General features: G+C 50.0%; 77 protein-coding genes and 1 non-coding gene across 78 annotated transcripts; 44 read left to right on the forward strand and 34 right to left on the reverse strand.

Annotated features, from left to right (window-relative positions):
- Positions 1-16,565: 16,565 nt before the first annotated feature.
- On the reverse strand, positions 16,566-17,594 carry PFLUO_LOCUS4220 (uncharacterized protein; the record flags this gene model as incomplete). Its single annotated transcript, XM_073781548.1, has 1 exon — positions 16,566-17,594. The coding sequence occupies one exon, from the start codon at positions 17,592-17,594 to the stop codon at positions 16,566-16,568; it is 1,029 nt and encodes a 342-aa protein (XP_073638292.1).
- A 649-nt stretch (positions 17,595-18,243) lies between these two features.
- PFLUO_LOCUS4221 (uncharacterized protein) lies at positions 18,244-20,051 on the forward strand (the record flags this gene model as incomplete). The annotated part of the gene is made up of 6 exons (XM_073781549.1): positions 18,244-18,375; positions 18,425-18,572; positions 18,637-18,680; positions 18,737-19,311; positions 19,374-19,749; positions 19,818-20,051. 6 exons carry the CDS (start codon positions 18,244-18,246, stop codon positions 20,049-20,051), a joined length of 1,509 nt encoding a protein of 502 aa, XP_073638293.1.
- Positions 20,052-32,608: 12,557 nt separating this feature from the next.
- On the forward strand, positions 32,609-33,801 carry PFLUO_LOCUS4222 (Aminolevulinate dehydratase; the record flags this gene model as incomplete). The annotated part of the gene is made up of 2 exons (XM_073781550.1): positions 32,609-32,830; positions 32,899-33,801. The coding sequence occupies 2 exons, from the start codon at positions 32,609-32,611 to the stop codon at positions 33,799-33,801; spliced, it is 1,125 nt and encodes a 374-aa protein (XP_073638294.1).
- A 255-nt stretch (positions 33,802-34,056) lies between these two features.
- On the reverse strand, positions 34,057-35,730 carry PFLUO_LOCUS4223 (uncharacterized protein; the record flags this gene model as incomplete). The annotated part of the gene is made up of 3 exons (XM_073781551.1): positions 34,057-35,273; positions 35,361-35,531; positions 35,580-35,730. The coding sequence occupies 3 exons, from the start codon at positions 35,728-35,730 to the stop codon at positions 34,057-34,059; spliced, it is 1,539 nt and encodes a 512-aa protein (XP_073638295.1).
- Positions 35,731-37,695: 1,965 nt separating this feature from the next.
- On the forward strand, positions 37,696-41,522 carry PFLUO_LOCUS4224 (Karyopherin transporter; the record flags this gene model as incomplete). Its single annotated transcript, XM_073781552.1, has 11 exons — positions 37,696-37,761; positions 37,852-37,881; positions 37,928-38,000; positions 38,062-38,133; positions 38,195-38,907; positions 38,969-39,740; positions 39,797-40,267; positions 40,333-40,562; positions 40,619-40,997; positions 41,057-41,228; positions 41,282-41,522. 11 exons carry the CDS (start codon positions 37,696-37,698, stop codon positions 41,520-41,522), a joined length of 3,219 nt encoding a protein of 1,072 aa, XP_073638296.1.
- Positions 41,523-42,957: 1,435 nt separating this feature from the next.
- On the reverse strand, positions 42,958-45,013 carry PFLUO_LOCUS4225 (uncharacterized protein; the record flags this gene model as incomplete). The annotated part of the gene is made up of 4 exons (XM_073781553.1): positions 42,958-43,862; positions 43,915-44,402; positions 44,452-44,893; positions 44,965-45,013. 4 exons carry the CDS (start codon positions 45,011-45,013, stop codon positions 42,958-42,960), a joined length of 1,884 nt encoding a protein of 627 aa, XP_073638297.1.
- A 252-nt stretch (positions 45,014-45,265) lies between these two features.
- PFLUO_LOCUS4226 (DASH complex subunit dad2) lies at positions 45,266-45,775 on the forward strand (the record flags this gene model as incomplete). Its single annotated transcript, XM_073781554.1, has 3 exons — positions 45,266-45,479; positions 45,534-45,593; positions 45,654-45,775. The coding sequence occupies 3 exons, from the start codon at positions 45,266-45,268 to the stop codon at positions 45,773-45,775; spliced, it is 396 nt and encodes a 131-aa protein (XP_073638298.1).
- A 1,265-nt stretch (positions 45,776-47,040) lies between these two features.
- Positions 47,041-48,761, reverse strand: PFLUO_LOCUS4227 (uncharacterized protein; the record flags this gene model as incomplete). The annotated part of the gene is made up of 4 exons (XM_073781557.1): positions 47,041-47,354; positions 47,413-47,531; positions 47,586-48,343; positions 48,393-48,761. The coding sequence occupies 4 exons, from the start codon at positions 48,759-48,761 to the stop codon at positions 47,041-47,043; spliced, it is 1,560 nt and encodes a 519-aa protein (XP_073638299.1).
- A 1,012-nt stretch (positions 48,762-49,773) lies between these two features.
- On the forward strand, positions 49,774-51,897 carry PFLUO_LOCUS4228 (mitochondrial glycerol-3-phosphate dehydrogenase; the record flags this gene model as incomplete). The annotated part of the gene is made up of 2 exons (XM_073781558.1): positions 49,774-51,793; positions 51,848-51,897. The coding sequence occupies 2 exons, from the start codon at positions 49,774-49,776 to the stop codon at positions 51,895-51,897; spliced, it is 2,070 nt and encodes a 689-aa protein (XP_073638300.1).
- A 227-nt stretch (positions 51,898-52,124) lies between these two features.
- PFLUO_LOCUS4229 (mitochondrial glycerol-3-phosphate dehydrogenase) lies at positions 52,125-53,550 on the forward strand (the record flags this gene model as incomplete). The annotated part of the gene is made up of 4 exons (XM_073781559.1): positions 52,125-52,294; positions 52,356-52,369; positions 52,603-53,249; positions 53,305-53,550. 4 exons carry the CDS (start codon positions 52,125-52,127, stop codon positions 53,548-53,550), a joined length of 1,077 nt encoding a protein of 358 aa, XP_073638301.1.
- Positions 53,551-57,334: 3,784 nt separating this feature from the next.
- Positions 57,335-58,201, forward strand: PFLUO_LOCUS4230 (uncharacterized protein; the record flags this gene model as incomplete). Its single annotated transcript, XM_073781560.1, has 5 exons — positions 57,335-57,407; positions 57,461-57,500; positions 57,557-57,563; positions 57,616-57,742; positions 57,801-58,201. 5 exons carry the CDS (start codon positions 57,335-57,337, stop codon positions 58,199-58,201), a joined length of 648 nt encoding a protein of 215 aa, XP_073638302.1.
- Positions 58,202-58,434: 233 nt separating this feature from the next.
- Positions 58,435-60,287, forward strand: PFLUO_LOCUS4231 (uncharacterized protein; the record flags this gene model as incomplete). Its single annotated transcript, XM_073781561.1, has 6 exons — positions 58,435-58,459; positions 58,506-58,588; positions 58,644-59,051; positions 59,105-59,820; positions 59,891-59,997; positions 60,049-60,287. 6 exons carry the CDS (start codon positions 58,435-58,437, stop codon positions 60,285-60,287), a joined length of 1,578 nt encoding a protein of 525 aa, XP_073638303.1.
- A 1,053-nt stretch (positions 60,288-61,340) lies between these two features.
- On the forward strand, positions 61,341-62,197 carry PFLUO_LOCUS4232 (guanylate kinase; the record flags this gene model as incomplete). The annotated part of the gene is made up of 5 exons (XM_073781562.1): positions 61,341-61,356; positions 61,417-61,527; positions 61,595-61,618; positions 61,686-61,864; positions 61,925-62,197. 5 exons carry the CDS (start codon positions 61,341-61,343, stop codon positions 62,195-62,197), a joined length of 603 nt encoding a protein of 200 aa, XP_073638304.1.
- A 364-nt stretch (positions 62,198-62,561) lies between these two features.
- Positions 62,562-63,884, reverse strand: PFLUO_LOCUS4233 (cell division control protein; the record flags this gene model as incomplete). Its single annotated transcript, XM_073781563.1, has 6 exons — positions 62,562-62,900; positions 62,951-63,164; positions 63,222-63,359; positions 63,416-63,497; positions 63,550-63,678; positions 63,746-63,884. The coding sequence occupies 6 exons, from the start codon at positions 63,882-63,884 to the stop codon at positions 62,562-62,564; spliced, it is 1,041 nt and encodes a 346-aa protein (XP_073638305.1).
- Positions 63,885-64,131: 247 nt separating this feature from the next.
- On the forward strand, positions 64,132-64,518 carry PFLUO_LOCUS4234 (uncharacterized protein; the record flags this gene model as incomplete). Its single annotated transcript, XM_073781564.1, has 2 exons — positions 64,132-64,426; positions 64,487-64,518. 2 exons carry the CDS (start codon positions 64,132-64,134, stop codon positions 64,516-64,518), a joined length of 327 nt encoding a protein of 108 aa, XP_073638306.1.
- Positions 64,519-64,852: 334 nt separating this feature from the next.
- On the forward strand, positions 64,853-66,050 carry PFLUO_LOCUS4235 (Ski complex subunit Rec14; the record flags this gene model as incomplete). Its single annotated transcript, XM_073781565.1, has 6 exons — positions 64,853-64,855; positions 64,908-64,944; positions 64,995-65,422; positions 65,479-65,572; positions 65,627-65,813; positions 65,867-66,050. The coding sequence occupies 6 exons, from the start codon at positions 64,853-64,855 to the stop codon at positions 66,048-66,050; spliced, it is 933 nt and encodes a 310-aa protein (XP_073638307.1).
- Positions 66,051-66,158: 108 nt separating this feature from the next.
- Positions 66,159-66,989, reverse strand: PFLUO_LOCUS4236 (kinetochore-associated Ndc80 complex subunit spc25; the record flags this gene model as incomplete). The annotated part of the gene is made up of 2 exons (XM_073781566.1): positions 66,159-66,703; positions 66,758-66,989. The coding sequence occupies 2 exons, from the start codon at positions 66,987-66,989 to the stop codon at positions 66,159-66,161; spliced, it is 777 nt and encodes a 258-aa protein (XP_073638308.1).
- Positions 66,990-67,236: 247 nt separating this feature from the next.
- Positions 67,237-70,339, forward strand: PFLUO_LOCUS4237 (uncharacterized protein; the record flags this gene model as incomplete). The annotated part of the gene is made up of 4 exons (XM_073781568.1): positions 67,237-67,339; positions 67,394-68,599; positions 68,727-69,318; positions 69,370-70,339. The coding sequence occupies 4 exons, from the start codon at positions 67,237-67,239 to the stop codon at positions 70,337-70,339; spliced, it is 2,871 nt and encodes a 956-aa protein (XP_073638309.1).
- A 290-nt stretch (positions 70,340-70,629) lies between these two features.
- PFLUO_LOCUS4238 (Cytosolic copper metallochaperone) lies at positions 70,630-70,922 on the forward strand (the record flags this gene model as incomplete). The annotated part of the gene is made up of 2 exons (XM_073781569.1): positions 70,630-70,717; positions 70,771-70,922. The coding sequence occupies 2 exons, from the start codon at positions 70,630-70,632 to the stop codon at positions 70,920-70,922; spliced, it is 240 nt and encodes a 79-aa protein (XP_073638310.1).
- A 607-nt stretch (positions 70,923-71,529) lies between these two features.
- On the reverse strand, positions 71,530-74,218 carry PFLUO_LOCUS4239 (uncharacterized protein; the record flags this gene model as incomplete). Its single annotated transcript, XM_073781570.1, has 5 exons — positions 71,530-71,822; positions 71,884-73,495; positions 73,552-73,848; positions 73,913-74,032; positions 74,087-74,218. The coding sequence occupies 5 exons, from the start codon at positions 74,216-74,218 to the stop codon at positions 71,530-71,532; spliced, it is 2,454 nt and encodes an 817-aa protein (XP_073638311.1).
- Positions 74,219-74,526: 308 nt separating this feature from the next.
- Positions 74,527-74,998, forward strand: PFLUO_LOCUS4240 (uncharacterized protein; the record flags this gene model as incomplete). Its single annotated transcript, XM_073781571.1, has 2 exons — positions 74,527-74,822; positions 74,884-74,998. 2 exons carry the CDS (start codon positions 74,527-74,529, stop codon positions 74,996-74,998), a joined length of 411 nt encoding a protein of 136 aa, XP_073638312.1.
- A 2,003-nt stretch (positions 74,999-77,001) lies between these two features.
- Positions 77,002-78,527, forward strand: PFLUO_LOCUS4241 (uncharacterized protein; the record flags this gene model as incomplete). Its single annotated transcript, XM_073781572.1, has 3 exons — positions 77,002-77,475; positions 77,525-77,889; positions 77,939-78,527. 3 exons carry the CDS (start codon positions 77,002-77,004, stop codon positions 78,525-78,527), a joined length of 1,428 nt encoding a protein of 475 aa, XP_073638313.1.
- Positions 78,528-79,111: 584 nt separating this feature from the next.
- On the reverse strand, positions 79,112-81,052 carry PFLUO_LOCUS4242 (uncharacterized protein; the record flags this gene model as incomplete). The annotated part of the gene is made up of 8 exons (XM_073781573.1): positions 79,112-79,336; positions 79,391-79,519; positions 79,573-79,944; positions 79,998-80,484; positions 80,539-80,595; positions 80,644-80,737; positions 80,794-80,957; positions 81,015-81,052. 8 exons carry the CDS (start codon positions 81,050-81,052, stop codon positions 79,112-79,114), a joined length of 1,566 nt encoding a protein of 521 aa, XP_073638314.1.
- Positions 81,053-81,467: 415 nt separating this feature from the next.
- On the forward strand, positions 81,468-87,200 carry PFLUO_LOCUS4243 (uncharacterized protein; the record flags this gene model as incomplete). Its single annotated transcript, XM_073781574.1, has 6 exons — positions 81,468-81,874; positions 81,931-82,284; positions 82,339-82,669; positions 82,717-83,367; positions 83,425-83,649; positions 84,138-87,200. The coding sequence occupies 6 exons, from the start codon at positions 81,468-81,470 to the stop codon at positions 87,198-87,200; spliced, it is 5,031 nt and encodes a 1,676-aa protein (XP_073638315.1).
- Positions 87,201-87,778: 578 nt separating this feature from the next.
- PFLUO_LOCUS4244 (uncharacterized protein) lies at positions 87,779-88,687 on the forward strand (the record flags this gene model as incomplete). Its single annotated transcript, XM_073781575.1, has 3 exons — positions 87,779-88,335; positions 88,391-88,468; positions 88,519-88,687. 3 exons carry the CDS (start codon positions 87,779-87,781, stop codon positions 88,685-88,687), a joined length of 804 nt encoding a protein of 267 aa, XP_073638316.1.
- Positions 88,688-89,428: 741 nt separating this feature from the next.
- PFLUO_LOCUS4245 (Cytosolic iron-sulfur protein assembly protein) lies at positions 89,429-90,670 on the forward strand (the record flags this gene model as incomplete). Its single annotated transcript, XM_073781576.1, has 1 exon — positions 89,429-90,670. One exon carries the CDS (start codon positions 89,429-89,431, stop codon positions 90,668-90,670), a length of 1,242 nt encoding a protein of 413 aa, XP_073638317.1.
- Positions 90,671-90,886: 216 nt separating this feature from the next.
- On the reverse strand, positions 90,887-92,896 carry PFLUO_LOCUS4246 (Cell death protease; the record flags this gene model as incomplete). The annotated part of the gene is made up of 3 exons (XM_073781577.1): positions 90,887-92,233; positions 92,284-92,644; positions 92,718-92,896. 3 exons carry the CDS (start codon positions 92,894-92,896, stop codon positions 90,887-90,889), a joined length of 1,887 nt encoding a protein of 628 aa, XP_073638318.1.
- Positions 92,897-93,481: 585 nt separating this feature from the next.
- On the reverse strand, positions 93,482-94,260 carry PFLUO_LOCUS4247 (uncharacterized protein; the record flags this gene model as incomplete). The annotated part of the gene is made up of 4 exons (XM_073781579.1): positions 93,482-93,538; positions 93,585-93,814; positions 93,879-93,896; positions 93,960-94,260. The coding sequence occupies 4 exons, from the start codon at positions 94,258-94,260 to the stop codon at positions 93,482-93,484; spliced, it is 606 nt and encodes a 201-aa protein (XP_073638319.1).
- Positions 94,261-94,557: 297 nt separating this feature from the next.
- PFLUO_LOCUS4248 (uncharacterized protein) lies at positions 94,558-95,194 on the forward strand (the record flags this gene model as incomplete). Its single annotated transcript, XM_073781580.1, has 3 exons — positions 94,558-94,593; positions 94,653-94,736; positions 94,802-95,194. 3 exons carry the CDS (start codon positions 94,558-94,560, stop codon positions 95,192-95,194), a joined length of 513 nt encoding a protein of 170 aa, XP_073638320.1.
- Positions 95,195-96,503: 1,309 nt separating this feature from the next.
- On the reverse strand, positions 96,504-97,882 carry PFLUO_LOCUS4249 (uncharacterized protein; the record flags this gene model as incomplete). Its single annotated transcript, XM_073781581.1, has 2 exons — positions 96,504-97,307; positions 97,361-97,882. The coding sequence occupies 2 exons, from the start codon at positions 97,880-97,882 to the stop codon at positions 96,504-96,506; spliced, it is 1,326 nt and encodes a 441-aa protein (XP_073638321.1).
- A 545-nt stretch (positions 97,883-98,427) lies between these two features.
- PFLUO_LOCUS4250 (uncharacterized protein) lies at positions 98,428-99,565 on the forward strand (the record flags this gene model as incomplete). Its single annotated transcript, XM_073781582.1, has 2 exons — positions 98,428-98,486; positions 98,533-99,565. 2 exons carry the CDS (start codon positions 98,428-98,430, stop codon positions 99,563-99,565), a joined length of 1,092 nt encoding a protein of 363 aa, XP_073638322.1.
- A 477-nt stretch (positions 99,566-100,042) lies between these two features.
- PFLUO_LOCUS4251 (uncharacterized protein) lies at positions 100,043-100,582 on the reverse strand (the record flags this gene model as incomplete). Its single annotated transcript, XM_073781583.1, has 1 exon — positions 100,043-100,582. One exon carries the CDS (start codon positions 100,580-100,582, stop codon positions 100,043-100,045), a length of 540 nt encoding a protein of 179 aa, XP_073638323.1.
- Positions 100,583-100,738: 156 nt separating this feature from the next.
- Positions 100,739-102,880, forward strand: PFLUO_LOCUS4252 (methionine--tRNA ligase mes1; the record flags this gene model as incomplete). Its single annotated transcript, XM_073781584.1, has 4 exons — positions 100,739-100,875; positions 100,932-101,588; positions 101,645-102,258; positions 102,315-102,880. 4 exons carry the CDS (start codon positions 100,739-100,741, stop codon positions 102,878-102,880), a joined length of 1,974 nt encoding a protein of 657 aa, XP_073638324.1.
- Positions 102,881-103,702: 822 nt separating this feature from the next.
- Positions 103,703-103,972, forward strand: PFLUO_LOCUS4253 (uncharacterized protein; the record flags this gene model as incomplete). Its single annotated transcript, XM_073781585.1, has 2 exons — positions 103,703-103,835; positions 103,905-103,972. The coding sequence occupies 2 exons, from the start codon at positions 103,703-103,705 to the stop codon at positions 103,970-103,972; spliced, it is 201 nt and encodes a 66-aa protein (XP_073638325.1).
- Positions 103,973-104,306: 334 nt separating this feature from the next.
- PFLUO_LOCUS4254 (uncharacterized protein) lies at positions 104,307-104,892 on the forward strand (the record flags this gene model as incomplete). The annotated part of the gene is made up of 2 exons (XM_073781586.1): positions 104,307-104,329; positions 104,397-104,892. 2 exons carry the CDS (start codon positions 104,307-104,309, stop codon positions 104,890-104,892), a joined length of 519 nt encoding a protein of 172 aa, XP_073638326.1.
- Positions 104,893-105,120: 228 nt separating this feature from the next.
- On the forward strand, positions 105,121-105,849 carry PFLUO_LOCUS4255 (uncharacterized protein; the record flags this gene model as incomplete). Its single annotated transcript, XM_073781587.1, has 3 exons — positions 105,121-105,363; positions 105,434-105,755; positions 105,818-105,849. 3 exons carry the CDS (start codon positions 105,121-105,123, stop codon positions 105,847-105,849), a joined length of 597 nt encoding a protein of 198 aa, XP_073638327.1.
- Positions 105,850-106,307: 458 nt separating this feature from the next.
- Positions 106,308-106,952, reverse strand: PFLUO_LOCUS4256 (uncharacterized protein; the record flags this gene model as incomplete). The annotated part of the gene is made up of 1 exon (XM_073781588.1): positions 106,308-106,952. One exon carries the CDS (start codon positions 106,950-106,952, stop codon positions 106,308-106,310), a length of 645 nt encoding a protein of 214 aa, XP_073638328.1.
- Positions 106,953-107,606: 654 nt separating this feature from the next.
- Positions 107,607-108,692, forward strand: PFLUO_LOCUS4257 (uncharacterized protein; the record flags this gene model as incomplete). Its single annotated transcript, XM_073781590.1, has 1 exon — positions 107,607-108,692. One exon carries the CDS (start codon positions 107,607-107,609, stop codon positions 108,690-108,692), a length of 1,086 nt encoding a protein of 361 aa, XP_073638329.1.
- Positions 108,693-109,605: 913 nt separating this feature from the next.
- Positions 109,606-111,161, reverse strand: PFLUO_LOCUS4258 (inc metabolism membrane protein; the record flags this gene model as incomplete). Its single annotated transcript, XM_073781591.1, has 2 exons — positions 109,606-110,931; positions 110,988-111,161. 2 exons carry the CDS (start codon positions 111,159-111,161, stop codon positions 109,606-109,608), a joined length of 1,500 nt encoding a protein of 499 aa, XP_073638330.1.
- Positions 111,162-111,569: 408 nt separating this feature from the next.
- On the forward strand, positions 111,570-112,323 carry PFLUO_LOCUS4259 (uncharacterized protein; the record flags this gene model as incomplete). The annotated part of the gene is made up of 3 exons (XM_073781592.1): positions 111,570-111,925; positions 111,976-112,219; positions 112,282-112,323. 3 exons carry the CDS (start codon positions 111,570-111,572, stop codon positions 112,321-112,323), a joined length of 642 nt encoding a protein of 213 aa, XP_073638331.1.
- Positions 112,324-112,649: 326 nt separating this feature from the next.
- Positions 112,650-114,366, forward strand: PFLUO_LOCUS4260 (GPI transamidase component; the record flags this gene model as incomplete). Its single annotated transcript, XM_073781593.1, has 2 exons — positions 112,650-112,889; positions 112,939-114,366. 2 exons carry the CDS (start codon positions 112,650-112,652, stop codon positions 114,364-114,366), a joined length of 1,668 nt encoding a protein of 555 aa, XP_073638332.1.
- Positions 114,367-114,744: 378 nt separating this feature from the next.
- On the reverse strand, positions 114,745-115,998 carry PFLUO_LOCUS4261 (uncharacterized protein; the record flags this gene model as incomplete). The annotated part of the gene is made up of 1 exon (XM_073781594.1): positions 114,745-115,998. One exon carries the CDS (start codon positions 115,996-115,998, stop codon positions 114,745-114,747), a length of 1,254 nt encoding a protein of 417 aa, XP_073638333.1.
- A 479-nt stretch (positions 115,999-116,477) lies between these two features.
- Positions 116,478-117,527, forward strand: PFLUO_LOCUS4262 (uncharacterized protein; the record flags this gene model as incomplete). Its single annotated transcript, XM_073781595.1, has 4 exons — positions 116,478-116,546; positions 116,599-116,779; positions 116,831-116,955; positions 117,015-117,527. The coding sequence occupies 4 exons, from the start codon at positions 116,478-116,480 to the stop codon at positions 117,525-117,527; spliced, it is 888 nt and encodes a 295-aa protein (XP_073638334.1).
- A 377-nt stretch (positions 117,528-117,904) lies between these two features.
- On the reverse strand, positions 117,905-118,666 carry PFLUO_LOCUS4263 (mitochondrial; the record flags this gene model as incomplete). The annotated part of the gene is made up of 1 exon (XM_073781596.1): positions 117,905-118,666. One exon carries the CDS (start codon positions 118,664-118,666, stop codon positions 117,905-117,907), a length of 762 nt encoding a protein of 253 aa, XP_073638335.1.
- Positions 118,667-121,968: 3,302 nt separating this feature from the next.
- PFLUO_LOCUS4264 (uncharacterized protein) lies at positions 121,969-122,424 on the reverse strand (the record flags this gene model as incomplete). Its single annotated transcript, XM_073781597.1, has 2 exons — positions 121,969-122,066; positions 122,124-122,424. The coding sequence occupies 2 exons, from the start codon at positions 122,422-122,424 to the stop codon at positions 121,969-121,971; spliced, it is 399 nt and encodes a 132-aa protein (XP_073638336.1).
- Positions 122,425-124,058: 1,634 nt separating this feature from the next.
- Positions 124,059-126,646, reverse strand: PFLUO_LOCUS4265 (uncharacterized protein; the record flags this gene model as incomplete). The annotated part of the gene is made up of 6 exons (XM_073781598.1): positions 124,059-124,190; positions 124,246-124,421; positions 124,477-125,760; positions 125,808-126,018; positions 126,082-126,454; positions 126,570-126,646. 6 exons carry the CDS (start codon positions 126,644-126,646, stop codon positions 124,059-124,061), a joined length of 2,253 nt encoding a protein of 750 aa, XP_073638337.1.
- A 438-nt stretch (positions 126,647-127,084) lies between these two features.
- PFLUO_LOCUS4266 (uncharacterized protein) lies at positions 127,085-128,246 on the reverse strand (the record flags this gene model as incomplete). The annotated part of the gene is made up of 2 exons (XM_073781599.1): positions 127,085-127,565; positions 127,630-128,246. The coding sequence occupies 2 exons, from the start codon at positions 128,244-128,246 to the stop codon at positions 127,085-127,087; spliced, it is 1,098 nt and encodes a 365-aa protein (XP_073638338.1).
- Positions 128,247-128,517: 271 nt separating this feature from the next.
- PFLUO_LOCUS4267 (long-chain fatty acid transporter fat1) lies at positions 128,518-130,520 on the reverse strand (the record flags this gene model as incomplete). Its single annotated transcript, XM_073781601.1, has 2 exons — positions 128,518-129,681; positions 129,732-130,520. 2 exons carry the CDS (start codon positions 130,518-130,520, stop codon positions 128,518-128,520), a joined length of 1,953 nt encoding a protein of 650 aa, XP_073638339.1.
- Positions 130,521-131,194: 674 nt separating this feature from the next.
- Positions 131,195-132,541, reverse strand: PFLUO_LOCUS4268 (uncharacterized protein; the record flags this gene model as incomplete). Its single annotated transcript, XM_073781602.1, has 3 exons — positions 131,195-131,921; positions 131,980-132,461; positions 132,509-132,541. 3 exons carry the CDS (start codon positions 132,539-132,541, stop codon positions 131,195-131,197), a joined length of 1,242 nt encoding a protein of 413 aa, XP_073638340.1.
- A 4,202-nt stretch (positions 132,542-136,743) lies between these two features.
- On the forward strand, positions 136,744-140,111 carry PFLUO_LOCUS4269 (FAD-dependent urate hydroxylase; the record flags this gene model as incomplete). Its single annotated transcript, XM_073781603.1, has 3 exons — positions 136,744-138,357; positions 138,410-139,822; positions 139,875-140,111. The coding sequence occupies 3 exons, from the start codon at positions 136,744-136,746 to the stop codon at positions 140,109-140,111; spliced, it is 3,264 nt and encodes a 1,087-aa protein (XP_073638341.1).
- A 684-nt stretch (positions 140,112-140,795) lies between these two features.
- Positions 140,796-141,403, forward strand: PFLUO_LOCUS4270 (COPII-coated vesicle protein; the record flags this gene model as incomplete). The annotated part of the gene is made up of 4 exons (XM_073781604.1): positions 140,796-140,861; positions 140,914-140,948; positions 141,024-141,246; positions 141,314-141,403. The coding sequence occupies 4 exons, from the start codon at positions 140,796-140,798 to the stop codon at positions 141,401-141,403; spliced, it is 414 nt and encodes a 137-aa protein (XP_073638342.1).
- A 662-nt stretch (positions 141,404-142,065) lies between these two features.
- PFLUO_LOCUS4271 (uncharacterized protein) lies at positions 142,066-143,895 on the forward strand (the record flags this gene model as incomplete). Its single annotated transcript, XM_073781605.1, has 1 exon — positions 142,066-143,895. One exon carries the CDS (start codon positions 142,066-142,068, stop codon positions 143,893-143,895), a length of 1,830 nt encoding a protein of 609 aa, XP_073638343.1.
- A 231-nt stretch (positions 143,896-144,126) lies between these two features.
- On the reverse strand, positions 144,127-145,939 carry PFLUO_LOCUS4272 (mitochondrial precursor; the record flags this gene model as incomplete). The annotated part of the gene is made up of 3 exons (XM_073781606.1): positions 144,127-145,332; positions 145,385-145,599; positions 145,819-145,939. The coding sequence occupies 3 exons, from the start codon at positions 145,937-145,939 to the stop codon at positions 144,127-144,129; spliced, it is 1,542 nt and encodes a 513-aa protein (XP_073638344.1).
- Positions 145,940-146,196: 257 nt separating this feature from the next.
- On the forward strand, positions 146,197-147,510 carry PFLUO_LOCUS4273 (Methionine aminopeptidase 1; the record flags this gene model as incomplete). The annotated part of the gene is made up of 3 exons (XM_073781607.1): positions 146,197-146,328; positions 146,391-146,789; positions 146,851-147,510. 3 exons carry the CDS (start codon positions 146,197-146,199, stop codon positions 147,508-147,510), a joined length of 1,191 nt encoding a protein of 396 aa, XP_073638345.1.
- Positions 147,511-147,757: 247 nt separating this feature from the next.
- PFLUO_LOCUS4274 (uncharacterized protein) lies at positions 147,758-149,606 on the forward strand (the record flags this gene model as incomplete). Its single annotated transcript, XM_073781608.1, has 5 exons — positions 147,758-147,931; positions 147,989-148,391; positions 148,448-148,481; positions 148,538-149,211; positions 149,263-149,606. 5 exons carry the CDS (start codon positions 147,758-147,760, stop codon positions 149,604-149,606), a joined length of 1,629 nt encoding a protein of 542 aa, XP_073638346.1.
- Positions 149,607-150,351: 745 nt separating this feature from the next.
- PFLUO_LOCUS4275 (uncharacterized protein) lies at positions 150,352-151,654 on the forward strand (the record flags this gene model as incomplete). The annotated part of the gene is made up of 2 exons (XM_073781609.1): positions 150,352-150,786; positions 150,839-151,654. The coding sequence occupies 2 exons, from the start codon at positions 150,352-150,354 to the stop codon at positions 151,652-151,654; spliced, it is 1,251 nt and encodes a 416-aa protein (XP_073638347.1).
- Positions 151,655-152,104: 450 nt separating this feature from the next.
- PFLUO_LOCUS4276 (uncharacterized protein) lies at positions 152,105-155,434 on the forward strand (the record flags this gene model as incomplete). Its single annotated transcript, XM_073781610.1, has 1 exon — positions 152,105-155,434. One exon carries the CDS (start codon positions 152,105-152,107, stop codon positions 155,432-155,434), a length of 3,330 nt encoding a protein of 1,109 aa, XP_073638348.1.
- Positions 155,435-157,991: 2,557 nt separating this feature from the next.
- On the forward strand, positions 157,992-158,636 carry PFLUO_LOCUS4277 (uncharacterized protein; the record flags this gene model as incomplete). The annotated part of the gene is made up of 1 exon (XM_073781612.1): positions 157,992-158,636. One exon carries the CDS (start codon positions 157,992-157,994, stop codon positions 158,634-158,636), a length of 645 nt encoding a protein of 214 aa, XP_073638349.1.
- A 368-nt stretch (positions 158,637-159,004) lies between these two features.
- PFLUO_LOCUS4278 (uncharacterized protein) lies at positions 159,005-159,881 on the forward strand (the record flags this gene model as incomplete). The annotated part of the gene is made up of 5 exons (XM_073781613.1): positions 159,005-159,075; positions 159,162-159,315; positions 159,374-159,484; positions 159,538-159,729; positions 159,783-159,881. The coding sequence occupies 5 exons, from the start codon at positions 159,005-159,007 to the stop codon at positions 159,879-159,881; spliced, it is 627 nt and encodes a 208-aa protein (XP_073638350.1).
- A 1,311-nt stretch (positions 159,882-161,192) lies between these two features.
- On the forward strand, positions 161,193-161,765 carry PFLUO_LOCUS4279 (uncharacterized protein; the record flags this gene model as incomplete). The annotated part of the gene is made up of 1 exon (XM_073781614.1): positions 161,193-161,765. The coding sequence occupies one exon, from the start codon at positions 161,193-161,195 to the stop codon at positions 161,763-161,765; it is 573 nt and encodes a 190-aa protein (XP_073638351.1).
- A 2,472-nt stretch (positions 161,766-164,237) lies between these two features.
- PFLUO_LOCUS4280 lies at positions 164,238-164,311 on the reverse strand. Its single transcript has one exon. It is a non-coding gene; the product is annotated as a tRNA-Val (tRNA).
- A 1,311-nt stretch (positions 164,312-165,622) lies between these two features.
- PFLUO_LOCUS4281 (uncharacterized protein) lies at positions 165,623-168,943 on the forward strand (the record flags this gene model as incomplete). Its single annotated transcript, XM_073781615.1, has 2 exons — positions 165,623-168,632; positions 168,699-168,943. The coding sequence occupies 2 exons, from the start codon at positions 165,623-165,625 to the stop codon at positions 168,941-168,943; spliced, it is 3,255 nt and encodes a 1,084-aa protein (XP_073638352.1).
- Positions 168,944-169,498: 555 nt separating this feature from the next.
- On the reverse strand, positions 169,499-171,057 carry PFLUO_LOCUS4282 (uncharacterized protein; the record flags this gene model as incomplete). The annotated part of the gene is made up of 4 exons (XM_073781616.1): positions 169,499-169,681; positions 169,737-170,024; positions 170,085-170,374; positions 170,430-171,057. 4 exons carry the CDS (start codon positions 171,055-171,057, stop codon positions 169,499-169,501), a joined length of 1,389 nt encoding a protein of 462 aa, XP_073638353.1.
- Positions 171,058-173,214: 2,157 nt separating this feature from the next.
- PFLUO_LOCUS4283 (uncharacterized protein) lies at positions 173,215-174,147 on the reverse strand (the record flags this gene model as incomplete). The annotated part of the gene is made up of 1 exon (XM_073781617.1): positions 173,215-174,147. One exon carries the CDS (start codon positions 174,145-174,147, stop codon positions 173,215-173,217), a length of 933 nt encoding a protein of 310 aa, XP_073638354.1.
- A 1,426-nt stretch (positions 174,148-175,573) lies between these two features.
- PFLUO_LOCUS4284 (uncharacterized protein) lies at positions 175,574-176,765 on the reverse strand (the record flags this gene model as incomplete). The annotated part of the gene is made up of 3 exons (XM_073781618.1): positions 175,574-175,630; positions 175,683-176,231; positions 176,277-176,765. 3 exons carry the CDS (start codon positions 176,763-176,765, stop codon positions 175,574-175,576), a joined length of 1,095 nt encoding a protein of 364 aa, XP_073638355.1.
- Positions 176,766-177,045: 280 nt separating this feature from the next.
- PFLUO_LOCUS4285 (uncharacterized protein) lies at positions 177,046-177,558 on the reverse strand (the record flags this gene model as incomplete). The annotated part of the gene is made up of 1 exon (XM_073781619.1): positions 177,046-177,558. The coding sequence occupies one exon, from the start codon at positions 177,556-177,558 to the stop codon at positions 177,046-177,048; it is 513 nt and encodes a 170-aa protein (XP_073638356.1).
- A 334-nt stretch (positions 177,559-177,892) lies between these two features.
- PFLUO_LOCUS4286 (uncharacterized protein) lies at positions 177,893-179,357 on the forward strand (the record flags this gene model as incomplete). Its single annotated transcript, XM_073781620.1, has 2 exons — positions 177,893-177,930; positions 177,986-179,357. The coding sequence occupies 2 exons, from the start codon at positions 177,893-177,895 to the stop codon at positions 179,355-179,357; spliced, it is 1,410 nt and encodes a 469-aa protein (XP_073638357.1).
- A 337-nt stretch (positions 179,358-179,694) lies between these two features.
- Positions 179,695-181,629, reverse strand: PFLUO_LOCUS4287 (uncharacterized protein; the record flags this gene model as incomplete). The annotated part of the gene is made up of 7 exons (XM_073781621.1): positions 179,695-179,895; positions 180,001-180,086; positions 180,154-180,236; positions 180,301-180,610; positions 180,673-181,344; positions 181,398-181,520; positions 181,587-181,629. 7 exons carry the CDS (start codon positions 181,627-181,629, stop codon positions 179,695-179,697), a joined length of 1,518 nt encoding a protein of 505 aa, XP_073638358.1.
- A 722-nt stretch (positions 181,630-182,351) lies between these two features.
- On the forward strand, positions 182,352-183,857 carry PFLUO_LOCUS4288 (uncharacterized protein; the record flags this gene model as incomplete). Its single annotated transcript, XM_073781623.1, has 1 exon — positions 182,352-183,857. The coding sequence occupies one exon, from the start codon at positions 182,352-182,354 to the stop codon at positions 183,855-183,857; it is 1,506 nt and encodes a 501-aa protein (XP_073638359.1).
- A 355-nt stretch (positions 183,858-184,212) lies between these two features.
- Positions 184,213-186,330, reverse strand: PFLUO_LOCUS4289 (uncharacterized protein; the record flags this gene model as incomplete). Its single annotated transcript, XM_073781624.1, has 1 exon — positions 184,213-186,330. The coding sequence occupies one exon, from the start codon at positions 186,328-186,330 to the stop codon at positions 184,213-184,215; it is 2,118 nt and encodes a 705-aa protein (XP_073638360.1).
- Positions 186,331-188,111: 1,781 nt separating this feature from the next.
- PFLUO_LOCUS4290 (uncharacterized protein) lies at positions 188,112-188,741 on the forward strand (the record flags this gene model as incomplete). The annotated part of the gene is made up of 1 exon (XM_073781625.1): positions 188,112-188,741. One exon carries the CDS (start codon positions 188,112-188,114, stop codon positions 188,739-188,741), a length of 630 nt encoding a protein of 209 aa, XP_073638361.1.
- Positions 188,742-188,845: 104 nt separating this feature from the next.
- PFLUO_LOCUS4291 (uncharacterized protein) lies at positions 188,846-189,487 on the reverse strand (the record flags this gene model as incomplete). The annotated part of the gene is made up of 2 exons (XM_073781626.1): positions 188,846-189,344; positions 189,408-189,487. 2 exons carry the CDS (start codon positions 189,485-189,487, stop codon positions 188,846-188,848), a joined length of 579 nt encoding a protein of 192 aa, XP_073638362.1.
- An 820-nt stretch (positions 189,488-190,307) lies between these two features.
- On the forward strand, positions 190,308-191,567 carry PFLUO_LOCUS4292 (homoisocitrate dehydrogenase; the record flags this gene model as incomplete). Its single annotated transcript, XM_073781627.1, has 4 exons — positions 190,308-190,338; positions 190,401-190,441; positions 190,495-190,664; positions 190,724-191,567. 4 exons carry the CDS (start codon positions 190,308-190,310, stop codon positions 191,565-191,567), a joined length of 1,086 nt encoding a protein of 361 aa, XP_073638363.1.
- A 125-nt stretch (positions 191,568-191,692) lies between these two features.
- PFLUO_LOCUS4293 (uncharacterized protein) lies at positions 191,693-192,761 on the reverse strand (the record flags this gene model as incomplete). Its single annotated transcript, XM_073781628.1, has 3 exons — positions 191,693-191,967; positions 192,018-192,533; positions 192,599-192,761. 3 exons carry the CDS (start codon positions 192,759-192,761, stop codon positions 191,693-191,695), a joined length of 954 nt encoding a protein of 317 aa, XP_073638364.1.
- Positions 192,762-193,054: 293 nt separating this feature from the next.
- PFLUO_LOCUS4294 (uncharacterized protein) lies at positions 193,055-194,359 on the reverse strand (the record flags this gene model as incomplete). The annotated part of the gene is made up of 1 exon (XM_073781629.1): positions 193,055-194,359. One exon carries the CDS (start codon positions 194,357-194,359, stop codon positions 193,055-193,057), a length of 1,305 nt encoding a protein of 434 aa, XP_073638365.1.
- A 905-nt stretch (positions 194,360-195,264) lies between these two features.
- On the reverse strand, positions 195,265-196,311 carry PFLUO_LOCUS4295 (uncharacterized protein; the record flags this gene model as incomplete). The annotated part of the gene is made up of 3 exons (XM_073781630.1): positions 195,265-195,590; positions 195,667-196,017; positions 196,095-196,311. The coding sequence occupies 3 exons, from the start codon at positions 196,309-196,311 to the stop codon at positions 195,265-195,267; spliced, it is 894 nt and encodes a 297-aa protein (XP_073638366.1).
- A 3,508-nt stretch (positions 196,312-199,819) lies between these two features.
- Positions 199,820-200,772, forward strand: PFLUO_LOCUS4296 (uncharacterized protein; the record flags this gene model as incomplete). Its single annotated transcript, XM_073781631.1, has 3 exons — positions 199,820-200,084; positions 200,361-200,562; positions 200,616-200,772. The coding sequence occupies 3 exons, from the start codon at positions 199,820-199,822 to the stop codon at positions 200,770-200,772; spliced, it is 624 nt and encodes a 207-aa protein (XP_073638367.1).
- Positions 200,773-203,335: 2,563 nt separating this feature from the next.
- On the reverse strand, positions 203,336-204,270 carry PFLUO_LOCUS4297 (uncharacterized protein; the record flags this gene model as incomplete). Its single annotated transcript, XM_073781632.1, has 2 exons — positions 203,336-203,529; positions 203,652-204,270. The coding sequence occupies 2 exons, from the start codon at positions 204,268-204,270 to the stop codon at positions 203,336-203,338; spliced, it is 813 nt and encodes a 270-aa protein (XP_073638368.1).
- Between the last annotated feature and the right edge of the window lie 494 nt (positions 204,271-204,764).

Raw genomic sequence — 204,764 nt, forward strand, 5'->3', positions numbered from 1 at the left:
AGAAAGTAGAGGCGTTCTAAACTACCTTTTTTTTATAGCTACTATTAGCTAACTAATTAGATACTATTAATTTTAATTACCCTAAACTAATTAATTTCCTACCTATAGTAGTACTATATAAGAAGTCTAAAGTATAATATAATATGCTAAGGTAGGATAGGCTTTAATAGAAGATAGACTCTTAAACTCCTTATAATATAGATTACTAAATATACTAATAATTATAAATATACTAATTTAGTTATTTAATATATATATCTAAGTAAGATATAACCCTATATACTTCTATAAATTAACTATAATAGTTCTTTCTAAAGGGGGTAAGAGAGATTTCTAACTAGCTAAGTTATATAGGCTAGTAGCTCTCCTTAATACCTTAAGGAAATTCTATAAGTTAGTTATTATATAGTATATTAGCTATATAGTTAAGTAAGAGGGACTACTACCCCTAATATACCTTAATAGCTAGAAGGAGATATCTATAGATTTATATAATCTATAATATAATTAACTAAATTAAAATAAAATAAGGTAAGGGTAACCTAATAGTTTTATTACTAATAATTAATATATCTAGAGTTTATAACGTAATTCCCAGGCGAGTGGGCCACCCAAGCGAGTGGGCCACCCAAGCGAGTGGGCCAGCCCAAAACACCATAGTAAATGGGATATTTTACGACTCAGTATCTCAACAACCATAGCTTAAAATGAAGGGTTTTCATATGATAGTACTTTTTGGATCATACGTAGCCTATTTATGAGATTTAAAAAGTTTATCATATTCTGCGGTTCAAATATATATATTTGTTGTCTTTGGTGCTGTATTTTTTTGGTAATGCAAGGAAATTTTTTCTAAATTTTGATCGAGAGCTATTTATACCGTTTGTCATGTCTGTTAAAACTTTCATGCCAATAATCAAATAAAATTAACTTGTGGCTGTTGAAAGATCGAGTTATAAATATGATGCATTTACTATGGTGTTTTCGGCTGGCCCACTCGCTTGGGTGGCCCACTCGCCTGGGAATTACGTTAATAATAGATCTTATAAATAACTAACTATAATATTTATAAATAATAATTAGGCTATTTTACCCTATAGGTAAAAGCCTTCTTATAATTCTATAGTATAAGGATCTAGATACTAAAGGGAATATTAAATATAATTCTAATACTAACTAGAATCTTATAAGGCTCTTTAATTTTACTAAAACTATATCTACTCTATAATACTAACCTAGTTAAAAATCTATAGCTATAATATAATTAGTAATAGCTAGATAGACGATATCTACTTTATAACCTTAGGTTAGAGAGGATAACTATAAAAAAACTATAGGGTATATATTATAAAGCTAATTAATAGATAAAGTAATATACCTTAATCTTTAATCTAAAGAAGTATATACTTATATACTTTATTAACCTAAAGGAAATTAATCCTAAATATACTCTTCTAATCTTATTAGAAATAATAGTTAAAGTAGCTAAAATAATATAGTACATTAGGTTCTAGCTAGATCTAAAGCTTAAATTTAACTATTACTACTATTAAGCTATTATAAAGATAGGGGTATTACTCTAAGTACTCTATAGACTTAAAGGCTCTACTTAGGGTATATTACTAATAGCGATATACTAGATCTACTAAGTAGTAATTATACTATAGATATTATATAATATTATAGTATAGTATTAACTACTACTAATAATAAAGAATAAGGTAAAGATAATCTACTACTTATTTATATTAATTTAGAAATAACTAATATACCTTATTAATAGTACTTTAAAATAATAGCTATATAAGCCCTTAATATAGAACTATTCCTACTCTTAATTACTCTTTATATAGAGAGATTAACTAAGGATACTATACTATAACTATATATAAGACTAAAATATATAGTACCCTTAATACTACTCTAGTATTAGCTAGTAGAAGAGTAGGACTAGATAAGGTAGATATTAATAGAGCTCTATATAAGTCTTAAAGAAGGGTAGATACTTAAAGGATTCTCCTAAAGCTATAATAGGCGTATAAGAGAGCTAGAAAGTATTTATTTAGGAACTATAGTTAGTATAAACCCTTAAAGTAGTTATTAATAACTATAAGACTATAGTTAAAAAATACAAGGAAATTATAAACCTAGCTACTTAGCCTATAGTTATCTATATAGATAAGAGTAGCTATAAAGGCTAAGTTAGAGTAGTAATAAGTAGTAGCTTAGATAAATAATACTATCTCTCTTAGATAAGAATAGATAATATATTAACTATATATACTATAGAACTCTAAGTAATAGAGATAGCTCTAGATTAGGTCTAGACTAAAGTTAAAAACTAAGAGACTAAGCCTAATAATAGAGTAGTTATCTTTATAGATAGCTAAGTAGTACTTAAAGTACTCTATAACCCTTAAATACTATTAGGCTAGGTTTACCTCTTTAGCTACCTTAATACCCTATATTAGCTTATAAATAAGACTATTATAGTAGAATTTTACTAGATCCTTACCTACTAAGGGGTTCTAAGTAATAAGATTATAGATCTCTATGCTAAGGATACTACCTAAGTAGATTTTTACTCTTAGAACGCTAATAACTAGTATATTTAACTTATAGTAGTAATAAAATATTAATTCTAATAAGAGATATTAATCGTATAGGGAGCTATATAGGCTTTATAGAAAGTTAGTACTATAATAAAGTATCTTATTAAGACTCTAATAAAGAAGGTACTTAAAAATACTAATTAGGCCTATATAAAGTAATATTATCTATTATACTCTAGCTCTAGATAAGGAAGATTTCGCTAGTATCTTACCTCTAAAAGATTAATAAGATAGAATTAGTATACTACCTATATAATCTAGGTAACTAGATAATTAAGTATATACTTCTATAGTACCCCCTTTTAATTAACTAATATAAGGTACTTTACTATAAACTAGATAAAGTAAGTATATTAATAGTAACTAGATATAATAAACTACTCTAATAAAAGGTTATAACTCTAGCTATAGCTAAATTTATAATCTAATCTAAGCTCTTAGAGTAGTTTTAGGTAGTAGATTCTATAGCTATAGGAATAGAGGAGGCTAATAAGGAAGAAGGGGAGAAACTATAAGTATTTATATAGGGTAGTAAGATAGTAGGAGTATAATAAGGAGCGAAATAGGGGCGTATATTCCTAGTTAACTATACCCCCTTATTATCTAAAAATATTATAGAGGGTAGCTATTGTAGTTAGGAGAATAGCTTAGTAGGAATAGCTTATATAGTAATAATTAGGCAAGCTTAGTAAAGTAAGACTAGTAGTTTAGGGAAGCTAGTAAGATAGGAAATAGGAGAGACTACTAGTATAGTAAGGACTTATAGGTAGTTAAAATACTATAGGTAGTTAGATTATAGGGATTAGGGGAAGACGGTTACCTCTCTCCTTTTATTTTTTCCTTTATTATTATTATTTTATTCTACTATAGTCATATACTTTAGTTTAAACTAGGTACTATAGGATTACTACTTTAGGCTCTAAGAGTCATTCCCTTAGCTATTAGGTAGGCCTAATAGTACTCCTATATAGCGGCTATATCTAAAGTAAGCTATATTAGGCAAATAAACTATTGATTTATTAATTGATTAATTGATATCTTATAAGGTATATAATTTCATTAATTTTTATAAATAGAATAGGATTATTCTACTCTACTTCCTATTAAAACTTATATATTAGCTTTAACTACTTAATTCGTACCTATTCCTTATATATAAGTACTACTATTATAAGTATAATAATTAGGCAAAGATATAGGGTACTTTAGTTTTAGATAAAGTACATTTTCTATACTCTATCTATAAAATCTAGGTATAGACCTTTATAATATTAGCTATAGAATGCTTTTTTTAAAGACTAGGATTTAGTTATTTAATCTAGAGGTTATTTATAAAGAGCTTCGTAGGGACGATAGATAGTTAGATATAGTAGTCTATAATAGTAAGAAAGAGTATAAGCTTAGAGACTACGATAGAAGGGATAATAACATAGAAGATATAATTACTTTACTATAGACTCTACTACTCATATTAAGTTCTACTATTAATTCTCTACTAATAATAGTTATAAAACTATAAAAGAATATCTCTAAAGTAATGAAGAGCTTCCTAGCTAATCCTCCCCCTAATTTAGTAAAAGTCTAGCGCTATTTAGAAGTAATTTGTAAGAGGAGTATTACCTAAGCGGAATTAGCTACCTATACCTCTATAGACCTATTATATATCCTTACTAACTAGGAAGCTACTAATACCCCTATATCTAGGCGTTAGGTAGGTAAGGGTAGTATTTAATAAGTTAGGGATTTAAATACCCTTATGTAGTTAAGGAATATTATTGAGGTAGAGAAATAAAGACAGAGGTAGGAAAGGGAGGCTATAAAGAAGTAGGCTAAAATCAACTACTAAGCTATAATTAGGGATTAGGAAAATTAGTAAATAGTAGGGGAGCTTAATTAGGTTACTAGAGATAATAGCTAGCTATTTTCTTATATATATAGATATAGGATAGTATTATAATTAGCTTCAAAAGTTAGTAGGTAGAAGAAAAATTATTATTAGACTAGGGAGGACTTACAACTATATAGCGTTAGGGTTCCGAATCTAGGGGACGATTATACGTCCTTTACGTAGCTAGATTTATTAGGAATTAAGGAAATTCATTTTTAATTTAGATTTAGGCGAGTTAAAAGTTTACTATGCTTATTAATACTACTAACTAACTAGTTAACTAATGTAGTTCCTGGGCGAGTGGGCCACCCAAGCGAGTGGGCCACCTACCTAATTACAATTATTTCAAATCGATTTATTAGACTACTAACGCCATTAATTTCAAATTTCTACCTATCAGACCTATTAGGGCAGTGCGTTCTTTTATGCCTAACTTGATTATAGTCGCTATATCGCCGGGGGGCGCGCCTAATTAGTTAGGAAGCTAATGCATCTGCTTCCGCAGGGGGGGGTATTTTAGCATTCATTAGCCTAGTTTAGACTATTAAATGCCTCCCTACCCTCATGACTTCTAAATCCGCCTAATTAGGCAACACGCTTTCTAGATTTCTAGCGCTTTTTGATTTTTTTCTTATTTATAGCGCTTAAATCATAGACTTGCTCATAAAGCATTGCTATACTATATATTGAAATTTAGGTCGCTTTAATGATCTAATCGATTTACCTCTATATAGGGCTTAATCCGCTTTATAATTAACGACTAATTAGGCTCTTAATTACTAAAGCTTAGCGATCTAATTATTTAGGATTCGCTAGCGTTTTAGGGCTCTATACGCTCGATCGACTACCTAGTCGACTACCTAGGGGGGTAGGTATCTAAAGTTGAATATCTAGCTTTGAAATGACTATATCTAGATCATGTAGTACTAAACCAGCTACTTTAAAAGCGCTTTAAATTATTAATAGTTCGAATGCATCTACGCGAGCCTATAGGAAGGAAGTTAAGCTTATTGATATAGTTAACATTATATCGTGTTATGGGATGGTCCCTAGCGATGAATGAATTAGCTATATAAGTGGAAACGGCAAGATAACAAGTGGTTTGTTATTCTTGTGCAGACCTTTTGGTCTAATGGTCGTTGCGTCCGTTCCCGCATTATCCCTTCTAGGGACCATACCATAACATATCGCGCTTTAGCCTTAATTAGCCTCCTATATATACGCTTAAGGAGGGTAAAATAGCCTATATCTAAGGGCTATAATAGATATAACGAATATAGAGGTATACAAATTATAATAATATCGTTTTTAGCGCATAATTTACTAAAATCAGCTACTAAATAACTACTATAGCCATCTATAATAAGTAGTTGATATTTACCCTTTATACGACTAGTAGTTATAGGGATAAATTGTTTTTCTAGCTATCGAAGCCTAATTTGGTCTATAATCTAACTATTATCGCTAATTTCGATTCTCTAATCGCTAGGTAGGTCATTATACTAAGCCTTATAGTAGTAGGTTTTAGCTTTAAAGATAATAGTTATAGGGAGTATGAATCCTATCATATTTATATATTTAATCGATATAACCTATTCGCGATTCCCTAGCTATTTTATAGACCTCTAACTATAATAATCAGCTCTTATAATAACCCTAGTAATCATAGTTAGGCCTATTACGAAGCCTATTTCGTCGAAATTATAGATATCCTTAGGTTAAATACTATTTTCGTCGATTATACGTTGATAAGCTTAAACTAAGGCATAATAATACGTAGATCTTCGTATAAAGCTCTTTTATAATTATATCGATGAGAAAAGCGCAATTTCAGTTCTAGATAGCGCTTTACATAGTTAGTAGCCTAATTCTTACTAATAGTCTAATTATAGCGCTCCTATAATAGAATATTAGCCATTTCCCCTACTATTAATAGTCTAAGGGTAGATCTATACGAATCTATAGATAGAATCTATTATAGGAGTGATTGCTCTTCTTAAGGAGTTAATTTATGACTATTTACGCGCGTATCTTTGCGAAGTTGTTAGCCATCGATCCAACGTTAGAGGGTAGAGCGTAGGATTTCAAATAGGCGTATAGCTTTGCGAATAGTTAGAATTTCGCGTTTCTAAAAGGCTTTAATTGTAAGTTAGATTCTCCCCTCTTGATTAATCGAATTTAGGGAATTTTAGTTGCAAATAGGGGGCATGGTAGATGGTTGAAATAAAGAAGTTGACGCGTTGGGGCGCGATTCGTGTTCCCTGGCCTACTCGCTTAGGTAGCCTACTTGCCTAGGAATTACATTAATTATTATAATGAATTAAGTTATGGTTACTTAAATATCGAGTTATATAATATAATTACTATGTTTTTCTAGGCTATCCTACTCGCTGAGGTAGCCTACTTGCCTAAAAAGGGTACTAATAAACGTAATAAACTACCATAAGTACTTTATTATTTATAGCGCTCTATTTTTTTTCTTTTGCTATTTAAAGAGTAGCGAGTTAATATCGGTATCTATATAGATTAGGTAGTAATTAGACTAATATTTAATATTATCTACTCTTTTACTCTAAACGAAGCGCTAAATAAGTATTTTACTAACGAACGTAAGGTTAATATCTAGACGATCCTATATATTCCTATATAAACTTCCCTACTTTAGTAAATATGTCTATTTCAAACTTGTCTATTATAATTAATAGATCCTCCGCCTTATATTCGATAATAGTACTAGATCCGCCTTAGAGAGTAGTAGACATTTATATCTCTTTCTATATCTTTAAAGTCTAGTACTAGTCATAATCTACTAGCTAGTAGCGCTATTTCTATAGATCGAGCTTCTTTAATATATATAGATATACCTTTAGTAGCTTGTCATCTAATATTTTTAGGTAAAGAAGTTAGGACTATATTAAAGCTAGCTAATAGGTAGTATTTAATAGTATATTTTCTATAGCTCTTAGACTATAATAATACTTACCTATAGTACCTCCTTATCATAAAGAAATAATACTATAGCTAGTTATAATTTATATATATTATACTATAAGATTCTAAACTTATTGATTATAAAGAATCGTTATTATTATTATTATTATTATTACTATTTAGTAATATAATAATGAAACAAAATAGATATATTAATCAAACGTTAAGTTATAAAAATAAAGCATTTACTAATGTCTTAAGGTAGGTAAGGTCATCTGTAAGTTAGTACGATATCTAAGCGAGTTAGCTAGCTTACGACGAATTATAACTATATTTAATCGATATATTAAACTACTGAGAGCCATTAATTTCAAAATTCTACCTCTTAGGCCTTTAGGTTAATACTTTCTTCTATGCCTAACTTGATTATAGTCGCTATATTATAGAGGGGCGCGTCTAATTAGCTATGGGGTAGACGAAACGGGCTCTATGGGGGGGGGGGTCATTTTAGACTTAAATAATTGAAAATTTAATTAATAAAGCTTGTTAATCTAATTATTCAACATTGGCTACCGTTTTTAGAGCTCTAGATACTTAATTATCTACATAGTCGACTACCTAGAGTGGTACGTATCTAAAGTTTGAATATTAAGCTTTGGGATGACCTTATCTAGATTATATAGTACTTAACCAGATATTTCGCAAGCTCTTTAGATAGTTCAGAGATTAAATGTTCTATATAAGCCTATATAAGTATATGCTTTAGGGAAATTAAGCTTATTATATAGTTAATATTGTATTACGCTTTTATTGTAGTTAGCTACCTACATATACGTTTTAGAAGGATAAAACAGCCTATATTCAAGGCTATACTAGAAACAATAGATATTGAAGAAGTATATAAAGTATAATAATATCGTTATTAGAGTATAGCCGATTAAAATAAGGCGTTAAATAGCTATTATAGCTATTAATGAATAGTAGTCAATATTTATTCCTAAAATATTTAGTAATTATAGGCATAAATTGTTTTTCTAGTTATTAAAGCCTAATATAATCTATAATGTAGCTACTACCACTAATTTTAATTCTCTAATCGTTAGTTAGGTCGTTATAATAAGCTTTATAGTAGTACATTTTACTTTAAAAATAATATTTATAGGGAATATAAATCCCGTCGTATTCATATAGTTAATCGATATAACCTATTCACAATTCCCTAGCTATTTTATTAAACTCTAATTATAGTAATTAGCTCTTATAATAACCTTAGTAGTTTACGTACGTCTATTAGAAAGCTTATCTCGTTAGAATTATAGAAATCCTTAGGTTGGATACTACTTTCGCTGATTACATATCGTATAAGGTTAGACTAGGGTGTAATAATATATAGAGCTTTATATAACGTAAATCCCAAGCGAGCGCCGCACCCAAGCGAGCGGCGCACCCCTTACACCATAGTAAACAGTGTCTCAATGTCTCAACAACGATCATCTAATACTTGGTACTGTGGTATACCTTTACTATTTAGACTATGTCGGGCCTATTCATAAGGTCGACGAATATTTTAGGCGGTTATCACACTCAGATATATATGTTTGCTACGGACACCGCTGTATTTTTTGGTATTGCTATAAAAGAATTATTTATCTCAGATTCATGGCAGGTTACACTATTCTCTATGCCTATTAATAGCGCTATACGAAGTATTAAATTAAAATAATGTATTGTTGTCGACATATTGAGATACTGTTTACTATGGCGTTAGGGGTGCGGCGCTCGCTTGGGATTTACGTTAAAGCTCTTTATACTCGTATTAATAAGCAAACCACAATCTAAGCTCTACATAGCGCTAAGTATTGTTATAGACCTAATCAATACTAATAGGCTAACTATCGCGCTTCTATAATAGAATGATTAATATTTCACCATATATTTGTACTCTAGATGTTGATTTTTGTATATATAGAGATAAAATCTACTATAGGATTAAAGACACTTATTCAAGAGTTAATTTATGGCTATTTACGCATATGTCTTATCGAAATAGTACGCGTACTATTAAGCTAACGTTATAGAGTTCTATAAGGCAAGTTAAATACGCGTATAGCTTTACGAATAGAGGGAATTCCGTTGTTTTACAAGGCCCTAATTACAAGCTAGATCCTACTCTCTTAATTAATAGAACTTTTAACGATTTTATTTATAAATAAAGGGTATAGTAGGTAGTTAAAATAAGGAAGTTAACGCATTAGGGCGCGACTATGATTTAGTAAGGAGCTCGCTTATAGATTACATTAAGGTCATTATACTAATTACTAATATAGTATTATTAAAATATTTTAATTCCCTAGGCTCAGGCTTATAATATATGTCTATAGTATTAAGTATTAAATATAACTTTAAAGCTCCCTAGCCATGATTAAAGTAAAATAACTGTCTAAAGAAATTATATAAGGTGCTAGATTAACACTAGAATTAGAAAGCTTTAAATAAAGTTAAGAAGTTATAAATACTTATTATAATAATATTAATAACTATAACTATTATATAGTTATAGTTAATATATTAAATTAGTATGGAGCTTTATATAAAACATATTATAAGGGTAAATATTAATTAGTTTCTATATCTTTATTTCTTAAATAAATTCTTTCTAACCCACTTGAAAGAATATACTATAATCATAGGTAGCTAATAATTATACTACTAGCTTACGAATTCTAATATTCCTTATATAAGGCTATTTAGACGTATAGAGGGCCCTAAATCTCTTTTAGTTCATACAGAACTAAATAGGGCACTTAATAAAAGCTAAGAGTAGGTACTTGTTACCTAGAGACGTATTTTTAACTATACTAATCTCTTACCTCTTCCTTATAAGATTATAATTAAGTATTATTTATAGCGGCTTTAAAATTATTCTAAACAAAGCGTTAGTAAAGGTTAATATCTTTTTGCAGTCTACCTCTCTAGTAGAGGATAAACGCTAAGATATTACTAATAATAATTAAGTAACGTAACCCGTAAGCGAGTGGGTCAGGAAACCAACTACAACTATTTCAAATCGATTTATTAGACTACCAACGCCATTAATTTCAAATTTCTACCTATTAGACCTATTAGGGCAACCCGTTCTTCTATGACCTAATTAATTATAATCGCTATATCGTGGGGGAGCGCGTCTGATTAGTTGGGAAGCCATTGTATCTACTTCCGTAGGGGGGGCATTTTGGACTTTATTGCCCTGATTCATTGACTCCCTAGCCTCCTATGTACTAAAGCCCTCTATATGAGTAATGCGCTTATTTGTTTTCTTACGCTTTTGCTTTTGACTAGCATTTTATATGCGTAAAGTACGATTTTCCCCCGTTAGAATTGCTATATGATTCATCGTAAGATGGTATACTTTGACTAGCTGATCGAACGCCCTATTAGTAGGCGTAGGGGGGCTTTATAATCGACGACTAATACTAGTTTTGATTAATAAAGCTTATCGTTTCAATTGTTTAGGATTTGCTAGCGTTTTAGGGCTCTATACGCTCGATCTACTACCTAGTCGACTACCTTAGGGGGTAGGCGTATAAAGTCAAATATCAAGTTTTGAAATGACCCTATCTAGATTATATAGTACTAAACTAGCTACTTCGAAAGCGCTTTAGATTATTGATGGTTTAAATGCTTCTATGTAAGCTTATAGGAATATAGTAATGAAATTAAGCTTATTAATATAGTTAACTCCTACTCGCGCTTTAGCCTTAATTACCCCCCTATATACGCGCTTTAGGGGGGCAAAATAGCCTATATCTAAAGGTTATAATAGATACGACGAATATATAGGTATAAAAATTAGAATAATATCGTTTTAGGCGTATAATTCGTCAAATTTAGCTGATAAATGACTACCGTAGCCATTAAGAATAAGTAGTCGAAATTTGCCCCTTATACGACTAGTCGTATAAGGGATAAATTACTTTCTTAGCCATCGTAGCCTAATTTCGTCTATAGTCCATCTATTAGGGCTGATTTCAATTCGCTAATCGTTAGGTAGATCATCATACCATGCATATTATTAGTATAATAATGATTTAAAGATGATAGTTAGTAGGAGTATAAATCCCATTGCTCCTATACATTTAATTAATATGACCTATTCGCGGTTCCCTAGTTGTAGGAGAGCCCTCCGACCATAGTATTTAGCTCTTATAATGACTTTAGTAGTCGTAATTAGGCCTATTGCAAAGCCTATTTCGTCAAAATTATAGATATCCTCAATTTAGATACCATTTTCGTCGATTATGCGTCGTACAAAGTCAAACTAAGGCCTAATAATAGATGGATCTTCGCATAATGCTCTTTAGTAATTATACCGTCGAGAATAGCGCGTTTTGAGCTCTAGATAGCGATTAGTATAGTTATAGACCTATTTAGTCCCAACGGGTTGACCATCGCGCTTCCGTAATAGGATATTTGCCATATCCCTAACCATTAATGGCCTAGGGGCAGATCCGCACGAATCCATAGATAGAATCTATTATAGGAGCGATTGCTCTTCTTTAGGAGTCAATTTATGACTATTTGCACGTATAACTTTGCGAAATTATCGACCATCTATACGACGCTAGAGTGTCGTATTAGGGACTTCAAATACGCGCGTAGTTTCGCGAATAGTTGGAAATTCGCCACTTTGGAAGGCTTGTATTGCAAGCTAGATCCTACCCTCTTGATGGACAGAATTTTGGGAATTTTGATTGCGAATAGGGGGCATGGTGAATAGTTGAAATAAGGAAGTTGGACGCGTTAGGGCGCGATCGCGTTTCCTAACCCACTCGCTTACGGGTTACGTTAGTTTTAGCGTAGTTCCAAAGCGAGCGCAGCACGAAATCGCGGTCGCGCGCCCCAACGCGTTACCTTCATAAGTTCAACCACCTACTACGCCCTCTATTCGCAAAGCTACACGCGTATTGAACATACCTAATCGAACCCTACGTCATTGACTTAAAGGCGTACAGTTTCGACAAGATACGCGCGCAAATAGTCATATATTGACTCCTAAAGAGTAATTGCTCTTATAATAGATTCTATCTATAGATTTGTATAGATCTACCCCAAGACTATTAATAGTTGGGCGAATAGCTAACATTCTACTATAGGGGCGCTATAATTAGACTATTAGTAAGAATTAGGCTACTAACTATATAAAGCGCTATCTAGAGCTAGAATTGCGCTTTCCTCATCGATATAATTATAAAAGAGCTTTATACGAAGATCTGCGTATTCTTTTGCCTTAGTTTAAGCGTATACGACGTACAATCGACGAAAACTATATTTAACCTAAGGATACCTGTAATTTCGATAAAACTAGGTTCGTAATAGGATCTTTTAGCTATTATAGAAGCAGTTACGAGGGCTAAATACTATAGTTAGAGGTCGATGAAAAGCTCCGGAATTGCGAATAGGTTATATCAATTAAATATATGAATTTAATAGGGTTTATACTCCCCCTAACTATTTATTATCTTTAAAGGGAAACCCTACTACTACTAAGCTTAGTGTAAGGACCTACCTAACGAAAGAGAATTGAAATTAGCGATAATATCTAGACTAAGGGATAAATTGCTTTTCTACCTATCGTAGTCGTACGAAGAGTAAATATCGACTAGTTATTATAGATAGCTACATTAGTTATTCAGCGCCTAAATTTAAAAGATTATACGCTAAAAACGATATTATTATGATTTATATGCCTCTATACTTATTGCATCTTTTATAGCCCTTAGATATAGGCTATTTTACCCCCCTACGCGATAACGTAATCCACAAGCGACCCGCCCACGCCAAAACACCATAGTAAATGTATGATTGTTACAAATCGATGTTTCAACAACAAAATGCTTATTTTGTTTGATTATTAGTGTGATACTATGATAGGCTAGAATAAATAGTATGAACTAGCTCAAATTTGACTGAAATAAGTATTTTCTTCTATTACCAAAAATACATTTGCAAAGGCACCAAATATCTATATTTGAATCACTGGACATTATAAAAAATTTCAAACTTCATAAATTGGTTAAACATGATATAAATAGCACCAGAATACAATTAAATATCATATTAAGCTATTGTTGCTGAAATAATGAGTTGTAATTTATCACGTTTACTATGGTGTTTTGGATGGACGGGTTTCTTGTATGGGCGGGTCCCATGTGGATTATGTTATATTTAATTCCTATTACTAACTCCCCTATAACGTAATTCCCAAGCGAGTGGGCCACCCAAGCGAGTGGGCCAGCCGAAAACACCATAGTAAATGCATCATATTTATAACTCGATCTTTCAACAGCCACAAGTTAATTTTATTTGATTATTGGCATGAAAGTTTTAACAGACATGACAAACGGTATAAATAGCTCTCGATCAAAATTTAGAAAAAATTTCCTTGCATTACCAAAAAAATACAGCACCAAAGACAACAAATATATATATTTGAACCGCAGAATATGATAAACTTTTTAAATCTCATAAATAGGCTACGTATGATCCAAAAAGTACTATCATATGATAACCCTTCATTTTAAGCTATGGTTGTTGAGATACTGAGTCGTAAAATATCCCATTTACTATGGTGTTTTGGGCTGGCCCACTCGCTTGGGTGGCCCACTCGCCTGGGAATTACGTTACCACTAGTTAGGATGACTATGCTCTATCCTACCTAGAAACTTAGTCATAACTTTCTAGGATTTTCCTTAGGTAAGTTAGAAGCCAGTTTCGTTAATATTAGAGATATGACGTAGGCCGACTTTAATAGCTTCTATCTCACCCTCTAGGTTGTGAAACTACTTAATTATTATTAGTAACCTCTGCGCGTCTAGCCTCTTTGCTTCTATATTTTTTAAGGTTGAAATCCAAAGACATTATAGAGTCGTTCCATAAAACGATAGACCTAAATTTTGCTAACGCGTTAGTCGGAACTACTTCGCGACAAAATGTCCTTTATAGCACTTTCAATCTTATAGGGGAAGAGGTTAGAGATCAGTAGGGTTAAGGACACGAATATAGGCAATTAGTGCATCCTCTTAGCCTTGTTAAGTGCTTTATCTAATAGAGTTCTAGCGGAATAAGATTAGCGACCCTAAACGCGCCCCCGCAACTAGCCGTACCGAATGCCGAATTTCTAGGCCAGTTCTACGAGTTTTGGCTGGCTACGCTTATAGTAAATATATATCTCTAAATTACTAAGCATCATATATTTTTCAAACTTCATGAATAGGTTGAATATGATCTAAATAGTACTAGAATATAATAAAATTCTATATTAAGTTATAATTTATCATATTTACTATAGTGTTTTAGGGTAAGCAGGTTGCTTAGCTAAGTAAGTGAGTCACTTAGGAAATACGTTAAAGGTTTTATACCCCTATCCCTATATTAAGTAGTAATACTCTACAATTTTCCCCAGCCTAGCTAGAAGCTAGTTTCATTAAAATTATAGATTTTCTTTAGCTTAATTTTACAATACTATGGGACTATATCTAGGCGGTAAGAAAAAAATCCTTAATATAGGGTAATCGCTCTATAATAATTTGCTCTATTTCTATAATTTTTTAGGTAGTAGGAATATAGTTGTTAAGGTAGCGTTTTACGAATCTATAGGCCTAATCATTCCCTACGCGTCATATAGAACTACTTCGCTCTAGCATCTCATTTGCTATACCCTTGACCTCTACTAGGGTTAGTTAAGACTTATATAATAAATTAGATCTATCTAACGTAATTCCTGGGCGAGTGGGCCACCTAAGCGAGTGGGCCAGCCGAAAACACTTTAGTAAATGGGATATTTTACAACTCAATATCTCAACAACCATAGCTTGATATGAAGTTTTATTATATAATAGTACTTTTTGGATCATACGTAGCCTATTTATGAGATTTAAAAAGTTTATCATGTTTTGTAGTTTAGATATACATATTTGTTATCTTCGGAGTTGTATTTTTTGGTAATACAAGAAAACATTTTTTAAATTTTGATTAAGAGCTATTTATACCGTTCATCAAGTCTATTAATACTACCATGCCAATAATCAAATAAAATTAACTTGTGGTTGTTGAAGTATCGAGTTGTGAATATAATGCATTTACTATGGTTTTCCCGGCTGGCCCACTCGCCCAGGAATTACGTTACTTAATTGATGCTCTCTAAAGCTTAGGCTTACCTAATAAGCTTATAAGATACTACGGCTATCCCTATTTAAGGCTTCCTAACGCGATAAATGTTCCTTTCGAGGGTCGTTTATTTATTTACTTATAAAGAACCATTAAATACATCTTGAGAATAAGACAAAGCACTTATACTTAGCAAAAATAAGCTTAATAATAGATACTTAAAGCATAATAAGCCTATAAAGTCTTAAGCCAGTAAAACAACCATAGGGGCTTAATATTCTATAAGGACGAATATATATTGATTAAGAAGAAGCAAAACTTGCTATAGAGTTGAATCGAAAGGCTCCCTCTAAGTATATTATTATATATAACTCAAATAACGACTAGATAGTAGTTCAGAATAGATATTAAATACATAGAGGCGGCCTGGCACGGTCTTCAACGCAAAGAATGCATAAATCATAGGTTCTCTAGATCTTTTTGAAGAGACTGCCGATTTAGCTCGGTTAACATCCCCTACGCCATACATTAGTTAATGCAGATTTTCCAGAATTCAATTCACTTCTTTGACAAGGCCAATTGGAAACTCGAGAAGGCAGCATGTCCTTATCGGGAATGGAAGAGACCTGCTATTTGATATTTTTCAATTGAAAGTAAGAATTCAACTACATGTACGAAACATTTGCGATGAGGACGAAGAATAATCGTCAACGGATATCATTTCCCTTCCGGCTGAGTTGCTATACCACACACAGGTTTTTATCGAAATCGTCTTGACCAAAACACACTCAAACACTCTTTTCTGGTCCCACCGCCAAGCCCTTAGCCCAGATCAATCATTTAAGTTGCCCTAATCAAACTGAGGAACTCCGTAATATGCACCGTGTAAGGTATTGTATTTCTGATAAGTTTACTGTAGCACTCTGATGGATCGGGATCATTACACCTGTCGCGAAATCTCTCGCCCATCACCGCGAAGGCTTTGGGGGCGTCGTTCCCCAGCCAGCCTTCCAATTTTGGCCCCGGATAGGAGCGAAGAGCTCCTCAAGGGTGGGTTTACTGCTTATCATTGCCTGGTCGTATAGAGCATCAACAAGAGTCTCGAGCGTTCTGTGGTTCGACTCGACACCGTAAACCCAGGCATCACCTCCGAAGATCTGGTCGATTTCGTCGACTTCGGCGGCCAGCCACGGCAGCATATATCTTAGAGCATCCAAAAAGCGCATACGGACCCGCGCGACCTCTTTTGCATCATTGAAAGCATTGAAGAGACTTGACGGCAGCCAAGGATACTTGTCGACGAGCTCCCGCTTCACGACCACCGTATGCATAATGGGGAAGACACCTTTCTCTTTAAAGTATGTCTTCTCCACGTCCTTGAAATCAGGAAATAACCTTTTAACATGCTCCGCGGTACGAAAAGACGGCGGAAGGTCCGCCCCGATCGTTGCAGCGATATCGCCGTCCTCCAACATCTGGCTCAGCGACTTGCCGCTATTGTTCTGTGTAATGTTCACAGGCTCTACCAGGGGCATCGCTGCCGGTTTACCATATCCTTCGGCGCTCACAAAGGAGCCTTGGACCCAATGAATGCTGTCAAGATCGACGCCATGTTGCTTGAGCACTGAGCGAATCCAGACTGCGGCCGTCATGGTGTAAAGCGGCACCCCAATCTTTTTGCCATTCAAATCCTTCGGTTCTTTGACAATAGTACTGTTCACTGCAATGTATCCATGCCGAAATGCTCTGGATGGAAACACTGGTATCGCAACAAAATCGCGGAGACCCATCGCATAACGACAAATATATTCGCTGAGACTGAGTTCGGACGCATCAAACTCTTTGCCTCCGGCCATCCGATCAAAGATATCTCGAGGGTGATGGAGAGCCAGGAAATTTAAACCGATGCCCTCTGGCACGACCTCACCTGACTGCAGCGGCTGGAAACGGTCGTACAGCAGACCTGCAAAGGTGATAGGAACTTTGTGGGAGCCCATGGCGGAACGTGAACTCGCAAGCGACACTCGGACTGTTGAAGGTGATAAATGAGCCTGCCCACTTTGTTATACCCAGGGAAAAGTCTCATCCGTCTCATCACCAGCTATTTGGCGCCATTTCTCGCGTGAGCCTAATCCCCGTTCCCGGTGCAAACCCGGAATCTCGGCATCTTCGTTATCTCCCCGTGTGTAGCTCCGCCCAGCCCCACGTTTTTCTCCTGAACCTAATCCCCGCTCCCCGAGTGGTGAAAACAGGAAAATTAAGCTTTGTCGTTATCCCGCGAGCCATGGGGTAGTGCGGAGCTCCTACTATGTAACAGGTAGCGCGTACTCCAGGATTTGTTGAATACCCGAGGTGTTTCTCTTAGCGTCAATTCGAGGAAAGGGTTGAGTCTTCTGTCAAGGATAATTTTACCATACAGCATTCTAGTCACCACCACGGTACACATTTTATTTTCTTCGTATTAGTCATGCGCACCCCTCCATTGCATCGTAAGCACCAGACAGCACCCTCAGCTGGAATCCGACTAGACAGATAATCGGACTTGAAAAGCTGAATTGGCCTTCCTACCTTGTTTTCTCTTACACAGCCGTCGTATAGTCTCGAATTAACTACCTTTTCGCAAAAGACGGGTTTCGCGAGATCATCATGGCCAAGGAAGTCGAGAAGATTCCGCACCCTCATGGCGAGTTCGCCGACCGAGACATTGTTATGGGCAGGATGTCCAAGTCCGGTGTCGTCTTACGCCCTCAGCCGACGAATGACCCAAATGAGCCGTTGGTAAAATAATAGCTGCAAAGAGGCGACCTAATTGTGCTAACAGACATAGAATTGGCCGCAATGGGAGAAGTATGCGACATATCTCGTCCTCTGCTGGTTCACCTTCCTGGCGTTCATGAACTCTTCTGCGTTCACGGTTGCCGTCAAGTCAATCGTCGAGGAATTTGGCAAGACGCCGACAGAAGCAAGCTACTTGAGTAAGCCTTCTACAGTTCCAGTCATTGCCCACGGTCTCTCTTTTTGGCACTAACGTGCTAGTAGCATCGCTGCAGGTACTTGTGATGGGCTTTGGTGCTGCGTTTTGGGTGAGATTCCTCTCGCATCTACACATTCACCACCTGCGTTAACCATCTCGCTGCAGATGCCAATGTCCAGAAAAACTGGCAAACGTCCCGTGTACCTTCTGTCAATCCTCTTCCTGTGCGTCACCAACATCTGGAGCTACTTTTCCAAATCATACGGTAATCTCCTGGCATCGCGACTAGTCGGGGGGTTCTTGACCGCTGCTTCAGACGCCCCTGTGTCCGGCGTAGCGGCGGACCTTTTTTATTTTCACGAGCGGGGCCGTACCTTAATGATTTTCAATATTGCTATATCGTCAGGCGCCTTTCTCGGGCCCTTCATTAACGCGTACATCACCCAATACTTGGGTTGGCCCTGGATGTGCGGTGTTATGGCCATCGTTTCGGGTGCGACCTTCATTCTTGCAGTTTTACTTGTCAAAGAGACTGCGTATATTGTTCCTAATGGTGTACGAGATCTCGATCGATCCGCTGAGACGTATGCGCCTAAGAGAAGCTGGGCTGCTTCAATGTCCCTAACCGCCGGCATCGACCGAGACGCATCCTTCTTCAAATGGGTGTTTGAGACCGTACAGCTCATAGCTTATCCTCCTATCTGGTTCAGCGGAGTGACCGTGGGACTGTTTATCGGGTGGTGAGTTTTGGATATGAATTATAAGAGATGAATCACACGCTGTTGCTGACTATGGAAACAAGCAATATTGCGATCCAGCTTACAGCTTCCCAAACCTTTACGGCTCCACCCTACTCCTGGCCACTGCATAGTGTTGGACTGCTGTCCCTCTCGGGCTTCACGGGTTCTCTGCTCAGCTTTTTCTTTGGTGGTTGGTTCATTGACTGGATCGCCACTCGCGCTACCAAGCGCCATGGCGAGCGTGTAGAGCCGGAGTATAGACTTCCGGCAATGATGATACCGGCTGTAATCGGACCGATGGGTTTGTTGACCTTCGGACTAGTGATTGCGACAGGGAAATCTTGGGCTGGTGCAGCCATCGGATATGGCATGCAAGGATTCGGTGCGACGGCTGCTGCGAATATCGCCGTTACCTACGTGGTAGATGCCTATCGCCCAGTGAGTGGAATTTTCCTTTTATTACCATCAAGTAATGGCATGCCTAACATAGTATTGATTCAAAATAGGTCGCTGGGGAAACCATCGTGATCGTATTCGTTCTTCGAAACGTTATCGTCTGCCTCATCTCCACTTACATTTCCAAATGGTTCGAAAGCCAAGGGTTGAAGAATGCCTTCGGAGAGCTAGTTGGCGTGGCTTATATTATCCTGTCGTTAACTTTGCTCATGTATTTTTTCGGCCCCTATCTTCGGCGACTCACTTTGGCGTATGGCCTGATGACCAAGTATACAGAGGGCTGAGGGTAAATTCTTTTTTAAGCGTGGTCAATGCCTCTTTATCGGTGCAGTCTTCCCCTCGGAGGGGGAGGTATAGGTCACCTGCTAATTGCAAATCGTTCATTCCTGACTGCGACTCATACTAGTCTATAATAAAATACGCTAGTAAAAAATATTAGCGAGTTCTTAGTCCTAAATGCTTGCTCTTAGTGTCATCTGTAGTCAGGACTAAAATCCTCTACAATTGGCATGTCAGCTAATTACTCCTTCGAGGGCTCAATTGAGATCGACAGATTAGTAATATGCACGTAAAGCTAGTCGGATTCGAAAAAAACACATATATATATGTTCTCCCTGTGCTAGATGGGTTTAGCGAGTTTTTTCGTCCTTGTTTCAGCTTTGAAGACGGCGTCTTTCTTTGGCTCTATCGCCGCACCCTAAGAAAAAGACTGCTCAGCCCATAACCAGATTTAATATCTGATTATGATTTCCTTTTATGATATGAATTTCTAAGCTCAAGCCGCTTTATATGAAGAGTGGGCCGAATTTCTCAGTACTAATTTCGTGCATGACGTACCTAGAACAGCAATCTCAGTTTTAGGTATAGGAGATAGCGGAGGGTCGGTCTTAGGTCGGGGAGTCCGTGTTAAATTTGAAGGTAATAATAAGCTAATGATATGCAATAGAGGCATTAAATATCGACTAGTTTTCTATCTAATATAAAGACCCTATTATATGTACTTCAGTGTATCTAATCGCAGGATATTCGAACATAAGAAGAGAATGTAGGCTTTATAATCTTACCCAAGAGCGAGCGTATCTGTAACGTAATTCCCAAGCGAGCGCCGCACCCCTATCACCACAGTAAACAGCATCTCAATATGTCGACAACACATTATTTTAGTTTAATAATTCCCATATCGTTATTAATAGGCATAGAGAATAGTATAACCTGACTTGAATCTGAAATAAATAATTTTTTTATAGCAATACCAAAAAATACAGCGATGTCCGCAACAACTATATATATCTGAATATGATAACCGCAAGAAATATTCATCGACCTTATAAATAGGCCCGTAAAGGCCTTTGAGAATTATAGATATACTGTGGTATTACTAGAGCTTTAAAGTTCCCTTTTCTGATTAGGGTAGGCATTAAACGTGGTTTTAATCTAACTAATCTCCAACAATTTTATGAGTATTTCACGCTATCTCTCTACAGAGTGCGGCTAGTTAGATAGCTATTTCAATTATTAGTAGTATGATTATGACTAGGGTTTCGTAACCTATAATTCCGATAAAATATCACTGTCAGGCATTTTCTTCTTATATAGCTTAAATAGATAACTAATCCGTCGTATAGTCATTAACCGTCGTTTTGCCCCTTCTAGCGTATTTATTCGATTATGCGATTATGATAGGTACTACTATAGTTATAACTAAGAGTAACAGAGTAACCTTTCGATTAATATTTAATCGAAAAGTAGTGATAGTGTAGCCCTTGAGAAAACATGCTAATGTATAGATGCTACATAGGGGGCCAAAAGTATTAAAACAAATTGCGTTGCGTCGCACTATAAGATGAAATTATAAATAACCTATTATTTATAGCCTTAAAAAAGGGGTATCTCTATCCTGAATTATAAATGACGATCGCATCTTACATAGCTTAATTTACCATATAAAAAGGTGTTTTTAGAACTACATATATTAAATCGAAGTCCTAGAGTAGTTGGCTATAAACTTTTAATATAGTTAGACAGACGCCTCCTTTAACATCTATTTACGCAGTCTACTAGTCTATAAACGTAGATACTATTAGATAAAAAGACTATATAAAATGATTTAAACTTTATTATATCTAGGATTTTAAAGGGTAGAAAAATTTTATCTTCTCTAAGTACAGCGTTAATGTAGATCGTGTTCTCTAGCTTAATTCGCCTAATTCTAAAACGAGACTATTTTATAAAAGTTTATATATAAATTTAATAAGCTATAGGTAAGATGTTTCGTAAATAATTTAGGGTAGAATTCTAGATTAGTAACTAGCTAGTTAAAGTTAGTAATTATGGAGCTTACACGGATACGCCTAATTCTATCTATTAATAAGATAATACGTAGATTTTTTAATTGACTCCAGAGTAGACGAAAGAGTAGTTTAAAACTTATAGTATTTATATTATTAAATAGCCTCTATATTCGGGACTCTATAGACTATCTTATAACCTATACCTCATATAATTATAGCTATAAGAGCTAGGCAGGTCTGTTATATACAATATTAATTTACAATTTATTAATTATTTTTTATTGGCATACTATTAAGAGGAGAAGATATATCTATTTTTGAAACATATTAGTAAATATATAAAATAGGAATATATTAATACTTTTAACCCCTAACTATGTTAAAAGCTCTCTAGAAATCAAATAAACGTCTACTCTATAGGAGGCTCTATTTCGAAGTAGAGTTTATAGAGCTCTAGAGATAGGGGGAGTGCTCGGGATTTATAGTAGAACGAACTATAGAATGATGCTGCTATAGTAATCCTAATTTAACCATGTAAGGTTTCAATTATATAATCTCAAATATTATGTTAGTTGTAATATCCCTAAGAAAAGCTATGGTGTCCCTATCAATTCCCATTTATTGGTATGCTATAACATCTTGCTACAAAAGATATCACATGCTGACGTCAAGGTAGGTGACTGGTTATTTTGTTGCATCACTACAAAATAAATAGTCGTGAGAGCTACAAATATATATCTTTCAATATTTGTATCTCGAAATACTTATAGACTCTATAAGAATGCTAGATATGCTAAATAACGTGTTTGAATATGAAAATATTCTATGAAACGCTTCTGCTGTTGAAATATGAAGCTGTAATTGATCGCAATTACTATGTGTTTTGGGACGATCGGGTCGCTTGGGCACTACGTTAATTAGCGCTTTGATTAATAAAGATTATCAATCTGTTTTTAGGCTCTATGTGCTTAATTGGCTATTTGGTCTACTAGCGACTATATCAGGGGGTAGGTGTCTAAAGTCGAATATTCAGCTTTTCTACTACCATATTTGGATTGAATAGCACCGAACTAGCTACTTTAAAAGCGGTTCCAGATAGTAGCTAGTTTAAATGTTTGTATACATGTATTTGGGTGTATAGTTAGTAATAAAATAAGCTTATTAATATACTTGACTCCTACTCGCGCTTTAGCCTAAGATAATAGTTGGGGGAGTATAAATCCTATTATGCCTATATATTTAATTAATATGACCTGTTCGTAGTTCAGGAATCTCTTGCGAAACATGAACTTCTGATCTAAAGCCCTACGCACTTTCTGGTGCATAGCAAATTACCTATCATACTAAGAGCAATCGATTGACCCTACTTTTACCCTATATCCATCACTATGTCGGCCGTAATAGGTAGAAAGAAGAAAAAGGGGGGTTCTATAGACAACCCCTAGCCGGAACTACTAATCGACTAGGACGCCTATAACCTACGCGTATATACGAAGAACCTACTAAAGACGACTAAGTAGTAGAAGACCGTAACTAAAGACGGAGGACTTCCCTCCCCTAACCGCTTTACGTAATACCTAGAGGCTATAATCTCCCTAACTACTAGGATACGCAATAGTAAGATAATCGCCGAGTTATAGCGTATCCGTACATTGTTAGACGAGAATAATAGGAAACATACTAACATAATTAATAAATTATAGCATACCATCGACCTTTAGGCATCTAAACCTACTACCGTAGCCCCCTATAGCCTAAACCTCTCTTACTACGACGCCCTAGCGAGCTATATAACCACATAGTCGTCGCTAGTCTCTAGATGGCTAGTAAGGGCTAAGACTAACGGAACTTTGCTAAGTAATGAGCTTAGTAGTAGTAGTAGCGCCGCTACGCCTATACTACTACGTAAGGACCTATAGCTAGTCGTCTATAGCATAGAACGGGTGATCGTTAACCCCCTATAACGAAATAAGTAGGAGCTAGTACGCTAGGTTAACCGTTCGATTAGGGATGGTAAAGATAGCGTATACTAAGAGACATAGCGAGTATTAGCGGGTCGTATACTCCTAAGTAGCGATGTTCTACTATAAGTAGATAAGTTAGAGGATATCTAGATCCTTATAACCACTACTATAATAGAGGAGAACTAGTATTAGGTCCTTAGACTAGACGCTACCCTAAAACGTTATACCTATATAGTAGTAATGTTAGGGGTTACCTACCGCTTTAACCTATATAGGCCTAACGCAACGACGTACCTAAGGGCTAAGAACGTTAATCGCCTACCTACTTCCTTAATCGTCTATATTAGATGGTTAATAATAAGGCGAAAGATAGAGGAAATAAAACTATAAATAGCTAAGCTTCTTATCGATTTCGACGACTAGGAGTTAGCGAACTAGGCTATTAGGCTTAGCTTATTACTATATAGATAGAATCATAACTATTAGTTCTTTAATAATAGTCACCGTCTTTAGTAATACTTTAACTATTAACTATATAGTTATATAGCTTAATACTATAAGTAAGAGACCTAGTACGCCTATTACGCTAGTTCTTATAATACTAAAAGCTATATATACCTATACGACCGCTAGAAGGGGAAGTATACGAACTATATAAAGCATAGAAAGAGTAAGCTAAACTACTTCGCCTATAATAGGGACTACCCTATTTAAGGCGAACAACTCGCTATAATTAAGGCAAATAGACTTAATGGACTATAGCTCTACCCCCTACGACTAAATTCCCTAATATTAATATTATAGACTACCCCTACTATAGCCACTAACCATCTAACCCTAGTAGAGACCTAGTAGACCTAGCTATCGACGCGTAGCCGCTCTATTAGCAAGCTAAAGTTATAGAGCTATTCGTAGGTCATATATAAGAAATGGCGTGCCGTAGACTCTAATAAGGAAGTAGAGAGGATCGATAAGGACCTTTATACCTATACTAGTACTATTATATAGCCTATAGGATCTATCGGCGACGTCTAGGTCGACCTTATAATAGATAAACTCTAATAGATAGGTAGGTAACGCCGTAATAAAAGCTTATACGAAGATAACGAGTCTAACGACGAGTTAAGCGCTAATCATCTATAGAAGCTATATACTAGAAGCGTTACTTAATATTAGAAGACCTAATACTTAGAATACTATAGGCGAACTATTAGAGATTAAGAGATAAGGTAATAACGTATCTCTTTAGTAAGAAAGAGGTATAGGAGATAGAGGTCCTAGCGATCTAGGAACTAGAAGTATATATATTTAGAGACATAGGCACGATGATAGCGATATACTTATAGGCCCTAGGGGGCCGATTTTATATTCTACTAAAGCTAACGCTTATAGACGAAGGAGAGGACTAAAGACTAAGGGTATACTTCTATATAAATAAGAAAATCGATCTAAAAACATAGTCTATTAAATACTACTTAAGGGACTTAAGCACTCTTATAGTATAGATAGCCTTAGGCTTAGTTAACATCTATAATATATATATACTAAGCAAAGTAGGAACCCTAGGCCCTACGGAGAGGGTAAGGGTGGCTAAGGCCGCTAGACTATCCCTTATAGTGCTCTATAGGGCCCTACAACGTAGATAGATAGGTAGATAGGTAGTTATTAGGGACTTTAACCTCTATTACCCGCTATAGTTAAGGTACTACTAAGCTTAATAATACGATAGGGATGCTAATAAGCTAATCTCTTTAGCTAGCGATACTAGCTTAGAGCTACTTACTAAGAAAGGCATAGTAATATATAAGGGCAAGGTCTTTAGCTATTACGTTAAGTCAACTATCGATCTTACGTAGGCGTCTACCCTACTAGTAGACTATATAGTAAGGTATATAGTATAACGCTAATAGCTATTCGTAGTAGATTATATACTAATACTTATAGAACTTGACCTCTAGTAGAATAAGGCCCCTAAGAGATAGCTAAGGAAGTAGAAAGGAGCTAATTAGGAAACCTAGACGAGCTCGCTAGCGATATTAGTAATATTGTAGCTATAGGACTTCGATACGATTAGTAAGATTAATACGGCTATATAAATATTTATAGACGTAGTTAACGCCGCCGTAGAAGATATAGTACCTATATTACGTATCTACTAAAGATTAAGGCCTATATATATAGCTAGCCTTAAGCCTCTTTAGTACTAGGTATACTAGGCCTACGAACGCATACGAACTAGAGACCTAGTCGATATTAAGTAATACTAATAGCTCCGCTATAAGCTTAGTAGGGAAAGCAAAAAGGTAGTATAAATAGTATATTAAGAGCGTATAGCGAACGCTACGAACGATATTAATAGCTTCTAGAGCCTATCTAAGTAGGTAAGATCGAGGGGAGTCCTAAGGTCTATATATACGCCTACCCTCTATATTAACGGAAGGGAGTTTACTATAACAACGTAGAAAGCTAAGGTCCTAAGGGAAGCGCTATTCCTAGTACCGCTAGTACCTATAGACATAGATATAAGAGATATCTACGCTTAGAATAGACGATACCTAATGCTATATCGTACCCTACCTATCTCTATAAAGGAGGTAAGAAATGCTATTAATAGATCTATACCGAATAAGGCACCTAGACCTAATAGAATACCTAATCTAGCTCTTAAACATATAATTTAGATACTAATAGTCCTTAACTTCCTTATAGAATTGTTTAACATATACCTAGGCTATAGGTACTACCTAAGCCTCTTCTATAAATTAATTATAGTCGTTATCTAAAAGCTAGGTAAGCCTAACTATATAGAACCGAAAGCATACTAACTAATTATACTATTATATATACTTAGTAAGGCCTTAGAGTTAGTCGTAGCTACTAGGCTTAGCTTTCTTATTAAAGAATATAAATTACTCCTAAAAACATATATTAGTAGACGCGTAGGCCGCTCCTACGACTATACTCTTTACCTACTACTTAAGCGTATCTATAAGTCCTAGAGATAAGACGACTATATCGCTATACTACTTACGCTTAACGTCTCTAGTATCTTTAATAATATCTCCTATAAACGACTAGCCTACTATCTACGGATACATAAGATACTACCTAATATCGTCTAATAGATTAGTAGCTTCCTTCGTAATAGATATACGACGCTACTACTATAAGAAGGGGATATAGGCCGCGTACTAGTCGTAATAAGAATCCCCTAAGGCTTACCTCTATTACTAATCCTAAACTTATTTTATAATATAGACCTTATTAAAAGTATCTATACTATAGTACCTATACGTATGCTTATTATAGGGTATATCGATGATATCTATATCCTTATCTAGAGCTACTCTATAGTAGCGAACTACCGTCTTCTTAAGTAACTATACTAGAAAGCCGAAAACTAGGCTAGGCGCTATATCTTAAAATTCGCGCTAGCGAAATATAGGCTAATACATATATAGAAAAAGGGCGCTAGTATATATAGACTAGAAGGACTAATTAATACCCTACTTATACTAAATAGGGTCGTGATTAAGCTAATACTATCGCTATAGTACCTAGGAATCGATCTTAATAAGAATCTAATAGGTAGGGCGTAAGTCGACTAATACTATAAGAAGGTAGTAACGCTAATCGCTATATTACGATTAATTATAGGGATGATATAGGGCGTTAATACCCTAAACCTCTACTATATATAGACGGTAGTACTACTCCTATAGATTGCGTTCGCCTACTCTACTTAGCGGATAGAGGGCGCTTATAGCTTAAAAATAGTAGAGAACGAAGTAAAGAGGATAATTAAGTTAATTTAGTACTAGGCGCTCTATAAAATCGTAGGAGCCTTCTATACTACCTTACGCGCCGCCCTAGAGGTATATCTATTCGTATAACTAGTATCGATCGTAATATAAAGGCTATCTAAAGAGGCGTGCTTACGCCTCTACGCGACCCCTATCTAGTCTATAATAAGAACTACTACTATATAAGGAACTTTAATAGCTTAATAAGCGATAGTTTCGCCCTTCTAACGCCTTAAATAATATATTTTACGTAAGGGAATTAACGTTATACGAATTGAGCGGATTAGACCCTTTATAATCGTACTATAGTAGCTCCCCCCTAAGATATATATCATAGTATTAAAAGAATAGGCTATTAAGGAATATAACGAGGTCATTAGAGCTATATATAGCCTAAACGTAGCTATTAGTTATATAGACGGGAGCGGTATAGAGATAGGTATTAGCGCATTAGCGACGACGTTATAAGGGAACGTGATTGTAGTTCTTAGTATACTTATAACTTATATAGTCTACGCCGCTAAGCTTAAGGGCATCTATCTTATACTATAAATATTCGAGAAATACGACTTATAGATAGGCATTAATACCCCCTACGTAGCTACTATCTTTATAGATAACTAATTAGCGATCTAGGCCTATACGTACCTATATTGTAGCTTAGGCTAATAGACTATTCGTAATATTAGCATTCTCGTTAAGAGTCTCCGCTAAAGGAGATATTATATCTATATCCGCTAGATCCTAGGGCATATAGGTATCCTAAGGAACGAACGAGTAGATAAAATAGCGAACGACGCTATAAGTACTCTATCCGCTATACTACTAACGATAGTACTCCTTTCGAGTTATAGAATAAGGCTATGCGACCTCGTATTTAAGTAGTAGAAATAGGAGTAGACGAGTAACCTATATAGGGAATACTACCGCTTATTATTCCTATTACTAACGAAGGACATCTTTAAAATATATAATACGCTACGCTAAGTAGCGAGCTTAGTACTGATTTAGATATAAACGGGCAAGATTAGTCTACCTAGGTACCTTAATACTATTAAAAGATGGCGGGAGGAATAGTTAGAAGCTAACCTATTAACAAACCTACTAACGTATAGCTACGACTATGGCTTCTAGGACACGTTATATATACTACTATCCTACCTATAGTTTATAGAGCTACGCGTTTAAATCCTAGATTTAGGCGGCAACTAGACTAGAAAAAGTAGCTCTAAGAGCTAGACTTAGTAGTTAGAGTAGCGACATTTATGCTAAAAATAGGAGTCCTCAGCTAATTTAGGACCTTATAGAGCACATTCTAGGCTACTAACGGCCTATAAAAAACGGGTAGTGTCATACCCTACTTACGCCCTTAGGCTAAACCGATAGGAGAGACTAATAACTATACCTCTATAAGATATAGCTTTGAACGCGAAACAATAACTAAGGAGCGGGGGTGTCATAATCTAGAGTTTCCTATTCAGCCTCTACGGCTTCGGCACTACCGAGCTACATCTACTAGCGTTAGCGGTATAGTAAGTCTAGGTTAGTTTCTATAAGGGCTGAGTCGACGAGGTAAAGCGGAGGAGGGAGCGATGTAGACGCGTTGAAGGAGGTCGATGGGAGTTGTAGGAGTGGTTAGAAGCGGGAGGAGTGCGATGGGAGGGAAAGGTCTTAGCACAATCATATAACGTAGTTGTCCCAACTACCATATAGCGTTCTGCCAGCAAATCGGCCTCACGGCTGACAGACCCGAGTATGAAAATTCATTCATTCATTCATTCACCTGTTCGTAGTTCCCTAGCTATATTAGCTATTACTATAACTCTAGTAGTCGTAATTAGATTTATTATAAAGTCTGTTTCTTTAAAATTGTAGATATCCTCCGTTTAGATGCCAAGGTTAAATCATATCTAAACAATTAGTAGATCTTCGTATAGAGCCCTTTAATAATTATACTATTGAGAATAGCGAGCTTTAAGCTCTTTATAGCGATTAGTACAGTTCTAGACAGAATTGATCCTAACGGGCCAACTATTACGTTCCTGTAATAGAATATTAGCTATTTCCCCAACTACTATTTAACTATCCAGGGCAATCCGCACTTATTTGTATATAGAATCTATTATAGGAGCAATCATATCTTATTGAAATAGTACGCCTAAAAGCCAACGATATAGGATCCGACGAGGTAGGTTCGCGAGTAGCTTTCCGAACAGAGCGAATTTTGATTGCAAATAAGGGGGGGCACAGTAGGTATTTGAAATAATGAAGTTAACGCGCTAGGGTACGATCACGATTTAGTATAGCGCTCGCGTATGGATTACGTTAGTTATACCCAAATAAGGAAGAAAGGGTTCCAAACTTATGTTTAAGGTAAAATTAACTATAGTTATATTAACATAGTTTTCTATTATAGATTATTAGTACCTATTATTACTAATCTATACTTATTTAGACTCTATAGTCAAGATAGAATTGAGAGCGAAGACCCTAGGGAGTACTAACGTAATCCACAAGCGACCCGCCCATACAAGCGAACCGCCCACCCAAAACACCATAGTGAACGTGATAAATGACAACTCATTATCGCAGCAACAATAGCTTAATGTGATATTTATCTCATGTTTAACCAATTTATGAAGTTCAAAATTTTTTATAATGTTCGGTGATTGATTCAGATATACATATATTTAGTGCCTTTGCAAATGTATTTTTTGGTAATAAAAGAAATTTTTGATTAATTTCAAATTTGAGCTAGTTCATACTATTTATTCTAGCCTACAGTAGTATCACACTAATAATCAAACAGAATAAGCATTTTGTTATTGAAATATCGAGTTGTAAAAATCATGCATTTACTATGGTTTTTTGGCGTGGGATGGTCGCCTGTATGGGCGGGTCGCTTGTGGATTACGTTACTATAATTAATTTCTATACTTATAAATCTATAGAAATAAGACGCTATAAGACTACCAAGTACGTAGTAGCTAGAATTACTAGGTTAGGATAAAATACGTACTATTCTTGAGTTTAATACATTAGTTTCTAGAAATATCTACAACTATAAGTTATTAAACGTGAAGTAATACATAATATAAAGAGTATGATACTAATGGAAGAAACCCAATAAACATTTATAAATTACGGTAGCTTTTTACTACTACTGTATTAGTACCTTTCTAGAACTTCATTCCTTAGCTAGCCAATTGTTATCTACCCCAATAAGTAGTTCTTTTATATATTGGAGAGGGTTTCAAGATATTGTACCAATTAATCACGTCTCTACATGAGTTCTTTGGGGACTAGATAGACGCCGCATGGCATGCATTAGACCAAGGGGGGATTTTTAACATAAATAGCCTAGTTCCATTTTGCCTTCTCCGAGTCTTGAAATCCGGAGCAGCGCCCGATTAAGAAGGTCACATGATACGTTTGGGGTTGCTCATTTCCTCAACAATAAAGGCGGGGATGAGCGGGCGCTACATAATAATGATATTACCTCGCACATTCTCACTCATGACCCAGGAGAAACCATTCTGAAGTAATCTTCGACTTTGGGCAAAACTACTCCCTGAAATAGATAGTGCCATAGTAGATTGCTGGAATGAGTGCACTAGTTAATAGGATGCATCCTTGGGTTTTAGGATGCGAATTTCTAGAGTGATTTTGTATCAAGTGAACCGTAGAAAAAAAGCGATCAGTGCTTCTTATAAGATCATTAGTAAACTTAAATGGCAATGTGATGGGTATAGATAATCATTGATCACTCCTCTGCTAGCTCAGCATACTCTCGGCCGCGGTGCCTCTTGGACGTGAGCCAACCAAATCTCCTGGTATGCCCAGCGTCTGTTCTCATGAGGGATGGCAATAGCCATCATCAATCTGTTTGTCTACTATACACAACCATATACGGTTTTGGTTTCCTTTGTCTATCGTGACTCTGGTTGTCTGTTCGGGTCCGAAGACCAAGGCTTAAGCTGTCTAGTGGTCTATATATATGCATCTCATATCTGAATACTCAATCCACCAGGGCGTTCACGCTCATACGTGCCCAGAGTGACATTGGCGAGTGTTCCTGGGGATAGAGCCCCCCTTCGTCAGCTGACAATCCAACCCCCAACCAATCTGTCTGCCAGCAACCAACATCGATTGAATTGACCTTCGTCCAGAGAACCAGAAAAATGTCGCAGCATGAAACTCACCTCTCTCAATATATCTTCGGCCTCCAGACGGCGCCTCTTTTGGCCAGCGGCGTCTACAGTCTATTATGGCCCGCGGCAGCGGCCGGCCTCCCGAATTCACCTCTGGAGGGGGTGAGTCCTGGCACTATCCAGGCAATGAGGTCGGTGCCAGGTTAATGCCAGATAGGACCGATGCTCACTAGCCACAGCCTGACCTCACTGTCCCTGGGGACCTTCTACGCCGTTGCATCGTACCAGAACAACATACCGATGATGATCGCCTTTATGCCGGGACGGTTGCTGGCGGCGATCGTTTTTCGTCGCAGCGGCGGGGAATGGGCGAGCGTGGCGCCCTTCGAAGGCATGATGGGTATTATTACTGCGATCGGGAGTGGATTGAAGTGTGTAAATAATATCCTTCTTAACTGCAATATGTACATGTAGTCATTTATGCACGGCAATCGCCGAGCCAATCACGGCAGATCCGATTCCGCCTTAGTGATCCCTCGGTAACCAGTGACTTCCCCAGCCATTCATTCTCTTTTTATTCTTCTTCCACCCGCCAAGGCTGCACAAGACCAAGACATTTATTCACCACTGTCATGTCCTTCTCCAACCTCGTCTCCGATATCGCCTTCCGAGACTCCAATGTCGATGATCGCAGCTCGCAAGTCTCTCGGGCTCGCTCCCAACCCACCGCTCGGTCCTACACCAGCACGACAGCAACCAGTGTCAGCATCTCCGGTGACATTTCAAGCCAATTACACTCGGGCTACAGCCACCCGTTGAGCAGATCATGGCAAGCCGAAAGACAACTAACAAAGGTGCGTCGCCCGCTGCGTGATACTCGATACCCCACCACCACCCAGCTAATGCTTCGAGGGGAAATCAGGACATGCTCATATACCCGTTATTCATCACCGACACTCCCGACGAGGCGACCCCAATCCCGTCCCTTCCGAACCAATACCGCTGGGGAGTCAACCGCCTGGTTTCTCTCTTAACCCCGCTTGTCCGGAAAGGCCTGCGGTCCGTGATTCTATTCGGAGTTCCACTGCATCCATCCGCTAAAGATGCGCTGGGGACCGCCGCAGATGACCCAGAAGGCCCTGTCATCCAAGCTATCCGTCTTCTTCGATCTCGTTTCCCCCATCTTTACATCGTGACCGACGTGTGCCTCTGCGAATATACATCCCACGGCCACTGCGGAATCCTTCGTGAAGATGGCACCCTTGACAATGCGCAATCGGTCGACCGTATCTCCGACGTCGCCATGGCTTATGCAGCAGCGGGGGCACACTGCGTTGCGCCCTCAGACATGAACGATGGTAGGGTGCGAGCCATTAAGCTCAAACTGATTGAAGCCGGAGTGGCGCACCGCGTGCTCTTGATGTCGTACAGTGCAAAATTTAGCGGCTGTCTATATGGCCCATTCCGGGATGCGGCGGGGTCCTGTCCATCATTCGGTGATCGTCGGTGCTACCAACTGCCCCCCGGAGGCCGGGGTCTTGCTCGACGGGCAATCCAGAGAGATATGGCAGAAGGCGCCGACATCATCATGGTGAAGCCGGCAAGCAGCTACTTGGACATTATCCGGGATGCCAAGGACTTGGCCAAGGATCTCCCAGTCGCGGCATACCAGGTCAGTGGCGAATTTGCCATGATCCACGCGGCTGCCAAAGCTGGGGTGTTTGACCTCAAAGCAATGGCCTTCGAAAGCACCGAGGGAATCCTGCGCGCAGGAGCAGGTATTGTGGTCAGTTACTTCGTGCCAGAGTTCTTGGATTGGCTCTAGCGCAGTCTCGGATTTGCGTTTGTGTTCATATTGTATTTTTTTGGTATCTCCAAAAGGGGAAAAAGAAGAGAGAAGAATGGAGGAAAGCATTCAGAACGCCGCCTCCGTGTAGATTCACCAGGTGGAAACATTACCTATATACATGCAGCATGACGAACCTCTGGAATAAAAAAATAGCTATGAACACACAACAAAAGGTCGCAGCAAAGATAATAATGGATCATGATCGTGTTAAAAGAACTTGAATCACAAGAATCACATATAGTGTGGCTTCATTCCCTGGAATCGATAAGGATCGATGTTGGACGCGACCAGTTCCCCAGGCCCGACATACGCCCCCCGACCCAGGCGCACCCCAGGGAAGATAATGGCCCCGGCCCCGATGTAGCAGTCTTCCTCGATCGTGACCGGACGACCCATATACGCGCTCTGGGGGCCCTTGCGCTCCTGCATCTGAACGACAGCCATGGAACTGAGGATTTGAACATTCGGCCCGATCCAGGTATGAGCGCCAATCCGGATGGGACAGTCATCCACCAACAGGCAATTCTCCGAGATCATCACATCTTCTCCAATGTGGATATTGTAACCGTAGTGGCATTTAAAGGGGGCCTCTACGACGACACCAGTTCCGAGGGAGCCTGCAGAACGCGGCGCGCCCGGCGGCGAGGTGACAACGGAGCTGGATGGGGGAACGAAAATCTCCTTGAGAAGACGATTCTGTTCCTTGGAGCTGATCCCATTGAGCGGATTGCAGGCATTGTTGAATTTGAATAATGCTGCCTTGCACCGCTCTCTCTCCTCTACCAACTGAACGTCGAATGGTCGATAGCGCTCGCCCCGAATCATCATTGCTTTCTGCGTGTCGTCACCTGGGACAGCGTGCCCGGACAGTTGATGCTCGATGCTGAGAGCCATCCGGGCTTGGGCCTGAGGGCTGTTAGGGTTCATCGTCGCCGCGGGCAATGGTCGTTGCTCCATACCACCCTGGAAGAGAGGCATATTCGATTTGGGGTGCCGTCCATGCGAGAGGTCTCGAATTGACGGGACCACTGGATAGTCCGACTTGGGTGGGCCTTCTCGAGATAATTCATGGATCGGTGGGACCTCTCGATATTCCGCTTTGGCCATATGCTCCGATACATAAGCCGGATGCCCTGCTGCTGGCCATCCTTGTTTCGACCAGGGCGCATGACTGGAACCTACACCGGTCGGGCTGGTGTTGTACTGCGGGATAGATCGATCACTACCGTCAAGGCCGAGTGTCCTCATCTTGCCCGCCTCGACCTGCTCTGTCATCCCGGGCTGTCGGTCATGGTGAGGAATGGATTCTGGTAAATATTGACCACCAATTTCGGGATAGCCTTCTTTGGACTGGAGCGGAACAGGCGTTTTTGAAGTGGAAGGCTTTTGCCAGGTACTCCGCGACGAGTATCCCTCACATAGGAAACCACCACGAATACAATTATTACCTGGATTGCGTTTATTAGACGTGTTCAATAACACGTGCCTCCGGAGCCCAGAAATAGGATGCTCCAGCGGAAAAATGGGAAACTCACATGCGGGATGCTGCTCGTCACATTTCTTCTTTCTCCGGCGACAGGTCATACAGCCCGTTTTGGTTCGGTTGCTGAAGACACGCTTCCTCTTCGGAGCGACTTGGGAGCTGGCTCCCGACCGCTCTGGGGGATAGACGCTGGATGGGGCGGGCGGAACACTGGGCGTCGAGCCTGGCAAGGAATGACTGGTGCTGACGCTCCGTTGAGAAGACTCCGGACCTTGATTCTCCCGTTGCAGCGCGTCCACGAGTTGTGCATCGGAGGCATCGATCTGCTGGGCGCGCTGTGCCTGGTGGACCAAGTGAGAATCATACTCCTGCCATGGGCCATTGGCAGACGGCGCCGGAGGCCCCTCATTGGTATCCGACATTTGGCTGGGTGCGGTGGATGGGGGGCGGACTTCCTGATCTGGCCCGGACAGAGTCCCATTGTGGTGGGAGTTACAGTCGTCTCCTGCACGATAATTGGGACTTTTTGAGAAACCGGGTCTTTCTGCATTTTGCAGAGACCTCTCTCTCGACTCGGACCTCTTGCGTTTGTTCCTGTTCTCGTGGGAGGTGCTTTGGGAGGAGGATTTGGGGGACAATCTCTCTTCCTGGTCATGACCAGGTCGATTTACGGATTCATGATTGCCTTTCGTCCATTGATCACGGAGCCCAGGCTGCTTGCTCCCGGTGTTGTTCGGGCCACTCGAACTGGGAACGGCCGGGGTCGCGCCGGACCCGATCGAGTCCCTGCCATTGACGGCTGTAAAGCGGGAGGGACTATGGTCCGTCCCTGTCTCGGTTCCGGAGTCGTGGTTGCTGTTCATCTCGAGGGCTGACCGCTCCTATCACGATTGGTACGGGACGAGACACTCACAACGGCGGCCCAGGATTCGTCGCGGGGCTGATTCTCCTCCGTGAGCGGGGGGCAATCCACATGCAGAGTCGTCTCCCTCGCCGTCAATGATTCTCGCCGCCTCACAGCCGCGATGACCGCTGGGAATAATGCGGTGCGCCGGGCCGATCGCTGCACTCCACGGAAACTCAATTGGGAGACCAATTTGCCCGGGACTCGGCGATTCGACTCGAGATCTTTGGGATCTGTTTCTTGCTCTATTGCGGACTCTCTAGGCGAGTGATGTACGTTGGATCGCCGGCTCAAGTGGGGCCCACGAGGTGGTTGAGCCGGAGATGAGATTGTGAGGGTGTGTGAGAGCGCGCGGCAAAACAGACGGGGAAGCGCGAGCCAGTTTAGAGAGGGAAAGGCAAGGGGAGGGGGGGGGGGAAAGAAGAAGTAAGAGAAAGAAGAACAGAGATAGAGAGGGTAAGAGGGTAGAGTCACATCCTTTGGGGGCGGCTGGGAGGGAAGGAAGGGAAGGAAGGGAAGGAAGGAAAGGAAAGGGAAGGGAAAGAGGGAAAGAGGGAAGGAGGGGAGGGGGGGAGGTGGTAGTACGACCGTACGAGTGCTCAGCACCTAGGGCACTGTGCCTACACACTAACTCAGAATAAAAATAATCATATCATGAGGGCGAGAAAGGGGGTTGGCGCGCGCGATCAGCAACGCCGGCGTCATCCGCGCGGCCAATCAGACGCCGCACGAGAATAGCGGCGGTTCAGCTGGACGCGCGCGACCCGGTCTGTGGGTTGGCGCTGACAAATCGCGGGTGGTGCCAGGGTTGGCGCCCAACTCGCGCATTGGGCGGTTAGTTAGTTCTGCTGCGCTCGCTGCGCTCGCCTAACTAACCGTAGCCGCTGCTGCGTGAGGCGGGTAGTACAGACGGGAGGGAATATATGATTAGAGGACGCGGAGGGAGCAGTCCAAGGCGAGCTGTCAGGTTAACCTCGTACACGACGTACGGAGGCACTTCGTTACAGGTACCGGGCCATTGATCCCCGAATGGTCCTAGGATGCTGATGTAGTTGTTACTGTGCAGCGCCAGACGGAGCTGCTGACTCAGCCCCATACATCACCCCGAGATGGCTGCGCTGCCCTGCCCTTCAATTCACCGCCAGAGCTTTCCCCCATTTCTTCTTCCCCTCCAACCCCCATCAACCGCTCTTCGTATCTTCGTCTGAGTAGTCGCCTGGAAAACGGTCCATCCTCAGCCTCTCACTCCCGGTTCCCGCGCTACCCACGAAGGCCCCTCCAATCCCGATCGCCCTACCCCACCGTGCTTCTCTCATTCTCACCTTCCTATTCCCACCACCAACCCCCTCCATCCCTTCCCGTTTGACGGGGAACGCGCTGCTGCAGCTCCTTCAACATCACCCCTCTCTGTCGGTCATCACCTGCCTCGCTGTCCTGAAGGTCGTTTCGCATCCAAGGCGACTGCGCCATTCCCTGCGGCGGGATGTCTGTTTCGATCCAAGAGCTGGACAACACGGTCCGAGCCTTCTACGAGGGCAAGGGAGATGTCGTAAGTCAACTGCTGTGTTCTGCTTCTCCAGACACTACTGTTTTTTCCCACGCTTCCTCGCAATCGGAGACTGACACTCAATGGCGGTAGCAAAAACAAGCCCAGCAGACTCTGACTGAGGTAAGTGTGATCAGCCACCACACGATGTGGTACTAATCCCTTCTAGTTCAAACAAAACCCCGATGCCTGGGTCACCGTGGGGAATATACTCGAGGAGGCGACGTATCCTCAGACGAAATGTGTGTTAACGACTCGATCCCCCCCTCCCAATATGAGAAAGAGATTTGCTAATGGCATTAGACCTTGCCCTCCAAGTCCTCGACGATGTGATTATGACCCGATGGAAGGTCCTGCCCCGTGATCAATGCCAAGGTAACGATAGGACACACCCGGTGATGGTTGGACGTGCTGGAAAGCTGACCGGGTTAAAAAGGGATCCGCAATTTCATCGTCAATTTCATCATCGAAAACTCCAACTCGGAAGAGAAGCTGCGCACCGAACGCGCCTTTCTGAACAAGCTCAACCTGGTCCTCGTTTCCATTCTGAAGCAAGAGTGGCCCCACAACTGGCCGACGTTCATCAACGAGATTATTTCCTCCTGCCATGCCAGCCTTTCCATCTGCGAAAACAACATGGCCATCCTACGATTGCTGTCCGAGGAAGTGTTTGACTTCTCGCAAGACCAGATGACGTCCGCCAAGGCCAGGAATCTGAAGACATCCATGACCCAGGAATTTGCGTCCATCTTCCAGCTGTGTTCCGAAGTCCTCAACACTGCCAACCAGCCGACCCTGGTCAAGGCCACTCTGGAAACCCTCTTGCGCTTTTTGAACTGGATTCCGCTGGGCTACATTTTCGAGACCCCCATCATCAACACCCTCTTGACGCGGTTCTTGGACGTTCCCGACTTCCGAAATGTCACGCTCAAGTGTCTGACGGAAATTGGTGGGTTGCAAATCGGGCCGCCCTACAACTACGACGAGCGATTGGTGCACATGTTCACGGAAACCCTGACCACCGTGTCCAATGTCATTCCGTTGTCCATGGACCTGAAGCAAACCTATTCGAGGAGCAATTCGAGGGATCAAGAGTTTGTGTCGAACCTGGCGCTTTTTCTGTCGAGCTTTTTCAGTGCCCATTTGGATGTACGTTGTGACCTGTTCACTAGTTCCTTGATTCCTCATAGTGCTAACACTCTGTTTCTAGCTCATTGAGAGATTGCCGAATCAGGATTACCTGACACACGCGCATTTGTACCTCATCCGCATTAGCCAGATCGATGATCGAGAGGTTTTCAAGATCTGTCTCGATTACTGGACGCGACTTGTCCAAGAGCTCTACGAAGAGATGCAACAACTTCCCATCACCGACCTCAACCCCTTGGTGACTATGGGCGTCAGTGGTCTTTCCAATGGCGGCGCACCCCATCCTAGCACCCTAGCAAACTATCCCCTTCGCAAGCACAAGTACGAATCTGTGCTATCAAACCTGCGTACGGTCATGATTGAGAAAATGGTTCGTCCTGAGGAAGTTCTGATTGTCGAAAACGATGAGGGTGAGATTGTGCGTGAATTCGTCAAGGAGAGTGACACGATCCAGCTCTACAAGACGATACGCGAGTGCTTGGTCTATCTCACGCATCTGGACGTGGTGGATACCGAGAATATCATGATCGACAAATTGGCGAAGCAAGTTGATGGCAGCGAATGGTCATGGGCGAACTGTAACACGCTTTGCTGGGCGATTGGCTCAATCTCCGGTGCCATGAATGAGGAAACCGAAAAACGATTCCTGGTGACCGTGATTAAGGATCTCCTTGGCCTGACCGAACAGAAGCGTGGCAAGGACAACAAGGCCGTCGTGGCAAGCAATATCATGTACATCGTGGGTCAGTATCCACGGTTTTTGAAAGCCCACTGGAAGTTCTTGAAGACTGTCGTCAACAAGCTTTTCGAATTCATGCACGAAACACACGAAGGTTTGTATTCCTCTTCCCAGAAACAGTGACTACCCTTTGCTGATCCCCTCATGTAGGTGTTCAGGACATGGCATGCGATACTTTCATCAAGATCGCCAACAAATGCCGACGGCACTTCGTAGCGCTCCAGCCTGGTGAGAACGAAGCCTTCATCGAGGAAATCGTTCGCAGCATGAGAAAGATCACCTGCGATCTGTCCCCTCAGCAGATCCATACCTTCTACGAAGCCTGCGGCTACATGATCTCTGCCCAGGGCCAAAAGGGCCTCCAAGACAGGCTGATTGAAAATTTGATGGCACTGCCCAATTCGGCATGGGATGCTATCATCGCCCAAGCGAAGCAGGACTCGACGATTCTCCAGGATGGTGACACGATCAAGATTATTGGTAATATAATGAAGACCAACGTCGCCGCTTGTTCTTCCATTGGCACCTACTTCTACTCGCAGATTGGCCGCATTTATCACGATATGTTGAACATGTATCGTGCCGCCAGCCAACTCATCAACGACGCTGTTGCGCATGATGGTAATTCACTCCAACCCTATTGTGAGGTTCATGACTGACTCTTTATTCTTTTAAAAAAAAAACAGGCAGCATTGCTCCAAAAACGCCGAAGGTTCGCGGGCTTCGGACCATCAAAAAGGAGATCTTGAAACTCATCGACACCTATGTCGAGAAGTCGGACGATCTCGAAATGGTTAATACCAACATGGTTCCACCACTTCTTGAAGCCGTCCTGGTAGATTACAACCAAAACGTCCCGGATGCACGCGAGGCAGAGGTGTTAAACGCCATGACCACGATCATCCACAAGCTTCACGTAAGTTTCTCCAACTCCAAGTGAGCCAGTTGCTCTCTGCTAACATATTCATATAGAATCTCATGGAGGACAAGGTCCCGGCCATCATGGAAAGCATCTTTGACTGCACGTTGCAGATGATCAACAAAGATTTCCATGAATACCCTGAACATCGTGTCCAGTTCTTCAAGCTGCTTCAGGCCGTCAATCTGTACTGCTTCCCGGCGCTCTTGAAGCTCGATGCCACGCAGTTCAAATTCGTGATCGATTCCTGCATGTGGGCCAGTAAACATGACAACCGCGAAGTTGAGAATACTGGTCTCACCATGTGTCTGGAGCTGATGAACAACATGGCCGAGACCGACATGCAGACCTCGGGCATCTTCTTCCGACAGTTCTACATTCCGATCCTCCAGGATGTCTTCTTTGTCGTTACCGATAGCGACCACAAGGCTGGTATGTATAGTTTTCTGCCATCCGACAAGATGCGTTGCTCATCATGTATCTATTTTTAGGATTTAAACCCCAGGCCATGCTCTTGTCACGCATGTTCTACTTCGTTGAATCTGGCAAGATCCAGGAACCGATCTACAGCCCTGACCAGGCTCCTGCTGGAACCTCAAACAAAGATTTCTTGCAGGAGTATGTTGCAAACCTGTTGCAGAATGCGTTCAAGAACCTCCAAGAGTATGATTTCCCACGCACCACAGTCGAGTTATTGATGCTAAAACATTCCACAGCGTACAAATCAAGCAATTTGTGGTCGGGCTGTTTACATTTACCGATGACCTAAACAAATTCAAGACCCACCTGCGTGATTTCTTGATCTCTCTGAAAGAGTTCTCGGGTGACAATGCCGATCTCTATGCTGAAGAGCGCGAGCAGGCTGTGCGTGATGCTCAAGCTGCTGAACGGGATCGAGCAATGAAGGTCGGGGGCTTGCTTAAGCCTTCGGAAATGGACCAGGAGGATGAACTATGACTTGATCAGGAATTGCGCACTGAGTTGCCACCCGCTGCTTCGACTGGCTTCCCTGAACGAGCAAGGGATGCGAAATTGGCGTCGGCAAATGACTGTCTCGATGGCTGGTCTCTCTACGCGCTCTAGGCTACAAGTCAGGGCGGGCGCGGTTGCTGTACTTTGAGAATTGGGCATGCGGAATAGACCAGCGAGAACAACCCCTCGTTTTCCTGGCATGATGTACTTTGAAGCTTTCAGCGCAAGAGAATTAACAAAGCTAGAGCTGTTGTGAATCGCCATTCCGTAGAACTCCCCAATCCAGTAGGCGGTGTGGCCCAATCGTCGCTGGCCCTGCGGCCGGAAGCTCATCTTGTCTTCCTTCTAACCCTTCATCACCTACTATGTCTCAAACACGCCAGCCGCTGTCTTCCCAACCTCAGCCCCAGACGACGACGGAAACCCGCGATTCGTCCACTCTTCGTGTTTCGGGGACTCTTCGGCTAAGAGGCGAGGACATCTCGTCGACTAGCGCCGAGCCTTCTCCCGCTCGCCACATCCGATGGAGTGAGGATGTCGTCGATAATGAAGGAATGGGGAAGAAAAGCTCGAAGGGTGAGTCATTTTCTCTCATCTCCCCGTTTACAATCAAGTCTAACACCTAGTGCCAGTGTGCTGTATCTACCACAAATCCAGACCCGTGGGAGAGAGCAGCTCCGAATCAGAGTCGTCGGATTCCAGCTCGTCGGATTCGGACAGCGACAACGAATTCGATCCTCGCACGAACCGGGCAAACCACTCGCACCACTCACATCCTCGCGGGCGGGGACCACAACGTGGACGGCCATCAGAAGAGTCCTCGGACCAGGGTCACAATGCTTGTTGTCCAGAACATCACAAACCGAAGAGCAAGAAAAGAAGGCCAAGCCCAAATGCATACGAGAAAATGCCCAAACCGTCTAAAAGCCATTCGCAAGGCACCTGAGGCGAAGGAGACTAAATGAGTCTCAAGCCGCCTGGTTGCTAGACTTAACCCCTCCCCCAACAACAACAACATGGTTTCGGCTTGTTCACACCCTACACCGAGAGGTTTCCAGTATCGGTTGCTTCGATTGCGCCTAGGGATTTTGGCCGAGAGCCGTGACACATCATGCCACCCGGTTTGGATCTTGTCCTCCAACCCCTGTGGACCAGATCAAGCTACCACCAAGAACTTTGGTGTTAGCGAGACTAGGACACAGCACTCATTGGGCGGACGTATACGTGAATGTATCATAGGGCATCACCAAACGGTCTTAGCTGGGCATTCTACATTAACAGAGGAAGAAGGGACAGACTATTCAGTTCCAAGACCCGACGCGCGCGAGGGTATATGTGCTTTAACCGCAACAAGCCTGGTCTATAGAGAAAAGTAAATACATGATTGTTTAGTAGCACATGCACAAATTAGAGTCGGCCATCAGAGCATCATGCTTTTCCGCCGAGCTGCAACGCGATGCCCACGTCGGGCCTGTTTCATATCCATTGCGTCCCCATCCTCATCCAACGAGCTGTATTTCGACGGCGGATACAGCTCCACAGTTCGACTGGCTGCAGATTGTGCCCATAAAGAAGACTTGACATTGACATTACCTCCAGGCGACACAGCGAGGCTCGTGGTCTTTGGATTGGAAGAGTGCCGCCGGGTCTGCCTTGCCGGAGCCAGCGCTTCTGTAGACCCTTTGGTAGAGAGGTCTGCGAGGCTATCGTCCATATCAAATGGGCCGTCATGCTGTTTCGTCGAGGACACCTTGCGTTTCCGTCGAGACACCATTGCCAACAACTGTTCTGCAGAGGGGTCCTGGTCCGCGAGCGCCAGATCGGCCGGAAGGATGCTAGCAGAATGCCATTCCCCTTCCTCGCTCAAGCTTTCTCGGCCAGCCTGGAACGCGGAAGATCTGCGATACCCCTTTCCTCCAACGGCATCGATCAATTCACTGGTCGGGCGCCGCATCTTGTCTCTCAGGTTGGGCTCCGCATAGCTGACCACCGCTCCCCGACGTCGCGAGGACCGGGATCCGGCTGTGGGCTCTTCAAGTGCGGTAATCGATTCTTCGTCGAGAGTTATCACTGCCGGCTCTCGGGGTGGTGCTGGTTGTATCTGAATAGGTTCTTCTGTCCCAGCACCGCGGCTGGTGCAATTCTCCTTCGTTGGAACAATCCCACTTCGATATTCATGCGCCTTGGACTTCAAGTCCTTGGTCTTCAGCTCCTTTCCTTTCATGGAGGACTTGCTATTCTCATTCTCTTCGCGTCTCTTTGGCCGAGAGGTTAGAGGGGCCGGCCGAGCTTTTCGAGGTGAGCCGAGGTTAGTATTCGCGCTTTCTATTGGATTTGTCAGTACAAGTGTTCACATCAGGAGCAGTGTTGTCCGTACTTGGCTCGAGAACCTTCCGCCTGGCGAGGTTTGCGGGGGCTGTTTTCATCTGAACCGGCCGTTGTATAGGGGAAGAGTTCAACGGTTCAATCTGTCTTTGAGGGCTGCGACTGGGCCGGCTGAACTGGAATTCATCATCCTCTGAAACATCACCAGGTGTGAACCTCCCGTCCCGTTCTGGACTGAACTTGCGCTTTGCCCCTGACTTCAAGGTGGGCGTCGGTTCGTCACTTGGGCACGGCTGTTGGCGAGTAATGGGTGATTCTGACTTCTTTTTCTTCTTCCTGGTCTCAAGTATTGGTGGGAGGAATGGATCAGAGTCATCCGCTATATCTTGGTCGATTTGACTCTCATCAGGTGAGAGTTCTGGTAGTTCGACGCTGGGAGGTTCCTCTTCTGCATCCAGCTGAGCTGGTGTCGCGTTGCTCTCGCGAGGACATTCAATAATGCTGGAATTGCCGTCCACAAGATCATGAAGCTCCTGTATCCTGTACCTAATTTAGCACCCATCCCAGGTATTCGTTTCTGACCACTTACTCTAACGTCCGCCGCGGGTAGTATTTGTCCTCCAATATGGCGGGGAGCTTTCGGCCATCGCAGCCTCCCTGCTCCTCAGGCTCGGACATCCGTGGGGTTGTCTCTGGAGCGGTTGGCTTTGGTCGGCCCATATTGGCCGACCCCGATCGTTCATCGCACAACTTGCCCACCTGGCGCGGCAGCATCCCCAGGTCCGTGGTCAAGGCGCTCAACTCTGCCAGCTTTGCATCCAGCTTGGATTTTATCTCATACACCCCATCACGCAAGATTTTGGCCGACTCCAGCCTTTCAATTTCCTGACTAAGAGTGATGACCTGCTCGCGCAGAGACACATTTTCGGATAACAGATGCGTCACCTCGGACTCGAGACTGCGGATACGCAGCGATTGCATGGAATTCACACGCGCAATCTCTCGGTTCTGTCGCACAAACCGCCGTTTTACTATATTGGCCAGCGAGTCAGCGCAAACTGCTGTTAAGAGGGGTGGCGGGCGCACCGACGGGGGGACTCACAAGCATCGATCGACTCCATCGGAGCGGGGAGCTCATTCAACCGTGCCATAATTGGGAAACAGGGCGCAGCATCGGTCAACGCGACTAGAGTGAGTGGTAGGTGTGATGGGGGGGAAACAAGGTTAGGAAGGTAAACACTGGGAATGCTCGGGCGATGTTGATGTTTGCCCGCATCGGGACTAGCGCGGTGCTGACTCAGACATGGTGCCTTCCTTCTTCCGTCCGGCATTCTTTCTACATTTCATCGTCATCATCATCATTGTTGTTGTCGCCCATGGCCTACTCGTCTCGCCCAGCGTCCATGCTTGCGCCCGGGGTGCCTGCTCCCCCCGCTCTCCGTCAGCCTAGCAGCTCCCAAGCGAGCGCACAGCAGCAGTCTGCGCTGTCGACGCGCATCGCCGCGAAAAAGGCCGAACTGGACAATCTGCGACAGCTCCGCGACCTGAGCGGAACGCTGGCCATGCAGATGCAGGCGTTGGAGAGCAAAGTGTCAACCCTCAAAGATGGTACAGAAGGTTCGTCCAACCCCCCATCCGACTCCCTGCCGCGTGTGTTTTGACGTGGCCTAGCCGTCGCTTGCGTGCTCGCCAATTGGGAGAATGTCCTCCGGGCCATCAGTATTGCCTCTCGTACGTGTTATTGCCTCCGTGGATTCCACTATGCACCAGACTCATGCATGATACATACAGAGAAGGCCAGTGGGCTCCACGAACATGCCGAGAACGAGGCAGAAGCGCCCAAGGCGGATGATCGCCTGCCTGCGACGCTCGTGCGCATACCCGCCGAACCGAGTGAGCGGACTAGCGAATAAGAATGATCGCCGATGATGATGATGATAAACAATGAGGGACTCTCTGTTCCCAACGCAGCAAATGACGAGTCGGGCACACGTGGTCCCGTCGATCCAGCTGCGCTAGGAGTCTGTACATGTTGGTGGTACCTCTGGCCTCGGACACTCCCACCTCTACCCTTCGGTACCGAGGGGTACCTCCCTCGAACTTCCATGTACCACGTTGGTACTTCCTGCCAATCCGACACTACGATTCGCCGCCGAGCACGTAAGGTACCGTATCGACGGCGCCATGTGGGGCTGCCTGCCTGTTTGGGGTGCTTGCACGCTGCAGGGGGCAAGTGGGAACCAATCAGCATTTTTCTCAAGCGCCCGAGCCACTGCAAAAATGCATGAAGAAGTTGGTTCCCCCGCAATCCAGTCGGGAACTCGCAGGACTGCGTCAAGTACATATACAGAATAGCGTCTGCTCATTTGACTCTCACTTCTCACTCACTACTCCTACTGCTACTACTGTATCACTCAAATTATGTCTGCCGAATGGTCTCTTGATTTCTGTCTGGTCTGCGACCGCCAGACCCTAGGCAGCCCCTACTGCTCCCAATCCTGCCGTCTCGCCGAGCTGTCGTCTGACAACCCTACTCTGGCTCACTCGGCCTCCTCGTCAGAAACCACCCCCAGCTCGGAAACCCCAGACTCGCTCCGGCAATTGCTATCGGCCTCATCTTCACAAACCTCTCTGTCATCACTGAAGAGTCATCCCTCCGACCCGTCTATGCTATCCAACCACCTCCAGGATGAACTGCGGGACTATGCCAGTTCTTTCGACCAAGTCCGAGACCTCAAACGACGGATGACCTCCTAATCAACCTCCACACCTTCCCACGGCAGCAACCTCATTTTTCTCTTGCTCGTCCTGAAACACTATATCTCTTTTTTGCATCTCAGAATGGATTGATTCCCGGCGTCGGTACTACAGGAAAAAAGACTTGTAATGTTTTTGGTGCTTTTTTGGTGAACCCCACCACTCATCTCATTGCCATGTACACGAACCTATACCCCCTCAGACTATACATATATTGATGGATCATTGAACGGAGTTGCAGAGCATGTGGCCGGACGGTATTGGTCTAATAGTGTCATGCTGACAGCAAAAGGCACGCTACAGCCTGGATTTCTCATGTGTGTTTGTTTTTGCTTTTTTTGTTTGATGTTGCAAATGTCGCAGATTGTAAATTACTTCTTTTTGATCCGAATCAAATTCTTCATGAAGCATACCCGGCCCGTTAGGACGGGTCCTCCAACACTTTGCCCAGCGCCTTCTCATCTCTTGGAACAAAGCGGACCTTATATCGCTGCGGAATGGCCACCAAGCTGGTCGGGTCTGAGTTGCCCCGGACGGGATGCCAGTCGGCCTTGTCAGACGGCTCGATGCGGAAGCTGTTTAACATGCGCATGAACACCAGGTAGAGCTCACGGTTGGCCAACAAGGACCCTGCACACATGCGATAGCCCATGCCGTAAGTGAACATGGGTGCATCCGGCTGCTCCAGCCATCGCTCGGGGCGAAACTCGTCCGGATCGGTCCACACCTCGGGATCTGCACCATCCGTCAGTCTCCAGGTGGCCCCTAGTGGGTCGTTGATAAGGAATCTTACCCATGTTGCAGGCCCACGCGTTCAAGAAAAAGACTGTGCCTTTGGGTAGCACGATGCCGTTGTACGTAATGTCCTGAATCGAGGTGCGTGGTAGTGCCAGCCGGAGGACGGTGAAATATCTATGAAGATGGTCAGCAGGACTCCTTGTATATATTATGGGCAACGTGTCCTACCGAAGGCACTCTTTGACGAGAGCTGCCACATAGGCACACTTCTGGTCATCATCGGCCGCACACATCGGCTCATTCGGGCCGTACATCTCCCCGATCGCTTTGGCCGCCTTGCCCTGGACATCTGGGCGCTGAGAGAGCAGACAGATACTCCATGCAACCAGGGTGGTAACGGTGTCCAGTCCACCCGAGAGCATGGTCAAGCTAATCGACGTGAGCTCCTCGCTGTTTAGCTTGGCTTCCTTGTCGAGGATGATGTTGGCCTGAATGCATGGCTTGTGAATACCCTTCTCCATGCGATCATCTAGATCGCGGTTGAGCCCGCTCAGATACTTGTCCCGACGGATGCGCATCTCGGCCGCTTTTTGGGAGTTGGAATTGAATGGGTTCAGACGGAGCAGAGGGACATAGTCCTGCAGGTTGCCCGTGGTGCTGCGGAACTTGCTGATTTCCTCCTCGACATGGGTGATCTCATCGAACAGTTCCTCCTCTTGGGACGCAATCCTCGTGCCCCAGTTCAGGGTCAGGGCTAGGCTCAAGCTCAGCCGTTGGATCATCGGCATCGGGTCGACGGGACTCTGCCCCCCCATGCCATATTTATACAGCTCGGCCACGAAGGCCTTGGACTCGACATCCAGGTGGGTCACGTACGTTTCCACGGACGGACGGTTGAGCGCCGAGGCGGCGCCCTTTCGGCGTCGCTTCAACGAATCACTGTATGGTGATGTTCCAATGGTGGTGCCGGCAGTGTTGGACACGATCTACAGCCAATGAGGTGATGCAACCTATCAACCGACTAAGTGGACGTACCTTGTGGAAAGTATAAAACTCAGGACGGGAGCTCAGGGCCTGCGCGTTTTGTCCAAACAGTACTTTGGCCGCGGCGGCCGAATTGACCACGACGACGGGGATGTTGCCCAGCTGGATCTGATACACAGCTCCATGCTTCTTCGACCACAACCGATATTGCTCCGCCGCATTTGTTCGGATCTGAGCCAGGTTCCCAATCAGCGGCAAGCCCCGGGGGCCTTTCATGCCCTGCACGCGAGCCGATGCACGAATGAATTCATTGATGATGACGTAAATAAGTGGAATGATGAGCGTCGCCACAGCCAGGGCGCGCAGTGGGGACTCGAGGGCCCGATCTTGCAGGGTCGACAGCGCTGCGGCAACGGCCATGGTTGTTCACTATCCGAGTTGGTCTTGAACTGAACATCGAGTTTCGAGACATCCCGGATTATGTATCAGTTCAGGCCGTATGGAACATTTCCGGGTTGGCCTCGGTCTCTTTTACCCCACACTTCTTCCCGATGGACGTCTAGAGATGAAGGCATTCCGCAGCCGGAATTGGGCCGCAGCGCAAGGCGCTGCCGGAAAGGCAGCGCTTTACCTTGAGTCGTGGATGGTCGGAGTACTACTTGTTTCATGAATCTCTCTCCTCCAAAATGTTTTCCGGGTCTGCCCTACATATATATAAGAGAGAGAGAGAGAGAGAGAGAGAGAGAGCGAGAGAGAGAGAGAGAGCGAGAGAGAGAGAGAGAGATCTGACGGGTCTGTTGAGCTGCGCTAGAATCGTTTCCCAGTCATCTCACCCACCTCTGCTGACAATCGGGTTACCCAGCATGCTCCAAACCACGTAAGGATCCATCTCTACCGTGATGTTCCCAAGATCTGAAATCCCCTGCCTACCGCTAGGGCTATGACATAACTCACTGAATCGCCAGCTTAAATCTCTGCGCATCACCTGCCCGGGTCCCACTGCCTCAGCTGCCGAGCCCATTATTGGTGGGTTTGTGGTCCCTCCGCCAATAATACGAGGCTCGTGGTACCCAGTACCGCCCCAGTACCGCTGGCCCCCGTGCGGCTTCCTGCCAGGGAAACGGGAGCGATGGCGTACCGGGTACCACAGCCTCGCTATTCCTGCCTTTCCTGTCGCCCGTGCAATCTATTGACTGCGTCACCTGCCCCCGTTCGCCTCTCCCACTCGCCCTCCCTCTCACCCTTCCTTCTTTTTTCTCCTATTTCCCCTTTCCATCCCCTCGGGAAATTATTCTCTCTCGACACACACATACCTGCACACTATCAATCTCTTACCTGGTCTCTTCCAGCTTCAATTCATTGGCCCCCAGAATCGCCGGGCAATTGAATCAGACCACTTCCCGGGAAGACCAGCTGCTGTCGCATTCGGATAATGGCCGCTCGTTATTCGCGTAAATTCCTGCGACCTCTGCTCTATACCTCAGCCGCTGCGGCCACGGGCGCCGGTGTCCTGTACGTCTCATATCGCCCACGCAATATCCCCGGTCTCGAGGCGCCTGCAGTTCCTCCACCAGGATATCGCGAGGGCAAGCTGGTACCTCCGAGTTTCCCTCCGATTAAGTCGCGCAGCGAGCAGATCCAGGATCTGAAGCGCAGCCAGGAAGATGAGCCCTACGATCTGCTGGTGATCGGCGGCGGTGCCACGGGATCGGGCATCGCGCTCGATGCCGCCACTCGAGGATTGAGGGTCGCTGTGGTGGAGAGAGACGATTTCAGTGCGGGAACCAGCAGCAAGAGTACCAAGCTGGTGCACGGTGGTGTCCGCTATTTGGAAAAAGCGGTTTGGGAGTTGGACTATAACCAGTATAAGCTCGTGAAGGAGGCGCTCCGCGAGCGCAAGTACTTCCTGAACACGGCACCGCACCTCTCCCAGTGGCTGCCGATCATGGTGCCGCTACAGAAATGGTGGCAAGCCCCCTATTTCTGGGCGGGTACCAAGGCCTATGATTTCTTGGCCGGCTCCGAAGGTATCGAGAGTTCCTACTTCCTGACCAAGAGCAAGGCGATCGACGCATTCCCCATGTTGAAGCGGGACTCGGTCATTGGAGCCATGGTGTACTATGACGGTGCTCACAACGATTCGCGCATGAACGTTTCGCTGGCCATGACCGCTGCCCTGTACGGGAGTACCGTGGTGAATCACCTGGAGGTCACCGGACTGACTAAGGATGAATCGGGCAAGCTCAGCGGCGCGCACGTCAAGGATGTGATCCTCGAGAAGAACGGCCAGGACTCGCCGCAGTTCACCATCCGAGCCAAGGGTATCATCAACGCAACTGGTCCCTTCACGGACTCGATTCGCAAGATGGACGAGCCCGAAACCAAGGAGATTGTGGCTCCTAGTTCCGGTGTCCACATTATTCTTCCTGGCTACTTCAGCCCTTCCAACATGGGCTTGATTGACCCGTCTACCTCCGATGGACGTGTGATCTTCTTCCTGCCGTGGCAAGGCAACACCATCGCCGGTACCACCGATCAGCCTTCGGAGATCTCCACGCAACCCGAGCCGTCGGAGAAAGACATCAACTGGATCCTGTCCGAGGTGCGCAGATACATTGCCCCTGATATCACTGTCGACCGAGGCGACGTCCTTGCTGCGTGGTCAGGTATCCGTCCCCTGGTCCGCGACCCGAAGGTGAAGAGCTCCCAAGCGCTGGTTCGCAACCACCTCATCTCTGTTTCTCAGTCCGGCCTGTTGACCTGCGCTGGTGGCAAATGGACCACCTACCGCCAGATGGCCGAGGAGGCCGTGGATGAGGCCATCAGCTCCTTTAAACTGAAGCCTCGCGAAGTGGCCTCCGTCCCGGACATCAGCGGCGTGGGTGGCAGCGGGTTGGTTTCCGATGGTGCCGTGCTGGACGGTAGTTGCCAAACTCACCAGGTGCGCCTGATCGGTGCTCACGGCTACTCAAAGACACTCTTCATCAACCTCATCCAGCACTTTGGTCTTGAGACCGACGTGGCCCAGCACCTCACAACGGCCTACGGTGACCGCGCATGGCAGGTTGCTGCCTTGTCATCCCCCACGAATGCCCGATTCCCCGTCCGAGGCTGCCGTCTCTCGGCCCTCTACCCCTTCATCGATGGCGAGGTCCGTTACGCTATCCGCCATGAATACGCTCAGACCGCAACCGACGTAATTGGGCGCCGCACTCGCTTGGCATTTTTGAATGCCGAGGCGGCCCTTGAAGCACTCCCCAGCGTCATTGAACTGATGGGCGAGGAATTGAAGTGGAGCAATGCGCGCAAGGATCTAGAATGGACCGAGTCTCTGGCCTATCTGAGCTCCATGGGTCTTCCCACGAGCCTCCTCGGTCTATCCAGACTCGAGGTGCAAGGAGGTCGAGTGAAGGAGCTCGATGATGCAGACCGCAAATTAATCACTCGGATTGGTATGTAACTTCACTCCATGGGTAGTACTTTTTCTTCTCTGACTCTTTTCATAGAACCCCCGGCGGACATGCTCGAGGTCGACACTCGGTCGACCAACAAATAGATCTGTTTTTTTAATATAGAGCTGGGTTATGTAAAATAGAATTGGTTGTTTACTTTTCCCTTTTCCCTTTTCCCTTTCTCTCTCTCTCTCTCTCTGCCTCATGCCTCGCAGTTTCCCAAACGGGAAGGCACCCCAAGGAAGGCGCCTCCTCCCACACCGTAAACCATTCGACTTTTCGCTGCTCTTCTCTTCCACCTCTGCATGCTATTCGCCTCCCAACGCCCACCATGGCTCGACCACAGAAAACCCGGAGTTCTACCTCTTCCGTGTCGCGCAAGACGAACGCATCACAGGATGACAAGACAACCCTGTCAGCCAAGGAATCATGCCCTGAGAAACAGGATCCGTTCGGAGACGAGACGCATGCTGGCGTAAAGTACAAGACGATGGCGTGGTGGTGAGTTTTCCCATTTTTGATAGCCCGCGATGGTTGATAGAGTCGAACTCGTTCCGACTAGGCAAGCTGGGATGGGTAAGTCGACCTTCCAAAACGTTGTTTCCGGTATTTCAGCCTTACATCGTCAGTGATGATCGCGGAGACGATATCCCTGGGGATTCTGGCGCTCCCCAAAGCGTTGTCGACATTAGGGCTCCTCCCGTATGCAGCGACCATCTTGTTCTGGTCGTCAGGGCTGCCCGAACTGACGTTTCTTCCCAGGGGGATTCTCGCAATACTGGGAATCGGAATCATTTCGACTTATACAGGATACACCATCGGACAGCTGAAATGTCGTTATGTGCAGATTCACAGCATGGCAGACGCCGGAGATATCCTGTTTGGGAGCCTTGGCCACAGAATACTGGGTTCTGCACAACTTATTTTCTTCCTCTTTGCCATGGGTGGTCACATCCTGACCTTTTCTATCATGATGAACGTCTTGACTGAACATTTTACCTGTACCATCGCGTTTTCTGTGCTGGGCTTGGTCGTCTCGTTTGTGCTGACTCTCCCGCGGCGACTCGAGGATCTGTCTCATATCTCCACTGTGAGCTTCATCAGTATCATTGGAGCATTGCTGACCTGCATGATCGGTGTTTCTGTGAGCCCTCTGGTCCCGGCCCAGTTGCCTCTTTTCTCTCCCACGCCCTCAGTGCATGATGCATGTCTTGCCATTGCGAATATTGTCTTTGCATACGCCGGACATGTTGCCTTCTTCACCTTTTTCTCCGAGCTGAGGGAGATCAACGACTATCCCAAAGCGTTGGCGCTCCTGCAAATGAGCGAGATGGTTCTATACACGGTGACTGCAGTCGTCATCTACGCCTTTGTTGGACCAACTGTTACATCGCCAGCTCTGAATTCAGCAGCAAAGCTATTTCGAAGAATCTCCTACGGAATCGCCATTCCAACTGTACGTATTGGTGCAATACACTGAACTAAGGGAGATCACTAATCTTGAATATCAGATCGTTATTGGGGGTGTGGTGAATGCCCATGTGGCGGTCAAGTCCATCTATGTCCGCACCGGCCAAGGTGATAACTCCATGCACACCCGTTCATACACAGCCAGAGCTTTCTGGGCGGCCATTTGTGCTGTGCTTTGGGTCTTCTCGTGGGTCATCGCTGAGAGCATTCCGGTCTTCAACGACGTTTTAGGCCTTGCGGTGAGTACGGTCAATGCGTGGAACATCATCCTTGGAGCTGATCGATAGTACAGAGTTCGCTGTTTGCCAGCTGGTTTTCATTTGGCCTGCCAGGCCTCTTTTGGCTTCATTTGAACCGTTATCGCTTGTTTATCACCTGGAAGCAACTGTGTTTATTTGGTATCAACACCTTGCTAGTTTGCCTTGGATTCATCATTGTCAGTGTAGCTCTGGCTACATATTGGCTTATGCTAATCGTCTTCCAGTGTATCGTTGGAGTGTATTCATCAGTTCGGTCTATCTTTCGGAATCTGAAGGAGGGAATCGGGGGCGAGTGCTTTTCATGTGAAGACAACTCGTTGTACTAGAGAAGGAGGGGAATGGGTCTTTATGTTTAGCAGATTGGCATAGTCGGTGAAGTGTATCATTATTTTGGAACCAACGGGGGGTACACTACACGGTGGCACCGGAGTACCGCGAGTCATGTTGCCCCCTTGGCCTCCATCCCCTGACTCCTCCAGTCGGAGAATTCAGCAAATTTAGAAACACCTAGTGAGTGACTAGGACGAAAGGCTGCGGGCCACGCACTTCTTTCAGTTGGAGAGACGATCACATTTATGCCTAACTATAGATCACCCCATCGGGGCCGCATTCGGAATTATCATTCTGTACAACAATGTAGGCCTACCGAATGTTTACCCTGAAATGCATAAATGAGTGTCGACCCCGGCATGCAGGCGAGCAGCCACTCCATCCGACCTCTCCAATCGAGACGGTTCCGTTGGGCGGCCACAGACCCGCAAGGTTTGATTGCCTGTTCCCTGCGACACGCAAGTCATCCTGGCAGATGGAGAAACGGCCGTCGCAACACAAGCTCAGCTCACTCCTCCCCCTCACTCCTAACACCCGAAACGGAACACAGACGCCAGGGGACGGTACTTCCAAGGTCTCTATCCCGTGGTACAGATGCAGTGGATCAACGATGGTCAAACAACGCCCCTGGCCCCTGTACATTGTCCAAACAGACGTTCAGGAGCGCAGATTTGCCTTCAGCTGGACATCACGAGAGGTGAGATAAGTATCACCCGGAGACTTGGCGTGGCCCAGTTCAGACCACGTTGGTCCCCCTTCCTTGGGCTGCCGTGGACAGAAGACCTTGATGACATCAATCTAGACGAACCCATATATCACATTGGGTTTGAAGCTTAATTGCCAATACACTGGTATATATGCTCCAAATCAACATGCCCGCGCCATTTCCCCCAGTTATTTCCGACAGCCATCCGCCTCCGATGTAGTGCGTTGGTAATTATCCCAAAAGCGCGCTACGGCCCTTTGAGCGACAGGCTGACCGCGGAAGCGTTCAAGGAAGTAATTGAAGAGAGCAAATTCATCGCGAGTGAGGACGTAGCTATCGGGCTGGGCTTGAATGCGTCGCCACAACTCGTTGATGGCAGATTCCAGAACCTCGGTCGTCTGGGGATCGACGGGGCCATCTTCGCAATTCCGGGCTCGCTCTAGAGCCTGGCGGATCCTAGCTTGGCTTGTGGAGGGGTTGGGATCAGACATTGCAGGCCGTCCACTGCGCGCGAGTTGGCGAGGACGGGATACGCAGACAGAAGGGATTCTCGCGGACGTGTGGACAGCGGAGATAGCAATGCACACAATGCGCACCCGCGGGTCTGATAATGGAGGGAGAATAATCAGACGGGGCCGCGGGCGTAGAATAAGTCAAATCCTGCATGAGACCAAGCGCTGAAAATGCCGAGTTCTTTTCAATTAAATGGAGCCCAGTGTGGAGCAGGGGGAGGGAGGGGGCAAGGGAGCCGGGCCAGTAGTCGGGAATCCTCTCGAGTGACATCCGATAGAGGACCTTCGCAGCGCCCAACCCTGGTCCGTTACACAAAGTCAGGTACGCATCGGATTTAAGGCGCGAGGCCGGAACGTGTGTGCCGGGGCGGTAGGAAAGCCGTCAATCCTGGGGCCACTTTCTCAATGGCCAGGCGAGCTGTGCAGACTATGGCGTATCCCCCCCCAAAAAGAACATGACTTGGGGACCAGAATTAGGGAACTTTAGGGCATAAGAATGATGAGTTGTCCTCTGGATGGGGACGTCTGCCGTAGTAGCCGATTGCACGCTTGCCCTTGACGCAACGGTTTTTCTCGGGAAAATGACGAGGGCTGAAGCGAGGGACTAAGTCGGCAAGGATTCAGACGAGGCCGGGACATGATTAGTGCAGGAGCTGTCCCCTAGGATCAGACGACAGGTCGCTTAACCACTAGGTTCGAAAATTGCAGGGCTCATGGTGCACTGGTGCACTCGGAGCGGGAGGAATGCATGCTACCAACCAGCTCGGTGTATGACTTAAGTGGGGACGGTGTCTGGCTAAGATGTTGAGGCTCCCCGGGGAGTGCTATCACTTCCGTCCGGCAGGGCATCCCTGGAATGCATCCTAGCCTCAAGAGCCGCAGCGCGTGGATTGCAGCTCTTTTGGAGTAACTAACACAAACGTCAGCGGGCTTGTTCAAGAGAGATGGCTGTGGCCGTTCGCAGCCCATCTGATCGAGCAGAGACCTCGGCCCAATCGAATCCTCACGAATCACTCACCGGAGCCCAGACTCAGAGTGGAAGGTGCATAGTGCCGACCCTAAGGATTTCACCCGGAGGCCGATTCTCTCTGTGCATTAGATTTGCTATCGGGGGTTCCCCCTGTCCAGGGGGCTTTTTGATTATGCTGACACTGAGATATGCCGACCGTGTGTGCTGAACGTGGCCTCATGTCGTTGGATGTGGACCATGCCCGGGAGTCGGTTTGGTTTTGTGAACGAGTTGTGCAGATGCCCGATATCTTTCAAGTCCTCTAGGTCTCATAATACTGTGTCTGGCCGGTCGTGGCTCCGTCCCAGGAGATTCTGCAGCAACCATCCCCGGCACGCCTCTGGCTTATCCGCTTCGTTATTGTCGAGAATCGTCATGTCGGGCAGTTGTCATGTCTGACATCATGGACTGCCATTCGCGCAGGTTTGTGTGCAACGAGAAAGTGCCAAGTGGAAGGTCTCACATCGATGTGAGGTGCCTGGTTGGGCTTCGTCACTCTCTGGCGCTCGGACATGTTGGCCGAGAAAGCAAGATGAGATCTGGGTAACTGCGGCATCCAAAGAAACCAGCAAAAGACGGGCCCTGAAAGAAACAAGACGAAACGAAGAAGAGGCTGCAGTGCCTGAATCATGGAAGCTCCACCAGAAACGACCAGCCGCAACTCTAAATCATCGGAACCTGACCGGGCACCCCCGAGCGTCTGTTGACGTTCCGATGGAGCATGGCATGATCAGTCCACCAATCTCGGGGTGAGTCGGACACCACGGGTGCATGGGATGTTTCTTTGCAGCCAACCCCCTTCAGCGATGGACCTCTACTGGGAGAAATTAATCATGGGCTGGAAAGAACAGCGGAGGGCGACGACATAGATAATTCGGGGAACCCGACCAGATAATGGAGAATTGGTTCGCGATGAATGGGGCCGGGAAAGGTGACTTGTTACCACCATCTTCCTGATAATTTTTAGAATGGATGTTTCGAAGATGATGATATTGATCCCAACCTCCGAGTCTACAGTTCGTTAGTGAGAACATGGATCCTGAAGAGTCCACGTGATTGAGCTTGCCCCCTGTTCCCAAGAGTACCAACCCGACGACATTCATCGATGTCCAGATCCTGCTTTCCAGATCGCTGCTCCCACCGAGAATAATCGTAAATCATCGCCACGGCCATGATCTATACGATGACTAAGCTCCACCGGAGATCTCTCGATCCCCACCGTGGTGTCGCTCTCAATTCCCTCGACACTCCGCCATGGTCTACTACTTCACCTCGAACGTGGTCAGCCCGGCTGCATTTATCTACGTCGGTAAGGACAAATTTGAAAGTATGCCCGCCCACTCTTTCGATACAGGTCTGGTCTTCTAACCGTCCCGCCAGATGAGGGTCTCATAAAGTTCGGCTTGGAAAGCGATGTCTGGTGCGATCTGCTTGCCCTACCTTGTCCGGAAAAGTATAGCTGACCTGTCGCAACAGGGTTTGTGTTTTCTCCTCTTCGTCTAATGACCCAATGGCTCTGATACGGGGCCTCGCAGTTCCACGTCGATAACCTGTCGAGTGCGCACGTCTACGTCCGCCTTCGCGACGGCGAAACATGGGATAGTATCCCCGACCCGCTCCTGGAGGACTGCGCGCAGCTTACCAAGGCAAATTCCATTGAGGGTCAGTCATCCCCGACGGATATGGATGGGTATTCCGGAGGGGCTCATCAGTGGTACAGGAAATAAAAAGGACAACATTACCGTCATCTACACGCCGTGGTCGAACCTTAAGAAGGACGGGTCAATGGCCACAGGCCAGGTCTCGTTCTACAACCCTAAATTAGTGAAAAAGGTGTTGGTCCGGGAGCGCGAAAATCCCATCGTCAACCGGCTCAACAAGACCCGGGTCGAGAAATTCCCGGACCTCCGTGCCGAAAAGGAGGAGTGGTCGAAGAAGCAGCAGTACGATGAGCGGAAAACAAGAGAAGAGCAGAAGACTCGAGACAAACAGGAAAAGCGAGAACGCGAGCAGCTGAAGTGGCAGAAGGACCATGCGTATGACGATATGTTCAGCGAGGAAAACATGGAGGCCAGCAGCAACCAGGATCGCGATGCGGACTTTCTGGACGATTTTATGTGACCATCTTCGCAATCCATCAATCGATAGATTATTATTCATGACCGTGCTGTGTAGTTAGTCAGTTTTGTGTTGGATGTTTCGTGAAATAGTTAGTCAACCAGAGTTACCTAGGTCAGCTTCGTAGATGGGATTAATCATCGGCGGGAAAGGGCCACGCTAACTAATAGTGCCGTGACAGCTCGACGGGTACCGTGTTCCTCTCCTTCTATTCCTCCCCCCCCCCCCACTCAGCAATGGCCGACTCTGCTGCTGCCACAGGTGCGCGCTTTCTTTTTGTGTCCTGGATTCCCTCTGACTCAATTAGGCCCCAAGCCGAAGAAGAACAGGAAGAACAAGGGCGCCAAGGCCAAGGCCACGCAAGATGCCCCAACAGTCCCCAATGCCACCGTGAGTGATGGCCCTTGGGATTGTCATGTTTGACCATGCTGACCCTGCCACCCAGGACCGGCTGAATGGGTCAGACGAGGATCCTGGAGAGGACCTAGCCCCCGATGCTGTCAAGCGCGACCCGGCAGAGGACAACCCGACCGATCAGCACGTCAACAACCATGACCATGAGACTCCTCACAGTGACAATGAGCCACTGAATCCCACCTCCGATGGTAACGAGCCCAAAGACCGCTTCGATGCACTAGTGCGGGACCGCGATTCCTTACGCGCCGAAGTGACCGACATGCGCAAGTCGCTGGAGGAGATCCAGTCCAAACACAGCGCTGAGATGGAGACGCTCCAGCAAAGATTGGATGACGCCGAGAGCAAGAAGGAGCAGGCCGAGACCCAGTTTCAGAAGCTGCTGGAGCGGGTGAATACGATCAAATCCCAACTGGGGGAGCGCCTCAAAGAGGATGCCGTGCGTTTGAATTGCCCCCTTGGCGGAAAAATATGGCTCATACCATGCTACAGGAAGAATTGGCCCAGAACCGATCGCAGATTGAGGAGCTCGAGGACGAGAATACAAATCTGAAGACGCAGCTGGATGACAAGACAACACAACTCTCTGCACTGGCCGAGGATGCAGCCGAGAAAGTGAAGGAGCTTGCTACACTGCGGGACCGGACAACTCTATCTCAGCAGAACTGGCTGAAGGAGAAAGACGAGCTACTGGAGCAAGAGTCCTACCTCCAGTCTGAATTCGAGCAAGCCAAGGAGGCCATGCATAATTGGGAAGTTCTGGCAATGGAGGAGCGCTCCATTCGTGAGAATCTCGGTGAGAAAGTTGCGGATTTGGAGGAGCAGGTCGGCGGGTTGAGGGATGCCTATGAGAAAGCATCCAGCGAACGCGACAGCCAGCAAGGCACGGTTGATGGCCTACAGCGGGCCCTGCAGGAGATCCAAGCGGCTCGGAAACAGGAATTGCGGGAGCTCGTTGAAAGTTCCGATGCACAGCTGGAAGAGCTTCGGAAGACCCTGCGGGATGCTGAAAAACAAGCTGCCGATGCCGACAAGGGTCTTCAAACTGCACAGGAGGAACTGGAGCGGGTACGGCCATTTGAGAAGGAGGTGAAGGAGAAGAATCTGCTGATTGGCAAATTGCGACACGAAGCTGTGACGCTCAATGATCATCTCACGAAGGCCTTGCGGTTTCTCAAGAAAGGCAAACCCGAAGACAATGTCGACCGGTGAGTGTGCTTTAATTCTTGTGGTCACATCAGCTCTTGTTTTGTTTTTTTTTTTACTGATCTTGTGCAGGCACATTGTCACCAATCATCTATTACATTTCGTTGCCCTGGATCGGTCCGATCCGAAGAAGTTCCAGATCCTGCAGCTCATTGCAGCCCTGCTAGGCTGGACGGATGGTAAGCTTCTATTCATTCATCACCGGCATTCCCGGCTGACAAGTCCAACAGAACAGCGTGAGCAGGCCGGTCTTGCCCGCCCGGGGACGTCGACTATGACGCTGCGCGTGCCTGGCACTCCGCATCGCACACCGAGCACGCCGTCTCTGGCGACCGATTTTATGGACAATGGGGCCTCGAGCAAGGAGACATTGGCAGAGCTGTGGTCCAACTTCCTGGAACAAGAAGCACAGGCCGGAGATCTCAACATGATGCGACGAGGCAGCCACCCAGGGCCATCCCGGCCATAACATACGTGTACTTAGGTCTCTCTACATACCATATTTCCTGTCTCGTGGGGCTTTTCTCCGCGGCCGCCGCTTTTATGAGGGCGCTCAGATTCAGGCTCACTGAGTAAACTTCAGTACGTGCTCTGGCTCACTAAGTCTTTGGGGTTTATTAGTACAGGCATCTATGAAGCATCTGCCCCTCACTGAGTCTTGATCGAAAGAAAATAAGGGTCAAGATGTTTTTCTGTAAACCACGTTTTGATAGTCCGATCAATGCCTACATTTCTTGAGGTGTGTCAACATACAATTTTGCTGAGAGTTTTTTAAATTTTCTTGTTGCCATAATACTACCTTATTTCAATATATTGATAGTCTATGTCTGTATTTACAACTGGGGTTGATCATGATAGGCGTATAGCAACATATGGCAATCCCTAGCAGTAGTATGAATAGAATGTAGGAATAACGATACTGTATGAAGAAAAATTCCCAGAAAGTTATGTTCAGATCCCTGTGGGGTTTTATGAGGGCTTTGTGTGAAAAGAGCAGGTGGGAATGCGCCTCCCTTGAGATGGGCGATCTTACCGTAGTATGGACGATTCAAATGGAATCAGGGAAGTAAAGTAGGCTACTCAGTTGATGCCAGGTGGTATTCCACTGCAGGCCCCAGCTGATGTTTACCCCACGTGTATACTTACACTCGGCGATGGGCGTCACTCAGTGGTGGATTGCGTTATTTGGTAACTACAGTAGTTAGTTGAATAAGAGACGTGCTCAGCTCTACACAAGGACCAAAAAGCGGCGAGAGATGAGTGCCAAAAATGGAAAGAGAAAGCAAAGAAATAGCGAAGGATGTCCATCCGGTACAGAAGTGAAACAGGGATGGATGTACTTGATATAGATCAGAGTGCGCACCGCCTTCATTGTTCTGCCGGCTGTTTTCGTCCCTGGATTGGTTCCCGCTACCTTCGGGAGTCGCTCTTGTCACCCTGCTTCATGCGCTGGACTCTGCGTGCTATAGTTTCCTCCTTTTCTTTCTCCCCTTCGTTCTGTGCGACTCGCTTTACATCCACAATGGCTCCCGCCGCTGGTACCTTTCTCGTCTCGAACCACCGGCAAAAAAGCAAAAACTGACCTGGTCAATAAACAGTCCAGAAATTTCGCCCGGTGGTGATCTCAGGCCCCTCAGGCACGGGTAAATCGACGCTGCTGAAACGCCTTTTTGCCGAGTATCCTGATAAGTTCGGATTTTCAGTCTCGCGTGCGTTCTTTCCTCTCTCTGCTGGCCGTTCCAAGAAATCCGCTAACCCCATGCAATTGATACACAGACACAACTCGATCTCCACGACCAGGTTAGCTACATCGGGAAAATGTGAAGTTTGATTGATTAGTTGATTGATCCCCCCCCAACCAAACCAGGCGAGCAAGACGGACGCGAGTACAATTTCACGACCAAAGAAGCCTTCCTGGACCTCGTTGCGCAGAACGGGTTCATAGAGAACGCCCAGTTCGGAGGGAACTACTACGGCACCAGTGTACAAGCTGTGAAGGATGTGGCAGATAAAAGCAGGATCTGCATTCTCGACATCGAGATGGAGGTATCCACAACCCCAATCGCTCTGGCAGGATAGGTTTGCTGATATGGTGTTCCATTGCAGGGATTGAAACAAGTCAAGCGGACCGATCTCAACGCGCGATTCTTATTCCTCTCGCCGCCGTCCCTGGAGGAGCTGGAGCGGCGACTGCGCGGCCGGGGCACGGAGTCCGAGGACAGCCTGGGGCAGCGGCTCGCGCAGGCGCGGAACGAGCTCGAATATGCGCAGCAGCCCGGGGCGCATGACAAGATTGTGGTGAATGATGATTTGGAGACGGCGTACACGGATCTGCGGGATTGGGTGGTGGACGGGGGCCGGTTTGGTGCGTCCGAGTAGTCAATTGCACTTTGTAGAACTAGACCAGGCCGAGATTAAGAAATGAGAGGTTCTTCTCATGAGTGGATAATTAAAGGAAACTAAGTACATGGAAAACCGCCAGATGCCAGGCTCCCTTTTTTTTTGGAAATTCTGGCAGTCAACACAAATCCTAGACAATAAGAGACAAGCCCGATCAGAAACGACCGGAATGGGAGCATACAGAAAACTTGGGAGAAAAACACAGGAGACGAAAAAAGGGATATCTGCAAGGGCCTGCTGGCGTCAAAGAGGACAGGAAGTTTTCGAGGAAGACAGAAGAAAGAATAGAGCCTGGAAGACCACCGGACTACCGATTCACCGAGCACCACTCAATAGGCAGAACTCAGTATCCGTTCATGGCTCCCCGCTGGGAGTTGCGGCTGAGCTCGCGCTCGGCCGACGGGCTGATGGGTCGGCTGCCGCTGGTGTGGCCGCCCGCGGCGCTGCTCTCCTTCAGTGCTAGCAGTTGCTTAGCGCGGAAGGTCTCGTAGTGGATCTGGCTGGTGGTCTCGACCAGATCCTGGAGATGAGTCCGGGTCAGGAAGTTGCGCAGATACACAAATTCGCAGTGGTTCTCGTCCTCGACGTTGATGACACCCCAGCGGTTCTGGCGGCCGCGGACCTGCTTGCCGTCGACGACGATGGTCTTCTCGCTACCAACCACCGAGAAGGGGATAATGTCCTGCGGTCAAGTCAGCACGATTTCAGTTCGAATGGAGGAAGAGTTCGTACCTTGATCTGGGCATTGATCGCACGCTCCTCGTCGTCGAGCTCGTCATTATAGTAAGGGTACATCTTCAGGTTGTGGAAGGAAAACTCCTCCTTGATCCGCTCCTTGAAGGCCAGGCGCTCCTCCAGGGTCAGGGAGTCAGCCTTGGCGATCACGGGAACGACGTTGACCACATCAGAGAGCTTCTTCAGGACGACAATATCAATCGGCTTGAGGCTACACAGAAGAGACGATTAGTCGGCTGCGCAGTCTTTGGGAAACGGGGACACTCACGCATGGCCCGAGGGCTGGATGAAGAACAAGCAGCAGTGGATGCGGGTATCTTGGATGTAGCGCTCCCGCTGAGCCGTGAGCTCCTTCCGCAGGTAGGCGGAGTGCTGATCCTTGATGTACTTGACGATGGGGTCCCAGCTGGCTCCACAGTTAGTTGGGTAGTTCGCGAGTTCCAATGCGAGAATAATGCATACCATCGGTCGTTGTTGACCTGGTCACCGTATCCGGGGGTGTCCACAATGTTCAGCCTCAGACGGACGCCGTTCTCCTCGATGACTAGATATTCCGTTAGACCGATTACCCTGTTCTGGTTCCCATCGGTACATACTATGCGACACGGTTTGGATCTCGGTGGTGGAGCGAACGGGCTCATTGGGGGTCAAGCGGCCCTTGGAATCAATGAGGTGGGAGGCGAAGATGGTGTTGACGAGAGTGGACTTGCCCAGACCTGTCTGGCCTGTTGGGAAGAGGAGACAGGTGAGTTTTAGAAGGACAAGTGGATGGAGGCACTGAAGGGTACGTACCGACACACATCACGTTGAATTGGAAGCCGCGCTTGAGCAGCTTGCGCTCAATCTGGGAGGTGATGCTGTCGAAACCGACATGGCTGTGGGGGAAGACGGTGGGCTGGTTAGCCGAAGCGGCACTCATCGCGGCGGCCATGACGGGGACGGGACGGGAAGAGAAAAGAGGTGAGGTGAGGTTGAAGTATGTAAAGGAGAATGGAGGAAAGGATGATTATTTCCCCCTGGAAGCACAAACAGTTCGGGGGGCTCAGGGGGCCCGCGCTAGGCCCGACCGGGGTTAGTCAGACCCGGACCCGACAAACCCAGACTCTCTATCTTTCTTCCTTCCTTTCTTTCTTTCTTTCCTTCGCCTTCGCTCCCCTCACTCCCTCGGTCGTGTCGACATGTCCGCCCGCATGCTCTCGGTCGCTGCGCCGCTGCGAGCACTGTCCAGCTCGCTCGGGCCCTGGCGCATCCTGCCCGCCGCACTGCTGCAGCCCATCTCCCTCCAGATCCCCTCGCTGGCCGACATCTGGGACTCGGTCCTGCGCGCTGTGCCGAAGAAGAAGACATCCCACATGAAGAAACGTCACCGACAAATGGCGGGCAAGGCCTTGAAGGATGTCAAGAGCTTGAACACCTGCCCGGGCTGTGGTTCGATCAAACGCGCCCACTTGCTGTGTCCTCACTGCGTCAAGGGTATGCATGTGCTAGCTAAACGGGCAGACCGCTATCAGTACTAATCAATTACTCGTGCAGAGATCAAGCAGTCGTGGAAACAAGCCGCCTAAGATGTGAAACCCACTGGGGAAACGAAATACGACTATTTTGGATTGGATGGAGCGGGCTCGCGCGACGGCTGGTGGGAGAGACTACTGTACTTCTAGAATTGGGTTGTGGATATATACTGCTGCATGGCATCTGGCGTCTGGTTCTGTCGGGGAATAACTGCGAACCCTCAAAATTTCTGTTTGACTGGACTATTTCTTCAATGCGAATTTGAATACCTTTTTCAATGTACCACTCAGGGCGGAAACTCGCCCGCCAACGTCACTCCGCCCACCTCATCACTTCTTCTTCCGCTTCTTCTTCTTCCTCCTCCTCCCGACTCGGGTGGAACACAACATGGTAAGATAGACTAGATCATAAGTGCGCATGCACCCACAGCTGATCGTGACAGTCTAAACAATATCTGACGTGGGGCTCGGCAGACAATGGTGGGGAGACACTCAACCCTCGGTGCACGTTCATGACTGACCTCGTCCAGCGCACCCAATCGACATCTTTTCCCTGGCCGTAACTGACAAGCATATCCTATCAGCCTCGGGCGCATCATCGCTCAAGGTCCACTCTACCACCGACACCGATTTCCCGCTCGTGCAGTCCATCGACGATGCCCACAAAGTAGGCTGCCACCATATTGTAACCGACACCAAGGGCCAACGGGCGGCCAGTGCTGGCTTTGAGGGAGATATAAAGATCTGGTCCTGCCAGGAGGGTAATTGGTCCGCAGACAGTGTCATCACGGCCAATCTGACGGCGGCGGATGCCTGGGCGATCGCCTTGTCCCAGGATGGACAGTACCTGGCCGGTGCCACGCAGGACGGACACATAAAGGTATGGGACTTGAATGCGGAGGGGACTCAAATACGCGACCACGAAACCAAAGGGAGCTTCGGCACCTGTATCGACCTGGTACGTCTTGCACTCCACCTTGTTCGTGGTTCTCTTTCATTGACGCGTCCATACAGTCTTCGGATGGCCGGTTCATTGCCAGCGGGCACGAAAATGGTGCCGTCTACATATTCAGCACGGAAACCGGCCGCATGCCTTTTTCTTTGTCGGGTATGCAACCCCCGACTCCATCAAGAAGACATGCAATGATCTAACTGGATGCAGGTCTGGTGAAGCCCGTCCGAGCGGTGTCCTTTTCGCCCGGTGGGAAGCTGCTGGCGGCAGCTGGTGATTCCAAGGTCATCGTGCTGTATGATACATCTTCCGGTGAACAAGTTGCCAACCTCTCCGGCCACTCCGCGTGGATCATGTCTCTAGCCTGGAGTCACACCGGCGAATATCTTCTCAGCGGGTCAGTCACCAATGCCTTGTTCAATTCTGTCCATGAACTGACATCGGCTCCAGATCGTTTGATGGAAAAGTCAAGGTCTGGTCAATCGACACCAAGTTATGTGTGGCCACACACTCTGAGACCGAGAAAGCACTCTGGAGTGTCAAGTGGCTCCCCAAGACAGGAAAAACCGAAGGATTTGCAACCGCCGGGGCCAACCGCAGTCTATCTTTCTACCGAGAGGCGACGGGGGGTTGATCAAAATCAACTACATCTGACGAACTCCAGGGACATGACTGATTGTGCATAAAACTCATACAATTCCATACTCCTCAACCCCCAAGAAAACACTAGACTACCACCCTCTTAATTCAACGCATCCACAAACAACTTGCGCATCCGCTTGAGAAACGCACCAAAGTCCCGATCCTCGTTGACCAAATCCACCTCTCGCTCCAAGGCCTCCGCGTCCAGCTTGGGCCGCGTACGAAACACCTCGTAGTCACGACTGGCAGTGCCCAGCTCAAACCACGCCTCCGCCTCCCAGTCCTTCTCCAACAGATGATTATATACAAACTTCAACCGATCATCCCGGCCGGCCCCATCGATCCGTAAACAAAGGTAATCCTGCCAGAACTCCAGCTCGGGCAGGTTGAGCCGCGACTGCGCATCCAAATTTTTCGCGTGAGTTTTCTGGGCCTCGAGTTTCTGATTAATCGCCTTCTGCGTCTCGGCAATCTGCTGCTTGAGCCGGTCGCGCTTCGCAAGGCGGGAGTCGCGTTCCATCGTGATGGAGGAAATGGCCGCGTGCATTTCCGCCGCCTCGGCTGCTTCTTTCTGGAGAGTTTGCTCATGGGTTTGGGATTTGAGGGTGAGAATCTCAATGTCTCGCTGGCGCATCCGCTCGTCCTCTGGAAATGGCGCGTCAATACTTGTCTCCCCTCTCCTCGCTCAGGGCAACCTACCTTGTAGTTCGGCGAGATTGAGGTGGAATTGATTTCGCTCCTCCAAGACCTGCTTCCGGCCACGCTCGATGAAGGCGTCGAATTTGGCGGTAAACTGGGCCATGCGGTTGCGCAGGTCCTCGAAGCCGAAGTTGATGCTGGGGAGTGAATCGGCCATTGATGGCGCGTCGGCTGAGGCGAGCGGCGGGCGCATGCCGCTTGTGGAGAGCGATGGTTCGAAGGAGGCGGCCATATTGCAGACAGTAATCCGGGGGTGACTCTGGTGAAGATGGAGAGGGTCAAAAGAGAAGCAACGCGGTGTTGTTGCGGCGCAACGGGATCCTTATCGATAAGCGGGAAAATTAATCCTCGAGTCGGAACACTGCAACCCTCTCTTCCTTCTGGACCATCATGCCGCGTATATACTACTACTGAGTCCCTGTCACTCGGCCTTTCCGATATGATTTCTCCGCCACTCGCGAAAATCCGACTGCGATCCGATGGATGAACATTCTACAAGTGCTCTGCATTATGGGCACTTGGGACGAGCAGTCTACCTCCCAGAGGTCCAGACATGGTCTTTTTCGCGTACTCTGGCGAGGCGTAAGCCATTCCAGTCCTTGGAAGCCAGTGTGTGTGGCGCTAACATTTATGTAGCTACCGTGATCTCGTACACCGGAGAGACCAAGACACGAGTGCCATCGTCACGAAGCGCTACCGAGCAGACACTCTCTCGACCGCGCAGGGTGGACCGGAATATAATCCCCCAGACACACTCCGATCTGGCTGCAGCCTGGTCTTTAACGAGCTCGACTCGCGAGGAGGCCATTTCTAGAGTGGTTGCGACAGCCACCGACAACTACGACCCTCTGGTCTCCTCAACTCTCGATGTCGGTCATGCCGTGGATTGTCGAAGCGAAGAATCGAGCCACCGCCAGGTTCCTATCGCGGTAGCCATCTCCGGAGAATGTGGGAACTCCATTTTCCTTTCACGAATGGTGGAAGATATTGAGGTCCTGAAGCAAGAGCGACTGGAGTTGCGCGTCCCATCCCTCAGCGGGTCAGACACCACTGAGTGGTCAAAAGGCGGCGCGCCTATTCGTCAAGTCTGCTTTGCACGATCTACCGACGAGAAAGCCACCTGGATGGCCGTGCGCCTCGTAGAGTCGACCTTCATCTTTCACCCGCTGTATCACCGCGAACCAGTGCCCATGCACGTTCATGGCGGCTATCCAGCAGAAAGCAACGTGCCTTTACGCAATACCCGACTTGATGCCAATCCCGTGTCGGAGGTCTCAATATCGGTCACCGGCGGTTTCGCTCATGCCGATGTGACCTTTAATCCTTGGTACCAGAAGCAATTCGCTCTTGTTGATACCCAGGGAAATTGGAGTGTCTGGGAGATCAAGGGTCGCCAGCGACGAGGAGGAAGGACTTTGCCCGTTACTCTTATCAAGTCAGGGTCATTACCACCCTTGCCAGACTACCAAGATAGCCCCAATTGTCCTCGGCATGATGGATGGGCGTCAATTGAATGGATCGGTGATGTGTGGTCGCTCCTTGTCTCCGATCGCAGGTGCACCACGCTCTATCGAATGGAGGGCGAACAGGTTCGCTCAAGAGCAGTAAAACTGGGGCTGTCAAAGAAGTCCGAGTGGGTGCTGGATGTGCAAAGAAGCCCCCAACATTCCTCCCAGTTCTTTGTACTCACCACTTCTCGGGTACTGTGGTTTGATATTGCCCGGGCTATGCTACCAGACGAAGAGGATTCACCACCCTCTATACAGCCTCATCTTGCCTGGCGTCATTTTCGAGACCCAGAGGACACGACACTGCGTCTCTGCGACGTGCTGATGGGCCGTGGTAACTCTTTTCCCTGTCGACTGAGTTTGCAAACCAAAAGTGCTGATGCGCCTACTCCCAGATTTATATCTCATCCTGTACTCCCGGATTACTGAGATGGTTCAGGTTTATTCTTGTCCAAGTCCAGTGGAAGAGGAAACAGAGCCAGTATCCGTGCCGGATCCTGTTTTATTGCAAATGCCGTCTCCCGAGGACAACCAGCACTACTCTACCTTTGTGTTTAGAGAAGTTGCTCATACCCCGGGCCCGATGAGCCGAACAGGTCACGACCCTGATTTACGGCTTTTCAAGCTTTTCTGGGCTGACCAGCATCTTGCGCTTCACGAGTCACTTTTCACGAGCCCTCGACGGATTACGGATAATGAGGACATGTACTCTGAGCGTGATGTGCTTCGGATAAAGAGGCGCCATCCCGGAGCTCAGCGAAAACAACAAAATATTGACGATGATGAGTTTGTGGTCGATGACTGGGATGAATCTGTGGCTCCTTTCGGCAGCCGTTCACAGCTCACGGCTCACCGAATGCTCTACGACCCCAATCTCCAAGAGTCTCGGGATTTAGTGCCGATCTATAACGTTGCAGCGGGCAAGGCGTCAGCAGGTGCAACAAATGAGGACAATGAGCGACCACAAAACAAAACCTTTGGCCAGTTGCTTGATAATCTTCCGAATCGGGTTATGGATGAGGCCGCGAGGGATCAAGAGCGAGGTGAAACTATGTAAGGCCGCTATATAGACTCACCCGAGGATATCATGCTAATCAGTGCCAGGCTTGAGCTCAACGATGGAAGTCCCTTGATTGACGACATCGATGAAAATGCTCGGGATCTCGGACGTCTCATCTCAACACTGGTCCCTCAGACGGCGGACGCTGAGACTCAACGCCAGTTCATGACCCTACCGCAGAGATTTTCGAACCTGTTCGTTGGCCAACCCACTGGCACACGAGAGGAGTCTTCCAAGTTGGATCTTTTGAAGTCGTATGATGAACTGGTCCATGACTGGGTGTCCAGTCTCTCTCAGAACATCCCCGTACGAACAAGAATTATGAAAGAAAAGATCATCCGTGGAATCGCGACTGATCTCCTCCTATCGCGCCTCATCCGGGTGTCCAATACGCGAGCCTCTCTACCCTCCGGCCGCATAACCCAGGCCGGTGAGGAAGAATCGGCAACATCACAAAATGAGCCTTTCAGCCAGGGCACGGTGGACGGTCTACTGAGTCCAGTGACAGACCGTGGACCGGCGACCCCACAAAACGAAGCCCCAGGTGAGCAGCCAGAGGCCTCGGTTCCTATATACAGTAGCCTCTCCTCGTTCACGACTCTCGACACTCCACGCTCAATGCCCCCGAACGTGGCAACCCTCCTTTCACATTGGCAGTTGGGCGGCGACCCGGCCGACTACACCTGGACCCGGACCACCCAGATGCTGGAGGAAGAGATGTCCCAACGGTCGTCGCGGGCCACCACCCCCAAGAACCGGCTGCGCAAGAAACGGTCACAATCACAATCACAACAGGACATCGCGCCGGCTGCCTCGTCCCAGCCCACTCCTTCGGCGGCGCGGATGGTGCGCAGCTGGGGCACGCAAGGGGAAGTCGAGGCTCCGCGCATGCAGCTGCTGAGCAGCCAGCCGACACTCGACGAGCCGATGACACAGATTGAGCGCGGGCATTTCGGAGGGCGTGAGGCCAGCAGCAAAACGAAGAAAAAGAAGAAGAGAGCGGCGGGATTCTAGCTGGGGCATTTTCGCCACAATGTATTGTACATAAAGAAAGAAGCATTTTAAGGCGTTCCCATTACCTATTAATATTCTTTAGTCAAGAGTCCTACGCAAGCCAATCGGAGACAAACCAATCGCAGAAAGGGCTCAAGAAAGGGATAGATGGCATTACAAATGGGCCTGTCTCCGTTGTTTATAATCATCACCTCGCCTCACCTCTTTCTTTCTTTCTTTGTTCCGCCCCGCCCCGATCTCCATCATCCCACCTTCTCTTCCACCCGCAACACAACAATAATTCCTATAACATGTCGGACCACATGTATAAGTTTAACGTGACCATGACCTGCGGCGGCTGCTCCGGCGCCGTGGAGCGCGTGCTGAAGAAGCTGGACGGTAAGCAAGCAGCGCGTTTGTCAGCCCGCAGCGGAAGTTGATTTTTGGTGTAGGCGTCAAGGAATTCGACGTCAGTCTCGAGTCTCAGACTGCGACCGTTAACACCGGGCCGGATGTGTCGTATGAGACGGTGCTGGACAAGATCAAAAAGACGGGGAAGACGGTTAATAGTGGCGAGGCGGATGGGCAGGAGATGGCTGTCTGAGTCGGCATCGGACTGGCGAAAAAAAAAAAACATAGAAAGCATCGCTGCAGTTGGCAGCATATACGGGCTATAGGGAGAGGTTCTATGGTTGATTCCAGCCTGCGGGCTCTGATGAATACACGAACGATATATGATGGACAGATAGAAATGCCAACGACTGGAAGTCGGCAATGATACTCATTCAAAAAAAGGAATATGTAACGCCGATAGTCCGGAATGCAGATGGGGTATGGAAGGACTATGTAGGTACTCAAAAAACCGTGAAAATGCAAAACACAACAACAAGATCCTGACAACCTTCAATCCACGATCACGACGGATCTTCCATCGGGAACAGAGTAGGTGGGAGTATGCGGTTCGACTCGCTGGACATAGACAGGGCGGTCTTGCTCCGGGATCTGGGAAGAGCGAGGAGGATCATGGTAGCGCCTGCGCATGTATTAGTTCGTCCCGATTGATTTTCTCCAACCATGTCGACGAAAACCACGGATGCTGGTGGCTTACCGAGCAGAAATAACGCCAGGTCGTCGTTCATGATACTCCGAAGGAGGCCGATCCGCAGCAGTTGTTACTGGATGAAGGATAGTAGGATCATGAGCACTGCGTATCACCCGGGAACCCGTGGATACTCGGCCATGTGGATCAGAAACAAATCGGGGTTGGGGTGGATCGTTTGCATCGTGGGCAGCGACTCTAGCACGGTCATGCTGACCGCTAGTTTCAGGTCCAGGACGGCGCCCAACATGTTGATACGGATCCGGGTCACGCATACCAACGGGGCGGACAAAGTCTTCTGCGTAGATATGCCTGTTTGGGGGGTTGTCATTGCGCACAGGAAGTGCGTCATCAACGTGGCCTCGGCGTGAAGAGACCCACGGCTGTTCATGGCCCAGATGGGGACTACGATCATCACAGTAAGCATGGCGTGCGCTAGCATCCAAGGTAGGCCTGATAGCGTGACCATCTCGGGGTACAAAGTAACCAGGCTGGAGGTGATGGACGGGGATACGCTGTGGATCATTGAGACGCTTCCGCTCCATCGTTGGCCCGTCATCTGGATTACCTCGTAGAGCATAAGGGTCCGGATTCCTCTCCGACAAGTGTCCTACAGGACGAGTCTGCTTCACTGGCAGATGATCCCGGCGCATCTGAAGTCTATCCTGTGGAGGGATGGCTTCATCCTGGCGATATCCATCCCCGGGAGGCCTTTCAGCACCAGAGGGCCCAACGGGTCTCGCATGTCGAGGATCTGGACGCGGATCGTTATGAGGGACGACACCATGATGCGCCAATCGCCTTCTTTTGGGGATTTGATCGCTGTTATCATCTAAAGCAACAACTTGGTCCGGATGGAAACCTTGTCCGTGGTAACGAGACGGTGTTTCTGACCGAAGGGACAAGACACCAGACATCCTCTTCGTCAGGTAGTCCAGTCGGCCATCACTGCGCCTGGTTTCTAGGGGCCAAGGAGTTTCAATCGAGGGCAGCACAGAGTCCTGGGGATTCAACGCGGATCTTGCACGATGGAAATTGGCAGACTGCGGCCGAAGGCCAGATTGGATCTCGCTACCCTGGAGCTGTTCATTGGGACCGCTCACAAATACGGGTGCATTTGCTCTGTCATCCGACTGAAGTGGCAATCTCTCTGGTCGAGAAACTGGAACCCTTTTCGAGGCAGTGCCATCTGACAAGTAATGCCGGGCAACCTCATCCAAAGCATGAGATTTGTAGGTGTTCATGTGAGTTAGTGTATTTCCCTTTCCTGACGACCCGTGATTTGAGGGATTTCGTTGACCGTCCATGGAGGTATATGCCTCCTGAGCACTCACACGATTTTCCACTGCCTGTCGGTCCATGACTGGAGCAGGTGGCATTCCCTGTGCCCGGTTGTGAACGGGGCCTGGAGCTGGAATAATCCTGGGAGAAGCCTTGGCAGCCTTCCGGTGCCTAGTGGGACCTGCTGTTTCCTGGGCAGTAACTTGCCGAGCGTCACATAGCCGTGTCCGATGCTCAGTCGGAGCAAGTCTGACCTGTTCAGCACTATGTGCCCCGGCTCGATAGCGGTTAAGAGCACAGTCCCATGCTTTGTATCTACTAAAACCCCGACGGTCGATGGCATTCTTTGCCGGTACTCTTGTAACAAACCGGAAACCAGGGGGGGCTTCCTCGTCTGACAAGTCCCGCGTAGGATCCAAGGTAGATTTCGCGGTGGAAGCGGGCTGGGGATGGATCTCGTGGATCCGAGCATTGCTGGAAAGTAATTCCACACTGTAGTCCCGATTACCGGGTCGACGAGAAACCTCTTCCTCCATTTCACTGTCTTCGTCATCTGATATGACGATCACCTCGCGGAAAACATCCTCGAGCGCAGTCCGGCCATTCTCATCATCCCCGCGCCATTCCACAAGCTTGGCCAGAGTAGGTTGTTCCACGGAGGTCCGAGCCTCTTGGAATGAGGTGGTCTTCAGAAGGGAATCGTAAGCGGTATAAACGTGGCGGATGTGCGCAACTACGGCGAGTTGGGCTCTGCGAGCCAGAGGCAATTCGGCTGCCGTTCCCACTTTGCCTTGACCCTGGCCACCACCGATATTAGAGATGCCAAAGCCGCAGGGAGCTCTCACCGACACACCTTTTGAAACGCGGTTTTGATGATCTGGTTGAGATCATTGGCCGGGATGTTAGGGAAAAGATCTCTCAGAACATCTCGTGCCTCCGTATTGAGAGTTATTTGAGAAACAGAAACCTCGGAGTCAGCTCGCTTGCGGTCTTTCGCCTTACCCATTGTTTGCAAGGGAAACGCCTTCCCGGACCGTGTAAGATGCATTCCCAGTTCGAGACAGGCGGCTGCAACAACGGTGCTCGGGAAATGGTATCCTATGCGGTGGACATGCTGCGACAAGCCGTGGGTGTTGTGATGTGGGGTGGTCTAACGGCGCAGAAGATGAGCAGCATTCCAGAAGCGATATGAGCAATATGATCTTGTGCCTTACCGTGACCGCGAGAATCCGGAGGCCCTCTTTTCGACATCGTTCCTTGCAGGCCGTGGTGAGACGCGGGTTGCCCGCAGGAATGAAGGTGTAGCCCCGGGGTGCTTTGGCTTCGAATGAGATCTGTTCGGGTTGTTCAGCATGGCCCACACGAACCGAGACGCCGCAAGAGCATACCACACTGAGAAGCTTTCTCTTTTGCTGGGTCACCGACTCCAGGACGACTTTGTGCGTTCGGACCTTCCTTTGGGCTGCCCGACTGGGAGCGCGCCTGGCTCGCGCCGATGGGCCTCGCAGCACTCTGGCCATTTTTTGCTCTGGTCGGGTCTAACCTGACCGACGAGGATGTGGCATCAACACATGACGATGATGGTATGCAGATGGCAGCGTAAAAGACGTAAAAGAAGAAGTGAGACCGAGTAAACGGGGAGTGGAGGGAAGCGATGCAAAAGACGGTGGGGGGGGAAGAAAGACGCAAGGTCACTGATAAGATACGGAACTGATGTTGGCGGCCCAAACCCAGTGACCAACTAACTACGGCCCGATCAGGGTTAGCTTACCCGTCTGCTTGTTCGGCGTGTTCTGGGGCCTCTGGTGGTTTACGACCACCACGAATCATGCCCAGTAGTCCCTTGCTGGACCAGCGAGCGGTGCTGCATGCCTATCATCACCTCTCTCGCCAGGCATTGAAGGCCATCCGCTATTCGGTCCCCGGCCGCCATGTCCTACGCACCACGATGCGCAACAGCTTTCGCTCCTCCCCGATCGAGGACTTTGATCCCACAAGAATCGCCAACACCCTCCTCTTCCTCGAACGAGCGACCCGGACCACGGGGCTGGAGCACAAGATTGTGAAAAATATCTTGTTTTGCAGATACTGGGAGCTGCCGGGGGCCCGCAGAGAGTCGAAAGTGTAAGTGCCGTCTTTGCATGGCAGCCCAATGGTGGGGAAAGGCGCCTGACACCCTCTTTAGCTTGCGAAGCCTAGGGCTCGGGAACTCGGAACATTCCTTGCGGAAAAGTGCCTATGAGCAGCTCAACTCGACCCTGGAACTCCTGAACCAGAGCTTGGGGACGTGTCTCAGGTGATGAGCACGTTTGCCTACCTCGGACCGGAATCGGGTTGGTTCTGCCTGACTACAACTGGTGACGACAAGGTGCTTGTTGGGCCTCGTCTTGGACATGACATCCAATGTGACCAAGCAGCTTGCCCAAAGGGGTACTGCCCACACGACGGGTCCGACGCCAAGGACTCATCAATGGCCAGGGGAGGATGGACAAGTACGACCACACAGGCTTCTTTGTCTTTTTTGATCACTCCGTCAGCCAAGGTCGGCTTTACGAATGTACCACCAGGGGGATTCGAATATGCATTTCATTATCAATACAAGTGCTGATCGCCCGCGGGGGTCATGATCACCAGAGGAAGACTTCCCTCCCTGCTACCGACGTCATCTCAGCTCCGATTGAGCTAGTCTTCCCTCCTTCGAATTCAAATATTCGTTCCTGTGATGCCACGGTTCAGTGCCAATTTATAACCCCATCGCGGATTGCGCCTTACCTTTCGTTCGCCCAATTCATGGTCGCAAAGGCAATGACAAACGGAGGCACCACGTATAAGACCTGGTGTCTGAATCGACGGAAAGTGTTGAAGATGGCTGCGTGTACCCAGCCAGCCATCGGCCGCTGCCTGTTCGGCGAGAGGGCGTAGCTCGCAATACGCTGAGGGCTGGGCAGGACTGCAGAGGCTGGGTGTCATTCGAGATCGGATTCTGCTTTGGGCATTGTTGGCATTACCTTGATTCCCCGGCGGACCTATCCACCTTGTCGAGGTTAGAGACCAGATCTTTCAAGGCAATCGTCAGATAGATCCCGGGCACTTACCATCCGTTCTTAGGATCGTTTCGGCCACCCATGATGAACACAATAAACCCGTGGACCTTGCAAAGAAATGGAATGAAGTAGACCCGACTTCTGATGGAGCACTTTTATATCTCTCTGCACGATCTCTCGGCTCGTAAAGCACCCCATTGTAAACGAGCGGACCAATCAGGCGCATCCCCGGTACGAGCGGGCCGCCGTCGATCATGATTTCTCGAACGAAGCGGTGCCGATTCCATGTCCGCAGACCTGCTGGTGTACATGGCAGGAGAGAGAGATTTTCGATCAAGATACATACTCCTATTGACAACGTACGCCTAGTCCTGGATGGCAGATTGGACACCATCATGTGCCCCAGGCCATGTGATGCTGATTCAGCAGTCCCAAGACGTCACATGTCCCTGGGCAGCAGCAACAAACAGCCCACGACAACTTCTTGACTGCCCTTCATGAGCAGCTTACTCTCAACGCTGCTAATCGAGCTTGGATTCCGCCAACCACCCCCTCCGTCCCAGCCCGCCTCCCCCGGTCCGCATGTCACCAACGACCTGACCGACCCTCCTTCGAGCACCCCGCAAACGAACTCTTCCTCGAGCGAGAGCGGAGAAAGACAACTCCTCCGGCCAAACCAAGATTACCCGGGGCGAGAATCGAGGATCGGAGATGCACGCTGTTTGCATGGCTCTGCATTCCTCCCGGCCCTACCGAAAGATATGGACAGACGGAGTTTAGAGCCGGGGTCGACCGGATGGCCGAGAGTCATACCGGCTACTACAGGCGACCCCGGAGGTACACAACGGGATACCCACACGACCATCGACCTGAGGTCTGAACAGCCCCGAGCTGCACAGCCTAGCGAGCCTGCGCAAAATGCCACGCCAGAGTCAATAGCCCCTCCCGGAAGTGACTCAGTATCTAGTAATAACCTTGTGCTGGACGAGATGGGTCAGCTATTGCTTCCTGCGGACGATGGTATGGGTGCGCTGCGAAAGAAGATCCACGCAATCAGAGACCTGGAACTCAGCAACGCGGAGAAAGCACACATGGTCCATGATTTGATGACAGAGAATTACAATTCTTCCCGAGAAGCTTTCCCAACCCCCTTAGGACCATTTTCTCCGCCGCTGAGTTCACCAAAGACGGACCGAGCCAACGCCTCGACGCTTCATTCGAGCAGGCGGTCATCGGACCCCGTTGCGACGACACCCACAATGACAGAATCGGTCCATGAAAGTCCCTTATCCCTCACTGCTGAGGATTTGCAGCCCACATTTGCGCCCAAGGCAGAGCCCGAATCTCCAGTCGGCGAAAACGGTGAAACATGCCCCGAGGATCTTGATACCGAAGAATTGGAAGATGCTTGCCTGGGGTGTCCGCACTACAAGCGAAATGTCAAGTTGCAGTGTTTCACTTGCAAGAAGTGGTATACGTGCCGGTTCTGCCATGACGAGGTCGAAGAACATCATCTCATCCGCCGGGAAACTGAAAATATGCTATGCATGCTCTGTGGACATGCCCAACCAGCGGCGCAGAATTGTAGGAAATGCGGCGAGCAAACTGCTCAGTACTACTGCGATATTTGCAAGCTGTGGGACAATGACAGCAAGAAGAGCATTTACCACTGCAGTGATTGTGGTATATGTCGGATTGGACAGGGTCTTGGCAAGGATTTCTTTCATTGCAAGGTAAAGTGTCGGGAAATTTGTATTTTGTATGATGCTGACTAGAGACCAGAGATGTTGCGTCTGCCTGCCGATCTCGATCGAGACCACTCATCGGTGTATTGAACGATCTACCCAGTGCGATTGTCCAATCTGTGGAGACTATATGTTCACTTCTCCGGAAACCGTGGTTGTCATGCGATGCGGCCATAGCATTCACTCCAAATGTCTTTCCGAATACTCCAAGAGCTCGTTCCGATGTCCAATATGCAGCAAGACCATCACGAACATGGAAGCAACGTTTCGCAACTTGGACCGCACCATCGAGGGCCAACCCATGCCTGTTGAATTCAAGGATACCAGAAGTCTCATCTACTGCAATGACTGCGGCGTGAAATCAGTTGTCAAGTACCATTGGTTGGGCTTAAAATGTGACTTGTAAGTGCAATTTCCTGAATCCCAACAGAACACAGCTAATCGAACTCAGATGCGAGTCATATAATACGGCACAACACCGACTTCTGCAGGGGGACATGCCAGAGTCCATTGAGGAAGAAGAAGCCGTTGGCAGCCTGCCACCTCGAACTCGAGCGTCATCTTTCACCACAAATGATGAATTAGTATCCTCGTCGCTTGCAGCATTCCGCATCAACGCGACCTCGATCCCAAGCCCACATCTCGGAACCCGCTTATCCGCGGGCCCTGATGGGCAATTTTCGTCTTACAGCATTACACGAGACCGCGCTATTTCGCCTGTAGTCACGAACTACTTCGGTCTGCCGTCTGAACGTGAATCAGAGAAGCCTTCCTCCTTACCATTCTTCGGCGGTCTGTCGAGGACTACTAGCGAGAATGACTATGGCGCACTGAACTTCTTGAGTAAGAAGCTCAGATACCGGTATGGATTCCTTGGTGGTGAATCGCAACCGGCGGATGAGAAGTCAGAAAAGTCAGCCACCGACAGCGAAGAGGACGGTGGTGAATCGTCCGATGCTGAATCAGATGGCAGCCGGGACGACGATGACGAGGAGGACCAAGATGACGAGGACGAAATAGACATCTTTGGCCATCGATGAGGTAAAGCGTTCTCGAGCATGCACATTGTGGCCTGGGGCAAATCCTTTATTACTATGGATCGGCTGGGCCTGATAATCTGACCATTAAACACAAAACCCAGAGGTTCTGCAGAACGGCCTCGCCTTGACGGGCTCACAGCCATCCTCGCGTAAATTCCTCTGGATGCTATGGAATCTATGTGACCGTCTCTGAGAGTGTGCCTGACAGCAAAGCAACCGGTTCACTTATTGGGAGGACTCTTTGTTTGATTGGGAATCTTGAATTGAGCAACCTTTTGCAAGAGCGCGGCTATGACTAAAAGTGGACTGTGTTTCTTGAGCTCGCAATTTTGAATCCTCATGCAAACTAAAATCCTGAAACTTGACAGGATTGAAAGTTTGGGAACGAGCTCTGAAATTTGTGGGAGATCCCATCCGCAGAAAAGCGCGCATATTTCTATTGCAAGGCGCATTTGCATTCGACAAATCATGGTGGTGTTTTAGGACTGCATTTTAATGTTCTGGTGGTCATCACCCCATATACCCGCGTCAGAAACAATTCTCATCAATAGATCGTGACATTAGATCCTGAAAACTATAGCCAATCAAGCAGGGGATCTCTCCGGTCCCTGAGAAGAAATATCTCTAGAGACATTCTCTACATGCGCAGCTGGTGCCTTCTCGCCCTCGGTGACCAGGGCCAAGGCCTCGCGTTTCTCCGTGTCAGTTTCATGCTCTCCGGCCTCGACAAAGTCCAGGCCCCCGAAGATCTTTTCCATACGCTCAAGAGAGATACCCTTGGTTTCGGGGAGAATAAAGTATACGGAAATCTATGGAGATGGTTAGCAGTCTGAAAATTGTCCTCGTTATTGCGTCACACCCACCCCGGCAGCCACATTCAGCCCAAAGAGTAGCCAATAGCTGTGTCCACCGACTTTGGCGTTGAAGTCAGGCCACGATTCCGTGAGGAGAATCAGCCAGCAAGTCTGACCAAGCATGGAGAGACCGAACCCCTAATATCGAGTGTCAGCAATAATCTAATCTCGATATGTTTTTCCGGACTCACCTTGTCCCGAACATGTTGAGGGAAAATCTCCGACACCACCGTCGCAGCAATGGGGCCGTTCGACCAACAATACGTTAAACCAACGATAAAGAGCATAGCCACCTCCACGACTGCGGCAGGCTTGTTGTCGTTAGTAGGAAATGCGGTGGTCAGACACGACATGACGAGAAGCGCAAGGGACTGGATCGAAAACCCGGCGAGCAGAAGACCTCGTCGGCCGAACCTTTCCACGGTGAAGGTATTCACGAGGACGATCAGCAGTTGTAGGACGGCCTGGATTCCGTTGATGGAGAGAGCCTGCGAGCCCGCGTCCCATCCGAGACTCTGGTAGATCAAAGTCGCATACATAGTGAGAGAAGCGATACCTCCGCACTTAAATCAATAATGTCAACATTGTCTTTACTTCCCGCGAGAAAGAAACAAACCTGTTGAAGACCCGCAGCGTAAAATCCATACGCAAGACGCTTCCGCATGCTCTTGCTCTTGAAAAGACCCATATATCCCGGATCATATCTCCGACGGAACTCATACGAGGCAACAAGTTCGTGGAACTCGGTTCGAACACGCTCATCAGTTGGAGCGCCGGACCTCAGCCGACTGAGCACTTTGAGAGCACGCTCAGGCGTCTCCGGGTACTTCTCCAGCATGAAGCGTGGGCTTTCGGGGTACCAGAATGAGACAAAGATGAAAGCAATACCGATAGGAATCTGAATAATGTTTGAGACACGCCAGGCAATGTTGTAGGGCGATTTGTGGAAGGACATGCCGTAGCCGGCCCAGAAGGCGATCAGTGTGCCTAGCTGGTAGCCGAATTGGGAGACTGTACCGACGAAGCTGCCTCGGAGCTTGGTGGGTGCACATTCCGCGACGTAAAGGTTTGTTGCGATGTAGACGCAGCCGAAGCCCAGACCTCTGGTCGCTGGTTTTAGCGTGATAAGAAAGAATAGAGAAGAACACATCACTTACGTGAGAAGACGTCCCAGGATGAGGACGCCGAAGCTGTTGGGGACGACCTCGACCACTCTGTATTACAGTTAGGACAATACTCGAGCATGAGCAATACACACATACACTCCGATAATCATGATGCAGATAGAGAGTCGCAGCGCCCACAGGCGGCCGAGCCAGCCAGCCAGCGTGCCCCCAAGCCAGAGCTGCGCAATGCCTGGTTGGGTTGGTCAGTGATAAGGCCATCTCGTGGATATTACGGAGTTAAGTCACCTGTCATTGCCCAGGGAATAGTGGCCACCAGCCCAGATTTGCTATCGTTGATGCCATAGTATTGAATGAACTGCTTGTCGGCCAGGATGACCGTCATGATACCCGCATCGTAGCCATTGAAACAGGTCGAGAAAACCATGCCATACAACAGCAGCGCCGCAAAGCTGGGAAACATATCAGTCGGGGCTTTTGATAAAACCAGAAAAGAAGAACATATTTACCGGTCATCCTTAGGGAGGAACTTCTCGACGAGACCCATCTTGCCGCGCAGTCACTGAATATCTTCGCAGCCGTGATGCATGATCACCCCACACCCCATTGTTATATATGGAAGTTCGGGACTCCACATTAAACTCGGGTCCTTTATGCGGGGGAGCTCAAGTCCCGGCGAACAGACGCATCTCAAAAGGCTTGACTTTGCTATCGGCCCCGCCGGAGCGTCGGTCGCCCACCGGAGTATTACCCGAACTCGCCAAAACAGCACCGGCGGAGACAAATCATGTTTGGCCCGGAAACCGAGGAGACCGGAGCTCGGGACATTGACGAAGTCGCTCAATCTCCGATCCTGTGCCCTGAAGAATGGAGGGGCAACCGAATTTTGGGGGTATAAGGACGGCAATGAGTCTCAACCCCTCCATCCTCTCGCCAATGACTTTTACTTGTCTCGCTCGACCATGAGTTACCCGCAAGAAAGCTTCATCACGACCACATTCGCACCGGGATCTTTCTGGGCGTGCCGTCGCGATGTGGTCCGGACGCAAACACTGAAACATCAGCTTCATATGCTGAAAAGCACAGGGCGTTATGATGCGTTCAAACTGCAATGGCACCCAAGCTACTCGAATCCTCCCACCGTGTGGCCGATCCCCAATCACCAGTTCTGGGACTCAGACGTAGCCAAGTGGATTGAGGGCGCATGTTACCTGCTGATGGATCAATTTGACGCCGAAATTGACTCGGCTGTGAAAGAGCTGGTGCAGATGATTCAATCTGCCCAGCATCCGGATGGATACCTGAATATCCACTATTCCGTTGTCGAGCCGGGGAAGCGGTTCACAAATTTGCGAGATATGCACGAACTGTATGTGTCTTAGATTTCCACTACTGAATTGAGCTAATGGCAATTTTGATGTCAAGGTACAATGCAGGGCATCTTATCGAGGGCGCGCTCGCCCACCGTCTGTACTACAAGAACGATGAAATGATGGCTCCGATGTTGAAGTACGTGGATCTTCTGGCGGAGACTTTTGGTGACGGAGACGACCAAATCCCCGGCTACCCTGGCCACCCGGAGATCGAGCTGGCGCTGCTCCGCCTGTACAGTGTCTCGGGTGATACAAAACATCTTCGATTAGCCCGGTTCTTTATAGAAGAGAGAGGAAACCCGGCTGGAGGAAAGGAAAAGCGACACTACTACGATGTGGAATCTGAAGCACGAGGCGAGAAAGAAACCGAGCTGCCCATGTATTACCCGGCAGTCAGAAGCTACTGGTACGAGCAGAATATCCCTGATGATCATGTATCACGCTGACAACAGCAAAATAGGTACCAGCAAGCGCACCTACCTATAGTCAAGCAAGAAACAATCGAGGGACACTCGGTCCGTGCCATGTACCTTCTTACCGCCGTGGCAGATTTAGTCCGAATCTGCCAGCCAGATAGCGACATTGGAACTGAATTCCTGCCGGCGGTGCGTCAACTCTGGTCCAACATGATAGAAAAGAAATCCTATGTGACCGGCGGAATTGGAGCTATGAAGCAGTGGGAGGGGTTTGGAATCGATTACTTCTTGCCCCAGGGTACGGACGAGGGTGGCTGCTACGCGGAGACATGCGCCGCGATTGGAGTCATGATGCTCGCTGAGCGCATGTTGCAGGTAGGATTCCCCCCCGAGTGGAGTGACTGGTTGCTAACCCCGACCAGTTCGAGCTCGACAGCCACTACACCGATACCATGGAACTCTGTCTTTACAATGCCGTCTTAACTGGAATGAGCCTCGATGGGAAGGCGTTCACCTATGTGAACCAGTTGGCCTCTTCCGATAAGGATCTCTCGCGGCGCCAGGAGTGGTTCGAATGCGCTTGCTGTCCGCCCAATGTTACTCGCACGCTGGGGTACCTGGGGGGATATGTGTGGAATCACACGGTGACAGAGCATAGCGCTGTGGTCAATGTACATCTATATACCGCGGCCACTCTGCGTTTGGAGGTCTCAGGATCAAAAATCGAAATCGTGCAGAAGACAGACTGGCCGTGGGACGGCGAGGTAGACTTTAACGTCCAAGTGGAGGGTCCTCCAGTAGATCTCCAAGTGCGACTGAGGATTCCCGGATGGGCGGGAAAAACATGGGAAATCATACCTCAACCCGATGCGCTTGATGTCCGACATGGATATCTGCATCTGAGTGCCGAGTGGCTGCAGCAACATCCACAGTTCCGCCTGAATTGTCCCATGCGGCCACGAGTGGTTCAACCACACCCACTGGCCATGCAGCCTGTGGCTTACATCACACGGGGCCCGATCGTGTACTGCGTGGAGGATGTTGATCACCCGTGGGAGCAGCATCATTTCAAGGTCAGTGTTGTGTCTGTCCGGAATGCAGACGGAAAAGAAGCTGACGATGAGATGTAGATGACGATCTTCGACCCTAAGGCACCCTTGCACGAAGAATTCCGGGCTCAGCCGGACCAGTACGTCGCCATCATTGCTGAAAACGGGGCCCAGGGCGAGCTCGACACGTCGCCCTGGAGCCGGCAGATCGTCGCAGAGCCCGGGCGAGTGTTGGGGAAGACACGCGATCTGTGTTTTGTGCCGTACTACTTGCGGGCAAACCGTGGAGGGAAGGGGCAGATGAGGGTTGGGCTGCGCATAGGTAGAATAGAGTAGACAGGGTCCCATCCCATCATCATCATTCCTCTTCCGAACAACTACTCCGGAATTGTTTGTTTATTCTTAGGGCTTTGGGCCCGCTTACCTAAGCGTTGACGTCTTTCTGCTTGCGGCCATCTGATTCCATCACTTCCTCTCCGAATGACTTTGATCTGCTGGTTCCGGGTTTGACTCGGTCCCTGTCCACTCCTTAACCCCCTTTGCTGTGCTCATCATGCTCCCCTGATCTCTCGACTTCGTCCTTTCACTCCTCAACTCCCAACTCTGAAACGAGCACGGATCCCTCCGCAACTCCCATCCTTATCAAAGCCAAAACGCCCCTTTGATTGCAAGGTTCTTCCCTTCGTTTTCTCCCCCGTGAGCATCGGATTATAGCAATACTGCTGTCGCAACACATTTCCCTCAGACAGCTCCACGCCTACCGTCCTTCGCCCTCTGTGTGACCCGCTTATCAGTCGATTTCTGCCCCGCTGGTGATCTCCCCTGGCCGGGTCCGCGTCGCGCTCTCTACCCAATCTGAGACGATGATCCGCCGCAACTCAGATATCGAGATTCAGCTCCCGGATGCCGGGCTCAGCTCTGTTTCTCCCGTTTCGCCGGAGCCTGTGAACGAGCCCGACGTGGAGATGTCAGCCGAGGGACAGACGCCGCCATTGACGCTCCCGCCACATATTGCCGCCCGTTTCTACCGCCGGAACAGCAAGGCTCGCCGCTCGTCGGCTGCCTCCTCGCGGAGAAGCTCGATCTCGTCTCTGCAGTCGCATCACTCGAATGCCTCATCGAATGGCACCCCGAGCACAGATCACATTGACCAACACCTCCGCCGCACCTCCATTCTGGAGAGCCGCAAGGCAAGATTGGCTGACCGCGCCTTGTATGCCGAGAAAGTGAGGCTACGCGCCGCGTTGACCAAAGCAGCTACCCGGAATTTGCACATCGAGGAGAGAGCTTTGGCGGCCCAGCAGGCCCGTGAGCGTCTGCTGGCTGACATTGTCGCCAAGTGCGAGGGTCAAGTCAAGCGGGCCAAGAAGAAGGCAGAGGATAATCGGGAGAAGAAGGCCGCAGAGCACGCCCGCTTGCGTCTGGAGATGGCAGAGAAATTCGCAGAAGCTGAGAAGCGCCGCACGCTTTATCAGCAAACGCATCGCCGCCAACGCACGAGCAGCTTGCCTGCTGAGCAGGAAAAGAAAATGGCTCTCGCAGTCACCAAGTCGCTGACCCAGGATGAGGCGGCTCGGAAGATTCAACGGGTCTGGCGCACTCATCGCGCAAAGATGGTCATGCAGGAGTTCCGCTCCCTAAATCTCTCGGTCGACCGAATTCGTGTCATGGCCTTTGAGGAGGTCGGAGCCTTGCTTTCCAACCGAGAGGTGCTTGATACCATGGCCAAAGTCCTCCGTCTCTGTGGGCTACAAGATATGGAAGGTGGCGCGATGGGTGAGCGGGGTGCCGTGCGCACGTTCCTCAGCAGCTATCTGATTGTGACGCATCCAACTGAAGTTTTGAGCAGCAACGGGGAACAGGAACAGGACCTAATCGCCAAAGCCCGGGAGCTACTGGTGGCCTTTGACCAGGTCATTGCACTACTTTCATCTGGCTGCTGCTCACCGGCGGTCATCACTGCCGACCTTCAGACATTATGTGAATCCTACAATGTGTTTTTCTCGGCATTCCATGCGTGGAAGTCGCACGACTCAACTGTTTTGATTGAGATTATGCTTGCACAATTTGTTGAACTAGAGCTGATCTGGCAGACGGTCAAAGAAGACCAAGCCGGAGGCGTTGCGGAAGATTACCGACAGGGCATCCGGCAAAACCAGATTCTCCTCCTCGCCAGACTAAAGCGGCTTGCCGGGTCTGACAGCGCGATGCAGATGGTGCGGAATGCGCTGAAGAAGGCCAAGCGGGAAAAGAAGCATGCTGCCTCCAAGCAAGATATCCCCCGGTCTGCCGAAGCTGCGCCGTCAACGGACGTTTTGACAGAGAGTGTCACATCGCCGATTAGCGAGAGCTTCAACAACATGGATTCTAGGGTTCTGCAAGAGCTGGACAAACAACGGGTGTCGCCGCATGAGCGGTTCACCAAGATCCTCACCGCGCTGCCCGAGAACCGGGTCCTAGTGCACGAGTTGCTCATCAACAAAGAGTTTAAGATCGAGGAAGCCCCGTACACCGAACCCCGCAGACAAGTCATGAAGCACATGTGCGATATGATGCGGAGAGATATTGAGGCCGGGTTCGGGACGGACTGGACTGTCGCCATGGCCACAGTGATCCAAGACCGTCTGCTTCGCTCACTTCGATCCGGCAACTCCCTCTATGTGCTGATCAGCGAGGTCCTGGATCCCAAGCTGGTAGAGAGCCAATGCAAGGCTGGCACATTCTCCTATGAGAATTTCTTCAACTTCATGAACAGCATCTTGCCGCGTCTCTGTGCCCCATACCGAGACCCTGAAGTCACCGCTTTTGCCGAGGACACGTCCGGCGATGCCATCGATCGACTGGCGAGGTTGATGAGCATCATCGATCTGCTATCATTGGACCACACCAACTTCATGATCCAGGTGTCCGCTCCACAGCTGATCCAAGAGGCTCCCGGGTATGAACAGCGAACATTTGATCGGGCCCTGAGCGACGGATCAGCCAGCTTAGGAAAAACTCGACGGTTTTGGCGCACACACCGGAAGATAATTGTCGACGAGATGAAAAAACGGGACCCCGAGAATGTCCACGGAGAGCCACGGCCTCACGCGTCCCGGATCTATGCGCAAGGTCTTGCTGACCTGGTGCTGAGCAATGCCACTGTATCGGATGATCTGATTCCCGAAACTCTGTCCCTTGATCGCCAGCGTTTGGAACGGCTGCATGCCAAGGCATTTCAAATTGTCGCAACGGCATCTATCTTGCTGACCGCTAAGAACTTGCTGAAGCGGGATGCCCGATCACAATGGAAGCCCGAAGCGGATCGCATCCTGTCCCTGGACTTCAATGAGATCCGTGCGGATCGAGTGCAATCGATTCTCGAGTCGACACATCCTATGCCCTCCGCTGCAAGTGCACAGCTAGCAGCCACTATCCGACGAGTTCTTGCTCCCGTCGCGACGGCCCACGGGGTAGCTGCGCCGCAGCCTGCAGTGGAAGTCTCGACAGAGACGAACTCCGCACCATCATTCTCCGACGATTCAGCCGCTGACTCCCAAGTAAGCCGTGGAAGCACATCACCTGCACCAAGCTTCTCCGACCCCGTGGCCCGACTCATCCTCTCCCGACTCCGAAGCCACATCCTTTCCCGCCTCAGCGCGTCCAGCGCTTCTGAGCGAGTGAAGGCAACTACGACCGCCAGCCAGAGCCTCGCCGGAGCAGGGATGCCCGAATTCGTCGGCGAAGTCGGGCAGCTGGTGGACGAATTGGAGAAAGTCCGCGAGGTGGACTGGCTCTGTCATGGAACCGTGTATGAGCGTCTATGCGGCGAGGGTGTTTCCGCTAGTGGCGCTTTGGGGCCGCCACAATCACAATGAGGCGTTTTTAGATCACGGGTTTGATTTGAGTATACTATAATCATGAATCTCGGGGCTTGTTGATTTTGATTTGATTTGTCTTTGGCATTGGGTGTTGTTTTTGGGTTTGACTTGGAATGGAAGGACGGACCAGATTGGTAGGATGGGCTGGCATTCAATGGCTCTATTGTTATTTATCATTTGGCATGGGTGTGTATACGGCGAACAATGCACTGCAGGAGATATCCTCCTGGATGCGTGAGAGTTATTGATGATGTAGATGTAGATCTATGGAGAGAATATTGTTACTGCTAGAGCTGTGCCCGACGAACCTCGGAGACGTTGCTTGCGGGCTGGCCAAGGACGGCGTCCTTGGCCGGCCGACCGAGCTGGAGAAGATCCGAGGATCATGGCTGAGCCTTGGTGCTATCTGTAAACTCTATAGTCCGCGGATGCTCTATCCGCCACACCCCTGCGCTTCTTTAAATTTCAAACTTTAAATCATTTGGCCTGACACAAGCTTGTCGTCTTCCATCTTTACCTTAATCCAACTTTTTTCACCACTCCTCACCATCTGAAATCCCCTCTGCATGTTCATCATGGATGAAATTGAACTCCTTCCCAAGATGAATGGCAAACAGATCAATACACCCTGCACGAAGCCTCCGGGATCTGTTCCTATCCCCGAACAGGACTGGATCATCTTCGAAAAGCTGAGTGAGCACCCACGCCCGATCAGTCCAGAGGATTTCGCCAGTGGCATGGGCCCCGCGTTCACCGTTGGAAAATATTCTTGTCGCCTTGCAGGTGCCGGCAACGAGAACAAGCTTGCCTACATGCGTATCTACAAACAGATTCCTCTGGATGGTACTCGCCTTGACAAACAAAGTGTCCGTCAGTCCCAGGCTCATGGGCCACGAAAGCATGTGGAGCTCGAGGCCTTCAAGAGCCTCACAGAGAAAGGGTCCACTGCCACTCCCAGACTCCTTGGATATCGAATCGGCACGCAAGACGCAGGCGACCTTGTTCCCGGCGGGTATATCGTCTTCCTTGCATGGGAAAAGGTCCAAGGAGAGTCCCTCGATAGGAAGTATTTCTGGAGCCTTCCCTACAACAAGCGGAAAGTCATCCGTGACAACTTCAAGAATGCTCTCAGGTTTGTTACCGAATACATCGATTATGACCATGTATTTAAGGCTAACTAAAGTTAGGGAAGTTCTGAGTTCTGGGTACATGCCGGTCTTGACGTCCCCTTCAAAGATCATACTCAACAAGGATACCGGGGATGTGTAAGTTCGTTCTACCCTATCCGTAACAGTCTTATGCTAATGACACGCAGCAAAATCTCCGGTTTCAGTCAGGCTGCCCGCATCGACATGGATACGAAATGGGAAGACAACTACTTCGTCTTTTTTTCTCTGGTCCTAGACAACTACAAGCGGGATAAATACCTTCCCAATATGGCGACTGATCTCCAAGTTGACCAACACACTGGCTGGAGATGGTGAGAAGGGTGATTGCATTCCCAGAATGATTACCTTGCTCGAGGTGGTGCATGAAATTTGGTCCAGAATGGTTGTCGACCCGAACCTCATAACCCGCGATATCAAACAAGAAGAGGTCTATGTCGCCGATGAAGCGGGCCTGCAAGGAAGATTTGAACAGGCTATTGACCAGATAATTGGAGCTGTCTGTGGGCTACAAACGGTGAACATTCGATTTGGTGACTTCAAATCGATTGGCTAGGCCGTTGAATACATGATTGATCAGAAAATCCCACATGGGTTCCATTCAACCTACGAGAAGACAAATTCCTTGCGCCACATAGAGATCAACGGAGTATGGAGAGTGGAATAATCTCCCATTGTGGATAACGACGACGATGATCTTTCGGTCAAGGCATGCTTCTGGCACCTGGCCATGCTGGCGGAGTGGGGGAATCAGTGAGCAACCCCCCGTCCCAAGGGCCAGCCGATTGAATATTACTAAAGTCTCCGTTTATTGGACAAAAGTTAATTGAGATTAGTATCGTTCATTGAACTGTACCATCCGAACAATCTGTTCATCAATCCATTATAGTTATACTTCTCTTCTCATTTCTCATAGTTGATTACTTCTCGCCGCTATCTAATCAGTCCGTCCCCACTAACTAAACTACCAACCAGGCAAAATTCCCCCCACCACCAACTATTCCTGCTATTCTCCTCCTCTTCCTCCCTTCCCTCTCTATTCTTCTCCCTCCTTCAGATATGGCCAAACCACACCTCTCCCACCTAGCCGACCTCACACCCGCGTCCCCCGAGCGGACGTGGCTCACCGCACCGCACCCGACCCTCCCCATCGTAGCAACCTGCAGCTCCGACAAGACCGTCCGCATCTACTCGCTCACAAATTTCAAGCTCCTCTCCACAATTTCCGATGGCCACAAGCGCAGCGTGCGCACCTGCGCCTGGAAACCGCATCTGCAAGGCGAAAGCGTGCTCGCAACGGGGAGCTTCGACGCCACAGTGGGAATCTGGCGACGATGGGACAAGTACGGGAATGAAACCAACCACACCGGCGCAGCCGCGGATAACGACATGACTGAGGATGCCTCTGACGAAGAAGAAAAAGAGTGGCGCTTCGCTGTTCTCCTAGACGGACACGACAGCGAAGTCAAGTCACTATCCTGGTCTGCGTCGGGAATGTTACTAGCCACTTGCTCGCGCGACAAATCGATTTGGATCTGGGAGGACCTGGACGATGGAGATGACAATTTCGAGACCGTGGCAGTGATGCAGGAGCATGACGGGGACGTCAAGTGCGTTGCGTGGCATCCCGCGGAAGAATGCCTCGCCTCCGGGAGCTACGATGACACGATCAGGGTGTGGCGCGAGGATCTGGATGACTGGGGACAAGTTGCGTGCATCCGGGGGCATGGGGGCACGGTATGGTTTCTGGATTGGGAGGGTGTGGAGACTACGCCTATACTTTCGTCCGCCGAGCAGCGCGATCAATGGCGCGAGCAGCGCGCTCTCTCCGGCTCACGACTGATTTCCTGCTCGGATGATCAGACTGTGCGTGTTTGGACCCGCCAGCCGAAGGAGGGCCAGCAGCCTGCTATGAGTTCGTCTGCTATGACGGGGATTCCGAGTATTATTCGGCCGACGGGGTCCGACGAGACGTGGGAGGAGGAGGCGGTGCTGCCACATGCACATGAACTGGCTGTCTATGCGGTGGCATGGAGTCGGCAGACTGGTCTTGCTGCTTCTGCTGGCGCAGATGGGCGGATTGTGATCTACGAAGAACGGGTGGTGGCCTCGACCGAGGCGCCGTTGCGGACGGAATGGTCGGTTCTGGCGGTTGTGGATGGTGCGCATGGGATCTACGAGATCAATCATGTTGTCTGGACGAAACGGGCGGATCGTAACGCCGAGGGCGGCGCCGACGAAGAAGTCCTGGTGTCGACGGCGGATGACGGCAGCGTCAAGGTGTGGACACTGCAGCGGTGAGCCTGATAGACTGTATTATATCTACGGATGAGCCCTACAAGACGTGAAAATATGGAAGCAATCATGCAAATGAATATATTTATCTCGAGAAAAGAAAAGAAAACCAACCCCGGTAAGACACCATCCACTTTGTACAATGCACTCGCCCCCAAACACGGGAAATGAACGTAGACTAGAAATCCCAAGATACACCGCGCAGAGATAACAGAATGCAGATCATAAGGGATGACGGGTCTCGCTACCAACAGCCTGGTGTGGGCGATCATCATCGTCGTTATCGCTGAAGTCGTCGCCGACGGCATACTGGTCACGTTCGATACCGGGCGAGTGTAGATTATCCAGCTCGGCCTCATCAAAATCTCCAGCCTCGACGTCTCCCACAGAGCGTTTGTTTTGGAAACGATCCAGCACAGAGCCGCTCTGGAATTCATCATGATAAACGCCACGGTAGCCGCCATGGGGGGAGCGGCGACTGCGCCAGATGAGGAAGCCCCAGACCGACACGCCGATGATGACAATGACCAAGATGGCCTCGCCGGATTTGGCGTAGGCATGCATCTCGGTCTGCTTCAACTTCTCTTGCTCCTGCTTCTGGGCAGTGGTGCTGTTGGGATGGCCACCGACGGAGGTGAGCGGGAGCTTGGCACCGTCGATACGGGAATCGGCCGGCTGGCCACCGATGCTGGTGATGTCGACGCGCATGAAGCGGTCCAGCATGTCGCGGGCCTGACGGGGCACATCGAAGGGCACCATGTGGCTGGCGTTGTAAAAAAGAGTGTAGGTCAGATTGCGGGCGTGTTGGTAGATGCCGGCGGGCTCTCCCTCAAAGGTCCAGTCATGGCGCGCGGCCCATTCGCCGGGAGCGGTCTCAAAGCCGGTCCCATCGCTCCATTTCATATTGTGAATCAGGGACTCGGTACCCAGGTGGTTGCAAATCAGGTCTTGGTCGCCGCTGAACAGCAGCACTCGGATACCGGATTCAAGAAGGCCGGGCAGTAGCTTGACGGAGGGAACTGAATTGGCGGCAGTGAAGTGGCTGCTCACATCATTGTTGCATTCAACCCAGCCAGATTGCTTCGCCGGATTGAGATTTAGTGCCTTGATCACGTCCTTACGTCGCAGATAGGAGTTCAGGGACGTGAGATCTGGGGGCCAGTTCATGCCGCACGCGGGAAACTCGTCCTCGAGACGGATGTCATAGATGTTGAGGCATTTATCGGCCGCGCCGACGAGCTCGGAGATCTTGCTCGGAATAGTCTCACAAGAAGGGATGCTAATTTTGTTCTGTGCTCCATTTGCTTCTAACCTGGTCAAACAGAGATTGTGCAAGACTTCGAGGTTATGGTAGACCGGGGTTCCTTCCTTGACGAGACCTTCCCGAGTGGCAAAGGGCAAGTACTCTGGGTACTGGTCCTTGGGCGAGATCCAGCCGTTGCCGATCAACATACCCTGAAGCGGCCAGTGTGTTGCATCGCTTCCCTCGATAGCCTTGTTTCGCTCTTGGATGGCTTTGGCGATATATGGGATATGCTGGCCTGCGTATGATTCGCCAGCCAAATAGATCTGTCGCCCCAGTCAGCAAAAGAAGTTTCCGATCAAGGAAACAAACATACATCATCCTTCTCGTATTCGGGGAACATTTCGAAGAACTTCTCCAGAAACACAACGAAGTGAGCGGCCATGACATCCAACTCCTGGATAAAGCTATCTGTGTTGACATAGCTGAAACCTGTGCCAACCGGAGAGTCGACGAAGAGCAAGTTGGCAAATTCGTCCCAGGATCCCTTGTTGTACACCAGCTTGTGGTCGTTCTTGAACCGGTAGGGGCCAACTTCCATCAACGCGCCGTCCATAGAACTACATCCGGGACCACCATTCAACCAGATGACAGTTCGCTGCCGGTTGGCAATGTGACGGTTCTGGAAATGCCAGAAGAAAAGGTTGCCGTTGTGCTCCGGGTCGACTTCAATATGGCTGTGGAAGTTGACTCGTTAGATACCGTTCATAGGACGCGGAGATAAAGATTAAAAAAAAAAAAAAAACTCACCCAGCATGCATCTTCAAGAGAGGCGAATCCGGCGCCCCTGGTAATGAGTGCACATAATAATCGGCTGCTGAGGCCGCCGCGGCCAACGGGCTGAGCAGTAGCTGTAGGGATAGTGTCCACGCGAGCATGGCAAAGGCGCCTCCCACCTTGGGCCCAACGTGGGAGGGGATCAAAAACATGCTCGAGAACCCTCCCGTGCGAGATGCGGTCGATTTTGTGACCAGAAAAAAAGTCAGGGGAGACTTGGGATGGTCCTTGGCGGACTCGGAGGTGCCGAGCCTAAGTTGTCATCGAATCCGGCGACGGGTGTGGGCGGAACGAGCGGAAGGTGCAGAGGCAGACCAGAAAAGACACGAGAGGTAGTACTAATCAGGGCGATGAGGAAGGAGGTCAATGGAGTGTCAAGAGGAGGATGGATGCGCAGAGTGAGAAGGAAGGCGTTGAAGAAGCAATGACGGAGCGAACAGCCTGGCGATTAACGGGGCTGGTCTGGTCCTGTCATTACGCGTACTTTACCGTTATTCGTCGAGTATGCATGGTATCCACAATACCATACCGTTTCTTTGTCTTCGCCCTTTATTGTTTCCCGGATCCGGTCTGGACTCACTATCCCTCGTTGATGTACCGGTAGGCAGTAAAGTTAGCGCAAAGAAAAGTCCCAATAGTTACTGCAGAGGCGACTGTCTTGGGGTCTGCAGAGGCAAATTCATTCGCTCTGGTCTATTGTATATTCATGGCTTGACTCTATTTTATTTTTCCTTCCATCAGAACAAATCCCCGACGCCCTTATCGGCGTCCTTCTTGATCAGATCCACCATGCCCTAACACAATTAATATTCTATCTTGTAGCATTCGTAGAGTACTCACATCCGGCATGATCGGCTGGCCTCGGGCATCTATCACATAGCGGAAGGGCATCTCCGTCCGCTCGTGCGCGTTGATGTGCAGCTCGGGATAGTCGACATAGGGAATCTGCTCCAGCGGCACTTTCTCCTGGACGACCATACGGGTGACCCGAACTGCCGTGTCGGTGGTCATCTGTTTGGGTCCCAGGCGGCGGCCGACGTAACCCTTTTTCCTCAATTCAGAGGTACGATCTAGGTACAGGACGAACCAATCAGCCGCTGGGTGCCATGGTCGGTGAAACATGTTGAAACATACCTCGAGGCGGGTCATCGCCTGCAGGTTTCCCACTGATTAGTCCATCATGCAATTTCTGTGGAGAGCGAGAAGGAAGCATACCCAGAATGCCACCGAACAGGAAAACCTCGAAATGGTCGCCATCCTCTGGACTTAATTCGACCTGAGCAGATGGATCGAGCAGACAGACTTTATCCTTGGCGAAGATGTTCTCGACACTGCGCTGCTCGACCTCTAGTCCTTGGGTGGCCGCCAGCTCGGCGGGCATCTGCAGCTTGGCGGGCACCGAGCTGAGCAGGAAGCGAGCGCCATGGGCATGGGATTCACGAGCAATGCAGGCGTATTCAAGGGTGGACCAGGGGCCCAGCTCTGGATCCAGGTGCTCGACCACAAAGGCAGGCATTATTCTGGTGAAGATAGATGGATGGATGCGAAGAAAACCAAGTGGGCCCCACCGACCTACGTAGTGTAGGTTAGTTATCGATACGCTCTCCCTCTCTCTCCCTCTCCACTCCACCTCACCACTTCACTAGTACTGCACTTCACTCCCTCAACTCTTCTTCTTCTTCTCAGCAACTACATACTCTCCCCTTCCACTATTCTCTCTCAAACCCAATCTCCACTGTTTCTCATCCTCTCTCCCGGTTCCACCTACTAAGATCCCCCGCCCGCTGTGATCAGAGATCCAAACCCGCCCACCATGAATCCGCACCAGCAGAACAAGGTGGACATCAACGTGAGCCACTGCCCACCTCCCTATCTGACCAGAATCACCATTAACCCATGACCCCCAAGTCCCTGAGCCCAGACGAGCAGCGCCTTCTCCGAATGTACGGCAAGATGCCCACCAAGAAAGACCTCCTCCAGAACAAGCTCAAGGTACGTCCTGACCCCCCTTCCCTCCCAGCTTCTTTTCATTCTAACAATCTGCCCTGAAAATACAGGAACGCAAATATTTTGACTCGGGCGACTACGCCCTCAGCAAAGCCGGCAAAGCCTCCGACGTGGGCGTCACCAGCATCGGGTCGCGCCACCCAGTCCCCGAGAACATCCCCCACCTGACCGCGACCTCGCCGGGCGCCAACAACCCCCCCGCAACGAGCGGCAACGGCGGCAGCATCAGCGCACAAGGAGGCCAGCAGATCCCCGGCAGCATGAGCGGGCACCCGGGCTCGGTCGGGTTCCAGAGCCGCAGTCCCGTGAAGGAGGGCAGCTTCCTGCACCGCAAGTCGAGTGCGGGCGAGGGTGAAACCTCCCCGACAGCCCAGGACAAGGATGGCAAGGACCCGAGTGTGAGTCCCCCACCCGCGAGAGAGGGTGTGCCCATCCGCCGGTGATTGGGAAGGTGGAGGGTGTATGGTTTTTCGGTTCAAAAGCCTGGCGCTATGGGATGTGTTTTTTCTTTGCGAGGAAGGGGTGCACTGCGGGACAGGGCCAGTGGAGGGTATTCATTGAAGGGAGATGGAAAATCCAGCCTCGATTAGTCGGTTTTTGATCTTCTTTCCCTTACCAGTCCCTCTATCATCATCTGCACTTTTGTTTTTCCCATTCTCATCATGTCTCTCATATCCGGTACCTTTTTCTTCATTTGTTCTGGCTTGGCTTGGCCTTTCCTGTGTTTTCTCCAAGTCTGTTGATCTCTTCCTTCTCTCTCGCAAAGGAAAATGACCGGAACTTTTGCAATTCTTGATGACCTTGTATTGATTCTCTTCTCTGCTGCCTGCCTGCATGCCTAGTACGTTATATGGTATTTTATTTCAATCATGTTCATACTCTTGAGGAATCACCTTCACTCCATACTTCCCATAAACTCGAAGAGGCGCCTATTGGCAATTTATCGGAAACTGGTAATCCCCCATGCAGTCTGACTAGATATCCTGTCAGGTCTAAAGCCGACTTCAATGGAACCCCCCACCCAACAAGATGTCAAGTGAGAGAGACCTTAAAAGAAATTGCATCTAGGTATCTTTATGTACACAGTACAGAAATAGCGAAACAAAGATTCAGGTCGCCAGGCAAGCTGCGGTGTAGCGTGGAGCAAGAAAGGGCAGTGTTGATTGATTAAAAGGAAGAACCAGACAAAAAAGGGGTATATGACACAAGAAGGGGATGGCAATGAAAGGAGTTGATGGTATCATCGGTCGTGACGAGAGAAAGGGATGTAGATGGGAGGGCGGCCTTTCCGGAACAGTGTATGACAGGGGAAGAAGGCGGATTTAGGGGAAAAGGGGGTGCTAGATAGATAGCACGGTTGTGCCCGGGGAATTGCAGAGCTATATGGGCAGGTGTTGTCTGTTGGGGCTCTCTAAGGGGGGCAAGTTATAATCGCACGCAGATGGCATCGGGCAGACGGGGGAGGCCAAGACCAATGGAATCGCGGTGCAGTGCGGAATGGAGAGGCCAGGAGATCATAGCCTGACGGACGTTGGTGAAGTCCTCTGTCGGTTGAGCACTGTGTCCTTGTCGACTGCGAATGATGACCAGGCCCGGGGTGGTGGTATGAGTGGTTGCCACGAGAAGGCCGATTGGGATTCGAGAGAGAAAAAAAAAAGGGGGAATTGTTGTGCCTGGTTTCCAGAGTCGTGTGTTTCTGTACGAAAAACCGAAAGTTGCGCAGTTGGAATCCCCCGCGGGCAAGAAAATGAATCAGTCGGTCTTCCAGTGGCCTGCCAGGCCATTGTCGAGATCATTGTGCTCCCCGAGCCACAGCTCAACTGCATAAAGAGCCATCGTGCATGGCAGGTTGACCCAGCGCCACAGATTCCCCCCACCACCGCCTTGACTGCTCCACCATTCACCGCTGCCGCCCATGGCCTGCGAAGCCGAAGAGAAATGTTGCATTAAGAGGCTGGTGTACACGGCGATGAGGATGGTCGGTGAGAAATAGCTCAGGAAGCCTAGCATTTGACCAGCCGCATCGTCATCGTCAATCGAGGCCTCCTGAGACAGAGCGCGGGCGCCAGATTCCCGGACCGCAGGGATGATGCGTGTTGATGCGTACAATACAAAAAGCCGGTACGCGAGCGAGATCAAAACGGATGGGGTCACGGCGCTGAAGACGGCTGTGATCACGTTGGCCGCCGCGTGGATGATCGATGGCAGCAGTGACAGCGCATGCATGAGCGTGGTATACGACGCCATGAAAATGGGCGGAAGCGGGGGAAAGTCTCCAGCCTGTGACGGCGACGGGATTTGCTCCATCGGATGGGATGGTTGGTAGTCCGTGAAGATCTGGTAGATGCAGAGCACGATGTAGGCGAAGAGCAGAGAGCTTTCTACCGGGTTTCCGCGCCCACTGCCTATCCCCCAGGCGCACAGGATGACGGCGCATGTGATTGAAACTCCGATCAAGGCGGCATCGACGTTAGAGATTTCGGGGAATTGCAAAACACGCCAGAGGAAGTAGACAGAGCTGGAAATGATCGTTGCAGAGAGAACTAGTAGACCGATCTGTGAATGGTCAGCTTGTGCGGCGTCTGAAGGGTGATGGGGGGAAAACATACCATCCAGCTGTCGCTCCGTCCGCCTCGATTCACGAGCCACCGGGTAATCTGGCCGGCAGCCTGGATGACCAGTAGACTGCAGAATCCTTCCGCCAACTGGAAGACGGGTGTCGACCAGCGTAGAAGTCTGTCCCAGTTACCCAGCGTCACGGTCTCGACCAAGCCATCGCGCCCAAAGAGCCATCCCTGCAGGGAAGAAAACTGGGCGCGGTTCCCCCTAAACGTGCGCTCTACCCAACCACCCGAGCTGTCCCCATCGGCTGAAAAGCGATTCAGTGACCAAATCAGAAGAATCGGGACGAGGATCCATTGCGTTGAGCGGATGACGACGATCACAGAGGAGCGGAACACCGAGCGCTCGGGGGTGGTGAGCTTCAGCAGGGAGAAGATGAAGTGGAAGATAGCCAGGGAGAGCGAGAAGGCCAGGCCACATGTCTTTCCGCCCACATCGAAGGCCAGTGGGATGGATGAGATGGTGACGGCGAGGAAGAAGGCCGACGAGCAGACTCGCAAGAGCCACATCGGACCGGGTCGCGCTGGGGAGACGCGACGGAAAGGCGGAAAGGGCGCCACGCAAGAAGGAGAGAAGACGACGCGATCGGACGGTCTGTTGGTGGTGGGATTCTTCCGGGGAGAGAGAAGATGATGATAAAAAAGAAGCAGTAAAGAAGACGAGAAGAGGGGGGGGCACACGACGGTATTTTTCTTTTTCTCCAATCGAGCTTATCTCTTCACGTGGGTAGGTTGATGCTCATTGGTGAGTGTCGTGGGTTTCCCCTGGATGAAAAAGAAAAAGCAGTGGTGTAGGTATGGAAATTTCAGGACCCTCTAGTGAGTGGCATTCCGAGAGACAGACTGGCGGTCAGCTCAGTTAAGGCACTTGCTCACTCAGATGGACCACGGCCCACTTTGGCGATGCTTAGGATGGGAGCTCTGCGGATCACGTGTCGCATTCCAGCCCTGCCCTAAGTTGCAACCCGTTTCATCCATCCAGCCCCAGCCCGAATCCGAATCCGCGAAAGCAACAGCTGCACAAGTTCATGCTGCGCTCGCGACAAGTCTTCAAGATGGCCGAGCAAACTGCAAAGAAGCTCAAGACGGGCTCCCCCTTGATCGGGACACACAAGTGAGGTTGGACCTCGCTATTGCCCGACAATTACTGACAACCGCAGCGGTCATTTCCATGCTGATGAGGCTCTGGCCGTCTATCTGCTCCGCCTGCTACCCTCCTACGCCTCCTCGCCGCTCGTCCGCTCCCGCGACCCGGCCCAGCTGGAAACATGCCACACCGTCGTCGATGTGGGCGGCGTGTACGACCCCGCCATCAACCGGTATGATCACCACCAGCGGACATTCACGACTACATTCCCACAGCATGCCACCAAGCTGTCCTCCGCGGGGCTGGTCTACATGCACTTCGGACGGGCGATCATCGCGCAGCACATGTCCCTGCCGCAGGACCATGCCGACGTCGACCTGCTGTACGAGAAACTGTACACGGACTTCATCGAGGCCATTGATGCCAACGACAACGGCGTGTCCGTGTATGACCCCACGTCGGTGGCGGCGGTCCGTCTCGAGAAGCGGTTCAAGGATGGCGGCGTCACCCTGGCCTCGATCGTGAATGACTTGAACAACCCCGACCCGACCAGCCCACCGGGCGAGCCCCAGGATGAGGACAGCCTGTTCGGCCGGGCCAGCACGCTGATCGGCAATGTCTTTGTGCGGAAGCTGCACCATGCGAGCACGTCGTGGCTCCCGGCTCGCACGACGGTTGGGTCCGCGTATAGCTCGCGACGCGAAGTCCATTCATCTGGGCGCATTATTGTCTTGCCGCAGGGTGGTGTTCCCTGGAAAGAGCACCTGTACAACTTCGAACAGGAGTCGTCAGCGGAGGAAGAGGTCGATCCGGCGGCCGAGGTGTTTTATGTTCTGTACCCGGAGAACGCGACAGAGGGAGCCAAGTGGCGCGTGCAGTGTGTCTCCGTCTCGGAGAGCAGTTTTGTCTCACGGAAGCCCCTCCCAGAGGCCTGGCGAGGCGTGCGTGACGAGGATCTGGATGGTGTGATGGCTGCGGAGGCCGAGAAGGCGGGCCAGGCTAAGATTCCGTCGGGGGCCGTTTTTGTTCACGCCAGTGGGTTCATTGGTGGGCATCAGACCAGAGAGGGCGCGATGGCCATGGCTGTCCGCAGTCTTGAGCAGTAAAGTGTTAGAATGCACACGATACGCAGTACTCAAAGAAAAGTTATGGGAATTTGGGGGTTATGAATTTTTTTTGAATTACATGATGATATCAAAGATCAAAGCACATCTAGGTACTTCATCCGGATTTCCATGGCAGTGTAACCGGATTCCTGCATTGAAAATCACTGTAGTGAAATTCCTCGTCCGTACTCCATGGACGAATGGATTGGCCCGAAGCTGGTTGCGCAGACGTCGTGCTGCGAACTGACCTTTGACGGGCGTCCAAAGGCAGGCGCAGGATATTCTTTCTGCAGATGTGGACTGGTCGGGTGTCCTCGGGAGCGTATTGGCCATAGTCTCGTATGTTCTCATCCAGTGGCATTTTCAGCATGAGTCGGAAATTCCGAGGGCTTCGTCTTTGGCGTCGCAACCCATAGACCAATATAAATCCGCGCGAGTCGAGCTGAAAAGGCTGGTGGTTGCTCTCGCATACTTAATTCAGCGGCGAACGTTCAACGAACTGATATCTTCAATACTGCCGGACCCATCACCCGAGGCCGACATATCCTTCGCGTCGACACGAGCGCCCAACATCTCCTCACGCTCACCCATCGCGCGCTGGATAAGCTTCGCCTTCATGGCAGCGCCCTTCAAGCGTTCGTCCACATCGTTGACCGCTTCCTCCGTGTTCGACATATCCAACGAAGCCGGGTCGACCAGCTCCAGAAGCGTTTGGAGGTTTCGGGTCAAGCGCGCGCTGTGCGCTGGAAGGGTGGGCATTTCTCCGCAGACGGAGGGATCCAGGATGTCCGATTCGCTGGTCGATTCATTGTGAGAAACTTCAGTCAGTCTCTGAGCCCAGACAAGGGCCTTGCCGTAAAGTCGGCCCATCTCGACGAATTTCTCGAAGCCCTTCTCGACGGCGAATACGCTGCCCTCGGTGTATCCAGCCTCTGTGCCATCCGCAGCGCCCAGATCATAGCCCTCTTGATAGAACTGCTCCTCGAGCTCTAGGAGGCTGTCGAGAAGGGACTCCATGGTGGTGGGTTGTGGATGTTGGAAAACAGACGGGGCGGGTAGCTCTCGTGAGTCGAGAGTCCCGGCCCACTTTCTTTCTTTGATTTTCCTTAACTAAGCCCCTCCATGGGTTAATTTCTTCCTCTTCCAACAACATCACCACCACCACCCACCACCATGGCCGCAACAGACCCCATCCTGCCCAAGGACGGCGAGCGGAATATCCTGATCACTTCCGCCTTACCCTATGTCAATAATGTGCCGCATCTGGGCAATGTCATCGGCTCGGTGCTGAGTGCGGATGTGTTTTCGCGGTATGACTCAAACCCTATCTACCCTCCAAAGCATCATTGCTAATTTCGCTCGTTAGCTACCACAAGGCCTGCGGTCGACGAACCCTGTATATCTGTGGTACGGACGAATACGGCACTGCGACAGAAACCAAGGCGCTAGAGGAAAAGGTGTCGCCGGAGGAGCTCTGCGCCAAGTACAATGCCATTCACCAGGAAGTGTACAAGTTCTTCGACATTGGCTTCGACTATTTTGGCCGCACTCCGACACAACAGCACACCGAGATCACGCAGAGCATCTTCATGCGCCTATACGAAAACGGGTGTCTAGCCGAGCAGACCTCCGAACAACCCTTCTGCGAACAGCACGGCTCGTTCCTAGCAGACCGCTACGTCGAAGGAGAATGCCCGCGGTGTCACTACGACGACGCACGTGGTGATCAATGCGACAAATGTGGCAATCTCATAGATCCCTTTGACCTGATCAAGCCCCGCTGCAAGCTCGACGGGGCAGCTCCGGTTCGCCGTGAGACGAAACATGTCTACCTCCTGCTTGATAAGCTGCAGCCGGAGATTGAGAAGTGGGTGCACTCTGCTATCGAAAAGGGTGCTTGGCCGAAGAACTCGCGCGTCATCACCGAGTCCTGGCTCAAGGAGGGGTTGAAGCCCCGTGGGATCACAAGGGATCTGAAGTGGGGCGTGCCTGTTCCGCTGAAGGGCTATGAAACTGGCAAGACGTGAGTCGGTTTTTGATTTTCTATCTAATTCTGGACTCCCGGCTGACACCTATTAGGATCTATGTCTGGTTCGAGGCTTGTATTGGCTATCCGTCCATCACAGCCAACTACACAAAGGATTGGGAGCAGTGGTGGCGTAACCCAGAGAACGTGCAACTGTACCAGTTCCTAGGCAAGGATAACGTGCCATTTCACTCCGTCATCTTCCCCGCTAGTCAGCTCGGAACCAAGGACAAGTGGACCATGCTGCATCATCTGAGCGCCACGGAATATCTGAACTATGAAGGCGGGAAATTCAGCAAGTCCCGCGGTGTTGGTGTATTTGGTACTACTGCGGAGCAGACCGGTGTGCCCCCGGACGTGTGGAGGTACTATTTGCTGAAGAACCGGCCCGAGACTGGCGATACGCAATTTGAGTGGCGTTCATTTGTGGAAGCCAACAACAGCGAGCTGTTGGCCAAGTACGGCAACCTGGTAAACCGGGTGGTGAAGATTGTGGCTGCCAAGTACGATTCGGTCATCCCCGAATTTACAGTTCCGAACACGGAGGTCTTCAATGATTTCCTCAGGGAAGTGACGGACTTGACCCGCCAGTATATTGATGAGATGGAAAGCGTGCACCTGCGCGCCGGTGTGCAAACGGCTATGAGGATTGCCGAAGCCGGCAATGGTAAGCCGTTTTCCCGAACTACTAGTGCCTCGTCCGAGTCATTGACATCTTGCTAGGTCTGATCCAAGCCAATCGACTCGACAACGCTTTGATTGCCAACGAGCCTGAGCTGGCCGCAGCTGTGGTGGGCACCATCCTAAACCTGATCTATTTGTTGTCTAGCGTGTTTGCGCCGTACATGCCTGCATCATCCAAGTCGATTTTGCAGCAACTAGATGCACCATTCCAACTAATCCCTAGTCCGGAGAGCATCAAGGACGGATGGAAGCCAACGGCGCTCAAGCCCGGTCACAAGATCGGCAAGGCGCAATACCTGTTCTCGCGGATCGATCCGAAGAAGGCGGATGAGTGGCGCGACATGTTTGGTGGCTCTCAGGCCGATCGTAAGAAGAAGGAAGAGGAAGCCGCTAAACTAGCAGCTAAGAAAGCAGCTAGTAAGGCGAAGAAGAAGGAGAAGAAGGACAAGGGTCAGGGCCCGGCTCCTCCTTCGGGTGGCGTCGAGGCATCCGCAAAGGGCGGTGCCAGTGCTGAGCGTCCTACTGTCGCGACGGAGAACAACGACGACGAAGCGGTCGAGAAGATCGCCGATGGTGTGTCTCAGGTGACGCTGCCGACGTCGTAGTCGCGGTAGATTTCATCGGGTGTGGGATTCTGGCGCATGATTTGAGTGAATTATGGTTGGGTATCTTTTGGGCATGGCATAGGGGAGAAATAGCTAAAGGATGAAGTGTTGTTTCCAATGATATCTAGTCATTAAATCTCCGGATGCCCCCGATATAGTTCGGCTGGAAGTTAGCGTACTTTTGGATTCAAACTAGGTTTCTTTGTACCATCGGCGCGGAAGTAGAGCCCACTGCCCCGATTGGTACGGGGCTTCGGCGGGCGGGACACCGGGGGACACGGCATCCCATCTGTTTGGAAACGGGCTGATTGACATCATGCGCAGGATTCAAGAACTATACCGAGGTCGTTATAGACATTCGCGGTTAGCCAAAGTGGACAGGTAGGATGAGAGGGGCTCACGAATACCAATCACAGCTGGTGGAGAAATCTCCTGGCCCCAAGGTTTAGCCGGGGGCGGCCCAGTAGTGAAGGCTTTGGGGAGATGTCGGGTTGCTGTGCTGCACGGGCTAAACCCGCCGTTCCGGGAGCGGTTAGGCGGGAAATAATCGAGGGAGGGGGGGAGTCGGTGAGCACTTCACGATGCAAAACTTGGATTGGAGATCAGGTTGGAGGTGCTCGTGACCGACTCCCTAGCAAACAATGTAGATTAACGATGATTGTGATGATGACCATAGAAGAGGTGGAATTAGAGATATATAAAAGGGGGCCACGATCCAGGGAATGGATGTAGTTCTCTGGTTCCTTCTGCACAGAGCCAGAAACAGAAGTACCTTATTCTGCCTTCATCTTGATTCTATCTACCATCTACTACATACCCAGGATGGACCAATCCAAGAAGGACACCAACCAGGGCCTCAACCCCGAACCGAAAAACCTCGAGGACATCCAAGCCTACCAGAAGAAGTGGGACGAGCTCATAAAAGACACAGATAGGCAGATTAAGCAGATCCGAGGTATGTATAGAACTATCTATCTATCATATGCAGTGTGGCGCACTGACAGGTGAGTGAATGACTGTATAGAAGAAGAACGCCAGGCGGCCCTGCAGCAGGCGCAGCAGCAGCAGCAGCAACAGAAGGGGTCTCGATAGCGGACTTCATTTACACGACGAATGAACTAGAGTTGGAGTTTTTTTGGGGGGGATTTTATGGATTATTGTTTCAATGCATCGTTACAGGAGACCAGGGAATCGGAACCGAGAGAGAAGAAGTAGTTTTGGAATACACTAGGAATTGACAGGGATTATTATCGATCGTCCACTTGTTCGTATCGGAGGGGCCTAAACGAGTATCGCCAAAAAGGGGCAACGGGGGAACACACTTTTGCTGTTTGACACCACCATCCCACTAGTAACTAGTCAACTACTCCTCATATTAACGAGCAAGTGGAGTCTGTATCCCTTGCTGTTACTAGAGCATGTCATCATGAAAGTCGGTCAACAACACCCGTTAGTCCAATCAGAGCCACTCCCTCCCTCCCTTTCTGACATTGAATCGACACTAACAAACTCACAGCCAGTATGACGATGAGGGGACCCTCCCACTCCGGGCCACCGTCCAGAATGCCACCGTCCTGCTGAGCGGGGCGCTTCTCGCGGCCCTCGCGGCGTTCGTTATATGGCAGGTGTCCCAGCTGCGCCTCCGAGGCCCGGTCTTACCCCGTCCGCTGGACACTGCCCTGCGCTGGGTGACCGCCATTCTCACCTGGTGCAGCCGACAATGGTTTATCGGCTCGCTGGTCACCTCGCTGGTCATGCAGATGGTCATCCTGCCGTGCTTTGAGCAGTGGAGGGCGGGGGATAACAATCCGAATGCACCTGGGTCCCGTGCCCCGATATTGACATGGAATCATAATAACGAGGGTCCGGCTAAGTGGACGGTTGCGGTCGATGACCCCGAGGCCCTGTTTCTGACTCTGGCGGCGATGCTGGGACCCGATAGAGTGCCGATGAGTAAACTCGAGTCGATCATGGCTGAACATGCGGAAACAACCACGACCACAACGGGGTGAGGGAAGAATGAGCCGGGATTAATTTGGCCCTAGACAGATATATTAGGAGGATATACTATTGAACAACAATGTGTTTGTCTTTCCGGTGCTTATCTAGCAGTGTCGGTATAGTTGAGTCTGTTATGCTTTTTCAAGCTTCTCCTGCCTCAGGCATCAACAGAGCTTCCCATCCCCCCACGTCGCACTGACTCACTTGGCCGGATCAACAATCCCTCCCCCACTATCATCATGTCCGCCGAACCAGAAAACCCGTCCCCCGCTGAATTGGCCGCCCGTGAGCGCGATGAGCAAGACCGCAAAGCCCGCGAAGCCGCCGAGCAGGCCCAGCTGCCCTACAAATGGACGCAGACCATCCGCGACGTGGACCTGACCGCTCCGATCCCCGCCAACATCAAGGGCCGCGATATGGAGGTGGTGTTGACCAAGACCAAGATCCGCGTGGCGATCAAGGGGCAAGAAGCGATCATCGAGGTGCGTCCTGGCCATTATTAACTCTATACGCACCGGTGGAAGGGAAATGCTGAATCTACATGGTGATTAGGGCGACTTCCCCCACCCGGTCGTCGGTGACGAATCCTCCTGGACGCTGGAGACCACCCCGACCCCGCCGGGCAAGGAAGTCAATATCCATCTAGACAAGGTGAACAAGATGGAATGGTGGCCCCACGTCGTGACGACCGCCCCGAAGATCGATGTCAGCAAGATCACGCCGGAGAACTCGAGCCTGGGCGATTTGGACGGCGAGACCAGGGCGATGGTCGAGAAGATGATGTATGATCAGCGGCAGAAGGAGACGGGCGGGATGACGAGTGATGAGCAGAAGAAGATGGATCTCCTCAAGAAGTTTCAGGCCGATCATCCAGGTAGGCACTCTTTTTTGTTTTTTGGCAGAATATGGGGTGGTTTACTAACTAACTGTGTACAGAGATGGATTTTTCGAATGCCAAGATGGGTTAGGACAGATACCAAAACAGAGTGTATGAAGTATGAATCATGAATTGTCTTGTCCATAAAGATCTAGAATGAGCCTAATTGCACGTCCCCCTATGGTGACTGATGCAGGGCTGAATTCGACACTGTCTCAATACCGTCTACTGAGCCACAGGCTGACCGGGTCACTACCCGCGGGAATTAATTTCAATATTCCGTCCTGAACTCTGCTTCACGCCCATTAGGTACCGTAAAATTCGAAGAGAAAGAAGGCAGCTTCATGTATGTTCTACAGTCCCATCGAGTACATAGAAGTTGCATGGTCATCGCGTCATATGCGTGAAAGAGTCACAAACAAAAGGAAGATATGGGAATGCTAGGTCGAAGATATTCCAGGATAGACACCGACCCGAGGATCATTATTCGTTGGGGAGAGGGTGGCTGAAGGCGGCAAAAAAAGAGAAGTGAAAGGAAGGAAGGATGTTCTAACGACTCTCCCAGGAAGTTCGTCGATGGCGCCGAAGGGACTGGTCGTCCGCCTCAGAACGAGCAAGACGACCGTGATGCACACCAGCTACCCGAGCCAACGGCGGCGGGTTGATAGCCACCGCCATCGCAGACGACACGGACACGGAGCGTGAGCGAGAGAATGCCGCCGAATGACGCGGGGAGTACGGCGGCGGGGGCGTTTCCCTGGTTGCCGTCGACGTGTTCCCGTAGCTGCTCGGAAAAGAGATGGCGGAAGAGCCGTCCGAGGTAACTTCTTCGTCGTAGAGATTCCGGCTCTTTTCATCGGTGGAATATTCGGACGAAGAGACCGGCGGGTCACGCATGTGAGCCTCGAGGGTTTTCTCGTGAGAACTCATGGGCCGCGCCGTGTACTGCGGCAGCGGGACCACATTGGTGTATCCGGAGTCTGCCGCGTGGGGCCCGTGCTCGGTGCCAATCTCGTGGTCGACAGCGCGGCGGACAAAGTCGCCATCAGCGGAGAGGATGAAGCGGCCGGTTGGCACTCCGCTGTGGGTGTGGGTTGAGCCCTGGGAGACTTGCATCTCTCGGCGTGAAGAAGAAGAGGGTGAGGCTTTGTGGTTGCAGACGAAGCAACCGCAAAGGTTGGAGAAGAACGACATGATTGAGTGATATAGAGAAAAAGATTAAAAACGAATTTGAGAATGTGTTGTGCCGTGTAACTATTCCGAAAAGAAGGCTAGAAGCGATTGACTTGTTGCATGTCGCAGCAATCGATGATTGTAGATCTAAATATGGGAAGGATCCCCCTCTCCCACTTGAGGTCAGTCGATAAACCCAGGACTGGGCAGACGACGGTCAAGGATGGACACAGGGCAGTTCAAAAAGGCATGCCGAGTGGAGGTGGAGGAGGAAGAGAGTCAGAAAGGCCAGCGATGAGGCTTAGTGAGGCACCCGCAGGCATCCAGATTCTAGACCGGAGTGATTGGCCAGGCTGACGGGAAGATAAGCGGGGAGATGATTGGTGCCTCAGGTGTGCAATGCTTGGTCGTTCCCAGGTGTGAACTCCTCGATGGACCGGAGAGAGAGAAAAGAAGTAAATGTACACCGAAAGGGCTGCAGCCGGCAACTTCTGGTGTGTCCCTGGCATATTGCACTGCAGCTACACCCTTTCCTCTCTCAGGGTGCAGCCTCACTGATCACATGATACGCTGACATAACCAGGAACCGTCCGTTGATCTCGTGAATTTTATTTTTCTAGCTTACCTTTGAGAAGGTATGTGATATCTCTTTCACGAACCACCTCCTCCACCACCATGACAATGGATCCCACCGTTCGCGAGGTTGTCGAAAATGCGCAGCCTCGACATCTCCCCCCACACCGCTCGCACGACCCCTCCAACAACCTCAAGCGCAGCGACCCGTTCATGTTCGGCTCGCGCTACCTCGAAGAAGGTGACAACGTCTTCGAGTTCAACGCGTGGGACCACGTCGAGCCCGACGACGAATTCAAAGCTTACGCCGAGACCCAATTTGCCAAGCAGCGTGAAACACCGGTGTCGGAGTTCGACATGAAACGATTCAACGGCGACCCGGCGAAATGGTGGGATTTGTTTTACAAAAACAACACGGCCAATTTCTTCAAGGACCGTAAGTGGCTGCGTCAGGAGTTTCCCGTGCTGGCGGATGTGACGCAGACGGATGCTGGCCGTCAGGTTGTTCTGGAGGTGGGCGCGGGGGCGGGCAATACTGCGTTCCCATTGCTGGCCAATAACCAGAATGACCAACTCATGGTGCATGCGTGCGACTTTTCCAAGTATGCTGTCAAGGTCATGCGCGAGAGCGAGCAGTACGACCCGACCCACATGGTCGCCGATGTCTGGGACGTGGCCGGCGAGCCCTCCGAGGAGAATGGTGACTCGCTTCCACCGGGTCTGACCGAGGAATCCGTCGACGTGGTGATTCTGATCTTCATTTTCTCTGCCCTAAACCCGGACCAATGGAACAAAGCCATGCGGAACATCTACCGCGTCCTGAAACCAGGCGGCCAGATTCTTTTCCGTGACTACGGCCGCGGAGACCTTGCGCAGGTGCGGTTTAAGAAGAATCGCTATATGGGCGAGAACTTCTACGCTCGCGGTGATGGCACGCGTGTGTACTTCTTTGATCAGGATCAGCTCGTTAATATGTGGAGCCAGTGGACTCCTGAGAAGGGTCTACCCGATGATGATGAGCCAAGAACAGGAGATGGAGTGTTTGACGTCTTGCATATGGGCGCTGATCGACGACTAATTGTCAATCGGCAGAGCAAGCTGAAGATGTATCGCTGCTGGATGCAGGGGCATTTCCGGAAACATGGTGGTGATGTTGCTGCTGTGAGTACAACTGAGAAGAGCGAGTGAAAGAAGAAGCCCTCGATATGGGACAATGGCCTGGACAAGTCAAGTTTGTTTCCTCTATTGTCGGCATCTCCGGAGACAAGTCGACTCGCAACAATTCTTTCCGCCCAGCCGAGTTCCATGGTGTCCCACGCCCCCTCTCTTCGTCCGAGAAATGGAAAATCCGCTCTCGCGACTGTGAACCCGAGTCTGTTAGTTGAGGATTCCTACGGACCACTGCTTCCTAGCAAGAGGAACTCACTTCATTGACCGACGAATCGGAGTCCAGCTAAAAGGTTAGCATCGCCTTTTTTGGTTGAACCAACCGCCCTAGACAACCCGTGTTGCGACAGTGGGAGGCCCTCGGACATGATGGGCTACATCATGACCTACCTACATATTGCATCCATGTGAATCACACATGGCTTTACGATGATGACTGTACTTCAAGGTACAACCGATGTAATAAGAGATAGAGCATATATCTGCAAATCCAAAAACTCTGACGTTTCTACAAGTCTATGGAAAAGCAGCGTTAGACATCAATGCACCGGTGGACCCATAAAGACATCTGCATGTTGGAGCATAATCATAATAATCGAGGGTTGAAAATGTCATGTCGACCCCGAAAAAGAAAAACGCAACCAGTGCAAACAAAGTAGGTAACAAGAAAAAACAAAAGATTTGTGCAAAAAAAAATACTTTGCCATCTGAGACAGGGACCATGACTTTCCAGGATGCACTATCCTGGAAAGAAGAATGATGATAAAAGGATGAACATGAAATATCCAAATAATCCAGAGAACGCCGTTCATGCAGATAATGATCACCAATTATGATGTCTATGATGATGTCGTGGAGAACACAAAAGGTCCTGACCGAGCCCGAAAACCATCCCAGGTCTAATAGGTATGTTGAATGAGAGAAGAAGAAAAGATCATGCCGTCAGATTGGGGCATTCGCCTTCGGCACGCTGGAAAGCGCCCGCGAACAAATCCTGCATAGCACAGTAGTGGAACAGAATCCCGCCGAGCACGGCCATATGCCAGATATTGTGACTGCCGCCAAAGTAGTCGAACAGACCGGGCTTCCATCGCTCGGGTATCTTAGAAGCATAAACGCAGGCGCCGACAAAGTAGACGAGGAGGCTCTTTACCACCGGAGCATAGAAGTACATGCACCATTCAAGGCCGCGGGTGCTGCAGAGTTGTGCGAATGGCGCGAAGCCGGTCAGGGCGAGAGTCACGTAGAAGACCACACGGGCCCATGCCATGTCGTGGCGATTGAAGGTCGGGTGCCATGGCAGGATAATACCACCGACGCCCAAGGACATGGTGAGCACGATGTAGGTCCAGCGCGAGTAGGGTTCACAGTAGAATGCGGTGTACTCGATGGTGACGATGGACGCGGCAACCAGCAAAGAAATGCCGGTGTAGTCCACGCAGGCGAAGCGCTCCATCAGGGGCTGGGAGGAAATGCTGTTCATGGTGTGCCAGAGGGTACTGCAGAACAGGCACTTGCAGGCAGAGAAAAAGAAGACGGCGGCAATCAGCACGTCGGTCTTGGTGCTCAGATGGAAATTGGGGTTGAGCGGGTAGAAATAGAAGGCGATCGACAGGACGATTACCAGTCCGATGAGGTGGGACCAAATGTTGACCAGTTCATTCGAGAAGGAAAACGCCGACGAAACGCATTCGACTTTGGATGATGTGAATCGATAGCCTCGGAGGATGTGCGGGTTCACTCGCCACGGGTCGGGCAGATCGGAGTAGGTGATTAGTCGGTTTTCCTGGGCCAGTCGAACGGCCTGATCAATGCTCTCTCGCATGGCATCACGAGCACGGCGAGCTCGTTCCATACCCTCATCAACCACTTCCCGGGCTTGGACGAGTTTCGAGTCCATAGCCTTCCAGCCATCGTCCAAGGTCCCGTAGATTCCGCGGTCGCGGACGGCGTGCGCCCGAGACTCCATTTCCGATAGGAAAGACTCCATCAGGCGCACTCCGGCCTGGGCCTTCTGCTCGAGGGTCTCTTTGGTGGCCAAGGCCTCAATGTAGCGATCCTCGAGCGTTTCCACGAAAAGCTTGGCGCGTTTCTTTCCGCTTCCCATCAATTCCCCCGAGGCCATAGAGCATTGGTCTCTCACGGCTTCTAGCGTGGCATATCCTCGTCGCAGACTGGTGTCAATTTGGACCATATGAGATTTGCGGTACTGTTCGATCCAGTGCATTCGGCGCTCCAATTCGGCCAGGAAGAGTTCGACCTAGAGGATCAAATGAGTCCCAATGCTCGTCAAACTGTTAGAGAAAGAGTACTAACCCTAATAAAGACGGTATCGGCATCCTGGTAGTCGCAGGACAATTTCCGGGAGGCGTGAAAAGAGTGCCGGCGTCGACGATCCCGCAGCAAGGCCGTGTCCTCGCTGGGGGTGGACGACGACGAGGCAGCGGTGGCGGAGTTGGACTCCACAGTCATTGACGCTGCCAGAGCCATTGTACCGGCGGGATGTTTCATTTGAGCAGCATCCGACCGTCAATAATATGATCTGGAGGCAGTCCCTGTTGTTGGGAAAAGGATATTGTTGAGGAGGGGCCGGGGAGATCCGAGAGTCGGGGGAGGTCCCGATAATCAGGTAAGAAAACGAATATGTACAGAGGGAGGAGGAGAATATGCCCAGTTCTGAAGTTATTTAAGGAGTGAAGGAGGGGCAATAAGAATAGTAGTGGGGGGAGTCGTGAGTGTATAGAATGTATGTCGAAAGGAGAGAGAGAGAGACAGTCAGCCCAACCAGCCGAGCACATGTTCGTTCTGCTGCCGATCGCCGCCCATTTCCCGTTTTCCCCTTCGCCACTTCGCTCATCGTTCAATCTTTGACCCAGACTAATCAGAACACATTCTGCCATGGCCATGATTAGCGAGATCGTCACCGACGAGTCGCTGCTGCCCGTTCTCGCCACAAGTGCCGACACCCTCGCCCAGTGCCAGCACCTACTGGCCCTCCTTGATCCGAATAATGCCGTTCCCGAGGCCAACGCCCAATCGGCGCTACTAGCCGCTTCCAAGCAGCAGAAACTCCTGTTTGCGCGGCTCGCCCAACTCCGCGGTCAGAACCGAGATGCCATCTTTCGTGTGCGCGACACCAAGCAGGCGACTGCAGAGGCTCGCCAGGAGGTCGATCGGTTGCATCTCCAGCTCCAAAACCTGTACTATGAACAAAAACACCTGACGGGCGAGATCGCCGCCTGCGAGTCTTACGAGTAGGTCTCTGAACATCGACTTCGACTCTGTGCTAACAACTTTGCGACAGCCACAAGTACCGGTCCCTGCCCTTGATCCCCGTCGAGGAATTCTTAGAGCTCCATCCGGAACATCGTGTCGTGAACGAACACGAACTCATGATCGCTCGCATCAACCATGAGCACGCCGAACGTGAAAAACTGGAGCAGGCACGCCAGGAACTGCTCAAGCGCAAGCAAGCTCTGATCGCCGAGAACAAGAAGCGGAAAGACGATCTCGCGAGTCTGGATCAGGATCTCGAAAAATTCATTGATGTACGTGCATCCCTCCTGATCGGGTCCATGAATTCAATTGCTGATATCCCTGCGACATATAGGCGGCCAAGCCGATTCAGAAGATCTTCGAGAAGGAGTACTAGAATTATTGTCATCATTGGTGAGAACAGGGAAGGGCCGTTGGGGCCTTTGACCGCTACATTGGGTCGGCGTTTTGGTTAAGATACAGTCAATGATACCCGGAATTGTTTATGAATGATATTTTCCATTAGTTATGCCTTTGCAATTCAATCAAGGGAATAAATGTATGATCCAGTTGTAACTACGTAGCGCGCTATACTAAGACAAGGGCTATTATGATTTAGTGCCACCTCGTCTCTCCGCCTTCCGCACCTCTCGCAACACTGCGCCTCGCCCTTTCGCTCAGCTCTCTGCGGTGCCATAGTTAACTGCAAAGCATGCGGCGACCATGACCGATAAACATGGAGACCAGGCGTCTCCTCAAACACTGGCCACTCATGCCGACACATCCAACGTCAAAAAGGTCCCGCCCCCCGAAACCCCGGAGGCCATCCAAACACGCTTCCGCGTTATCGCGGCCTTCTGGGCTGTGATTATCTTCCTAGGGTTTCCAATTTGGTGGAAGACAACCTCTATCTACCGAGCCCACCTCCCGATTCAGGAAATGGTGGATTGGGCCGATAGCAAGGTACCGCTGCCGTGTCTTTTGGGGGGGAGGTCGATACTAATGTTTACAGGCCTGTCGTCCCGTCTTCCCTTTGGAGATCCATCTCGCAACGCCGGGGTTGCAGTCTACAGAGGCCCAGCATCTCCTTCGTACGACGCAGCACACACTCGACGATCTCAATGAATTCGCTGCCCATCACCTGCGGCTCAAGTTGGCGGATGATCACACTGGCGAGGAGGACGTGACGGAGGACAAGGCAGATACAGCATTGACCGTTCGTCTGCTGCCCCAGGAGGATATCGCTGTTCCACGGTCCGAAATTCACACAGACACAGCCCAGCTCGATGTATTCTATCCTCCGAGCCAGGTTCCCGCTCCGTCGTCCTCGAATCCACCTCTCTCAGCCTTCATTGCGGAGGAGCTACAGCGACTCTATAGCGAGGAGAAGGCTACCATTGCACACATCCTGTCGGGAAACACGGCTGGGCTAGATTCGACGTCGCCGCAGGTGGCTGAGAGCATCAGCAGACGGCTACGCCGGTCCATGAAGTACGCCGAGACCTACCACTTGTCATTCTCCCTGTTTACTCCGGGAGCGGAGCCATCTTCGTGGGACATTGAGGCTGCCGTGCATGAATACCTGTCACCTCTCCTAGAGGCATTCGCCCCCATCAGCAACTTCACGGTTGACACGCAGGTCCAACTATACGCGACATTTTCACCGACTGCTCCACTTCCCGAGTACGACGAGACAGAAGCCGCCTGGAATTTGAAGAAAGAAGACCTCAGCGCCTTCATCAACGCGGCTGAATGGCCGCTCAACCCCAGCATCGGCAATGGCCCCACGATCAACTTCATCCTTTACGTCCCTTCTCCGTCGCAGTCCCCGTTGATCGTTAAAGAAAACCGCGCCTCGAGCTGGATTATCCCGCAATGGGGCGGTGTTTTCCTCCTCAACCCGGACCTATCTCCAAAAAGCAAATCCAATCCCGCTCATCTCTCCCAAGAATCCCTCCGTCCTGCATTCATGACATTCTCACACCAACTCCTCACCCTCCTCGGCACCCCAAGTACCCCCGCCTCCCTCCCTCTTCGCCTCCATACACTTATCCGTATGCGCGCGGCGGCACTCCTCCTATCTGCTTCATCGACCATGGGCTCTCTCGCCCGTCTCACGGAATCTCTACCTTCAATCCCAATCCCCGCCACCGTGGCCGCGTCCGTCTCCACGACATTGTCCCATCTCGCCGCGACCTGCTCCAATCTACGAGACGGCCGTTTCTCCGCTGCGCTCGCCAGCGCGCGGATCGCGGAGGCTGAGGCCGAGCGCAGCTTCTTTGAGAAGAGTATGGTGGGCCAGGTATATTTCCCGGACGAGCACAAGGTCGCCGTTTACCTGCCGCTTCTGGGACCGATTGGCGTGCCCTTGGTGGTTGGGCTGGTCAAGGAGTTGAAGAGGATTGTGGCTAGCAGGAAGGCGAGAAGACAGGCCGCGTAGTGGGTAGTGATGGGGTTGTATTGTAAGAATTAATTGAATGATATACTCTTTTCAAATTGAGACACGTCTAATCATCTGCCGAGACGAATTTAGCCCTAGTATTCTACAACACTTACAGTATCTAAGCAGTATTTTAATTGAGGAGAAGGAAGGGGGTTCCTGATTAAGAAGCTGTTACTTATTCCTTAGCTCGAGATTCTTGTACTCTACTCTCCGCAGGACGTATGTACAATCGAATTCTATTTATATCAAGATTTGGTATTGACGAGTAAATTAGGTATCTCAATACAAGAATTTTGTTATAAAAAAAAACTGCGCAATCTACATGAATAACAAAAGGGAGAAAAGCATGTTGATACATCCACCCATATGAATCCATCACCTTTTCTCCGAGATCTTGCCTCCACCTCCATTCTTCCCTCCAAACCCAACAACCTGCATCAAGTCCGTAAATGTAGTATCTGGCCGTGCAATAGCCCCCGGGTACGGCTCCGGGCCCAGGAACTTCGAAGACTGTGCAAATGCACCCGGCGGTGAGAATACCCGTATACTCTCCGTACTCGATGCACGCTGTCTCGGCGGAGTAGTGGGATACGGCACCGGCAAGGGAGGAACGTCTTTCTCATAGATTGTATTACCAGAGAAAAGACTACGGACTCGAGTCCCTGTTCTGGAAAGCATAGATCTGGCACCCGTCGAGGATCTTTTTGCTTCTGCGGGACGCAAGAGGAAGTCTGTGCGGTAGGACCCGTCGTCTGAGGCAATGGGACGGGATATTCCAAGTAGAGCTCCGTTGGAAGAACGCTGGGACCACTGTGGTCCCGTATGTTTGGAATCTTGGATGAGCGGTTCGTTGCGGCGTGCGCGGTGGCGGAGACAGGTTGTTATTAGGAGGGCGAGGATTGCGCCAAAAACGGCACCGGGGAAGAAGCCTGCTACCACTGCTTTGCTGGGGAAGGAGGGGCAAGATTTGGCGAGGGAGCAGGTTTGCTGGCTGTCTGCAGCTGTGGCCGCTTTGGAGGAGGTGATGGTTGTTGCTGTTGTTGCTAAGGGGGATTGGACGGGGGTGAATGTCAGTGCTGGGGTTGTCGGAGTTGTTTGTGTTGACGTGGTCGTTGCTGAGACTAATTCGGTTGTTGTATGACTGGTAGTCGTTGAGGTGGTGGTCGACGTATCCGGCAAGACAGCAGTCGCCGTTGACGCTGTACTCTTGTCCATTTTGCATGTGTTTCCATCTTGACAGGAATAGCCAAAGGGACAGCAGTCATCGCCGCATGTGGGAAGTGTGCCGTTCAAACGGGTGGTCTTGACGGCGCTCTCGGGATGCAGCGCTGCATCCTGCTGGGAGACATCGCAAGTAACCGGCGAGATAAAGTCGCAGTCAGAGCCCGCGGGACAGCAGATGGCTGAGCTTGCATCATCCAGACTGATGCAGGTGGATGCTGATGGGCAGCAGAAGTCGGCTGGGAGTTTCGTGCTGCCACACTGCTGGTATGAAACTGGGCAGGAATCTGAGCTTCGAGGGAGAAGATCCAAGGCATAGCTGGGTTTAATTGCTGTAGCCGTCAGGGCTAAAAGCAGTAGAAGTGAAGGCTGTCGGGCAATGATGCCTGACATAGTCGATCTCGCCATGCTGGCGGTCGTAGCCCTAACGAAGGACAGTGTTTCCCCTCTGGCTGCTTAAGAAGAGAGAGAGAGAGAGAAAGAGAGAGAGCAGTTTCCAGCTGAAATCAACAGAGGTTACCTGCAGAGAGGAGATGTAGACAGCCAACAGAGCGATGCACTGAATATCAGGTGAAACAGATGAAAGAAGAGAAAGAACAAAAGGGACATTGTCCATCCATCTGCCTTTGTCACTGGGTATCTTTGCACGCGCCGGGCTCCAAGAATAGCTGAGGAACGTTTCAGGATAGCCCACATGATCAGAGACATGGCTGCTATTATTGTTGCGTCCGACCAAGGTGTCGGCGCTTAAGTTGTTGCAGCGAAGAGCGCTGAAGTAGATACGCGCGATGTGATTGGTTGGGTTATGTAATCCACGTTAGTCCTCATCGAATTTCTGCGCGGACAAGCTGTTGCAACTCTCTCGACCAAACCTCCCCCGTATCGCCATGTTCAGCCGCCTCGCTAGGCCGCAGAGCGCTTTGCGCGCGGTCTCCTCATTCTCTCCACTCTCTCAGGTGGGTTCAATTGCTGTGCCGTGCTGACTCCGTGCTAACCCTGACGGCCTAGACACCCTCCTCCGCTCTCCCACGCTTCCAGTCCCGGAGCATCCATCGCCTACCCCAATTGCAGCATGACGCCTACTACAAAGAGAATGGTGTTCCGGAATTCATGTCTCCCGATGCATTTGACTTTGCCTGGACCCAGTACCAAACATTCCTGATCCAGAAGCTCAACGGGTTGACGCAAGGTGCGCAAAACCCGAGATCCCGGAAAGAAAGACAATGTTAACGAGGAATAGACACCGTGGATGCGGATGCGAAACCCGGAGAATTGCTGGTCAAGTACTCGCGGCGTTCGGAGATGGCCTCGCTGTTCAACTACGCCTCAATGGCTCACAACAACCACTTCTTTTTCAACTGCCTGGTCAGTACCCGAGACACGATGGAAATGGTGGCATGTTCTGACTGTGTATATTTGAATAGTCCCCTACCCCCACCCGGATCCCTACAGCCTTCGCTGCCACCATCACCGAAACCTGCTCGTCCGTTGAGTCTCTGAAGCTGGATTTCCTGGCAACCGCCAACGCGATGTTCGGTCCGGGTTTCGTGTGGCTCGCCAAGAACCTGGACAGCCAGGGCCTGATGCACATCTTCTGCACGTACAACGCCGGATCGCCATACCCGGCCGCGCACTCGCGGCAGCAGCCCGTCGACATGAACACGCACTCGCCGGAAGCGCCGCTGGGCAACCAGTTCGCAGGATCGATGGGCGCACATGCGCCGGGCCAGAAGACAATGGCTCCCGGCGCGCTGGATGTACAGCCCATTCTTTGCGTCAACACGTGGGAGCACGCGTGGATGATGGACTATGGCATTGCGGGTAAGGAAGAGTACCTGGAGCGGTGGTGGGATCGGATCAACTGGGATGTGGTGTTTGACAACTACAACGCCGTGGGCCAAAAGGCACAGCAGAAGGATTTTAGACTGAGGGCTTGATTGAGATCGTGAAAGGATGCCGAAAGACTGTACAATATATACCTAGCAGGATGGCTGGAAATCAGTTCTACCACTTACATACTCTTTTCCCAACCCTGATTATTATCAATACTTTTGAGACATGCCACTGTAGATTTGATTGAGCTTCTTCCAGCGTCTCATGTTTTCTGATCAAAAAGGAAAAAAGGATCATGGAGTCGAGTTAATTGAATTAAGCTCCGGTTACCTAGGTGAATGTAGCTTAGCCCCATTAGATCCGTTTGATAATATGATACAGCAGTTGATTCTAGTCTAAAGTGTAGTATACATAGATCGACTCCAGTATGGTCAGCACATATCCATCCCAAAACTCCACACGATATAATACACAACCGCCATCATCGCCCTTTCCCCTCCACCTCCCGCATGCGCTTCTCAAATGCCTCAATCATAACATTCGCCATCTGACCCTCAACAGTACTCATAACGGTAGCATGCAACTGATTCTGAAATTCAAACCGCACTTCGAGTCGGACTTTTGTCTGCGGCGTTCCTCCCTTAGTCTGCGGGCTTGGTTCCAATTCCCAACGCGTCGAAAGGTACTTGAAGATACCCTCAGTAGCACCGGGGAAGAAGCTTGCACTTTTTTGATCCGAGTATTTTGCCCCGCTGCGCGCCTCGACCACCCACTTCTGGGCATCGCAGTCCACGCGTGATGTGAAGGTCTCGCTGAGAGGGCCGTATCCCACTGTCAGAAACGCCTGCGTCGGAAAGTTTGTCACAGGGTCGCGGGTCGTCACCGTGGAGGCTGTGAGGAAAGGGAGGAATTGCGAGTAGGATTCCACGGCGGAGATGACGCTGAAGAGAAGCTCCGGTGTGTAGGGGAGCGAGCGGGTGGCGGTTAGGACACGGCCGTTGTTATTGTCACCATTGCCGTTGCCATTAGAAGATGATGGTAGGAAGGAGGAGAGAGAGGGAAGGTGGAAGGCTCGGAGGTTGGTCTGATTTGTTGCCTGGCAAGGTCGTCGCAGCCGTGGTGTTTGGCTTGCTATTGGTCGTGTCTGCTGGCATTGGCAGAGGGATGGTAGTCGGAGCACATTTTGACGTAGGTAGAAGGGTGCATTCGCACGACCGAGTCGTACACAACGGAGGGTTCGCATTGGGGAGGGAGATGAAGAAGCGAAGATCTTCCGCCAGGCGAAATCTATATCTCGTCACGTGATGCTGCATTGCTCATTATGTTTATCTTCTTTCTTTTTCTTCCTTATTTTCGATGGCAGATATGATAACTATCGTTTCGGAAACAAAAATTCTTATGCGAAATTAGACCAAGATCCGGGCCCTGTACCGGTCTACAGGCTGCGAGAATTGCCGGGTTTGCCGACATTCGCGTTGATGTGGAGACTATCTCTAAGTGTCTGCTTCAACCTTGAAGTCTCTCAATTCAGCCTGCTTCACCTATTTTGGAGTTTATTTCTAAGAATTTGGTGCTAGATATACCCTACGATGGCAACCAATAACGAAAATAAAGAGCTGAGGATATTCACCCCACTTGGTATGGTCAGATATGGATTCTCACGAGAGATCTTCATGCAGACACTTGAAAACGGGGTCGGGGGTATTATGGCAGACTGTGGTTCGATAGACAGTGGGCCGTAAAAGCTTGCCTGGGACATCTCACAGTTCCAAAGGCATCCTATGAGCGAGGCCTAGATCTTCTTTCGGAATGCCATGTCTATCGAGTTCCTATTGTTTTAGGCTCTGCCGGAGATGGAGCCAATGCGCATGGTGATCCCTACTTTTCTTTCTAATACCTGCGATTGGCATGTATGAGGGCTAGGAAGGAAATGCCAAGGAGTATAAACTTGAGGCAGAACAGGTCCATTAGGATTGTATAGAACAAAGCGTCTTGTCTCCACATTTTCCGCCCCACAGTCACTCGAGAGCGAATTTCGGCCCTGACTGCGATCTCGCCATCTCCATCTCCACCGACCACATCCTATACCACAACAGTGCGGTATTTCTCTTTGGCCTGGGTACTATTTACCTGTAAATATATATGGGTTGAAAATGGGGAAACAACGGACCCTTGCAGCATGTGTGCACTGCCGACAAATGAAGGTGAGATCCCCTTTCTTGCTTCGACACAAAGAAACCAGAGAATAACATCGGAGGAACTATTAGCTGGGATGCAACGCAGCCCAATCATTCCCCGCACCTTGCTCCCGCTGTGTCCGGAAGAATTTGACCTGCTCTGTGGATCCGTCCTACAAGCGAGTTCCTAAACGCGGGTATGTCCGGCGCTCTTCCCTAGATTTCGTGTCTAATCGATATCCCTAGTCGACTCGAAGCTGTGGAAAGAGAGCTGAAAGACATTAAACGTCGCTTTGTTTCTCAACAACAGACTTTTTCTACCTCGAACAATGGATCTCCCAGCCATGCAGAGAGCAATGACCGCTTACCCGCTCGATCTCCATCCCCAAAAGAGGACATTCCTGCTCCGCTTCTTACTAACAAAGTCCTGGGCGAAGTAGTACTGAACCCGGAATCTATTTCATCGATTCTCAAATGGTGAGAACATCTCACCCATCAGATACTTTCTTACTTACAATTCATCAGTTACTACCAAAACTACCACCCCTACTTCCCCATCATCCCTAAAGAAGAAAAGCTCCTCCAAAGCGCCGAGCAAGACCCAATGCTCTTCTGGGTGGTCATATCCATCGGGTCCCGAAACACTTCCCAATATGAGTACATGCAAGACTTGCTTCAGGGAGAAATCAAATCTCTTATTTCAAACGCCCACACCCCAGCGAAACAATCTCTCCAATTGATCCAAGCGCTGCTACTGCTCTGCTACTGGCCCTTCCCATTTGGAGCTACAGCAAATGATCCCTCCTGGTCATACTCGGCTCTCTCCATCAGCTGTGCCTATACGAAAGGCGTTCATCGCGCAGAACACCTGTCTGATTTCGAGTACGACGCTACGCCAACGTCCGAGATGATCGTTGAGCGGAAGAGGACTTGGATTGCGTGTTTTATTGTGAATCAAAGGTGTGCCACTTACATCTATATCGAAAGATGCACAATCAACTAACCGTCATATAGGCTAAGCTCTCTAAACGGCTTCCCGCCGCTAGTAACCCCAGACCACACCATCCAGTCCGCAGTCTCTTTCCAACCAAGCTGGCTCCCAACCCCACTCGCCCAGCAGCTCTATATATCATACCAAAGCTTCAAAATCACCTCCGCCCTAGGCAACAGCGAGACCCAAAGCTCGGGACTCCTCCCACACCCGACGAGTTTAATCCGTCTTTTCGACTCCGAGCTACGCGGCCCAGAACCCCAGCACACAGCAAGTATAGATACATATACAACGAATGCGTGGCAAAAAAGCGAAACGATCTACCTACTCGCCACTAAACTGCAACTCTACTCCTTCGCCCTGAACCTGGATTTCCCAGCCTCGACCCCAACCCCCGACATTGAAACCCTCGCCCGAAGCCACACAGCCGCAATCTCCCTCCTTCAACATGCGCTTCAACTCTCCCCCCAAATAACATACTGTCCTTTTCACACAATCCGCTACATCACCTATGCCGTCTTCGTGCTCTTCAAACTAATGGCCTGCACCGCCCCTGAGGAAGTCACCGATGAAACGACTTCGCGAAATCTAATAGCGCGCACGTGGGAACTATTCCGGCAGGCCTCGCACGATACGACAGACCATGTATCGCGGATGTGTGATATCATCCAGTATCTCAGTACGACCCGGTGGTATGACGAGGAATCGCCCGAGGTGCGGGTTCTGTCGAGAGGAACGGCGAATCTAGTGGTTGAGATGATATGGCGGGCGCGGAGGCGGTTTAGTTTTAGTGTGCGACAGCAGAAACCGAAGGATTACACATTGACTGCCGCGGAGGAAAAGACATGGGTTGATATGCAGAGCTTGTTTATGTCTTTTGTAGATGAGGGTTGGGGATAATCTGTGAATCCTTTTATCGAAAAGGCAAGAACGAGGTTTGGTATATGTATGGTTTCAGGTTCACAGACTATCAGTTCAAATAATGTCAGTAAAAAGATTGAATTGAATACCAAATGCCACTCTTATTCCGAGTTTGTACAACTGAAAATACCGCTCAAACAGAAAGTAAGTACATTAACAAACAAACGCCGTCCGTCCTGTTCCCATGACACTTAGCGTGTATATTTTGCATGTGATAAGTAACAGTCAACGAGAGACATGCACCCAAAAAAAAAAAAAAAGCGATGGCTTCGTTTTTGTGTCGAGCGGCTACAAGCGCATCAGAGATAGAAAAAACACACGTCACCTCTGATCGTCTGCTCTGAGCACCCTGAGTGAAGGCTAAGCCCATAGTTCGATTGTATCACTTAATAGAACCTCTTTCAGCGTCTTTGTCAGGTGATGAAACGCCAATAGAGTCTTTCTCCCTCACAAATATCAAGAATAGCTCACAGTCGCAAAGCGAAGCGCATTTAAAACGTGTTCCCGTCGAAATGCCGGCCCAGGGCGGACGCATATGGCCCCAAAGGACAAATCTGTGAGGCGTTAGCAGTAGTAATCCAGTGATGTAGTGTCAACTCGACGAGACTTACACTTGATAAATGCTGCGACGTTAAGATGTAGTGGTAGGGAAGAAATCAGGCCTGGATTTGAATCATAGATAACGAAGGGGAAAGCATTCCCCTGTATCTGAATCCCCTTCTCGCTCAGGAACTTCTGCACCTCGTGAGCATCTAGCCATTCCATAGAGCATGCAAATTCCCACGTTCTGGACGAGGATTCGAGCTGTTTTAATGTGTAGGCGGTCTGCTCTGTGCGCAGCGAACTGAGCACATTGGCTCGAAGATCAATTTCCTCTCCATAATGTATCGCACGGTAGAGGGAGGTGATCATCTGGTGGCGGTCTGGCGGAGATGGAGTGGATCCAAACACTTCTTGAAATCTCAGAACATCTCCGGACGAAGCGACTAGCAGATCGTATACGAGTAGGCAGCTTTGCCGAACTAGGCGCTGTACAAAAGTCCACTGCCCTCTATCGGAGGGAGATTGGTGGGGCGAGCGAACTTGCATAGGCAAGCGAGCGCTGAGAGAGAGATCTGGCGCTACTTGATCCTCTCCATATGGCATTGCGGGAGGTAGTGCCGACGATGCAACAAGCCATTTGTTTGGTTTTGCATGAGAAGGCTCTATTGAACTGTGTCCCGTGCTTGTTGTTGAATGATCCTGCGCCGCACCTTGCCCCATCACTTGCTCACCACTATCCGTGTTGCGCTGGGCAGGTCCCTCGACACTTTCGGAGAGTTCCCGGTTGTCGTTATCATTTACATTTTGCGCCAGCGTCGCGCATTGTCGGGTGATTTTTTGCAAGTTTGAAGTTATCTGTGGATATTGCTCAAGTATTCGTGTCTCCAGCAGTAGTTTGCTGATATCAAGAAATGAATGGCTGATTTCTTCAATGCCGCCTTCCAACTCTTCCACTCGGCTCTGTAAATCGTTGATAGTCTCCTCTTTTCGACGGCGATAGGTTTGCTGAGCCAAGCGTAACTGCCTACGTCGTCGCTGTCCGTTTTTAGCGAAACTCCTCTCATTTGATCGTTATACTCTTACCTCGAGGAATTCCGACTTGTCAGTGGTCGGCGGACGGCCTCGTTTGCGAGGCCCTGGGCCAGATTTAATGCACCGGTCTGTTTGACTGGCCATAGTAACAAGATGTTGAGGACTCAAGGCTGGAATTAGGGGATTTTCGACGGAGCGCGACAGAGGGAGCTAAACGACGCTAAGCTCTAGAGTTCGGACGTTTTGTGGAAATGGCGCTAGATGATTAGCCACCATGTCCCGCGATGACACGACGATCTCGGGGGAGTTGAGTAATCGAGAAATCAATGCGCCATGGTTAACTTAATTAACGTTAGTTGACTAGGTTCCGATAATTATTCATCATAACTTACATGTCCCAGGGGACCTAGTAAGAAACGCTAGTATAATCAACTACGAGAGTCGCCTTGCAAAGGTAGTCTTTGCCCTTCAGTATTGCTGACCAATATGCAAAGCTTCGCATCCGGTTCGGTTGTATACATACGAGACACTAAACTCCGATTACGCCGTGTGTCCAAACTGTTTTTTTTTTCTAGGGCCAGCGTGCGAGAAAAGCTCTTGAGAACCTCGAGCAACAGAGCACCAGACTAAACTCCTTTGATCTTCATCAAGTCTACGCCTGGATACTTGTTGTGTTTTACGAATTCAAACGCAAACACTACCACATAGGTTGGATGAGCATAGGACGCACTTGCCGATTGATTCAACTGATGGGCCTTCACAAGGTCGACTCCACAGGGAATGAAGGCCAGAATGTATTGCCAGGAACAATATTAATTTAGTCAATAGATCAGAGTGTACATTTCGGGATTTAGTACCTTTTCGACTCTGGAGAAAAGACATACTGCTTCCGGTGACTGGGACAAAGTTTCTGGATCTTGGAGAAAATGTAGCTTTGCTCCATCGGTCTCAGCTGACGCGTCACCCAGTACTTACCTTGGATAGCCTAAGGACCCGTTGCTTGGCGGTGCAGTCGGCATGGAGGGCTCGGACGGCGGGTCGGAGTACCACATGTTGTCCTGATTTGCCATTTCGAAGTCGTTCACGCGGCTATCCCAGAGACACTACACATTCAAAGTCAATGAATAGTCATTTTCACAATATGGAACGAGGGCTTACCCAGTCCAGCTGGGACGGTGTGTTGAGCATCTCCTCAATTACGCCTAGAGATGGATGCGATGGGACCTCGGTGGTCGGATTCACCGCGGGCTGCATGTCGCTGGGACCAGCTGTGTACATAGAATACTGTGGCTGCTCCATAGAGACTTGCAAAGTAGGTTGCGGCACGAAGTGAGCTGTAACGGTGGCTTAGCGGCACACCACAGTACAAGAAAGGGAAAAGAGACTTACCATCCATCGGCATGACCGGCTGCTCGGCCATATTTTGCACAATGCTGCCCTTAGCACCACTCTTCACGCGGTTCAGCATGATCGCCAAGGCAGCAAATGCGCGCTGCGTATCAGTGGACTGCCGACGCTCCTCCTTGAAAATGCGATGCGTGGTCTCGAGAAGATTCAAGAGATCCGTGCGTTCACGCTCATTCAGGGTACGGTCATCACCACGCTCACTGTCCCGGGAAAGCTCCAGGCATAGAATCATGGCAGACAGGAGGAAGTCGGTGTTTTGCAAGGAGCTTAGAAACTGCCGCTCGAAGAACAGCTGGCCACCCGGCATGCACTCGTTCCAAATATCCGCGTGGTGTCGGAGAGTTTCTGTCGCGGCAGCGAGGCAGACTCCTCGCGAGTACGAGTATCGCTGGTTGCTAGGGGCCTCGGCCATGTATCGGCGATGTAGCACAACGCGGGACTTTTGATAGAGCAGCTCCAAGGTGTATCGGCGCATGATCAGTTCGGCCGGGTCTGCAATGCACTGGGCCATGGGTCGCATCTGGAAGAATTGCGGCATCATGTCGTGCGCCTCCTCCAACCCGCGATCGATCCCAAGAGCTTCTTCGTATGTCACATGGTCTCGAGAATATGCCAGATCAGTGATTTGCCCAAAGACCTTCATAATGCGCGTTTTACTGCGAGTGTAAGAAGACATCGTCCGCTCCTCTTCCGGGCGAGGGGGTGGGAGCTGGGTGGTCGTCTCATCAAAGTCGCTATCCATGTGGTTGGAGGGCAGCTCCGTGTCATACTGCCAAGGCTGGATGGTACGTGGAAGTCCGACTTGGTACGAGATCAGAGTATCAAACTGACAGAGCATGCACCACTGGCGACGTCGCATTTCGCCTTCTAGGGCGGTAAGGCTCGTGTAGTGGCGCGGATCACGGTGGTAGCCCATGCGCATGGCTAATTTAATTGCAATCCCAAGCAGGTACGAAACTCCAATCTGCGCATCTTGGCTCCGGTAAAACTCCCCCGTGCAGTAGAGGAAAAGCGCCTCGGCCTTGTATCGGCCGGGAGCCAGGTAGTTCGCCTGGACCAGACACTGAGCCACGCGCTTCCGGAAAACATTCCACGTCAACAGAGCGTCGGCCATGGTAACCGGGAGTGGTTCTTCACTGCGATTATACAGAGATACCGACAGGGTCATGATGGCATATAGCATGGCCAGCCAGGTGAAGGAGACCTCGTGCGGTGCTCGCCAGAACTGTTCATATTCTTTTTGAAACGTGGGAACGTGAATGACCACTGCAGTTGATTAGAAAATGGAACCAGGCGATGACGGTCTAACGCACCTAGCGATGGCTCCGTCGTGTTGAGGAAGCGAGAGACCAGCCGATCGGCAACCGACCGCGCGGGGATATCAATCAATAATTCCTCCATGCTCACCGGCCGGCCGATGCCCAGTAGCAGAGCGGGCGATGAGCTATCGTACGGGCCATCCTCGACCCCTTCGTCCTCGGAGTGTTCTCCATTTTCATCGAGATACTCCTTGACGCCGTGGATCTTCAACAGCAGTCAGTTCCAGGAACGTGATATGCAATATGCAACGAAACCAAAAACACACACCTCTTCCAGAATGGCGCGCCAATGAGCACTGTCAATATAATTGATCTCCTCATTCTTCACCACCAGTCTCCCCGGCGCATCGAGTGGTGGCGACTTGGCCTCCTGATTGGAACTTGTGGACGGCGTGGGATATATGCCGGGACCATCGTTGAGCAGTGCATCAAAATTGATATCTACCGATTGATCTGGCCTGTTCTTCTGCGCTAGCGACATTACCAGATTCTCCAGATGCTGCAACCGGTCCTGGACTACGGCCGGGCTAGAGCGGCCATGCTGGGCCTTGCCGCGAGGGCCGCGACCGACATAGGTGCACGAAGCCGCCTCACCACGCTTCTTGCAGTTGCCACATGGGTGTGTGCGACAGCATTTCAGTCTAGGCGGAGTTAGCTAGAGCATAGATGTAGGGGGAGCGGATGGATTATTAGGTCGGTCGGCCGGCCTAATAGAGTAGGGTAGGTACGCACTTTCGGTATCTACAGGCAGTGCACGAGAACTGGACCCGAGTTCTCTTCTTTAGAGCGGAGGCTGAGGGGTCCAGGGTATTGCTGCTGGCCGGGTTGGACATGGTATGACCATTGAGAAGCTCCAAGAACAGGGACAGTTGACAGTAATAGGCTGGTGTAGATTGCTGAGTACTACGTGGGTTGGAAGGTGTCCCGGTGAAATAGTAATTTATTAGGTTCATCTGCCGCAGCCTGATCACCTGAACTCTCATCATGAAACTAGGCGTCCAGTGCAAGTTTCATATAGCAGAGCTTCTCGCTTCTCTGCCTCTATAAATTCAGACAAGATAGCAAGGCTGTATACTATCGGTTTCATGTAGATCTACTAGTGAATACGCTTATTTTGCATCTCCACAGAAGTTGTTGGAGGTTCGATTGGAGTGAGGGCGGTGAACCAGGGTCGGCTGGACTCTGCTTCATCAAGTCCGGTTCGTCTGGGGATAAGATCAATATATTTATACACTACTAATGTAGGTACTTAAGATGTATATTACAGACGACTACCGGACTGGACTACCCCGGATGTCTGCCTTCATCGCCACTCCATCCGGTCCCAGAATCTGTACCTGGGCCGCACCATCTCCCTCCTCCAGCACAATCCGATACTCATCCCCCGCATATAATGGACTCGTCGCTCGATAGGATATACTCGCGGGCACCTCCTCATGCGGACGAATATCTCGCCACATATCCAGGATAGAGATGAGGTTCAAGGGTCCGTGAACAACAATATCCCGATGCCCCTCGACATCCCGCGCCCACGGCAGCGAGTAGTGGATCTTGTGCGGGTTGAAGGTCAGCGCTGAGAAGCGGAACAGCGTCACGGGCGTCTGGACCAGCGTTCGCGTGTGGGTGGTGCCCTGGGAGACAATAGCGGACGAGGGCGGGTTCAGTGGTGCCGTGTGCGCCGCCGACGTCGCAGCGGGAGACGGAGAAGTTGATGACGGTGGGTTGGGAAGGGCTTTGCGAAACACCCAGTTTCTGTAGAGCGTTAGTATATATCTCTCCCGACTATAAGAAAACAAGAAAAAAGGGCCTCTCTCACCTCCGATCAATCACAGCCGGCCCATCCTCATTCGCAAACTCTTTCTCCACCCCGACAACAATCATATCCTCGCCCGTCTTCTTGACAACCTTAGGCTCGGCACTCAGCACGCGGGTTGTCTCGCGCACCGTTTGTCCCACACGCAGCAGATTCGGCTTCCCGTCTTTCCCACGCGGCCAGGACACCTCTCCACCAGCCCACATACGACGCGTGAACGGCGGTTCCGGATTATACGATGCATCTGTGCCGTCAGCGCCAAGCTCGGATCCCAAAAAGGCCGGCGTGAAGTAGGCGAGGTGGTAGCCGGGTGGTAATGGCGTGCCGGACGGAGGGGCGGGTGCGGAGTTAGATAAGGATGGGGAGTTGTTGTTGTCGTTGGGCCAGAGAGTGGGACGGTTGAGGGTGAGGGAGAACAATTGGAGCTGGTTTGCGTCTAGGAGTTGGGTGCGGGTTTGTGGGCCGAGCGATTGGAAGCGGGTGAGGAATTGGGTTGTTATTGCTGAGACGGGGGAAGAACTGGAAGAGGAGAGGCGGCTTGAGAGGGTGATGGGCCGCGCGCGCAGGGTTTGACGGGTTGGTCGGGAGCGCAAACGCGCTAGAAGAGAGGGTGAGGACATAATTAGTTAGCTGTTGTTGTAGGCGGTTAACCTGCCGGTCTACCTGCTGAGGAGGGACGTCGGTTTTATATACCGAGAATGCGAACGGGCCGAGTAGCCGATCAAGTCGGCTATAACAACGGGGATGACTAGTTAGATGTACAAATAATTTATTACAAACACTCTGACATGGCATGATTCATATCAATAACAGGGACAATGAGGGTATCTAAAGGTAGGCTAGGCAACTGAAGGAGGGCAGGCGCAAAGGCAAGAGAAGAGCAAAAACCGTTTACAATCGGACCTGGCCACCAGTCACCCGGACCCAATCCTTCTCCTCAAACGGCACATAGGAGGTGCCCTGAAGCCAGTACAGGCGATCGTTCTTCGTGACCAGCGCCGGGTCCACGCCCTCCGTGCGCAGGACATGCTTCTGCTGCTTGTTGTTGCCCGTTGCCTGCATCTCCGGCGTGACGCGCAGGAAGAGCGGCGCCGCGAAACGGGGCAGGTTCTTGAGAACGTGTACGGCCAGACTGTTCAGGGTGGCCTGCGAAGGCTCTAGCGCAGGACTGTCCGCATTACCGTTCAGAATCTGCTGGTTGAATACGATCGCCGCACATCCCGCGCGGCCATCATGGTTGGGAAGAGCTACGCCGTAGACATTGGCTTCATGCACCTCTGGATGAGCACCGAGGACTTCGGCGACTTCGTTGGTGGACACGTTCTCGCTCTTCCACCGGAAGGTGTCGCCCAGACGGTCCGAGAAGAACCAGCGGCCATCCTTGTCCCAGCGGACCATGTCGCCCGTTCGGAAGAAGGCGTCGCCCTTCTTGAGCACGTCCCGCAGGATCTTACTCTCTGTAGCCTTCGGGTTTTGGAAGTAGCCCTGGAAGGCCTCGCCTGGGTCGGTGGCATCGATGGCAAACAGCAGCTCGCCGGGATCGCCGCGAGGAACGCGCTTGCACAGACCCGTCTTGGGGTCGCGCCACGGTTCCTGGGTTTCCATATCAACTTCCACAAGGGCCGAGCCACGACCAAGGATGAAGTTTCCAATCGCACCGTTGCGGCCAATGGCACCCGCGGCGAAATCGTTGGTCGAGATATTCCACGAGCCAGTGGTGCCTTCGGTGGCGGCATAGAACTCGGCGATCGTGGGGATGTTGAATCGATCCTTGAACCGATTCCAGATGTCCGGGCGAAGGCCGTTGCCGAATGCTAGCCGAATCTGATGCTTCTTGTCCATGTCTTCGCCAGTGACGGGGTCGATCTCAGGCGGCGCACCCAGGATATACCGAAGGGTCTCGCCAACATACTGGATGATCGTCGCATCGTTCTCACGCGCCTCTTTCATGAAGCCATGCGCAGAGAACTTGCGGCCTATGATCAAGGTAGCTCCGTTCATCAGGCATGTCACAAATCCGAGGACAACTGCAGATGAATGGTACAGAGGCATGCACTGTCTCCAAGTTAGCAGTCGAAAACGTGAAACAGACTGGGCGAGCTTACCGTGAAAAATCGGTCAGATGGACCAATGTTCATCCAGTTCCCAGTAAACACACCACCAGACCAGCATTTCTTCCAACTGACAATAGCCGGCTTGGGAAGACCCGTGGTACCGCTGGTGTAGATCAACAGGGCCATGTCCCGGGGCACCACTCCACTGCGCACCTTGTCATCCTCGCGCGCGGGCTCCATTGCCATGATCTGTGCCTCCACCTCTGGCGTAAAGAATAAGACCTGGACGGGACCCTTTCCGTCCCGGAAGTCGGAGGAAGCAAAGGTTTTCAGCTGCTCCGGCGGGAAGCAGTTACGGACATCCTCATCCACCACCAGCAGCCTCGACGTAGATGTGCGGACCGAGTGGGTCAGCGGCTTGCCGGCCAGGTTATAGTTGATAAAGGCCGGGACGGCGCCGATACTCCAGAGCCCGACAACCATGAACAGGAACGTGGACGAGTTCATAAAGTCGATGGCAACGATCTCCTTGCGTCGCACGCCGTGCACCTTTTTGAACCAAGCCCCATAGCGCAGGGCCATGATATAGGTTTCGTGAAACGTCCAGGAGCGACCGTTATACACGATAAACGGGAGGTCGGCCGTGGTCGGGGCGAGCGCATGGGTTTCTAGGACGTAGAAGAGGTTGAGGCGATCGCCACGCTCGGCAGCACCCGATCTCATTCTGATCTTGAGCAGGCTGCCGATCAGGTTGAAATCGTAGAAAAGTGACCATCTTGCATTCAGGTAGGCCATCGTCGCCGCGGTGGCTGGGAGGGTGATGCTCAAGGGCCACGGCATGGTGATCGTAGGGGAGCGCGGGTGGCGCTGGGTGACTGTGGGGGAATAATTGGGCAGATAGGAGGAGGTAATGGAAAGTTAGATTCCCAGCAGGGGAGAGAAGGTGAGTGAAGGCCTTCTCTAGGACGCGCAGGCCAGTACTTAAAAGGGAGTTCAAGGGCAGTAGTAGTAAATGAGGAGGGTGGATCTAGTGGGCCTGAGACATGCCTCGGCATCCGCCCAATCCGGCAGAATCCGGCAGAATCGGACCAGCAGTTACGCCGGATGGTGGATAACAATCTATGTACCGGTACTGTTCATAAACAATGTGTAGCCACCGGAATAATTACTGGCACATCTGTCCAATCATCACAATCGCTCATTTTGTTGCACTTTCTCCTTCATGCTTATTGTTGTCTACTATAACGGTTGCATGCGATTCCTCGGGACGGCTTCTTCACATGGGCTCGGCTTATGATTATGGGGTTGATCAGCGCGATGGCTAGTTGGGGTCGTACACGCCAGCATGCTTTTCTAGGGCGAGACTAAATATTCAACAGTTAATCAGTGGAGCGACCCCATATTCTCAGTATGGAGGCCGGTGAGATCCATCGGAGTGTATTTCGTAGGGAGTAAAAGGCAGTAAGTATATGTCAGACAATCATCATTTCGAGTTATGATTCTGATTCTTCCGATTACGTCTTCTTCTTCTTCACCGGCACATCTTCATACCCATCCTCCATAAACGCCTTCAAAGCCTCCAGGCCTTGCTCCAACACCTCCGTCTCAGGCACATACCCAATGCGCACGTAGCCCGGGAATTCCTCGCCACCGCCAAAACAGGCGCTGCCCGGCACGAACATCACCCCGGTGCGGTCCAGTAGCATCTCACAGAAAGCGACATCATCCACGGGCTTGCCCATCTTCGTGAAGCGGACAAACGCAGTCGTCCCCGCCCGTGGCTTGACCCATTCACACGCCCACCGGTGGGACTCGATAAACGTCTCCAAGAGAGCCAGGTTCTTCCGGGCCAGATCAATATTCCTGCGCAGAAGATTGTGGATGCATGTCGGCGCGAGCGCATAGCTAGCCACTGCGTCGTCAATCTGGCCGACTGAGATGGTGGTGTAGTCGCGGGCGGAGGCGCAGGCTTCGATGATCGAGGGATCGCGCGAGGCGATCCAGCCAACCCGCAAACCGGCCAGGCTGTACGCTTTGGAAACGGATCCGGTGACCACGGTGCGCTCGTAGCCAAGCGACAAGAGAGATGGAGGGAACTCCTTGTCCATGGGAGTGATGTTGTGGAAGAGCGGTCTGTAGACCTCGTCGGCAAAGAGGGTGATAGACTTCTCGCGCGCCAGGTCCACTAGCTCCTCGAGGGTGCTGTGAGGAACGATGGCTCCAGTCGGATTCTGTGGGTTGCTTCATTTCATTTTCTGTCAGGAATTGGTATATATTTCGGAAGGGCAATTGTGCATACTTGATGATGATCAGTTTCGTGTTGGGACGAATCAGCTTTTCTAATTCTTTGAGATCCAGCTGCCACCCATTGCTCGCATCTGTCTTCCACAGGCTCACCTCCGCGCCCAGCGACGTGGGCACCGAGTAGAGCTGCTGGTACGTGGGGTAGTGGCAGATGACGTGGTCTCCCGGGCCGACCAAGGTATAGAGCAGCATGAAATTGGCCTGGATGGCCCCAGCCGTGATCAGGATATTATCCTTGGGCAAAGGCGTTGGCGTTTTGACCGAGTACAGGTTGGCCAGGGTGCCGCGCAGTTCATCAGATCCACGAATAGCACCGTAGGTGAGTTTAGCGGATTGCAGACGAGCCAAGGGGTTAGAATCCTTGTCTTCGGATAGTTCGCGGAGGTCATCCACGGAGAGAGAGGCGCAGCAGGTCTCGGCGGTGTTGTACTTCGCGATGGTCTCATACTTGTCCATCCACTGCGGGCAGTCAAGAACCTGTGTCAATGCGGGGGGAGAGCCAGAAACCGCGGGACCGAGCTTACCTGTTCGACCGCAAAGGCCTCGATCTTGACCATGGTTGCGGTGGGAGCAACCAATAATGGTCTAACTGTCTGACTTGGGTGTGTTTTGGTTCTTATTCCATCGAGTCACTCCAATGGAAGAAGACATCACGTGGTCTCTCCACATTTAGACGAATCCGACAGAAGTTTGAACGGCAACTTCCGAGGGGTGTACCTACGAATCTACGTCGTCGTCGTGCGGTACTCTAATTTATTATCTGTCAAAAATCGATAGCACATTTACCCTAAATAGAGATATAATACACGAATAAATAAATAGAACAATTTAAGGAGCGAACCAGCCTGGTAAAGACTAGTACAAAATAGGAAGTATAGATGTAGCGGTATCGTGATACGTCCAATTCTTAACAGTATCTCGCATATGTTCGAAAGTGGGGGGGATGCCTTTGCCTGAGAGAAAAAAAAAGCTAATCATTTTGGACTTTAGTTACAATTCAATCAATTGATTATAAATGTTGATCGTACGTCTTCAAAAATGTCAGCAATACTGTCTGACAGTGCATGATACTACTGTACATAGTGGACCTGGGCATGGAGAAGCTAGAGAACTGACTAGCAGGCATTTTGGTAATAGAACTCTACATGCCTACTGTTCGGTCTTTACGATAGACTGCTAGACACAACTTCATATAATCCTCAATTTGAAGGGGTTCCCTATGTTTCTTCTATCACATTAGATAGAGAAATAGCTAGACTATAGCCTGATTCTTTTCACTCATCAAATTGGCAGGTAATACCATGATCACGCGGGCCACAGTCACTGTCATCTCCTGCAAGAGACCGATGCTGTCCATGGTAAACCATGTAAGCATTATCAAGGTTGGAAGATTTTGGGTTACATCCATTGCCATTAGCAACCACAAGAGGGTAGTCAAGACTGGTTTCATCTTCATCAAAGGTATCCGGCTTTGAGCTAGAGCAATACATGACAAGTGGCTTGACCTCAGTCCAAGAGCTGCCCGAAGGCTTGCAAATACGGATCTTTTATCCAGAACTTTCAGTCAGACATATTCTTCGGCTTGAGGTTTGGAAGTAGATAAGAAGCACATACCCAGGGATCTCCGCCAATGGCCGAGTCTCGAGTTGAAGTATAGTGGACAATGAATTTTCCACTCGTGGGAGAATAGACGTGATCATCACCGCAGCTATAAAGAGCAGAGACGAGCTGGGGTCCGACAAAGAGACAAAAGGTGGAAATAGAGAACTTCATATTGTGTACTTTGAATTGATGTTGTTTAGAAGGCTTGCGAGATTGTTTTTGGACTTTCTGAAGGAAGAGAAGGAAGGGGAATCTTCTTGCTATTTATAATAATGCTCACAAAATCATTCTCATACCCATATTGTACCGCTTCGATCACAGCTGAGGGATCTTCACAAACCTGACGTAAAAGGGATGTGTGTCTTGGGGGATAAGATTATTCGCCCCCAGATTGTGTTTCGCTCCATTTACTGCTGTAGGTACCCAGATATTCGAGTAACCAATGAATTATCTAATATCGGCCTGCAGGAACTATTCTTGAGACGTTCAGCTAAGGTGCAGGGGTGAAGAAGTAATAAAAGCGGCCTGAGCGTAGATGCGTGGGGCGGAGCATGGACCCTGAATGAGACAAGGCCTGAGCCCCGATTCAGTCGACCTAGCTCGCGAGGCAGACACGGGCTTACCTTCTTTTCCCTCTTTGCAGCCTCAAGTCTCATAGAGAGAGGCTGATTCTGAATTTCACGCACCTTTCTTGCCCATAGTAGAGGCCCAGCCGTCCTTCAGAATTTTGACTTCTATACATTCATGCCAGTATGTCATCCTTGTCTGACCTACCAGTCATTCTGTACCATTGGCTCTCCTTTCTCCAGGAGAGTAAATTGGTAACTTGCATTGCGGGCTATTGATTACATGACATGAGTAGCCTGCACCGACTTTTCACGTGACCGCTCAATAGACCTTAATTCGTATAAAACCCCCGGAATTCTACCACGTTCGGACCTCGCCCGATTACGAATCTATTATTGGCATACCCCCGACTTTCGCTTGCGCCTTGCAGGTGCTGAAAGTGTAACGATCATGATTAGTACTGCTATTCGCTCGTCTGAATTACATGAAAGGACCGAATTGGAGTACTTCCGGGGTGTATCCACTGTCAAGGTCGGGGGTGGCACAAGTTATGGATAGTCGGAGAAAACTCTAACGCTCGGACCGATTGTTACCAAATTGATTATTTACTAGCCGGACCAGGGGACTTCCTGGGGCAAATTCAGTAAGCCAATGAATGAGCCCTTGAAAGCCTACAGGAAAGAGAAGTCAACCGTGTTGCCCAATTTTACGGCTAGTCGATATCCTCCATGTTGAGAATCCAATTCTTGTATGGCACCCGGTTGTAGGCGAAAAGCTACGATAGTACGGGGTGCATGATCCAGGCCGCCCAATTCATCGGGTGGCTCGTCACACTGTCTTCGCCTGTCACATCTGTAGAGGTGAGAGTGAACTCTGCGAATAGTGCCAGCCCTAAGCGAGCCGTAGGGTAAGCGAGATGGTAGAGCTGGCCCGCACTGGCCGCACGGATGAGCTGAAACAAAAAAGTATTCTAGGAGGCAGACACGATACATTAGCACGATGGGGCGGAAGAGTCCTTGTTACACAAATTTAGTCCAAAAAGTCTGCGAGGCAGCAAGTCAGAGCGCAATGCTGATGTGAGAGAGCTTCGGTTGCATAAGTTATCAGACTTTCGGTCATATCACCTAGTTTACGTTTCAATGGATATCTAGCTGGGGTAAAAATGGGTTGAGTTTAGACGGACAGGCGAATCACCACTTGACATGGACCTATGCAAATATCACAGTTCCATCGGTACTGTAGCCGGGCAACTCATAGGTGGGCAACTAAAAAAGAACATCATATGTTAAGTATTCTGGGGTAACCCACTGCTCTTGAGGCGGGATTAAATTCAATAATCCCGGGCTGAGATGTGGCTAAATGAAATCAGTTTTTGTACATAGACCATGGTCACTGAATTTCTTCGCTTGCCATCATGTCCCTCGTCTGGCATCCGCGAGTTCCTCCTCACTTGGCAGTTTTACAATAATGAGGTAAAGAACATTTTTTGATATCTTTTTGGGCATAATGTCTACTCCTTGAATCTGGGTCTACAACTGTTCTCGATGTAGCTGGAACTGTTGCTCGTAGAGTGCGATGATCTTGCGCGCCTGCAGGTTTGAGCAGCCCATGGCTTGGAACTGGCTACGGAGCAGCTCTAGCTGGCAGTTATGTTCCTCCTGAAGAAAAGCGTCCTGTTGCTGGAGCATCCTCTTAGTATCTTCCATTGCTTTTTTTGGGTCCCGTATAAGGTGTCCGCCCGATACTAAGCTAAGCAAGCCTTCATTATTGGCTGGATGGTTAGGATCGAGAAATCGATTTTTGAATGTCGATTCTGGGGCTGTGGTTAGGGTGGTTGTTGAAGGTCACTCGATTAAAATCTAAGTACAAGGAGAGTCCGAGCGACGTTACACATGCGAGGACCTACTTTGATTTTTCTTGTTCGGCATTCACCGCATCTTTGGCCGAACTTCCGGAAATACATGGTTGTCATCCAAGGCCGACTGTATCCAAAATATCTATGATGAGGGGCTTTCCGGATTGATTGTCAGCCCGTATATGTTTGTAGCTATTGGAAGGGGACCCAGTTGGTTCAAGCGTATCACATGACGTGGGATGACTAAGATCCTGGTAGAACGGGCGCCGAAGATAGCCAGCTTCGACCCCATCTTCATCTTCGGTGCCCGATTTACCATCACCTAGAGTTAGGGTGTAGTATAGCAGTATATAGGATGATAATAGTATAGCAGTAGAGATAGACAGATATCACATTCACTATATTCTGTAGTGTGAGGTTGTACTATAACTACCAATGTGGTACTACTACCGGCCACTGCATATTAGGACGTGCCTGATCGGCCAGCCACTCAACCTGCTTCTCCGCCCGCGTCATCGTCTCACTCCTTCTCTTCCCAACCCTCTCTCTTTTGACCACCGCGCGGTTCAATAACAAATCCTATACTCCGTTCATTCTATCTCTCCAGCTAAGCGGATGTTCGCTCCTCGCCTGGCTTGAGTCTCTGGCGAATCCGCCCCCGCATTTTCCTTTTGCCGGCACCTCGGTCGACCAGGCACCGGCGCTGGCCTGATCTGCTTTCGGTCGCAACCCAACATGCGATCGACATCGACACTCACGATCTTCCTGGCTTACTTGTCGGTATTTGTGACAGCATGGAGTGACTTCGACTACGACTCGGATCTCTTCTCTCGATCCCTGTCGACCCTCGACGACCGACCACCGGATTGCCCTCCTTGTTTCAACTGCCAACTTGACGCCTTTAACTGTACTCACTTTGCCCAATGCAACACCTTCAATGGGAAATGCTCCTGCCCGCCAGGATTCGGGGGAGATGACTGCTCGACGCCCGTCTGCGGCTCGCTGGCCGACGGCGATAACCGCCCGGTGCGGAAGACCAAGTCCTGCAGTTGCAAGGATGGCTGGGAAGGTATCAACTGTAATGTCTGCGCCACGGATAGCGCCTGCGATGCGATGATGCCGGAAGGCCAGGGCGGCACATGTTATAAACAAGGGGTCACCATCAAGGAGAACTACCAGATGTGCGATGTGACCAACCGCAAGATCATCGACCAGCTGGATGGTCGGAAACCTCAAGTGACATTCTCCTGCGAAGCTGAAGACAAGACCTGCAACTTTCAGTTCTGGGTCGGCCAGAAAGAGTCGTTCTACTGTGGCCTGGATACTTGCGAATGGGACATGACGAGCGATTATACCAGCAACAAGACACACTACAAGTGTGAGAATGCTGCGTGCAAGTGTATCCCCGGCCGTTTTCTCTGCGGCGAGAACGGCTCCATCAATCTGGATGACTTCCTGGACCAGACCATCAAAGGCCCAGCCAGTTTTTCAACAGACTCGACCGCAGATACTACCAAAAGTATTTTCTCGGAGCCGGAGATGGACAAGCTGATTAGTGCTGTTTTTGGAGATCCGGCCATCTATCTGGCCTGCAATGCGGGAGAATGCTTGTACAAGACCGACGTCCCCGGCTACGAGCGGCCCATCAAGAAGATCAACACGCCATTGATCGCTGGAGTGATTGCGGGATGTGCGCTTTTCGTCGTTGCTGTCATCCTGATTGTTTGGTATCTGTCCCGTCGTGCGGCGCGCCGTGGCTACGTTCGTCTGTCTCTTTCGGATGATTCAGATGATGAAACCGCCAAACTGCTTGCTGAGCATCGACCGGCGGCTTTATACTGGGATAATGTCTCTTACTACTTGAATGGTAAAGAGATTCTCTCGGGTGTTCAAGGTGCCTCTACGCCAGGTCAGATCACAGCCATAATGGGAGCGTCCGGCGCTGGGAAAACGACTTTCCTGGATATACTGGCACGAAAGAACAAGCGAGGTGCCGTTGCAGGTGAATTCTACGTCAATGGCGAGAAGATGAGTGACCATGATTTCAAGAATATGATCGGATTTGTCGATCAGGAGGACACCATGCTGCCCACCCTGACGGTTCACGAAACGATCTTGACCAGTGCTTTGCTGAGACTCCCTCGAGACATGAGTCAGATGGCCAAGGAACAACGAGTCTTGGAGGTCGAGAAGCAACTTGGCATCTATCACATCAAGGACCAATTGATTGGGTCAGAAGAGGGCAAGGGTCGTGGCATCTCGGGCGGAGAGAAGCGCCGGGTGGGCATTGCTTGTGAGCTAGTCACCAGCCCTAGTATCCTTTTCTTGGATGAACCAACCAGTGGACTGGTAAGACAATACTCCCTTTTTTCGAGGGTTCCGGTTTGACTGACAAAAACAGGACGCCTACAATGCTTTCAACGTGGTCGAATGTCTAGTGACATTGGCCAAGACGTATAACCGCACGGTCATCTTTACCATTCACCAGCCCCGATCCAACATCGTTGCACTCTTTGACCGGCTTGTGCTTCTCGCCCAGGGCCGTACTGTATACTCTGGACCGTTCTCAACGTGCCAGCAGTACTTCGATCACGTTGGGTACTCGTGCCCGGCGGGTTTCAACATTGCCGATTACCTGGTCGACCTTACTATGCACGCCAGTAACGCGCGTTCATATACGGATGAAATAGAATCACCCGGGAATGGGCGCTCCCGTTTGACAAAGACAGCTTCGAGCAGCCTGAGGGCTGTCAAATCCGTTGCCAGTGCATCCAATGCCAGCATCGAAGAATTTTCTAGTGGCACGACAGAGCCCACCCGAAGACCCAAGAACAAACGGCGTGTATCCTTGAAACAGCAACAAGATCGTCAACTCTACTCGCGCAGGAAAGACAATGAGCCAACCCCCTCTACTCCCAAGACAGATGAGGAAGATGCCGCGCTGGACGTGGCTGAAAATACCCAGCAATGGTTGCGTCTTTCTCGTCAACAGGGCAACGTCCCGCCTCAGATCCTTGACGATCCGGATCAGCTACCTCCCCCAGCACCCGGCCAAACGGACCTGGACATTTTGGTGGCTGGTTATGCGGACTCTTACGTGTGTCGCTCGGTCCATGATGAGATTGTGAATGCGGTGCAAAGCGCCCAGGCTGCAAATGGCTCAGCGAACTCGGATCTGATGTCTGGGTCATCCCAGCCGAAGAGCTATGCTCGTGTCGGGTTGATGCGACAGTTCATCATTTTGTCCCAGCGTACATGGCGCAACCTCTACCGCAACCCGATGCTGATGCTCACCCACTACGCCATTTCGATCCTGCTGGCCGTTCTCTCCGGCTACCTCTTCTACGGTTTGACCGACGACATCAAGGGTTTCCAGAACCGCCTCGGTCTTTTCTTCTTCATCCTGGCCTTGTTCGGGTTCAGTACTCTGACCAGTCTCACGGTGTTTTCCACGGAGCGGCTCTTGTTCGTCCGCGAACGTGCCAATGGCTACTATCATCCGGTCACGTACTTTGCAGCCAAGGTCGTGTTTGACGTGGTGCCGCTGAGACTGATCCCTCCCATCATCATGGGAATGATTGTGTATCCGATGACCGGCCTGATTCCCGCATGGCCCGAGTTCTTCCGGTTCCTGCTGGTCCTGGTCCTGTTTAATCTGGCTGCCGCCAACATCTGCCTGTTCATTGGCATTGTCTTCCGGGACGGCGGCGTGGCCAACCTAATCGGCAGCCTGGTGATGCTCTTCAGCTTGCTTTTCGCTGGGCTACTGCTGAACCACGATGCCATCCCCAGCTCCGCTTTGTGGCTACAGACGGTAAGTTTTTCTATTCGGTAACGTTCACACTCATACTGATTTGTTGGTCCAGCTGTCCATCTTCCACTATGGTTTCGAGGCCCTGATCGTCAACGAGGTGACCTTCCTCACTCTGATCGACCACAAGTACGGGCTGGACATCGAAGTCCCCGGGGCGTCGATCCTCAGTGCCTTTGGCTTCGACACCTTGGCGTTGTGGGGTGATGTCATCGGCCTCGCAGTGATCTCTGGGGCGTTCGTTCTCATTGCATACGCTGCCATGCATTTCCTGCTAGTGGAGAAGCGATGAATGAGCCGATGTGGAGGATTTGGGACAGGAACTAGTTATTCTTAGAGCATATATTGAGTCGTGTACATTCCTCGGGATACCTCCCTGACTCTCTTCCACGTGATCAGCCTCATGCTTCGTGGCTCATCCGGGAATTCTTTCTCTGCTACATATCATCGTATTCTCGTTTGCCTAGTTATCTCCATCCCTTTTCTTATCTCTCTACACTAATTCCCGTTAGTCTTGGGTATATTCTGCCCCACCCCCAGTGTCCGTGCCGCCCGACCGCCGACCCGTTCAGGCTTGGATTCGACTAGTTACTAGACCTTCGCTAACTCAGCACCAGCTCGATTCCGATCCACCACCTCTACTGCTCTTCTTACACCACCTCATCCTACCTCCTGCCAGCCCACTCCCAGCCCCTTCTTCTCTGTCCCCACCCGTTCACGTACTCTCCCTACCTCCTGTCGTGCGTGTGAGCTTGGGCCACACCTACCGAAGCCTCTCTTCGATTCCTCCGTCTTCTTTGCCGCCGCCGCGCCGCCCCCCACAAAAACCTCTCCAATTCCGGTCCTCTCCAACTATTCCCTTCCGCCAACCTTGATCCTACCTCATCGGCCTCCAGACTCGGGCCTCCGTGACGTGACTCGATTGTCTTTCTTATTTCTTCTTTTTCACTAAAGACTCACCTCTACATCCACCACCATGTCTGGCGAAGCGTGGCTCTACCTGCTCGCGGTGCTTATCAATGCCGTGAATCTGTTCCTACAGGCAAGTTCATCATAGCGCGCCGTATTCGCTGCTCTTCCTAACCGCCATCTAGGTTTTCTTCACGATCATGTACAGTGATCTGGAATGGTGAGTGGTTCCCCTCCTGCCAGCCACAGACAAAAGAGAGAGAGAGAGACTGACCTGGATCCCCTTTTCGCGCAGCGACTACATCAACCCGATCGACCTGTGCAACCGCCTGAATGCCTACATCATCCCTGAAGCTGCCGTCCACGCGTTCCTGACCTTCCTCTTTGTCATCAATGGCTACTGGATCGCGATCCTGTTGAACCTGCCTCTTCTGGCGTTCAATGCGAAGAAGATCTTCGAGAACCAGCATCTTCTGGACGCGACGGAGATTTTCCGGAAGCTGAATGTACACAAGAAGGTGGGTTTTGCTCTTTGAAAATCTACCTATCAACGATTTGCTAACTCGGGGGTTCGGTTTTGTGTAGGAATCCTTCGTCAAGCTTGGTTTCCACCTCTTGATGTTCTTCTTCTACCTGTACAGCATGATCGTCGCTCTCATCCGCGACGAGAACTGATTTCGCGAAAAGACCGAAACCGCCGTACGCCATGGTCGTCCCGCCTAGCTCATCGCTAGTCATGCTGCGGTGCGGCGCAATGCGATATACAAATGCGATTATACCCCTATGCAAGTTGAGTATCATGAAGAACGAATGGTATGATGCGCTCTCGAATTCAATCTTGCGATAGATGGTCTGGTTGGCGTGAGTAATAATGGAGGTTGTCGTGTGTGGCTGTCTGCTCTCTCTCTCTCTTGGAGGGAGGGTGTCCCGGAACATCGTGATTGTGTGTTGGGCTCAGTGTGGCTCAAGTATGCTCTTCTGGCTGTAATTGTTTCTTGATGTTTGAAGCTGGTTTTTTCTCTTTTTATCTTTCCGTGTTGATCTTGCTATGTCTTTCGGCCTGTGAGTTGTATATACCTCCTGCGCGGTCTGGCAATGAAGAGTACGATACCCAACTGGCAACTAACTTGTAATTTTCCCAAGTAGACCTGAAGTGAAGTAGATTCAAAAAAAATCTGCTCAGTAAAAAAAAAAAGTGATGCTGCTGAGTGGTTGTATTCTTCACCTCGGGAGCCTCCCGTCGCCCGTAAAATTCCTTCTTCAACAACCACCTCCGTCAACACCTTTCTCCATTACTCGCGGGCATATATTATTCGTCCCCATAATAAGATCCCACAATGTCATCATTACTAGGCGCTGGATATGACTCCAGCGACGATGACAATACCACAGCCACCCACACACCGGCGACGACCGCAACCAAGGTCGTCGCTGCGCCAGAAGTGAATACAGAGGTTTGGTTCCCGGCCTCCTGCACTGCGCAGGAGCTTCATTCGACCCTCCCAGATGGACCGATAAGACTAACAACTCTACAGGACCACGCGCACATGCAAATGACGCTCGCCAACACCTCCTCGCAAGCCCTCACCTACAACGCCACGTACGATGACCTAATGCGACCATCGCAAGGGCCCGTCAATCCCTTCAAACCAGCCGGCGCCGGCAACGGTGTCAAGCGCAAGAACGTCCCCACCGGATTTGCGGAGGAGGCGGCTATTAGCGAGTCGACCTTCTCGGCGCAACATCGCACGTTCCAGAGTCTCGGGTACACGCGCAACCCCACGGCACCGGATCAGTTTATCGGCGATATTCAGAATGCGGCGCAGTTTGGCGGCCGCGATGTGGTGCAGATGAAGCCCACCAAGGAGGCCTCGGCGAAGTGGCGTGCGAAGCGGCAAAGGAAAGGCGACTCCGGCGTTGTTGAGGGTGACGGTGCTTATCTGGGCCCGTGGGCGAAGTATACGAATCAGGAGCAATATGATGAGGTGGAGGTTGGGGACGGAGAGGAGCACGAGCTTGCCAGCGATGAGGAGTGGGTTGAGGAAGATGAGACTCTGGCCTCCGGTGCACCAATGCCTGCTATGAGCAAGGCCGCGACTGAGTACGAGGGCGATCTCACCAACGTGGAAAGAACCGAATTCCACGGCACAGAGCAGTACGACTACCAGGGTCGGACGTACATGCATGTGCCCCAGGATCTCGATATTGATCTAGACAAGGAAGTCGGCAGCGTCAAGAACTACGTGCCGAAGAAACTGATTCACACTTGGAAGTCTCACACGAAGCCCATTACTTCTCTGCGGTTCTTTCCCAAGTCAGGCCATTTGCTCCTTTCCTCGGCTGCAGACGGCAAAGCCAAGATCTGGGATGTGTATCATCAGCGGGAGCTGCTGCGCACGTTCTCTGGCCACAACAAGGCCATCACGGACACGGACTTCCATCCGTCAGGGAAAACATTCCTCACAGCCTCGTACGACCGACAGATCAAACTCTGGGACACCGAGTACGGGAAGTGTTTGGGCCGATTCTCGACCGGCAAGACGCCGCACGTCGTCCGGTTCAATCCCGGTCCCGAGCACTCGCACGAGTTCCTGGCCGGTATGTCCGACAAGAAGATCGTGCAGTTCGACACGCGATCGGGCGAGCTGGTCCAAGAATACGACCACCATCTGGCCGCGATCAACACGCTCACCTTCGTCGACGACAACCGACGTTTCATCTCCACATCGGACGACAAGTCCCTCCGCGCATGGGAATACGGCATCCCCGTACCAATCAAGTTCATCGCCGAGCCGTACATGTTCGCGCTCACGCGCGCAGCAGCGCACCCGAACGGTAAATACGTCGCCTTCCAGTCCGGTGACAACCAGATCGTCGTGTATGGCGCGACAGACAAGTTCCGCCAGAACCGCAAGAAGAGTTTCCGGGGTCACAACAATGCCGGCTACGCGATCGATCTTAAGATCTCACCGGATGGCCAATTTATTGTTTCGGGTGATGGCGGTGGGTTTGTCTGTTTCTGGGATTGGAAGACGGGGAAGATGTATCATAAGATGATGGCTGGTGGGAAGGAGGGCGGTGCCGTTACTTGTGTGGATTGGCATCCGCAAGAGACGTCCAAGGTTGTCACTGGTGGATTGGATGCGACTATCAAGTACTGGGATTAAAAGGTTACGAAACGAATTGTATAGTCTATCAATCAATGGCCCTGTCCTCCCCTGTTGGTGTTGATATACTTCCCGCCAACTCATTTGGGATGCAATGGGTTCGAGAGAAAGTGCTGACTTGTATGTAAACAATGAATAAAGTCAATTCTATAGGTCTGACCAAGAAGGGAATCAAAAACAAACTATACATATCCTCCATCTCCCCAATCCCACCATCAGAACCCATCTCGATCAATATGCAGTCGATCGAAAAACCCGGAACCAGAGAGACGCAAGATGGTGCCAAGAATGCCTAATCAAAGACACCGGCGAGAGGTACCGCGGATACTTCCACATCAGCACAGAGACCGCTCCCAGACCAGTAACAAGCAGCGAGCTCAGCCCCAGCCCCAGCACCGAGCTCTGCCGCTGCACAGCCTGAATGACATCGGAATAGCGCTGGTTACTAAACGACACCCGCGCATACTGCGTCTGCCAGCCCACGAACGGAAAATATCGATCTACAGACTCCTCCACCGACTTGCGCAGCTTGTACAGCGGCGACTTGACACCCCAGCGCATCTCGAGGTAATTCTGCTTGGACAGGTCGTTGATGGCGTATGTATCCGCGCAGCGCTGGTCGGTGTATGCCTGGAACGCAGCGAGGCGGTTGAGGGCGCGGGCGTGCGCATCTGCCTGTGGGTCGTAGACGCCGCGGGAGTCGAGCATCTCAAACAGCACCCGGACGTCTTCGAGGCCTGCGTTCAGGCCCTGCCCGTAAAAGGGCAGGACGGCGTGCGCGGCATCGCCGAGTATGGCGACGCTGGCGCCGAAATGGTGCGGGCTGCACTTGATGCTGATGAGCGGGAGATGCGGGTTCAGGTTGAACTGCTCGCTCAGGGCATCGGGGTCAATGAGCCCGGGGCACACGCCTGGGAAATGCAGGTCGAAGAATGCCTGCAATGACGGCGGGTTATTTTCCAATTCCGCATATTGCGCCGATGGCGCAAAGAGCGTGCATGTAAATGATTTGTCGGCCGAGGGGAGCGCAATGAACATGAATTCTCGTCCCGGCCAGATGTGCAGATGGTTCGGCGAGATGCGGAAGTCGCCCTCGGAGGACGGCGGGATACGGAACTCGCACCACAGCGTGTCGATGTACTCCTGTTGGTAGTCGACGCGGGCGAACTTCATCATGTGGAAGCGGGAGGCGGAGTGGGCGCCGTCCGCGCCGAGGAGGTAGTCGAAGGAGACTTCGATCTCGGGGACGCGGCCTGCGATTCCCGCGGCGTTGGCTTGCGGCGTGTCGCCTGGGATGCGCCGCTCGAACCAGGCTTTGTTGGTGCGGAAGTCCGCGCCTGTGAGCTTGTGGTTGAAGCAGAGCTTGACGTTTGGGGTCTTTTCGAGCTCGTCGAGGAGGGCGTTGTTCAACGTGCCTCGGTCGACTGCGTTGATGGCCTGGGAAGGGGGTTAGCAGGTGTCTTTCTTCCTCCAGCATGGAGAGACCTACTCGGCCATGCACATCGTAGGCCTGCGCCGCCTCCCAGAGCTGTCCTCGGTCCCGGCCGTGAATCATTCGCCCGTGCATGGGGATGGTATCACGGAGGACATTGTCGATGAGCTCACTCCGGTGGGACTGTTGCATGGAGTTGATGCCGCGCTCGGAGAGAGCCAAATTGATGGACTTGGTGAAGTTCAATGGCACCGTCGTTGGGTCCCGGAGATCTACAGATTCACCATTATTCCTCTGGGTTCGATATGTCTAGGCATCGTGGGAAAAAAGCAATTATGGCGGAGGTGGGTCATCTTCAGCGTCAGGTACATGAACCTATCAATTCATCTCCGAAACATCACAGTAGACATTCCAAGAAGAGAGAAGAGTATTTCAATGTCGACGGGCAGGGGCGCAAGTGAACGTCACACAAGTCCAAAGTGGCAACATACCTCCACGCAGCTCGTATACTTCGACCTCGTCACCTCTGGAGGCAGCATACAATGCAGCTAGGGCCCCTACAGGCCCAGCACCGACTACGACGACCTTCTGGCCGGATGGAAGAGCGGCCATCATGGAGTGCCGGCGACGAGCGCCATCGGGATGAGTCGTAGCGATGGAAGAAACTCACGGGGTCACGTGCCTCCCGTTTATCCGAAAGGATCGACCAGTTAAGGTGTTGACTCAGCGCGGATCCAATGCGTTGTGGCCTGAGGCAACAATTATTCCTGTTCGGGCTTAGTGTGGATCGGCTCCTTGGTCGCGCGGCCAAAAAGCGAATAATTCTTGATTCTCTCGACGATCACGAGATTCACGATCATCTGTCCGCCATGGCAGCCACGGCCCGAAAATGCATCGGCTTGGAATGTACCAACGATGCAGGCACCCTGCAGTGCCCGACCTGCCTGAAGACGGGCACCGACAGCTTCTTCTGCTCGCAGGACTGTTTCAAGCGGAGTTGGGTATGATCCGATCTCTCCGTCTGCCGTGTTGACTTGGTGACTGACTCCAAAGGCTGCGGTAGACCGAGCACAAGACCATACACAAGAAGAGTAATCTCCTCATCAACTTCTTCCCTCCGAAGGTAGTCTCTGAACCAGATCCAGCCACCGGCCACTTTAACCCCTTCCCGTCCTTCCAATTCACCGGCCCGCTGCGCCCAGTGTACCCTCTATCGCCCAAACGCACCATCCCCCAGTCGATCACGCACCCGGACTATGCTCGCGATGGCATCCCGCGCTCCGAGCAGCGCCTGGTCGGCCGGCACAACATCACGATTCTGAACAAGGAGGAGCAGGAGGGCATGCGCAAGGTCTGCCGGCTGGCACGGGAGGTACTAGATCTAGCCGCAGCGGCGATCAAGCCCGGCGTCACGACGGACTATATCGACGAAGTGGTCCACAAGGCCTGCATAGAGCGTGAGGTATGTTGCTGAAATAACCACCACCGAGGGGGGGAGGAACCACCCTGACGTTCGTTCTCAGTCATATCCATCACCACTGAACTACGTGAACTTCCCGAAATCCGTCTGCACCTCGATCAACGAGACCATCTGCCACGGTATTCCCGACCAACGGCCGCTGGAAGACGGCGATATTGTCAACATCGACGTGACCCTGTACCACAAGGGATTCCACGGCGATCTCAACGAGACGTACTATGTCGGCGACAAGTCCCGCGCGAACGCCGACGCCGTGCGCGTGGTGGAGACGGCACGCGAGTGTCTCGACAAGTCCATTGACCTGGTGAAGCCTGGCATGCTGTTCCGGGACCCCGGCAACGTGATCGAGAAACTCGCCAAGAGCCGCAACTGCAGCGTTGTCAAGACCTACTGCGGGCACGGAATCAACCAGTTGTTCCACTGCGCGCCCAATGTTCCTCACTACGGCAAAAACAAGGCTGTCGGGACCGCGAAGCCCGGCATGTGCTTTACGATCGAACCCATGATTAACCTGGGCACGCACCGCGACCGCACCTGGCCGGATGATTGGACCAGCACGACGGCTGATGGGTCCCTGTCGGCTCAGTTTGAGCACACACTGCTGGTGACGGAGGATGGGGTCGAGGTGTTGACGGCACGGTTGCCCGATTCGCCTGGCGGGCCCATCCCGATTCCGGTGGCGGAAGAGAAGAACGGGAATTGAGATCTAGTCTAGCTTAGATATCCTTGACGCTGCATTTGATCCATCTATCTACTACCCAATCTCATCACTCCTAGTTGCCGACGTATAGTTCTCATTGGTCCGATATCGGCTAATCGGCAGTACCAAGGCGGGGGTGCCTTATCAACACGTGCCGCCTTGAGGGTGTCGACGGTTTCCACGGGAATTGAGGGTTGGGAGGATCTGCTGGGCTGCTGGGGACAATCCGGGGCAAGATTCGACAAGGAAAATGCCTCCAGACCAAGAACCCAACGAGACATCCCCGCTGCTGGGCGCGCAAGGGGATGCCCATCCTCCCTCCACGGGGGCCATTCCCTCGCAGATTGACGAAGAGCAGGCAAAGGAGCCGTTCCCCGATGCGCGGAAGCAGCTCAAATATATTGTCCCTGCCATTTCCCTGGGAGTACGAAAGATCCCCGTTTACCTCGTAAATGAACATGACTAACCTGACATACTATAGATTTTCCTCTCAGCTGCGGACCAGACAATCATCATGGCCAGCTATGGTCAAATCGGCAGTGATCTCAAGGCCCTGAACTTGACGAGCTGGATTGCAACTTCGTACTTTCTCACTCTCACCTCGTTTCAGCCTCTGTATGGCAAGTTGTCTGATATCTTTGGCCGCAAGCAATGTCTGCTGTTCGCGTATGCCATTTTCGGGATAGGCAATCTGTTCTGCGGGCTGGCTCGCAATATCAATGAGTTGATTGCTGCGCGGGTCTTCCAGGGTATTGGTGGCGGTGGCATGACTACCGTGGTCAGTATCCTGATGAGTGATATTGTTCCGCTGCGGGATCGGGGCGTGTGGCAGGGCATTATCAATATTATCTATGCCACTGGCTCGGGCACGGGTGCGCCGTTAGGTATGGCCATCCAATCATTTTTTGTATACGGATCAATACTGATTGATGCCTCTTAGGTGGAATTCTGGCCGATTATATTGGCTGGCGCTGGTGTGTATTCCCTCGTTGTCTACCGAAAGTTTTCTTCTCTGACAGTCTCTCCGCAGGGCATTCCTGGCACAATTCCCTCTGTGCATTATTGCCTTTGTCGCCGTATCCTTCATGTTGAAGCTCCCGCCCCGCGAAAGCGCCCACTGGAAGACCAAGCTCCGACGCATCGACTTCCTCGGCGCCATCGTCCTCGTCGGTGCCGTATTCGGTTTCCTGCTGGGTCTTGACCGAGGCAGCAACGTCTCATGGAAGATGCCCATCACAATCATCTCGCTGAGCGTCTCAGTCGTGCTATTCGGGCTCTTCCTCCTGGTCGAGATCTACCTCGCGGCCGAGCCCTTTGCGCCGGGACACATCATCTTCGACCGGACTGTCTTTGCTTGCTACTGCTGCAATTTCTTCAGCTTTGGCGGCTGGCTCGCCGCACTGTTCTATATCCCGTTGTATTTCCAAGCGGTCGATGGCGTATCTGCCACTGTCGCGGGTCTGCGTCTGCTTCCGAGTATCCTGGCCGGAGTGACTGGCTCTTTGGTTGCGGGTGTTGTCATGAAATGGTCTGGGAAGTATTACTGGCTGACTGTTGCCGCATACACCTCCCTGACGACGGGGTGTTTCTGTGTCTATCTTTTCTCCGGCACGGCCATGGAAAACACGGTCATGATGATTATAGGAATGGTCCTTGCCGCGTTTGGCAATGGCATCGGAGTCACGTCGACCTTGATTGGCCTGAGTAAGTTCTCGACATTCTCCGCGCTGTAAAACTTACTGACCAACCCACCAGTCTCAAACGCTACACACGAAGACCAAGCCGTCGTGACCGCCTGCTCATATCTCTTCCGCTCCCTGGGCTCCGTCATCGGCCTGTCTCTCTCATCGACAGTAGTCCAACAGCTCCTCCGCGCCCGACTGCGCTCCGAACTACACAGCAGCAAAAACATCGACCAGATTGTCGACGGCGTCCGCGAGAGTCTTGATTTCATCAAGAAACTCGATCCCGAGATCGCCCAGATCGTGCGCAGCTGCTACGGCTGGTCCACGAACAAGGGCTTCGGCTTTATGGTGGTGGTGGTGTTCTTCGCGCTGTTTAGCAGCTTCTTCATTCGGGAGAGTAAGCTCACTCGCTGAGAGGACTGGATGGACCAGTACATAGTGTCGAGGGGGTGAGTGAAGGGTTGGCATTTCTTTTCTATCCGGACGCCGTAGGTACATACCCTTTTTGCATTTGTATGTGATGGGAAGTAGATGGATGGGGGAAATATGCATAGTATTTTGATAAAATTGGCAATGATAACGATCTAGAGTTTGAGTTCATAGCTGCTTCTGTTCTTCCTTGTATAATAGGACCCGTGGAATTCATTCTGTCTCTACTCAACCATAATAGCTCTCCCTCTAAAAGGTTAAAATGTGATCACTGCACAGACCCTGGGGCAAGACTAGCCCCCACACTCGATCTGGCCGCTGCTCGGCCTGGTTCGCTCCCTTTCTTTTTCCTGGGCCCTGTTGATCCCTGCTTCTACTGGCAACACCCGTCTTGGCCATCCTTGGTCGCGGTCCCCCATCTGGCCGGGAGCCCGATATTTACCACGCTAACAATGCCTAGAACTCGAGGTTCCTCGCAGGGATCTTTCGAGCCAATTGCGCCTATTGGGGGCTCAAAAAAGAAGAGCCCCATTGGCAAACCCACGCGCTTCGGTCTGGGCTCATTTCCCCGGACCGGAACTGGACATCCTGCGTTGGCCTTGGCCTTGGTGCTGGCTCGGTGCAATTAGAATGTCTCAATCCCTTTATTATTGGACATCTCGCGCGAGTCTTCTCTCCTTCTCATTCTCACCGTCGCGTCTGGCAGTGACTGCTCCCTCTAGGCGTCACCATGGTTGCCATTGCGCTTCTCACCCTGGGATTTCTGGCATCTCAGATCCCAGGCGTGCCCGCATCCGCCCATAGACATGGCCATCATGTCCACCACCGTCCTCCGCCCTCCCCGGCAACACCCACGGCTGCCTCCACGGAGACAGCCGCCGCAGCAGCTCAGCTAGATCATCTGTCCCAGATTGCTCTCCAAAACGCAATTGAGAACTTCGAGGGAAAACCGATAAGCCCAGATGGCTGCAATGCGCTAACTCTGCGAGTCCGGCGTGACTGGAGGGACTTCTCTTACCGGGATAAGAGGGAGTATATCGATTCCGTGCTCTGTTTACAAAGGCTGCCGGCGCGGACTCCCTCGAAGCTGGCTCCGGGGGCGAAGACTCGCTTCGATGACTTTGTGGCAACTCACATCAACCAGACTATGGAAATCCATTACTCTGTACGTGGTTTTTCTGGTATTTTTTATTTTGTCCGATGCTGATTTGCAGTAGGGTACATTCTTGGCCTGGCACCGGTATTTCGTCCATGGATTTGAAACCGCTCTGCGCGATGAATGTGGTTATACTGGCGACTATCCGTACTGGGACTGGGGCGCCGATACCAACGATATGTCCAAGTCGCCCGTCTTCGATGGAAGTGAGACGTCCATGTCTGGCAACGGCCTCCACATCCGCGACGAGAAAGACATCCAACTAAAAATGGGTAACTTCGCTCCCATATCTCTGCCGGCTGGCACGGGGGGAGGATGCGTCCATAATGGACCATTCAAGGACTACACGGTCAATCTGGGCCCGGCCTCTCTGGAGCTATGCGGCGGCAACCTGAGCAAAGTAGCTCACCCGATGGACTACAACCCACGCTGTTTCAAGCGCGACCTGACCACAGAGATCCTGCAACGCTACGCCAACTACACATCCATCGTGTCACTGATCGTGAATAACCACAACATCTGGGACTTCGAAATGACCATGCAAGGCATTCCGGGCAGTGGATCTATTGGCGTCCATGGCGGCGGCCACTATGCGATGGGCGGTGATCCTGGCCGCGACGTCTTCACGAGTCCCGGTGACCCGGCCTTCTGGCTTCATCACGGCATGATCGACCGCGTGTGGTGGATTTGGCAGAACCTGGACTTGGAGACGCGCCAGAATGCTATCGCGGGTACTGGCACGTTTTTGAACCAGCCGCCTTCGCCGAATACCACCCTTGACACTGTGATTGACCTGGGCTGGGCGAACCTGAGACCCATTGCTATGAAGGATCTTATGAGTGCCAGTGATGGGCCTTTCTGCTATGTGTATAGATGAAGTGGTACTATGAGGGTGAATAAGTTATAATTTTGTGAGGAAAGTTAATGTATATAATCAAAATAGTTAATTCATGAAGTACATATGGGCTTTCCAATAGAGCAAGGAGCAGCATAGCAGTGTAACTCGAACGTATATCTGAGGGACAGTATCTGCTCCACAACAAAGCCATATTTATCTTGCTAATTTCGACAAATTTATTTCTCCCCTAAATCGCTATGAGGCGAACTAATGTTGTAGTGCCTAACCCCGTGATGTCCGAGCTCCAAACCCCAAACCCTTCCCAAAAACCGTCATCCACTTGGCACCTACACCTTCGCCGATCACTCACTCACTCCGACCACTAGAACTTGGTTTCTGCTGTCCTCTGTTTCTCCAAGACAATTCATCAACAATGATCTCTCCTCAATTTCCCTGACAGTTTCATTTGCAGCTTCCAGCTCAGCGGCCATGCCCACACCGCATTCGGGGCCGGTCTCGTTGACACGATACCGGCCCATCCTCTACCTCTTCACCGGTGTCGCAGCGGCCTATGCAGTTGTCTACATCCATAACAATGTCATTCTGCCACGGCGTTCCCAACCCTCGCTGCGACGTCGAAACGCCGTGCGCCGCCACCGACGAAGCGATGCCGAAGAACTCGCCCTGCTCGAGACCCCGTCCTACCGAGCCATCACCCACCTCGAACAACTGGAGCGGCAGAATGGAGTGTACGGAACATTTCGCATCGAGACCGAAGACGGACGACGCGTGGAAAGTGGCCTCTTGCCTTCGCTGCTCGCAACCCGCGACCAGCTGATGGAGGAGGTTGGGGTCCCTCCGGCCCACGCGGAGCGCATGCGCGAAATGATGGAAGACACTTTTCTGGAATCTTTTCTTGCTCTCGACTTCCCCTCCGCACACACTCTTGCAGACAACAGCCCAGAAAGGGCTTATTTGACGGAGCAACTTCAACGACGAGGGATTTCCCGGGCGGGCATTGAGAGGGCGCTGATCCGGTTCAATGGAGACGAAAATTATGGAGAGGAGCTGCGCCGGCGGAGGCAGAACGGCGAGCGAGTAACGCTCTCTACTTCCACCTTCCCGGAAGTGTCGGGACCGCCACAGAACCTCGACGGCGCAGAAACGGTGGTTGATGACCAGAGTGTCTTCTCCTGGCGAGATGGGAACAATGATACCTCTCCGACACGAGAGGGACAGAATCTGCTAAATTTGCTCTATCACATTGCCGAGGACCAGGCGCGGAGAGATGGCTATATTCACCGGGGCGTGACTTGCAACAGCTGCGGCGCCATGCCCATCCAGGGTATTCGATACCGATGTGCGAACTGCATCGACTATGACCTTTGTGAAACATGCGAGGCGATGCAAGTACATATCAAAACGCATCTGTTCTACAAGGTGCGGATTCCGGCTCCCTTCTTGGGCAACCCACGACAATCACAGCCTGTGTGGTATCCTGGGAAGCCCGCGATGCTCCCACGCAGCCTTCCACGGACCCTGGCCAAGCGCCTCATAAAGGAGACGGGTTTTGAAAACACCGAGCTCGATGCCCTCTGGGACCAGTTCCGCTGCCTGGCAAACTATGAATGGGCAGATGATCCGAACAAGTTGTACATGGCCATTGACCGCAAAACATTTGACCGGTGCTTTGTGCCCAACACCTCCATTCGGCCGCCTCCTCCCAGTCTCATCTACGACCGTATGTTTGCGTTCTACGACACAAATAACGACAACCTCATCGGGTTTGAAGAGTTCCTCAAGGGGCTGGCGAGTTTGAATAATAAAAGCAACGATGAAAGGCTGCGGCGTGTCTTTCGTGGATACGATATCGATGGAGATGGTTACGTGGAGCGCAAGGACTTCCTCCGAGTGTTCAGAGCGTACTATGCTCTCAGTCGGGAGCTCACCCGGGATATGGTTGCTGGAATGGAGGATGACTTTTTGGAGGGCGGCGCTCGAGATGTCGTTCTTGGTAGCCAGCCTATCAGCTCTGCTTTTCCAGGCAACATTCCCTCGGGCGAGCCTTCACGGACTGGTGAGGGTAAACGGCCGAATCAGGATGGAGATATGGAAATCGTCGACAATGAAGGTATCTTGCGACAGGACGGTGACGATACTGGTGACCGACACTCAATCGTTGGTGACGCGGCTGTGCGAGAGCAGTTCGGTCGAGTGCGTCCGTTGTTTCCGTCGACACTTCGCCTTCCTCGTGCCGAGGTCGAGGCTTCCCAGGCGGAATTTGATCATGGTGGTGATGATAACGATGATGCCAGCGAATCTTCTGACGAGTCCGGCTCTTCAGTTGCCAGCGGCAACTGGCCACCAGCCGAACATATCCACGAAGAAGACATTATCGACGCGCTGGGGACGTATGTTCCTCCTCAAGAGATTACCGATCCCGTCGACAGAGCTCGTATTGCTACCTCGGTGTATCACAGAATGCGCGATGACGATCGGCGTCGAGTAGACGAGGCGCGACGATATGGTATTGATGAGCGCTGGAGACGCCGGGCATTCTACACGGATGAAGAAGATGGTGCAACCGTCCCGGAGGGATATCAACGGGATCCGGCCGTGGATGACGATCTCAGTGATGACGAGAAGCTCCATGTACCGCAAACCTTTGAGCCGCAACCGCCTTCTTCCCGTTCGCGGTCATCGTCTAAGGTGCGGTTTCAGGACGACCTCACCGACGATTACGATGTGCGCTCAAACCCTTCAACATCGTCCCGGAGCATACCAGTTGGGGAACGGTGGGGAGGTTTCGAGATCCCGGAAGTCGAAAAAGATGTGGGCAAAGAGATCTTGTATCAGGTCACGCAACAGGGGTTCAACGAGCTTCTCGATATACTGTTCAAACCCAAAGAGGATCTGATCATGGAAGCGTATCGGACACGAGCTGATCGCAAGGCATGGGCTCAGGAGATTGAGCTTGTGGAGAAAGCTGATCCCCAAAAAGGCACCATCAAGGAGGCACAGGCAAGCAACGAGGGAGAATTGCGGGCCGTCACCAGTGAAAGGTCTCTGGATGACCTCTTGCAGCGCTCTGGCTATGCCGTGCTCAGTCCGGTAGCGGAGTCCGTCAACATAGGGCCAGTGTTGGCCCCTCCATCCCCAGGGGCTGTATCGCCCCGGGACGACGACAACGATGACGATGTTCGGCCCTCTCATCTCGGTGATCCAGGACATGATGTTGCCATTGGTCAAGACCGGCCGTTCGAGGAGGATTACGATGAAACTGAGTCAGATGCATCTGGTCCGGAGTCCTCAGAAGATATCTCGCAACTTGCGGATGAAGAAGAGCTGTACAATGATCCTACTTTACCACAACACCGTCCCAACGCCGAATTCGCTCGACCTCGTCTTTCTTTCCGCGACCAGCCCTCTGTGATAGCCTCACCAGAATCCTCCGACCTCCCCTTGGAGCTCCGCCTCGAACCAAACGGCACAACCTCCCTCCCCGCACCGTCTTCTCCCGACTTTTCATCCCCCGAAGCCGAAGCCACAGCGCCCAAACCCCCTCCCTCACCTATGCAGCCACTCCCACCGCCGACCTCGTCGACCGACCAAGCGGCGGAACCTTCTGGCCCGCACAAACCGTCGCCCAAGACCATTGCCCGATGGGCGTACCTGAACCAGGTCGAGCGCGAAGCCAAGGAGCGCGGCCGCAGCGGAGCAGCAAAGCTCAGCTTTGAGGAATTTTCCCGCCGCATGGCTGCAGACCGCGGACGGAGGCTTGGGTTTGTGGCTACCTGGATTGAGATGGCTAGTTTTTAGATTCGGCGGAGAATCTTTGTACATTAATATCTATACGGAAAGAAACCAAGGAGTGTACGGTACGGTTCAAGCAAAATAGTTATCACGTAGCTCATATTTTATCCCAACCACGTAAATCTCTCTGTCAGAGTGGAATGGCCTCGAAATTCCTCTCATTCCAAAATGCTGAATAATCGAGCCCGATGGCTAATAAGTTAACTACCACCCTGCCGTGGCCAACATCAACGCGGTTTAACATAATTCATTCTTTCGCTCTAAGACATCTTGGGACTGCCAGCTCTCAATATCGCTGTGTAGAGTGCTAGGAGACGCGTACATTCTATTTTCAAGACTCATGTTTCATCTTGGTTCTGCGATCTGGGGCAGTCATGGATGACAAAAGGCGTCGGACCAGGACCGGCTGTCTGACATGTCGAACAAGACGGATCAAATGTGATGAACGGAAACCAACCTGCGAGCGCTGCGAAATCACCAATGTCGAGTGCGCTGGATATGCACAGAAGCGCCGTGTCATGACAAGGCGACCAAAGCATAGCTCAACAGCGCTTACGAGCGCCTCACCCTCCACAGAGCCTGAACACCACGGTTATGCCACACCACATCTACAACTACGCGCCGATGGGCTGCCTTTGATAGGGGTTCCAAACAACCCGACTTCATTACAGCGGCCGCATGCTCGGGCCCGCGATGTGTTGGCCTATCACCAATTCCTCTTCAGGACCATGCTGATCATTTTCCCGGAAGAGACTCTTTCTTACTGGAGAGACTATGTTTGCCAAGAAGCTTGGGAAATTGAGTGTGTCTATGATGCTATTGTCGCGCTCGGATCCATGCATCGGGCCACATTGTTGCTATCCCAGCAAACTGAGAACGACCGCCATCGAGGTTTAGACACCAAAGTGATCGCTATCCGGGCGTATGCAAACGCGTTACAAGGTGTTTCCGATAATTTAGCTCGCAATCAAATTTCCATGGCCCTTCTTTTGGGTGTGCTCATTCTTTTTGCATATGTTGAGGTAAAACCTCCCTCTGGAGAAGTCTATCGTTGATACTAACAATCACACATAGTGCTTCGACGGGAATATTCCAGCGACAATGCGACACATCCATATGGCCCAGCATTATTTCAAATCAATGTGCTCCAGAGACGGCCGAGAATCGGAACACTACAAGACAGCGATCGAGTTATGTCTGCAAGACTTGGACCTTGTTCGTCGTGTTACCCTGCCGGATCCAAAAGTGATCAAAATGATACACCCAATGCATATTCAAAGTCAAAGACCTAGCTTATCTCCATCCTCAGCTCAGGTGGCTCTGGACTCATCGCCGAGAGTTATGCTGCAGCAATTACTCGATATTGGCTCTATGGACGCCGAAATCAAGCAATTGACTTGGTGCCCAGTTGGTGTTAATTTGAGACCCATACCAGAGAGCAAGATTCTGGTCATGATTGAGTGCCTGAGAGATTGGAAAGCTGCCCATGCCATTCTTTTCCATCGGTTCATGGTCGATGAAGCGCTATCAGACGCCGTAAATTTCAATTTTGCGGCTTTGGACAAACTGCCCATCCCCCCGTCCCCTCATCCAAGTCTACCAAAAGATTACTGCCTTGCACTAGCATTATACGCATTTTACCGAGCGCGACTCACTTGGGCGCTAAGCATTTCCAATCACGGAGACAGCAATCTCGAACTCGACACCTATCACTTCATCTATCAGCTACTACGATTCGTCCAGACTGCCACGGACAGTCCACCTTCAACCGCTCAATACAGTCCTTTGAGATGCGAAGCGCTGAGAATAGGCTTTTCACCAATGCTTTTCCTCGCCGGACAATCCTGTCCCAAACCAACCTGGCTTCGGTGGATATCATTTGAATTGGACCGAGTCGGCCAAGAAGGCGTTTTCAATAACAAAGCCTTTGCTTCAAGCCTTGATGTCCTGTCAACCCTCGAAAAGCGTGTCGATCGAGACTTGGGGCCGCCTGGTGTCGAGCGCTTCTCATCGTCAACTTCGCGCGTGCTATCTATTCTTTTCCCCGACATGGACGGTCGAGTCTTCGTGACGTACTATGGCGAAGCCCGAGATCGAGATGCGGATGGCGGTAACTTGTATTCTCCTTTGAGCATTGCCCGCTGGTCGGCTTTTGTCAATGAAGGCAGACCTGTTGTGAATGCGTTTGATGGGGATCGAGGAACCGTGTTCAGTGAATGGGTTTTGGGTCAGAGTTTGGTTAGGGAGTGGGTGCAGTGGTTGACTTTTTCGGAATTCGATCTCAATCAGACGCTTCATGATCATATGAATGGGGGTCGGCTATTGCCCAATCGTGATGAAGTGGATTGGTGATAAATGAATAGATTCAATTAGATACGGCTCAGTGTTCTTGACATTTTATAGCTTTAACCGAGATAAGCGAGGCGAACGAGTTACGCGTAGCCTTTTCCAATTGGGTGATCACTAGACTCGTGGTATTTTGGAGGGCGCGCGGGCTTGGTAGACTTCAACATACCTTTTTAATTTCTTCAACGATTCTGCTCATCGATTTATCAGCGCCAGCATGAACGAGACCGGTCAACCAGCTTTGAAACTCTGGTACTCCCCAGGAGCGTGCTCACTCGCAGCCCACGTTATCCTCCTTGAGACACGCCTTAAATTCGACCTAGTGCTTGCCCAAGTCGGCCATTTCACAGATGAATTCATGGAACTCAATCCCAAGGGACGCGTGCCTGTTTTGTCATTTGACGGCGAAATCATTACCGAGACACCCGCAATCCTTACCGCGATTTCATGCTTAGTTCCCGAGAAGCTCCTTCTGGGACAAACCACCTTGGAAACTGCTCGAGTATACGAATGGTTGGGTTATTTATCGGGAACCCTACATGGCCAGGGCTTTGGCGCATTGTGGAGGCCAGGAAGGTTCCTTGATGATGAGAGTATGTTTCCTAGGCTACAAGAGCAGGCGGAGCGGACAATTCGACAGTGCTACAGCTTTATAGAGGACAAGTTTGCCTCTAGTCAGAGCCTTTATGCAGTGGGAGAGTCGTTTACTATTGTCGACCCTTTTCTGTTTGTTCTTTATCGCTGGGGATACCGGGTTAAAATCGAAATGCGATCTGAGTATCCGCACTTCGCTGCCTGGGCGGCTAGAATCTCTATCAAGGATTCTGTGATTAGAGCGCGGGAGACCCATGTTGGCATCTAAGGCAAAACGGGTGATCTATTCTGAAAATTTCCTTCGATCTTTGAATCTCTGGCTCGGACTCACAGGAAACCTACTGGTCCGCGTAACTCGCTATTCTCGCTTAACTCGCATAACTGTCAAGAGCTCTGGCCCGGGGTGTCTCCATACGGGATGCAAGGATGAATCTAGAATCCCATGGTGGCCAACATGTACGTGCCAATTTGTAAGCGTCTTTTTTCCTAAGGTCCCCTCGGGGTGTCCCCGAAAAGCTTTAAGATGTTGTAATTTGCTCGGTAATCAAAGTTGCATCTGACTCGGTCCAAAAAGATCTCTCAATCTGTCAATCTCGAATCTGAAATTAACTCCTTCGCAGTTTGAATCTGATAACCATGGCTACAAAGGGGTTTGCAATCTTCCACTACCTTGACATTGGCAGGTTGGGTCGGGGAGAAGTTGTCAAGTAAGTGTCATGCCCTTGCACACCCCTCCATACCTTCGTACACTCTCACGTCACAACCCTTGAACAATCTAGCTCATTCAAAATAGTCTTTTCATGAAAGATGCTGGCATCGACTTCAAAGAGGTCCGCTATCCGTGGGACGAGACCTGGCCTCAGAAGAGCAAGACGCTCCAGGATCAGGGTATTACGAGAACTGGAAAAGTACCCGCGCTTGAATACCAGGGATTGATACTCACACAGGTCTGCTAAACCCAATTTCTTTTCAGTGGATTTGAATGAGTTCTGACTGGAGTATTAGCATATCCCCATCCTACGATATCTTGCCCGAGATCTTGGCTCCTACGACGGCGAGACCAACGCAGAGAAATATGCGGTTGACTCTGTCTCCGATATCTACATAGATTGGAGGGTAAGTTAATATCACCCAGGTTTCTTGGTTTCCAATTGCTAATGAGCATGCAGTCCCAATGGGTAGCCAATCTGAGCAACAAAATCGACAAGTACAAGGACGAGTTTGTGCCCCAGTACTATAACCTCCTGGGGCAGTATTACCGCGATAATGACGGTCCCTACCTCCTCGGAGGCAAGGTTTCTTATGTCGATTTCGCGGTTTACCAATCTATCGATAATGAAGCGAGAACTGGAACTCTTCCAGTAGGTCCTTACAAGCATATATTACCTGGGATCTGTCACTAATCACTTTCCAGTCATCTCTTCCGGAGTCACTTCTTAAGCTTCGAGAAGCTATTGAGAAGCGACCTAATATCAAGGAGTACATTCGAGAAACTCGCCAGGAAAAGATGTGAGGCTTCGGAGAAGCGACCAATTGCGAGAATGTCAGATAGATTTATTCAATGAAACCTGCCAATCTAATGCGAAGAATGTCTTGCTTGCCAAGGTCGGATTATAAAGCTCATGTAGCAACAGGCTTTTGGATTGTCTAGGACCAGACTCAGCGTACATGGTGTTCAAAGAGCAGCATCACAGCGACGAAAGTATTCAGAAAGTTCTAGCTTCATGATAACATCAAAAAACGTCTCGAATAACACTAAGATTCTTGAACCTCGTTACTCTCGACAAAATCGCTTAGCTCGCTAAAAGCCTCGTCCCTAGGATATTTGTCAGCGGCTTGAGCAATCCACCTAGAGGCAACTCCTCGCAGAAGCCGGGTGGATATATGGAAACAGAGCCATTTGAGTCTGGTTGCGCTTGTTATCTTAGTGGCGGGCTCTTTTACTTAAGGACACTTTCCGTTTGCACTTGCGCTAAGCCATGGAAGGGATAGCATCGCGTGCACCCAAGTATTTGTTCTCGGATGCCTGTCTCAGGGAATATTTCCAGGCAATGTCATTGGGCAGACTTTCGCAACCAGCTCATCCAGCGAGAGCACATGGGGGCCAGCTGCCTACGGTCTCACATCAGGCACATTCATGCTACCTGCTGGACGCCTTGGTGACCTGTATGGCCATCGCCGTTGCTACATTGCAGCATGGATGTGGTTGGCTGTCGCTTCACTTCTCGCAGGCTTTAGTGTATTCTCGAAATCCTTTATTTTCTACTCGATCTGCCGAGGCCTACAAGGAATGGGGACTTCGATGTTACTCCCAAGCTCTCTCGCCATTCTCGGGTCCGTCTACAAAGATGGATCGCGAAAGAACCTCGCGTTCTCATTATTCGCGGCAGGAGCGCCAACAGGCTTCACCCTCTGGGGAATAATCTCAGGTGCAGTAGCGGAATCGTCCTGGTGGCCTTGGATCTTTTGGGTCACTGGCATTGCCTGCTGTTTCCTTGCCTGTGTCAGCTTTCTGACGATCCCTTTTCTTCCGGGGGAGATTGATCGGGCAATGATCTCTCAACAGCAAGATATTCCCATAGATAAGAGCCCGCGTCATGATCTTGATTGGGCTGGAACTGCGACTGGTGTTTCGGGGTTGGTGCTGTTTAATGTGGCATGGAATCAAGCTCCCACCGTTGGCTGGGCTGCACCGTCCAGTCTAGCAACGCTCATCATCGGATTCTTTCTGCTTTTGGCTTTTCCATTCGTTGAAAAGCGAGCAAGCGCCCCTCTTATCCCGGTCGATCGCTTGTCCAAAGACAGTGCCTTTGTCCTTGCTACCATGAGTTTGGCCTGGTCAAGCTTTGGAGTTCTGGTGTTCTATCTGGTCAACTTCCTCACTCAGTTACGGGGAGAAAGTATCTTGATCACGGCCGTGCAATTTATTCCTGTTCCAATTGCAGGGTTTGTAGCCTCGTATCTGAACACCTTCCTGCTTGGTCGCCGAGTACCTCCCGCGGACGTCTTGGCCTTTTCGTGCATCTGGTTTATGGTTGGCAATCTCCTATTGGCGACCATGCCGGTGCATCAGAGCTTTTGGTACCAGGTGTTCTGGGTCAACGTGTTGGCACCCTTTGGCATTGACCTCAGCTTCCCGGCTTCAACTTTGTTGATGAGTCGACTCGTTCCCCCAGAGCAGCAGGGAATTGCAGCGTCACTCATTGCAACCGTGGTCTATTACTCGCAATCGATTGGGCTAGGGATTGCGGGAACCGTGCAGTCCGAGATCTCGAATGGGAGTGTTTTACGAGGCTACCGTGCTGCCTTTTTCACCGGCGTTGGTATGAGTGGGCTTGCCTTTTTGGTTTCTATGTGGCCGGTGGTGAAAATCCATGTCCTCAAGAAAAACATCTAAATAGATCTATGTAATTTGGTAGAAATCTCCTCAGAATTGAATAATTGACAGAAGTCATGGCTATTTTCATGCCTCAGTGATTTCGGACTAAGCTTCTCTACGAACTTTCCTTCTCAGAATCCAAGTGACAAGAAACAAGACCCCACCCACACTGGTAAAACTTCCCGAGAAGATAAACGCTTTTGAGAAAGAGCCAGTCACAGAATCGACAAGCACACCAGAAATAGGACTTCCAATGAGAATGCCCAACCCGGCCACGAAAAGCGTCATGCCCAACCATGTCCCGATGACGCGAACATCTGGAACTAGCGACGCAACCACGCTGGCCTGAATGGACACGACAGCACCAGACGTGAATCCATAAATAATTGCAAATCCAATCGACCCACCTAACTCATGGATCCCGATCCAGCCGTACGCAAAAACAGCGGAGAGGAAAGTGCAGATGACGATGATTTCCAGCGGCCCATAAATGTCTGCGAGTTGGCCTGGAATTACTCGACCAAACGCAGACGCGGCGTTGAGGATCGAGAGTATGTAGAAGGACATATCCTTTCCGACAAGTGAGCTCACTTGGGCATTCACCACGACGTCGAAAATGGGGACGTAAAGTCCAATGAAGGTTAAGAAAAGCCCGACTGTGAATAAAGCATAGGGCATGCTCTTAAAGGCCGCGAGATCCACCATTTTCCGTGCCGTTTTGGGAGGCGCGAGTCGGCTCTTCATCACTGCGGTACTCACGGCGAGAAGAGCAAGTGCAATAAACGCAATCACTCTGATCGCCCAGGGATACCCGATTTCTGGCTGGAGCTTGCGGAACACAATCGGGTAGATAGTACTCCCAACACTCCCGCCCGCAGCTACTATTCCAATTGCGAGTGCTCTCTTTGTGGTAAAATAAGTCGAAACGACCGCCACACTGGGCGCGAAGAGGCATCCACCACCCAGTCCTACACATAGACCCTGGGATAGAAGGAGTTGGTAATATTCAGTCGCTAGGCTGCTCATCATCATGCCGAATACGATGAGGAAAGAGCCGACGAGGAGGAGGATGCGAAAGTAGCCTCGATCGAATATCGGGCCACTGAATATGCTGAATGAGACGAGGAGAAATGCTTGCAATGTGCCGATCCACGAAATATTTGACCCATTGCGGTTTTGCAGAAGCGATTCTTCGTAGAATGCCTGAAAGGCTCCGAATGTGTTGACAATTCCCCTGCTCCTGTTAGTTGGAAGTACCTCATGAATATACAGATGATATACCAGGAATTGAAGAATATGAAAAAACCTCCAAAGACTTGTAGCCACGCAGTGAGTCCTCCATTTGGAGGCTGATCAGCTCCCTTGTCGGGGGTTTTCGTCGGGGTTGATTCTCGAATGTCGCCCATGATCTAAAGCTCAGCCGGTTATAATATTTGAGGAAGTACAGATCAAGAGACAAGACACGGGTACTAATTGAATGCTCTGGATCGTGCGACTGATCATTCTTATATATTACGACCCATTGCACCTTCCTCGGCCTTCGGCTTGAACGCAGCCGTCTACGCTCTCATTCCTAGCACAAGCTTGCGGCAATCCCACATTAGCAGAATCATTTTGTGACTAAACATCGACTCTGTGGATTGGTAATAATCCGAATATTAGCTTTCCGTGTCCTCTTGATCTCGTCATCGGGGGAAAGAGCGGGATAAGATCGTGTTGAAGGTGTGGCAGATAGATTCGGCTCGGGTGCCTCGCTCTTTTCGCTTATCTCGCTTGTGTGATTTGTCATATGAATGGCATGGACGCTAACTTGGCCACGCAGAAAGTACACAAGGAGAGCACGACCTCCTTCCTGGAGGCTAAATTAGATACCTTGTGTGGGAAAGGTGCCTGGCGAGCCTCTGACAGCCAAGTTCTTTTGGGGCTTGGATGTCACCGCACGCAAAGATATCCGTTCTAAGTTCTGTGCCGCCTATGAGTAAGTCTATGCAAATTCTAGGTAGGCAGACAGACAGGATACTAATATAATGAAAAGGCAGGTACTTGATTACCGGGTAAAATTGGGTCAGTCCAGACCCTCGGAGATCATCTTTAATCAGCCTACAGGCAATCTGTACGTCAGGCATGCTATATAAATGCGTTGGAATTATATACTAACGAATTACAGTCATATTTCGGGATTCCGAAGGGGTTGGCCAATTTTCAGTAAATTTGAATAGGCAGAGACTCTCTACGTCGAGTTTGGACTGGCGAAGTTAAGCAGAGAGCCAGAATGGTACCTTCACCCGGAAAATTGGGAGTGGTGAACTATCGAACAGCAATATCATAATCAGTTAGAATCAAATTCAGGTCGAATCGCTACAGTTAAAATGAAATCGGGACTCCTCTATCCCCACTGCTTTTCGATGAGCTAGGAGTGACCCAATACGCCTAGGTGAGGGTCCGCATAACGGGTAGATGATATTTAGAGCTATAAAGTACTAAAAAAATTGACCAGACTGGGGTTCGATCCCAGGACCTTGTCGGTGTTAACGACACGTGATAACCAACTACACCATCCGGCCGGTTATATATACAATCCGAACGTGCTATGATATTCCAAGAGTCCTTAGATAGGAAGCCAAGTGATAGCACGTACCGTTATGAAACCCAATCCAACTCTAATTAAGATCACATAAATCCGAGTCAAAACCATGGCCATAAGCTACTACATTTCTGTACACCAGCGCTTTCGGTCAACAGCACGACTGATAACACTACAAATCATGGATTCACTAAATGGCCTTTAATCTATGTATGCTTGTTTAGACGCCTTAAGAGATTGCGGATTCTGTCTTGCTCAGAGTCGCATCTAGAGTCACAGGGGAGTACTGATTCAGGGTTTAATCACAATTGTTTTGGCCCAGACCCAGAGCGGTAGGCAGACCTTGCGTTCCGCAACGGCCTGAGGTTGGATGGGGTTGAAAATGTGAGGGGCCCGATCTTGAAACCTGTTTTCGCCGGCGACACTTACGACATCTCCCTAGAGCCACGTGATTTTCACATCAGGTGACTGTAAAACTGGGATTTCTGGGCCAGTGACGCGACCTACGTCCTGTGGTTGGGAGACCGGGTCAGCCTGATTTTTTAATGCGCCCACATCCCTGCCTCGGTCCTTGACATTATTTCCACGAGGACAAGTCTTGTCGGCCATGGCTGCCATCATAGGCCTCGGTGCGCAGTCGCATTATAGACTCGCGCAAGAACGAGAATTTTACAAGTAGGACCTGGTCCCCGAATGTATTCGAGACTGGCAATCATAGAGTAACCTGGCTAACCACTCGTCGGTCGCTGACAGATATATTCCGCGCGAGCATTTTACATCGCACTATGCCCCTTTTGATCGCGCCAGTGGTGACGACTTCACTCCACAGCCGTCTCAAGACTCTGCGTTGACTTCCTACGCCCAGTTAGCAGCGATTCGGCTGGGCACCGAGCGAGCGTTTATCTCTTTGTTTGACCGCACCCATCAACACGTGTTGGCAGAGGCCACTCCGACTTTGAGTCTCATCGGTGGCCGCGTCGCAAATGAGCCTGAGCGACTAGGGCTGGGATGCTGTGTATTTCCGAAAGAGAAAGGCATTTGCCACTCTGTCGAGTCAGCGCCTGACGGACATCGGCAGGATGATGGGGTTGCCAATGATAGCACCTTGGTTGTTCTGGATTTGTCCCAAGATAAGCGTTTCAGGACTTCCAATTTGCAACCTGTGTTGTCCGAAGTGCGTTTCTATACGGCAGTCCCTATTACAAGCCCACGGGGGTTCAAAATCGGTGCCTTGAGTGTGATGGACAGCAAGGCGAGGCCATCTGGACCCGATCAACACTCTCTTCAGTTTATGAAGGACATGGCAGCGACCGTGATGGAGCACTTGGTAATGAAGGAAACGACCATCAGAAACCACCGAGCCGAACGCATGATCGTTGGACTGGGCAGTTTTCTCGAAGGCAGGAGCACACTTCGTGATTCATGGCACGAAGCCCACGCACAGCATGCTGCATCAGAGAAGTCCGGAGATTCTGCGGAGGGTCAATTGAATATTGAGCAACAGGACCTGCAACAGCTTGAGAAGGAAACAGGCCAGAAAACTCTCGCCATCCGAGAATCATCTGGGAAGACTAAGAATCCTCTGGCTAGGAATCCTTCATCTAAAGACGCTTCGAGCTGGAGGCACCAATCAACGAGCTCCGGCCATAGAGCACAGCGCAGCCAAGGAGATAACCATAGCCAACATTCTGGAATGGAGTTCTCTCAAAAAGAAAACTCTACGCGAGCCGTGCTCGCAGGTGGTAGCTTACATGATGACTCCCTCCCAGTCAGCATCAGAAACATCTTTTCGCGTGCAGCAAACCTGCTCAGAGAGTCAATCGGAGCGGAGGGCGTCATGTTTCTTGACGCAAACAGTCAGCGCTTCGGAAGCCTTGTCGACCGAACTAAGCGCAAGGTGTCTGGCTTCGGTTCCAATGATCACACGTCAAGCAGCGACGAGAGCACTGGCTCAGATTCATCGTCTCGGCGACATATTTCCGACGCTGAACAAGATTCCGATCCCGATAACCCCAGTGTGTCTGAATGCTTAGGATTATCAAGCTCAAGGGTGTCGAGTATCAATGACGAGACAAGAGCTGGTGACGCGGTTTTGGTACCAGAACCGCTGTTTACCTCGCTGATTCGTCGATACCCGAACGGGAAGATTTTCACTTACAACGCTCTGGGATCGGTTTCCGAGGACAGTGACCGTCGATCGCAGAAGTTATCGGGGTCCGAAAATGATAGAAGCTCTCTTGCCAAGGAAGATCGCCCAATTGGCAAACGGAGACACAAGCCAGGCTTCAAGCAGCATGCTGATGATTTGATCAAAATCTTTGCTGGTGCTAGAAACATTCTCGTTTTGCCAATCTGGGACTCGGACAGAAGCAGATGGTTTGCTGGAGCGCTGATCTGGACGAATGAGCCAGATCGTATCTTCACGTTGGAAAATGAACTTGTCTACACCTCTGCTTTTGCAAATAGTATCATGGCTGAAATTCGCCGAGTTGATGTGGAGGTGGCGGAGAAGGCCAAAACCAATCTGATCAGCAGTATCACGCACGAACTGCGGAATCCTCTTCACGGAATCCTAGGCACGGCCGATATTCTGAGTGACACAGCCATGAATGCCCTACAGCATGGTATGGTCCATACGGTCGAGTCATGTGGTCGCACTCTGCTGGATACCATCAACAGTCTGCTTGACCTTACATTCATTGATCAATACAGGAAAGGCGACACTTCTCAAAACGGAAGGCGACGGAAGAATCCGAGCATACCGCGAAGTTTGCCTCTCGGTGCGAAGTCATCTTTATCGCAGGTTGAGCTGGATGCGATTTTTGAGGAAGTCACAGAGTGTATATTCGCCGGGCACTGCTTCTATAATAGCCCACAGGCGCCTCCCCCAGCCCTGACCGAGTCTTCATCGCGGTCAGCCGGACAAACAAGCAAGGCGGAGCCTGTTGGTCCTCGCGCCAGTCAGGTCACGGTCATTTTTGACATTGAGCCAGACACGGAGTGGGACTTTTACACCCACGCTGGGGCCTGGAGACGAATTCTCATGAATGTCTTTGGTAATGCACTCAAATATACACACTCAGGATACATCTACCTTGGTTTGAAATCATCTCAGAGCGCCACTGGACCCTCACGCAAGACTGCTAGCAAGAAAAAAGATGGCTTTGAGGTGGCTATCACTGTGAAGGATACCGGGAAAGGCATTGATCCGACATTTTTGCAAAACGACCTTTTCAGCCCATTCAAACAAGAGGATCCTCTGGCATCCGGTAGCGGGTTAGGATTGAGCATCGTTCGCCAGGCCGTCGCATTCCTCGGTGGCTCAATCGAAATTGAGTCTACCAAGGGATTAGGCACTCAAATCTCAATTAAAACACCACTGATCAAGTCAACCACACGATCCGATGCTTCTTCAGCGAATTCCTTCCCAACCTTAAGGAAAAACACTGAGGGAAAGACAATCGGCGTCTTAGGGTTTGGACAGTCCCTCCGTTCACAACGCGATACGGCTTTGTATTCGTCATTGGAACGAATGTGTCGCGACTGGTTTGGTCTAGAGGTGACCAATTTATCGCCATTAGAAGGGAAACACGCTCCCTTCGACTTCTACTTGGCTGTCCAGACGGAGTTGGACTGTGAGGACGTAGAAGGCAGAAATCTTTTCGGTCTCGCTGACCACTTCGAGACTGGAGACGCTTGCACCTCGCCAGTCATCGTCATCTGCCAATCGCCGGAAGAAGCTCACAGCATGTTTGTTGCTTCTAAAAGCCGAGCCCAAACGGCATACTTTGAATTTGTGAGCCAGCCTTGTGGGCCTCGAAAACTAGCTCGGGCAATAAGTATGTGCATAAAACGACGGCGTGATCGAGAGTGCGGACAAAACAGCAACGACGAGCCGACTCGTTGGGTAGAGGTGCCACAATCCTCCCATTTACCTGTTGATATCGAAGCCAGTGATCCACCTGAAGATAGAATGAAGATCAGCAAGCGACCGACGGCAGACACAATGGGCACACCGGAGGATAGAAGTCTACAGCCCCAATATCCAGAGCCCCCGAAACCGGATCAAGAGCATGCCTCTGGGCCAACATCACCTTCCAAGCATGAGGAAGAGGAAGACAAAGACACACCGGAGATTCAAAAGCCGTCTGTCTTATTAGTTGATGATAATGAGGTTAATCTCCAGTTACTTTGTGCCTATGTTCAAAAGGAAGGCTTTGAATACAAGTCAGCCAAGGACGGAGCGCAAGCAGTTGATATATACAAGGCTCATCCTGGATTATTCCAGATCGTCATTATTGGTATGTTGCGCCAGTCACGCCTCTCTCGTTTTCTTTTTGTTCAACCCGCGATACTGATGATATAAGATATTTCAATGCCTGTCATGGATGGCTTCGAAGCATCACGAGAAATTCGCCGCTTGGAGAAAGAACACCGTGCTGGGATGTCCGAATCGGATCGAAAAGCATGCCTACCTACAATAATCTCTGCTTTGACTGGACTTGATAGTGCTGGTGCTCAAAAGGAAGCTTTAGGTTCTGGTATTAACACTTTCCTCGTTAAGCCCGTTAAGCGACGAGAGTTGCAGGCTATCCTGCAGCGCCGAGTTTAGTTAGATATTAAACCATCTTCTCGTGATTATAATTGGTCATACCTTACGCGCAATACTACTGACTCCGTAGTAGCTGGCGCCATTCAGCTTTTAAACACAGAACCCCGAAGCCAACCGTAGTCCAGAATACAAGTAGTTAAGATATTGTCCGAAAATTGAAATACTTTTTTCCATTTTCTTCCAAGAGTCATGAAACCCGACGGCTCCATTAGCTCTAATGAAGACCATATAAATCCGGGTCAAAATCGCGGCCATACTCTACTACTCTACTACTCTATACAAGAACGCTTCAGGTTTAACAGCACAACCAGGGGTTCTACAGGAAAATTTAGCGAGGGCAGTATATTATGATATTATACAAAACATCCCAGAGTTTGCCAAAGACCTAGATTTGTGTATATAGACAGCAGGGAAGCTGATAGATTGGTTGTTAAGAACTAATTGGCAGGGAATAAAGTCCAGACAGGACAATTATTTAAATAGAGTAACGGTTCGAGAAGAATGGTGGTCTCATTTGCATCACTAGCTAGGTTCGAAGACGGAGTCAAGATTGACCTACCAGTCTTGGAACGTGAGATAATAATAACTGTTTGGCCTGCTAGGATCTTCTTGCCAATACCCGCTTCTCACATACAGGGAATAAAAGCATCGAGGGATTGCACCATTATCAGTGGTCGCTGTCATATCCACTTCCCCATTTCCGTTGAAGTTGCAGTCGATCAGAGAGTTAAAGTAGGCCTGCGACTGTCAGTATCTTATTCCGACCATTTGATTCGATCTCAGAGCTACTTACTTCCAAATCATAGCCATAATTGTCAGTCAATTTGGTATAGACATCACTATCCATTGAATTGTGAGTGTCCCATGGGGTTTCCCAGGCATCAAATTGACAAGTGCTCGGGTCATCATTATCACAACCTTGACTAGTCTGCGGTCTTGTCAAGTAGAAACAACCGGACTTTCCGGACTGGTATTCAAGCCACATGGAGCCGGTATAGTCGCATTCGCTTTCTGACACATCATTCTCCATAAGCAGAACATACCAGGCTGATTTCATGGCAACATCGACCAATTTCTTCTCCTATAGTACACAGGTGTATTAGTGGTACCCAGTAATTTGCTAGGAGGTTTGCAGACGTACCACATTCTGGGCAAACCCATCAAAAGCCGCAACAAAAGACGAATTATCCGTGTTCTCGGCAAGAAGAATAGAGGGATCTTCGAAGAATTTAGAGGTCCCGTAGGTATATAGGGTATCATCCGCGGAGGTTGGCAGGTAGTCAGAGTCTCCGTTGCCGGTTGCATTTGCCAACATAGCAGAAAGATAGTCTCCAGCAGAACCCATATAGTTCTTGAGCGTGTTTTCAACTGATGTTGTGTCGACATCGTCCCCCCCATTTTGATCCTGCAAGGTGCTAACCTCTGTAAGAGCTATATGGCTGTTAGCATATAACAGGTTTGACCATAGTCAGTTAAGAAGACGTACAGCCACCAGCCATGCCTATCATTCCACGTAGCCCCTTGCTCCAATCAACGGCGGTACCAAACCCGCCAGCAATTGTCATCGCAGCTGCGAGCCACTTAATCCAGGTTGTGTCCGGTGGGGGTGAGGAAAAGTCCTTCGAAATCTGATCAATCGATAGGCCATCTAGCCAACCAGTCCAAAGAATCTTCTCATGAACGTAGTTGATCTTGCTGTGAAGTATGCCAACTGCAGTGAAAGTCCAGTATGCCTGTTCATTTGGGTAATTGCCGCACATTTCATCGGGAACACAGTTGCTTCCAACGGTGCCACAACCACTGAGAGGAGATGTTCCCTGGTTAGGGAAGACCTTCTCCCATAGCTTGTCGACCCAGTCGTCTTCACCACCTAGAGTTTCCAGCTGCTTATCAAGCCAGTCATTGGTACCGGTAGAGTCAAGGATAGCCTGAACTCCATCTGTGGAAGAGGTATCGCCGGCGGTACACGATGCGGTTGTACTAGTAGACAAAGTATGGGAGGTAGAGGGGAGAGGAGTAGAAGTCACAGGCAGGTCAGGGCCACCACGCTTATGAGGAACAGCGATAGCGGTGCCTGCCAAAGCAACCGTCCATAGGAGGCCTGGTCGCAACATATTTGCACAGGTTATACCGCAAATAAAGAAAATTGATGTGCTGATGATGGTATAGATCCGGAGACTCTTGTCTTTTGAACACTTATCTCTAAAGAAGATTTTCACTGATTTATATACCTCCCGCCCCCATCCTGAAGATATTTATAAGTCCATGGCCACAAGTTCGTCGTTCTGTAGCGTCTGGTTAGTAAAGCTAGCAGGTTGCAATCTTTCCATAGTATCATGCATGCTCAGAAGGATTCTTGGCTTAAATCCTTTCAGCCCACAATTTTCCAACCAACGATCCTTCCAGCGCAACAGGGTCCATAGATCCACAGGGTATAGGATGAACGTATAATGTTTAGTTCAACCAACAAAATAAATTAGGGAGACTGTGGTTAGTGCCAAGTCTGGGGGCTAATTCTACTTTTATAGGTGGGGTTGAGCGTTTCTTGAATTCTATACGATGTGAGCAGGTGCCTTGATTTAGAATTATATTGGGCCGGTTCAATAAGAGGAAGGCTTGGCATCGAGGTAGTGTAGAGACTTTGAGGCCGGAACCAACAGCGTTGTGGGACCCAAAGTGTCGATCAAGCAGGAACTGAATTGCAAGCCAGTGAGATCTATCTGATTTTCACGTGGGCTAGAAATGCCAAGAGCCAAGGCGCCTTCAGAACCCTAGCGTCAGCATCGAGACGTGAGCCTCCGACGGCCCCATCTCGAATAATCAGATCATGACTTGTTGCCATCGATTTCTAGACCAGGAAAAGTTATATTATATTGTCATAGTCCAACATTCGCTCGAGTTGGAAAGATCCTGGCCGAGATTTGCTACTTCTGTCTCAGTTTGGTTCTACGCCCGGAGGTTGCCTAGTAACTCAGGGTCACGCCATCTCATGGTATTAATTTTCCGCCGTAAGAAAATCAGTAAAAGATTGAAAGGTACCCGTACTACGGATTCCAAATTTAGTCTGCGGCTTGGCGGAATCTCTAAACTATTTGCCTTTCATGCTGGCGAGGATTGCATCTAAATATAGAAATTGATCGAGATTACAGTGCTTCGTTGTGAAGTGCCTAAGTCACGACTTGCTCAAGATCTAAGATCTTCTTGATGGTTTTAGTGGTGATTTGCTCCGCGATATGTAATTTTACGTGAATACTACTTGGGAGATGAAGATTGTAAGATTGATGTCAGGGAAGCTGGGCGAGAAGAGGCTATGGATGATCTTCTAACAGTGATAATGTTATTCAGGTCGAAAGATCGGAGTATACCTTTCTCACAACGGAAACCTCGTGGTCCTCTCTGAAATGAACACTGGGAGTCTGGCCAGATACTATGTTACAAATAGGTCACTGATTTTCTTCATGTGCGTTTTGTTCCAGTCGAGGCGCTTCACGCAACGTGTCCGCGAAACGGGTGGATACAGCAATTACACTCAAGTTTTATGTTTATAAATAGAAAGGAAACTTTCCGATAGGCCTAAATTTACTCATTCTTAAGCGCTGCAAAACTGTGGCCACTGGCCAATTACGCTCAAGTTGGATCCAAAAGAGTAATTTTAGCAAATAATGATTATACCAAATAAACTCATTGCGTGGCAAGAAAAGTTACGCAAGTCTCGCACCAGCGTCGAGCGGTCGAAATTACGTATTTCGCGTCTTGTGGGTCTTCACTGGAGATCGTGAGACAGACAAAAACTGTCCAATTCGCGTAACAGAATCCCTCAAGCTTAACTGACAAGTGGAGACAAATATGAGACACCCTGCCCAAGTGAAGTACAACCCGATATTCCATAATAGACTCCACCAGTGGAAAAGCAAGAAGGAAGAAATGACAACAGTAAAGGCTTTCCAAAAGAGTACGGCGTGATCCACCCAATATTCGAGGGTCCTGGCTGGTCTGGAGATTAATCCGGAGTGAGAGTCTGTGACCACGGTATACAAGCCCTAATCCGCAAGGCCAGCAGATTATAAATCCATGAGACTATGAAACAACGACAATCCAGGACGTGGCAATTTCCATTAACGGCCTTCCATATGGGCAAAAGCAATTTGATGATCCATGGCTTTGAAAAAAAAAACAAGAAAGTCCATCCAGGAAGAGGATTAATCCATGGGAAATTATCCAGTAATAGTAAAGCGAAAGAAACGAAAATGGCCATCCAACCAACAATCAGATCATTGAACGGAGCTAAACCTCACCCTCCGAGTAGAGCCACGTTCCTGAATAACTCTCTCTGTCTCGGCATAGAGCCGATCCAAAAAATGCATCGCACCAGGATCTTTGAGAATGCGCGCAACCTGGATTCCTGCAGAGATAAGCTGCAGGACGTTGCGATCATCCTTAACGGGACGAGACTGATGCTTTGCGGCATGGCGCATTTCCAGGGAATTCTCCAAGACGGTAATCAACTGCTTGATCTGGCCGTTATACAGGATGCGAGTGGGAATGCGGCGCGTGGTCGCCAGTCTCTTGAGCAGATGTACCCATTCCGTCCACTCACGGTCCGAGGGGGATTTCACGAGCCTCTTGTCTGATTCGATGGGGATGCGGAACTGGTATCTTGCCACGAAGTCAAAAGCGCATTGCGAGAGGCGGTCGTTGACATGTCCAAGGATTTTGTCTTGCTCTGCGGCGTCCAGATTAGTAGGAAGCTCGGGCAGCTCTTTTTCCTGGGCTGCTAGGGTCCGCGGGGAAGGAGGATCTAAGAGCTGATGGGGGCCATCAAACTCATCGCGGACTGAGGATCGCCTTTGGCTCAAGGTTGTGTGGTGGTGTTGGCGCTCTGCGCGCTGGTCGTTTACCTGCCCGCCCTGCGAACTGGGCCTAAAGTTCCGGGTGTTTCTTTCCAGGATATACCGCTGGGGCTCTGTGGTGGCCATTGTCATTGCCCCAAGGCCGTGTCTCTGGGACTCGCGCGGCATGTGCGACGTTTGGTTCCAATCATAATGGTACATGGGAGCCGGGGGTAATGGGTGGCCAGCCAGCGGGTAAGAGTAACGGCCTATAGGGGGTCCATTCATGGCCTGTCCGTGACTTTCCAGAGGAACCGGGGCTTCATGGTAATGGATACGGGGATCATAATCCGGTGGATGGGTAGGAGAGTCCATGGTAATTTGACGGCTGTCTCTGTACGCATATCCCGGGGGCGGAGCAGTAGGAGGCCTTCCAGCGTTCAGCAAAAGGTCTTGATGTTTCGAAAGAGAATAACAACCGAGGGACCACAAGCTGGAAATACCTTTGTTGGTAGATGATGGGAGCATTGACCGGGGCTCCATACAACGAATGATGAGACATAATGTTGCTGTAAAGTGTGAGCCTACCCAAAATGCAGTTGGGTATGCAAAGCAAGTCCTATTCAACCACCGAAACAACGTAGGTGTAATGATGATGGTAGGATGTCAAGAAGGACAAAAGTCCAAGAAGTGGCCATGCCCGTGATAAATACCCAATTAGTTCCAACCTCCGGGCTCAGGATATGGAGTTAGTGCCTGACCGGGGGGGAATTTCCAGTCTGACAAAGTTAATCAAACGAGCACAACTGAGAGCCGCGCCAAAAGCAATACTTACGCTGGTGGCGACAGTGGAGATTTCCATGAGTATTATCCACGCCGCATGGCACAGGTGTACAACGCACAACACAGCGCCGCCCGGAGACAGAGCCTCCTTCTGTGCCACATGCAAGAAACTACCAAAGGTCTCGGTTTAGGAAAACCGGGCACTGCATATTGATTCGATCGTCGCTGACAATCGTCTGCTAAACATTTCCTCCCGTCCACCCAACGCTGTTAGTCTCCATGCTCTATAGCCTGCTAACCAATGATACAGGGGCCGGATACCCAGCTAGCGCCACCATTTATATTGGTGCGACAATCCTGCCTGGATGAAGGTTATTGGGCAGCAATGTTGGGAGTTAGGGCATCCATTGAGTATCCCAGGGAGTTAGATAATGCAGAAGACGGAGTTGAGACTGAGCTGCTGTGGGGAGTAGTATCTCGTGATTCCGGTATTCTTTATTGTGTTTCATGCGACTCGATGCCCAAACATGTCCTTCCTAGCTTATCCCGCGTGGTATTGATTGGGCATGCATTTGGGGGTGGTTTTGGGGATTGACGCCCAATGCTGTCTCGCCGTAAGCGGCGCATGGGCCATGTGCTGGCCCTAGATCGGTCTGCATCAACAAGAGACAACGGGAAGAACAACTCCCAGCTTTATCATAGGGGCAATCTAGATGGGACTGTCCTTGCAGCACAAACTCTAAAGATAGAGTATCTCAGATCTGAAGAACGAAAAGACCAGAGGACAATCGTAGTAATACATTGGGTACCAAAATCGGTGGATTCCAACATGACGTAGTTACAATTCAATCATAATTCGTGGTGATATTGAAGGTCAAAGTGGCATATTTGGCAGGGATATTTACAGACTTTGGTATCCTATGTAGACGCCTCTCCGTTAAGACGAAGATCATAACAGCCAAACTAATAACTAGGGTATCACTTGCGAGCCGCCGCCACAGAAGTATTTCTCAACCTCTCACTGCTTCTTGATGGTTTTTATAGGAAGCTCTACCCCCAAACGACGGGCATAGTCCTGGATTGCTCAGGTAAGTTTGCAGACAATCCAGATCTTGAACGCGACTTACCTCACAACTCAAACGTATCCCCTCTTCAATGCCAATGCGCGCCTCATACCCCAATATCTCCTTCGCTTTATTCCCACTCGCATAACGCACCGCACACGCATCTCTCACACTCCCCCGACTCAACGTGGTCGTGCCCCCCGTCACCCAGGTGACACTCTCACACGCCAAACCAGCCAGGTAAGCCAGACCCTCGGGGATGCGGACCTCAAAGGGTGGTGTGTGTCCGAAATGTGTCCAGATCGCCAGACAGAAATCCCTAAAGGTGATGGGCTCGTTATTCTGAATGAAGAATGACTCTCCGGCGGCGGTGCGCGTGGTCATTAGATTCTCCGCTGCGAGGATGTGCGCGTCTGCGATATTCGTCACGTATGTCACGTCCCAGAGGTTCAGACCGTCGCCAATAACAAAGGGTGTCTCGTACTTGGCGATGCAGGCGTGGATGGATGGGACGAGCTGGTAATCGCCTGGTCCGCAGAGTACGGAGGGCCGGAGGGAACACGTTGCCATCGAGCTGCTTGACGCTTGGAGAACAAGCGCCTCAGCTGCGGCCTGGTCATGATTAGCAGTGCATAACAAAAAGAAGCATAGTCTTACCTTGGACTCGCCGTATATCAGAGAATGTGGAGAGGTGGGCCATGCCTCGTTGATATTGGGGTACGGCAAGCTCAAATCATCCGTCGTCACGCAGCAGGTACTTGTGTAGATAAAACCTGTCACACCGGCCTCCTTGGCTGCGTTGAGCATATTGCGCGTTCCCTCGACATTAACCTTCCACACTTCTCGTTCCCGCCCTCTGCCGAACCGGTCCGGCAGGGTTGGGACAATGCCCGCGGTATGCACGACAATATCCGGTTTCACGACTTGCAGGACCTTGCTGACTTCCTCTGCGGAGGTGATATCGACCTGGTGACATGCGGTTTTGTCAGGGAGGGCATGTTCCGGGTGGGGTGAACTGCGATCGAGGACAGTGACGGCGCAGTCGGGATATTTCTCTGCCAGGGCGCGCACGGTAGCCGAGCCCACGAACCCGGTGCCGCCTGAGACAAGGATCTTTTTCGACGATAAGACGCCTGCTTTCGTCATGGTTATCAAGGAGGTGTTGACCGGACGAACCTAACCAGAGTCGGGGGTTCGCGCTTAGTTGTTGCCGAACACGCTATGGCCTGTCGCGTGACTTGGATAGCATCAAATGGGAACATCTTCCATATCATAGCCTATACAACAAAATATATCATGGGGGAATGTGACAGAAAAAAGAAGATCAGGTCTAATATACACAGTGTCATCACGGACAAGTTTTGCGCAACCGACAAACTCCAGGGCCAAATGCAAATCCGAAAATAAAAAATACACCACCCCCAGGTTATAGCACGCGACACAGCAGCAAACCACCCAGTCTCTTCTCCACACACTCGCGCGACTCCAGAATTCCCCGATCCGTCGACAAAAAGATATTCTCGCCAGGCGAGCGCAGTCCATCCACATAGCTCGCCTTGTGGCCGCGAATGACCTGGCGTAAATTCTCGACATCAAGGACAATCCGTCGCTTGGGCTTGCTGATCATGCTCAGCTTGCCCAGCACGGGCTTGTTGTCCCAGTACTTCAGACCCAGCCAGAGTCGTCGCGACGCGACATTGGCCTGCGTGATGGGCTCGACGCCTTCGATCTCGTCGTTCATGGCCGGGTAGCCGAGGATGGGGTGTGGCGGGGGAGGAATTGGGCCGCCGCGCACGACGGAGGAGAGGTAACCGGAGTGCTGGAGGGCGAGGCAGAGGTTCAGATGCATCTTGCTGTTGGGGATGGAGGTGATGCCGAGACGGGCCTTGGTGGCATTGTTTAGGTGGGAGCAAACGTGGGCGAGGTTGACGAGAGACATGGTTTGCCCGGGCCTGCGAGGGTAGCAGGGATAGCGCTGGTCGTCTAGAGGAAAGGATGTGGACGTGGAAATGGAATTGGGGATGATTGATGGATTGTTTGGGGAAGGAAATTTTCGGAGAAACCGAGACTCCGAGGAAGGTACCGGGTACTTCTCCACTGTGTGCCGATCCGTGTGATGAACAGGTACTGGTGACCTGCGTCACATCGAACTAAGCGCCCACTCGGCGCCTACAGCTGCCCCTCTCTCGTTATAAAGCGCGACCTAATTCACCGATCCTCTCTGGTGAGTTCTCCCTCTCTTCATCACTGCATCTCTTCTCCAACAGTTCATCATGCCCCCGTTACCTGGCGAAGAGAGTGTGTTGACGGTGTAAGTCTACACAGCGACAGTCCGTCTGTCTTCCACCTAACCAGCTGTATGCTAGCTTCGCCGACCTGCACTACTACTTTGCACCGCCCGTGCCGAAGCCCTTGAACCATCGCTTTGACAAGGGCTCCTATCTATACATCTACCGTGATACGAACAGCAGGTCGCGCATCGAGGTCGCCAATAACCCAGGCACGACCGACCAAGATGCATTCCATGGTCCCCTAGACAGCATCCATGTGCGTCACTCGACCAAATTCCCGACTCTCTGCACGGTGGTAGTGGACTATCATCCGGCTCCCCAGCAACGACCAAATGCGACTCCTCAGGACTGGCAGCTGCCCGGCGTAGACCAGACTCGCGTCCGCCTGCACACGATAGACATCTACTTTTGGACTGTGGAAGATGCAACACAGTTCCTCGACACGCTCGGCCGTGTCCTGCCGGGCGCCCAGATCGAATCAGATCGGATGGTCAGCGCACCGCCTACAGAGCAGCCGCTGAGCAGTGTAGTCCAGCAACTTGAGAGCGTGGCCATCTTCGACCCAGCGTATCAGAATGGCCAGACGCCTAATTCACGTTCCGAAGCCGCAGCGGTAGCGGTACCAACGTTCGCACCTCCTCCAATCAGTGCCCCTGAAAGTACTACGCAGCAGGGCTTGGTCGATGAGAAGCAGGATATGAACTTCACTCCACTGGCTTATAATCCCGCCGCACCGGCAGCCCCAGAGCCAATCCGACATCGTGAAAAGACACCGCCGCCGGAGGACGGCGCGGAGGGTACTGGACTCGCTGCCGCAGCAGCAGCCGACCACGGCGTGCCGTTCACGCCTCCAAACCAGGTTCCGGGAGGTTTCGCTCCTCCGCCCACTTCAGCTGTACCAGGACTCCCCTACTCTGGTCCCCCCACCGCCGCAGCAACAGGATACGCCTCCCCACCACCAAGCGCAGGCTTGTCCCACCCAATGCAGAGTCCCGGTCTGCAAAGCCCCGGCTTACCCGCATCATATACACAATCCATCCCCAGACATGGAAGCCAAAATCAACCATGGAACCCGGCCTCACCTCCACCGGGGACAATGGCCTTCGCCCCACCTCCCCAGGATCCAAATGCTCACCTATACGGCCAACAGATGTACGGCAGTCCGCAGTCCCCGCCGCAATTCGGAACGGGACATCCGCCTCCGATAGCCGGGTATTCGAATTACTCGTACGATCAGGCACAGGTGCCTCGCACAGGCACGGAATATGACGTCCATAGCCAGGTGTATCGGCCCACGGAGGCGGAGGCTGGTTCGCACTACCAGAAGGCTGCACAGAAGGCTATGAAGAATCCGGGTCAGAAACCACGGAAGCTGGAGGAACGGGCGGAATCATTGGAGAGTGGGGTGAATCGGTTTTTCAAGAAGTTGGAGAAGAAAATTGGATGAAGGGTGCGGGAGTGTTGATTGTCATTTTCTCTCTTTCGTTCTGTTGATACTATTTTCATGACTGTTCATGACATTTTGAATCTCAGCTGGCTCAGCTGTTGAGCCGTACCAGCATGAGTATTGCAGATACGATTGTGATCTTGAACGAGAATGTCACTTGAGATAACGAAGAAATGGTATAGCGCTACTGTTTTCATCAAGAAATACAGCTTCCAGTACAATATCCCACTTTCGATTATACAGACCACCTGTGTGATAAATCCTGCCATTCTATCCGGAGCCCAAAAACCCAGACCCATCCATATATATGCTGCACCGACGCTTACCAAACCCCCTCCTAAACCCCCGTCTCCAACTCCTCTGCAAGCGGCTTCTCCATATTCTCCGTATTGGGATGCGTGCGATGGAAGCCCGGCCGAACGGGGTATCCCCTTGAAGCAAAGACACCACCCGTAAGACCGCCCGCTTCGAAGAGGTGGTCCACATCTTCCAGCTCGAGGCCTTTGGTTTCGGGGAAGAAGAAGTAGACCATTGGGATCTGCGAGGGGATAGTCAGTCAGTATTATCTATCATGATAATGATCCTTTGTTGGTGTTGAGACAGGATGGGGACAGCTGGAGGCATATGGAGAGGGATTACATACCCAGCAGAAGCAGAAGCAGGCGAAGATAATGAATGTTCGCCATTGGATGTTGTCGATGGCTATCGGTGTGATTTGGACGACGATGACTATGCAAAGGCTCAGGTTAGCTGCTACTACGATTTTATACTTTATAGAGTTTTGCGTCCGACTTACAGACGCAGATCCAGTTCACGAAACCGCCGAATGCCTGGCCTCGCGCGCGGATTCGGGTTGTGGTGATTTCACTGGGGTAGAACCTGATCATGGATTTTTAGTATATCCCCAGCAATATATCAATCCACAAGGAGGAAGTGGGCTTACCATGGGACCGGCAAATATCCAATACCGAGGAAAAGCTGGAACAGAAACACAAAGGCCGTGGCGGCGTAGGCGCAGGGCTTGCTTCCGATCGACAGCAAAATGGCCGTCATGACGAAGCAGAAGCAAAGTCCCGCGGCGGAGAACATGAGCGACGCTCGGCGACCGAAGCGGTCCATGCTCCAGAGCGGGATAATGGAGCCGACAAGGTAGGTGAGCGAAGTGCAGCCGCCTAGGATGAGAGAGAGGTTCCGGGATAAGTGCATGGCGTTGGCGTAGACGACCGGAGCATAGTAGTTGATCATGTTCGATCCTATTGTTCATGTTAGACACCAAGTTCTCCAAAAGGTTCACCAAACAAAACAGAGATCTCACCTGTGAACTGTTGCTGAATATTAATCAGTCCCGCCAGAATCATCCGGCGGAGATTCTGAACCTTCCCACCAGCCAATAACTCCCTGTACTTAAACGGCCCACCAGCCGACTCTAGTGCAATTGCTGTCTCAATCTGCCTGCGAAGCAAGACCACCTCTTGCGAGGAATCATCAGCCGGCTGCTTTAGCTGCAGTCTGGCTAGAATATGCGCCGCCTCATCACTACGATCCTGCTCGCAGAGCCATCTCGGCGTCTCAGGCAGACAGATCATCTGCACGACGAGACAAACCGCAAAGAAAGCTTGGAAGCTGATGGGGAACCTCCACTGGACGGGCGACGGGACGAAACTCAAGCCGTAGTCTAACCAGTATGCGATGCAGAGGCCGACGATGGTTACCGTGCCCTGGGCAGAGAGGAGCATACCGCGGACTTCGGCGCGGGCCATCTCGCTCTGATACGCTGGGACGTTGCTGCTGTTTATCCCGTTACCGAGACCGGTGACGATGCGCCCGACGAGGAACTGCGCGCGGGTGTACGACGAGCCCAGGATGATGGTCCCGATCACCATTATCGAGCCACCGGCGATGATCATCTTCTTGCGACCGTACTTGTGGCCGACCACAAAGCTGAGGATACAGCCGGCGGCGCAGCCAATATCATAGATCGATGTCACTTTTTGACGACTGGTCAGTACGCGAAGAAAATTGAACATAGGATTGACGAACTGATGCCCTGCATATTGGCGTTCGGATGACCGAACTGCTTTCCAAACTCATTATCGGCTCCAATTAACCCGCTCATGACGCCCTGGTCATAGCCCAGGAGGAGAAAGGCCTGACAGCTTGCAGCTGGAGTCGGGTTAGTGATGACGAATAGATGGACAGACACCGCCATGAAGACGAGAGGAGACATACCTGTCACAGCCCAGTGCAAAATGCGTCCACGAAGTTGGCCCATCGTTCTCGATGATATGATCGGAGAGATTGCAGGACGCAAGATGGCGCGACCCGGCTTGACCTTAATTCATTCTGTTCGCAAGACACTGTCCCGAGGAGTGGCGGCGCTTCGGGTCAAAGGGGCCCGGGGCCGGAGAGTGGCGCTGTGGAGAATCTGGGGTCTCCGCACTTCCTTCGCATCTTAGGGGTTGGAAATAATGCTGTGAATGTAACATAGACAACTGTCGCAGAGATATTTACTTCTCAACGTGTAAATATAGAAGATCCAAATCCTTCTCATAGTTCTGTAGCGCCTCTAAGCGCTAGTTAAGCCCATCCCAGCGCCACACCCTACGCCAAGCGTTCCCGTTATGCTGACGAATCCTTTCATATCCACCCTACCGCCGACCATGATCCGTGCGAGGGGGCAGAACTGTCGATCTGACGTATTTACCTACTCGTCTGGTCCCGGACATCTCGGACTTTTGGCCAGGCAGTCGCATCCGGGCTATTGTTGTCCGGCTCAGGGGTCTCCTTTTTTTGCCTTTCAGAATCCTGTAATTGGGGAGATCTTTGGCCCGTTTAAGTTTCCTTTAGGTGACATTCATTCTGTATTGAGATGAGCGGGGAGGGCTGGTATAAATATAGCGGTAGTGGCATCTCCATATTCTGTGGACAGACACCTTCGTAACTAGGTGAACTGAATTGCATTGCGAATTGAAGAACAATATACTGTGCGCAAGCATGATCGCTCATCTTCTGCAAGTTGCTGCCCTGGCAGCATCGTGTTCCGCTCTGCGCCCTATTCCCCACCAGCGTCGCGACCATAATGGCTCCACCATCAATATCGACTGGGGCAATGTCCTCATCGAATCTCGCACCACGGCAACCCTGCAATCCGTGGCGAACCCACCACTGCTCGCTAACAGCAGCACGCGCGTAAACGCACTCAACTCCCTCCGGACCGTATCCAGCAACTACGTCCGCTACGTCCCCTGGTTCCCCTACCCGGAGCTAGCAGTAGTCGAGCTAGAACCGCCCGTAAAGAACGGGACGCACTGCTCCACAAGCTGGAACTTCACCTACGCGGACCAGCTCCTCCTTGATTTCTTGCACAGCACCCCCGATGTGTCGCACATTATCAATTTCAGCACCACCCCGGACTGGATGTGGGTGAGCGACGTGCCGTATACGTATCCGCACGACGTCGATGCCATCGACTTCTCCTATAATAATGGTACCAAGCTGCGTGATCCCTCCGGCAAGGAAGTCGCAGATTACTACCGCCGCTTGCTGTCGTGGTATGTGAAGGGCGGGTTCACGGATGAATGCGGCGTGTATCATCACTCGGGCCACCATCTGGACATTGAGTACTGGGAAGTGTTGAACGAATCGGAGGCCGAGCACGAGATTGACATCGGGTTGTATAACACGCTGTACGATGTCATCACCGAAGCGATCCATGAAGTCTCGCCGCGCACGCAGTTCGTCGGTCTGGCCATGGCCTACCGTAATGCGAGCCGTGTTGCGGGATTCCTCAACCCGGATAACCATAAACCCGGCACACCGTTGGACTGGATCAGCTACCATTTCTACTCTTCACCAACCAACTCGACGACGCAGAATGAAGCGACCAAGAGCTTCCAGATGGCGGAACAGTTCGTTGGCGAGGTAGAGGCGATCGAGGCCGTACGCAAGCGGATTTCGCCAAAGACCAAGACAACACTGGATGAGATTGGCACTATGGATCCCCTGGGCTCGACCACGATCTATCCCGGGTATACGATTCCGGAGGAGTACTGGGTGTGGAGCGGGGGTGTGTATGCCTACATTTTTTCCCGGATGGCGCTGCTGGGGATTGAGGCTGTGGGTGAGAGCCAGCTGAGCGGGTATCCGGGTCAATATCCTTCTGTTTCGTTGATTTACTGGAAGACGGGGCTGCCTACAGCCCGACTGAGAGTGCTGGAGCTGATACAGCATAGCCTGAAGCCTGGGAATAAGCTTGTCAAGACGGACAATGACAATGCTCAGCTACATGTGCAAGGCTTTGTGACTCCGGAGGGACAGCAGAAGGTTTTGTTGATCAATAAAGAAAACAAGAGTGCCTTGGTGCAAGCGCCGGGTTTCCAGAAGGCGAGGGCTGAGACTGTTGACGTGAGTACTGGCGGTGGACCATGGCGGACGGAGGAGGTGAATGGCAAGAGTGTCCAGGTCCCTCCATATGCCGTTGTTATCTTGTCCAACCTGTGACAAGCCTAGTTGAGACATAGTGAAAGAGCAGAATGGCAATGTTTTGTGTGAAAATCCTAGTCCATGTACACCTGACCGCTAAACAAATGATATGCTCGCGAAACAAAAAAGAAGAAGTTCAATCAGTGCCCGTGAAGGCACTGAAGATGACACGAAAGAAAACAAAAAATGGGTTCTCTTGGAGAGGTATAATGCTCCGAGGACAAGAATGTAAGAGGCTTGGAGGCTTGTCCAAGTCCAATAGCCAAGGGTATAGATTAAAAGAAGATCAAAGTGGGGTTCCAAAAGAATTGTCCAAGATGAAAGACACGGTAGATTGAAATTTGAAGAAAGGCAAATCTCTTCCGCATCCAACTTAATTCGATGGCAGATCAGTCACGTCGAGCACGGCGTCATTTTCTTTGCTCTCGGTCTCTGGTTGCGCAGCGGGCACCGAGTCGTCAATACTCTTGGTCTCTGCAGGCTCCGGGACAGGTTCAGGAACGGTGGCCTCGGTTGCTAAATCCGATACAGTATCGACAGCAGCACCGGGCTGAGGCTCTTGCGACTCGGAGGCATCCAACTCGGGCTTGGGGGTTTCGTGATCTTCGATGGTGGCGATCTCAGCATGGCCGGTCGCCTTCAAGACTGGGGTTGGCTCCTGGACTGGTTCCTTGACAGGCTCCTCAACATGTGCTGGAGCGGATTTCTCCCCCACTGCCTCCGTCGCGGTTGTGGCCTCGGCAGCTTGCTCTTCGGGCTCGTTCGCACCCGGCTCGACTACGGCCGCGGCCGGAGCCTCAACAGAAGGTTGAGCAACTGGCTCAGCAGTAGTCGCCGCAGGCGTGTCCGCGAAAGCTCGCTCGACCGACTTCTCCGAAGCAGTTTCAACCAGGGGCTCCGCAACAGGCTCGGGTGCTGGCTCACTTGGTTCAGCGATGGGCTCTGCAGCACGTTCCACGGCAATCTCTGGGATAGGTGGCCCAGCGGGTGCCGCAGCGGTCTCCTTCTCCAAAGGCGCAGCAGGCTTCTCAGGAGCAGCTGGCTCGGCAGACACTGGAGTAGGCTCCTCTGGAATCGCCGCTGGAGGCTCAACCACATTCTCCTTCTCGCTTTCGGGAGCAGGCTGGGCGAGCTTCGGTTCCTCTTTTGGCATGGGCACGTTCTTCTTCACAGGCTGCGATTTCTCGCTTTGAGGACGAAGTGGTGTCGCGCTGTGCTTTGGCTTCAGCTGAGATGCACTGCGATCCGGAACTCTTCCCATCGACGGCCTGGGAGGCCTAATCGTGGAGTTGGCCCTGGCCAGAGGCTTCGCATCGGGTTTATCGAGGGTCTTGCTGGCGGAACTGGCAGTTGGTCGCATCATTCTCGCGAGGAAGCCGTCATTAACTGGCTTGGTAGTGCCAATATCGCTACCGCGAGAATTAGCACTGACGCGAGAGCTTGGTCGCTCAGCCGCCGGCTGGGCAGCAAGCGAGGGACGAGACGATTGTCTGCGCACAGAGGATGCCGTGGGCGTCTTTGCTCGCGGCCCGGCAGGTGCAGATTTGAGGGTCGAAGGTTTTCTGGCGAGAGTTGTGCTGGTTCGGCCGGTCGAGGGAGGTGAGTTCCCCAGTCTGGCCGCTGATGCCTGGGTTGAGGCTGTCATCGAGGCTGGCAAACGCACAGGCTTCGTGGGTGACTTGGGGCGAGGCTTGACAAAGGGAGGACTGATGGCCGTTGCGGGCTTTGTATTTTCCTGTGAAGGTGTACCGCCTCGAGTCGACCGCGCCGTCGGCTTCGTCGCTGGGTTGAGCGACGCACGGCTCGGCTTGCGAACGGGAGCGGTGGTCCGCTCCTTGGCAGCTTCTCGAGGTAAGGGGGGCTTGTTGGAGCTGGCAGCTTTGGTGGTGGTCGAAGTCGCGGCGGGAGTTGCTTGTTTGGTCGATGTACTCGTCTTGGTGGAGCCGACAGTGGATGGGCGCTTCTTGACTGTCTGTGAAGGTGCGCTCAGCTTCTCAGTAGGCGCAGATGTCGTGGTAGACTCCTTTTGTCGGACAGGGAGCTCTTTTGGCTTGGAGAGCGCCTCAGTAGCTGGAGCAGGGAGGTTTTCCTTGCTCGAGCCATTCTGGGCAGTAATTTGGGGGGTTTGTTTTGCAGGCAGTTCGGGAGACAGTTTCTGGATGCTGTCCTGGCCACCACTTGGAGAGGGAGACGCGACACTCTCCCGGCCAGACACAACACTATCCCCACTCCCTATTTTGGGACCAAAAAGATCGGCCGCACCCTCATCTCGTCCGCTTGCTTTCCTCAAGGGCGAGGCCTGGCTGGATTGAAGCGCGCCATCCACATTCACAAAACTTGCGCGGACCCTGGAAAGTTGTCGGGTCGAACCCGAAGTATCGGACCCGATAGGGGATCGACCACGCGAAGGCGGGGAGGCGACGGGGTTTGGGCTGCTGCTTTCGAACCTGGCGAGCAGGTTGCGAACCCCGGGCCCAGAGTTGTCGGACATGGTTGTTTGGGTGTCTGGGAGGCAGGAACGGCGTTTAAATGGGCATGGAGGCGACTGGCAGGAGGTAGCAGTGGCTCGGGAGATCGCACAGGGGGTGTGTTGTGGAGACGGACCAGATCGGCGGTACGCGTGGGACAGAAGACGAGAAGACGCGACAGCAGACAAAGATCGGGTGAGTCAAGACACGCTGGCAGAAAAAAGACACGATGCACGCAAAGGGAGAAGGGAAAGTTCAAGAAAGAAGGGAGGGCCAGGCAAGAAAGTATTGAGCCCACCCACTAGTATCGCGGGCTTAACCGGATGGGGTGAAACAGTGGACGGGCAACACACTCAGGGGTTTCAGTCATTCATTTGTCTGCGACCTGATTTGTTTGTACGACACGGTAGTTTCGTTTGAGCTCGGTGTTGGTAGATTTCTCTGTACTCCTTCCCCCCTCTAGGATCTTCGAGAAAGCTTCCATTCCTGCGGTCTGTGATACCCGCATGTTGATCTCTTGATTCTGGGGCAATGTGGTCATGATTATAGGCATTATGAGCAGGTATTATGTAGTAGTAGATTGATTATGAGGATCCGAGAGATATTGCTTGTTATTATTGTTCTATCGAACAGGTCCTCTACGATCCTTCCTTACCTCTCACTGTTTGATAGGGATCGTAGTTTAAAAGTGAGGCCCCTATACTGAAAATACCTACTCGCCGTTTATTTTTAGTTGTCGGATGCAATTCCAGATAACCAAGAAGGACAACCTTGGTTCCGTTCCCTCTGCCCTCGTCCATGTCTGGGTGGGTCATGTGATCGACTCTCGTATACGATCCGCCAGCCAGACCCTCGGTTTTTAACATCGCTAGAAAATGATCCAACATGGTTGGCGTACGTCGCAGCAATGGTTGCTCCCGTTGTGTGACCCGTAGAGTTAAAGTAAGCCTGTTCTGATCACCTCTCCACGACACACTGCTAATCCAACCTGCCAGTGCGATGAGAGACAGCCAGGCTGTGCAAGATGCGAGAGATACGGCACGCCTTGCCCTGGCTATGGCCGCTCCTTCAAATTCATTGAGGGCAAACCATACCGGCAACGGCGGCGTCTCCCGGATTCAGAGTCGGACGATGCGCAGACCGGGAGTCTGACAGCAGATACGCCACATGGCGCCCAAGCAGCCGGCCAGATGTTACTGGAAAGGACTTCGTCACTGTCATCATCATTGGACTCTCCGGCGTCTAACGTTTTGCAAGGCCTCAACATTCTGATTTATGACATCTCCTATCCATTTGCTCCTAGCCCAACCCACAACTTCTTCCGCTGGTTTTCTTTCCTGCCAACTATCTATGGGGAGAACCAGACCCTGGATGCAACGATCAGGTGCTTCACCGCGCACCATTGTGGCAGTGTTATTCAAAATGAGCAGATGGTTCGGTACTCCAGGTCTGCCTATGGGGAAGCTCTGCACAGACTGCGAAGGTCCTTACAAAATCCCGAAGAAAGCTTCTCCTCTCACATATTCTGTGCCGTGGTGATGCTATGTTTATATGAAGTGAGATTCTGGCATACAAGACCGCCTGCACGCTCTAACCCCATCTCTAGCTTTTCACAGACACCCAAGACCCCGAGTCGTGGATGAAACATGCGGGAGGGCTCAGTAATTTGGTCAAAATAAGGGGCCCTGATCGTTATAGGAACGAGTTTGACAATGCTCTCTTCAAGAACGCTCGAGGATTGATTGTGATGCACTCCATGTTTTCTGGTCAACCCTGTTTCCTGGCCTCATCGGACTGGCATGAGATGATGCGAGAACAATATACATCCGACGTACCCGTCTACCTGCACCACAGCCTTGAGCAGTTCTTCGCCTATTTTACATTCACACCGAGTCTCGTACACAGGCTCTACAGCCTCAGAGAACCAGACATGACCAAGGAAAGGGCAATGCAGACAATATCGGAACTTGGACCCGAAGCCCTCGACATGAAAATCAAGATGGAGGCATGGTACGAGCAATTTTCGCAACTCGCACCCCCGCCCACTGAAATTCCCTCTTCGACGAATGATCCGATATTCCCTGTTGTTCTCACCTTCTCAGATGTCATGTCCTCCACTCTATACACGGGCTATTACTCTTACATGGTGATTATACATGAGATTTTGAGAGTGTGCGGCCGGCCTGGGCCGCATGCTGATTTGGTTGCCTATTTCTGTGATCAGATTTGCAAGTCGGTCGAGTACAGCAGCACTGGCTTACTTGGGCCATATCGCACGGGCTTTGCTCTGCGCGTGGCTATTGAAGTTGCGGATCCTCAGACCAGGGTTTGGATTATGGGTCGACTGCGGGAATTCTCGAAGGTGTATGCTGCTGCACAACCAAAATACTTTGAGGACATTCCACAGTCACAAACCCTTTCAGAGGTGGGATGATGGGCCTGGATCAGAGGTGCAGCCTTGAATTATACTATGCCATTACAGACACTATTCTTTGGCTATACTCTTAAACGTTGATCCGCATATACCTATCATACAGCTCAGTTCCCGACCGACTCTGGGTCCTCATACCAGACAGTCTTCTTCGCCTCATCAGAAAAAATCGGTTCAATCACAACCCGGGTTACCAGAAGCACAACCAGAGCGATAATCTCCATCAAAAGCCCCATACCAACCAGGATCCCCGTCTCGCCCGTCGCAGGATCATATTTTGGACCGCCGTACGCCTGGAGAATGAAGTATACGACCCGAATAAACAGGAACGGAAGAGCCAACGGAACTAAAAGAACTCCTCGATGGCCAGTCACAGAGAGAGTCGAGCGGGATTTCATTGCCAACCAGGAGACCAGACCACAGACGAAGGCAAATGCTATAACCAGCAGGATTGACCCGGCTACTGCCATGGCGTGGATCCCGATATTCTTGCCCACGATTGTGAGGACGATGCCGATGATAGTCGGGAAGCGGAAGCCGTGCAGAGCGAAGCGCGTTTTCTGGGGATGTTTCGAGTTGCCGGGTCCGATTTCTCCAGATTGGCCACTATTGAGCCCGACGCATCAGTTCGGTTGGATAATTGAGTCCATTGGGGAATGAGTGACCTACCACCTGAGCAGAATAAGACTGACTTCAAATAAGAGAGGTGACAGACCAACACTTTGCAGGGAGGTTTCGGCGATGAGCATTGGTTTGTCAGGGTGGGAGGAAGCCAGCACCATAGCTGAGCCAGCGATGCGAACTAGACACATCCATATTCCAAGTGAGCAGGTTTGTTTCCGTAAGCTAGCAAAAATGAACATTCCACTTACGCTGCGACAGCAGTCCTGTCATGCTGAACCAGGAGTAGAATATACAGCGGGCCCAGTTTTGGTTCTTGCCATGATGCCAGTACCGCCATTCTTGGATGCATCTGATCGGAAATTGTATGATGAGCATGAGAGAGTAGATGACAATCTCTGCAATGGCAAGGTTGCGTTTGTCAGTGGGAATGGTATAATTCCCGGACATGGTGGATGCCAGATGAGGTGGTTATTGAGCGGAAGGATAGTAGCAATAGTCAAGTATAGTTTAGAATTGGATCTTCTGTACATGATCATCCACAGCCCTTAAATACCCCTGCCAAAGGGGTGTGGCTTCAAGTTCCAGCAAGTCTGGTATAGATCCCTAGGGTGGATACATCGCGAGAAGAGACCATTTTAGGTTTAGCGTGTGTTCGCCACGAAAAGGTGTTTTTCAGCTACAATGCATGGCAGGATACGCGAAGCCTAAAAAATCCGTAAATGGACAAGAAGCGCGAGTAAGTAGTCAAACATGTAGCCAGCCATGAGGGATTTACCATATTTACCCTATCTAACCATTTTGTGTATGGAGTAGGCTTCTTCCTCCGACCCCCGGAGTGGTGCCGGATCAACAATCCTCCACCGCCGGCATACGAAACGCAAAAGCTCCGATGACGGCGAGTTCTTTCTGTAGCCAGAAAAACTCCCCTGCTCCAAGTCGATCGCCATGGCTGCTGCTGCCCGGACACTTCGAATTGGTATGGCTTTCTAGTGGATCGGTGTTCTTGGGGGCAAAAGAAAAACTAATCCGTGGTCTTAGGTCTCATCCCCGGAGACGGCATTGGACGGGAGGTCATCCCGGTACGCATCTACAGTACAATTCGCGGACTGAACATTCAATTGACATATCACAGGCCGGCCGACGGGTTCTCGAGTCCCTGCCCTCTTCTTTGAACCTCAATTTCAGCTTCGTCGATCTGGATGCTGGGTTCGAGACCTTCAAGAAGACGGGAACCGCCCTTCCGGACAAGACAGTCGACACGTTGAAGAAGGAGTGTGATGGCGCCTTGTTCGGTGCTGTCAGGTAAACAAACACAATCATCTCTGTCTTACCTCCCCTGCTGACCAAACTCTCTCCAACAGCTCCCCAAGCACCAGCGTCGCCGGCTACTCGTCCCCGATCGTCGCCCTGCGCAAGAAGCTCGACCTGTTCGCGAACGTGCGTCCCGTCAAGACCACCGTCGGCAGCAGCAACGGCAAACCGATTGACCTGGTGATCGTGCGCGAGAATACCGAGGATCTGTACGTGAAGGAGGAGCGCACGGTGGAGGGCCCCAACGGCAAGGTGGCCGAGGCGATCAAGCGCATTTCCGAGCGCGCCTCGTCGCGCATCTCCACCATTGCCGGTGAGATTGCATTGCGCCGTCAGAACATTCGCGCCGCTGCTCCCGGCGTTTCTACCCGTTCCCAGCCCATGGTCACCATCACGCACAAATCGAATGTGCTCTCGCAGACGGACGGCTTGTTCCGCGAGACGGCACGCAAGGCTCTTGCCGCCGAGAAGTTCTCGTCTGTGCTGGTCGAGGAGCAGATTGTTGACTCTATGGTCTACAAGCTCTTCCGCCAGCCGGAGTACTACGATGTCATCGTTGCCCCTAACCTGTACGGCGATATTCTGTCGGACGGTGCTGCCGCCCTGGTTGGTAGCTTGGGTCTTGTTCCCAGCGCCAACGTTGGTGATGGCTTTGCCATTGGTGAGCCCTGCCACGGCAGTGCCCCTGATATCGAGGGCAAGGGTGTTGCCAACCCCATCGCGACGCTGCGCTCCGTTGCCCTGATGCTGGAGTTCCTGGGTGAGGAGAACGCCGCTGCTAAGATCTACACTGCTGTTGATGCCAATCTGGATGAGGGCAAGTTCCTCTCCCCGGATATGGGCGGCAAGGCTACCACCCAGCAGGTCTTGGATGATGTGCTGAAGAGACTGTAAGAGAGGCGAAAATGTATATAGGATGATATCGGCATAAGAAAAACAAGACATTTCAAGTTTCATATTTCATTGATCATCTGCATGGCGGTGTCTCATTTCTATTTGGATATATGCTAACCCCAGTTTCAATCCACATCTTGCATTGAATCTGAATCCCAATTGAATTTTCCCAAACTGCCGTTATCCTTTTGCTGTTTCGTCTTCATTTCATGCAACCCCTTGTCAACATCACCTTTATGCTCTGGCTCCTGATCCGTGCCTTGAAGAACGAGAGTAAAGAGCACGGCAAGATACACCCGGTCCGTGCTAGTGTCCTTCAAGACGTACCGTAGATCGTGGTTCTTCTCATCAACATAGTTCATGGCGTGCAACGTGAACCCAGGTAGACGAATTGAGAAATCTCCGAGACATTAGTCCTCGATCTCAACTTTCCGTGAGAGAGAGACTCACCATTAAACACCAGATACGGATTCCCGAAATCGGTAAGATACATCCTTCCAGGCTCGAAATCAAACTCCTTCCTATTGCTTTCATTCTGAAAATGATGCCTGCGCCCGTCAGTCGAATCCGGGATCTTCAACTTCTCCCGGATTTCGGACCCGTCACTATCGGCGCCCTCTTCAACAACAGTATCATGCATCTTCGGCACTTCATCCGACTTCTGGATCTTTTTCCCAACGCGGAACTGGTTCCATGTAGCCAGCGCGGGACTGAACAGGTACGGTTTATCGGCGTATGCATCACCCTCGAGGGCAGGGTCGAGCATCCACTTCACCATGCGCAGTGCGGCGTTGAAGCCTGGCGGGAGTCTATCGCGGATTGGATGGTCGAAGTCATTGCCAAACACGAGATTGTTGCCATTCACGGGTTCTTTGAAGATTATCGAGAAAGAGATCGAGTATTGGTCCTTTGTGTGCAATGGGTGTTGGAAGTATTCGCTTGTTGGGGGGGCGTCATCTGGGTATCCTGTTTTTTTTTATTTTTTTGTCAGTGTTGGTTTGATAACTGAACAGAATGAACTAAGGCCCCACCGGTATAGTCATTGATCCGCACGCAGAGGCTCACGGTTGCGTGCTCGTTGTCGATGCGGAGGGTCTCGCCGTTGACCGGTACTACTTGGTGCGTGGCTGGGTCGTACTCTGCTCCTGCCGTTACCTTCAACCGGTACTTATGTGCTCCACTGCTGTCAGACATGGTATCGAGAGAAATGGATGCGATATGGAATGGCGAATGAATCCGGAGAAGGTCATATGATGGCTAGCAAGAAAGGCCCAGTGCGAGAGTCGCCTCGTCAATTAATTGTATCTCGTTGAATGGGGGACAGTCATGAAAAAGCCTTTTCACATCAATGTTATTTGGAGTTTCCCGGATTTCATATTAAACAAAAAAGAAAGTTTAGGCCGGTGCGCAACAATGTCATGTTGCCGCAGATTCTCAGGAACCTGACGTCAATGTGTCATCATAGGCAAACGCCAAATAATTGTAAGCTAGTATACTGGAAACGCAACATCACGGCCAAGCGAGCGAGCAACCCAATAGCCTACTGCCTCACGAACGAGGTTATTACTCGACCAGTTTCGATTCGGATGAACACGATGCGACATGGTCACCATGAAGGTGTCAGACGCCCGATCCACAAAAATCGTCGTCCCCGTAAATCCCGTATGGCCGCCAGCCAACATGTTCGCCATCGGTCCCGAGAAATAGTACTGATCTAGCTCGAAACCGACACTGTGCGCATCGCCAGGGAATTTGCCGTTGAAGTTCGTGAACATGAGGTCCACGGTCTCGGGTTTTAGGATTTGGTGTCCGCCGTAGGTGCCATTATTCAAAATCATTTGGCAGAGAATGGCCACGTCGCCAGCTGTAGAGAACAGTCCGGCGTGTCCACTGACGCCGTTTAATGACCAGGCGTTTTCGTCGTGGACGGTCCCACGCACGGGTTGTGGACGCTGCGGCTCTAAGGGCCCCATTACTTCGATTTGGTACTCTGTCGGTGCCATGCGCGAGTAGTAGGGATTATCATCGGCACCAATATTGCCCTTGTTGAAAAAGGTGCTTGTCATACTCAGAGGCTCTGTGAACGAACGTATCTGTTCCTCGATAGGCAGGCCAGTTACCCTCTCCAGCACGAAGCGCAGATTCATAAAGTTCAAATCCGAGTAGGTGTACGTGGATCCCGGTGGATTGACAAGTTTGTTCGTTATGATCGCATGAATGCGCTGCTGCATAGTCTTGTACCTTGGCATCCACAGGCCTGGCTCAGGATCCGGTGGGAATCCACTTGTATGGGTAGCAAGCATCAGGATTGTGACATTTTCTTTTCCGTTTGTGGCAAACTCGGGCAGGTAAGAGGCGACTGTCTTGTGTAGAGCAAGTTTTCCCTCTTCAATAGCACGCAGCGCAGCTACTGCCGTAATGACTTTGGTCAAACTGGCCATGTCATAGATGGTGTCCATTCGTGTGGAGGTCCATTCACTCCTGGGCAGGAGCGTGCCATTGGCATTGGCGTATAAACTGGTATTGCCAAAGGCAAAAGCACTGACCACAGTCGATTTGTGGCCGACGATCACCGTTCCACCTGGTTGAATGGGGTGGATTTCATCATATGAGTAGGAACTATAGTTGGCCGGCAGCGTGAAGCGACTCAGGTTCGCGGGCATCTCCTGCAAAGGGCGTGGGAGAAGCCCGACGGACTCGGGGGTACCATGTTTAAGCACACGATCAGTGGCCCAGATAAGCGGGGACAGACTGGTCAGGAGCCCTATTGTTGCTGTGAATTGAGTCTTCATTTTGTGTTGGGTTCAATTTATCCGATAGATTTTCTCTGCGAGAGAGCGGCCGCCATCGGTATATATAACAAGGGCAAACGACAAATGCAACTCAAAATAGTCACCATTGCATTTCTCTGCAACTTAATCTCAGTAGGGATTAGACCCTTGGGTATCTCGTATCGCGTGGCGGGTGAAGCCGACGATCTGCAGCCTGTTGTCAGTACCCCTCACGACATTGTTTGGGAGCAATCATTCGAACATTTTATTTTAAGCGCATACCGACGGGCCTTAATGATTTAAAAGGGATTTGAAACAGAATCCTAGAGTGTATGCTTTGAGAAAGATCATTTCCCGGCATAGTCAGAGATCATGCTGATTGTTTCATTGGAGCTTCAACGTTTGACCAGATATCCCCGCAATCCAACCCGTAAGATAAGAACATTATCCCTACCAAGGATTCCCCAAGATCATGTATCTCTCAGTAGTACAAATCATGATGCATCAAATAGCCTGTGATGGTTGTAGACGCTTTTTCAAAATGGTGAGGTCCAGCGAACTAGTGCAATAGAGAGCTTAGCGCCTGTAAGTAGCTCGCGAAGAAGTATTTCTGCTACCATCTCTTGAAGTTCGAGCGGAAATAACATGTCTTCGCACGTACCGGATGCTAGGCTGTGGCTGCGGCTATCCCGACCAGGGCGACATCGCTTTAATGAGAGCGCTCAGCGTCTTGCTCACTGAGTATGAGTGTACATTTCTATGCTGTCAGATGATAACTTTCGGCCCACTTAGTTTGTTCAATATTGTCATCTAGGTAGGATGTGGATCTAGTCTTTTGGAAAGGCAAGATGAGTTTGCATTTCAGTATTTCTTATGTAGTAGACGCTTGTATATCCCTTCCTCTCTCCAATTCCTATCTCTCTCGTTCAAACCTTAGGCCCCTCGCCCCCTTGGAAAGGAGGGATCTCCGGGCCCCCACGGATAGGAGGTCGTACACGGCCACCACCAGTGTCCATAGTAGGGGAGGGATAGGGAGTAGACGAAGCCGTCGTAGTGGAAGCAGACACACTAGCAGAGTGGGCAGCATAAATATAGTTGGTCGCGCCGATCTTGAGGTTCTCAATGCCCCCGATAGTATAGTTCTCGTGAGCTCTGTGGTCGTAGAAAGCGAGGTTAGGCCAGCCACCACTCCAACTCCAGTAAAGTGTAGCGTGGATGTCACCCATCAGAAAACTTCCCGTCGTTATTCCACCTACATATATAATGTTAGTTAAATGCTTTAGGCATAGGTACAACTGGTGTTGTTCCAAATCATGAGAATAACATACCACCCGAATTGCACTTGCCATTCTTCACCACTCCCATAGGACCAATCATAGAAGGCCAAAAACCCTTGAAATCCATCAAATTTACCACACAGGTACCGTCGGCATTTGCGTTGCCAAAGGTGAGTTGCTGGGGATGAGTAGGGGTCGGACTAGGAGTGAATGCCACGGGGTCCACAGTGTTGGTCGCGTTGAGTTCGAGCGTGGAAATATTCGCGAGAGAGTACTTCTCGCCCGTTGCCTTTTGATAGGTGAAGTGGGGCCAGTTGTTTATCCAGTACCAGCTGAATTGCGACCCGTTGCATGCGCCGTGGCCGCTGAAAGCTACCGATCCTGCCGTTCCGGTGAGCAAGCCTGCGAGGGGTAAGGTAAGATTAGTCTCTTGAGTAGTTCTGATGAAAATGTGTTGGGGAACTACTGGGTTGACTTACTACCATTCACGCATCGACTGCCTTGCGCCACTCCGATGAACGAGTCAGGAGGTCCCTTGACCGTGCAGCCTTCGATGTTGTTGAGCGCAGCATTGCAATACTTTGCTTCAGGCGCATCCCATTCATAAAACACGACGCTTGAAGGGTCGCTGTGGTTGCTGTATGCCAGCTGCGCGAGTAGTGCAGTGCCTGTCAGGAGTGTGGCCGGCAGATGCATGGTGAATAAATAGCTCTCGAGATAGCAACAAGAGTGATTTGTCTTGATGCAATCCAGTGCGAAAAGCCCTTATTTATAACATTGAGAAGGCCCTTTTGACGATCAATATCATCATATAACCAACAATACTACTATACATAGTACACACTGGGGGACTTCGCCTGTGGGGGCGGTCCCTGTTTCAGGATACCGATCGACGTCTAGCACCAACACATACTTGTAGCTCAGCCCCCTAGAACCGATCCTAATACCGAGCTGAAGATCGTGAATGAAAATATCTTCTAAGCGCTTGTGGCTAGATTTACGCGTAGTATCGTGTGACTTATTAGGCTCCAAGGAAATGCGCCCTGATATACTACATTTAATAAGCAAAAGAGCTGAGACAATGAGACCCACATCCGATGATCCCAACACTTGTTCGCCAGAAGGGACAAGGTCACATCGACCTGGTCACTTATCTTCTTTACTGGATTAAATCCTGTTGTGTTGGATGGCAAGGCTGATGTGCGCAACCCGATGCTCACAATGTTGTTGGGTCTGCCAGCATTGGAGGGAAATAAGATCGCCAAAATCCAACTGCGGTGTGGTCTTTCGAGTGCATCTAGAGGAATGACGGCCATGACCAGGTTTGCTCATTCTTTTGGGGCAGGATGATCGACGCCTTTGGGTCCCAAGGCCTGATGCTTCTGAGACACACAGGCAATAGCCAGTATGAGATAGTTGATCCTCCTTTCGAGACATAGCATGTGTATGATCCCCACAGAGCCGGTGATCTCACCAACCACGGCACCAGTATACGACAATCCTCAGCCCAAATGGCATTTCTGTCCGAAGATCACGCGCAGACCATGTCGATGCATCGTGTAAGCAATGGACTTGATGCCATTGACTGGAGGGAGAGGCGCCCATAACAGTGCCAGCGTCTAATCCGATGGAGTTTATGATGGAGTGATACCTAGTCAATTGGCTTCTTCGATTAAGTCCACAGCTTTGATGTCGTGCAGCACTTCACGGAGGATGTCGCGCAGATCGTCCAATTTGTAAAGATATTGCGTAACGCATTGTTGATGGGGAGACACAAAATCTATCATCGATAGCGATCAAAAACGGAACAAAATAACCACTGACTCTAGCAGACAAATGAAAGCAACTGTTAGCATATGACTATAATTGAATTCAAAACCTGATACATGCGACCACAGGGTGTGGAGAACAGGGCTTCCCGTCCGCTCAGCCGTACTTAAGCCACATATTGTGCAGGGTACCCTGGCTTACGAACAGTGATGGTCTGAACCTGTGTGGTGGCGGGGAATCCGTGGAGGTCGAGGCAATTATGGATTTGGCCCATTATGGGCCGCAAAGTGAAATCGAGTCGCTCAGAGTATCTTTCCCAGATGGGATAGGGCAGAGGTTCAACCATGCTGCTGCTGCGGAAAGGCTCACACGTAGCAAGGTACTTCTCAAGTGACATTTGCCCTTCTGCGTTTTCGGAGTCACGGAGATGCCGTCTTCGCTTGCGTGGGGATGGGGGGGGGGGGGGGGGGGGGGGGCTTATGAGCCCCCATGGCTGCTGTAAGTCGGGTGCTGGGAACGCCATTTTAGATGGCTGACGGCTGGCAGTTATACAGCTGCGGGGTGGGGTGGTAGGGCGAGGGGAAGTAAAGCAGTGAGAGGCAGCAAGGGAAGAAATTTGGGGAGAGCGGATGTAAGGGCACAAGAGATAAACAAAGCTTGGTAGCAGGAGCGAAACTACGGATGGTAGTGTGGGCCGGTAAAGTCTAAAATGAGCTTTATGGTGCACTGGTATCGTACGCTTATGTTATACTAGATCTGGCATGAATGGTTGAGTTTTGCTGCTCATACTGTCCTTGCACTATACAAGCGCGAATGCTGCAGGAATGTCCCGCGAATTATCCCCTCCCATCGCGTCCTCTTATAAGGAAAGGCGTTGACATAGTCCCTTGTAACGTGATCAATGCTTACGTCCTATTGACATCTTGATGGAGCTGGTCCGTGACATTTTTGCACAGGCTGTCACAGCAAGGCATTGAAGGTTCAGACTCAGATTTGCCTTTCTCGTAGGATCAGCTTATACGAGCACTGACTGTACGGAGAACCGCAAGCTTCACATATATGTACACAGATACGGCGGCTCATAGAATTCCGCCTCAGTGATGCGCCTAATGCAATAACGCAGCCCCTGGATCAGCAAATGTCTTCGGCCAAATGCGAGGAGATTATCGACAGGCTATACAGACACGTGAGCTGCATTTCCATTACGTTCTGGAAAATGAACCGGAGATTGAGAACATTTTAGCAGCTTCAGCCCCTGGCTGGCCTTTCTCCGGGCTCGGGAATGACCCGCATTTCCCGACGGCCTAGACGGCGAAATGCCGCCCGTGAAATTTCCCCACATTTTAACTATTTATTTCGCGGAGTACTTCATCCAGCTTCCCCAGACAAAGCAATTCGTATTTATACGATGCAGCACCCCGCCAGGAGTCACTCATTGATATCTACAGTCTTAGCCAAATTTTATTATTCAAATCAGGACCAGAACCATGTCTAGTCATCCAACTGATATGAAATCAGACCAGGAATGGGAGGAGAGCCTTGATCATGCCACAGGGGTATCTCTGGCAGCAGCCTACGTCCCCGGTTGTGACGCTGAGAAAAAATTACTCCGAAAGCTAGACTTCCACATTATTGTACGACACCGTTGCATCTTTGAGAGTATCAGGGAGGAGATGTTACTAACTATCTCAAACATTTAGCCATGCTGCTGGATACTCTTTGTCTTGGGCTACCTCGATCGCGCCAATATTGGGTTAGTGATGCTTGCACCAAAGCCATAAAAATTGCTTTTATGATATAAGGCTGACCTGAACTTCTTCGAACACAGAAACGCAAAGACTGGAGGGCTTGCTGACGACTTCAATCTGACATCCAATCAATACTCGGTCATTTTGTTGTTATTTTTCGTCTCCTATGTCATCTTTGAGGTTCCATCAAATATGGTCATTGCCCGAGTGCGGCCATCCCTGTATCTTTGTGGTCTGGCTTTGGTATGGGGGGTAGTCGCTGCTTTTATGGCCCTGACAAAGAATTGGCAGCAACTCGCTGGGGTCCGTTTTGTTCTTGGAATTGTTGAATCAGGGTTTGCTCCAGGTATTGCATTTTATCTCTCATCATGGTATGTCTTGAATCCCCGACTCTTAGACTTACTTCTGCGTGGAGTCTCATCTTTCTAGGTACCGTCGATATGAGCTTGCCAGCAGGTTTGCAGTGTACTATACTGCTGTTCCAATTGCAGGAGCGCTTTCTGGACTACTGGCCGGCGTTATCACGGAATATCTTGACGGAGCACGTGGAATAGCTGGATGGAGATGGCTATTTGTATGGATTTTCCCTCCCCCCGAATTGAACTGGCATCACTAATAGTCCACTGAGTATTTAGATTATTGAAGGCTGTGGTTCAACCTTTGTGGGATGTGTGCTCTGGTTCTTCATGGCTGACTACCCCTCAAACACTCGGTGGCTTACTCCTGAGGAGCAGCTTCTCGCTGCACAGCGTCTTGCCTATGATGGTCTGGGTAATGCCCAAAGTGCCTACGGAAGAATTACCGAAAAAGAAGCCTTTAAGATGGTAGTGACAGATTGGAGAACCTGGATCCTCGCTCTTCTTTATGCCCTTGTGACTGGAGCGCAAACCATCCAGTATTTCATCCCAACATTGGTGGAATCTTTTGGCTGGAAGGACTGGGATGGGCAATGTAAGTTTCTCTCTGTGTCTTGCTGATCGGTATTCAATGCTAACAATTAAGATCATACAATTCCACCTTATGCTTGCGCTATCGTCTGCATTCCGGTCATGTCATTCATTGCGGACTATTATAAAAACAAGGCCTACTTCACCTCTCTCTTTTCTGGAATTGGAACTGTGTTTTTCATCATTGTCTGTGCTAGCACTAATAACACCGTGCGCTGTGAGTCCCATTGTAATTTTCAGACTTCATATGTTGAAGAAAAAGCTAACCTAATCGAACCAGATATTTTTACCACCTTTGCCTTTGGATGCATCTATGGGACGTCCCCATTGGTGCTCATGTGGGTAGCCAATACAATCTGCTACCCTGCTGAAAAGAGAGCTGTTGCCCTTGGGCTTGTAAACGCTCTCGGGAATACGGCTTCTATTTACGGTGTGTTCTTGTGGCCAGACAAGGATGCCCCTCGCTATATTCCTGGGTTCAGGTATGTGGACTTTGTCTTTCAGCCTCATTATAGTAATACTGACCTGTTGATAGTGCGACTACCATCTGGATGGGTGGTATCTGTATCATTTCCTTAATTGCCGGTTATCTCTTCAAGAAGCATCCCATTGAAGCGCCGGAGCCAGAGGAAGTGCTAGCAGCGGAAATTCGCAGACAGCGGGAACGTGGGCAGATTTCTGCCAAGGCATGACTGGGAGATATTCGGAGGCCAAATAAGCAAGTCTCATCTGCTTGTAGTCCGAATGATGTTGATGTCCTCGTATAAGCGAGCACTACATATTTAGTGGCAGCATACTGCAGTCTTATCACCAGTGAAATGCATGACTCGACGAAGTAACAAACCAGGAGATTAGCAATACGTCGTAGGCTCGTCACAATGAGTCTATATGGGTAGAAAGTGAAAGTCGTCTTTGTAAGAAGGTTGCAAACAGTTTCTTGACTGTGAAGATGTTAAGAAGTGCTGTCCGTACAATCGGGGCCGGATGACATCCGTGGAGAAGCTACCATATGGATTATGCGAGCATTGTCGTGATGGCCGCTATTTGATGCCCTATCAGCAGAAGGGCAGCTGGCTTTCTTGGTGAATGCAATATTCCACGCATTTGTTCGCCTGATTCCACAGGTTTCACAGTACTCATAGACATTAATATCAAGCCGATTGGAGCAACTCGTTACCAGTGGGGACCAGAAAATCCACTGTCGACATCTGGCCTTCTTGTGAACCCTGCTTGAATGGGTTGTTCCTTTTTGGTTAGGGGAGTTACTCTAACTTTTGAGCTCAAGTGAATGTTGGCACACTGTGAGACCGCACTCATGCCCATGTGCTCCATATTTGACTTGAGAACACATTTCACTGTTCTCCAAGCTCCCAGTCGAGCTGTGGATCATGTTTTGGCGTGAATGCCGACCATTATACTTTCTCGACAACGACACTGTTGGTCCAATAAAACGATTCCCTTTTCAGCTGGGAGAGTCGGGGTGGTCTTCGCAATATGGAAGGTGATCCTCATCCGGCTTCTCACCCGGTCCATTGCGCACTCACCCTTCACAACCTATGTAACGTAAATCCCAAGCGAGCGCCGCACCCCTAACGCCATAGTAAACAGTATCTCGATATGTCGACAACAATACATTATTTTAATTTAATAATTCGCATAGCGCTATTAATAGGCATAGAGAATAGTATAATCTGACTTGAATCTGAGATAAATAATTCTTTTATAGCAATACCAAATGACGTAGCGATGTCTGCGACAACTATATATATCTGAATATGATAACCGCATAAAATTTTCATCGACCTTATAAATAGGCCTGACATAGTCTAAATAGTAAAGGTATACCACAGTACCAAGTATTAGATGATCGTTGTTGAGATATTGAGATACTGTTTACTATGGTGTAAGGGGTGTGGCGCTCGCTTGGGATTTACGTTATGTAGGCTAGCTCTACAGTCAAGCTATGAATATAATTAAACCAAAAACTGGTACATACGACCACAGGGTGTGGAGAACAGGGCTTCCCGTCCGCTCAGCCGTACTTAAGCCACACGCCGGTCAGTTAGTAGTTGGGTGGGTGACCACCAGCGAATCCTGACTGTTGTATGTTTTTTTTTTGGGCCAACACTTTTTGATTTCAAAGTGATTGACTGACTGATTGATACTTAGTTTATGTAGTCTGTCTGCTTAAATTGGCTAGCTATCATTGGTGTATCTCACTCACACTCGGATGAATCCGTCAAACCTCATTTTCGGACCTCCTATTTCAAGAGTATGTATAGGTTATTACTGTGTCCAATTGCTCGATAGTAACTACTAACGGAGTAGTAGGTACGTCTTCGGCAGTGGAGCATTTCTCAACAAGAAAAGGTTATAGCTAATCTAGCTATAAAACTTTTTGCATATCTCAGGCTTACTATATTCTGTCTGGAGGTCGATGACGAGGAAATCCGAGATAAAATACCCTGCGGTGAAGATCGCTTATTCAACTATGTAAGCTTCTACCAGCCCGAATTACACACGGTGCGGTGGAGACGTACTTTGAACATCAGGAAGTGGAAGAGGTACCGAATTTGGCGTAATTGCGAACCCTGGTATACATTAACCTCTTCAATAAGTTGGTTTGATGTACCTGCGCCGTATGGTTTTCTATTTCCCGCCTTCAGCACTCGCTGAAACTGTTCTGGGGGCCCTTGTCAACGCGATGGCTTTCATTGACATATACGGTGACAGTATTTCGATATGGCTAGTTTTTTCTTGCAGCAATTGAGGCACGCACACCAAAAGTCCCAAGAATAGATTTCTCCCAAACACTGGGGATTGAAAACTGGTCCGACGCACGACGAGGGATTCGTGAAGTTTGGCTTCAGCGATAAAAGCGCGCGGCGGAAAATTAATGCGAATGTGGCGATGTTATCATTGACTGGCGACAGGTTATAATTCTCGGTTTTCCTTTGAGTTACTCACTCTGACCTGCGGAATATCTTCCTACATATCGCCACTTCGGAAAGCTGTCTAAAATACAATTATTATTATTGGGCAAATTACCGTCAATTTGCTGAAGGTGGCTCTCAGCGCAGCTTAGAAGAAGTCCAAGTTGACGTACTCTTCTCGACCTACTGCGACAGTTAGCTAGGCGACCCAGTGCATTAATTCTACACAGCAGATTATCTCCAGGACCCACTTAGTATTCAAATACTTTACATTAAACCCCGAGATTCCACTTTGAAATCTTATCTACCGTGTGACTTTATCCTAGAACCAGTAATTATTTCCATGGTGGCTCACAAAAGTCCCGCTAAAACCCATGTCCAGCTTGTTCTGAATGACGTCAATCTGATCCCGCACGCTCTCCGCTTTCGTTGTCTTCCCCTTCAAATTTGGTTCAATTTTTCGAAATTCTTGAAGCATCCTTTCATCAGCATCTTTTAGCTCAGTTGGCAAGGGCACTTGAAAGTTTCGTTAGCTAGCTGAACTGGTGGCAAGGTTATCCCTTCCAACCTGCAAAGGTGTCCTTTAAAAAGACCGGAGGCGTGGAAAAGGCGAGGGTTCGAAAGTGAGCGGCACTTACTCGGTCCTTCATAAGTATCTACCCAGCTTGGACTCAACGCTAGGACTTTGATGCTTTCCGGCGCTAGTTCGGCAGCGTACTTAGCTACCACGACATTCAGCGCGGCCTTTGCAGCTGAGTATGCCACACCATATGAAAGTCCCGTTTTTTTGATTATTTCCGTGTCTGCCATGCCGCTAGAAATATGCACAATCTTCTTCTCCATCCCTTGACGCACTAGCGGCAGAAACGCGTTGGTAACCAAAATGGCACCAAATACGGACGTGTCTAGCGTTTCTCTAAACGCCTCGTGTAGCCCTTCTGTATCTTTCGGTAGCTGTGACGGAGGCAGCATGACCGTTGCGAGATCGGTGGCGGCAGCATTGTGGATCAGGATGTCCAGTCCACCACCTGTGACCTTAGAGACGGCGGCAGCGGCGGCGGCGAGCTGCTCGGAGCTTCCCACATCACCTTTAATAATGTGCACATGAGGGTTAAGGTTGCTGAGTGAAGCCAAATTAATGGCGTTGTCAGGGTTGCGGACGATGCCGAAGACAGTGTTAGAAGGGTTGCTGGAAAGCTGCCTGACGAGCTCAAGGCCTAGGCCTCTTGCAGCACCAGTGATGGCGTAGGAAGGCATGATAAAGAAAGTAGGATGAAGCGTAAATTCTTGTGTTTTGTTGTGAACGGCTCAACTGTTAATATCGGGCTCTGACCTACCTAGATGCTAGATGTCTGTTCAGGTCATTTCCCTGCGTCTTCGTCAGCTCTTTATAGATTTGATTTCTGGTTTTCTGGGGTTTAATCAAATCAATCAGCACATCTGCAAAAGCCTCTTACGCTGACAGTCAGCAGCCTTCATCGATGTAGAAGTCATCGACAGAAGCATCGACCCGACGGAGATAGCAAGGCTGACGTAGGCAGAATGCTACAGGAATGCAAGAAGACCGAGATGCAGAAACCACCCCTCTGACCACTCTGACCCCAGTACTTTTTGGTTCTTCCATGTTCCCAGTCTAATGAGCATGGATTTCAGTCAAGGGCGTTTAACTGAGTAAGAACCTCGGCGATTAATTATGGCGGTATTGTAAGTACTTGCATGATAGATTCTCACTCCATGTCAATCGAGTCTGG

The sequence above is a fragment of the Penicillium psychrofluorescens genome (assembly GCF_964197705.1).
Source record: "Penicillium psychrofluorescens genome assembly, chromosome: 3".
Taxonomy (NCBI): Eukaryota; Fungi; Ascomycota; class Eurotiomycetes; order Eurotiales; family Aspergillaceae; genus Penicillium; species Penicillium psychrofluorescens.